This window comes from Schistocerca piceifrons, chromosome 4, assembly GCF_021461385.2.
Source record: "Schistocerca piceifrons isolate TAMUIC-IGC-003096 chromosome 4, iqSchPice1.1, whole genome shotgun sequence".
Lineage (NCBI taxonomy): Eukaryota > Metazoa > Arthropoda > Insecta > Orthoptera > Acrididae > Schistocerca > Schistocerca piceifrons.
In genome coordinates, this window is record NC_060141.1 from 618784203 (window position 1) to 618998770 (window position 214568).

General features: G+C 39.5%; 1 protein-coding gene across 1 annotated transcript; it reads left to right on the forward strand.

Moving 5' to 3' along the window:
- Positions 1-68339: 68339 nt before the first annotated feature.
- On the forward strand, positions 68340-214319 carry LOC124794918. Its single transcript, XM_047258622.1, has 13 exons — positions 68340-68399; positions 68625-68772; positions 80173-80235; positions 80328-80369; positions 84275-84613; positions 111387-111577; positions 119745-120069; positions 147126-147243; positions 161875-162006; positions 162082-162381; positions 195944-196135; positions 204617-205293; positions 212499-214319. Exons 2-13 carry the CDS (start codon positions 68632-68634, stop codon positions 212706-212708), a joined length of 2730 nt encoding a protein of 909 aa, XP_047114578.1. The 5' UTR covers positions 68340-68399; positions 68625-68631; the 3' UTR covers positions 212709-214319.
- Positions 214320-214568: the final 249 nt, after the last annotated feature.

The window sequence follows — 214568 nt, forward strand, 5'->3', positions numbered from 1 at the left end:
GTCACCTGTCAATTTACTGATAAATCAGAACAACGGATACAACAGATTTCACAAATAATTTTCCATTGAGTCCTGCATCATACAGCTAATTAGTCAGTAATATGATCCATAAGTAATTTTGCACGATAGATAGTAATGATGTGGAACGAGTCATTATAATTTGTACATACAGTTACATTCTGAACAATTCTAATTTTTTTAAAAGATTTACTGATGTGAGTTAGTAATTCCTACCCATAACCTTTTACATTTTACAATTATAGAAATTCTTCTACAGTCTAAAAAAGTTTCAAGGAGAAACTTTCTCATTTTGTCATCAAATTTTACTTTTGCGTCTGTCAGACATTTTATATCACTGGGTAAATGACGAAAAATTTTTGTTCCGGCATTGTGCATCCCTTTTTGAGCTAAAGACAACCGTAATGTGGAGTAATTAATGTCATTTTTCCTTCTGGTATTGTAATTACGTACCTCATTGTTACTCTTCAACTGTAGTGGATTATTTACAACAAACTTCATGAGGGAATAAATATACCATGAAGCAGTACTCAGAATGCCGAACTTCTTAAATAGAAGTCTATAAGATGATCATGGGCGAGCACCACACATTATTCTCACACCACGTTCTTAGTGTAATGAAGATTTCATTTCTTAAGGATGAATTATCCAAGAACATTATTGCATATGACATTATTGAATGGAAATAGGCAAAATACGTCAACTTATTAATTTGTCTCTCCCCAAGTTTTGCAATGACTCTAAAGGCAAAAGTGGCTGAAATGAGTTGTTTTATGAGTTCCAAAATGTGTTTTTTCCAATTTAAATTCTCATCAACATGGACTCCTAAAAATTTTGAAGTTTCCACCTTATTTATTATTTCCTCCCCGTGTGTTAAACTTGTCATTTGTGTAGCACCTCTAGATGTGCAGCACTGAATATGTTGGGTCTTTTTAAAATTGAGGGTGAAAGCAAGGTATTAATCCTAATACGAGATAAAATAAAGAAACAAAATATGTTAATGACAGAGGCAATCGGTGTTGACAAGAGATTAGGAGTAACTTTGACATTTATGCTGACAGGCAGATCTTTCGAATGCTGGAAGTATTGCTCTGTAATGTCAGAATACACAATCAGTAAAATTCTATAGAAACCTGTGCAGCAGTTATATCTGTTTGGCAAGGTTTTGTTCAGGCACTTAACGTAAATCCTTTATTTATTTTATTTTTTGTATGGAAATAGTTTGGTGAACTGACTTGCTTTTCTCGCACCTCTTACTAGTCACTGTAGATATACAACCTATGTTTCCAAGCCGAAGTAGTTTTTGCAGACTGCTATGTAATTCACCAACCTATATCATATTTTCAAATTAATAACGTAAGCAGTGTCATAGAGAATCCACAACTGACCATCCTCAAATTCTACATACCATGAGGACCCTCGCACTGGTATTTTAAAAAGCTGCTTGAAAAATTAAATTTGGTGTAGGATATGCATGAAAGTGAACTGGAAACATAAACAATGTACCAGGTTCTGGTTCATGAATCTCTGTCAACATGTGAAACGAGAATACTGTTGAAGCATAAATACTTCACCTCACACCTTCAGTATGTATTGATAATACTGACACTATTTTGAGGACTATCAATACTGCTTATCAATATTTCTAATACTGACAACACGTCAATACGCGCCCTCTGACAATAAATTCATTGACAGTTTGACAGTATTATTGAACGAGTGAGGGGCCCTTTTTTACGCAGCATTCAACATGATGGAAAGTGAAATTATTCGTATGGGAGTTGCACACATTATAGTTGAATAGCTTATAGTGAATTCAGTGAAGAAAAAACAGACCTCAGATGTCGGATATGAAAATGGGCAGCTTGAAGGAATTGTTTGGGAGCATCAAATACGCTAATAATGGGGTATCTAACGATGAAGAGATTTTTAGAATGAGTACAATCAATGTTGAAATATATGGGAGCCATATTTAGGGCTCTGTACAAACGTCTAATGCAAGTCTGTGAGATGCAGACCCCAACAAACATACACTACCCCCCCCCCCTCCAACAACAAGGAATCCCGAATTAAAAAACTCTGGGACCTAGAGTGGACTATAAATGAAGTGATGAAGAAACAGTCAGTCTTGGATGCAGTAATGTATTTATTATTTATTTAACAGTGACGAATTTCACCTGATTTGGGAATTTTCACAATGGCTGAATATAAGATGGTGTTAGGCACATAGGATACCAAGCATGCAGAACATCCTAGCAAATAACTGCCAAGCGTCCTTGTTAAGTTACACGATGCAGTCAAATGAATGCAGAACAGTGATTACCCCAGACATGAGCAACTACACGTTTGACAAGTTTGCGTGGTGACATCTATGTAGGCCTAATTCTGTGGTTCATTCGCTGGGTTATGTTGCATGCCTCAAGAATGATACTGTGCAATGTTGTTAGACTCTTGACGAAGATAATTATTTATGGAACTTTATGTATACAAGGTATCTCAATATTTAGCCAATGTGAAGGTGCCTTAGCCAAGTGAAGAGCGTTACTTTTAATAAATAATAAATATATCCCTGCAAACAAGACTGACTGTTTCTTCATCGTTGATGTACCATCCCTGCCATGTGTTGGGAAACGTTTTATAAACGAAACGATCGAGTTCTGCAATTACATTGTCAGTTACAATATACGTGTTTTTTTAGATTAACCATAACTTATGAAACATCGCTTCTTTTCATTATTCTTAAACGAAAATCGACTGTAGAGCAAGAGAGAATTTTAAAATAGAGTGATAGAATGCTGTTCCTTCCCAGCCCGAAATCGCCAGACAGATAATCCCGAATTTATACTCAACGTAGCTGTAATTCTGTATAGATACAAGACTTTTCGCGTGCTTCACTGAGAATAGAGGTCAACTGGCAATTATAATGATACTGTAAAACCACCTGCGATTCACTATCCATTTTTCGAACCTCATCAATTAATTGATAACCTCTGTGAACCACTTAGAAGGGTTGATAAGTGTCAACCCATGAAAGTCCACAGCAACTTTTCCAAGGGGTGAAAAATTCTAAAATCGCCACTTTGTACATAATTCATGCTGTAAGTTTGATAATATCTCATGCCTCAGTAACTAAATTTGATAGGAAGTACAGTAAATGCATTATATCTCAAATGTTTATCAGTTATTCAATAATTTTTAAAGTCAATTACTTTGATACTTAAAAAACCAATCATATTTCACTAGCATATGCAAAGAAAATCGTTTCTACATTAATTAGTTTGAATATGTATGCCAGTTTTTAGAAATATGATCTGAAATTACTTAAGAGTAAATGATACACTGGTGACAGATGTGTATAGTGTTGCAAAACTTTTTAACAAATATTTTATAATTGTTACTGAAAAGATGGGGTTGTCCAGTTCTGTAGATGCTGCTATGGAATACCTCAGACCAGACATTTCAAGTAACTTCCATAATATGAATTTGGCCCTCACTACCCCAGCAGAAACAATGTCCGTAGTAAAATCTTTAAAATCAAAAACCTCTAGTGGCTATGATGAAAAATCAACGAAGTTAATTAAAGAATGTGATTCTGAGTTAAGTAACATGTTAAGCTATCTGTGTAACCAGTCGTTTATCATTGTAATATTTCCTGGTGGTTCAAATATGCCAAATTTAAGCCACTGTTTAAGAAGGGAGATCAAGACGTAGCATTAAATCTCTGTCCAATTTCACTATTGCTAGCATTCTCAAAAATTTTAGAAAAAGTAATGTTTAATCGGCTTTATAACCATCTTATCTCAACTACCATACTGTCAAAGTCGCTGTTCGAATTTCTAAAGGGTTCCAATATTGAGAATGCTATCTACACTTACAGTGAAAATGCGCTTAATTCATTAGACAAAAAATTGCAGGCAACTGGTATATTTTGTGATCTGCCAAAGGAATTTGACTGTCTAAATCGCAATATCCTTTTAATTGAATTAGTATATTATGGCATAACAGGAAATACTGCAAAATTGTTCAAATCTTATATCTCTAGCAGGAAACAGAGGGTGTTATAAGGAAACACATTTGTTAAGCTATCAGGCATCATCCAACTAGAAACTAATTACATGTGGGGTCCCACAAGGTTCCATTTTAGGGCCCCTACTTTTTCTTGTGTATATTAATGACCTTTCATCAGTATCATTAGCAGATGCCAAGTTCGTTTTGTTTGCCGATGATACAAACATTGCAATAAATAGCAAATGAAGTGTAGTCTTAGTAAGATCGGCCAATAAAATAATTGTGGACATTAATCTCTGGTTCATAGCCAATTCTTTGTCACTAAACTTTGAAAAAACAGACTAGATGAAGTTCAGAACTTGTAAGGGGTGCCCCACGAGTATATGCCTAACATAATTTACAAGCAGATAGAAGAAGCAGACAGTGTTACATTCTTCGGAGTACAGCTTGATAATAAATTCAACTGGGAGGAGCACACCACAGATACGTTGAAGCATCTTAACAAATCTCTATTTGCAATGCGAATTCTATCAGACATAGGGGATATAAAAATGAAAAAGTTGGCATGCTATGCTTACTTTCATTCCATAATGTCATAAGGGGATTATCTTTTGGTGTAATTCATCAAGCTAAGCTTAAGTTTTCCATCCACAAAAACGTGCAGCAAGAGTTATATGTGGTGTGAACTCAAGAATATCCTGCAGAAGCCTGTTTTGGGGACTAGGGATACTAACTACTGCTCCCCAATATATTTATTCCTTAATGAAATTTGTCATTAAAAATATAACGCTTTTTCAAACCAACAGCTCAATTCATGGAATCAATACTACAAATAAGAATAATCATCAGATGGATTTAAAGTCACTTACTATTGTATAAAAAGGTGTGCATTATTCAGGAACACACATTTTCAATAACTTACCAGCGGCCATAAAAAGCTTAACAACCAACAACTCCTACTCCATTGATGAATTTCTCAGTAGAACCAACTGATTTCTATATACACTCCTGGAAATTGAAATAAGAACACCGTGAATTCATTGTCCCAGGAAGGGGAAACTTTATTGACACATTCCTGGGGTCAGATACATCACATGATCACACTGACAGAACCACAGGCACATAGACACAGGCAACAGAGCATGCACAATGTCGGCACTAGTACAGTGTATATCCACCTTTCGCAGCAATGCAGGCTGCTATTCTCCCATGGAGACGATCGTAGAGATGCTGGATGTAGTCCTGTGGAACGGCTTGCCATGCCATTTCCACCTGGCGCCTCAGTTGGACCAGCGTTCGTGCTGGACGTGCAGACCGCGTGAGACGACGCTTCATCCAGTCCCAAACATGCTCAATGGGGGACAGATCCGGAGATCTTGCTGGCCAGGGTAGTTGACTTACACCTTCTAGAGCACGTTGGGTGGCACGGGATACATGCGGACGTGCATTGTCCTGTTGGAACAGCAAGTTCCCTTGCCGGTCTAGGAATGGCAGAACGATGGGTTCGATGACGGTTTGGATGTACCGTGCACTATTCAGTGTCCCCTCGACGATCACCAGTGGTGTACGGCCAGTGTAGGAGATCGCTCCCCACACCATGATGCCGGGTGTTGGCCCTGTGTGCCTCGGTCGTATGCAGTCCTGATTGTGGCACTCACCTGCACGGCGCCAAACACGCATACGACCATCATTGGCACCAAGGCAGAAGCGACTCTCATCGCTGAAGACGACACGTCTCCATTCGTCCCTCCATTCACGCCTGTCGCGACACCACTGGAGGCGGGCTGCACGATGTTGGGGTGTGAGCGGAAGACGGCCTAACGGTGTGCGGGACCGTAGCCCATCTTCATGGAGACGGTTGCGAATGGTCCTCGCCGATACCCCAGGAGCAACAGTGTCCCTAATTTGCTGGGAAGTGGCGGTGCGGTCCCCTACGGCACTGCGTAGGATCCTACGGTCTTGGCGTGCATCCGTGCGTCGCTGCGGTCCGGTCCCAGGTCGACGGGCACGTGCACCTTCCGCCGACCACTGGCGACAACATCGATGTACTGTGGAGACCTCACGCCCCACGTGTTGAGCAATTCGGCGGTACGTCCACCCGGCCTCCCGCATGCCTACTATACGCCCTCGCTCAAAGTCCGTCAACTGCACATACGGTTCACGTCCACGCTGTCGCGGCATGCTACCAGTGTTAAAGACTGCGATGGAGCTCCGTATGCCACGGCAAACTGGCTGACACTGACGGCGGCGGTGCACAAATGCTGCGCAGCTAGCGCCATTCGACGGCCAACACCGCGGTTCCTGGTGTGTCCCCTGTGCCGTGCGTGTGATCATTGCTTGTACAGCCCTCTCGCAGTGTCCGGAGCAAGTATGGTGGGTCTGACACACCGGTGTCAATGTGTTCTTTTTTCCATTTCCAGGAGTGTATATATGAGTACAGTATTACTTCTGCACCATTTCAGTGCAGTAATACGCTCATTGTATTGTAAATAAGTGTGTGTGTGTGTGTGTGTGTGTGTGTGTGTGTGTGTGTGTGTGTGTGTGTGTGTGTACGTGTAAGTACAATCTAACTTCTGCACCATTTCAGCGCAGAAGTGTGTTCATTGTAAATACGTATTGTAGTAGTTCTATTACATATTTATTGCATTATAGATAAAAAAAGTTTTTTTACTTTAAATTCAGTGCATTAGTGTTTGTAAAATGATTCTTTCATATAGCAATCATTAAAAATAATGACGATCATTCCACTTGGGACCTGTGGAGGTACATTGTTTCTTTCTGTTGTAAATATTTGGCATGTATAATCGTTTTTCTGACATGTTCTACATCCTGGAGGACCTCTTCAATACGGTTTGATTGGAATGAAAGTAAATCTAATCTAATTTAATCTATGATTAAAGTCAATCTACCCAATGATATTGCAAACAGAAAATCTTGACAAAGGGTATTTCCATTTGTATTCCAATAGTGTTACGTTGATACTAAAAATTACAAATCTGAAATATCAGTTTTAGACAAGGCTCACGGAAGCAACCATAAATAATTTCTTACTATATACAGACAATTGGTTGCATATGTTGAATTGACAAACATTGACGAGGTTTCAGTACTACTAAGGATAACCTCTTCTGGAGGAGAGTCACATAAATTAGATGACGCTAAAATTGTAAACACACATGAAGAGTTTAAGGAGCTCATGTCACTGTTTTTCTACTGTTTGACTTGTGCTCCTTAACTTATCAAGTATGTTTACAATTTTAGCATCATCTGATTTATGTGACTTTCCTACTGAAGAAGATACCATAAGTGGTATTGAAACTTCATCAGGGTTTTTACATTAAACTTGTGCAAGCAGTTGGCTGTATACTTTATATATATGAAACTGATATGGGGAAAAAGCTGCTTTATTGAATAAAAACTGTTAGCTTTAAAATAATTAATAACAAAAAATTCCACTGCTTTATTCTCCTCAGACAAGAAGCTTTAAAAAATTTTGAAGTTATTTAGAATACTTATTTTCTAACAAAACTTAATATTTGATCACCTTAATGGTGTGATGTATTATGATTTTATTCATAGCTGTCATTTTCTCAGCAACTGTGGTAGGTACATATTTCAGAGTAAAATTAGAAATCAGTTGCACAATTAGGAAATTTATTTCTTTTAATTCCTGTCAACAGATTAATCTGTTGTCTTCATACCAATTTTAACATATTCATCTGTCATCTTAGTGACCAACAAAATTTTTGATATTGTAAATCATTAGAACTTGGCCATACATGTACGAAAAGTATAAGAAGTGTTTTACAGAAATGTATGTAATATTGGTTTACAAGATATCAATATCTTCTTCACAGAAGCATAAAGCCAGGTTTCCACTGGCATTAATTTCTTACATGTGCACATCCCAACCACCACTCACATAGGACAACTTACATGTGAAAGTACACCTACTTGCACACTGCCGTGCCAACTTATGCATAAGTTACGGAATTGGAAAGGTGTTCTACTTTCTTGAATGGTGTCGCTTCCCCCACCATTGTCTGTGAGCTTCAGCAACTGCTGATAGATGGATCTACTCTTATTCTGCTCTGCTTTGTGGCAACTGGATAGTTCTAGAAACGTTTGTTTATGTACATGCAAAAATAATGAGCTAAGTCTTCAACTAAGGAAATAAATAGTTCTAAAATGGCAAATTGTTCTTAAACACTGCAATAAGAATATCATTCTAGTGTTCAGCAACTTTTTATAATCTCTTTTTTGTAATACAATGACATACCATTGTCTGAAGTGACGGGATGAATGAAGAAGTGTTGAAACTGAGAGTGTGAACTTGTTGAGGTTCATATTACTGCAGGACAGTAATTACTTTAAATATATAATGATAATAATTTCTTTCTTTAATCTTTGAGCGTAAATATTACCTCGAAATGGAAATTTACTCGTGGCTTTAGGGACTGAAAACAACTCCTAATACCCATTAGAATCTTATGTGATTAAAAGGGATCATATTGCCACTATGATTTAGTAATGACTGTTCTTCTCAGTTGTACAAAATTTGGTTACAAAATTAAGTGCTGCATCGGCGAAATAGACGTATATTTGCAGGACCTGTGTTCTATCAGAACCTTGACTAACTCTAACTGAAAATAAAAACAAAGCTGAACTGTTGAAACAAAAATTCTGCTTTATGGTGTACCTTCAGTGTGTTGTAGGCAAAAAATTTAGAAATAGTGCTTTTCAGAATAAAATATGTATGTTATGGCGACTCCAGCTGCCTAATATTCGAATGTTACTTGTAATTTAATGCTAGTTGGCATGGCTCCTTGCATACTTGTATTAGTCTATTGTACAGAGTCAGAAATATTGCTCAAAAAGATTTCGAAATTGATTTTTCCTTCAGAAATGATTTTCGAATGTAACATCGTCCTCATCAGATAACTGTCTTATTAGCATATCTGATATTCCCAAACAATTCCTACTAGATGCCAATTTCAGCTGGTCTCCAATTGTACAGGCGTGTAATAGATTCAGCACATTTCATTTTTAGTTTGTTATTAACACACAAGAAGTACCCAGTTCCATTACTTTCTATTTTTTTGTACATTCAATGGCTGTATGTTGTTTGTTGTAATTGCTTTTATTCTGTAGTCATGATCACTTCATATAATCAAACAAGCTGGTTCAGTTGTACTGTACGTATTTATTTCACAATATATCACATAAGTCATATGGCATTATCAATGTAACCAGTGGTATATATTCCCTTCCACTGTAAATAATTGTAGAAAAGGTTGAATAGCAACTATACTGTTTCTATTCTACTCATTTTTGTTTATTTCAGACTAGTTTTTGGCTTATTGGGCATCTTCCTGAAGATAGTCCAATAAGCCAAAAATTAGTTTGAAATAAACAAAAATCAGTAGAACAAAAACAGTGTACTTGCTATTCAATCTTAAATGTGGAATTTTTCTACCAAGAAGTAATGGAAGTAGCCATAAATAAAATTGTAGCTAATGTGTGATTGTTCTGTGAGATTATAAATACTGTTCCTGACTAATTTTACAAAATTATTTTGCAACTGTATTTTATAATTATTCACTTACTATCATTACTGTCAAATGATGATGTAGTTTGGAGTAAGTACAGTCACCTCTTCTCTTGTTATTGTGCATAATTGTGTTGTTAACTTTCATTCGATTCTATTTTTCCATTGTTTGGATTAATTACATGATTCAGCTTTGTACTAAGGGTTTTGACATTGCTTGTAATGATAGCACAGTCAACTTTCGGACTCGGAGATGTTTACATGCTAACCTTCATCGCGGAGCAGCTGTGTCTGGTAAGTGAGCTCTACACAGCAAGCTGTGTCTGCTTGCCATTCTTCCACCAACGGTCAGGAGATAGATTTTGATCAGTGCTCTTCGATTTGGTCTTGAACGTTACATAAGGCAGATCATTTGTGTCATGACTTTCGCACAGTTCGGTGAGGATTTAGTATATTGCTACTATCAGTGTGAGCAACCTATTTTATTTATTTAGAAGCTGTAGCTTTAACGTAATTTCCTGTTTTGTTTAAGTGCAGACAATTTGAAAAAAAAAATCGAGGTAACACAGTAAATGTGTAATAATACATTGGTTGGATAAAAGGTAGTGGCAACACTGTTATAATTCACATCAGACTTTATTAACAGAAGTTCACCATATTAATTGTTCTTAGTATAATCACCCGCGTCTCGATCGTATTCCTCAACACAGCTGAAAGACTTCATATACTGTCAGCGCGTTCATCTCTGTAGATATCTCACGAGGACCACCCCATAGCACAGATTATGTCTGCTGTTGCGTTGTGCATGCCACAAAGAGGTTCATTTGTTTTGTTGAACATGTTGTAATAGCACATACCCATATCAGTTGAGTACGGTGGATGTTCCAGCGTCTCCCACCTCAACATAACCAGGAGCTCCTGTGTGGGGTTTGCTGTGTGGTATCATGGATGAATGGTGATGGGATGCAGTGGCAGAACGCACCATCGCTTTCTTCTCAGAATGGGACCAAGATGTTGCTGCATGAAATTGCTTTAGTAGGTTGTAGTAACAATCTCCACCTGCAGTACAATGTGATGTAGGATTTACATATAGATATTGCAAGCCATAATAACCATCACTTTTGTACCAGCTGGTTCACGGCGCACGTTCTGTGGGTGAGGAGAGGGCGTTTCCAATCATTGGACTGCTGCTTTAATCACCGTTTATACGACAATTCTGCAGTGACAATTCTTCCAAGCATGTCTTCATCCTCCTGTAGTTGGGATTAAGCAATTCCTCTGCAAGCACATTGTGCTTTTTGGACACTTGCTACTTCAGTTTTGATCCACACATGTTGTTCGTGTTTCCTAACCATACTGTCAGGATGTTTGAACTCGGCTTGCGCTATTTCAGACAGTACTCACTGCAGTTGACTCAAACGTAGCCGTTGCCTCTCACAGCACTACTTAAACTGATCTTCTACTATCAGCTACAGACAAAGAGCTTGTCATTTGATGTACATCCTTCATTTAACGGCACTATTGCCACTACTTTGTATTCAAACATTGTATAACTGAGATGGTTTTCATTAATAATTAGCAGAAATGGACTAATTTTCTACAGTCTACAATGCAAGATAATCATTCAAAGGTCTTTGAAATTTAGGTGGGAATATTTACATAGTTTGGACTATTTTTTAAAGAAGTTCATTTTGTAAATCTTGTCAGCTAAATTCAAAATTTCCATCTTGAGCAAAGATGTAGGAGGAAGTGCGTATTTCTCAATTTTTAGATGTTCTGTGAAAATTGACTTACGTGAATTTTCACTATCTTTGTTGAGCAGACATGGAGGACATTTAAGACCAACTTTTGTGAGTAGTTGTTAAACAAAGATAGTGAAAGAACACAGAACATCTCAAAATCGAGAAACAAATTCTTCCTCCTCCATCTTTGCTTAAGATGGAAAATTTGCACATAGTTGACAAGGCATATAAAATGCACCTCATAGAAGAGTTCGATATATTAAAAATTCTTACCTACATTCCAAAGATTTATTGAACAATAATCTTGCACTGAAAAATAGCTACAATTTCGATTGTATTCCATCTCTTCTAAAACAATGAAAATTAGCCTGTTTCTTTTATAAATTAATGTCAACAGTAACTTAGGTGGAATTATGTGTCATTCTTTTCATATGTATTATATATAAGCTCTTTCACATACCTTAGTTATACTTTCTGTACTCTCTTTTATGGGGTATCCCTCCCAAGTGACTTCAGGTGCACTTTCTCTAGTGTTTCGGCAGATACACACAATTTAAGTTTTTGCAATGTGTAGTTGGAGTCAGCCCAAACAACTATTGCTCATCTGTCTACCATGGGATGCCTATTGGCGGTTTGCTTCCTATTACAAACAACATACAGTATAGCTTGGTGTTGTCCATCAGTCTACCACAATAGTTCTGTCATGAATGTAGTATTTTACTTATTTATTTAGTCGTCTTCAGATCATTCAGTACAACAGTTTAGATTAGATTTACTTTCATTCCAATTGATCCGTAGTGAGGAGGTCCTACGTTCTGTATTTTAATTCAAAAAACCTACCTGTTACCAACTGTTTGTCTAAAATTGTGAGCCATATGCTTGTGACAATTACAGCAACATCTGCCACAAAGCGAAGAAAGTGGTCCAACTAAAACATTCATATTTCTTTACATACTACAAGAAAATGTAATAAAAATGGGAGTTCCTATTTAAGAAAACGCAGTTGATATCCGTTTGAACTATAGCAGCGCCATTTAGCGGGCCAACCATAGCGCCATCTGGTTTCCCCCTTCAAGCTAGACAAGTTTCATTCTTTGTAGTTTTTTCGTTTGACGCTTGTTTCGTGAGGAATTTGGCCTGGTCACAATCAATGGACCATCCTGTGTATATGAGTCTATATATATATATATATATATATATATATATATATATATATATCACTATTTATTTCCATTAAAACATTTCAAAACATGTACCAGGTGCAGCACAACATATGTGGGGCCCACATTGCCTTCCTGTTTCCTTCTAGTAAATAGAAATGTATTTTATTACTTTCCAGCTTTCTTGAAATAATCAGTCGAGTTACACTCCTGGAAATGGAAAAAAGAACACATTGACACCAGTGTGTCAGACCCACCATACTTGCTCCGGACACTGCGAGAGGGCTGTACAAGCAATGATCACACGCACGGCACAGCGGACACACCAGGAACCGCGGTGTTGGCCGTCGAATGGCGCTAGCTGCGCAGCATTTGTGCACCGCCGCCGTCAGTGTCAGCCAGTTTGCCGTGGCATACGGAGCTCCATCGCAGTCTTTAACACTGGTAGCATGCCGCGACAGCGTGGACGCGAACCGTATGTGCAGTTGACGGACTTTGAGCGAGGGCGTATAGTGGGCATGCGGGAGGCCGGGTGGACGTACCGCCGAATTGCTCAACACGCGGGGCATGAGGTCTCCACAGTACATCGATGTTGGCGCCAGTGGTCGGCGGAAGGTGCACGTGCCCGTCGACCTGGGACCAGACCGCAGCGACGCACGGATGCACGCCAAGACCGTAGGATCCTACGCAGTGCCGTAGGGGACCGCACCGCCACTTCCCAGCAAATTAGGGACACTGTTGCTCCTGGGGTATCGGCGAGGACCATTCGCAACCGTCTCCATGAAGCTGGGCTACGGTCCCACACACCGTTAGGCCGTCTTCCGCTCACGCCCCAACATCGTGCAGCCCGCCTCCAGTGGTGTCGTGACAGGCGTGAATGGAGGGACGAATGGAGACGTGTCGTCTTCAGCGATGAGAGTCGCTTCTGCCTTGGTGCCAATGATGGTCGTATGCGTGTTTGGCGCCGTGCAGGTGAGCGCCACAATCAGGACTGCATACGACCGAGGCACACAGGGCCAACACCCGGCATCATGGTGTGGGGAGCGATCTCCTACACTGGCCGTACACCACTGGTGATCGTCGAGGGGACACTGAATAGTGCACGGTACATCCAAACCGTCATCGAACCCATCTTTCTACCATTCCTAGACCGGCAAGGGAACTTGCTGTTCCAACAGGACAATGCACGTCTGCATGTATCCCGTGCCACCCAACGTGCTCTAGAAGGTGTAAGTCAACTACCCTGGCCAGCAAGATCTCCGGATCTGTCCCCCATTGAGCATGTTTGGGACTGGATGAAGCGTCGTCTCACGCGGTCTGCACGTCCAGCACGAACGCTGGTCCAACTGAGGCGCCAGGTGGAAATGGCATGGCAAGCCGTTCCACAGGACTACATCCAGCATCTCTACGATCGTCTCCATGGGAGAATAGCAGCCTGCATTGCTGCGAAAGGTGGATATACACTGTACTAGTGCCGACATTGTGCATGCTCTGTTGCCTGTGTCTATGTGCCTGTGGTTCTGTCAGTGTGATCATGTGATGTATCTGACCCCAGGAATGTGTCAATAAAGTTTCCCCTTCCTGGGACAATGAATTCACGGTGTTCTTATTTCAATTTCCAGGAGTGTATGTAGCTATCAGATGTTTTTCTTCAATTCACTATATATTAATCAGAAAATAAGCTTTTATGTATCTTAAAATGAAGATCAAGTGAAGGTCAGATGTTCTGATAGAGTGGTGAACAAAAAACAAGCAGTATATAGCTTGTTTGGGTGGCCCTCTGCAACGGGTAGAGAAATGTTCGATCTACATAACTGTTTAAAATGATGCCACAAACGCTATTGTAATGTTGAAGAGAGCCAAGACTTTACATATAAAAGAAATACATTAATTTTTTAAAGATAAATATGCGCAAACATACCGAAACCTTCCAGTGGAAAATAGGGTAGTACACGCAAACATATACATGCATATATCCTGTGATGCTGTGCACATATACTCACTATATATATATATATATGCACAAAACAAACACACACATACACACACACACACACACACACACACACACACACACACACACACACACATATATATATATATATATATATATATATATATATATATATATATATATATATGAAATAGTACACTTGGGTGCAGCTCAGAATGTAGACACATTTGCTTTTGACTTTTATTGCAGACTAGAACTCTGCTAATTGTGACGGTCTACAGATCCCCTGTGGGGAAATTTCAGCTGTTTACAAGAAATCCAGATGTATTGTGGAGGTATCTGTCAGACAAGAAGAAGCAGTTAGCAGTTTGTGCAAATTTCACTGTAGATTTACTACAGCATGTGGATAGGATAACGAACTGAAAGCATTAATTTGGTGTTTCAATCTGATTTACATAGTCAATATTCCACCTTGTGAGCAGCAAGGTAGTAGGATCCTGACTGATAACATTTTTATACGCAGTACTCAGGCTGAAAAATTAATGTGTACCCAGTTGTTATATGCTTATTATACACATTTAATGGAAATAAATGATACAGCATCTTGCAGCCCTGAGATGGGTTCATATGAAGCAGTGATGCTTATTCTTGGGAACAGGATACATTGTTTCAAGAGTAAGTTAAAAGAGGTGGAATGGGATGAAGAATATATAAAAAAAGATGCTAATGTCAAATTCAATTTATTCCATAGTAAATCTGTGGCAATATTTGAAAATTGCATCCCCAAAAAATTATCCAGAACACCCATAAAAAAGCAAGTAAGCCATTCCTAACTAAGTGAATTAAATCTCATGTAAGAGAGAGAAGGAAATTATTATAAAGTCGAGAATCAGTCAAGATCTGGCATTACTTGTACATTAGAAAGGTACTGTAGCGTGTTAAGGATGTCATTAAATGTACACCCTAAATTAAATTAGTAATGGAGATAATAAGATTAGAACTGTAGAAGTATTGTCGAATTAAAGACAGGGCATTCCGTCAGGAATATGACACTATAACAATTAAACTAAATGACTATAGCTTTGACAACAGTTAAATACAAGCAAGATAAAATACAAATATTATGCCCAAAAATATATTTCACACATGGATAAATCAGAGGCCTCAAACAAATTTAGAAAAGAAATAACATTCACAAACGATAGCTGTCTGTTATGGCAAACTAATCGACACCTGGAATGTAAACATCATCTGCAGACAAAGCCCACTTCCAAGAATGTTACTGTGTTCGATGATGTAGCCTTTTCAAATAACTAATTTTTAGTTCAAGAACTGCCAGATCACACTCTGGGATTATTTCCTACATATAATCCTCAATTTATAAAGTGCATGGTCTCACAAATCACGATGTTTATACAACTCCCTTTTTTTACTTATTTATGCATCAAACATCTTTCAAGATTATAGGATAGATCTACATCATGGGTTTGCAAATATTTTGCATGCATTTGCGTGCACACACACACACACACACACACACACACACACACACACACACACACACACCACACACACACAGAAGCAACACACTGCTACAGAAAAAGAAACATATATTGAAGTTGTTGTAGTTCCAGGACCTGTGAAAACACGCTGCAGTCGAATGGAGCACAGCAACAATTATTTCACAATAACTGTGACAGAATGTTCATTCTTCGAGATACAGCTACCAGGAAACATTGGTGAAAGGAAAATAGCATAACAAAGTACATCAAATTTGAACTTTTCGTGGTATGGCAAAAGTTGCATCTTTTAAGTTGCACCACTGAAAACTGAGAATTCACACATGCAACTGCACTGGAACTGCGCTATGACACTAACTGTGGCAACTCGTTTGTTATGTGTGTGAACTGGATTTAATGCATAGGGAATTTTTCTAGATAATTTAAAACAGGCAATTGTTACAAATCTATATAAGAAAGGTGACAACCAATACTTATTAATTGTCATCTAGTTTCGTTACTGACATCCCTTTCCAAAATATTCGAAAAAGTGAAGTTCTCAAGAACAGTCTTACATTTAAGCAGAAACAATTTACAGTACTTGATATACCATAGTTTCGATTTCAGAAAAGTTGTTCAGCTGAGAGCACTATTTAGACATCCACCCACCTGATGCTACGAACCTCAATTAATATGATATCACCAGTGTGTATTTTCAGGATATTCTGAAGGCATCTGATTATATTACAATGTTAGAAAAACACACATAACTGCTCTGAATTATGCTTAACAAACATAATGCAAAAATGTGCTGAATAATTCACACAAAGTTGGGAAGGTAGAAAACTTATATGACAGGGGAGAAACCACAAAGGGAGCCCACAGGGTTCAATTATTTGTCCACCTCTATGTTTTATATATTTGAAAAAAGAAATAGAATTGGTACTTTTTGCAGGTGATACCAATATTGTAATAAATCCTATTAGAGAGAAAGTACGGAAGAGAGTGTTAAAGATGTTTCAAAGAATTATTAAATGGTTCTCTGAAACTTGAATCTCCCTAATTTTTTTAGAAAACTCGTGATATTCAGTGCAAGAAGTAGAATAATACCAACAACTTATATAGCACTTGAAAAGGAGTCAGTAAATGGAGTAGAATCCTCAAAATTTTTGGACATACTTATTCAAGTAAACTTGAACTGGAAGAAGCAGATTACTGAGCATCTCAAACAATCAGCTTCAGTTACTTTTGTTCTTTTTATAATTCTAGTTTTGGAAACAAACAAATCAATCTATTAAGATATTTTTCATATCTCCATTCAATAAAGGATTTTGGAATAATTTTCCTACGTGATTAAGAATTTGGAAAGAAAATACTGATTGAACAAAATTGACCAATAAAATTAGTAAGTGGAGTTTACTTTCTGTCATCATACAGGGAGCACTTCAAGACATTAGGCATTTTACATTCACTGTCACATTACATTTATTGGTTAATAAAATTTGTCATAAATAATACATCACCATTTCAGAACAGTGATGTCTGTACCTACGACCACAGAGGAAAAAATTACCTTTATTAAAGCTGTTGTGGGTAGAAACAGAGTTCAATATGCAGCAACAAAAATGTTTGATCATTTGCCCAATAATTTAAGGCATCTGACAAGCAGCAAAGCGAGATTTAAACCTAAAACAAAATCATTTCTCCTGAACAATTCCCATTGTATGCACACATTACTATTTAAGAACTGGTAGCTTGTTTCAAAAGAACCTTGTTTTTAAGTTCAGTTGCATGACTAGGGCAAAAAATAATATATTCATTGATGTTAAGACTAAGTGTGTATGTATAAACCACATTTTCGTAAAAGAACTGTCAAAAGACACAAAACAAATGACATATGGAACACACACACACACACACACACACACACACATATATATATATATATATATATATATATATATATATATATATATATATATACAGGGTGGTCTATTTGAAGTTTCAGATGAGGTTATCTCGAAAACTATACATCAGGTAAAATAGTGGGTAAGACAAGTTAGTAAGCTCAAAGGGGGACATCAAATGATACTGCACCTGACCTCCTGCCCCCACCCCCTTAGGTGGCGTGGGGCAACTTTTAAATCTTAAATGGAGACCCCCATTTTTTATTGCAGATTCGGATTCTCCACAAAAAGTAATCAAGTTTCGCCTGAAACATTTCTTAAACAATTGACAGATGGGGCTGAAATCAAGAAAGAAGTAAAATTGGTGAAGAGCTGTGATTTATTTAGGATTATCCGAGAAAGACGCATCAAATCGATTTAAAATGTTCACCAATTCTTTCATTACGCCAAATTAAGCTATTTTTGCGCTAAATGTACTGTATCTTGCTTTTAGCGTTACCCAGAAACAATGACATGGACATAGTAGAATGATGTACCCATGGGGTACTTCATTAGTGAGTCCCCTTGCCTCTCACAATATGGGTGGTTAATTAATGAAATTAGCCACAAAGAAATTATCCCCATTTGCTTCAATGCATAAAGTCAATCGTCTGTGCAAGTTGTCCACAGTTTTGAGCAGCACATCCCGTGGTATGGCTGAACACATTCTTTGAATGCGTTGCTCCATATAGTTTTAGTTTGTGGCCTGTCTTTCATAAGCAATATTTTTTGAATACCCCACAAGAAAAAATCAGGAGATGTTAGGGCTGGTGAACATGGAGGCCACTGAATTGGTCCACCACATCTTATCCATCAACCAGCATGCCGTAAATTTAAAAGTTCCGCACATTTTTAGCATAATGGGGAGCTGCTCTGTCCTGTTGGAACCACATTCGTTGCCTAGTTTCTAAATCAACATCTTCAAAAATGGCTCTGAGCACTATGGGACTTAACTTCTGAGGTCATCAGTCCCCTAGAACTTAGAACTACTTAAACCGAACTAACCTAAGGACTCACACACATCCATGCCTGAGGCGGGATTCGAACCTGCGACTGTATCGGTCGCGCGGTTCCAGACTGTAGCGCCTAGAACCGCAAGGCCACCATGGCTAGCTCAACATCTTCCATTAGCTCCAACAAAACATCATGGAGTAGTTGTAAATAAGATTCCCCAGTAACATTTCAGTGAAAAATATATGGTCCTTTAAAGTAACTGTTTAAAATTCCATACTAGACCTTTAATGAGCATTTGTGTTGATTGTCAATGGGTCTATGCCAGTCTGGATTGACAGGGAACCAATAATGTCATTCATGACGATTTAATTCGTCATTGGTTTTGAATGCAGCTTCATTGGTGAACATAATGTATCTAAAAAATCATTGTCACCTCTTATCATTTCCAAGGTCCATTGGCAGAAATAAACGGGTATTTGCATATCTTTTGGTGTTAATGCCTGTGTCAGTGTGATATGATACGCAAATATTTATGTGCCTTCATAATCCTCATGACAGTTGATTTCGCTATTCCAGTTTGTCTCTGAATCACATGACTACTCGTTTCAGGATCCAGTTGAACACAGGCGAGGATGGTAAGGGTACAAGTGTCATTTTCACTGTATTCTCGATGATGAGGTGGATGTGGCATGTATCCATTTCAAGCTCTTTGAGTGCAAATTCGAATAATATTCCCGCTTGGGTGTCGTCTGTTTGGGAAACGATCCGCATACAATTGCAGACCTACAGCGCAATTGTTATATCATTCACTCAAAATTAACATCATACCAACAATCTCTGTAGGAGAATAGTGAGCCATGTTTCGCTAAAGAATAATTTACTATCGTCAGTTGATGTTTACGGTTCACAATCTGAAAGTGAAGTGACGTCTGATCGCATTGTACTGACCTTTATACTGAGCCATAGTTCCCGGTTTGGCCATGGTAGCGCCATAGTCAGGTGAGTAACGCAATTGTGAAGAGTTCCCTAAAGAGATTTTAATACCATTCCGGCTTCCTCCATCAAAAACTGTGGTGGATAGAATACATTTTGTTAAAAATTGCTTAATTTGGCGTATTGAAAGATTTGGTGCACGTTTTATATCGATTTCATGCGTCCTTCTCAGATCATTCTAAATAAATCGGAGTTCTTCCCCAATTTTAATTTTTCTTGATTTGAGTGCCATCTGTCAATGGTTTAAAAAATGTTTCAGACAATACTTGATTATTTTTTTGTTGTGGAGACTCCGAATCTGCAATAAAAATGGGGGTTTCCATTTAAGATTTAAAAGTTGCCCCCGCCCCAACCAAGTGGGTGGGGGCTGGAGGTCATGTGTAGTATCATTTGATGTCCTCCTTTGAGCTTACAAACTTGTCTTACCCATTATTTTTATCCAGTGTATAGTTTTCGAGATAATCTCATCCAAAACTTCAGATGGATATATATATATATATATATATATATATATATATATATATATATATATATATATATATATATATATATATGGCGATCTTCTTCACAGTGTCCAAACTCCAGGGACTGATCAATGACAGGACACGGCACAAAAAAGGCATAATGAACTTATGTTCGGAAATGCATCGTTTCCATGCTAGAGACGGTTTATTCAACAATATACTGTTACAGAGACAGCCACTTTTAAAGTGTATGTTGAAAATGATTTGTATGCATCTCAATGCATGCGTGTATGTGCCATAGCATGTTCTGCCTGACATGTTCACATTGGCCAGGTTGCATCTGAACAATTTCAAAGACAGCACAAATATGCTACTCCAGTGTCTCCACATCTGGAATGGGCTCTGCATACACAGTACTTTTGAGATGGCCCCATAACCAGAAATCGCAAATGTTGAGATCTAGTGAAGGAGCGAGACATGCAACTCGACCCCCTCGTCAGATCCATCAATCAGATATGACACGATTTAGTGCATCTGGAGGTTACTGCAGAAGTGGGCTGAAGCAGCCACATAACGCTTCGAATTATCAATGGCACTTCTTCCAGCTGGGGAGGCAAAGTCACTCTTAAGAAACGCTGATAATTCTGGCCTGTTAGACGACATGGAAAGAAGAGGTAACGGCCAGTGCATGGTCCAGCTGCATGGCTGGGAATTCCATTGTGATGCTGTGTCGATGAAGGGGACATGCTGGGAGTGCCAAAGATGGCGGACTTTGCGAAACCTTAATGGCAGACATTTCACAGTTCGTATACAAATTAATGGTAGCCAGATGAATCGCGATACCTCAAAAAGAAACATGTAATCAGATTTTCAATATCTTTATTAGTTTAAAGTTTAGTATCTGACAGTAAATTATACAAGTAACACCCAGCAACGAATTTCCAAAATATAAACGCTTCATCCGATTAGGTCGATCGTCTTGTCTTTAGAAAGCTATTAGTGTAAACCTAAATTGGTATGAGTAACAGGTGTGTAACTTGAATAGTACATGAGTTATGGGAGGTCAAAGTGGCTGATTACTATCGATCGCGTCAGACCATAAGTACTCCACAGTTACACGAAAAACGGTAGCAGCATGCTTATAAATATATATATTCATCTATGTCTTTGTTTATATCCGATATATACTGTTCATGAAGAAATTGGATAAATATTTACTGTGTTTTAGAAAGTACAGAGACATTAGGCTACTGGCCTACGTTTTGTTGCTATCCTTTGATATATGTTTATTTAATTTGTTTATATATTTAATAATGGGTGTTAGAGTGTGTTTAGGGTCCAGCTGTAGTAATATTTATTTAATTTCAAGTTATTTAAATGTAAATCCAGTATTTCTATGTGTTTCAATACGTTTGTGAGTCCACATTGGCTTAGAGACATGGAGGGAGCGCTTTAGCCAATCACAGCGCTCGTTACCAAGAGAGACGTGTGGAGGTTTGGGAGGAGCATTGTATCCCGAGAGGACATGGGGGAATTCTGGAAGGTACGGCACAGGACACGGGAGTACTGGACGCAACGACGTGAAGGCACACGGTCGCGAGAGAGAGTGGGAGTGTGGTGCGGTTTGCGCTTGGTCGTGAGAGATAGAAATACTTCGGAGTATGGACTTGTGAACTTGTGAGATTTCCGAGGTTTCTACAGTGAAGACGTAGTATGCGTATAGAAGTAAATATGTCGTGAGCTGTGTTGTCGTTTATAACTAACTACGTGCAGTAGTAATCTATTGTATCCTTGTTATTCAACTCATATTTTATTTAATTGCTGGACCATCAACACCAATAAGTGTTCTGTAGAATTACTGCTTTCTCAAAAGTACTTCTACTGTCGTACTCATCATTTAAAATCGTTAAAATGGTATCTGCAGATTTTATTTAATTAAAACCTTTCATTTATAAATTTATATGTTACATTCATAATTCGTAATTGCCGAGTGGTAGGTACCTTCGACCATTCGATTCATGTGTGTATTCATATTGTATACTGTAGACTCTGTAGTATTTGGCATGTAATGTGGCAACTACTTATCCCAGCCCCTAGACAACGAAACCAGCCAAAACTTTTAGTATTTCGACTCTGAGTCTGTGGGTGCGTAGTTGAAGGCCAACACACCATTTCATTTTATATAATTTGAATACCCGCAATTAGGGGCTCGTCCGGGATTTGTGCCCTGCAAAGTGGTAATTCCTTTGCTCTCTGTTCTTCAGCGTACTATGTGAAGTGCAAAAATCCTTTTCAAAACCAGTAGAGATTTCTGTAGAGTGAACCTCTCACAAAACACACTGTGAGATCGATTTTTTTCCGCAAATAGGTGTCTGGAAACAGTGGAAATTCGCAGTAATTTTCGCAACTAACATGTGCTATCCATAGAGTTCCTAATCGATCACATTAAAGACAATTTGTGTGGGGGCTCAGAGTCTAAATAAGTTGAGTGTAGGGAACAGTAGCGGTTAGCGCGCTTAACGGACAGTGATATCGGAGATGGTTGGAACACGAGGTAACCGGCAGCAGCTACAACTACATCAGGCGACTTCTCGAGTGGCGGATGCAGACCAACAGCGGTACCACAGCAGCTTCTTCGATTACTCCAGGGCAGTCTTCGATGTCGACTTCCACTACAACCGACGGAATCACCACGGCAGAGGGAATCATCTCAGATCAGATAAGTGCCTGCGCAAATAGAGAGATAGTGCCCTCTGCAGTTCAAGCTCCACTTATAGGTCTCACGAATATAAAACAGTTACATAGTATGTGTAATTCTCAAAACGGAAGTGAGCCAGTTAGTCCGAACTCAGAGCGCGAAAGTGTAACTAGTAGGAATTCAGGCAAGGGGAATGAATGTGGGGGGATATGATGTCTCAGTTTATGCGAGTGATCCAGGGAATGGTAAATAATATCAGTACAATTCGAACAGATATGGGTAGAATGCGAACTGAAATAGGTTCTGCTGTGAAAGAGGAAGTTGAAATAATTATGGGTAACCTTGAAAAGGTAATTGATGATAAATTAAAATGTGTCCGAATGGATATGGCAAAAATTACAGATGAAGTTGTAATAGTAAAATCTAAAATCGAAGCAATGGAGAAAGATCTTGGGGTAAAAATGGATGAGATACAGATGGAGCTTGGGGGCAAAGTAAGTGACTTGATAAAAGAGCAAGATGCTTATAAAAGCCATATAAATTTAGCAATTAGTGACTTTGCCAATCGTGTAGGTGAGGGGGAGAAAGAAGTGCGCAAAATTAGTGATAAAATAGAGTCCAGTATCACTAGGGAAAATTAATTTAAAAAACAAATGCAACAGATAAAAAGTTATTTAAATTCGTTAGCCTTCCAACAGGCCACCTCGGTTATAAATATCCCTTGGGCAAAATACCGGATCTGTGAAATGTTACATAGATGACAGAAGATATCACCCAGTAAATTGTGCCATAGGCATAAATACTGGACCAGGTCCACTCGAGGAGCAGTCTCAGGTCGCACCTGATGAAGGTTGCGAGCTACGTGACCGAAATATCGTGCAAGTACGACGCTGATATCCGGCAGAACACCCAACAACCCAAGATGTCACCCAGTAAATTTCTTGGCTGCGTGTAGGAACGCTTTTGTTCACGGCATGTCGGACGAAGAGAAAATAAGATACATTAAACGGCATTTGGAGGGAGACCCACAGTCTTGGGCAAATGTTAGATGTAGTTCGTGCGAATCGTATGAAGAGTACCACAGGGGTTCTGCACATTATCCCACAGATGACTGTTATGAAAGCTGAAGATACCATTTCATGTCTACGTCTACGTCTACATCTACGTGATTACTCTGCTATTTAAAATTAAGTGCCTGGCAGAGGGTTCAATGAACTACCTTCAAGCTGTCTCTCTACCTTTCCACTCTCGAACGACACGTGGGAAAAACGAGCACTTAAATTTTTCTGTGCAAGCCCCGATTTCTCCTATTTTATCGTGATGATCATTTCTCCCTATGTAGGTGGGTGCCAACAGAATGTTTTCGCAACCGGAGGCGAAAACTGGTGATTGAAATTTCATGAGAAGATCCCGTTACAACGCAAAACGACTTTGTTTTAATGATTGCCACTCCAATACAAAACGAGCTGCCCTTCTTTGTACTTTTTCGATGTCATCTGTCAGTCCCACCTGATGCGAATCCCACACCACACAGCAATACTCCAAAACAGGGCGGACAAGTGTGGCGTAAGCAGTCTCTTTAGTAGACCTGTTGCACCTTCTAAGTGTTTTGCCAATGAATCGCAGTCTATGGTTTGCTCTACCCACAATATTACCTTTATGATCGTTCCAATTTAGGTTATTTGTAATTGTAATCCCTAGGTATTTAGCTGAATTTACAGCCTTCAGATTTGTGTGACTTATCGCGTAATCGAAATTTAGCTGATTTGTTTTAGTACTCATGTGAATAACTTCACACTTTTCTTTATTCTGGGTCAATTGCCTCTTTTCACATCATACAGATATCTTATCTAAATCATTTTGCAGGTCGTTTTGATCATCTGATGACTTTACAAGACGGAAAATGACAGCATCATATGCAAAAAATCTAAGACGGCTACTCAGATTGTCTCCTATGTCGTTAATATACATCAGGAACAACAGAGGGTCTATAACACTTCCTTGTGGAACGCCGGATATTACTCCTGTTTTACTCGATGATTTCCGTCTATTACTACGAACTGTGACCTTTCTGTAAAGGTGGCCTCATCTATAAATAGGATGGGTGACACAAATCTCGGAATTGTGGCTGCCTGGTGAAGAAACCAGTGACAAAACTACATCCTACGTGGAAAGTCTGTCACTACTAAGTCCTGAAACCGCTGTGATGAGGGTAGTAACAATTGTCATGGAGTATGCTCCACACAGTCATCTACCATACCCTGTACTAGTGGGCCAACTGCCTGGTTCTGACAAGGCAGTCGCCTTCCACAGTGTTAATCACATTTCCCTCCAAATTTGGTGTTCGAACATTTCAGGTACTGGAATGAGATTTTCACTCTGCAGCACAGTGTGCGCTGATATGAAACTTCCTGGCAGATTGAAACTATGTGCCAGACCGAGACTCGAACTCGGGACCTTTGCCTTTCGTGGACAAGTGCTCTACCATCTGAGCTACCCAAGCACGACTCACGCCCCATCCTCACAGCTTTACTTCTGCCAGTATCTCGTCTCCTACCTTCCAAACAGTTGGTAGAGCACTTGCCCGCGAAAGGCTAATGTCCCGAGTTCAAGTCTCGGTCTGGCACACAGTTTTAATCTTCCAGGAAGTTTCATATCATCGCACACGCCGCTGCAGAGTGAAAATCTCATTCTGGAAACATCCCCCAGGCTGTGGCTAAGCCATGTCTCCGCAATATCGTTTCTTTCAGGAGTGCCAGTTCTGCAAGTTTCGCAGGAGAGCTTCTGTAAAGTTTGGAAGGTAGGAGACGAGACATTGGCAGTAGTAAGGCTGTGAGGACGGGGCGTGAGTCGTGCTTGGGTAGCTCAGATGGTAGAGCACTTGCCCGCGAAAGGTAAAGGTCCCGAGGTCGAGTCTCGGTCCGGCACACAGTTTTAATCTGCCAGGAAGTTTCATTTCAGGTCCTCCTTTATGATTTTCTGCTTCCTGAAACGACCCTGTCTCAGACAAACGGCGAAACATTGTTGCATACATTGAATGCTGTGTTGTCGGTAGGGATAGAAATCCTGATACAACCTTCTGCCTGCCGCACGTTGTCATTTGCCTTTCTGTAAGTAAACACCATGTTGGCAAGCTCTCGCTCTCGATTTGAATATGAAACGATTGTGTACAATGCTGTATCACATCTGTTACAAAATGAGTCAGCAAGAGAAATGAATTGGACACAGCAGTACCAATTACGATGGTAAGTCAGTTATTACTCGTACAGTAGTTATAAATTTTTATTGTAATCAAGTAGGAAACTTACAAGAACATCATTTTTTGACGTAGTCTCATTGCATTTCAACGCACTTGATCAATCGTTGTACAAGCGTCCTGATGTCCTTATAAAAGAAGGTTCTCGGTTGAGCTGCGACCAAGAAATGCACTGCTTCTTTCACTGATTCGTCCAAGGCAAATCGACGGCCCCTTAATGCCTGTTTGAGTGGACCACACAATTGATAGTCAGAAGGGGGAAGATCGGGACTATATGGAGGATGATTCAGTATTTCGAATTTGAGTTTCTGGAGCGTTTCAGCAGTGTGGACAGCAGTATGCAGACAAGCATTGTCATGCAACAACACAACACCTTTTCACAGCAATCCTTGGCGTTTGCTTCGAATTGCAAGCTTCAGCCTGGCAGTAAGCATCTTACTGTAACGTACAATGTTTAATGTTGTGCCCCTTTCCCTGTAATGTTCCAGTACTGGACCTTGTGCGTCTCAAAAAACTGTAAGCATCAGTTTTCCTGCGGGCGGTTGGGTCTTGAACTTTTTCTTGTATGGTGAATTTGGATGTTGCCATTCCATACTCTGTTGTTTACTCCCCAGCTCGTAATGATGGATACATGTTTCGTCGTCAGTAATGATCCTGTCTAAGAAGATGTCCTTCTTGTTACCATAGCGATCCAAATGTTTTTTGCAGTTGTCTTTGCAAGTTTGTTTATGCAACTGTGTGAGTTGTTTTGGGACCCATATTGAACAGACTTTTTTGAAACCCAAGTCTGTTGTAGATGATTTTGCGGGCAGTACCGTGACTAATTTGCAGACAATGTGCCACTTCATCAACTCTGTCTAAGAGAATCATTTCACGTGAACACTCAATGGTTTCTTCATTTGTGGCGGTAAACAGTCGTCCGGCGCCTTCAGCGTGCGTAACACTTGTGCGACCACATCGGAATTTTTCAATCCGTTCTTAGACACTCCATTGTGGTGAAACACTGTTACCGTACTGTAACGAAAGTCTTCGATGAATTTCGGCACCTGATACTCCTTCCGACCACAAAAAACGGATCACTGAACGTTGCTCTTCTTTGTTGCAAATAGACAGCGGAGCAGCCATGATTAACAGCATGGCACTGATAATGGCACTAACCTAGCAGCTTGAAAATTGCAAAGATATAATAACAAATAAACAAAGCATGTGTTGTTGTCAACTTAAAAAGACACTACTATCAGAATAAACAAAAATATAACTAAATAGCGGATAATAATTGACTTACCCTTGTACGATGGCAGGAAAGGGGGCTGGGGTATGATGTATGAGGAATGGTACCACCCTTTAGGAGGAAGCAATGCATACTGTAACTGGTGCTGCATGGTACAACATGTATTAGACCATAGTCCCTGTAACAAAGTACAATTGAATAAATGGTCTCTACCATAGAACCATGCATTTCAGGACGTAAGCTCATTAGACCTTTTTTGGTCTGTATCCTCCAATCAATCAAATCCTAGAGTTTGTACACAGTGGAAGAAACACATTGTATATATGGGATATTTCTAACAGGCGCAGGTGTATTTCCTCTGCCTTTTCGGTAGTTACTTGAAATTTGGTTTTGCGTTGTACACAATCCTCATACATATAATATTCAACACATCTTTCATTACAAATAAAATGAATTTTAAAGTGCAATTTTACTCCACGATTCTATATAGGGGTCCCAGATTAGTCTAATGCGGTATTTGTTTTATCGACATGTATTAACAAGGAGTGTAAAACTCGAAGAATAGCCAGTAGTCTGGCAGCAACTCAGTAGTTCTGCATACTTGACAGTAGCAGTCACCATGGATCAGGACAGTGCTGTCACTGCTGAATACTGGTTATTATTCGACTTTTACTGTCCCTGTAGATGCCTAAAAAAAAATCATACAAGACTAATCTGGGACCGCTTTCTTGAAAGGGCATGGAAAACTATGCTTTCAAAATTATTTTGTTTGTGATGGGGAAAGCAAACTGATGCTCTCTATCGACATTGAGCGTTTCATGAAAGACGTGATGATCATGTGGGCTAACTACAGCTAAACAATACAAAAACGAAATTGCAAATATCTGCCAGAACACCAGAGAAAATGCGCCTGACGACTCTTAGGAGAGATACTCTGTATATACATAGGGTGAAGCATAACAGCATCGACATAGTTTCAGAAGTGGTTGTATTTACCAAAACAATAAAAAAAGTTTTGTAAACATGGCCTTAAAAGTGTACACCTTAAGAGCTATGAGCACTTGTTCACTTTTGATAGTGCGAAAGAAATGTAAGCTACGTGTTTGTCATATTTTGAAGGTGGTAGTGTGGACCAAAACAAGATAAAAATCTTTTGAATATGGGCTAAAGGTGCAAACCTGAAGAAATATGAGCAGTAGAAGAGATGTGTTTTACATTAGCGAAGGTGAATTAGTGCTCATCAGTCTCAAATTATGCACTTTAGTGCGAACATTTACTGGAAGTTTGTTTCTTCAGTTGACCCATGCTACACCTTTCAAAATATGGAAAGCAAAATGTTCAATAGAAGAGGTATATCTCACTGTACCAAAGACAAACTCTTAAGGTATGCATATTTGAGCACTTGTTTACCAGAACTTCTTCCTTGTTTTGGCCCATACTTCCAATGCTGAAAATTTGCCAGTGGAGTTCATCATAGATATATACACTCTAATAAAAAACAACGCACCCTTAAGGAATTACCCGAATTGGACCGAAATCGGTATACATGATCTAAATGCACAGAAAAACAGATAATTGAAATTTCAGAAAAAACTGGATAATTGATTCAAGAAAAAGAGTTTCATTTATTGAACAATTCAATAACATGGTGGTCCACCTCTGGTCCTTATGCAAGCAGTTATTCAGCTTGGTTTTGATTGATAGAGTTTCTGGATGTCCTCCTCAGGAATATCATGCCAAATTCTGTCCAATTTTCTCGTTAGAGCGCCAGAATGCTGAGCTGATTGGAGGACCATCTCCATAAGGCTCCAAACTTTCTCAACTGGGGCAAGATCTGACGATCTTGCTGTCCAGGGTAGTATTTGGCAATCATGTAGACAAGCAGTAGAAACTCCCGCCATCTGTGGGCAGGCATTATCTTGCTGAAATGTAAGCACATGATGGGTAGCCCTGAAGAACCACAAACAGGATGTAGACTTTCGTCTATGTAACAGTGTGTGGTAAGGGTGCCATAGATCACAACCAAAGGGATCCTGCTATCAAATGAAATGGCTCCCCAGACCATCACTTCTTGCTGTCGGACTGTATGGTTTGCAAACGGTCAGGTTGGTATCTCACTACTGTTGGGGCCCTCTCCAGACACGTCTTCGGGCTACAATCTCATTGACTGGAGTAGAATTGTCTTCAGTGATGAGTCCCACTTCGAATTAAGCTGCGACAACCACATAAGACGTGTCTTTTGATGCAGTGGGATACCAACCTGACCGTCGCCTTCCACACGGCCCAAAAGGTGGACTGATAGTCTGGGCTGCCATTTCATTTCATAGCAGGACGCCTTTGGTTGTCATATTTTGTACCCTTACAGCACAGCAGTATGTAGACAATATGTTACACCCTCCTTTGTTGCCCTTCATGACAATCCATCCTGTGCTTACATTTCAGCAAGATAATGCCCATGCACAGATAGTTTGAATTTCTACTGATTGTCTTTGTGCTTGCCAAATACTATCTTGCCCAGCAAGATCGTCAGATCTCTTCCCTACTGAGAACGAATGGTGCACTATGGGCAGGTTCCAGCAACCAACTCGAGATTTTGATGATCTAATGAGCCAAATGGATAGAATGTGGCATCCAACAAGTCTGTCAGTCAATTACAAACCAAATAACTGCTTAAATGAGAACCAGAGATGGACCAATGAGCTGCTGACTTATTCAATTTGAGAAACTATTTTACTTCAATAAATCATCCAATTTTTTTCTGAAATTGAGATCATTTGCTTGTTTCTTCATGTATATCACATCTACCAATTTTCTATCCATTTGGGTAATTCCATCTTGTGTGACACGTTTTTTTATTAGAGTGTGTGTACAAGATGTCCCAGAAATGCTAAAACGAACTCTAGGGGAGATGAGGCTCACCATAAGGACTGGAAATTGCATAGCTACCCAAAAATTTCGTTATTGCACTGTAAAAATGGACTCAGCCCAAACCACTACCGCTCATTATGTCTTTCATGCAATGCACAGTACATACGGAAGTGTTGGTTTGTTTCCTGGTAAAAAAAAAAGTTTTGAAATCGAAATTTCATGCTCCCATTCAATAGAGCGATCCCAAATTATACTTGTACGGTACTCGTTTAACTGATGTTTATTATAAATAACATTACAACGAGAAGAATAAACAGTACTACAGAAGCTACTTACATGTTGCCCTGGTCCACACTGACTGCTACCACCATGGTCAGTGCTGCTCATTTCCTGGTAGAGTACAGGCCATTTTTCGTATTTTCATGTTTCTGTTAATAAACATCAGTAAAACGAATATCACACTAGACTAATCTCAGATCACTCTAAATAATGGGTATGTAAAATTCACTTTAAAAATAATTCAGTTTATAATTAGAAAGAAAACAAATGAAATGTAAAGCGTTTGTTTTGGCTGAATGAAGCTACACATTGCGAAAGCGAAATGGCAAATATCTGTCAAAACACTTGAGAAACTACACGAGACGGCTCTAAGACGTTGACTCTATGCTAAGAGTAGTCAGGCGCATTTTCCCTGGTGTTTTGGCATATATGTGCAATTTACTTTTTGTAATGTGGTATCTGGAGTCACACCAAACAAATACTACTCATTACATCTTCCACGCAGCGCCCTGGCCATTGGGACGCGTCCATTTGTTTGCCTTTAAGGAAAAAACGGTTTTGAAAGTATAATTTTATGTGCCCATTCGACAGGGTGCTCGCAAATTAATGTAGTACATAGTGGGATAGCGAACATGACTGGCACGCAGAGGGATGACACTTTATTAGCGCCCCTCTCTTGCACACATATAGTAAAATAGTATAAAAATTTAGTCTTAATAACAAGATAATACAAACAACATTAGACTGTAGTACAAACATCAAAAATTTATAAAATACTGTGAATATCCACTAAGTATCTACAATTTTACAAAATACTGTACTTGTTTTGATATAAATAAGTACGCATTCTCTGCTTTGGTTTTAAATTTGGGACAGAAATCTATTTAAAAAATGGATGATTGGATGCAGAAATGTGACTGTGTCCGTCGAAAACTCAGACTGAGTATCATCTAGAGTTAGTGAAAAAGATATTTATTTTAGAGATTTATATGAATTAAATTATAAAACATACAGTTTTTAAACTCTCTCTCTCTCTCTCTCTCTCTCTATATATATATATATACACTCCTGGAAATGGAAAAAAGAACACATTGACACCGGTGTGTCAGACCCATCATACTTGCTCCGGACACTGCGAGAGGGCTGTACAAGCAATGATCACACGCACGGCACAGCGGACACACCAGGAACCGCGGTGTTGGCCGTCGAATGGCGCTAGCTGCGCAGCATTTGTGCACCGCCGCCGTCAGTGTCAGCCAGTTTGCCGTGGCATACGGAGCTCCATCGCAGTCTTTAACACTGGTAGCATGCCGCGACAGCGTGGACGTGAACCGTATGTGCAGTTGACGGACTTTGAGCGAGGGCGTATAGTGGGCATGCGGGAGGCCGGGTGGACGTACCGCCGAATTGCTCAACACGTGGGGCGTGAGGTCTCCACAGTACATCGATGTTGTCGCCAGTGGTCGGCGGAAGGTGCACGTGCCCGTCGACCTGGGACCGGACCGCAGCGACGCACGGATGCACGCCAAGACCGTAGGATCCTACGCAGTGCCGTAGGGGACCGCACCGCCACTTCCCAGCAAATTAGGGACACTGTTGCTCCTGGGGTATCGGCGAGGACCATTCGCAACCGTCTCCATGAAGCTGGGCTACGGTCCCGCACACCGTTAGGCCGTCTTCCGCTCACGCCCCAACATGGTGCAGCCCGCCTCCAGTGGTGTCGCGACAGGCGTGAATGGAGGGACGAATGGAGACGTGTCGTCTTCAGCGATGAGAGTCGCTTCTGCCTTGGTGCCAATGATGGTCGTATGCGTGTTTGGCGCCGTGCAGGTGAGCGCCACAATCAGGACTGCATACGACCGAGGCACACAGGGCCAACACCCGGCATCATGGTGTGGGGAGCGATCTCCTACACTGGCCGTACACCACTGGTGATCGTCGAGGGGACACTGAATAGTGCACGGTACATCCAAACCGTCATCGAACCCATCGTTCTACCATTCCTAGACCGGCAAGGGAACTTGCTGTCCCAACAGGACAATGCACGTCCGCATGTATCCCGTGCCACCCAACGTGCTCTAGAAGGTGTAAGTCAACTACCCTGGCCAGCAAGATCTCCGGATCTGTCCCCCATTGAGCATGTTTGGGACTGGATGAAGCGTCGTCTCACGCGGTCTGCACGTCCAGCACGAACGCTGGTCCAACTGAGGCGCCAGGTGGAAATGGCATGGCAAGCCGTTCCACAGGACTACATCCAGCATCTCTACGATCGTCTCCATGGGAGAATAGCAGCCTGCATTGCTGCGAAAGGTGGATATACACTGTACTAGTGCCGACATTGTGCATGCTCTGTTGCCTGTGTCTATGTGCTTGTGGTTCTGTCAGTGTGATCATGTGATGTATCTGACCCCAGGAATGTGTCAATAAAGTTTCCCCTTCCTGGGACAATGAATTCACGGTGTTCTTATTTCAATTTCCACGAGTGTATATATATATATATATATATATATATATATATATATATATATATATATCTGTGTGTGTGTGTGTGTGTGTGTGTGTGTGTGCGTGTGTTAATACAACTAAGTATACGTTTTTCTTACTTTTGTTGATGCTAATTTATCAATTACTTCAAAAACGACGATCATTTCGAATTTTTCAGTAGTAAGTGAATATGTTGAGCACACTGGGCATGTTTTCAATGCACAACATTTTACAAATTAGTTGTATTATGTCAAATTTACAAAGAATTTGGTAAAAAGATTTTTTATGAGACAAAAAAAATTATAAGATAAAACTCTTCGATATTGATTATCTTGTGAAAAATCTTTATTGCAAATTTTCTTTATAAATGTAGTATAATATAATTAATTTAATTAATTCATAGAATTGTTATACATTAAATACATTCCATGTGTACTCAACATCTCAATTAACACTACAGATAAAAATCCATGCCAATTTTGAGCATACAGAATGAACAGAATGAAATAAAATTTTAACAGAAAATAATGAGAATCTTGAGTGCACCAAAATTAATTTAAGAAATTCATTTTAGTGTATCAAATTCAGTGGAGGATACGCATCCCCCATGAGATTATTAAATAAATCGAGTTTAATATTTTATGTTTTATTCTCTGTTGGATGGTCACCCAACACTAAACTATCACGAAAAAATCAAATCAGAAAATCCAGATCATGAAATACATTACAATTTTTTTTTAAGTTGCTTCACTAATTTATATCTCAGTTTAATATCCTCTCCTTCAAAAAGCTCAAAATCCTAAATGCTAATCAATTTCGTATATGTCTGGTAAAATAATTAAAAATCCATTATTCAGTTTCAAGTATGTTTTATCTCCTTGTCTAGTATTGAAATGTTCTAAACCGGTAATATTACATAAAAAATTTACTTGTGGATGACTAATCTTTCTTAACAAATAAGTACTATTAGTGGTACTGAGCTTCAACAGTAAGGCTTCCATTTATGTAGACTAAAAGTTTAATAAAACATAAAAACTGTATGGTCATCAAAAATAATTCTTTAGAACTATTCTTTTATCAGAATGATATGAGAGTTCTTTCTTAACTATTTTGTTTACTAAAGTTATAGTATTTGCATCTATTGTTATATTGTTGTTCTCTAATTATATCTTTTCTTTCCATTGATCCTCAGATTATCTTACCATAGATTCGCCATTCACCTTTTGAATATACTTATAGTTTAATGTGCATCCCTTTATTTTCGTCTATGTATTTTTGGAAATTTTCTCAAAATAATAACTTTCAGGTCTAGTTGAACCCAAATGTGTAATCCAGGTTTCGGCAGGCGCGGTTTTTCGTCGCCATTAACGTCGTTCGTCTCTTATCAATTGATCACTTACCTCAGTGTGGCTTCCTTACGACGTCCTTTCAATCTCCAGCAGTAGAAGCTAGGTTGTGTAAAGCAGCATTGATGAAACCACCACTTAATAGCTACTACACAGAGGCCACATAACTAAAATTGCGAATCAGTTCCTGTAAGTTCATTTTAACAAATTTCGGATGGTGGGACAATGCAGTTCACCTGCAGTAAGCCTACGGAAATTTTAGAAAGTTGGTTTTTATTCTTAAGGAAGCGCATAAATGTGCTTTCAATTCCGAATTTACTATTTTAACTGCTCTACTATTCCCATCTCACAGTCAGTGCAAAATGTTCTCACATAAAAAAAAACAGCCAGAATTTCTACCAGTCCGACCCACTACTATAGCGAGTTGAAACTTCGGTCGTATCAATGGTCTTTAAAGTTAGAAGTGCTCGCCCAAGTATTCCATGAAGTATGCGGAATACACTGAAATATCACATGCTGATAACACACCAATAAATTAATCAAGTTGTCCTCAAAATGTTGTAACTCAAACTGAGTCACGAAACTCCCTGACAGCGATGAACTCGAGAGTTCTGCATTATACAAGTTATTTTTTCGGTGACATTGAGCATGATGTTACACATACTAAGGTTGACAAGCGACTCTCTCGATGCCACCCCACTCTCTGCCTATCTAACTTTCTGTGCATGGGAACAGCTTAATTCTGATTGTCTGATGGGTCTGAACAGAGCAATCAGAATGATCCTTCTAGATCATTCTCACAGCAAAACTTGTTTCAGCCAACCACTAATCAGAAAGTCATTGACGTTATTCCAATATGAATTTCTAATATAATGTTTAATAAAATAGACTGAAATATAAAATAATCATTAAATTAATTTACAAACTTATTCCACTTCCGACTTCTATTCTGACTGCTCTCTTACAAAAGCAAGTACACATCGACATACATCATCAGCTTCTTGGTTACAACACGATTTTCCCTTGATTCAATTTTATCATGTTTTACATAAAATAATATTTCATTTTTACGTATGTCCCACAGACACTCTCTCATTCATTCCCATGAACACACTCAACAAAATAATAAACAGATAATAAATCTGAATGATTTTTTACAATACAAAATGCAGAGTAATTAAAGTTTTGAAAACAATTCCAATGAAGTGATTTTATACCTGAGAACGCTGTTATGACTTTGGATGTTAATAAAAGACGAACTGATATCGTTCCTAACTGAGTTTTGAAACATAAGTGTCGGTATTTGGACATTTAAAAAATTTTCTCAATCTCCAGAACGATAAGAGATAAAAGTCTGAAAGTTTTCACAGCATCCCTTACATAATAACAAAAAATTGTGTACCAAGTTTAAGCAAAATCAGATGATATTTACTATAGCTTATTTAGTTTCTTAGGTGGTATGAATTTATGTTCCTACGAGATGGTACTGGAGACCGTTCTCACTGCTGGTAGTGTCAGCTGTGCTGTGAGCCATAGCAGCGACACAATTCTGCTGCCACTGTGATACACAGCTTGCTATACTGCAATAAATCTTATCTCGTAATAACATACAACGTTATAAGGTCTTCAATAATTCATCAGTCCATTCATCTAGCATACAACCTGTATTTTCACCATTATCAATATATACTACATTGTATGTATCAAAACAGCTTTTTCTAGCTTACCTAACATATTATATAACCAGAGTCTTGCATTTGATGTAGTGAATGCTGCTATCAAAATATTTGTAGCTGTGTTATTTTCCACATAATAATCCTTGAAACTCATCTTCATCTGAACCATATAGTCATTAATAGAATATATATCCAAGTTATCTAATCGATCATCCAACGCTATCTCATAGAAGTGTTATCTTTAACATAATCAGTTTTACACATATTTTGTCATTCTCCAAATTTTTCCCATGATGGATTTAGGTATATCTTAGCAACAGTTGTTCTAGTGGATTTTCTTTCATCTTATCAGGATTACCTCAATACTTATTTTCTCTTTTAAATACTTTATATACATTGTATCAGTTTCAAACTTACAGGTTCTAGTTTCTAATTTTATATTCATAAACTCTTTCATATAAGTTCTAAATAGGCTGTTGCTTTTAGTTGTAAAATTTCACAAATGGTAGCTACCTAAAATTTTATATCCTTTTTCTATAGCTTTATATACTACATCTGTTGTCCATGTTCCAATAAAAATTCTTTCATCGTCACTGTGATTACATTTATTTATTCTCTCTCCTGCACATTTTACACACAAAGGAAACAACAGTTTTTTATTTTATCTATCTTCATTCATACAGGTAAAACAGTAAAACTGGATGATACAATCCACCAGAGGCCACTGCTATACATATTGTAAGCCCATAGCAGTTTTTAGAATAACATAATCCGATATATTTTTGTTGAATGATCTGTGGGATAATAATTATAATATTGTTCAATTGGTTAGAGACTACACACATCAATATTTTTGTGTTAATACTATTCTATTCTTGAATTTTAAAATCACATAAGTAAGAAGCAAAACAATTCAAAAAATGGGATACATACAAATTATTGCCACCAATTCATAAACAGGGAGAATATAAAATTAAAAATGAAGTGAAAATATGAACAAAATTAAGGATGAGCACATAAAAAATTTACATGAAATAATTGATAATGCTTCAAAAATAGTATAAGAAAAAACAGAGAAGTAGATCATATATTACCTTGTGTTGTTCCAGAAACACTCAATCAGAATTTAAGACTAGATTTTCGACTTTTAAAATTATTTGATCAAAACTTTTAATATAATTATTATGTCATTAGAGCACTACAAAAAAACAGACAAAGGTAATTGTGTAGAATCAAAGATATACATTAAGATTGTGAAGAAATGTTAAAACTTATTTATAATCCTATTTCAGTAAATCTGTACCAAAGAAATAAAGAAACTTCAAGAATTTTTGTTAGCATAATTATTCCAATGTTTTATATGATTATTCACATGAGCAATTGATTAATGGTTTAATTGGTTTTTATCAAAATTGCATCATAACACAAAAACTGAACAAGAAGAATGATCAGCTGACCATTTATCAATACAGCCTTTTGAAAAATTTGATTACATTTTATATTATTTCATAAATTTTATTATTTTTTGTATTAATGATTCAGACAAATTTTGACTGCTTAAAATTCTTTCACAATGAACTTTAGCTTTATATTCCATTATAAAACCTTGAGACAACACATGATCACTTTATGTACTATCTCAACATATTTTGTATTGAAATTGTCTCGTAAAATATTCCGATAAATTGTGAAACTGTGATTCATTCTCCTCATTTATCTAATTTGCAATTCTTACATAATGTTTTGGGATAGTCATTGTCTATCCGATATTTTACTCCAATTTATTTTTTTATGAAATTCTATGATAAAATGTTAACTTAATATTGATTACCCTGATACATTAATCCAATTGATTTAATCTTCTACTTCTCTCATAAACTCTTCACTTAATTTTTAATCATCTGATTCATATGACCAATTTAATTAATTCTAAAATTCTCTTATGAAGTTTTCAGATTTTTTTGTAGATATGTTATACTGTCAAAGTTTACTTTATCCGGGAATTCTGTTCTATAATCTTCAGAGAATCTCTGATACAGTGATATGGATATAACTAGTTTACTTTATCTAGATATTCTCTCACAAACTCTTCATATAATTTTTGATACCATGATATATTACTCCAAACCAATTTAAATTCTCTCACATAATCTTCAGATAATGTTTCTTTCTTTCATTCATATGTCCAATCAGATTCAGTAAATGGATTTTCGTTGTTAATGTGATTAACAACTGTATCCGCACGTGTTACATTTATTAATACAATTCTTATAATAGCTCAAAAATTAAAATTTGCACATATGAGTCATGTAACTAAGTTTAGCTTTTACTTGATCCAGATCGTTATTATTTTTATTGTTAATACTAGTATTCTTAATGTTAGAATAATAATAATATTCTTGTTCATATTATGACTGTTATTGATGTTTAAGTCATTAAGTTGTTGTTTTGTAAGCTTAGAATAATCTCTTATTCCTGTTTGTTTTGCTCTAGCTTTTAATTTTCTTTCTTTGAGGCACTCCTTTTATGTTATTTATTTTTCATAAGACAATATAAATCGGTATATTTCCAGAAAAGTTACATTTGAAAAAATGTGTTACTTACCAATGAAATTTTATATTTTATTCATTGTGGGTTAATCAACAATACTGGTCCAGTGTCCATTGGTTGTATTGCTAAGCACTGAAAAAGTTAGAAAAATAAAGCCAAATTTTATTCAGTCTTTAAATACGTAAAATTTGACTGCACTGAGACAAACAGACAAAAACAAATTAATGGTTAATCTTAGTAAAGGACTACTTGTGAATAGAGTGGAAAACAAATGTTGCCTCTGTTTAGTAAAGTTAATAAACAATATATATTTCTTCTCCATTTAGACTGTATAAGTAATTCAAATTCTTGTCCATCTAAGGTATATTTGAATGAGGATACATCATCATGAGGATAAAATTGTATAGAAAATGTGAAAGTTTTATTTTCTCATTCGTATTGTGTGATACATTTATATATAAAAAATTATATTATAGAAGTAATAAATCTTATACAAATTGTTGTTTATTAAATGGTGCCAACTTCAAGTTCATCTGCACAAGCTGTCACACTACTAATGAATATATTTCAGAATAACAACAGGTTGTTTACGACAGTAAAGAAGTTTTTTTGACAATTGATAAAGAGGAAAATCTATGGTTTAATGCTAAGGATGTAGCAGGTATATTGCAATTTACCAATCCTAAAAAAGCTATCACAGAGCGTGTAACAGAAAAAATCAAAGAATCTATGATAATATGGATGCGAACAAATCGTTACCACATTCAAATATACAGCCACACACTATGTTAATTAATTAACCAGGATTGTATTCATTAATTATGAAATCAAATATGAGATTAACTGAACAATTTTAAGATTGTGTTTATGTAGAAATTTTACCATTATTTAGAAACATGGTCAGAATAAACTGCAAGCAACAATTGAAAATTTACAAGAACAATTTGAAGATTTAAATATTGATAAAGAAATTTCTATGTGTGTGCTGGATAAAGCAAAAGAAGAAATTAAGAACTTAAAAAGACGAGAAGAATTCCTTGTAGAACAAAATTATGCGTAATTGAATATAGACATCCAAATAATGAACAAATTGTAAGAATACCAAATAATCCTAACTTGATTAACTTGTACAATAAAATGAAAGCACAATTGAATCAAAATATTAAATTTTACAGAAATTACTTTGCATTAGATAATGGATAAACTGATCAACAATTTTTACAAGATTTAGGATATGTTTACAAAATAATGTTGTCCTTATTAACCCAAATATTTTGTGAATGGCAACCATTAAACATATAGTTGATCGCCTTTGTTTCTTAAAACTTCCTAAAGTGGATATACATCTGGATATTTTGTCTTCTGTAGTTTGACGCTTTATTCCATGGATGTTACAAAAATAATGAGGAGGGAGAAAGAGACAGAGGAGAGAGAGGGGAGAGCAAAAGAGAGAGAGAGAGAGAGAGAGAGAGAGAGAGAGAGAGAGAGAGAGAGAGAGAGAGAGAGAGAGAGAGAGATAGAGAGACACTATACTGTCAATGAAGACTCTGACACTATTACACTGTTGCATGTCTAGCGTGGTAATCATGGGAATACGATAAAGGAGATCAGGACCTGTACAAAAAGAACAATTGGATATTTATAGACTGTCATTTGGTACCGATGAAATGTATGTGTTTTTATCCGGCATTTCTTCGTATAGTCTCTGCATTCTTGTCAATTTTCTCCTGTAGTTAGTGTGCTACTTTCTTCGTTGTGATAACTCTCTATCTAGTCTGTGCAAGCTACATGACCAAACAAGGTTCCAACTACCGAAGAGGGCTGTCAGAACATAAAGGGATTTCGAAGGAATTGGCAGGTGTCTGTGACTTGACTGGGGGTGTCAGTTCCTCCTGCTCTGAACAACACAAGTTATCATGCAAGAATGTATGTAACTTAAATAAAAGACGCAAAGGCTCTTTAACTGTAATTGCGCCCTTTATTCCTAGACAAATACATGGCGATGTGGCAGGAGGTGTTCACTGCTGGGAAACTGTGGAAGGCCATCTGAATCGACACTGAGGTGGTGTGAGTATGGACTTACCATAATTTTTCGGACGCTGTTCACCTATAAACAATAGTCACGCTACTCGCCTGGAATGTTATGGTGTTGGAACATTACATTACTGTGGTCAGTGTTCCGGCATATGCAAAGAAAACGACTGTCCATTTGTAAGGGTGGTACCGATTTGAAGTGGGAAACTGTGATTTCAAAGTGTCGATAGCTGTAAGGGGTACGAAAGATTTTGCATGGAAAATTATATCCAGTCATAACGAGGATATAGATTTTCGTGGGAAATTGATATTTCCAGAGCCACAGTCGTCAGGAGGAGGTATTTCCGAAATTTCGCTCATTGTCGAATGCCACCAGATTACTTCTGCAATCATAATATTGAACTGTAATGAAACTGTTAAGTACGTGGCTGCTTGGCTTGTGGGCCGCATAGTGGGGGAAGCTGGCTGTCAAACGAATGGACATTTCTGCCATAAGGCACCAGCCACTGCTGAGCCTCCTCAACCAATCAGGTGGGCAACGGGGATGCAGTTGACCTAAATGAGACAACCGCTGGGCAGGTGAATAGCGAACTAATACTCCGTATGTGTTTGGCAGCCTTCGTGATGGTGTATGTTGCAAGTGTTCTCCGATTTCTATGTGAAATTTGACAAGATTCAATGTGGCAAGTGTTTGCAGTGGACAATTATTCCCCATCCATGTAAACCGACCGCTTGACTGCTTGTACTGCTATTCTACACATTTCACATCTTTATTTGGTTGAGAGAATATACACTCCTGGAAATTGAAATAAGAACACCGTGAATTCATTGTCCCAGGAAGGGGAAACTTTATTGACACATTCCTGGGGTCAGATACATCACATGATCACACTGACAGAACCACAGGCACATAGACACAGGCAACAGAGCTTGCACAATGTCGGCACTAGTACAGTGTATATCCACCTTTCGCAGCAATGCAGGCTGCTATTCTCCCATGGAGACGATCGTAGAGATGCTAATTGTAGTCCTGTGGAACGGCTTGCCATGCCATTTCCACCTGGCGCCTCAGTTGGACCAGCGTTCGTGCTGGACGTGCAGACCGCGTGAGACGACGCTTCATCCAGTCCCAAACATGCTCAATGGGAGACAGATCCGGAGATCTTGCTGGCCAGGGTAGTTGACTTACACCTTCTAGAGCACGTTGGGTGGCACGGGATACATGCGGACGTGCATTGTCCTGTTGGAACAGCAAGTTCTCTTGCCGGTCTAGGAATGGTAGAACGATGGGTTCGATGACGGTTTGGATGTACCGTGCGCTATTCAGTGTCCCCTCGACGATCACCAGTGGTGTACGGTCAGTGTAGGAGATCGCTCCCCACACCATGATGCCGGGTGTTGGCCCTGTGTGCCTCGGTCGTATGCAGTCTTGATTGTGGCGCTCACCTGCACGGCGCCAAACACGCATACGACCATCATTGGCACCAAGGCAGAAGCGACTCTCATCGCTGAAGACGACACGTCTCCATTCGTCCCTCCATTCACGCCTGTCGCGACACCACTGGAGGCGGGCTGCACGATGTTGGGGCGTGAGCGGAAGACGGCCTAACGGTGTGCGGGACCGTGGCCCAGCTTCATGGAGACGGTTGCGAATGGTCCTCGCCGATACCCCAGGAGCAACAGTGTCCCTAATTTGCTGGGAAGTGGCGGTGCCGTCCCCTACGGCACTGCGTAGGATCCTACGGTCTTGGCGTGCATCCGTGCGTCGCTGCGGTCCGGTCCCAGGTCGACGGGCACGTGCACCTTCCGCCGACCACTGGCGACAATATCGATGTACTGTGGAGACCTCACGCCCCACGTGTTGAGCAATTCGGCGGTACGTCCACCCGGCCTCCCGCATGCCCACTATACGCCCTCGCTCAAAGTCCGTCAACTGCACATACGGTTCACGTCCACGCTGTTGCGGCATGCTACCAGTGTTAAAGACTGCGATGGAGCTCCGTATGCCACGGCAAACTGGCTGACACTGACGGCGGCGGTGCACAAATGCTGCGCAGCTAGCGCCATTCGACGGCCAACACCGCGGTTCCTGGTGTGTCCGCTGTGCTGTGCGTGTGATCATTGCTTGTACAGCCCTCTCGCAGTGTCCGGAGCAAGTATGGTGGGTCTGACACACCGGTGTCAATGTGTTCTTTTTTCCATTTCCAGGAGTGTAGATTGTTTTCATTGAAGTGGTGAAACACAGGGGAAAGAGACATTTGCTCAGTCTCTAGATGTGAGAAACTCATATGATTATGTGTATTAAATGCTTAGTTAACTATTGAAAGTACAAGGATGATCTGGAATCTGTTATATCATTGACATCGGTATTCATTAAAAAATATGGATGGAACCACCAGTTTTCTCTATTCTCGAGCTTTGACATAAAAATATTTCCAGACAATATAAGTTTCTTCTTACTCATTAGTTTGCAGCATATCCCACATAATGGCCTCACTAAAGTTTTGTCTTTCTAGAGATATAAATTGCTCTGTATATTCGCGGAATTATACGGTGCAAGCGATCGATGGCATACTGCTGTGTGGTTGATATCGAGCACATTCGCCTAAATGGTGTGATATTCAGACAAACCATGTGGAAATACATGAAATTTTTGAAAATTTTCATATGCTACTCGATGATTTCAGCACAAAAGTGTCACAATTACGTCGTTTTTTGGCGTGTAAAATCGGATATTGCAGCTGATATTGGTTTCGAGACAGCTAAGTTAATTTGCGGTTGATGAAGCATTTACCATCGACAGAGCTCAGAAAGTAAGTCTTCTTGTATGCCCAGAGCTTGGAGATGTCCACAGCTGTTGCAGAAACCTTGGCAGCTAGCAAGGCAACCAGAAACAGTATCGTTAGCGGACGCCTTTGTCCCAGGAGAACCAGCCTAACTTTTATACAGCAGTTTGGAGAGCGGCCGCTACCCGCGGAAGGTGCTCTGATCACACAGCAGGCCAGCGCGCATGGGGGCTGTTGCCTCGTGAGCACTAGCCATGGTAGATGACCAACCGACCTCGTAGGGAAATCTAGTGCTGTGACTACATATTGTGCATATGTTTGTGTTTTTGGAGGAGGAACAGATAAGTTTTTCACGACCCGTCGATAATGAGGTAGTTTGGCATGGAGCACCAGCTCAGATAGGAAATGATGGGGAAGGAAGTCAGCCATGCTCTTTCAAAGGACCGTCCCAGTATGTGATTTAGTGAAATCACGGGAAAACATGGAAGTTAGAACCACCACTGAAGAAGCTAGGTTGCAACTACGGAAGGCTACGACCTACCTTCCACCAGCTTGGAAAAGAGTTGTTTAAGCTTTACCTGCAGGTCATGGTGTGGAATGAACAACTTGAAAGTCCGTGAATAGACTGAGATCCGGAGTTGGAAGATAAAAAGTTAACTTGGCAATATGGGGATACACTGATCCAAATGATATTTAGTGTCACTGTGGAGAAGAACAGACAGTTTGGCACATGCTTCGGTGTTGATTGTGCCCAGTCTCCTGTACAGAAGATGATGTTCAACAAGCAACAGAAAATGCACTGGAAGTGGCCAAGTATTTGGTCAAAAGTAATTTAATCATAACTCTTTAAAATATATGTACATGTACCTGTATGTTTCTGACAAGAGAATAAAAAAATTGAAAACCTAAATCAGGATGGCCAGATGTGGGTTTGAAACGTGGTCCTCCTGAATGTGAGCTGTAATGGGTCACCCCCTATAACATATAACCTCCTGTCTAACTGAATGAACTTCATATGATTTTGTATATGATGTGTTAGGGTTTGGGCTAAAATATGAAAAAAGAAATCAGTTCGTTAGTACTCTGTATGTACAGTTAAAATTATTCTTCTTTTAAAAATATTTAAAATTACAAAATATCTCTCATCTTTAAAATTCGTATTATTAATTGGTCAATCTAAGAGTAATTATTAAATTTACTTCTGGACTCACTTATAAACCAATGATATAACTTGGAGATTCTTCTTTTGTCATGAAATTTTGTACACTCTTTTGCTTTGTAAAGTTTTGGAATATAGTTAGTACTGCAGAATGTTAGTAGTTGTGGGCATGCCTCTGATGAAAGTAGACGAATTCCTAATCTAGTCAATAACACTGTCAATTCATGTTCTGAAGTGTTATTGTAAAGTCATTGTGATAGAAAAGATTGGGATAAAGTAAAAAGAAATTCATAACAACAGGCAAATCTTCATGAGTGATTCAGTTCAACAAGAACCCGCAACATTATAAAAATTACAGAATCGAGAATGTACCCTAGATGCAGGACTTGGAGCCAACAGCAAATAAGATAATGAAGATAAGTAAAAATTTTTTCTTTTGTGTATCTTACCCCTCTCGAAGCTTTTGAAAATAATGAACAGACTAAGAGGATATTAGTGGTGACATGTGGGAGGGTAAGATTGCAGAGTCCAGTGTACTAACCACTGCACAACCTTACTTGGCTATGTTTTTGGAATATGTGTGTTTGTGGTGTACGTATGAGAGTGTGGCAGTCGATAGTAATATGCAGGATGCAGAAGTGATGATTTTGTACGGTGCAGGATACGAATTGTGCTTGCTACAACGACATGATACGGTGGTACAATTGTTTGTGGTGATACAGCCTGGTTGGAGATCGGTTTCACGCTGAAAATTCCAGCTTTCCTCGATAGTAGCAGAGCCATGTAATTGATGAAGCTTCTTTGGTGATAGTTTGCCTTTGGAATTCTCTCTGCCTTTGAAATTTTGCAAGTAAATTCAGAAAGAACCAATCAGAATGTTCCATTCACAAGAAATTCCATGAATTCAGAGAGCCACAAGACGTCCTTTGTGGTGGCATAGGAGTCTCTACAGACTGGTTCGAACAAGACTGGAGCAGAACAAGGTATCTACTGTGACACCAGACATTCATGTGATGTCTTCTTTGTTCGAGTGGCCAGAGACCGGGCCAGGCAGATCAGCCTCCTTTGGTTCATACAGGTGGAACTTGTTCTCCACCCGCCATCATGGCTTCAGAACCAGGTATTGTAGGCGATCGAAAATTCCACACATTTTTCTCGTCTGTTGGACAGTGCATCGAATTCTAGAAGAATCTTTTAGACATCTGATCTACTTTGTGTCTTTGTTTTTTCACTATTCTTGGTTTCGAACTCAATCTTTCTGATTTTCCTGTCTGTGCTTAGAAACTAGTGTGCTGGTGAAGAAAATAAAAAGTAATTGCCGTAACATCCCTGACTCTGGCAGCAAATGTAAGGTAAGCCTACTCAGCATTTCAGAGAAGTGATTAACACCACAGCAGCTGTAGGATTCAGAAATTTTTTTCTCTCTGATAGTGACTTTAAACAAGCAGCTAAAACTCAAAAATGGTGAGTGTTCATTTAGAGTTACAGAGATATTTATTTATTTATTTCGAGTTAGAGATGAATGGAGTGTTTGAGTCTGCCTGCTACTACACTGGTATCGAAAATGAAAGCAACCAACTGTTGCTTCCCCTCCCTGTGTCTAATTCACTATATAATCATACAGACTGTCAACAGATGTCCATACAATGATTTTCTGCATGGAAGATGGCATATCAGGCAGCAGAAAACCACACCAATGATGATGTCAGAATACTTATCAAACGGAGTAGTGTTTGTCAGGTAGGCCTACATCCACAATCACTGTGTACACAGTCATCGATTGTGCAACATGGCACAGAGAAGACGTCTACCAGATACTCTGTGGTGGAGGACCATAGGAAGAATGGAAGCAGGGCAATCCCAACCACATGTGAATCACTCTGTTGTTTCTCGGTTGTGATGAAAGTTTATAGAAACCGAAAATGTATGCTGAGGACAAGGGCCAGGCCAACCACCTGTAACATTGGCAATAGACGACAGTTATTTGGCTGTAAGGGCATGACAGTACCACCTTAGTACTGCACAGCAACCATCATCAGACCAGGCAGCATCCACTGTGGTATCAACACAATCGGTGTAGAGAAGGCTTTGACAGGGTGGCCTTTATTGTGAGAGACCTGTTGTATGTGTGCCTCTGATGTTTCTTCACAGAAGGGAACATCTAGAGTGGAGTCGTCAACATACCACCTGAACAGTTGAATAGTGTGTCAATGTTCTTCCCACGGATGAGTCCTGATTTGGCCTGGAGTGTGTTTCTCGACATATTCGCATCTGAAGGGAATGCGGAAAAAATTTTCTAGACCTGGACATTGTGCAAAGAGACCAATAACGAGGAGGGTCACTAATGCTGTAGTCATGGATTATGTTGACCACTTGAAGACCTCGTCAAGAAACTGCACAGATGAACTGGAAGGGTTTAACTGCTGAGATGAGGTCTTGGGACACGGTGCTGTGCTCCCAGACTTCATACTGGTGGACAATAGTGCTCGACCTTTACAGAGCATGTGGTTGTTTATGTTCTGCATTCTTCTCGTCATTCCTACTTTCTATCACCTGTTTATGCAGTTTTGTTTGCAAAATAAACGCAACCTCACAAAATTTCCGTTTCGAATGGTACAGTGAATTTCTTTCCATCAGGATAATACCAGTCAAGTGACATCGTCAGTTTCTAGCTGCTTGGTATCCATCCTTGCAAATTGTTGAAATGAATAATATTCTGCACTACCTTGGTTCCTGCATATTGTATAAATAAACAATATCTCTGAAAATTATTTACACAATATTTGAATGTCTTAAATTGTTCAATGAAATGTGATTGTCGATAATTAGCCTACTGTCATGAGACGCTCCCAGTCCAATAGTCCAACACTGACTGGGTGATTTTCCTACTATTTCCAGGGGTGGTGGTGATAGGTGATTGGGGGGGGGGGGGTGAGTGATGTCATAGGAGCGGGAGGTGAGGTACGTTTGTGGTGATAACCCAATTGCTCTATTTTGCCATTAAAATTTGAATTTTCTGAATTTTTTTCTGGGTATGGGGAAGCAAAGAGGAGGGGTGGGGCAGGAATTTCCCAGAGGATTGGTGGGGGAAAGGGGCACATGCCGGATGGGGAAAAGCCATGACATCATCAGGGGATGGGGTAATTAATTGATCATATAATTAATTTGCATAATTAAATTCATATCAAAAGTGCACTCGTTTCCCCTTTGCCCTACTACTCATTCATTTCCTGGTAAGTGCTTTGAGATGTTCCTGTTTCTATAATGTCGCTTCGAAGGTCTGAATGTTCACATCAAGATTTACTGTTAAATAACCAAACCGCCTGTTTGTTCTCAGCTCCATAAAATACGATTTGGAAGATAAGCTACCATAAAGATGCCGCATGAATTAATAATGTGCATGCTCCCATCAACGCCTGCTCTGTCGTCTCACAGAAAATGATGTCTTGGGTGTAATAACAATACTGAAGAATAGTCTTGGATATGAAAATGAGTGAAACAATGACTTGTCCTCTCTCTGCGTTTTATGCCCTGCTATTTGTTGGAGATTAGTGTTTAATGTCTCGCCAACAGTGATGTCATTAGAGACAGAACAATGAAATTGGGGAAGAATAGAGAAGGAAATCAGCCATGACCTTTTATAGGAACTGTCACGGCATTTGTTTTAAGTTATTTAGGGAAATTCTCGAAAATCTGAATCAGGATGACCAGACAAGGGTTTGAATCACATCCTCTCCCATGAGAGCCCATTGTGCTAGGCACTGCACCACCTCACTTGGTCTGCTATTTCTTCCTGCCATGTAGGACATGCCTGCCACTAGCGGAAAATGCATACACAACCAATATCTTGGCGTAATATGGTTATCTTCCAAGGCCTCTCTCTATAACATGGAAAAGGGCCTCTCTCCGGTTGCTAGAGTCATCTCCCAGCCTCATTTCGGTTACTGGGCAGAACTGGGTTGTAAAATACACAGTAGCCTTCTCCCCACGTCCCATGGCTGGCTTTGGCGTCGTGACTTCCATATAGACAACACATGAGGCTCCACCCTGAGCTGATGGCAACCGGCCACTTTTTTCGCTGTATTCTCTGCTTTGTCACAAATCGAGTGAGCTGTGCCTTTCCAATCATCCAGAAAACAAGGCAGTTCAGCACCACATTAAACATAAAGGAAAGACACTAGAGAGAGCTCAGTATGTACAGTAACTGTGATCCAGTATAATTTTACAAAAACATCAGTATTGAAATCCACACCTTTATTACCATCCAGTTACTGACTCATCTTCATACTAAATGAAGAAGGTTTGCAAAATTTCTTGCCACATTTGAAACGAAATCTAAATCATTATTGATGCAATTGCCATTTCTTGAATTAATGATAAACAATATTCTTCTTTCAGCACCCTTGCTATCAAATAATAGAAAATGTTTTTTGGTACACATGATGTTTCCTTCTCAAACCATTTCTCACACTGTACCTTATCACAAAAAGACTGAAATGGACAGTGATTTAATGTATAGACTTGTAAGAAGTGCATCTACCTTGCACTTCTTTCACTTATTTACGATTCACGGCATTATAGTCGTATTATTATCATTACTAATACGGCAGTATCACGCGTGCTAGTCAGCATATTTTTTTTTTCGCTATGACAGCATAAGGAAACTTGAGAGAGGATTGGAGCAAGGTACTTTTATTTTATTTTCATTATCACTAGTCTCCATCAGCTAGCCATATTGGCTTTCCTTTTCCCGGACTTACCTTTGAGCTTGGAAGCATGGACTGGTAGTCTGAATGACTTGGAGAAGCGAAGGTAGTCTTTCTTCTTCTTCTTCTTCTAAGTAGTAGAACCAACCTAAAACCTAGTTTCTCCTGCACGTTTGGCTCTGTATAGAGGCCTCCCTGACGACTCCCTGACTAAATTCTATCCAATCACGAGTCACTCAGCCAAGTCAGGAATGTCTGCTTCAACGGTAGCTAGTTCGCCGACAGATCCGTGCCCCCTGATTTGCCAGCGAAAAGTGCGCCGATTCCCATCCCCTCAAGGCCCAGCTCCGATGGAGCAACGGCCAGTAGGCGGTTAGCAGTCGTGCGGAGTCGGTGGCGAGATCCAGAAGAAGGCAGTTGCAAGCTGGTAAGCATGCATGCTCTTGCTAGGTTCAGAAGTTGATTTAGTTGCAACTACATATTAAAGCTTTAGGTGATCTTTAATTTCGGAAGGATTTGCCCCTCATTGCTTTTGCTTCTTCCTCATTTTGCAATATTGTTCTTGGATTTAGCGTCAGAGCTTGGTCGGTTGCAGTATGCAAAGTAGACATGGGACTCTCAGTCACCACGTTCGGTATAATTCAAACCCCCTCGTAACTACGTTGCCTTCAGCGAATGTCTTTCCTTCTCCAATACACCATGATATTAGTGAACATTTCATAACAGCCTTTGTGTGTTAGGTTTTCCCTTCTTTGTCGCCCACGTGCGAACACGTGGCGAGTAGGTCTGTACACGATATCTAAACTGAACCAGAAATAGCATGGCCGGCTTTTCTTATTATTCGCACTCGTAAATTAAGGTGTTACAGAATGAGTGTTATGAATTATATTAGTTTACAGACGGGATGCCGCTTTAATAACGCCCATACGCAAGTAGTTCATAGTTTGCCTTTTCAATATACATAGTAGCTATTGGATCCCATCTCTTACCTTTCACTAATTATTAGAGTAAAGTCTTTTCGGAATGGTCAGCTCCCACCTTTCCTTGTCCGTTCCAAACGCTAGTATTGTGGGTGACTGCAGGATTTAAGCCATATCCCCCCATGCCCTCCAGTCTTGTATTAACGTCCATAGGTAACAAAATATGTGTATTCAATAATTATACTTCGTTTGTACAAGTGTAATTTCGATTTAAAATAAATTGTTGTGCTTTTAATCCGACTTTCAATGAAAAGTGTTTACCCCATTTATAGAGATATCAAGGAAATGCTAGCATTGCAAGGCCCCCTACTGAAAATGCTCCTCTTAAGATGATAAAATTAATTGTAAATACTATGAGTAGTATTTGTTTGATCGTGGTGGATTTTTTTTTTTTATGCAGTCAGGCCATAACCCTTTCTGATGCCTCAATGACTATTGTATGTGGTGATCTGTATGAAATTCAACCCGAGTCCTCCCTTCTAGATAAGGGAAAGTCACACTGATAAAGCAGTTGTGAGCAAAAGCCACGTTATGTGGTGAAAGGGGAGGCCCTGCATTCCTGATCCCTTTTATTGGAGCAAAGCACCTCTTTTAGATTGTGTGTTGACAGCATCTGCTCGAAGAGTCTCTGAAAGATCAAGATTGAGAAGCATAGTGAGATCATTTTCCGTTATTGTCCATATACATAAATGATCTAATGGACAGGGTGAGCAGAAATCTGCAGCTGTTTGCTGATGATACTGTGGTGTATGTAGAGGTATCTTCGTTGAGTGACTATAGGATACAAGATGACAACATTTCTAGTTGGTGTGATGAATGGTAGCTAGCTATAAATGCGGAACACTATGTGTTGATGGTGACATGTAGGAAATACAATGCCATAATGTTTGAATACAGCTTAGTAATGGGCTTCCTGAGACAGTCAGGGCGATAAAATATCTAGGTGCACTGTGGCAAAGTGATATGAAATGGAACAAGCATGTAAGGACTATAGTGGGATAGGCAAATGGTCGTCTTTTGTTTACTGGGAGAGTTTAAGGAAATGTGACTCATCATTTGAGTACTGTTCGAATTTCTGGGATCCTCACTAGGTCGGATTACAGGAAGATATCTAAGCCTGGTGTGATTCTTGAGTTTCTCCCGGCGTATTTGATAATCGAAATATCCACAGGTGTGCTGCCGGTCTGTAGTGTCCAACGGGCACAATATTTCGGCGATCATACATGTCGCCATCATCAGGTGAACTGACGGACTGAGCTCCTGTGAACGTGCCGGCACGGAGATCCGTACGCTATGGCTGCTCAGAGGGAACTGGGTTCGGTCGCGGCGGCGGCCGATTTAAATACCCTCCGCCCGCGGCGCGCTCCTTCCGCCGTCCGCGCCCCGCGCCACGGTCGCGCGGTGGAACAGATTGCGACGGCGTCTGAGATGACGTCGGTGTGATGGCTCTGTCCGCCGTGGTCGTCACAACTATACGTTTGCTCGATTTACTTTTGGTTAACCCAATCGCTGGTTCCCAAGCCTTGCTAAGATTATAGCCACAGTCACGGTTTATGAGGTCGTCATTGGTGCGAATTTCGATGGCCTCTCTAACAACGCTGTCCCAGTATCTCGACGTCTGTACCACAATCCTCGTGCGGTCATACTCCATGGCGTGATTTTCCGACAAACAATGTTCAGCGACCGCCGACTTGCTCGGATACATCAGTCGAGTGTGCCTCTGGTGTTCACGGCATCGATCCTCTACGGTACGTATCGTCTGACCAATATACGACTTGCCACATTGACACAGAATCTGGTACACGCCGGCCTTCCTCAAACCGAGGTCATCTTTGGCGCTCCCCACCAGTGCACGAGTTTTATTTGGAGGACAAAACACAGTTCCGACCCGGTGTTTCTTCAGAATGCGGGCGATTTTCCCCGAGAGTGCGCCTGTGTATGGAATAAATGCAGTGCCTACCTCCTCCCTCGTGACTTCATCCATCTCAACAGGTTGTGCTGCAGTGGTTGGGCGGAGAGCACGTTGATTCTGCCACTCTGAGTACCCATTTTTTCGGAATTTGATTAAATCCCTTCTTATGCAGTTCACCATGTTGATGTGTATCACAAGACAACTTGATTAAGCATTTGATTTCGAATTTGGAATCGGACTGCAGTCCACATTTTATTCGAATTGTCGAAGTTTACATTCCAATTCCTTTGTGCTACAACTGGGCTGGGTCAAATGATGGTCAATTTGCAGCCGGCCACTGTGGCTGAGCAGTTCTAGGCCCTTCAGTCGGGAACCATGCTATTGCTACGGTCGCAGGTTCGAATCCTGCCTCGGGTATGGATGTGTGTGATGTCCTTAGTTAGATAGGTTTACGTAGTTTTAAGTCTGAGGGACTGATGACCTCAGATGTAAAGTCCCATAGTGCTTAGAGCCATTTGAACTATTTTTTGCTCAATTTGCTTGTTCAGTATTTTCTATACACAACAATATATTGTAGCACTAATCCATACCGTACCTAGTGCGAAAGTCATGCAGAACAGTTACTACTTTCTCGTAGAATTTATCGAACCGACAGGTCGTTAAAAAATCTCGCAGCAAAATCACCTCCAAAAAATCAGAAAAACAATAACACTAATCTAAAACGTCTATAACAAAAAAATCCATGTTAAGACAGACAAAAATTGGGCACTACAAGAAACCAACAGTCCTCTATGCAAGTGAAACTCTTAACAGAAAATGCAAATTTGAAGAAATCAGTAAAGGAGGGGGAAAGATCATTAGGAAAATATTAGGGGCAACACATACCCAAGATGGTTAAGGCTACAAACAATCAAACTAAAAGTTTTCAAACATCGATACTGACATTCCGAAAAGACAAATGAAATTCCATGGTATCTCAACAGAGTACCAGATAAGTGATTGACAAAAAGGATAACAGTCTCTGTAACATCACTTAAGAACTCAACAGCTTGGCTGAACTAAATTAGAAAGGTCCTCAAAAGCCCAAACTTAAGACCAACCGACATTTTAGACAAAGACATCTTTAGCCACGAAGTAGAGAAATGGGAAGTTGCATCAGAACAAGCAAAACAAAAAAAATAGAGACCAAAGTGGTCAGAAGAAAGTAAACAAGTATTGTCAGAAAGAATGAAAGCTTATTGCAACAGCAAGAAGAAATTAAAGAAATGCTGTTCTATAAGATTTTGGGAGAACTGCTGGATGCCTGTTACTTGCTGGTATGATATATCGCCTGTGAGTCTTCTGCCCATCTTTAAGTGAATACTGAGGAGCGATACACTAAGCTCCACTATCTAATATCCCATCAGCACATGCATGATGTCCTGGTTGGCACTGTGCATATATTACTTCAGCATAAATTGACATCTTCCTTTTCTTGAGAGAATTAGTTACTAATAATAAAAAAGAAAAAAAGCTTATAAATCTTCAGCATGTAGTCATACTTACAAATTAGTTTGGAATGTGAATGAAAAATGACTTATACCATATTATTATGATTTATTGTGCAATGAGCTATGGAATATGAAACTAACTAACCACCTATTTTACCATATGAAACTAAGTACCTAAGTTCAGTATAGACAACTGATTTAGCTTGTACTTTGATAGGACCTAATAACTTCGCTAGTGGTTTAAACATTGAAAACCATTCTCTGTGTGGACTCATGTATTTTGCTGTAGCACTATCGTAAAGCCGAAAATTAACACAATTAGTTGGTAAAATGAGTCTAATTTCTACAGTTAGATCACTTTTCATTTCAATAGATCCATACCAAAGAGATTCTCCAGGTTGTAGAACATGTCAGAAAAACAAGAATTCACTATCAATATATACAAAGACGAACAAATATATTACTGTACCTTTAATAGATTCCAATTGAAATGGTCCTCATGGATGTGGTATAAGTCAAAAAATCTTAAACAGATATTCATTTATCAGCTAATAGATAACTTGTTACAAAACACATAAATGTTCAATAGAGTAAGACTGGAAAGATACACACATTATGTTATAGTATTAGCAACCTATACATATCAGTTTGTTATACTTAGCAATTAGTCAATGGGGCAGAAGGAGTTGGCCACCAATAAATACTTTACACTTCTCTCAAACAGAACTTTATTAGTGGTTAAACTTTTTGTGGCTGTTGGTAAGATATTGAGAATGTGTGTTGCTAAATAAACACCATCTATCACTACCAGCTTTGTATAAAGAGGTCTGCCTTGATAGCATAAACTGTACAATTCACAGTTATTAATTTCGAATTTTGCCATCTTCAAATCTGTTACAAATAAAAATACAGTGGTTTAACCTATTAAGTTCAATTAGTGGAAGCAAAATCTAAACAGACCTGGTGATACATAAGAAAAATAAATAAATATTTGTATGATTAACACCTATGCATGCCAATCATACATACCACAAAAATATTCCGATTTAGGTATCAACATCAAAATCTATATTTCTAGGTACATATTAAGTGCTGGTGATGACCTGGATGTGTGAGTGTTCATACAAATAACTGGGGCCAGTAGGAGGCAATATGGCTCAGATACATAATTAATGAGTATTGTAAGTTCAATACTTAAAATGCAGTGTGCACAGTGATTAATTAAAATTACTTCATATGATAAAATGTGTGTCAAGACAGTAAAACATGAACATTCAATATATGAAATTAATACACAAGGGAATCATGATACTAGATACTAGTGAGCACTGATTTATATCATGAGGAAAATTGAAAATTTATGCCAGATTCGAACACATGTCACTTGCTCACTAGGCCGATGCTCTGACCAGTAAGCCATCCAGATACAGTGGTCATCACAGCTGCATGGACTACCCTAGCATGTCTCTCATCAGACCCAAATTTTCAACTTATCCACACACTACTGTCACAGTGCCCTGCCCATTATCCTAATTGCTTGTGGTATTTTTCCAATTCCTGTATGAGTTCCAGCATGATACACATCTGCACTGAAGGGATCGCTTACAGTTATATTTAATGTTGATAAGTTTCGATTTATAGACGTGGTGTTACTTATAAACTTCTTATTCTGGCTTTAACACAACTACGTGTTACTTTGCCAGGCTAGTAGCTTTCTACTGTTACTCTTTACATGTTTCATGTAAATTTTAAATAAGAATTTAATTGAATGCCACTTCTTGTTTTATTGTCAGATGCACATTCTGCCATATGAAGTAGTTTTAGTTAATAATTCTGCATGCTGCAGTTTAACCATTGAATTTATGATTCTGGTCTCTTACCTACCCTATCCACAGTGCCCTCTACTGGCCATAGTTATTTGTCTAAATACTGCATGCATCCAGGCCTTGATCAGCACTTACTGTGTACCTAGATATATAGATTTTGAAATTGATACCTACATCAGAATCTTTTTGTGATATGTATAGCTGGCATGTAAATATGTATTTATTTTTCTTGTATGTCACTAGCACTTTGCTTCAGCTAGTTGAATTTAGTTGGCTACACCACTGTATTTTTGTTTGTAAAAGATCTGAAAATGACAATACTCAAAACCAATGATTGTGATCTGTACATTTATGTGACTGAGATGGACCTATACAAATAAAGTGCCATATCATGATTGCAGACTCATTCACTTACTTTACGGTTACAGTTGATATATATGGACCAAACTAAGTGACATTAAATAATTGTGAAGATTTTTCTCATTTCTAGTATTGGTTGCATTAACTGAGCTGTTAGTTTAAAAATGAGATATATTGTTACTAACAAATTTTTTCTATTAGGAAAAGTATATTGGAATGCAGTAGTTAGTATTCCAATTTCCTAAACAGACTTCTGCAGGATGTTCTTCAGTATACATCACAAATAATCCATAGTAAAAGTTTTTGGACCCATATATCTTTAGCTTGGCTTGATGAGTTACCCCAGAAAAGAATCCCATATGACGTTATGGAATGAAAGCAAGCATTCTGTGCTAGCTTTTTTTCCATGATATGCTCCTCTCAGTTGAATTTATTACCGAGTTCTTCTATTTATTTGTTGTCATATTTTGTGTGTATACTGGTGGGAAATCTCTTACATGTTCTAAACTGTATGTAGCACATTTTTTCAAAGTCGAGTGACAAGTAACTGTTTAGGAATCATTTATTAGCACTATGCAGTCCGGCAACACCATAGTTACGTTGTGCGCGAAATAGCGGTCAACGGACGGCGACACGACAGTGGTGTGGTACGCGAAATAGCGGCCAACGGCTGGCGACACCATAGTGGTGTCGTGTGCATAATATCGCGCAGTGGCCAGCGACAGGACTTTAGTATCTTTTGCATTCTGTTCATGCTTTGTTTAGGTAACAATAAATTACACAGGTCAACAAGTTTTTTGTTTGTATAAGTACTTGTGCCCTTCCATCATGGCAGATGAAAATGACGATACGATTATTTACGATGAATGCGCGGACGTCTTGTCTGACGTTCCAGACGACTTGACCAATTGGGAAGAAGACATTGGATATCAAAAAAAAGAAAGTGAAGCAGAATCGCTGGAAGATAGTGAAATAAGTCCAAGAAGAATTCGGCGAACTCTACGGTTGCCAACTGATTCGGGTGAATCAGACGAAGATGACAGTGGACAGTGGTCAGACTTTGATTTACTGAGGACCAATAATAAATCTGAAGGATCTCCGGGTCCAAACAATTTTCCCAAAGATACATACAGCGTCGAGGATGTCGTAGAATTATACATTGGCAACGAAACCAACAAGTACACAGTCAAAATTGCAATAGAATGAAACTGAATTTAAAAAATGCCAAATTTGTCTACCTTACGGGACCCGAACTTAGAAAATGCTTTGGGCTCGCTATCCTTATGAGATTTGTAAAAAAAAAGCAAGGATCAATGATTACTGGTCAACGGATCTGTTGATAGACACCCTGATAATTCGCAAAACGATGTCCCGCAACAGATTCAGCAAACATTATTATTTTTACATTTTCCCCAACAACAACAATAAACCTGATAATGCCAACCAGCTTTTCGAAGTGCGATTCATAATTGATTATTTTTCCAAGAAGTTTAAAGAAACCTTTAATTCAAGTCAAAACATCTCCGTTGTTGAAGGAATGATACTGTGGCGTGGACAGTTAAATTTTAAAGTTTACAATCCGTCGAAATATGCAAAATATGGCATACTGATTCGGATGCTGTGAGACTCAAGTATTGGATACATTCCCTCACTCAAGATATATTCCAGCGCTGGAAATCCTTTAGCAAAAACAGTGATGGAACTATTGACGCCTTCTTATGGAAAGTGGCATCACCTATACATGGACAATTATGATAATAGTGTAGAACTTGCAGAGAAGTTACTTGAAAAGAAAAGTCGAGTTTGTGAAACGATAGACAAAATAGAGGATTTCCGGAAAAATTAAAGTGCACAAGTCACTGTGTTTGAAGCGTGTCATCAACGGGAAGGTATGTACTCGTACAGGTATGGAAAGCTTAGAAAACTAGAACGATATGAATGATGTCTACAATACATAATGCCACTCTCACACTCAAATAAATTGTAGAAAAACCAATTACACAATAAAAGAACCTGAAAGGGTATTAGACTACAACAAATACATGAAAGGAGTGGATCGGGCAGACCAATATTTGAATTATTACCCTACATATAGAAAAACTATAAATTGGTCAAAAAAGGTTTGCATGTACCTCTTTAATTGCGCATTTAATGTATTCTGTTCAAGTCAATATTTCAATACAGAACACAAGAGTCTCCGATTTCACGATTTTTTATTAAAAGTGTCTGATTCTTGGATAAAAGACCATGTACCTGCTTCTGAGCAAAACTTGCAGGTTGCCACTACATCCCGTACATCTCATCATGATCCAGTTGTCAGATTTTACGGCCACATAAAGCAATACCAACTAATACATATTTCCAAAACGAATAAAGGAAAACAAAGAAACTGCCGTGTATGTTCCAGAAACAAAGAAAGGAAGAACAACAAATTTAAAGTGCAAGACATTCGGAGTTGTGTTACATCTTGGAGACTGATTTGCTGCATATCATACGAAAGAAAAATGCTAAGTACCAAAGAGAGTGCAAATAAACAAATATATGAAACGAAACAAATTTTGTATTTACTTACGTATATAGAACTTCGAAATTTCAAGAAAGTAGGGGAACAGGGTTAGGAACTTATGAGAAATAACGATGTGATTAGTAAAAACTAACAATTTACAATCTCCTGATAAAAACCAAGAACGGCCAGCGACAAGAGAAGAACGCAAGAGAAGAGAAGGTGGTGAAACGATGTTGGCCAATGGTGAGCTGATTAGGACCGCACCATGACAGGGGCGGCTCCTACAAGAGGAGAATGTAAGTGCTGCTCCTGCCAGACTCGGCAGCTCAATATCGGCTCAGTATTCGGACAGTATTAGCTCAGTTGTAGACCGGCACTCGAAGAACAATTATTCGTTATGCATATCCATTGCTTACTTGGACACTGTATATGGTAGAGGACACGGATTTATGTTGCATGTCGGCCATCGCTTGCAACACCAATGCAAAATACAAGTTAAGTATTGTCAATCTTCTTATTTGTATTAAAAACGATTCATGTGATTTTGCTTGAATTGTTGTATAACATTCCGAGAACACAGCATCCTTTAGGCACACTATACGAGATGAGTGGGCAAGACCCCACATTGATGACGAATATCCTCCAAAACCAGTGCGCGACGGCCACGGATTTTTTTTAATGTGCTGGCACCTTAATTCTCTCTTGTTTTTACTTAGCAAGGGCGCTTATTGCTTTAACAGTTTCTTGTCGTTTTTGCTAATGGGCGTTTTCAGGTGAACGTTGCAGAAATTTCCTTTGCTTTTTTTGTCTGTTTGTTGTATTTGTGTCTTCCAACATGCCCACCTCACCTGTCCTGCACCCTGCTCAGGCGCTACAGCCGCAACCATTAGATGCCTCACAGCTAATGCAGATGTTTCAGTTCCAGACACAGCAGACTTCTGTACTACTCAAAGCGGTGCAGCAACTACTGGCCAAAGCTGTGCGCCCAGTGGAAGAACCACTACCTGCAGCAGCACCTACTGCTATACCACCTTTACTGCGGTTGAACTTGCTTAGGACTCACTGGTAGACCCACTATCAAACTATCATGAACAACAAGTGAATGTGGTAGCAGCTAGGTATCAATTTTTTAATTGCAAAAAACGGTCAGAACAATATAATCGCGAGTGGGTAACAGATTTGCAGGGTATGACAAGGAAATGCAAATTAAAACGCGCTTGCAGTGCTTTATATTCAAATGTCATGTTGCATGATGCGATCGTGTACAATGTACCTGATGTAAAACTCAGAGAACAAATTTTGAAACAGTCTAATCCATCATTTCAGTACATAGTGCAAATACTAGATCAATATGATTCCGGTGCCTTGTTGGATATACATCTGAGCAGCTGGCTATTTGCCAGGTTGAGTACCTTGCTTGCGATTGCTCCATTCTGCACTGGCTGTTTGCACTACCCAAGCTGAGTAAAAAACAACTCTCCCCAGCACGAAAGCAGACCGCTAAACAGGCGACTACATAGGTGAACAGAATTAAGTCTTGCCCTCGGTGTTATTCAGGCCACATACGCCAAGACTACCCTTCTCGACAAGCTCAGTGTTACATTTGTGGTAGGAAAGGACAGGTACAATCCATATTAATATATCAGCCGTCCGCGGATAGGAAAATCTCAGAGTGTGAGTTATAGCGTTTTATTTAAACTAAAGTCTTTCTCCAAAAGTTACAAAACAATATTCGTGAGGTAGGACTGATCCTCCAAGCCTACCAATAACTAAATCAGAGATTCTTCCAAACATAAACTGTCTGTAGTAACCATACAACTTCACCAAACCAAGCCCTGGGCGTCTCGTGAAGAGCAGCGCGGAGTCCACGTTGCTGTCACCTGAGTCCGAGGACGAGTAGAGGCCCTGCGGGGATGGCTCGGGTACGCTGGTGGCGGTGGACGATGACGCGGCGGCTACGACGACACCAGTGGGCTCGCTTGGCATTGCAATTTCCTTTATTGATTTTCAATTCCCCCCGAAGGGGGCGGGCTGGCAGCAGCTTAGTACGCTGCTCTACAGCCTACAGACTTTTATTTTAAAAAGGGAAGAAGAAAAGAAACAAGAAGAACAGGCGATAAAATGGTGACGTAAAGTGTAAAATGGCGGAAAAATGCGGAAAGTTAAAACAGAAAGCAAAAGGGGTTGGCAATGTTAATAAAAGACACAGGAATCAGACAAGTAACATAGTACACACACAATTAAAAAGCACGGCGACAGTCTGGTTTCTGTTCGCAAGAGATAAAAAGCACGCCCAGCGACACTATGATGGCTGTTCCCAACACTACCCAAAAAACACAACATGGAACACTCACTGTAAAACACTGCACGAAAAGGGTGGCACAAAGATGACACTCCCGAGCCAAAGGCTGATGGGGGGAGGGGGGCCTCTCCAGGCTCCTGCGCCAGCCTAAATACGGCTTGGCGCATGGATATGGCTGGCTCTATTTGCAGTCACGTGTCGAGCGGAAGGAAAGAGGTCCGCGGCTGTAGCGACCTCTTGCGGCGCCGTGGTCGCCTCCTGGTGGTCTCTGGGAAGCGTCTGGTTTTCCGGGATGACCGGCCAGGCTGATCCCTACTCGGTCCGGGGCCCGCTGTACTGGTCTGCTTCGCGGGAAGCGACAGTTGCAGGCGCTTAGTCTGGACACAGTACATATGTTTGCAACGGAACAAACATAAGAATTCGGTCCACCCACAAAAATCTAATCGCATGACCCATGTCATTAATGTAGAATATACAAAATCTGCAATTGGCATTAGCAAAACTAGCAAGCATGTGGTTTCTACAGTGATACGCCAGTCAAACAAACTTTTAGTTCATTTACATATTTGTGGGAAACGTGTGAAATTTCAGTTGGACACAGATGCCTCTGTCACATTCCTCAATCATCACACATATGAACTGTAGAGGGCAAGGGGCTATTTTTAGGAAATATGGTGCAAAATTGTGATTTAGTGTGTTTCAGTGCGTGATGCGCCAGCGTCACGGCAGATGGCGGACGAAGACTGGCCGGCGCGTTATCCAGGTGACACAGTTTTGCAACGACTGTCGGTATGTGTGTACGTGCGCGGCAGCCATCAACAGCCAGAACGCAGCATTAGCAGAATTACGCAGGCGCGGGCCGCCTGTGGCGCGGTTGCGTTAGCCAACTCATCGAGAACGTTCTAACAAACACGGCGCCGCGTAACTGGCGGATTCAGCAGCGGTCTGCACTGTTTATGGACACCAGAGGTGGGCGTCGGCATCGGTTCGACCGATTGGGCGTTCGGTCGCTGTTACGTCGCCGTCATCAGTGACGCTGTCCCCGAGGACCGGCCGGCGGAGGGCGTTGCCCGCTGCTGCACCGGCGAATCTTGGCGTTGTCACGAGCCACAGGAGGCGAGTTGGGCCAGGCCTCGTCCTGCTAACCTCCTACCGCCTACGTAGCCGCCGATCGAGCATGGCGTCGCGTTCCCCGGGCTGTGTGCATCAGCACGTCTCCAGCACGACATGAGCGGTGGGGTTGGAAGAACCAACAATAAAGAGGAAGATTGCTAAAAACAGCCACCTTCTTCTACCCAGCCACACCCTACAACCCCGACCACATCATCCGCTCGAGTCGTCCTATTACAGAATTGTTAGGTCCCCACACCTGCCTAAAACTAGCACGCAATTGACGGCTTATAATGGACAAGGCATTCTCGTTCTCGGAACATGTACTTTGCCTGTCATGCAATGCTCGCATACCCTAACAGCGACTTTTACAGTGCTACAATCACGCGATTGTGAGAGTATATTTGGTCTTGATTCTTTTGATTTGTTTCCCTTCAACATTCAGGACAATGTGTTGCCAGTGTCTGCATTCCATGCAAAAGACAGTGTAGTGCTAAACGAATTCCAGGAATTCTTTTCTGAAGTTTTAGGCAAAGCTAACAATTATGTTGCATATAGTACCCTGAAAGACAATGCTCAGCCGAAATTTTGCCAGGCCAGAACTGTTCACACAGCATTACGGGACAAAGCCGCTGCTGAACTTGTAAGATATCTGAGTTATTGCGCCCATATCATCTAGTCAATGGGCAAGCCCACTGGTTTTGCTCCCCAAACCTTCAGGTCGCATTTGCCTCTGTGTGGACTTGCCTAAGTCTACAATCAACCCACATAGTGTCATTGATACTTATCCATTGCCTTGCCTGGAGGACCTCATGGACAAATTAGGCGCGGGACGCTACTTTTCAAAAACTGATTTGCGCGATGCAGGCCACTTATACTTGTGGCAATATCTTTGCCCTCATCTGCCAAATCATTACATGCTGAAATGAAATCAAAAGGCTTTTTGTCCCAGATTCGTGGTGGAGGATGGAGCAATCGTAGTATCTCAGGAATTGGATGCTGTGAGCTTGATAATTTCTTCACTGTTTAATGTTCCCATGAGATTATACCTTTTTATACAGAGAGGCATTTCTTGCACTGTATTTGTTGGTGTGGATTTCATCCTTCCTAAGGAAGTGCATGTCTGGCGGTACTGCGATCTATCCAGATTGTCTAACAGTTTGCAAGTCGCATGTTTGTCATATATACAACCATAATCCAATCTAGATCCAATGAGTGAGCAATAGAGGAGCAGCAGTACTGAAGGATGCGCTCTTCCTTCATGTTGCAGTTAGTGATTGAATAATATTAAGCATTTGGTTACTGGTTTCAATTAAGGTATTAATAGGTGCTGTCCAAGTTAACTTGCTGTCCATTGTCATTCCTAAGAACCAAATAGGTTCTTTAACTTGATTATTTTATCTCCCACATGTATTAAAAATTTCTTGTTTCATAACCATTCCTAGTGAATATGACTGCCAAGTATTTCTGTGGTGCCATCATCAGGCCATTTCCACTAATACGCCGACTTAGGTTCTTTATCGATGACAAAGTAGTCCATCGCCTCCTGTAACACTATATAGGAAGTAAACACACATATATTTTGATCAGCAGACTGTATAGTCCGAACTGGTTGAGTTATTGTTCTTTCCATGTCATAAGTATGCACTGCATGAAGTAATGGGCTGAGAACTGGTTCTTGTGGTAGGCCATAGGCCACCATGGGTGGGCACTTGAATCCAGTATTCATTTTAAGATATACAATTCTGCTCCTGATTAATGATGTCATTCCTTCTAAAAACTGAGGTGGAGCTCTTAAAAGTAGTAATTTACCTAGTAATATTTTTGTCTCAATATTATCATATGCTTTTTCAGTATTCGAAAATAGTGCTGCTGTGTATTTGCTCTCACCAAAGCCAGCTAACATTGAGGAGACTAATACTGAAATGTTGTCAATGCTACTTCTACTCGTACTTATATGGAAATCGAAATATGATCCAGCTAGTAAGGATGAAGATTCTGCCCACCTATCCAATGGACTTTTTATTAGTTTTTCCAATGTTTTTGTAATACATTACGATAGTTCAATCAGTCTGTAAGAAACTGTTAATATGTAAGAAACTGTTTATGTGTGGGGACAATGAACTGTGTCTTCCAATCTGGGACTAATTATTGATGCATCCAAATTCCTTTATAATTTTGTAGAAGTAATTCTACAGCATTGTCAGACACATTTTGTGTCATGGAAAACATGATCCGATCCATTCGTCGGGCAATTTTAGGGCTTCCTTTGATGACTAATGTCATCAATTCTGAACTGTGTAGTTAACACATGTTGAGTTGCAGGAGTTTCTTTGTCTCCTGAATGACTTACAGTGAACAATTAGTGGGGCAATAAGATTACAGAATTCTATCCACTGATGCGATTGTATGTTAATGACTGAATTGGCGATATTCCTAAATCTGTTAACCTTCTGCCATATCACTGATGATTTAGTGTTCTTAGTCAGACTATTACAATATTTTACACAACCACTCTTCTGGATGGGTTTCAGTACTTTCTCGGTTCCAGCTCCTATTTGTGTGTAGAGTAAGAAGTTGTTCACATTAAATTGTTTGACATAGTCATATAATGCTGCCCTTCCATCTTGTATTGCTTTAGTGCACTCTTCATACCAGTGTGGATTACCCAGTGATCTTCCTTTTGTTGATAAATATCGTTTTGGGATAGATTCATTTGAGGTGTGATACATGCTGTTCCGTAGCTGTGCATGCACTCTGTGTGAGTCTTGTTTTTTTCTGGTTGATTTTATCTCTAATTCAAGGATTTGATGTATTTATATCAATCTGCATTGTTTGTGTTCCAAGCGAAATTGTTGCTAAAATGTTTGCAGTTATTTTCCTTGCATTGTATATTCGTAGTTATAGGGAGAGTATCTGCTCCTATGGCATCCTGTAGAACCACCTACTCTGTGATTTGGTTCATGCAGGGAGAAGATAATGTTACATCCACTGCAGTTGGTTTAGCGTTACATTATACACATATCAAAAAAAGTTTTGCATCACCTCAGTTCCGGAATCTGTATAGAAAATTGGAATAGAGATAAACATAAACATCATTTCCGCCCTTTTTATTGCTCATGAAAACCATACATTGCATGATGTATCGCCATACAAAGAAACCTTCAGAGGTGGTGGTCCAGATTGCTGTACACACTGGTACCTGTAATACCCAGTAGCACATCCTCTTGCATTGATGCATGCCTGTATTCGTTGTGGCATACTATCCACAAGTTCATCATGGCACTGTTGGTCCAGATTGTCTCACTCCTCAACAGCGATTCGATGTAGATCCCTCAGAGTGGTTGGTGGTCACGTCGTCCACAAACGTCCCTTTTCAATCGATTCTAGGCATGTTCGATAGGTTCACGTCTGGGGAACATGCTGGCCACTCTAGTCGAGCGATGTCGTTATCCTGAAGGAAGTCATTCAGAAGATGTGCACGATGAGGTCGAAAACTGTCGTCCATGAAGACGAATGTCTCGCCAATATGCTGCCTATATTGTTGCATTGTCGGTCGGAGAATGGCATTCACGTTTCGTACAGCCATTATGGCGCTTTTCCATGACCACCAGCAGCATATGTTGGCCCCACATAATGCCACCCCAAAACAGTAGGGAACCTCCACCTTGCTGCACTCGCTGGAGAGTGTGTCTAAGGCTTTCAGCGTGACTGGGTGCCACCAAACACGTCTCCGACGATTGTCTGCTTGAAGGCATATTCGAACTTATCGCTGAAGAGAACGTGATGCCAATCCTGAGCGACCCATTCGGCATGTTGTTGGGCCCATCTGTACCGCATTGCATGGTGTCGTGGTTGCAGAGACGGACCTCATCATGGATGTCGGCAGTGAAGTTGCGCATCATGCAGCCTTTGCACACCGTTTGAGTCATAACACGACGTCCTGTGGCTGCACGAAAAGCATTATTCAACATAGTGGCGTTCCTGTAAGGGTTCCTCGGAGCCATAATCCGTAGGTAGCGGTCATCCACTGCCGTAGTAGGCCTTGGGTGGCCTGAGCGAGGCATGTCATCGACAGTCCTGTCTCTCTGTATCTCCTCCATGTGCGAACAACATCGCTTTGGTTCACTCCAAGACACCTGAACACTTCCCTTGTTGAGAGCCCTTCCTGCCACAAAGTAACAACGCGGACGCGATCGAACTGCGGTATGGACTGTCTAGGCATGATTGAACTACAGACAACACGAGCTGTGTACCTCCTTCCTGGTGGAATGAGTGGAACTGAGCGGCTGTCAGACCCCTTCCGTCTAATAGGCGCTGCTCATGAATGGTTTGTTACATCTTTGGGCGGGTTTAGTGACATCTCTGAACAGTCAAAGGGACTGTGTCTGTGATACAATATCCGGTCAATGTCTATCTTCAGGAGTTCTGGGAACCGGGGTGTTGCAAACCTTTTTTTGATGTGTGTATATGATAATGTTATAATGATTAGTCCAAGATATTATGTACTGCCCTGCCTTATCGTTTATATGACACCCTTATGTTGTCTGGTGGGGACCAAAGTCCACCACAGATTAGGGAGATGTTTGCAACATTGTGTGCATGTGTTATGTAAAATTCCTACAAGAAGGGGAATGATATACAGATGCAATGGAGAATGGGCGTTTGTTAATATTTACTTTTACTGCTATTGTTTGAAATTCAAGGGAGTGGCATGGTAATTGGTTCACAGGTGAGTTTTTTACTAATCAGTACACCTACGGTACCTTGTCTATCCTCTTGATCTGATCTTATTACTCGGTACCCTAATCTATCAGACATGTTTGGTTTAATTCAGGTTTCAATTATAGCGCCAGTAAAGTAGTATAAAGTTTGTGTGTGAATGACTGTCTATTAGCATATAATGATCTGGCATTCCACTGGAGAACTTTAATATCTGTTATTCTGTTTATGTGAGTAGAGCACAAGTATGACCTTTTTCTGTCTTGATCCATAGTTATTTTTTAATGCTATTGAAGCAACCATGTTCTATATATTTGCTTGATCCAAACATCTTTGCTTAATGAGGTAAGCTGTGTTATTAGGTTTGTTATTACAGCCACCAACTCTTCTACTATTGCCATATTCTTATCCTCTGCCCCTGACATAATTGCCTGTTGTGGGTCAGGAGTATGTGGTCACGGTGCATATGGATTCTCTTTAACAGGAGATATTGGTAAATTTATATTTACAAAAAGAGGACTAGGAGTCGGTGTAGTCTTTATTTGTTTTAGTCCACTGTGGTGAACCATTGTTGTGAAGCTGTGCTGAATGGAGGAAACTCCTTCTCCCATTCTGATTTACTCCTACCAAGATTCCGTGCCACAGAAGCATAAGGTATTTGGTTTAGATATTCTTCAGCTTCCTTGATGGATATAGTGTACATAGCTGATGCTTTCCTATTCTCTTGTTTGAGATACATTGGTCGAAACTTATCCCTGAACGTATGGTGCCTTTTACAGTGGACACAGCACGTTACTTGACTTGTGCACTGAGCTGTCTCATGATTCCCGCCACATTGATTGCATTGAGTTTCTGGCTGACATTGGTTACTAAGATAACCACACTGAAGTCATCTAAAACACTGCCTCACTAAGGATACGTAACACTACACTTCGTGCCATATATTGTCACATATTCTGGTAGAAACTGCGCTGCAGGTGTGACCACACACATTCTCCAGGGTGTTTAACTCGTCGTTTCTGAATCACTTATTCTTTTGATCACTCTGTGTACAGGATGACTGTAAATGTAGACTGAACAGTGCCTTTCAGCTCTAACTTTTTTACTTCAAGACCTACATTTCTAATAACTCTCTGCCGATGTGTTCTGTGCTTCAGTATGTATGCTATCATCTGTTTATTACTTAGTGTGTTGTCCTCCATAAACTTGGTTGCAGTCTCCCTTGTTGTTTTCCCCATTATCTTGAGATATGTAATTTTCTGCTTTACTCAGAAACTGTGGTAAATAGTATCTCCCTCAAGGCCATGGGATGGTATTTATCTGCGTTACCATTAAGGTGCCCAATAAAAACATAAAACGGGCCCACTGCATCACTATGACCTGTATTAACTTTGTTTTGATTATATATTTGGTGTACATTCGTTTGCGGAGCATTTTCCCTTGGTATATTTATCGTTTTTTTTTTTTTTTTTGCATAAATTGTGTTTTAAATGAGTTAGCTCCCAGCGCCGTCCTCAAAGTCCCCCTGAGGGGAGGGGAACTGACTGCTTCATTTAAAGTAAAGGTGTCAGACACATCTGTCTTGAGTGTTGTCCAGTTCGTTACCTCCTTTGTTATTTGTTTCTGGTGTTTTTGAACGTGAATGCTCGCATCTCCCCTTTCATTCTCCCTTCCGCTCTAATGTGCGTTTAGCAGCAGGGCTCGTCTTGTACACGATATCCATATTCGTGTTCGACTCATAGCTCCAGAGACTTTTATCCTTCATCAGTGATGGCAAAGATTGTGTTTACATGAAAAGTGCTGTGGTTGTTTGACAGATGCGTAGTAACAAGGTATGTTGTCTTCGATTGTTTAACGGTGTAACTGTTGATTTTCATTGTTGTTACTAGTGTTATTTGTTGTCGCTAGGTGAGTTCCGTACACTAGTTTGTTTTTTCACATATCTATGTGTGTGTGTGTGTGTGTGTGTGTGTGTGTGTGGCTATAATATTCATTGCTGTTCAGTAATTTGGGAACTATTTCGACAATCTGTTAAATGTTCATTTTTTTTTTTACAGATCAGCAATGGATACACTAGGAATTATATTTGAGCTCCAGTGGAAGAAGAAACAAGGTGTCGCAGGCAGTGGAGAAGATATCGCAAGTATTGGAATATGGGATATGCCAGATGCATCACTCGACTGGATGAGTTTCAAATCTTATTTGGTAATTTTCCATAATCGCCTTTACGGACTATTTTCATTGGTTTTAATTAATAAAATACGTTGAAAGCCGTGTTTAATAATTTTGTAATTTATGTTTGTGTTATTACCCTTTTTCGAATGTTCTGCTGTCACATATGAGCGCTTTTACACGAAAACGGTCCGAACTTTCTAACGTATATAAAGGGTGCTGTAAAGTAGTGTAACCGAAGTGAAGTTAAAATACAGAAAGCATTATAAAAACGCGAACAGTTATTTATTGGATAGTAAATTATGGATGTCTTATTACTGAATTGAAGAATAAAAGTAGTCCACTCAAGAACGGTAATGAGAAGTGGATGACATTGGGAAGGAAAAGTCCAAAAAAGTGGTGTTCAATATGCATCTGTTAATTCATTTATTGATGTGCACATTATGTTTGTATTCACAGTTAGATTGTAGAGCATATGAAATACATGACTACAGATATGAAATATAAGTAAATGAACTTGTACCATACACAACATGCCATTATTCGCTCATTATATCTTATTGATCATTCTAAGAGGGACATGAAAAAGTAAAGTATTCTTTGATACAGAGGTATAGACTCAATCCATTGCATTTCATATAATTTTGATTTATGGTAGATTGCTTACGTTGTGTATCAAGGGCATTTACTATATGCTGTTTATGCTTTTGAAGGTTCGAGAGTTATACTGAGAATGAGTATGCTTTAATTTTGAAGTGTTTAGGCAAGTCAAATGGTAGTCTCTGTAGGAAATGCATCACCTTCTCCCTGTACCCCAAGCTCCCCACCCAAATTGTATCTGTGGCATGACGGAAGGCTATAAGCACCCCCCCCCCCCCAAAAAAAAGAAAAAATAACCCTCTTCAGTAAAAGTGGTCATGCATTCATAGTTTCATGATTTCAAATTTCTCAGCTATCTTTCAAGAATAAAGTAGCATGGAGAACAAGAGTGTCAAAAATGCTAAGGGCATCTAGAAATCACAAGCTGCTTGCGTGATGGCCTGCTGAGGTAGATGAGTTGGACCATTAACATTCCAGTCAGGAAGAGATGCCCATTCACAAGCCTACCGGACCTACTGTTAACAAATAAGACATAGTTAATGAGCCCAGGTATGGAGCTGGGAAACCACAAACTTGATTTAGTTAAAAGACAGAAATGGGATGACCCTCCGCAAAGGGGTGGAGAGGGAAGGGAAGACTTCATGAACTTAGTCAGAAATGCTGAAAGCAATTGTACACAGCTCCCTTTCAAGTCAGATAGCCATAAAGTGCAGATATGTTCACAGTCAGTGTTCAATGAAATACTAGTAATGGTAGTGCACACTTTAGTTAAAAAAAAACAAAAACAAAAAAAACTTGCCAAATAATTTATAGGATGTGGAAGTGCTTTTGCTACTAATGTTTGTGGGTAATGCAGGCTATCGGATACCATCTATCAGCTTCCACCAGTGCCATCTTGCCACGCCCCAAGAGGCAGCACACATGTCATTTTAAAATGGTGGTCAATACCCTAAACATTTCCATGACACCCAAATATAAGTATGAAGCATAGAATTGTGCAAATTGTTAATATGAAATATTAAGCTAACAGGAAATTGTGGGAAAATAGGGGATATTGAGTGGAGGGGAAACAAATATCTTAAATAACAATGGCAAAATCACATTAATAGCAAAAAAAAAAGTAAGCCTATAAGAGCAAAAACCAAGTAACTGATATTGGAAACATGAGTTGTACTGTATAGCAGAACTGGAAAGACCAATAGCAATAAAGAAATCCTGAAATAAATTGCACCCTGCACACAGAGAAAACTAACAAAATGTGTTATGGACAGCATCAGTAAACCTGTCCATGGTATCACAAAAGCAAAACTCATTCATATACCTACCTCACCACTGTGGATAAAACAAACTTCACAATACCTGTCACTCAATTCAAGATGATGGCCAACAATTAACAACACAGCCAAGAAAATTTATAAAATATTGTACTGACATCAATATTTAAATGCAATAAACACACAATCGTGCACGTAAACATACATACCATGCACACTACTGTGGTAAAATAAAACAAAACCATAAAAACGAACTTGCCAGCCAATGTCACCTTACAGAAATCTAGTGATAACAATAATGCCATCAGCACTATCTCCTGAGTAGAAAAACTTGAAACTTCTCAAACCAGAATCCTTCTGGACAGAACACCATATGTTATCCCACCAACAATGCCACATACACTGGTCGCTGGTTCAAGATGCAGCAACTTTGGTCAATCTTGTGCTTACTCATCAACCGTAATGTCTCACATTCTCGGCAATCGTAGCAAATAACTACAGGAATTTAAATGTGCTCAACATGTCATCCCTCATTGCGACATGCAGGGACCTACTCTTGCACTTTGGTGGCTCTTCCATTACCAAAACGTAAAATTAAATCTCCAACAATAAGCAAGACACCTCACTAATAATTCCAAATCTGAAAACCTGTCTGTTGCCTATAGCTGCCAGTATCAAAATAACACACTAACAACCACCACAGTGTCTTCCAATATTATTATCACAAACAGCACTCAAAGAGTCCAACATGAGTAGCAAGATTCACAAACAATTTATAGACAAACATGCCGCACTAGAGTGTGCCACCAAACACTCTCAACATGCCCGCTACAAACCTGATACATTTCAAATATTCTGTGCCATCGTGATGTTATGCAACACGACACACTTATGTCACAGGTGAATGCTCAAGTTTACCTATTGTGCTAATGAAACTTTATTTAGGAAATGTTTACATGATATTAAGCGCAGTTTCCTTGATTTCATAAAGTTCATTATTGATCTGTCATGGGAGCCACTTTAATTTTAGCCACATCTGAGACAGTCAGCCCCTGTTTAAGGGGAGTTAGAATGGAAACTTTTCTTTCTTTCTTTATTTTTCAGGTTTTTATCTCATTACCATATTTGCACTTTTCCGTGTGTGTGTGTGTGTGTGTGTGTGTGTGTGTGTGTGTGTGTGAGAGAGAGAGAGAGACTTATAAACTCACATTGGAAGTATTTTATTTTTTTCTGCACCAGTTGAAAATGTTAAAATTTTTACATGCATTACTTCAAGATGTAATAAAATCAGTAAATTTTTATATAGAAGGCTGTGGATTGCTGTGTAATAAAGGTCATATCCAGAAGAGGATGGGTGCCAGGTTGAGGAAGTTGAAACAATTGACAAGAAACGTTCTGATGGTAAAACCATAAGAGGCGGGCTGACAGATAAAATGATTGATGAACTACAGCAGTATTATATGATGGCCATTATAAATAATACTGAGGATTTGTTGAAAGTGGAGCAGGTAGTATGGGCTACCTTCTTCCACAGACTGTCAACTGATGAAAAACCAGTACACCACCTTTGCCCTCCTGGATCTGATTCATAGTGCAATTACCACTATGCCCAGTACTCAGTCATGGATATCATAAAACCTATTTACAGAGACCTGGCAAATCCTGAATTACCGAAGAAATGTCTGCATGGTCAGACTCAAAATCCCATTGATTTGGGTGCAGGGTGCTCCTGAGTGACTAAAAACAAAAAAATTAAGCATATATTGAGTTACAGTCTTTTTGAAACCTTAGAGGCCGTTCCTGAAAATTTGCATTTTCTGTTGCATTTTTCTCAAAATCTCAGAAACCACTTCGAGTGGAGTATTCAAATTTTTAGGGAGTAATAACATACATATCCTTATTCTACTGAACTAAAAGAAGAACATAATCTTATGTATAATTAAAATTATTTAATGTAATGTAAAAAAAAATACACAAAATTTTAACCGTGTAATTAAAAAATTGTATTTCCGAAAGCAGTGGCTGAAATGCAATTATTATAGTTCAGTAGACTCAGAACATAAAGTTTAAGTCCTGTAAAAGTTTCATTTCAGAGGCTACAGTGGTTCCTGAAATACACAGAAGCCAAGTCACTAAATTTAACATTGTTGGGATTGGGTGTTCCAGCTCCCGTTAAATAAAGGTTGGCAGTCTCATATCGTATTCTCGAAAGAAGCTTGGGCTTTTTCCGTTGCTTGTCATTTCTGCCCATTATTTATGTAATAACAGATGAGTGGCACTACTGAAAATGCTGGAGTGCTGATACTACACATCTGCTTTTACCCATGACATCATTAAAATAGTTGACATAAACCATTAAAGTGTAAAATTCAAGTGTGACCTAGACCATACATTTTGTTCTGTCTCTGTTTATTCGTGTATGACGCAACAGCATCATAATGTCAGTGGTCAAAGTTGATATCCGGTATCAATAGATTCAACCCACCTCTGCTGCTTTCAGATGGTCATTGACAAGACCTATTCCTTTTGCCAATTTAAGATTTGGTTCATTGCACAGCAGGTAGATCAGTTTGAATGTAATTTTGCCCACGTGGTGAGGAATCTGCAGCGTACACTGCGCAGATTCGTTTGAGCCTCTGATTTAGTACTCTCCATTCAACTCCATATCAGAGGTCCTGTTGATGAAGCTACAGATGGGAGGTCTGCCTTCATCTCACAAGCAAGACTGGCAGTCTTTACCAATTCAGATAACCCCTGGGAACCAGAGAGAATTTATTCCAGTTCAAAGCAACACACATCTTCAGTACCAGTGTGAGCCGCCACCTGCACTTTGGCGCTTTCTGTGCTCTTTATAGCATCCAGAAGGACCTGTGCCAAATCTGGGGTGATCCTCCCTGGTACACACACAGACTGCAAACTGAACTTCTTACCCTCATTGGTACCCAAATCCCTAAGGGCCTCTATTACATGCCTAAGATGAGAGCTCCCAACTACCAGTAATCCCTTCTTCTGTGAATGCTCATATCTTGCAGGCTGAGAGCCTTCTTCTAAAACAGGACTAGTGACTATGCAAGGCTCAGGATGTTTATTAGCTACAGATGGTGCCTGAAACCTGTTTGTCAGATGAATGAAGTAGTTAGTGTCCATGATAAGATGAAATGTGGGAGGTTACAGACTGTGTGTTGTCAGTGTTTACAGTCAGTCTGAGATTCATGCAGTGGAGTGTACATGGTGAGTGTACAAGCTTCTGAAGGGTAGAGCGTGTAGTTGTTTTGTAAGTAATAATGTCTAGTATTTCAGTGAACTGATAGACATACAAAAAACTGTTCTTGTGCTTTTCCTACATTTAACTCTATACTCTGCAAACAAACCTGAAGTGCATGGCAGAGGGTATGTTCCATTGTACCAGTTATTAGGGTTTCTCGTTCCATTCACATATGGATCATGGGGAAAATGATTGTATGAATACCTCCATGCAATGCTGTAATTATTCATAGAGTTATAATTTGAAGTTGGTTTTTGAAACTTTTTCTGTCTCCATTGTCAATTTATTGTCTTGAACACAAGTATTGAATGCTAGAACTGAGAAAACTGAATGTAGTCTACACACTTTCAGTTCAAATAACTGCACAGATTTTGTTTCAGAGAGATAACTGCGCTGTTAAACTGATAGCACATACACTTCTTTAGACAACACAGGTATCTCAAGAAAGGCAAGAAAAAGCAGACAGCTGTATTGAAATTATGGACATGTGCCTTACTTAAGAGTGACACTTAACAGTGTGTCCAAATAATCAGTAACAGGCTTGAATTATAAACCTCACATCTTCCAGTAGTTTGTTTAAATTCTTTCCAGGATTACATCATGTCATTGTTCCACTCGAGATAGTGCTACATCTCTGCTGTGTCCTCTGCAAACATACTGTATGAAAACCCAGCCTAAGAAAATTTAACATTCTCAGATTACCACCAACATTGTCTTGACAACTCAGCATACCTAAATGGATCTGAAATGAGGCTGTCTTAGCCTCACTGACCACTTTTCAAGTATTATTTTCACAGTATTCTACCAGGTACTGCTTGCTGGCTTTACAAGTTAGAGCAGGTATTGTTTCCCTGGCCCCAATTGACAGTTTAATTGCTAGGTAACAGGTTTTCAGTTAGTTTAAAATTCCACTTTTAACGTTAATTTCCTTTGTGTTTACTGGCTTTGATGGATGAGGTGGCTGGGATGATCTTAATGAATTGAGTGCTGGAAGCAGTGCTTTGCTTAAATTGAAATCTTAATGTTCAGGTCACGAAGGGTTGCCAGAAAAATTATGAACCTTCTAAGTACGAGTATTAGTGATGAGCCTTGTAAATTAGATTGAACCATATAGTGGCAGGAGATGATGCAATTTATTTCTGCCAGCTTGGTATGTCATCCTTTACATTAAGAAAGCATTGATATCATGTGATGCTCGCTGATTACAAATCGGATGCAAAATTTGACACAGTCACCCAACATCTCTAAGCATACAGGCCAGAATGCAGTATATAGAGATCATCATTCGACCAGCTGAGCAGAGTTAAGCTTGAACAGCCTGACGTACAGCAAGCAATCAGGGATGGCTGTTCAGGTGTGTAGTGTCAGTCCTATTCTTAAAGCCTGTGCTGTGTTGGTTAGCCTCATCTTTTGAGTAATTTCCTTGGTGTAATAGGCCTATAAATGTAGAGTTCTCCAGAATTAGTAGTACACCTGACCATCTCTTTCCCTGTTTAGGTGTAAAGATGTGCTTGTGAATTTGTACAAAGAACTCATTTTCCTAGTTATTTAATTTTCATGGGTTAGCATTTATTTATTGTTGTTCTAGATTAAAAAGTCCTGCTTCACTTGCTTTTTTCTCTTTTTTTCGTTTTTTAAGATCTTTCCAGATCACTCGAGAACATTGTAAAAATGAACATTCCAAAAATTCATAAGAATATTAGTATTTCACACTCAAAAATACTCTTCAGTGCTCAAAAATACTCTTAAGGACTCTTAAATCCACAGTATTCAACAGTACTCTAATTTGAAGGCATAGTCCATATCAATTCAAGTAGGCTAGGAAAAAGTCTGACCTTCATGGTCTCGGATGTTATTGAATTTAGCATATGTTAAAATGAAGGACTAAGTAAGGAATACGTATGTTTTTGTTTTCTCCAAAAAAAATCCTGCTCCAAGATACAGCCCTCCAAAGATGACACTGCGCATATCATTTTGAAGATGTGAATTTTGGAAAAAATTTTAAAATGCTGTATCTCTGGAACAGTTCTAGATATTTTGTTGGTTTTTTTATTTGAAAAATAATTGCTTTATGATTACAAAGAAATCCTCCATTTGGATTTATCTGTCAAAGTTCTTTCACTATAACATTCTGAACTCTCTTGTAATTTATGGAAAAAAATATTTTCAAAAATACCAATCCATAAAATTTTGATTTTTTCCTGTTGATTAGTACCATGCAGTTCTACAGTCCCTGAAAAGGAGAGCTTTCACTTTTAGGTTGAACAGGTTTTATAAACAACAGAAAGTTTTGCGATACAAAACTTCCTGTTTTATTACCACATAACAGGCTCATAAAAATCAAAACCTAGCCGTATTTAACATAATTTTAGTTGTGAAAGATGAGTAACAGACTCATTTTTCAAGCCATTTTAAATGGTTCCAAAATTATGTGGAAGGTCCAAAGACTTAAAGGTTTCAATTTATACATCTTCTGTGCACTCTGTTTTGTACTGAAATTAGCCAGTCAATGAACTAAAAATGTATTCCACTGCTTCAGTATCTTCCTTTATATAGAGTGATGCCTTCCTGTTCAAGCAATAGGAACTGGAGCACTTACAATCTTCAAAATATTGTGAACAGGAAGTGAGCACTGATGGTATTGTTGCATCCTTCAGCTGGAAACCTATATCCAGCACCTGGTCCATGTAGTAGCATAAAGTTCACTACAGTTTCGTTTAACTCTTAACTGGTGTCTATAATCTCTGCGATCCACCAGTCACAGTCATACACACATGCCACAAACATCCCCCTTCCCAGGTTGTAAATCTTAATATTATCCTGCTGTTTCTGAGGTGTTGGCCGAACAAACGAAATTTCTTCTTTCTTGCTCTTTAAAGTGTGTGCCGTATGAGTTCGCCCATCACTTTGAATGCAAAAATGTGTCTTCTGAATTCCTTTCACAGGAGTAGCTTGTTTGGACCATTCTTCTTTTTTCTGCTCACGGAATTCTTTAATTTCCTCTTTCGGCAAAAGAATGAGGGCTGTGGATGTGTAACGTTTCATGACTCGTAAAATCCTCAGCATTCTGAATCACAGTTGTATTTGGTCTGGAAAGATTATGTTTTGTAAATGGTGCTTCAGCAGGCCTCCAACACCATCACAAGCCCCCTTCCCTTGACCAGTCGCACTGTATACCCAGTCAGTTGGCTCAAGCGACTTACTCAATTCGAACAGCTGGTAACAATTTTTAAAATGACTAGGGGCACCATCAGAAATAATGGTGATCTTCTCTGCCCCTGTTTGCAGTTGAAGAATTTTGCGCATTGCTAGCAAAGCATGTGCTGAGTCACGTCGTGTGTCATCACTTATAAGTGCAACTCTTGTGGCCTTGTTTTGAAAATATATCACTCGTGTAAAGGTTGAAACCTGGTCATTATTCCAATGATACCCGTGTATTACAAACCAGTTCTCAGTAAAATCGCAGTGAAGCACTAAACATAGTTCTTTAGCCTGTACACACCCTTTCACTTCTGCCATGTGTTGTTGTTGTAATTTCTTCATATGCTGGTGTGTTACTGCTTTCACTGACCATTCACCAAGTTCATCAATGAAATTGTAAAAGGCAACAGTTTTCTTAATTACCTTATTTTCCTCCCATGTCGCATATGTAATTTCTGCTGTCGCATATGTAATTTCTGCACAGTTATCTGTTACGTCTTCCAGGCCAAGTGTCTGTAAAGACAGTCTTCCCTTTCCAAGGCAGTCACCACATTCTTCAAACAAACAATTCTCCCGCTTTACGTCACCGGCTGCTGATGACTTCACACGCCCAACCAAGGGCGTGCTCCAGTAAGTTCTTCAAAGCTACCGCACAGAGTTCAAAATTCACGCAGTACACACATAAACAGGCATCTCCGGATGGGTGTGTAGTGCGTAAAATTTTGATCGTCCAATATGTGAAGTTGTATAGTTGCTCTTATAAATTGTAAAAGTTTATTTAATACTGCAAGTCATGTACCTTTTCACTTTCACATTTTTTTGACCTTCCAATTGTTACAGTTATAGTGTCTTTTTGTTGTCACTCTGGCAAGAACAGTCCCATTTATCTTCCAGATAAAATGACTGCACTGTTTGACTTGATCTGCTTTTACAGGATGACCATAATAGGGATCTGGTCTTCCAAAGACTCCTTTTACAGACCTCACATTTCTTGATTTGTCTGTTGGAATATAGTTCTAAATTGTTTTCTTTGAAAATGTCTATGGAATTATAGTTAAAATTTGCACCTTTTCACTGTAGGATGCACAATATTTAACAGCTGAATTGATATTTGTGAAAAATTCCTTGCAAGAGTGCTTTGATTCATTTTCTTCTGAAGATGGAATTTTCACTTTGAAGATTGTAGTCAGTTTTTCTGTAGTGTTTTCATCCATAGCTTTAGTAATTCCTCTGTGCTTTCTTGATGCATAGAGCTTATGACTCGACTCCTCTGACCATGGTTTCTTAACAGGACTAACACCTACCTCTGTAATTTACTGATTCAGGGTATTTAATTCTTCCTCTATTGATGCAAAGTCTGCATCATCTGCACCATGGGAGGCTTCACCTGGTTCAGATACTATCATTGTTGTTATTCTGTCAAAACATTCAGAACACCCACTGGAAACATATTCACTTTGAAACAGTCTTCAAATGAGAACAAAGTCTGTTTTTTTGTTTCTCCTACATATCAATCTCTTATGGATATACAAATAGTCTGCGCACTTCACTCTCCTGTGACCCCAGCCAGAAGATACCGAGTGAGGTGGCGCAGTGGTTAAGACACTGAACTCGCATTCGGGAGGACGACGGTTCAATCCCGCGTCCGGCCATCCTGATTTAGGTTTTCCGTGATTTCCCTCAATCGCTCTAGGCAAATGCCGGGATGGTTCCTTTCAAAGGGCACGGCCGACTTCCTTCCCCGTCCTTCCCTAATCCGATGAGACCGATGACCTCGCTGTCTGGTCTCCTTCCCCCAAAACAAACCAACCAACCAACCAGCCAGAAGATATTTCAAACAGTCCTTTTCACAAAGCACACTGCAACTGTGTCAACTGGCAAATTCAGCACGAAAACAAAGAACTCAGTGGAAGGTCTCAGATTATTTAGAAGCCTCTTCAGTAAACAAATTAACACTGAACAATTACAATACAGAAACCTGCAGTGAACAATCACGACAAAGAAACTACAACAAAGTGTAAGAAATATCTGTAACAATGAAATTGAAAAGAAATAACTGCAACAAAGAAAGTAATAAGAAATAACTGCAACAAAGACAATAGAAATAAACATTGTAACAAAGAAATTAGTAATTAACAACTTCTATGAAGACATGAAGATTTTTTAAAATAAAACATGTCTAATTTAAAAGTGGAAGCTGCTTTATAGAGAATATAGTACTACATGGTACTAATTAACAGAAAAAATTTAACTTTTGTGGATTGGCGTTTTTGAAAAAAAAAAAGTTTTTTCTGTAAATTATAAAAAAAAAATCAAAAGGCGACAGCAAAAGATACACCCAAATGGAGGATACCATTATAATCATAAAGCAATTATCTTTCAAATTAAAAGCTATAACAAAAATCTAGAACTGTTACAGAGGTATAGCATTTTTAAAAAATTTCTGAAATTTGCATCTTCAAAATTGTATTCGCGGTGTCATCTTTGGAGGCCTGTAGCTCGGGCAGGAATATTTTTGGAGAGAACAAAAAAATATGTGTTTCTTACTTACTCCTGAATTTTAACATATTAAATTCAATAACATCTGAGACTGTGGAGGTAACCTCCGTGCCTGAAGTGATATGGATTATGCCTGAAATAAAGTAGTCTGGCACACGCTTATTCATTTCTTTGTAGTACACTGAGACACTCCAAATCATTTGAGAAGACTCTAAAACATTCATAAATTTTCACGGACATGAAAGAAAACTGAAACTTTCTAAAACATTCGTGAGAATTCTGGAGTGAACATTCTGGCCAGTCTTGGCCACTTCAGCACTTGAGTTCCAGGTGGTTCACTGACTTCCCATAAGAAGTATGTTAGTGTGATGCCGTCTTTTGACACCCAAGTCTTCAAACTCAGCCCCTGCAGTTTCAGACCGTCTTCATGGTTGAGGAATGGAGGGCTACCATACCGTATAGCCCCTATGCAGCTGTGGGAGTTGGATGAGGAGTTATAGCGGCGTACACGGACATACTGTGCTTACATTTATTATATATATGTATTACCGGACTTTCCCAAAAATTGTTGATCTATGTAATTTTTTGTTTCAGTCTCAAAACTTAGGAACAGCAGAGGACATCAATTTCTCTTACGTAGACAGTGAAGGAGATGAGGTAAGATAATCATTGCAGGAGTGATTTTTTAGATTTTGGCTTCGCATTATTCGCTATTAATTGGGTGCATAATTTTTATTTATTTTTTTCAGATTCCAATACAAAGTGAATGTGAATTCCAAGAGGCATTAAAGGTGAGATTAATATGAACAAGATCACACATTATTTCATGTATTATGTGAGTGCAGGGTGTATACGACCAGGGAGATCCAGGAAAAACCCGGAAATTTTTTCATCCGGGAGAGAACCAGGAAAAACCCGGGAATTGTTTGGAATTCCGGGAATTGAAGTATACTCTTTTGTCTTGTTTCTTTTATGACATAATGTTAAGATCTTTTAATGTTTTTTCACATACGAACATAAGGGCTTCCTGCGTCGTCGTAGCTGCGCAAGCGTGGTGACGCTTATTATCTGGCGATCGGTTGCAACTGCTGAATCGAACCTATGTCTAACAGGTCACGGGAAAATATTGCGAATGGTGTTTTGAAAAGCGCGACATTCAAAGCAGATTTACTTATACGCAAGATGAACTATATGCGAGAATGTACGATGAATTTCTTAAATCACAAAGCGTTTCACTGTCATTTAAAAATCAACTCTTTCAGGACGACCATTTAGAAGAATTTCGAGTCCAGAAGATCAGACATTTACGTCGTTATTAAAAATTTTACTGGCACATTTGTGTGATGTATCTTAAAGTGTAACACGCGCAAAAAAGATCAACATTATATGTGGAAACTTAGCTTCTCTTTCAGCTTATTAAACTTCGAGACCAATATTATATGTGAGTGCTATGTATGTTTATTTAAACCATTAACTTTCGTTATTTGTGTGTTCACGCTACTTAAGGGTGATGTTGCTATTGGCTGACTACATCACGTGTCCTATGCTGTCATCAGCTGGCGAGATCACGCTTACAAAAGCGTATTGCAATCTCAATTTCAGTGCTTTGGGAAGTGCCATGCGGTGTCTGGTGGAATTCAAATTTATACCTTCGTAATACGAAAATATGCAGCGTACATGTTGCTGCACATCAAAGGTGTTTTTCCCCCCTGAGATTCATTTTCTAAAGTGCTCGGAAATTCTACGTCGGTATATAAAACAATAAACATTCAAAGGATTGATGAGTTTTACAGTGCGGAGGAAGAGTATACTGTCACTTACCATAGAAAAAGTGTACTTTCGCCCGGAAGAAAGTGTATTTTTAACCGGGAAATCCGGGAATTTTTTTTCCTTGTCCACCTATACACCCTGGAGTGGCTGTTGCTCCGCTTTCGTGTAAGCACTTGTGCATTCTAAATAATTAGAATGGAACTCCTATCCTGCTTGTTCCAGTTCAAGCATCAAACGTTTTTGGTATTTGACAAGACCAGAAAATGGGTCATGGCTATAAATTGCTGTAGGTAACAGCTACAGTTTGTGTACTGGATTTGCAAGTTATAAGGAGAAGACCCTATTTTTACTTTCTTTTTTTAAATAGATTCATGATCTCTTGTGATACACTTTTCATTTACAGGATGCTAGTTATACAGATACATTTTTCTTTATGTTCTTTTGTGTAAATGGTCCCTATTTATTTATTTTGCGCAACACTGTATTCACCGCGGAAGTGAACCGTATGATCTTTTTTCCACGTTTGGGAAAGAAAGAGAGAGAGTGTACACTATTACGTCATTTGAAATATATAGCCAAGTAAGTTAGTGCTTCTTGTGTTCACAGTTGAATAATCTTTTATTATATTGACTTACTGATTTACTGACTTCACCACTGACTCAACTTAATGTTATCATCTACATGTGCTATCTTTTGGACAAGATTCTTACTCTTATGAGGAACTTCTGCCTGTGTTACAAAGAGTATCGGCACAGTAGGTTGTTTTTGTAATTTATGTTGTAGTTCTGTTTCCATCACAAGAGTGATCATGTGTGCTGTAGCACTGATAACCATCGACAGGATGGAAACATTAGTATTAGTGATGGCAGTAACTTAGACTCTGGATAGTGAGCTGTGGTTATGGTGAAAGATGTAGGTATGCTTGCCATGTGTTTAGAGCTAGTCATAGGAGTCCTAAGTAAACATAATCTGTCAGTTGCTGACATTCACCTTATTTAAATTAGTGAAGTTTGTACTGGGTGTGCCATAACTACCTCAGTAGTGCAGGGACTGTGATAATAGTTGAATAAAGGGTAGACTATTGTCCCGAAAGAGGAATACAGTAGATTACTTTCTCCCACGATAGTCAAATAATTCAGGCAGCGAGTAGAAGATGGGAAACTGATGATTTACCATAATACTTTTGTATACAATTTCCAGTCAGCAGTTGGTGAAAATGCCCCCAAGATCCCACATTTCAAAACAGAATGTGACACAAAGTGCAAAATTAGTATTGGATTACTGTTTTTGACACAATACTTTGATAAGGGTGATAACATTTTAAATCTCGTAAAGATGGGTGATGTGTATGAGTTTGCTACGAGAGGTTATGACATTCCTTAGAGTCCAGGCACATACCACAGAACACCAAAATTAAACTAATTCTAATGAGTTAACAGCTAATATGTGTAGTGCTTCAGGACAAACAAAGTTTATTGCTGATAGAAACTTTGGAGTGCAGTGCAGCTTTGTATGGAAATAGGTGTTTGCCGCATGCCAAAAATTATGCTATACAGTCTAAAATAAGTATGATGATCAGTTTGATGCGAATTTGTTCTCATACATAAACATGCTTATCCCTTTATGGGGAACGCAACACACAATCCATAATTGATTTTAGATGGTAAATAATTAGTCACCGTCTTCACAGCACTGATATGGCCGTATTGGATTTTTGTCTACTTGTGCACCCATTACCTTTTGTACCTTCTGAAATTCCAGAAAGATGACACTGTCAAACAAGTTTATTCCTCATGGTTAACGTGAACGGCAGCATCATTCTTTGATGTTGTTGTTCAAAATATATCACAGCTGCGGAACAGGTACCATACATTCATATACCAAAATAAATTATATTGAAATACAGTCAGATGCTCTTACTTCAATTCCGAATAAAGTATTTGTGCTCTTTTAAGTGGTCAGTTAAACACCCTTTCTGGGTACACCTTGTATGCATTATATGAAATATACAGGATACCATTGCTAGTCTGTCACTCTGCTTATAAATGTTATCATTAAATGAATAGTACCTGTGACTGAAGACTAGCTGGCAGAATTCTGTGAATCTGTGGAGTGGTAACCTTGGCGCATATGAGTCAATAGTAGATGTTCAGAACCTCATCACACACACACACACACACACACACACACACACACACACACACACACACAGGACTAGCAAATGTGATACATGAACTCAACACCGAGGATGCATTTGAAAACATTTGCTATAGTGTAAAATATCACTTTGTTAAAATGATGTTTTGCACAGGGTATGTAGGACAGACGAATGACAATAGTCGAGTACTTAAGCACATTTGTGTAATGTAGTTTGGAAAATGAGACATTCATATTGAGTGGGGGTTTTTCTGTACGCACTTGTTGATTGAATTTTAGGGGAGGTGGCATTGCTACTGGACGGGATGACACTAGTGGTGGCTCCTGTTTGGCTGCAGTTGCTGTTCTTAATGTTTTCTGTGTGCAGCAGATCCCTGCCTAACTAGCAAGTGTCTTGATGTTTTTTGATTCCCCCTTTGCCTAGCAAGTGTCTCAATATATTGTTGATTGGGCTGCAGAAGATATGGAGAGAAGGGATTTGCAGATCTCCTGCCAATTGTGAGTGCCCGCTTCTTCTGAAAATAGCTTAAAAGTCTACACCAAGTCATATGATGATAAAGTTCCGAAAGTGACAGCATGTGAGCACATGAAATGAAGAAATGCAAACAGGAACAGCAGTGTGTTGCCATTCAGTGAATGGCTAACAGTGGCTCTTTGCCAAGAGTGACACAAGTCAATTTTGTATATGGGCTTGAGCATATTCTTTTCCCCTCTTTAAATGAGTAGTAATATATAAGCAGTCTCTGATTTCATCTTTTTTATTTTCCAGTTTGCTCGTCAGAGGGCTCGCCGAGGGAGAGGAATTGTCTTGAAGCTAGACAGACCGAATGTAACAGATAATACCATTCAAAACACCCAGACAGAAACTTCAGTGCAAGGTGTCACAGCAAAATTTTCAAAACTTGGTGTTGTACGTCGACATGAAAAACCAAAATCTGCTAAGCCAGCCAGCACACGACCAGCTGCTAAAATACTTGCACCCGTAGAAAAAGCAAAGCGCATAGTTGCAGCTGTAGGGTCAACACAGCCACCAAAGAGCAACAAAATTAACTCAGAGGAGATCAGGGATGATATTCCACCCTTGTGGTTCAAAAGGTACATGCACAAGGTAAGTAGCTTACAAAGCAATATATTTTTATTATCTTATCTTTTCAGTTTATGGTATTCCAGTTCGATAGTTCACCAAAGAAAGTAATTTAGTATCTATGACAAGTCATAGTATTTAATACTGTGTGTGGCTTATGTTATGTTTTGTGACAACCTAGTGAGGCTGTGAATCCCTCGTGCATGAGGTCTGTGGTGCAAGTCAGTGGATTTGTTAGTATGGTGCAAGACATTCTTGATCCCAAGTGCCCACTTAGAAGACCAAAACGAATGTGATGTGTCCACCACAATCTCCCTGAGCCTGGGTTTCTTTGATTATATTCCATTTTATTCCATATGCCAATAGCATCTCTCAAGGTACTGTGTGCTCAATGACAGCACATGTCTTCAGAAAGTTTTTGCATACTATAATGAGCCTTTTTATTATTTTCATTGGGCTCCAAGAGCACCAAATTCATATGCTTATAAGAACTTGCGAAATTTCGCCAAATGGTACACGCAGTTATTCAATAGGTTTGCAGCTCCTCACTAACCGTTAGGGCCACATTTTTTCCTTGCAGGGTAGCTATTACTGAACTCCTTTGTAGTTCAGTGTTAGAAACTAATATTTCATCCATGTTCTTTTTTAAATTATATCTTTTGTGGTAACTTTTAAATTTGAATCAGTTAAACAATTGAAAGGGTCAGCAGAAGAAAGTACTAACTCACAGTTTACAAGGAGATCACAGATTCACTTCAAACTGTGTTCACCTTTAGTAGGCCATTAAAACAACATAATGTGCAAAGCAGTAAGGTGCAATACTCTGGTAATAACAAGAAAATCGCAAGAGAAGTTTTACACGTCTGTTATGAGAGTTTATTGTGGTCAAGTGAATAACATTCAAGCTGCGTAAGGCGAATGTGTGTGAGGCAACAGTTTGACTCTCACTCAGACTTAATTATTAATCTATTTTTTCATCACTGGTCATATGATTTATTTTCAAAATGTCAAAGAGGTGTGTTTTCTCTTAGAAACTCTGAACATTCCCTGGAAATGCGGGGACACTGCATTCATTTGATGTATTAGATACCATTTCAATTTATGTTTTTCACGTCTGTATGACAAATACCATCCTGCAATGTGTGATGTCGAGAGCACATTCGACGAGTAAATGTACATTACTCTTGTGGTGTGGAACACCATGACTTACTATATTACTGACTGTGAATTATGTCATTCGCATCATTATTTATCGAGGCTTGACTTGGGCTTTCCAAGCCTGTCCCTCGTCCTTGAAAATTTAATTAAAAATAGTAGATAGTCAAATAACTTGAAATTCTCTGCAGCTTCATGAAAATGCATGTGGTTTTTTTAAAATGATATTATCTCTCAAATGTCAAGTAAATTAAATAATGTGACAAGTGATGAAAAACATATAGATCAAAAAATAAGCGATGTTGGGAATCAAACCTTCACCTCATCCTCGATTCTCTTGCAATGCCCAAACACTAACCACTTGACAACAATGGCCCGTAACGGCTTGCACTTCCATACAGATACATCAGTTACTTAATAGATGCTTAAAACTTCTCTTGTGATTTCCTCGGAATTGCTAGAATAGTGCACGTTATTACTTGCACATTATATTGTTTTAATGGCCTACTAAAGATGTACAAAGTTTGAAGTAAATCTGTGATCCCAACATCGTGGCCTCCCCCTGTTAGTAAGAACTAGTCTCATAATGCTATTTCTTGTGTTTGTGAATGCACCATATGCTATTGTTCGCGTCATGTAAGAAGGTGGCCCAATATTCAGCCGTTCTGCCCATCCCCCTCTACTAGCCACTGCTGGCCAATAATATTCATTCTCTTTCCGAGTGGCTAGCGGAGTGTTACAGCTTGAGAGCGAGAATCTACATGCTATGCACTATTGCCACACTTCGTGAAACCGAATTATTCATTCAACTATCAATTTTTTTGTTTCCTTTTTTTTTCTTGCAGCCGTATAACTGTGAATGTATATCTTGTAAATGTTTAACGTGTGATTAAAAAAAAGGTCAGGTGATGGAAATAAACGTGACGTGCTCCACAAGCAGGCATGGCAGATTATTTACCACATTTATAACTTTTTCAAATGTGAATTTAAAAGCAGGTCTTGTGCTGTTGACAGTGGATAACACAAGAACGGACTCCAGAACCATGTGGTGTCAGCCAAGAGAACTCTAAAGAGAATTGTAAAGGAAAGTGTCAGAGCCGTAGAAACAGCTGGTTTCGTGTCGCCTGGAAAGCATCGAAATCGCAGGGAACCTGTAATGCAAGTCGGTAGTTTTAACAATGATGTTTTAAAGTGCTCCATGTGAATGATGAATGCCCGACATAAGAAAAACATGTTACAATTATGCAGGCTTCAATGGTAAGCGCTTTGCCAAGGTAAATAATTTTAAAAGACGTTGGTTCCAGATATGTTAAGAAGAGAGTTTATAGTTCAAAGAAGTGAACTAGGTGCAGCATGAACTGTATCCCACATAAAGATTCATGATACAAGAGAAGGAGGTAGTTCAACAGTGTATTACTTTGATGAAACATGGGTCACTAAGAATCATTCCAAGATGATGTGCTGGAAAATGAGTGATGGTACTGGCAGTTTTAAAGTTTTCATAGGGATAGGTTCTCGGACACTTATTCTGCATGCTGACTCTTCTTCTGGTTTTATTTCTGAGAATAAACTTGTATTTACGTGCAAGAAAAACAACAGTGAATAGCATTCGGCAATGAACACTGTCAGTTTCATGAAGTGATTCACAATTCTTGTCATACTTTGCTTCGAAGTCGCTCATTGCCAGTTATAATTCACATCTTATAGAGAAAAAAAAATCAAGTACAAACACTAGAAAATTAGATTTATTTCCCTGGCTTAAAAATAGAAATATTAAGCATCATATAAATCAGACTCATGCCGATCTTCTGCAGCTCGTTAATTTATACTGTACAATTTACGTGACAGAAAATACAAACTTTACTTCCTTGCAAGTGAACGGGATCACTAAGTTTTGCATTTACCCACATGTCACTGTCATTGTAGCCCCATGGAATTAATTTGGGCAAAGGGTTTTGAGGCTATGTGGGAGAAAAAAAAACAAAACATTCAAGATAACATGCAATGAATCTCTTGTGCATGAGGCAATAGACAATGAGGCAACAGACAACATCCCACCTGTAGCATGGGCACAGGCTGTGTGGAATGCTGAAAAGCTTCAGAAAGAATAATTTGGCAGGGAAGTGATGATGGATATAAGCCTTGAACCTATCACCGTACATTTAATATCAGATTGTTCGGAAACAGACTCAAATAAAAGTGAGACTTCAGAACAAAGTAATAATATTTCTTAGTTTTAAAGACTCGTGGTTTAAAAAATGTGTTTGTCGACATATCAGTTGCATACATAATAATGAGAACTTCCTAGCCTTCTGGTTAGAACATTGTATCCTTTTAATTATGCAATGTTCAGCATATTGCCCAAGGAGAAGTTAAGCTTCTCCCATTATGTTGTAAACCTCTGTCATTTTCAAGGCACGAACTGGATGAGGCCCTAAAATGACAGTAACTGTTACTTGTCAAGATATTGGTGGTTTTCGATATTATTGGTCAGATTCCCTGGAGTTAGTCGCAGATGATGGTTAATTGTTTGCTTTTTCAATGGATTATAAATGTGGTCTCTCACTGTAATAGCGAACGTGTTAGTTTACATGCATAATGCCCATTAACAATGAAAAATATAACAAGTTACTAGCCATTTTTACGATAGTCTTTTGCATTAGTCTTTTCTACCACTAATTCTTTTTTACACGCAGTGATTACACTTCACACACACACACACACACACACACACACACACACACACACACACACACACACGCACACACCTTATACATTTTTAAAAATTCTATTGAGCAGAAGCAGTTGTCAAGCAAATATAATGATTTTGGTTTGTGCTTGAAGTTGGGACTGCAACTGCTGTGTTCGGATGCAGGCTGAGTTGGCATCCCTTCGCTCCCAGCTTCAGGCAGTGTTGGCTTCGGTCACACAGCTTGAGGCTGTTGCCAATGGGCATCACTGTGGGGGTCCGGATGGGGGTTTGTCGGGGACGGCCAGCTCGTCCCACACATCCCCCGATCGGACTACGACTGTGGTTGCCCGGGATACTGCCCGCATTGAGGCTGACCCCTCACCTGTGGTAGAGTGGGAGGTCGTCTCAAGGTTTGGCAGGGGGCGAAAGACATTCCGGAGGGCTGAACAGAAGGCCTCTCCAGTTTGTCTGACGAACCGGTTTCAGGCTCTGTCTCAGGCTGATACTGACCTTCGGCCTGACATGGCTGCTTGTCCTGTTCCAGAGGTTGCCCCTCAGTCTGCAAGATCCGGGCGGTCGCAGAGGGTGGGCTTACTGGTAGTTGGGAGCTCCGTCAGGCGCGTAGTGGGGCCCCTTAGGGATATGGCAGCAAGAGAGGGGAAGAAAACCAATGTGCACTCCGTGTGCATACCAGGGGGAGTCATTCCGGATGTGGAAAGGGTCCTTCCGGGTGCCATGAAGGGTACAGGGTGCACCCATCTGCAGGTGGTCGCTCATGTCGGCACCAATGATGTGTGTCGCTATGGATTGGAGGAAATCCTCTCTGGCTTCCGGCGGCTATCTGATTTGGTGAAGACTGCCAGTCTCGCTAGCGGGATGAAAGCAGAGCTCACCATCTGCAGCATCGTCGACAGGACTGACTGCGGACCTTTGGTACAGAGCTGAGTGGAGGGTCTGAATCAGAGGCTGAGACGGTTCTGCGACCGTGTGGGCTGCAGATTTCTCGACTTGCGCCATAGGGTGGTGGAGTTTCGGGTTCCGCTGGATAGGTCAGGAGTCCACTACACGCAACAAGCGGCTACACGGGTAGCAGGGGATGTGTGGCGTGGGCTAAGCGGTTTTTTAGGTTAGATGGCCTTGGGCAAGTACAGAAAGGGCAACAGCCTCAACGGGTGCAGGGCAAAGTCAGGACTTGCGGGGACCAAGCAGCAATCGGTATTGTAATTGTAAACTGTCGAAGCTGCGTTGGTAAAGTACCGGAACTTCAAGCGCTGATAGAAAGCACCGAAGCTGAAATCGTTATAGGTACAGAAAGCTGGCTGAAGCCAGAGATAAATTCTACCGAAATTTTTACAAAGGTACAGACGGTGTTTAGAAAGCATAGATTGCATGCAACCGGTGGTGGAGTGTTCGTTGCTGTTAGTAGTAGTTTATCCTGTAGTGAAGTAGAAGTGGATAGTTCCTGTGAATTATTATGGGGGGAGGTTACACTCAACAACCGAGCTAGGTTAATAATTGGCTCCTTTTACCGACCTCCCGACTCAGCAGCATTAGTGGCAGAACAACTGAGAGAAAATTTGGAATACATTTCACATAAATTTTCTCAGCATGTTATAGTCTTAGGTGGGGATTTCAATTTACCAGATATAGACTGGGACACTCAGATGTTTAGGATGAGTGGTAGGGACAGAGCATCGAGTGACATTATACTGAGTGCACTATCCGAAAATTACCTCGAGCAATTAAACAGAGAACCGACTCGTGGAGATAACATCTTGGACCTACTGATAACAAACAGACCCGAACTTTTCGCTCTGTATGTGCAGAACAGGGAATCAGTGATCATAAGGCCGTTGCAGCATCCCTGAATATGGAAGTTAATAGGAATATAAAAAAAGGGAGGAAGGTTTATCTGTTTAGCAAGAGTAATAGAAGGCAGATTTCAGACTACCTAACAGATCAAAATGAAAATTTCTGTTCCGACACTGACAATGTTGAGTGTTTATGGAAAAAGTTCAAGGCAATCGTAAAATGTGTTTTAGACAGGTACGTGCCGAGTAAAACTGTGAGGGACGGGAAAAACCCACCGTGGTACAACAACAAAGTTAGGAAACTACTGCGAAAGCAAAGAGAGCTTCACTCCAAGTTTAAATGCAGCCAAAACCTCTCAGACAAACAGAAGCTCAACCATGTCAAAGTTAGCGTAAGGAGGGCTATGCGTGAAGCGTTCAGTGAATTCGAAAGTAAAATTCTATGTACCGACTTGACAGAAAATCCTCGAAAGGTCTGGTCTTACGTTAAATCAGTAAGTGGCTCGAAACAGCATATCCAGACACTCCAGGATGACACGCGTAAAGCTGAAATACTAAACACCTTTTTCCAAAGCTGTTTCACAGAGGAAGACCGCACTGCAGTTCCTTCTCTAAATCCTCGCACAAACTAAAAAATGGCTGACATCGAAATAAGTGTCCAAGGAATAGAAAAGCAACTGGAATCACTCAACAGAGGAAAGTCCACTGGACCTGACGGGATACCATTTCGATTCTACACAGAGTACGTGAAAGAACTTGCCCCCCTTCTAACAGCCGTGTACCGCAAGTCTCTAGAGGAACGGAAGGTTCCAAATGATTGGAAAAGAGCACAGGTAGCCCCAGTCTTCAAGAAGGGTCGTCGAGCAGATGCCCAAAACTATAGAACTATATCTCTGACGTCGATCTGTTGTAGAATTTTAGAACATGTTTTTTGCTCGAGTATCATATCGTTTTTGGAAACCCAGAATCTACTATGTAGGAATCAACATGGATTCCGGAAACAGCGATCGTGTGAGGCCCAACTCGCTTTATTTGTTCATGAGACCCAGAAAATATTAGATACAGGCTCCCAGGTAGATGCTATTTTTCTTGACTTCCGGAAGGCGTTCGATACAGTTCCGAACTGTCGCCTGATAAACAAAGTAAGAGCCTACAGAATATCAGACCAGCTATGTGGCTGGATTGAAGAGTTTTTAGCAAACAGAACACAGCATGTTGTTATCAATGGAGAGACGTCTACAGACGTTAAAGTAACCTCTGGCGTGCCACAGGGGAGTGTTATGGGACCATTGCTTTTCACAATATATATAAATGACCTAGTAGATAGTGTCGGAAGTTCCATGCGGCTTTTCGCGGATGATGCTGTAGTATACAGAGAAGTTGCAGCATTAGAAAATTGTAGCGAAATGCAGGAAGATCTGCAGCGGATAGGCACTTGGTGCAGGGAGTGGCAACTGACCCTTAACATAGACAAATGTAATGTATTGCGAATACATAGAAAGAAGGATCCTTTATTGTATGATTATATGATAGCGGAACAAACACTGGTAGCAGTTACTTCTGTAAAGTATCTGGGAGTATGCGTGCGGAACGATTTGAAGTGGAATGATCATATAATATTAATTGTTGGTAAGGCGGTTACCAGGTTGAGATTCATTGGGAGAGTCCTTAGAAAATGCAGTCCATCAACAAAGGAGGTGGCTTACAAAACACTCGTTCGACCTATACTTGAGTATTGCTCATCAGTGTGGGATCCGTACCAGATCGGGTTGACGGAGGAGATAGAGAAGATCCAAAGAACAGCGGCGCGTTTCGTCACAAGGTTATTTGGTAACCGTGATAGCGTTACGGAGATGTTTAACAAACTCAAGTGGCAGACTCTGCAAGAGAGGCACTCTGCATCGCGGTGTAGCTTGCTCGCCAGGTTTCGAGAGGGTGCGTTTCTGGATGAGGTATCGAATATATTGCTTCCCCCTACTTATACCTCCAGAGGAGATCATGAATGTAAAATTAGAGAGATTCGAGCGCGCACGGAGGCTTTCAGACAGTCGTTCTTCTCGCAAACCATATGCGACTGGAACAGGAAAGGGAGGTAGGACAGTGGCACGTAAAGTGCCCTCCGCCACACACCGTTGGGTGGCTTGCGGAGTGTAAATATAGATGTAGATGTAGAAGTTAATTTTATTGTGTATTAAATTTGTAATTATAATGCAGTTCAAATCATAATAAATGGTAATTATTGCAAGCAGTTTCAGTGTCATTTAGAGAAAAATTGTACTTCACGTCTTCACAAAGCTGTGTCAGCTGTTCTCGCCTCCCGGCGTCATGCAGAGTAAATCTGCGGAGCATTGGACATGAATTAATATTTCTCTCATGACGATTGATCGAAATTGGTTTTAATATTTGTTATCCCCTCATAGATTTGAACATATAATATAATCTATCACATGCAAATGAGCCTGACTGTTATCTGCAGCAATGCAGTTCAGTAACATGGACTTTGTTTGCCCACTCTCTGCTGGTGCGCATGCGCAGTTCTCTTCCCCCCATGCTTTCTTTCCGCTCTGCCTATATGCGCGGAAGCGTCGTCCTAGGTGACGCGGGCTTTGGTAACAGGTAGTTCCGTTTGTACTGCAAAAAATTCTGTCTAGTAAATAAATTATTTTGTGTTACGGTATTTATGTTCTTGTCTTTGAATTTAATCAAGGTGTCACATGCAGTAACACAAAGTGACATTTTCACGGGTCATTTCTCCAGTCTCTTCAATTATTCCAGTTCAATTTTATTTTTGTGATTTTTGCAATGGGTACAACATATGACTTGTGCAGATTAAATACTTAAGGCACGCTACTGTAGCTGTTTGTAATACATCAGAAGGGAAGTGGTTATTAACAATAAAAAATTTATTGTTCCGTGGCTCCTCTTGGTCTAACCATCTATAAACTAATTGTTTGAAATTCTCTTCCATACACAGTAGAACTTCTGGAAACCTATGTTTGGGTTGTATTGCTTTTGTGACGTAGGTGACCTGTTGCATGCAAGTAATAACCACACAGTCTTCATTAATGAAACTAAAATACATGATAAAAATCATGCATATTACACTAGTCATGGTATTAACTTTTGGTCCGCGAGTACTTTGCCTTGTATAGTGTCTGGCTACTTAAAACTACATCGTGAGTTTAATTCGAAATTAGGCTCTTATGCATCCAACTTCCTTGCACAAACTTCTACTGTAAATGCATAATTGCCTCTAGTCTCAGTACCAAGCCACAACATATATAAAAAAGGAAATCTTTAATTTTAATGTCACTCTTTATAACAATTTGCCTAACTGAAGGGCAATCATGTGTGGCTAACAGTAGGGCAATTGTGTACAGAGGTGACCATAGTCATGGGATAGCGATGCGCACGTGTACGGGTGGCGGTAGTATCACATACAAAAGGTATTAAAGGGCAGTGCATTGGTGGAGCTGCAATTTGTCAGATGTTTCATGTGAAAAGATTTCCGACATGATTGTGGCTGTATGATGTGAATTAACAGACTTTTAACTTGGAATGGTAGTTGGAGCTAGATGCATTTAACATTACACTTCGGAAATCATTAGGGAATTCGGTATTCTGAGAAGTGTGTGCCAAGAATACCAAATTTCAGGCATCAGTTTTTACCATGGCAATGCCAATGGCCTTCACTTACGACTGAGAACAGTGGCATTTGCATAGAGTTGTCACTGCTGAAAGAGAAGCAGCACTTCCTGAAATAACTGCAGGCATCAATGTGGGATGTACAACGAATGTATCTGCTAGAACAGTGCAGCAAAATTTGGCATTAATGGGATACGGCAGCAAACAATCGATGTGAGAGCCACTGCTAACATCACGACATTGCCTGCAGCAACTTTTGTGGACTCGTGACCATATTGGTTGGCCTCTGGATCACTGGAAATCTGTGGCCTGGTCAAATAAGTGCCAATTTCAGTTGGTAAGAATGGATGGTACGATTACAGCGTGGTTAAGATCCCAAGAAACAATGGACCTAGGTTGTCAGTGAGGCACTGCGGTGGCCCCATAATGGTGTGGGCTATGTTTATATGGAATGGACTGGATCCTCTAGTCCAACTGAACCAATTATTGACTGAAAGTAGTTATGTTTATCTACTTGGAAATCATTTGCAGCCATTCATGGACTTCATGTTCCCAAACAGTTATGGATTTTTTATGGATGTGAATGCACAATGGCACCTGGCCACAATTGTTCCCGATTGTCTTGAAGAACATTCTGAACAATTTGATCGAATGACCCAGATCGCCGGATATGAATCCCGTCAATCATTTATGAGACATAAGCGAAAGGTCAGTTCGTGCACAAAATCCTGCAACACTTTTGCAGTTATGGCTGGCTATAGAGGCAAAGTGTCTCAATTTCTGCAGGAGACTTCCAATGCATTGTTGAGTCCATACTACATCGAGTTGCTGCACTACACCACAATATTGGTAGGAATCCCATGACTTTTATCACATCAGTGTAAATATGAGCTGCTTGATACGGCTCTTGAGTCTGCCGCCAGACCAACATCAGTGTAAATATGAGCTGCTTGATACGGCTCTTGAGTCTGCCGCCAGACCAACATCAGTGTAAATATGAGCTGCTTGATATGGCTCTTGAGTCTGCCGCCAGACCATGTTTTATGCCTACCCCAATATTCCATTGAGGAAACTACTCAAAATCGCCAGGTGGTGGCTGTTTGGTACTACTGGCAATTAGAACTACCTGTGTTGCTATTGTGGCAGTCTGTATGGAGTCCGTATCTGAGCATGTGCATTTGGAGTCCCCTACCTGAAGCCAAGCTGTAGGCTTCTGTGCTGTAGTGTAACAGGTTGGATTTTTTGCTGTGGTGTGCTCCACTCCATGCACAATCTGTCCTCTGATTGATATGTTTGTTAGCTTCTGCCTTTCAAATATCTTGCAGTCACCATTCTTGAAGTTACTTGCTTTAGTGGCCCTGCTTGTGCAGTGCCTCTAGACATTGATGAGTGACATCTTCACCTTTTGCAGTGACAAGTGCTTGAAGAGAGTTCCAGTCTATTCAGGCTACTAAAATGATATGATCAGTCTTGCGATAACTCTTCTGCATTATAATTGCAACATTTCCACTGAGCAACTTCATTTACAATTGTGACTGAACAGATTGTTTTTAACTTGTAGCTCACAGTAGATCACAGTGAGTATTCCAGTACTGATATAATGTTGCAGAATGGCAGTTTTCATAAATTCTTAAGTTGTTCTGGTGTTGACATCATTGCCCGAGTCTATTCCACTGTGACTTCCAAGGCACCGCCAAGCAACGATGCCAAAGCATAAGCAACATTCCACAGTAGTCAGAGATGCTCACTTGCTGCCGTGCCTTGTCAATGTTCTGAGCTGTTGCCTCTTACACCCCATCTGTACTTATGGCAAACCGAAGTGCGCACAGTTTGATGTTCCACACTTAACAACTACCTGAACAATGTTCGTGGTTTGCCACAGACATGTTTCGCTGGCCTGAGTGGCGAGAGGCAACATGTTGTTATTCCGTAGAATTGACATGTTACATCATAGCGCATGCGCCAGTTTCAAAATGTTGCTGTAAGTGGGTGATAAATTAGAATTGTTGGTAGACAGAACTTTCTCTGTGTTGCTACATAACTGTCGTGGGATGTTCTTGTTTCCCTCTGTATCTGATGGTGGCAAGTGCAGGGTTCCAGGATGTACTTAATTGGGAACCTGAGTCATATTGTGGAGGGTGGTGACAACTTGTAGCCTCCAAATATAACGTCATGAGCATACTTGCAGTCCTCACTATGACCCAGCTTTCTGTTGGCTTTTGTTTGTACCAAAATGTCTTGGGCGGGTAATGTGCCTCCTTCTCCACCTCCATCATAAACTGAGTATTTTAATGATAGAGAAATGAGGCAACACCTCAAACATGTCATCCACATACTGCCAAAAGCAAGATTGTTGTAAAGTGGCTGACTGTTGTGCATTCTCTTCAAAATCTTCTGTAAAATATTTGGCCACATTGAGAGACAGGAGGTTTATATGGTGACTCTATCTGCTTGTTCAAAGTACTTGTTATTGATTAAACTTTCAAATGAGAACAACATACAGATTTTCGCTGTGTGAGCACTGGTAGTTCAGCAGAAACAAAAGCCACCACCTGAGGATGTTTAGCATTTGCTTCAGGGGAATATTGTGAGAAATTCAAAACATGACCGGACTGAGAGCCAAAAAGGCATACACGATCTAGTGTTCTTGCAGCAGTGATTCTGATAGGTACTCAATGTAGCAGAATAAATAACACAAATATAATTTGATGTCTTAGGTGTCTGTGAATACGAGGTCCGTTCAAAAGATTCTTGAACATCCGTAATTTCGTGCCAATAGTGTGTTGGAATGAAATGTGTTTGGCATCCCTGCACATGACTGTGTTTAACATGGAACTGCCAGAAGTTTCATTGTTGTATGTCTGGCAGTTGTTGTTCAGTGCTGTATTGAGTAGAAAGTTGTGTCGCACAGTTTGCGACTTTCAAAATGGCAGAGTTAGAGGAGCAATGAGCCTGCATTACATTTTGTGTGAAACTCACAAAAACCTTTACAAAGACACACCAAATGATGCAGGAAGCCTGCGGTGATGAGTGCTTAAACTTTGCTCGGTGTTATAAGTCGTTCACATGGCTTAAAACTAACCAGATGGAAGTTAAAAATGACCCTTGTACAGGACACACTTTGACGTCTACCGGCAATGCTCATGTCAGGAACGTCAATGAAATTTTGCATGTCAGTCTTTGCATGCCAATTGATGACTGACTGTCCAAGAGATTACATAATAATGTAATATTTCAGTTGGATCATGTCATGAAATCATGACCCAGCATCTTGGAATGCGCTGTGGTGCCACCAAGTTCGTCCCATAGCTCATGAGTCAAAACTGGAAAGACCTTTACCTCGTAGCTTTTGGATCATGCAAATGAGAACGAGATATTCCTTAGGAGAATCGTAGCTGCTGGTGAAACGTGGGTACAGTTATGAACCTGAGACCAAGGTTCAGTCTTCACAGTGGGTTGGGATTGTTTTTTCAACACCAAAAAAGCCCGTCAGGCCAGGTCAAATGTCAAAGCCGTGCTGATAGTTTTCTTTGACTTTGAAGGATTAGTTCATTGTGAATTCGTGCGTTAGGGACAACCTGTTAATCGATGGTACTATCAGGACGTGTCTTGTGTCTGTCTGCAACTTTTGACATTTCTTCTTTACGGTAAGTAACAATTTGTCTTTTCCTGTTTATATTCCTATCGGGAATTTCCATTGTTTGAAAACTGTAAGTTGATGCATATGAGGAGGAAAACAGTCCTATAATGTTCAAACACAACATCAGAAGTGTACAGCTTGACAAAATCATGTCGATTAAATATCAAGGCGTAATGTTGCAAAGTGATATGAAATGGAACGAGCACATAAGGATGGTAGTAGTGGAGGCTAGTTGTTGACTGTGGTTTATTGGGAGAAGTTCATTAAATTGTAGTTCATCTACAAAGGAAACCATGTATAGAACACTGTTTGAGTGTTTGGGGTCCCTACAGGTCAGATTAATGGAGTCTTCCATTAATCAAAGCAATTCAGATGCGTGCCGCTAAAGTTGTTAGTGGTACATTCAGTCAACATGTGAGTGTTACAGTGGTACTTTATAAACTGAAATAGGAAGCCATGGAAGAAAGATGATGTCCTTTGCACGAAGCGCTATTGAGAAAATTAAGAGAACAGGTATTTGCTGCTGACTCCAGAACAGTTGTACTACTGCCAACATACATGTGACGTAAGGACCATGAAGGCAAAGTAAGAGAAGTCAGGGCTTGTACAGAAGCATACAATTGTTTTTCCCTCACTCCTTTTGCAAGTGAAGTAGGAAATGAAGTAATTAATAGTGGTATGTGGTACCCTTTGCCACATACCATACAGAGGCTTGTGGAATATGTATGTAAATGTAGATGCTTGTGGCACATGTTAATTCAAAACTGAATACATATTATGCCCTAAGGATCCTGAAAAGCAGAATGAACAAGCAATTGACAGTGCACATTAAGCATATATGAGGTCTATTCAAAATATTCCGGAACTTATGTCCACAGAATTTTTCTGCACTTACCTTATACTAATTGTGCACGATCTTCTTTGATATACTCTCCTCCACAATTGATACACCACACCCAACGCAGTTTCCACTTCCAGAAGCACTCTTGGTACACCTCTTTCTGGATCGCGCGAAGCGCTGTCTTCTTTTATCTTGCCTATCATTGCAAGTCTCCTTCCTCTCAACAGGGTTTTCAACTTTGAAAATAAAAAAAAGTTCACAGGGGCCAGTTCTGGAGAGTACAGAGGATGAGGCAGCACAAGGATTTTATTTTTTGTGCTCTAGTCACGAGCTAACAGGGATGAATGTGCAGGTGCGTTATTGTGATGAAAGAGCCATGAATTGTGTCGTCACATTTCGGGGCATTTGCTTCTCACATTCTCACATTCTCAGGCATCGCAACATGTGCTGATAGTATCATCAGTTAACAGTTTGTCCCTGTAGCATGAATTTGTGTTGAACTAATCCTTCAAAATGTCTTTTAATTGTTCCTGTCTGCAACTTGATGTATCTTTTTTTATGGTAAGTAGCAATCTGTCTTTTCCTACATTGTTGAACTTAGATTTTTCTACATGTGGAGCAAGCTTCTATTCATGACACCACAGAAATTCTGTCTGAAGTAATTCTGTATATACTACAGAGTCAGCAGTCTCAGTTTGGTGCTTAGCTTATCCGACACATAATTTTAAGTATGTGGAGAACAAAAGTGGTCATGTCACACCTCTTTTGGGCCCTCCTGATGATACCCTTGTCTGTGAAGCACACTCTCCATTGAGGACAACATTTTGGCTTCTATTATTTAAGAAGTCTTCTAGCCACTCGCATATCTGGGAAGCAATTCTGTGTGCTCGGTCCTTCATTAGCAGTCTGCTGTGGGTACCATGTCAGACACTTTCTGAAAATCTAGGAACATGGAATCTGCCTGTTGCTATTCATTTGTGGTTTGCAGGCCAAGCTGAGTTTTGCATGAGCAATGCTTTCTAAGTCAGTGCTCATTTGTGCTTTTCTGTCTCGAGGATATTTATTATGTTCGAACATCTTTTCAGTCACATGGGTTGCACTGCGTGGGAGCTTTGTGATAAATGCAGGCTAAGTAAAGAGCCAATGCCATAGAGTATATCAGGTGCACAGCTAGCTGCACTGCATTGTTGATGCATCATGGGTGGGCTAAGTGACATAGTGATGAGCCATTGCGCAGTTGTTGCATAGCATAAAATAGAGTTGGGATACCATCCAGACCTGGTGATTTATTTGTTTGGAACTCTTTCTGTTGCTGTTCTATGTCTGGGATGCCCATTACTATGTCCTCCATATGGTGGTTGTTTGATCCTCCTGCGTGAATGATTTATTGAATGCGAAATTTAAATCTTCATCTTTCCTTTTGCTGTCTTCTATTGCCACCCCAGACTGCTCAATAAATGGACAGAAACCTTTGACCCACTTAGCGATTTTATATAGGACCAGAATTTTCTTGCGTTCTCGGCACTTTTGCTGAGGCATGATGGTGGAAGTTGGTTGGGTGATGTGGAGGAGGAACAGTTGTACTACTGCCAACATACATGTGACGTAAGGACCAAGAAGGCGAAGTAAGAGAAGTTAAGGCTTGTACAGAAGCATACAATTGTTTTTCCCTCATTCCTTTTGCAAGTCGAATAGGAAATGAAGTAATTAATAGTGGTATATGGTACCCAAACAGTGAGGTCATCAGACCAATCGGATGAGGGGAGGATGGGGACGGGAGTTAGCTGTGCTCTTTCAAAGGACTCATTCGGACATTTGCCTGAAGTGATTTAGGGAAATCACGGAAACCTAAATCAGGGTGCTGGACATGGATTTGAACCATCGTCCTCCCGAAAGTGAGTCCAATGTGCTAGCAACTGCACCACCTCGCTTTTGTAACAGTGGAAGTTATTGTGTGCTTCGTGCATTGATTTTTTTACAGGTGCATGAATTTCTAGTAACTTTTGCCTGTCATTTACGTGTCCTTTTCTGAATTGAAAGTTCAAGGGTATCTGTTTCCTCAGAATTTTCTGAATTTTGTTAGTGAACCACAATGGGCCTTTTGTGTCCTAAATCCATTTGACAAATTCTTCTCTAGAGCGTGATTTACAATTGATTGAAACTTTGCCCATAATTCCTCTGTATCCATAATATTGGAACTTTTCGTGTTCATTCACTGTCTAAGTAAGATGCTAACAACTGCTGCTCTTCTCTTTCCAATATAAATACTCTCCTAGTCTTCTCGATGGACTTGTCAACTTTAGTGGCCATCACTGCTGTGATATCATAAACACTAACTCTGCCTTTGTGCTGACACTGTCAGTAATGTCAGGTCTGTCTGCATGCCCCATTCCCAATTACTTTTGAAACAGGTCCATAATAAACATGTACATGAATGAATCCCTCTCACATATAAAATTATAGAAACCTCATACATCTTAAAAGAAACATTACAGAATAGTCAATCCCGTACTATAAAATTTTAATTGGGCTGTACCTAATACTTCATACCCACATTGATGACTGCACAAGCACCAGAAAATGTATGTTCTGTATATACTACATGATGTGATAGTAGGTTGAAGTAAGATCCTACATTTCCCCTAAACATGCCCTATGATGGCGCCATATTTCCACCTTGCCCTATCTTGCTTAGAACCTTTTCACACACTATCACTCCAATTCCTATATTGAATTTGCTTTGTTGGAGCCACATTCTTACTATTACTCATTCCTGCAAAGCTATCAATTCTGGAAAAAAAAGGAAGAAGATTGCATATCCTTGATGTACAGTATGTCTCCACTGTACAACTGTAGTGTGGTTCCTTTCCACTATAACCACTGTTGTCCGCTCACCAATTATAGATTGTTGTTAGAGTTTCCATGTTCTCACTTACATTACTTTTTAAAAAACTCTGTTTTAGTTTTTCAACTAGTTGTGGAGCTCCCACCAGATTGCATCTCTAATTGTTACTTAGTCATAACCCAACTTCCACTACCCATTATTTAGAAAAAGAAAATAGTTTAACTGAATTTCAAGTCATTGCATCCCTGCTCTCAAAATACTTATGACCGTGTGCCCACATGCATTCCACTTTGTTGATGAGACATTACATTTGATAACTTTAATAACTCTTTTCCATTAAAAAATGTGCAGGCACCTAAGCAGTGCTAATAAGCAACTGATTTAGATAGTTAGTATTAGAATACCATGTAGGAAGAAATGGGAGCTGTATCATAATATGATCAGTTAAAGCCTGAAAGCAGAATTTTACTACAGACAATACCGCAAAGTGCTGAGGGACGTCATCACATGGGTTAAAACAGTGGATCACGCCAAGAGGATAGAACGCACTCCGAAAAAAATTTAAATTATGTGTTCAAATGTGAAAGTGGTATAGGGCAAAGTATGTGTGTTCAACATATTACGCCTCTGTTGTGTGAGAATGTAACTATTTATGATCCACCCAAGTTCTGCAAAATATTTAATAATCACTACTTGTCAGTGGCTGGTAAGTTGAATAAAAATTTTATTGGCACAGGTGGATATGTAGAACTCTTGAATGCTGGTATTCTGAGACAACTACATCACATGCAGCTACAGGAAACAAGCGAAGATGAAATTGAATCAATTATTACACCATTAAAGAGTAAAGAATCTTGTGACTGTGTGCAATTTTAAGTAGCATTCCAATGAATCTTCCAGATTGTGACAAAGCAGGTTTGGCCCCCACCGTCCTACTTTGTCTTTTATACTGGTAACTACAGTAGCTAGGATCTGTACTAGTTCTTCTTATTTTCATGCTGTTTTCCTTCTCCATATGGGATGATTTCAGTCAGCCCAAACCTTCAGCTCTTATTGTGACCAGACTACTATAAATTTCTGGAATATGTTAACATACTATTGATTGACTAAATTGTCTGAACTCAACACACTGGTAACAAAGCTGTAATTGGCATAATGAGGAATTTCATAATTTTTAATATCCAAATTTTAATAAATCAACATGGATGCCATACCTAAAAGTCAAACAATGGAAACTCCAAGTAATAACATCAACAGTGTAGGAAAAGACTAAAGAAGACACATCACAAGGAAACTGAAGACACATCAGGTTGCAGACAGGCACAGTTAAAACACTCTCACATATAGCTTTCAGTCACAGCCTTCATCAGCAAAACACACACACACACACACACACACACACACACACAAAACAAAGATGATGTAACTTACCAAACGAAAGTGTTGGCATGTTGATAGACACACAAACAAACACAAACACACACACACAAAATTCAAGCTTTCGCAACCAACGGTTGCTTCATCAGGAAAGAGGGAAGGAGAGGGAAGGACAAAAGGATGTGGGTTTTAAGGGAGAGGGTAAGGAGTCATTCCAATCCCAGGAGCGGAAAGACTTACCTTAGGGGGAAAAAAGGACAGGTATACAGTCGCGCACACACACACACACACACACACACACACACACACACACACACACACATATCCATCCGCACATATACAGACACAAGCAGACATTTGTAAAGGCAAAGAGTTTGGGCAGAGATGTCAGTCGAGGTGGAAGTACAGAGGCAAAGATGTTGTTGAATGACAGGTAAGGTACGAGCGGCGGCAACTTGAAATTAGCGGAGGTTGAGGCCTGGTGGGTAACGGGAAGAGAGGATATACTGAAGGGCAAGTTCCCATCTCCGGAGTTCTGACAGGTTGGTGTTAGTGGGAAGTATCCAGATAACCCAGACGGTGTAACACTGTGCCAAGATGTGCTGGCCGTGCACCAAGGCATGTTTAGCCACAGGGTGATCCTCATTACCAACAAACACTGTCTGCCTGTGTCCATTCATGCAAATGGACAGTTTGTTGCTGGTCATTCCCACATAGAAAGCTTCACAGTGTAGGCTTTCTGTTTTTGCAAGTAGTTTCACTTTGTATTCACCTTCTCCTTTTTACTGTAATCTACCATACCATTTTATCCCGCCTGTATATTCTCAATAATACGTAACCCACTTCCAAACCATAACCAAAAAATTTTTTTCCGCTTTCAACACTACCGCTGCTATAAAATCCACCGTTTCCAGTTCACAAACAGTTCCTTTCACCTATTAAACAACCATTTCGGCTAGTTCTAACAACTTTCGCTTTATTTCCATTTCCGTTTTCCCCACATCACTGATCACTTTTAGCCGCTTCCCACAGGTTTTAACGTCATTATTTCTTCGGCAGACAATTGTTAACCTCATTTTCATAATCTGCCACCACAAAACCACTCCTTTTAATACATTTACACGCAGTTTTTTCGAGATTTTCCCGAATTTCTCCACCCTTAAACGTTTTGGCGGCAACACAGCCACCTAACTTTGTGCACATTGTTGTTTACCAACCCGAGTTCACCACAGGATCAACATAGCTCAGCTTCAACCAACACTTTTTCGACTTTTTTCACACCAGATCTCCAGTTGCTTTCTAGTTCACCTTTATCTCTCCCCATATATTTTTATTTTCATTTCAGCCTCATGTTACACTTTTCACCTTCTAATACCATGTCATCCTCACAACATCCGAACAACGACCCCATTAAGTTTTATTTACATTCCCTCCGCAAACATACCTTCGCCCTAGCCAGATTACGCTCCCATATTTTATTTACTCAGGCTTGTCTGACATTTGGCATTACCCCCAAAGGCCTCACAGTTAAAGTTCCCATCTCTGGCTGTAACCCTTCTTTCCATCAGTCCCTATAAGAGTTCCAAACTGAACAATCCATTGCCCTCACCCACCCAATCCTTCACCTACACATCAACTCAGCCAATGAACACACCCGTCAACTCCTATCCTTAATAAAAGTCCTCAATCTTTCCCACATCCACACCGGCTGTTCAGAGCATCCTCCCACAGGCCAACCGCAAATTAGAACAGCATGCCACCCTCCACCTCAAAAAACTATCCAATCTCCTGGTTTCCCACCTCCGGAAAGGCAACTCACTTACCGTCCACAACCTTTCCAGCAAACCTCAACCTCCTCTCATTGCACACAGGCCCAGTCTCTCCCATCTACTCAATCTCCCACTTCCAGCTCCACTCCCCCCAAAACCTCAAAATTCTAATCAACACAATCTGGAACCACAACACCCTAATTCAGTAGTTAACCTTTCCTCTAAACCTCTCTCCCAATCCGAAACCTCTGTCCTATCCAAAGGCCTCACCTTCAGCCCTACTCCAGATTCAACCAAACACCCCTCGTCAAAGATTTACTGTCCTACACTCGTACTCTCTGCTGGAAATATCACTTTGCCACGAAGAAAAATGATCCTAATCCTACTCATAATGATCCAACTCCCCAAGACACTATACAAATTGAACCCTGCCTGGAACAGTTCCGTCCTCCGTCACAGCGGGACCCACCTCCTCTTCCTCAAAATCACCCTCTCCAAACCTTCCAGGAATTTCTCACTTCCCAGCCTTGCCTCTCAGTCCTTCTTGAAAAACTTTAATCCTCCTCCCAACATCACCACTGCTGAAGCCCAGGCTATCCGTGATCTGAAGGCTGACCGATCCATCGTCATTCTTCCGGTGGACAAGGGTTCCACGACCGTGGTACTTGATAGTCGGGAGTATGTAGCTGAGGGACTGCATCAGCTTTCAGACAACACCACATACAAAGTTTGCCGAGGTAATCCCATTCCTGATGTCCAGGCGGAGCTTCAAGGAATCCTCAGAACCTTGGCCCCCCTACAAAACCTTTCACCAGACTCCATCAACCTCCTGACCCCACCGACACCCCGCACCCCTACATTCTTCCAAAAATTCACAAACCCAATCATCCCAGCCGCCCCATTGTAGCTGGTTACCAAGCCCCCACAGAACGTATCTCTGCCTACGTAGATCAACACCTTCAACCCATTACATGCAGCCTCCCATCCTTCATCAAAGACACTAACCACTTTCTTGAACGCCTGGAATCCTTACCCAATCTGCTACCCCCGGAAACCATCCTTGTAACCATTGATGCCACGTCCTTATACACAAATATTCCGCACGTCCAGGGCCTCGCTGCGATGGAGCACTTCCTTTCACGCTGATCACCTGCCGCCCTACCTAAAACCTCTTTCCTCATTACCTTAGCCAGCTTCATCCTGACTCACAACTTCTTCAGTTTCGAAGGCCAGACATACCAACAATTAAAGGGAACAGCCATGGGTACCAGGATGGCCCCCTCGTACACTTACCTATTTATGGGTCGCTTAGAGGAAGCCTTCTTGGTCACCCAGGCCTGCCAACCCAAAGTTTGGTACAGATTTATTGATGATATCTTCATTATCTGGACTCACAGTGAAGAACTACTCCAGAATTTCCTCTCCAACCTCAACTCCTTTGGTTCCATCATATTCACCTGGTCCTACTCCAAATCCCATGCCACTTTTCTTGACGTTGACCTCCATCTGTCCAATGGCCAGCTTCACCCATCCGTCCACATCAAACCCACCAACAAGCAACAGTGCTTCCATTATGACAGCTGCCACCCATTCCACATCAAACGACCCCTTCCCTACAGCCTAGGTCTTCGTGGCAAACGAATCTGCTTCAGTCTGGAATCCCTGAACCATTACCCCAACAACCTGAAACCAGCTTTCGCATCCCGCAACTACCCTCCCGACCTGGTACAGAAGCAAGTAACCAGAGCCACTTCCTCATGCCCTCAAACCCAGAACCTCCCACAGAAGAACCACAAAAGTGCCCCACTTGTGACAGGATACTTTCCAGGACTGGATCAGACTCTGAATGTGGCTCTCCAGCAGGGATACGACTTCCTCAAATCCTGCCCTGAAATGAGATCCATCCTTCATGAAATCCTCCCCACTCCACCAAGAGTGTTTTTCCGCCGTCCACCTAACCTTCGTAACCTCTTGGTTCATCTCTATGAAATCCCCAAACCACCTTCCCTACCCTCTGGCTCCTACCCTTGTAACCGCCCCCAGTGTAAAACCTGTCCCATGCACCCTCCCACCACCACCTACTCCAGTCTTGTAACCCGGAAGGTGTACACGATCAAAGGCAGAGCCACGTGTGAAAGCACCTACGTGATTTACCAACTGACCTGCCTACACTGTGAAGCTTTCTATGTGGGAATGACCAGCAACAAACTGTCCATTCGCATGAATGGACACAGGCAGACAGCGTTTGTTGCTAATGAGGATCACCCTGTGGCTAAACATGCCTTGGTGTACGGCCAGCACATCTTGGCACAGTGTTACATCGTCTGGGTTATCTGGATACTTCCCACTAACACCAACCTGTCAGAACTCCGGAGATGGGAACTTGCCCTTCAGTATATCCTCTCTTCCCATTACCCACCAGGCCTCAACCTCCACTAATTTCAAGTTGCCGCCGCTTGTACCTCACCTGTCATTCAACAACATCTTTGCCTCTGTACTTCCACCTCGACTGACATCTCTGCCCAAACTCTTTGCCTTTACAAATGTCTGCTTGTGTCTGTATATGTGCGGATGGATATGTGTGTGTGTGCGAGTGTATACCTGTCCTTTTTTCCCCCTAAGGTAAGTCTTTCCGCTCCTGGGATTGGAATGACTCCTTACCCTCTCCCTTAAAACCCACATCCTTCCCTCTTTCCTAGTGTGTGTGTTTGTGTTTGTTTGTGTGTCTATCACCATGCTAACTCTTTCGTTTGGTAAGTTACATTATCTTTGTTTTTAGATATATTTTTCCCACGTGGAATGTTTCCCTCTAGCACACCTAATGCACACACGATTGCCAGCTCCAGCATCTTGGGCCAGAATGCAACATCACGAGGGGATGCAAGCAGCGATCTGGAGGGAGGTGGGGAAAGGGGAAGGGATAGTAGTGTACGGGTGTGGAGAGAGTCAAACACAGTCTGTTGGAGTGTGCAGAGACTAGACTGTCTACAGGCACAGCATCAGGATTTTGTGGGGCAGGGAGGTGGTGAAAAATGGAGAGGAGCAGGGAAAGATGGGCATAAGTGTTGGCAAAGGGCTGCAAATAAACAGAGTGAGAGATGATAATGGGGAGGAGATGATAGGACAGAGTGGAGGGCATGGGGCCATATGTTACCATAGGTTGAGGTCACGATAATTATGGGAGCGGAGAAAGTGTTGTAAGAATAACCCCCATTTACACAGTTCAGAAATGGTGATGGTGGAGGGAGGGATCCAGATGGATTGGATATTGAAGCAGCCACTGAAATCAAGTGTGTTATTTTCAGCTACATGCTGTGCCACTTGGTGGTCTGCTTTGCTCTTGGCCACTGTTTGGTGGTGTCCTGTTCATCTTGGTGTACAGCTCATTGGTAGTCGTACCAGTATAGAAAGCTGTGCAATAATTGTAGTGGAGCTGATAAATGACATGGCTGCTTCCACAGGTGGCCCGTCCCCTGATGGGGTAGGATAAACTTGTGACAGGAGTGGAATAGGAAGTGCTGGGTGGGTGGATTGGGCAAGTTTTGCACCTGAGTCTTCCACAGTGATTTGATCCTTGTGGCAAGGGGTTGGGATTGGCATAGGGATGGAGTAGAATGTTGTGGAGGCTGGGTGGGTGACAGAACTTCACTTTAGAATGGGTGGGAAGTGTCTTGGGTAGGATGTCCCTCATTTCATGGTGCGATGATAGGTAATCAAAGCCCTGGCGAAGGATGTGGTTCAGTTGTTCCAACCCAGGATGGTACTGGGTGATGAAGGGGACACTCCTTTGTGGCTGGTTCTTGGGGGTGGTGGGAGAATTGGGGGTGTTAGGGGAAATGGCACGGGAGATCTGTTTGTGGGCTAGGTCTGGGGGATAATGTCTGCCTGTGATGGCCTTGATGAAACCCTCAGCATACTGAACATGGGAGTTTTTGTCACTGCAGATATATCGTCGGGTAGCCAGGCTATATGGCAGAGATTTTTTTGGTGTGAATGGGATGACAGCTGTCAAAATGCAGGTACGTTGGTGGTTGGTGGGTTTAACATGGACTGAAGTGCGGATTGAGCGATCAGAGAGGAGGAGGTCAATACTAGGAAGGTGGCGTGCTTCGTTGAGGAGGACCACATGAAGCGGATTGGAGAGAATGTGTTGAGATTGTGAAGAAGTAAAGACCCCCTACCCACACCTTTGTCCACATTAAAACCACCAACAGTACCTGCATTTTGACAGCCGTTATCCCTTTCACACCAAAGAAATCTCTGCCATATAGCCTGGCTACCCAGGGACGACGTATCTGCAGTGACAAAAAACTCCCTTGTTCAGAATGCTGAGGGTCTCAACAGGGCCTTGACAGACAGGCACTATCTGCCAGAACTGGTCCCCAAGCAGATCTCCCATGCCATTTCTCCTCACACCCCTAATCCCCCCATCACCCTCAAGAACCAGACACAAAAGAGTGTCCCCTTCGTCACCCAGTACCATCTCAGACTGGAACAACTGAACCACATCCTTCGCAAGGCTTTGATTACTTATCATCGTGCCCTGAAATCAGGGACATCCTCCTCGAGACACTTCAACCCCTCCTAAAGTGGTATTCCGTCACCCACCCAACCTCCACAACATCCTAGTCCATTCCTATGCCTCTGTCAATCCCAACCCCTTGCCGCAAGGATCATATCCCTGTGGAAGACTCAGGTGCAAAACTGCACAATCCACCCACCCAACACTTCCTATTCTCGTACTGTCACAAGTTTATCCTACCCCATCAGGATTCGGGCCACTGAAAACTGCCATGTCATTCACCAGGTCAGCTGTAGTCATGTCATTGCACAGCGTTTTATATTGGTATGACTACCACCAACCAACTGTCGTTCAGGATGAACGGTCACCGACAAACTGTTGCCAAGAGCAAAGCAGACCACCCTGTGACACATCACACAAGTGGACATAATGCACTTGATTTCAATGGCTGCTTCACTACCTGAGTCCTGTGGATTCTTCCCTTCACCACCAACTTTTCTAAACTGCACAGATGGGAGTTATCCTTACAACACTTTATCCGCTCCCATAATTATCCTGGCCTCAACTCGTGCTAACATATTGTCCCCACACCCTTCACCCAACAGTTTCCACTCTCTCTGTCCATCATCTTCTCCCCATTCTCATCTCCCACCCTGATTATTTGCAGCCCTCCGCCAATGCATCCTTCTGTCTCTCCCCACGTGTCTCCTTTTTTTCCATACCTCCTTGCTCTACAACCTTCTGACACTGCGCCTGTTGGCAGTCTAGTCCCTGCACAGTCCACCAGACAGTGTTCATCTCTCTCCCGACCCGTACACTACTATCCCTTCCCCTTCCCCATCCCCTCCAGATTGCTGTTTGCATCCCAAGTGACGTTGCAGTCCTGCCCAAGATGCTAGAGTTGGCTTTCGTGTGTGCATGAGGTGTTATATTTTAATAGCTACTGCTCATATTGGTAATTTGATAAAGTCTGACAGTCATTGTCACATCTATTTAAAAAGGAATAATTTGACCAATGGGAATATCAAATACACTAAAGTGCCAAAGAAACTGGTATAGGCATGTGTATTCAAATACAGAGATATGTAAACAAGCAGAATACGGTGCTGCTGTCGGCAACGCCTATATAAGACAATAAGAGTCTGATGCTGTTGTTACGAGGGTAATCCCAAAAGTAAGGTCTCCTATTTTGTTATAAGTACATAGACCTGTTTATTTCTACAATCGTTTACATCGTTTACAGCTTGAACATTTAGCTATTTTTTGACATAATCACCATTTCTGTCGATGCATTTTTGTAGACGCTGTGGCAGTTTTTATATGCCCATGTCATACCAGCTCACCGCCATGCTGTTCAGAAAGTTATGAATCTCTTCTTTCACCTCGTCATTGGAACTGAATCGCTTAGACCACAATTAACGCTGACAGGTACTGTGAGACTGTAAAAACTCAAACGGGCAATTCAGAACTGGAGAAGAGGAATGTTGAGCAAGGACGTACACACTCTCCATGACAGTGCTCGCCCACACATTGCTCGGCAAACTGTTGCTCTCCTGCAGCAGTTTCAGTGGAACATAATCATCCACCCACCCTATAGTCCTGACTTGGCGCCCAGTGACTATCACCTGTTCCCTAGGTTAAAAGAAGCGATATATATTTTCCATCATGGATTATGTTGTTAACAATAGTGCTGTTTTCAGAAGTAACTGCAACATTCATTCAGTGAATACTAGATAGAAAAATGATTTACACTTGGATAACACTTACTTAAGCATTTCACAGAATAAAAACCAAAGGCACTTGGAAAATACTTCCTGAAACATTTTATAGAAAAGTCTGTAGGTCTCCAGCAGAAGTAAAATAATTGAGTTCTAAACCCTACATATTCTACTACAGGTTGAAAGATTCCTTGTGGCACGTGCCATCTATTCTGTACAAAAGTTCATCATAATAGTTTAAACTTTTCTCTGTAATGTACTTATTCCTACTCTCTCTTTTTTCGTGTCTTGTTAATTATTTAATTATTTGTTTGTGGGATTTTATGAACAGCATTCTGTGAACTATGTACTGGTTCGTTCCATGACAAAATAGATGTGGCTTGCAAGGTTCTGCATGACATCATTAGTAAAAACTGCGCTTCTTGTAGATCTTATTACAAAAATTGGGATTGTTACACAGTTATTCACTTTCTTGCTAGCTGTTCTGTAAATCTACAGAAACTTGATGTGCTGTATGGCACATGAGTAAGCGAGCTTACAACTTTTAATAAAGTTTTGATAAGCACTAATCTGTTGTAGTTGTTTCTCATAATTTTTGGTGGTTTATCTGTGATTGATCACCTTAATTATTGCTCTGCTCTTGTTGTAAGATTTATGTGATGGACAACAACTTTACTTTTCTTTATGACATTACATTTTCCTTTGCAGTATTTCTTCTGGGCCGTAGATACAATAAGTATTCTGTTAATTTGGTGTTTATCATGAAGATTTTTTTTTTTCAGATGAAAGGTGAAATAGTAGCAGAAGTTACTTCACAGGTAACATATGAACTTCATCAAGCTATAGTTGACCTGAAGAAAACCTGGCACAGTTCAGAAAAAACATCAGCTTCTATAGATGCATCGTGCACAAAGAAGAAGAAAAAGAAGATATCTGATGAAGAATCATCAGATGCAAATGTTGTTGAGCAGAGGTATAAGTGTAAAATAATACTACTTGGCTATCTGTCTACATAATTGGAATTATTAAGCGATATACTGTTGTAACACATCTGATGCTGTGCCATATGACACTTACCGTGATTTTTTATTTCTGCTTTGGTCGTGGTAGTCTACAGTGTTAATTAAAAAGACCCACTTGTAATGTTTCTGTTATCCTTTTGTAGCCAGATTAATTTTCACTGTGAATCGTAACAGTTGTGGTGCTGCCAGAGTCAACAAAATTATGTCAGCCGACTCCGAGAGAGTATGGAAAAAAAACCTGCTCCATGCTGTACAGTTGTACAAAACACACTGTTACTGTAGGCGGCAGTTTCCAAGAGTGGGAGACATGATCTTGGTATTGAAGTATCTGCTGGTACTGCATCTTTGAAAGCTATAAGTGGACTCTAGCTTTTCCACTTGTGCTAATTCAGCTTTCATTTTGCCATCAACTTGAGAGACATTGTTACTTAACGTCCACTCAAATCACTTATCTATTTTGTGACTCTTATCGTCTATATATCTTCTAAATCTGCTTCTAATACGTGACTTTAGGATAGTGTCATTGCACTTTGCTGTGTATATGCGTTGGTCAGCTGCCACACTTTGCACACTCTATTTCCTACTGTCGTCTCTATTCACTTTGTCACATGCTTGTCACTTTATATGGTGGACATAATTGGAAAGGGAGCCTTTTCTTCAATTTGAAGTGTACTGTATGGGATGACAATGGCAGTCAAAACCTGCACATCCAAAAATGTTGGAATATTTTCATATACATAATTTGTATTATTTGTGCCGAGAACTTCACATATTGTGTTACCACAAACATCATTACTTAAGGTTTGATATGATTGTACTTCTAATCGCACCATTTTATGACTGCAACTTTGGTTATAATCTAGATAAAGCAATGAAACTTGGATTATTGAAAAACTGATAATTAGAGCCTTACATTGATATGTAACATGGCAGATTTTTAAGAATTTTCGCATTTATGGTCATTGACCTCAGCCTTTGACCTTGAATATCTCAAAATTGAATACATTCATGGTTGTTGACCTCAACCTTTAATCTTGAATATCTCAAAATTAAAGAAATATATTATATTGCTCCAAAGTGTTGCTAAAAGCATGTTAAATATCAAGGTGGCACGGTAACGACATCGCGGCCAAAAATTTATCTTGTGAGCAGCAGTACACTACCAAAATGCAGAAGAAAAGTGCAGTTCATAAGTAATGTTGTACAAAAATATGATTTATATTACTGTGGGGGTATTATGAACCATTTACAGTGTAAATTGAATGAAAAGGTAATAAAACATGGTAAAATCTCATCTCACAAGTCTCTAGTTAAATTCTTAAATGTTCACCGGATCTGATGCAGGGAGACTATATTTCCTCCAGTTTGTATCACAGGATCCAGCCTTGTGAGAACTTCATATCTTACACTTGCAAAGACACTTAAAAGACAATTGCATCCTCTGATAACACAAGTGTCAGGTATGGCAGAAAAAACAGATAATGGTGATGGTCCATGTGGATGTAAGAAGCTGGCCTGTACTTCATCTGTTTCTTCTTAAGTTTGCAACACATTTTTGTGTCTCAGTGGGTGAATAGTAACCTGTGAATTTTTCCATTGAAATCCCTGTACTTCATCCTGCATGGTAAAAGAGTAATTCTTTGCAGGATCCCCAGAAAAAGACATTCACTTTGAGTTCCTTTTTAGTGGCTTAAAAGGGCTGTTACTACTGCTGATTGTTGAAGGAGCTGTTGTAAACTTGATGTAAACACTTCAGTGAAATCATCTGTTGTTTTTGTTACAGTCTCTAGAACTATCCTGCCTTTTGTTAACAAACACTTGTACGGAATTTTGTCAGTACAGTTCGTACCAAACAATTCAAACAAATGATCGTTCAGTATTGTCACACTTGGACAGTAGGGACTTGAACCTAAGAATAATGCTGGAAGTGCAGGATTGCATGTAACAAATGCTACATAGTGCATGTACACGGTAATGTGTGTTCTTCACACTTCATTAGTGCTTTCAGTTTACATTCTTCAACCATTAACTTCAATTTCCGATGTGACACACACAGACATGCAGACAAACAGCAGGGTCCCACTGGCATTGGCAAGAACACAGTGCTTTGGTTGCAACTCTCAAAATTTTGAGAATCCAGTATTTATGTCCGATACATATCTTTGAAACAAGCATATAATTCCTTAAGATTGTGCAATACTGGCTGCTTCTGCTTATATTCTCATAATTCCATTTTCTTTCACTGACATGTAGTCTTTTTCTAATGTTTCTAACTTAAAGTGTGAGTGTTAATCTGGATTGTTTCGGTTTATTCCCCTAAACCACCTTCCACTTCTTTACGAAGTGACTTATTTGTAATTTGCAGGCACTCTTCTTTACTGTATAGTCAGCTGCTCAAAATCCTCTCGACTTCTTCTCCATCGTATAATGCTAGGTACAGGAATTTTTAGACTCTTTCTACTTATTAAATAAGTAGACATACAAACTTTGCTTTACGTCAGTTAATGATGTATTTGACTTTCATACACAAGAATACTCTCACTTTCAACATTTATAAACAACTTCCAGTTAGTCCGTTGTCCACTCGAACATCAGAAACAAATTAAATTACAGTTAAAAGAAAGTTGGCTTTGATACCATAACTTTTCTTAACATGAATCAGAAAATAAGTCTTGCATATAGCAAAGTTATATCAAGAGTTTTCAAGAGTTCTTTTTCAATTGCCTTTGTTTTAATAACAATAGTCAGTGACCCAATAAGCACAGAGCTGCATATTAACTCCATGGTTCTTCCTTACACACTCACTAAAACGACTATGGATTGCTCGGCAGGTACTTGGTGCCGTTCGTCTGCCGCGTCTACTTTCATCCCGCGACTGATTTTAAACCTGCACACACAAACATGTGACGTGCAGTAGGTAGGATTCTACCATCCCATCCCACACTCATATCCAGAATGTCGTGTGTTCAAGATGGTAGAAGGCTGAGTGGTTCTAGAATTTACACAGATATATTATGTACATGTTGTACTGTTTTCGCACACAGTGTCTTAACCTGGCTTAGAATTCAGTGTCACTAATATACCATGTTCTTCTACCAGCTGGTTTGTTATTCGAACCATGTAATCTGTAGTGGAAAATTCTTTCATTGTTTTCCTTATACTCCAGCCCTTTGAAAGTACTGTCAACTTTGGGTGCACATTTCCATGTGGATGGAAGTAATTAAGTTTACTTCACCAAATGAAAGCTCCATCTGCTGAAGTGACGGACGAAGCTTGCACACCCCTTTTTGACCATTTAGCGATTGACTTTTCATTTTTAATCAGTTGCACATCCAGTGTCTGATGATGCACAATCTGTTTTCTTTGTAACAGTTCATGCTGTTCACTCTGCAACCAGTGCCTGAGTTATATCTGTCACATAACTTACTTGACTTAATTCCTTTGGCCCCTATGGGGGCATAGGGCATCCAGGAGAACTCGCTACCCCTCTCTGTCTTTGGCAATTTGCCTCAATTGTGCTCAGGTCTTGCCAACTCTTTTTGCTTATCTCTGTCACATCCCCTTTAAAATTGTTACACTGTTCCAGACTTCACTGTTTCAAACTTACATTATTGCTTATGCTAGTAAAAAGTTATTATCAGTCTTACTTTCATATTCAGTTTGTCTTAGCTCCATCGCTTAGGTGAAGTCCGATAACCAGTCTCATTCTATTCCAATGTTTTCAAGATATTTGATATTGATTGTTTGTATCATTCGTCACAATTACTGCATACTGCATCAGTTTCATTATCTACCTTAGTAACAATATTTTTCTATTGTCTCTCCACCTGGAGTTTCAACTGCGACTTATATTTTGTAAACTGTTCATCAACATCACACTTTACTTCAGTTTTTAATCTCTTCATTTCTGAGGACATATGAGAAGTTACCACTTGCACATTGTCATGTATTTTCTTGATTTAAATTTGCGCTGCTTTGCTGAATTTGTCAGTCAGTTCTGTCTTGTGATTCCCTAACATTGCAGTTATTGAAATCAGCAAGACATTTTGCCTATCAGACTTTACTTTTGGGGCTATTTGCTTCGTCACATCATCTGTCATTACTTCAGTGTCATTCTTGCCTGCTTGCACTGAATTGCGCAAATTAATTTCCACTTGCGCTAACTCTACAATCTCGGGAGATTCTGGACTCAAAATTTCTGTACGACTTAATTCTCTCTTAATAGTATCCATAGTAATTGGCTCATAATCTGGTAACTGGGTATCTCCTAGATCTTGAATCTTGCATTTTGCATTCAGGCATTACCAATGTGCCCAAAAATCGATAAAGAATATGAGAGCTTAACATTTGTTGCCGTTGACGTCACGTTGTCTGCCACTGAACTGCAGCTGTTTGCTGTGATGCGTTGAACCTGTGCCACAACACTCCACCCATATTCCAAAAAAACTGTGCATCGCCAACACAACTGTTTTACTCAAGCAGTGCTTCCTCCTGTCTTCTTATGCTTGGAGAGTACCTGACAAAACCTGTATGCCCTATTATTAATTATTCTGTAAATTTTCCTACTGATTTTCTTCATCTGTATACAACAATTTGAAAGACTTTTACTGTTTATTTGGCCTTATTACAAACCATTCCCCAGGTACCCATCCACTATTTTGTAACATTTCCAATATCCTCTCATGGTCAGATTAATTTTCATTATGAATCTAATAGTTGTGTTGGTGCCAAACGCAACAAAATTACAGCGGCCAACCCTAAGAGGATATGGAATGACAATACCCTACTTGACAACTTACTGTTGGACACAAATCTTTGTTATGAGAGGCAGTAGTTTCCAGTGGTGTGTGGCACTTTCTTGGCACTGACCTACTTGCTTCAACCTGTGAAGCTAACCCGACCTTACATTTGGTGCAGTTACGAGGTCTCTGTGCTCGAGCGTGTGAATTCTATTTAATTAACTACAGTAACACTTGATGAAATTGCATACAACTACCCATAAAGGGAAAGTAATTCTGATAGGAGGGAACTAAATTATATAGATCCTACATCCACAAATTCAAAGGTTTTACATTTTATAGATATCACAAGACAGCTAGTTCTGTGTTGGGAAGATGCAGTTAATGCTCTTTGCCACACTGGTCTTTCACATTCCCTTAAGGATCGTTGGGAAGGCTGCAATTTAATAATCCAAGTTAATAAATCTCGCGCATGTTAAGTCATGACCAAAGGATCATCAGTGCAAATAATACCACAATTTGTGAGTAACTAACAGCTTGCCAGGGTGCTACACTCACCTACCTTCACACATTGGGGTGCTGTGTCGCACACATCATATGCTTTGTTTGTGAACTATTTCTGTCTAAGCCTCAGCAGTTTTTCACCATCGGAAATATACTTCAAACACATTATTAAAGGCCACCTCCTGTGCAAGTTTACTTGGACGGTGTTACATAGCACAGTATGTGCCCAATCAAAACTTATTGTGCCATCAAGACGTAGTGACCCTCACTGCATGTCCGTCTTGTTCAACCACTTAGCCACGTATCTCCTAACAGTGTCGTGTCCCCCCATTGCTTACGATTCTTGGTGGCAGTGATTTCAGACATTACTGTTTGCCAAATATTACCTCTGCTTGCAATTACATCATTCACTCCGGTTGACATACTTGGGGACGAACTCCAAATGATGGTTTTATAAATAGAGCGATTTCTCTGTGGTCCACCACAATAAAATGTATCATGGACTATTTCTCCTTCTGCGCTGGGTCCTCTGGTGGACTCTTCCACAGGGATTGAAGGATGTCTGCCCCTGAGGACTGCACCTTAACTATTACGTTTGGACCCTTCCCTGTATTCCTGCATGTGCTCCTACCCTTCCCAGGCCCCGCTGGTTGCACCCACCATATGACTGAATATATAGGGGTTGCTGGCTGTGCCTATCTCTGAACATGCCATCTGGCATACTTGCGCTCCAGCCACCTCTGGGTCGATTCTGATAGGTTCTCTTAATTGAAACATAATCATCTCCGCTCTACATATTCGGATTGCTTTATTAGTTTTACCCTTCTTATCGTAATAAAATCCTGTATCATTTCTTAGGTTTTCCAATTAGTTAAATTTCTGAATTATTGATCTTAATTGTTTAAATTGTTAATTGTCACCTTGGGTTGCAGAGTGTTATGACAGCACACTGCCACATCGCATGATGCTTCAGGCTGTTCCATACTGGCTTAGTGGGCAGTGCCCTGTAATGTTTGCCAGAGGAGCAGCAGCCTAGAGAGCGGGCACTGGGTCAGATGGAACATTCGCTGTGATTTGTGTGGTGGGCCATCAATGGGTTGTTATCTTTGAGAGTTGCTACGAGTGATTTTTCTGTTTTTTTTTTTCCTCCAGATGATTAATTGTGTAGATTACCCTTCAGCTGTCGGTGTTGGCAAGTTGTGTGATGTGTTATTTCTTTTGGTGTTAGTGATTGTTAAGGGAATATGAGCAGGGAATAAGAATTTATCACTCTTGATGACATGTTATTATGCTAGCATACTTTTTCTTGAGAGAAATTTGTTTGACATTTGTTAAGTTGTGGTTAGCTTTGCTCTAGTTGTTCTCTAAATGTTTATGTAGATCTAAGTGCTGTGCCGATCAGCCTGGCATCTACTAAATCTGGTGTGCTGATGATCTATCGTTGTCATTTAGTAATATTCATGAAGAGCGGGTTCCATCCCATACAGTCATATCCATTGGAGGGGCTTGTCTTTTGTTGCAAATATTTCCTTAAATTGAGTTTCAGTGAACAAATAATAGGGTAATGTTGCTTGCAGTTATATTACAGCCAGTAGAGTTTGAATGGGCGTAGTTTACCAAATTTTTGTAATACGTCACAAGGTGTTGGCTCTCATATTTATTGTTTTATCGCTAAGTTTGAGGAATTGTGTGTGCCTCTGTTGGTTTCCAGATTAGCTTTATGTGGGAGTCACTGGTTTTTGGAATTTTTAAATAGGGCAGTCACTGTGGTATCCAGCTGAAGGTGAATTCTGTTGTATTATTAGTATTGTTGTGGTTGTTTTTCTCTTTTTAACCTGTCCGTTGTTGTTGTTTGCAGTTAATGTTTGAAATTCTGAATTGTAGTGGACCTAATGCCCAATATATATGTTAAGTTGCCTAAAGCAGCTCACTTGCTGTTGATCTCCATATGAGGTTACACTTCAGCCTGTATGAAGCTGATCAGGATCACATTTCTGAATATGTTATGAAACATGTACAATCTTAAGCCTTGGACAGTGGTAATTGGTGTGTGTCTTAATTGCCCTAGTTGGTTGTTGGTTCTAGTCTTTGACTTGTATGTTGTAATTGGAGACTGTTTCAGTATCATGAAAGGGATAAATCCCAGCTCTCCACTTGGGTATTGCTCTTTGAATGAGCAGGGGTTTCAGTGCTCAGTTTCAGTAAACTTATGTGATAGTGCTTACTTATCAGTGGATCACTTGATTAGTCAACAGCAAAAGCTGAATTTGCATTATAAGCATCTTTTTAAAATGTCAGCTCTTCACAATTTCACATGTTTAGTACTCCATACTTCGTGCAAGTATTTCTTTTTGTACCACCCAATGTTCATTGACCAGTTAAGCATTTATAATACAATTTAAATCATCTAAATTTAAATTTTTAGTTGTTATTCTATTAATTTGTTCCATTTGTTTTATCACCTGCACATTGCCCTTTCATAAAGTCAGGTTTTTGGAAAATCAGATCTCCCATTTTTATCTTTGATGTCCTTGTTTCCTTTAGCCTCTAAAGAGAGTAAATCTGATTTTCGAGTGCAGTTTCATTTTTTTTAAGCAATGGAAAGTTCTGGATAGGCTAAAACCAATATGGAAGGGATAGGTTGCTATTCACCACTGCTCTTTCTTTAACATCCCCCCTTTTTTAAATGATATTTGTTACCAAACCCTTACTAATATTGTGTGTTTTGACAATTAATGCTTTTCATTTAGTTAAGTTGCTAGTAGTAAAATCTTTTCAGTAATTGTGACATAAGATCTTCATGTACCCTGCATAATGTGACAGAAAAGGAATACCTTTGCAGTGATCTAAAAGAAGAATAAAACATTGTTTTCAGAGAGTACAAGCTTCTGAGAAAAATTGAAAAACTCCAAAAAAGAGAGAAAAGGCTTGAGAAGAAATTGGATGCAAAATTAGAAAAGCTGGAAAATAGAACAAAACGAATGCTTGAAAAAAAGTCGCATTCAAAATCACGCAGCGAAACTTTACCTGAGAAGAAATCATTAAATAGGAAACGAGTGGATGTTCCAGTTGGTACATACTTAATGGATGCTGTTCTGTTAAATGTTGGATCAAAACCAGATTTACACATCAAGCTTGGAGAATCTTTTACAAAAGTTTGGGAGATCATGAACACCGGCACACTGCCATGGACAGATAAGGTAAATAATAGTGTGTTGTCGTGTTTCAGAACTGTTCGTGTGTGTGAATTTGTAATATGATGCATTACTGCAATGAAAGAAAATTTAGCCTTTTAGTTTGGAAAGGAGAATGATTTTTGTGGACATTAATTATGTGTGCTTGTATTTAATTTTTTCTTGTTTATTCGGAATTAAGGGAGAAGAGAGAGAGTTAAAGTGACAGAAATGTGGTGATGTTGAGGAACTGATCAAAAAATGCTCACTTATCTTACGATTTTTAATTTGGGTTTAGAGTTTTGCAAAACTGAAGAGAAAGAGGTGCCACAGAATGAGATAAATAATACATAGATCAGTTACACTGCGCGGACTGCAAATTAAAGTAGAAAAAAAAGTTTTATTTCTGTAATACTTTTTCTTTACATTCCTTTCATTCCTGTCTGTATTAGGTTTCTTTTGATCTTGATTGTGGATAATTGGCATCCTCTTTTCCACATATTGCGGCAGCTCGTGTCCATTTTTTACTGCTGAAGAACAGTGTCAAGTTCTGGTAGCAAAAAATAATGAACCTTATTTTATATCATTCTTATATTTTGATGTCCAGTCTTCTACTACTGAATTCGTGCAGTGTGACTTGGGTTTTACGTATGCTTTTATGTTGTAACTACTACGAATATTTATGTTGTATTATATGAAATGTACATTTATTTATGTAGTCAGTCATTCATTCATCCAGGAATCACCTTACAGTGATAAAGGATTTGTCAACCAAATTCACTGCAAATTAATAGCTCAGAACATATACATACACACTGCTTTAAGAGGATAGGACAGGTGATCGATCACCTGTGGGCTTGATGAGGGAACCATCTTGGCATTTGCCTGCAGTGACTTAGAGAAACCAAGGAAAACCTAAATCAAGATGGCCAAATGCAGTAGGCTCCATCCTACTGAAAATAAGGTCAGTATCTGTTACAACTGCACTGCTTCATTTGGTTGGTCCCTATTGTGCAGAGATTCTTGATTATACACACTCTTTATCACTGCAAACATCAAGGACCAAGGACCCCCACTGATGACTCCAGAACCATTAACTTGCTGCTATACTCCTTGCACTAACTCCAGTCCTTGGAACACTGATTTCAGTCCATTCGGAAAACTGTCTTCATGTCCCCCCCCTCCCCACCATCAGTCCACCTGAAAAATTAAATCAGCATCCCACTTCGCATGATGATTGAGTCGTTGAACTCAGGAGAATGACAAGATGTTGCTCTCATATGCTTTAGAGCTTGGCACATGATTTTCTTATAAAAGTGTTACAGTATCGCTGCTCTGAATCCTCTAAGTAATATTTGATTTTGAAGTATTCAACATTTCAGCTGCCTTTTAAACAGGTGTATTTCAGTGATTTTTTTTCATCTCCCTTGGGGATTTTATGCAAATTTATTCTAGGCTAGAAAATGCTGTATTGAGTCTTTTGTTTGTGTTCCCTTGGTAAATAATGAGTCCAAACTGGCTCTTGTTCCTTGATTACGTATAGAACTATTAGTAAAATAATTTGTACTGTCTTCCCTGATATACGAGGGCTATCCACAAAGTACATTACGTTTTGGAATAAAAAATAAATAAAGTATTGGAATTTTTTTTAATTATATACAGATGAAAGCCACACTTAAATACTACTTTTCTACATAGTTGCCATTTAAATTAAGGCACTTATCGTAGCGATGGACGAGCTTGGAAATTCCTTCGTCGTAAAATTCGGCCGCCTACGCCTTCAACCATGGGGCGACTGTCTTTTGGGACAGAAAAGGTGTGATTTTTGTGGATTTCCTGAAAAGAGGCACTACAATAAACTCTCAAAGGTATTGCCAAACTCTGCACAACATCAGAAGAGCAATACAAAACAAGCGCAGGGGAAAGTTGGGCTCAAAGATCTTGCTGATTCACGACAAGGCCCGGGCCCACACGGCAAATGCCACTCGTGAAGTTCTCGAATCTTTTAAGTGGGAGTTGTTTCCTCATCCGCCGTACAGTCCCGACCTGGCACTGAGCGACTTCCACTTATTCCCAGCAATGAAAAAGTGGTTGGCTATGCAGCGTTTTGATGACGACGCACAGCTTCAAGAAGAGGTAACCACGTGGTTGAAGGCACAGGCGGCCGAATTTTACAACGAAGGAATTTGCCAGCTCGTCCATCGCTACGATAAGTGCCTTAATTTAAATGGCAACTATGTAGAAAAGTAGTATTTAAGTGTGGCTTTCACCTGTATATAATAAAAAAAAATTCCAATACTTTATTTATTTTTAATTCCAAAACGTAATGTACTTTGTGGATAGCACTCGCACACAACTGATTGGTAGACATACTTACTTGCTGGAGTAAGACAACTCTGTTTTTTTTTAAACAATGTTATGAAAGGGTAGTTGCTGCTCACTATATAGCAGAGATGTTGAGTGTGTGTGGCCTCAGCAGTCAGAGACTGCAGTCATGTGTGTGAGCTGCATTTGTGTGCATGCGCGCTCGTGTATGCGGGCGCACGAGCGCATATCCTATCTCTGATGAAGGCCTTGTTGGCCAAAAGCTCATTTTCTGACAGTCTTTTTGTTGTGCCTGTCTGCAGCTCAGCATATCCCCTATGGTGAGTAGCGACTATCCTTTTCATAATATTGTTACATTTCATCCTGGATTTTCCATTGTTCAGTTTTTTAAAACAGTTCTTTACAGTGTGCCTGATAACTGCTTCTAGTTATTATTCTGATGCCCCTTTTCCACATTTTAAAAATTGTATCCATATTTTGCACATTCGATTCCCAGAAAAAATTTCATTGATAAGAATTGAGTGTAAGACTAGTATGTCACCACAAGACATTGGCTGTTACAATCACATGATAGAATCCTAAGAGCAAAACATGCAGGTACCATTCTTTCTGCCAGAATCTTTTTGTGTTTTTCCATATTAATTAACAATCAATATTCATCCATAAAACCTTGTGCTAGTTGCACAATCTACAAATTTATCAGCTATGCCTAATGCAACAGAATTGTGTTCCTCTTTATGCTGAAGTGCATACTGTTTTCTTTATGTTCTGCATTATAATTACTCATTGCTCAATCATAAACATCCTTCAGAATTTCATTTGATTTCTCTAATAGGTGTTCTGGTGTTTTCTCAGTGACTATGATGTTGTCATCACCAGCAAAGAGAACTGTTTCTCCATGTCTTATACTGTCTGGAAAGTCATTTGTATATGTGTCCAGTAAAGAAAGAAAAAGGGGAAAAAAATTAAATTAGTAGCTTGGCCGCCTGAGTAAAATTTTCTATTTATTGGGTGAAGTCCCTGATGTTCAGTGGACTAAAAAATATTTTTAAAAATGTTGTATTGTTTATCAATTAGAAGTGGTGACCATTTTTGTTTCAGGCTGCAAGCTGTGTTTTGCTTTTGCAAGCATCTGCATTTTTTAAATTATTAAGTAATAAATTGCCCTAGGCCTTTCACATAAAAAAGTGTTTAGTTCAGTGTGTTCTAGCCTACAAAATATAACTGTTTTCACCTAGCTGAATCTATTCCTTAATATATTTGTAATAACTAAAAGTTATTGTCCGCAAATTAAAAGATTTCAATTTTTGAACAGTGGTTTCTCGCAGGAGAAGTAATTTCTCAGCCTTAATAATTTTTTGTGCTAATACATCATGTAGTATGGTTACTTCTTATAGAGTATCAATGGTGAGAAGATTACTCATAAAAAATAACTAGTAAATAAAACATTTTTTTTTTAATTTTTAAATTTTTTATCCTGCAATGTCTTTGTTGGGGGATCAAATAAAAGTCTGAAAATTACAAACTTAACAGACATTTATGATATCAAACTTCAGTATAAATTTCAGCTTTAAGGTCCAATTGGAAGTTATGAAAAAAATTGCAAATATGAGCCGAAAATACATTTTTTAACATTTCCAGTATGTAGATAAAGCAATAAAATACATCAATTGCATAATTTAAATTTGTCAACTAATTATATTGTCTTGTTCACATCTTATTTCTTTTTACTACAACATTCATTGAACATCTGAGAAATTTCTACACTCGGTTTGGGCATTAGGTTAAAAGTTAGCCCGGTCACAGTTGTGAATTCCAGGGGGGAGAGCTTTTTTAGTACATTTTTAACTGGTATTGAAACTTCATCCTTACTTAGCTTTTTTGATTGAGGTCCTTGGTCCTGGTGGATGGTAAAATATAACATGCACATCCTAGTATTGACAATGAAAACTATGAACTTCAACAATCCACCATTATAAATCAGGGGATGTTGATGTAAACTTACACTTAAGCAAGTTGTGTGACTGGGGTATAAAACAATGAAAAGATCAAGTGCCTTTAATCTTCTGACAGCCACTGAATCTTTCCTCCAACACTTTGGTATAGAGTTCATGTATTTCCTCATATTCTACAAAAACATAGGTATTCCCTATTACCTGTTCTTTACATAATTTAAACATTCCTTGAGGTGTAAAGATATGGTTCTCATAGGTCCTCTGCAGTCTAGCTTTCATGACAACTTGCTTAGTTGTACCTCCAACGTCATCACACGCGTTCTCCTCATGGCATGATGGAAAAAAAAGTGCCATTCTGCATCAACTGTACAGTCTTCTTTGTCAAAGGAGATGTTAATAATTTGTTTTTTAAATATTTATATTGGCTTGCATCGTCATCAGGGAAGTAGATCAGTTTGTTTATGGAAGTGTATTGCTGTTGCGTGTGGTTTATTAATTGCAGTTGAAAAGCGAGCACATTGTGTTCACTTATGACACAAAAACTGTGACTCTTTATTTTGTCTTGAACTTTATAATAGAACACAAATGGATGAACTCTGTCGTGTTTGTTTACCTAGTGGTGCCATTGTACTTAATTTTGAACAACAAAGGAATAAAGTTCGTAAGAGTCAGCAAGAACTAAGGATTCCTCTACTACAGAGGTTTGCATCTACAAACACATGAAAAAAGTGATTGTCACTATTTACATTTTGTCTTGTGTCACCCTTTGTTTGTATTCTATATTGTCAGGCATCAAATCATCTTGTTCCAATTCTTCAAAAATGTCAAGTGCGGATTGTTTGCCTGGACAATCTTGACATTTTCCCATGATCATACAACTGTAACTGTCATTATTGCATGTCACACCTTGCCAAAAGGTCTTTATAGTCAGCTCTGAGATTGGTCCCATCTATCATCAACTTTTACGTTCTGCTGATACAAACAAATGCAAACATTATGCTGCCAGATGCCCCTGCAACAATATGTCATTTCAATCTCAACATGCAAAATTTCGATCTTCAAATTTCAGTGTCAGGTTTTTCTTTTTTGAATTCAGTGAATAGTTTATTTAAATGACTCAGTATTAACCTTTTTTGTCTTTGAATGTTAGTAGAGTCAACCCCCCCCCCCCCCTCCACTTCCTCCACAGTAACACAGTCTTTTTTGCCAGGATCTTGTTGTCATCTTTATAAAAGGTAATAACCTTTTTGGTAGTGTTCGCATCTATCAAAGTGGTTGAATATGTGATTTGTATTGCAAGTAAAATTCCCTGTTCTTCCAGTAAATGCCTTGTTAATTTAACCAAACATTGTGACACATTAAATTGATCACTAACTTTTACTCAAGCAAGAATTTGGCAGTAAACTGATAGTTTAATTTTATCCTCTTTGTTTGAAATATGCATTAAGTTTTTAGCTTTTCTATCAAATCATCATATTCGGTTGGTGAGGTTTTAGAACTTCCATCTGGTCTAGTACAAATTTTCTTTTGAAATGATACTTCCAAATTATTTTTACAGCAAGTTGAATCTATTTTTTAATAATTTCTGAATTACAAAAATCCTCAGAATTTTGTGACCCAGAATTTCTAAGCTGTCTCTCTCCCTTTATTTGTTAATTACAAATATCTTAGGATAACATGTTGGACGCAATGGTTTTCCTGGTGGTATTGATAAAAGGGCTTTTATTTTTTGTATAATGATCTACTATTATTTCTCTCAGACCTTTTGTTATTGTTTCTGAAAAGGGCCGAAGCAAGACTGACCATAAAGGTGATAGATTTTTTTTTAAGTATTTCATTTCATGGTATTTCCAAATTAATTTAGCCTATGGGCCAACTCTTAAGAAAAACAACATGTTTTCATCTTTGTTGTAATCTTCCATTAAAGTAATGGCTTTGGGAAATACTATATATGCACTTTTGTGATAACCTTCATTAACAAGAACACAGAACACTTAGACTCAATTTTTTAACTGCACACTTCAAGACTTCGTAGTTAACTGAGTGTGTGGATGTTGGTGGAAGGAAGCAGACAGCACATCGACTTGTAAAGACTTTTCTGGAGCCTGTACATAATTGCAGACGCTGGCTCCTAGCCTGCTGAACCTTTGAGCAGAGGATTGGCTCAACAAATAATGATTAGTTTCTTTAAACTGATGTATTTAAATTGTGTAATTGATTTACTGCATGTTCTTTGTAAAAACATCCAGTGTTTACTTTCTGTGAATCAGTGCAAAACCAGGTGTAGCTAAATACTGTCTACATTTGTGTACGTAGCTTAATAATGTACGTTTTGGGAAGAGATCTGATATGGATACGCAAGGCAGTGCACTCATCAGCACTGCGTGTAGCTGCATTTGGTCCACAACATAGTGTTCTTGAAACACCACCATCTGATAATGAGTCTGCGGCAACCCGAAAACATGTTCAGTTGAATAAATTATAAAAAAGCGACTGGTTGCATATTTATTATCAGATAAATTGCAGTCGCAGTTTGTCATCCGCACTGGATATACTGAAATTATTTAATTGAAGATTGTAGATAAGAATATAAAGTGTTGTCTTACTCATGAGTTGCCTCATAGGTTAACTCAACTTGCATGTACCAAAAAATTAAATACGTACAGAAGTTTCATCACCTTTTTATCCAGTCTTGCTTGGACATTTTTTAAAAAATTAAGAAGCCTATAAAGAAACGTCTGAGAGAAGTAACATTTGATCATTATTCTAAAAATAAAAGTCTTTTTATCGATACAATGCCAGGAAAGTCATTGTGTTCAACATGTTATTCTAAGATATTTGTCATAAACAAAGAAATGGATAGTGATATTTCAGATAAAGAATTTTGTGATTTTTCAGAAACTCTAAAAAAAGTGGATTTAGGTTGTGAATCCAAGGTGTATTGCCTGCTACTAAAATTAGAAAACAAAGTGAAGAAAAAGTACCTTTTGGATTGAGTGCAAAAATTGAGAAAGTGACAATACTGTCAAAAAGAATTTGGAAGTTTCGGTTCAAAAGAAAAGTTGCACTAAACCAGATGAAAGTTCTAAAAATTCTCCAACCAAATATGATGATTTGACAGAAAAGCTAAAAATAAATGTTCTATTTCAAACAGGGAGGATAAAGTCTAGATAATCAGTTTACTACCAATTCTTGGAGTTGAGTAAAGATTGGTGATGAATGTAATGTGCCAGAATGTTTGATTAAATGAACAAGGCATTTAGTAAAAGAGGAGGGAATTTTATGTGCATTACAAAAGAAAAATGCACCTAGTTTCATGAATGGAAACCTGTACAAAAAGGTTATTAGGTTTCATGAAGATGACAGTAACCACCAGAATATAAAGTTGATGATACAGGGGGTCAATCTTAGAGTTGACCGTAAAGACCTTTTGAGAGTTCTGATTTGCAATAGGTAGTTACAATTGTATGACCACGGGAAAACATTAAGACTGTCCCGGCAGACATGCTTTACTTGACATGTTTGAAGAATTAGAACAAGATGGTTTGATGCCTGACAATATAGAATACAAACAAAGGGTTACACAAGACAAAGTGGAAATGGTGACAATTAGAAAACCATGGGAAGAGATGTTTGAAGTGTTGACAACTAATCATGAAAACCTGAAAATGCATCAGTTTATTGCAAAAGCTCAGGGTAAATTTCTGAAAGACAATAAGCAAGCCTTGGCAATTGATGAATGCTTGGTTCGTGGTGACTTTTATGAATTCTATTCCTATGTTGTTCAAGATGAAGTACAAGGGTGCCACTGCGTAAACAAACAGGCCAGAGTTCATCCATTTGTGTTCCATTATAAAAATCAAAATAAACTAAAGAGTCACAGTTTTTGTGTCATAAGTGACTAACTTGAACACAATGCTACAACAGTGCATGCTTTTAAACTGCAATTAACAATACACACAAAAAAGCACCACCCTTACTTAAACAAACTGATCTACTTTCCTGATAAAAATTTGAAAAAAAATATTAACATTACCTTTCACAGAGAAGACCATGAACTTGATGCAGAATGTCACTTTCTTTGCATCAAACCATGGGAAGGATGCGTGTGATGGCATCGAAGGTACAACTAAGCAAGCTGCATAAAACCTAGTCTGCAGCGGACCTATGAGAACCAGATCTTTACACCTCAAGAAATGTTTGAATTGTGTAAAGAACAGTAATAGAGATTACCAATGTTTTTGTAAAATATGAGGAAATACAAGAACTCTATACCAAAGTCTTGGAGTAAAAATTCAGTGGTTGTCAGAAGATTAAGGGCCCTTGATCTTTTCATTGTTTTATACCCTAGTCACACTACTTGCTGAAGTGTAAGTTTACATCGACATCCCCTGTTAGTGAACTTCATCAGTGTGGAAAACTTGTACTGTCGACACTTCAGAATAAGGACATAGTGGCTTGTGTTTATGGCAAACAGTTGTGGACTGCTGACGTTGATAATATTGATTGCCAAAAACCAAGATTTGCATGTTACATTTTACCACCCACTGGGACTAATAACCTCGTTTAAAACAGTTCAAAAGGATCCAGGCAGGATGACTGTTAAAAATGTACTGTAGAACTCATCTCCTGGAATTTAAAACTGCAACTGGGTGAACTTTCAACCTAACGCCTGGACTGAGTGAAGAAATTTCTCTGTTGATCAATGAACAACACGATAAAAACGTGTAACGTGAGAACAAGGTAATGTAAGTAGTTGACTCATTAAAAAAAGATAGATTTGTTTAATTTATGCAGCTGATACACTTTATTTATTATTCCAGATATTGCTGAATTAAGAATCATATTTTTGACTCATATTGGTAATTTTTTTCGTAACTTTCCATTGAATCTCAAAGTTGAAATTTATACTGAAGTTTGATATCATAATGGCCTATTAAGTGCGTGATTTTCAGAGTTTTATCTGGTCCCCTAACTTAGATATTGCAGGCCAAAGAATAAAAAAATTCAAAAAAAATCTGTTTTTTAACATAATTTTTAAGTGTGAGCTTCTTACCATTGATACTCTACAAAGAGTAACTACATTGTGTAGTGTAATAGCATAAAACATATTAAGGCTGAGAAATTACTCCCTCTTTGGAAAAATACTCTTCAGAAATTAAGTTTTTTAAAAATTTATGAACAATAGTTTTGAACCATTAAAAATATATTAAGGAATATATTCTGCTTGGTGATCATGATTTTAATTTATAGTCCAGTGTGTGATGGACTAAATGCTTCTTATTTGAAAGGTCTAGGGCAACCTGTTACGAATAATTGTGAGGGAATTCACTAAGCAAATACCAATTTTTTTCTGAATGCTGGACCACTTGGCACGGATTGACCCAGATGTTCAAAAACATATTTTTTACTAATATTTCTACAGGGTGTATACGACCCGGGACAACCGCGAGATCCTGGAAAAACCCGGGAATTTTTTAGAGTTCTGGGAATTTTTCATTGTTTTAGTTTTCTATTAAATTTTTGTAATTTTGACTGGTAAGAACTGATACTCTAACAAAGGATGTTACTGTATCCCACTTCTGCAGAATAACACTTCAACAATAAAACATAAACGAGAGAAAAAAAGGAAAATAACTTAAATTGCAAAGGAAATGCGCCATATACGACGACGACACGCAGCGCTCATGCAAGCGTGTGCCAAAGCAAAATGTGTCAAAGGCTTTAGGAAGACTATGCCTTGCTTTAAAAAAAAAAAAAAAAAAAAAACCAACCTCCAATGAGCATGAAGACACAACTGTTAACATTAGATTCGTTTTAGCAGCTACGAGTGGGCTCATGCGCATGTGCAGTTGAGTCATGTTTGAGTAGTTGATTCTCCCGCTTCTGGCTACAGGAATGTGGCTGTTGGCTGTGCAAGCAGTCGCAGCAGGCAGCTAGATGCTACCGGGGAAAGGGGGTGCCAAATTGATTTACTTGAGGGGAAAAAAAATTGTTTCACAAAGCGCCTAGCATCCAGCCCACGTTTGTCTATCAATTATTCGTATGATATCAATTAATAGAGGGAAACATTCCACGCGGGAAAAATACATATATGATTGTGAAACACTTCCCTGTTGGTTTTTGAACACATTTTAAGTTGATTTATGAATGAATTGTAAGTTGAGTTTTGAATGCATGCATAGTGTATGTGATGTCTCTATCAGGAGAATCCTCGTCACATCTAGAAATAAACTTTCCGCAGACAAAAGGGAACGGGGCTATACGAGCTGAGCAGAGTAAAGCCGAACAGATGAATGCCAATCGCTGTCTGATTATGTGGTTGATTGGGTTTGCGAATGATCAGCGTTGTTATGATTACTAGCCAAATCCATAGATTCAGACTTCCAGAATGGAAATAAACGACTAACAGGAATAACAGGTGAGAAAGATTACCTATTATCCTCTTGATGAATCCAAGAAAATGAAATTTTGACAGAAAATTTTTGGCCAGATCACTACACTAATGAGGATCAGTTGTCAGCCGCTTAAGATATATTGTGAAAGTAACGCGGAAAACGTGTTGTACGAACATGTAACAAGGCCTAACCGGAGAATAATCACGGGATAACTAAACCTGTGATTCTGTCAGGGTTAGTGAAGTTAATTCGCGAACAAATTTTTACAATGGCAGGAATAGCTACAGAATTAGTGATGATGACAAGATTGTGTGTTAGAATGAGGAAGAAGAAACATGGACATCACACAAATTATGGAAGAATAAGACAATTCCAAATTTATATAAAAATTTTGTAATACTACTTTTCGATCTCATGCTTGAGGCACTGGTGTGTGTGAATGAAACGTGAAACTATTTCCTAACATAAAGCTTTTTTAAAATGAAGAACAAACCGCCTTCAGTCACAAGTTGCATTTATTTGCTGCACTATGCATTTCGAGCCCTGGAGGCTCATCTTCAGGTGCTTTTTAGTGATTTACATCAGGTTTTTTAGTTGTTTGCCTATTGATATTACATTTTTGTATTAAAACATGGTATATCAATATAATAGAAGGAAACATTCCACGTGGTCTATAAATATGTCTGCTTGTGTCTGTATGTGTGGATGGATATGTGCGTGTGTGCGAGTGTATACCTGTCCTTTTTTCCCCCTAAGGTAAATCTTTCCGCTCCCGGGATTGGAATGACTCCTTACCCTCTCCCTTAAAACCCACTTCCTTTCGTCTTCCCCTCTCCTTCCCTCTTTCCTGATGAGGCAACAGTTTGTTGCGAAAGCTTGAATTTTGTGTGTATGTTTGTGTTTGTTTGTGTGTCTATCGACCTGCCAGCGCTTTCGTTCGGTAAGTCACCTCATCTTTGTTTTTAAAACATGGTATATTGTAGATATAAGTTTAACAGCGTTAATAATATGAAAATAACTTACAGTTTAACATTGTATGATGTCTGCTTCTGTTGTGCAGTTGGTATACACAATATACATCTTCAATTTTGCAGTACATACCAACTGCACAACAGAATCAGACATCATACTATGTTAAACTGTAAGTTATTTTCGTATTATTAACGCTGTTAAACTTATATCTACAATATACCATGTTTTAACATAAAAATGTAATATCAACAGGCAAACAACTAAAAAACCTGATGTAAACCACTAAAAAGCACATGAAGATGAGCCTCCAGGGCTCGAAATGCATAATGCAGTAAATAAACACAACTTGTGACTGAAGGCAGTTTGTTCTTCATTTTATGAATGTAAAACAGTCCTGTATGAAACTCTGAAAAACAATGGATAAAATTAAGATAAAGCTTTTTGCTTGTAGTAGGCCTCATAGGCATTTGATATTGGTACTTCGTGAATTATATTCTGTCGTGTTATAGAAATGACCATTTGTTCCAAAACGGTCTCGTTTATTAGACGTGTCTTACAAAATTGCTCCAATATTAGAAAGGCCTATTTTGTTTTATCTAGCCAACAGTGACAAAATAGATGTAATCAGATTGAGAAACCACACCAGACCTGGGTATTATTTGTATTAAAAGCGTTTTCAGTATTAGATTACGACATTTCAATTTTTCATGTAGCAAAATGTTTGATGAACTTTGATGAAGTAATAGATTCTTTTGCAGAAAGGAAAGCACGCCATGTAAAGCCGTAGCAAGATTAGAGAGAGAGAGAGAGAGAGAGAGAGAGAGAGAGAGAGAGAGAGAGAGAGAGATGGGGGGGGGGGGGGATGCTAGGACCTAATTGAAGAAATGTGTACTTCCTTGCTTGGCTCTTGTCTTTATTGGTTTTATGTATCCTATATTTAATTTTATGTCACACAAAACAGCAAGTTGTTAGCTAATAGGCAATAAAGAGTGCAAATTTTCTGAAGAGTTCTTGTTCTCCCGATTACAAATAATCCCATTCGCTATTAATTGCAAGATTTTTTTAAAAAGGGGCAGGCTGTCAAACCGGCTGACTGGGAGCAGGAGAGGCACCGCAGGACATTTCAATTTCCACTGTCTTGAATGTAGTTTGATGGCATCCATTACAAAATATACACATTTCAATACCACAGAGCGAAATACAGTGACGTGCGATAGAAGAATGCTGTCTGAAGAGACGTGGCACTGCACTTTGGTGCACTTACAACCAAACAACATATCTTACATTTCCTCGAACACATATGTTTTATGTTTCAGACTTTTCAGAAAGATGTGCACGACAAGATGAACATATTTTTGAAAATTCAATTTTTTTAGTATTGACCTGGTTAGCAAATATCGTAGATCCAGGATTGATGCGCAGAGCAGTCTTGAGTTATAGTGGGTAGTCTCCACGTGACCCATGTTTACCTTTAGTGATTTTTCTGTTTCTCTTTCGTTTACTCTCACATCAAATGAAAACAAAACAGATATTTGTGGCTGGGAGCTATCAAGTGAATTAAAATACATTCACATATTAAGGAAGGCTAAAATATGTTATTAGTATCAGATTTTATTTTATTCCCACCTTTCCGACAGTGAAGTTATTTTTGTCTGTTTGCTAAAGAAATTTGACTTTTATTAACCTTTTCTGCAGAGGCAGTCAATGTATTTGAAACGAAATGTTTAATTCCACAGTACTGGCTAGTTTCAAGTGTTCGCTGCATTTCAAGTGCAGGTTTTCATCTTCTAGCACATATAGTATTATACCATAAAAAGAACCAACTGGTGCTCCAAGAAAATTTAAATCCTGAAAACCACACTGAAAAACTTAATATCAGGTCGAGGTCTACTTCATTGGGAATCTGGACATACGAATGTGCACTTTAAATGTGCACATTTCAGCACGGTTCACTGAAATTCTGATGCTCTTGGAGTATCCTCTGATGTCTTGTTTCTTTTATGACATAATGTGTTATCTTTCAATGTTTTACACGTATGTACATACGGGCTTCCTACGTCATGATAGCTATGCAATCATGGTGTTGCCTGTTATCTGCGCTCTCTGGCAACTGCTCAAACAGACCTATTTTTAACAGTTCGCGGGAAAATATTGTGAATGGTGGTTTGAAAGGCATTACTTTCAAAGTAAATATCCTTTTACGTAAGTTGAACTATGTGCGAGAATGTACCATGAATTTTTTAAATCACAGAGCATTTGACCCTTTGATGACGAGCCATTTAGAAGAATTTCAAACCCTGAAGATCAGACACTTATGTCACTATTAAAAATTTTACTGGCACATTTGTGTGATATATCTTAAAGAGTAACGCACTCAAAAAACATCAACATTATATGTAAAAGCTTAGCTTCTCTTGCAGCTTATTAACCTTAGCGACCTATATTATATGTGAACGCTTTGCTTTTCTTGTAGCAACACTATGTATACTAATTTAAACTATTAACTTTCCCTGTTTGTGTGTTCGTGCTACTTAACAGTGATGTTGCTGTTGGCTGACTACATCAAGTGTCTTATGCTCTGAATACCCTCCGTCATCGGCTGGCGAGATCATGTGACATGAGCTATAACTGGCTTACAGAAGCGCATCGCAATCTCAATTTCAATGATTCGGAAAGTAACATGCGACGTTCGGTGTAATTACAATGTATGTTTTCGTAATATGAAAATACGCAGCATATATGTTGCTGCACATCAAAGATATTTCCAAAACATGTCTTTTTCCCTGAATTTCATTTTCTAAAGTGCCGGGAAATTCAACGCCTGTGTATAAAATCATAACAATTCAAAGGATTGATAAGTTTCGCAGGGGAAATATAATGTCACTTAACATGGAAAAAGTGTGTTTTCACCCGGGAGAAAGTGTATTTTTAACTGGGAATACCGGGAAAAATCCGGAAATTTTTTTTCCTTGTCCACGTATACACACTGTTCTAATTTTTTCCCCATAACTTCCAATTGAGTCTCAGATTTGACATTTATACTGAAGTTTGATCATAAAGGTCTAGTAAGAGCATAATTTTCAGATTTTTATCTGGTCCCCCACCAAAGATATTACAAAGAAAAAATTGAAAAAAAAATTTTAAAATCTGTTTTTTAAAATAGTTTATTTTTTATGTGTAAGCTTCTCTCCGTTGATACTATATAAAAAGTATCTGTACTATATAGTGGACTACATAGTGTAATAGCGCAAAAGATATTTATGGCAAGAAATTACTCCTGTGGAAAACTACTGTTCAGAAATAGTTTTTTTTTCATTATTATTATTATTATTTTTTTCATTAGAGGTTGAAAGACAATAAAGGGCAATATTGTGTAATTTAAATGAGCTATTTACAAATTCAAAAAGGAAAATTCTGACATTAACGTTGGAATCAAAATTTTGTGAGTTGAGACCGAAATGATTTATTGTTGCAGGGTCACCTGGCACCATAACATTTGCTTTTGTTGGTATCAGCAGAATGTAAAAGTTGATGATAGATATGGCCAATCTTAGAGTTGACTGTAAAGACCGTTTGTAAGGTCTGGCACACAGTATTGACAGTTACAGGTGTATGGTTGTGGGAAAAGTCAAGATTATCTAGGCAACCAAGCTTTACTTGACATGTTTGAAGAAACAGAACAAGACGGTTTTATGCCTGAGAGTATGGAATGCAAACAGAGGATGACACAGGACAGGACAGGAATGGTGACAATCATAAAACTACGAGAAGAGTTCTTTAAAGTGTTTGTAACTAACCTTGAAAATAACTTTCACTGTTAAAAATATATCAATGAATACATTCAGCTAGGTGATAAAAAGCAAGTGCAAAAAATTGCTTGCGGCCTCAAACAAAAATGGCTGTCATTTTCAAATGATAAAACAATAAATTTTTTTAAAAAATGTTTTTGAGTCCACGGAACGTTAGGGTATTCACCCAGAAAAATGAGGTTTTTTTTTTTTTTTTTTTTGTTTTTTTTTTTTTTGTTTTTTGAGATGGTCAAGCGACCTGTATGTTTACATGTTTTTTGTCTGACAGTTGTTTTACTAAAATTTTATCATTAGCAGGTGAGTGAACAATCTCTACTTTCTGCTCTCTGTTTTTCACATAAGACTAAACTACTCATATGCTATTCCTCTCACACCTAGTGTTTCTGGCTTGTTTAGTAATATTTTATAGTCAGCTGTGTCAAAAGCGTTGAACGAGTCTAAGAATATAAAAGTTTTGGACAGGTCTAAGAATATGCCTGTGTCACAATCGTCCTTAACAAGTGCTTCAAGTAACACTTCTATGAACTTCATAATGGCCGATGTTGTACTTGTCCCACTTTGGAAATCAAAGTGTGCTTTGTTATATTTTATTTATTCATCTAACTCATTAGTCTATCCTGTAAGAGTAATTCGATAATCTTTGAGAACACAGACAGTAGTGGAACTGGCCTGTAGTTTTCAGTACTTTGCACGTTAGCGTTCTTATTAGTAAGGGCACAATTTGTGCATGCTTTAGGTACTCTGGAAAAATATGTGAATGAAAGGACTGTATTATGTTTGTTAATGGGTCTTGTATGCTCTCTACCTACATCTTCAGAAATGGGAAATGGTAACTCATCCCTACCTGTTGGCTTCTTTTTTTTTTTTTTTTAATTTCTGTGTAGTCTTTATGATTTCAAGCTCTTTTGTAGGGAGCATTATTATTGTGCTTGCTGTGTAGCTCATTGTGAGAGCTAAGTGCTACATTTGCTTTAGCAAGATTTTGTTGCAACTTCTTCACAATACCAGAGAAAAAGTCACTTACAAAATTTGTGTTCCTGAGGATTTTCTATTACCGTATTTAATCGAATCTTAGTCGCACTCGAATCTAAGCCGCACCTCAAAAACGAGACTCGAAATCAAGGAAAAAAAAAAAAAAAAAAAATCCCGAAACTAAGCCGAACCTGATATTTGAGACTCGAAATTCAAGGGGAGAGAAAAGTTTTAGGTCGCACCTCCAAATCAAAACAAAGTTGGTTCATTGTTATATGCGACACAATTAGGTCGAATGAATGACGATACAGCTACAGTAGTTAGGTTCGAATCGTAAGCTTAGCAGTTTAGCTTTACGAGGTAGCCATTGCTATGCGTCAGGCGCTCCGTCCGTATTTATACGAGTACCCTTCCTTTTTCACGTGCTTCGTCTGGTTTGAATTGATTGCTTATTTTGCTTTGATCTGATAAGTTATAGGTGTTTACGTCACTCTAAGCTGAAAATGCAGTACTGTACTGTGTCGTGCATTGTTTGTCGCATTCTGATAAGGAGTGTTTACGGACTGTCGCCGCTCGCGGCATGACTTGCTTTTGTGCACGCTACTGCCGCTTACAATTTTTTTTTTTTTTTTTTTTTTTTAAAAAGAGAGAGGAATCATCTCATTAGCGAAACAATGGCAAGAGACTGCTATTTGTTGTTACCTACACTGCTGCTTTCTTTGATAATGATCAACAAGAACCAAATAATAGACTGCATATGATAGATGTTCTGAACGAGAGTTTAGCGAAAATTTTTCTCTGTTTGAAAATCTTTGCAGACGCCTCTTTAGTACATTACATTCTGCACACAAATTAGAGTCATCTCAGTTTTAAAAATCTAGTCAATTGCCGTGCTTCCTTTCTGACTGTATCACTATTAGGCATAAGAAGTATCACTATTAGGCATAAGAATAATACGAATATAAACATGACATGATATGTATATTCTTCCACGTTTGCTGTTGTCTCACTCTAGTTTCGTAGTTTATTAGGCAGACAGGATTTAAATGAGATAGCAGCAAACATGAAAGAATATTATTCTTATGGTGAAGAGAATACTGTATGTGATACACAATTCATAAAAGCTCCTATTAGCAACCATCTCTTGTCACAGGTAGGAAAGAATTCAGAACGTAGAGTTGGCCACATTGACAAACATCCCAAACAGTCTTGCCAGTCGGATTTTTGTAGTACATTCAAATGCTGCTACATTCGAAGATGAACAATGCGGAATTTGTATATACTTCGTTGCATAATGTATGAAAATGCAGTGGTCGAAAGTAGGGGCGGAGAAAAAAAAGCTCGTCTTCCACCTTTTTTCTAAATTTATTTACTGACGCAGAGGTTTTCGCGCCAGTATTTATCTTTGTGCCTGCAAAGCATGCCTGTGTAGCAGCCTTCTCTCAGGTGAAATTGCACTTTCTTTAAGGCTCTGGTCCAATATTGAAGAAGAACAGAATTGAAACTCCATCTTATCAAATAAATTTAGGTTTTTCCACAAATCAATTTTATGTATTTATCCAGTGTCAGTTTATTTACATTCCTTGTGGCTGAACTAGCACTCAGCTGCTAATTAGAAGTTAAATTCTACCCCTATATGTATCATTTAAATTAGTTCATGCTTATACACTAGTTCACCACTTTCAAATTGGGATGCATCCTTTCTGTAATCCAGTTATCTAGTCCTGGTATGGACAATGGCGCAGTGTTGTGCATTGTGAGAACCATTATGATCACTACTAACTGTACTAAAATTATTGCTCACCACTAAGAAGTCGGACGTAAGAAAGAACTAGTAAGACATCGAAGCTTACCTAAGACAGAAATGTATGACAGATAGAAGGGAAACATGGAACAGAGCAGAAGAAATAACTCAGGAGAAAATTTAACAAAGGAAGTTGCAGCTTACAAATGTGAAGAAGTAAGTAAATCTAAACTTGGATGACAACAGCAGAACGAATGGCAGTGAAAAGGATAAAGACTTCAGATGCAGAGATTAATACAAACTCAGGCAAAGTGTGTGGTAGAAACAAAAATTTCCTGTAAAATGGTTGCCCATTTGAGCCTCTGAGTTGCTGTTATTGGGATGAAGATTTCAAGTAGTCTATGTGATGATACCAATGTTGTGTCCTTCGTATGATAGTGTGTGCTTTGTAGCAGACCTTTGTCATTAGTATAGACACGCTTTGGTCATATTCCCAGTAAAGAGTTGAGTGTTGTACCTGTGTGTTGTACATTACTTTAGAAGCTATAGTCATGTTGGAGAAATAATTTGAAACACAACAGATCAAAGTAATGCTGTGTAATGGAGATAGATAACTTTGTTTTTTTCTGATGAGTGTCAGTGGTTCTGGGGCTGGCTAAGATGGCCCAGGAAATCTATTTGTGAACCAAATTGATGGAGCAAATAGAAAAGTGGAGGTCAATCTGAACTGTGTAACAAATCATAATCCACATCTATTGCTACTTCGAGATTGAAACAGTCTTGATGTGTCAATATAAAAATGTTGTGATTTGACTTTAGTCTTAAAATATGGGGCATTACCAGTGTTGGCTCTTCTGACTCGCACACGACACACTCCGACTGTTCTCTCAACTGGTAATGCATGGATGCACTTCATATGAGGAAATTCTTTTCACTTCTGACCCCATCTCAAAAGGTTTTTATGCTCTGAAAACTGTAGTCATTTTCTTGTAATAATTGTTTTGTTTTCTGATCACTGTAAAGATGACACATTGACTTGCAGACAGATGCAACAAAAAGATATTACACATTTACCTTTTGGCCAAAGCTTTCTTCAGAAAAAGGGGAAAAAAGATAAAACCTACATTACACAAGCAAACATGGTTCAGTTGTCGGGGTTGTATTGGATGACAAATTGGGGGCACTTCTTTGTAGCTGATTCTCGAGGTTGATGGGAGGATTTGGGGGGTATGAGGAAACGGCACAGGAGATCTGTTTGGGGACTAGTGGGGGCGGGGGGCAGCATTGCCTGTCTGTTAAGGCCTTAGTGGTGAGACCTGCAGCTTATTCGGCGTGGGAGCTCTTGTCATTGCAGATATGCCATCCCCAGATGGCCAGGCTGTATAGGAGCGATTTTTTGGCATGGAAAGGATTACAGCTGTCGAAAAGCAGGCACTGTTGGTGGTTGTTAAGTTGAATGTGACCAGAACTGTGGATGGAGCAATAAAGAGGAGGAGGTCAATCTCCAGGAAGGTTGGACGCTTTATTGAGGAGGACCAGGTGAAGCGAACGAGAGAGAAGGTTTTGAGGTTATGAAAGAATGAGAATAGTATGTGTTGGCCTTGAGAAAAGTATCCCTTTCCCTGGTTAAAGTCCTGTCCCACATCCAGCTCCTTAAAATCTGCCTAAACTGTGGAATCCCCCCCCCCCCCCTACCTCTACCACCATCATAACAGTGTAACCATAAAAATTCCTTTCTCTGGATCCTGTACATCATTTTGCAGTGACTTTTACCTTTTCAGATACCACCAGTCTGTGGCCTTCACAAACCTGGTACTGTAAAAACACGTGGCTCAGGCACCTCAGAACCACCACTACTCCCTCCACAAGGTACTGCTAATGTGCAATCCGTACTGTATACATTACATATCTGAAATTGAATCCCTTGCTCTCCAGCACGTGGAAGAGGATTCCAGATGCCATTTCCATATATTATCCAACCTGCTGACATCTTACTGCCACCGTAGGGCACCACTATCCAATCCCTGTCTTACATACGGTGTTCCTCTTTGTCAGTCCCTAATAGTACCCAGACCCTGCCTAACTGGCCTTTTCATTTTGCTGCAACTCCCAGACCTCCCTACCAACATTTCACTAAATCCAGAGCTGAAACATTCCAAGAACGCTTTTGTTAACCTTCCCACCAAAATCCTCAGCCACACAGAAGTTTGTTCTATCCAAAGGCCTTACCTTTTGTTGTACTCCCAAATTTAAGCATGTTGGATGTACCTAAAACGCTCCTTCTCCTAACCCCAGCAATGAAAACACTTCCTTGCCATCAGTTATTCCTTTCAAAGCCAACCTAATCCCACATTGGACTCTGCCTCTCCCATTTCATACCATCATCCAGTTGTGACCCCCCCCCCCCCCCCCCCCCACCTAACCACGTCCCGACCATCTTCCAGGAATTCCATACCACCAACCACCAACATGGCCTCACCATCCTTCAGCAGATCCCTTCCGAGAACACCAACCTTTCAGCAGAAAAAAGGACAGTCATACACAACCTCAAAACAGATCCTAATCTTACCATCCTACTTGCAGACAAAGGTTCCATCACTGTTGTTATGAATAGCAGTGTCTATTTGGTGGAAAGGCCTCTGCTAATTATCTGACTTCGTCACCTTAAATCCTGCCAGAGTGCTTCCATCCCAGAAGTTCAACATAATCTCCAATCCCTGCCTTAAGGCTTAGGCCCTTCCCTTGAACCCATTTGCCTCCTCAACTCTATAACACCCCACACACACACACCTTCTACATGCTAACCAAAATATACAAACCCTACAATCCTGATTATTCCATTGCAGCTGATTATTGTGCTCCAACTGAAAGGATTTCAGCACTCATTGAAGATCATCTCTAGCCAATTTCCCAAAATCTAGCTTTGCACATGAAAGGTACCAACCACTTTCTTCACCGACTTTCCACCATCTCCACCTCTACCTGCAGGATCCCTACTGATCACTGTTGATACTACTTGCCTATACACCAACATCCTTCACACCCTTGGTCCTGCCGCTATTGAACACTACCTTTCTCGACATCCTTCAGATTACAAACCCATTAAATTGATCCTCATGCACCTTAGTAAGTTTATCCTAACACACAACTACTCCTTTGAAGGAAGGTACACAAACAGATCCGTGGCACAGCCATGGGCACTTGCGTGGCACACTCCTGTGCTATGTTTATGGGCTTTGTAGAGGAAACTTTCCCAGTCTTCCAAAAAACTAAACTCCTAGTCTGGTTTAGGTTCATTGATGATTTTTCATGATCTGGACTCAGGGCCAATACACCTTATCCTATACAAAGAAGTGACCCCTTCCGCACCCAATACTACCCCGGACCGGAATAACTGAACCGTGTCCTTCGTCAAGGCTTTATTACCTACTGTCATGCCCTGGAATGAGGGACATCCTACCCAAGATCCCGCCCATCCCTCCTGTTACCCACCCAACCTCCACAACATCCTAGTCAGTCCCTATGCCACTCTCATTCCCATCCCCTTGCCACATGGATCATATCCCTATGGAAGACCCAGGTGCAAGACCTGACCAATTTACTCGTGCAGCACTTGGTATTGCATTCCTGTCACAAGCTTATCCTACCCCATTAAAGGCCAGGCCCCGTGGGCAGTGGCCAAACTGTGGCCAAGAGTGTGGTTGACCATCCTGTGGCGCAACATGCACCTGAACATAACATGCTTGATTTCAGTGGCTGCTTCACAACCTGGGCCATCTGGATCCTCCACTCCACCAGCACCGCCAGCTTTTCTGAACTGGAATGGGAGTTATCCTTACAAGACATTTTGTGCTTTCAAAATTACCCCAGCCTCAAACCAATGGTAACCAACTGTCTCTGCACTTTCCACCCAACATTTCCTGCCCCTCAGTCCTATCACCTCCTCAATATTCACATCCTCTCATCTTTATTGCATGCTGTCCTCTGCCCATACATTTCCCCATTTTTCCCCTTCGTCTTCCTCTCTTTTGCTGCCCCACCTTCCCACCCACTCCACATGCGCCCCTCAACCTGCCTGTGACCCGTGTTTATGTCTAGTGCTTTTGCTGTTTCCTCTTCATTTATTGCTCTTACGTCAAAGGAAAACAAAATGGATTTCTGTGGTCAGGACCTATAAAGTGAATAAAAAAACATTCACGTAATTACAGAAGGCTAAAATATGTTATTAGTTTCAGATTTTATGTCCACCTTTCTGACAGTGAAGCATTAATCACCCAATGAAGTTATTTTTATCGGTTTGCTAAAGAAATTTGGCTTATGTTAATCTTTCTGCTGAGGCTGTCAATTTATTTGAAACGAAGTGTTTAATTCCACACTATTGACTAGTTTCAACTGTTCACTGCATTTCAAGTGCACCTGTTCATCTTCTAGCACCAATGGCATTATGCCATAGTAAAAAGACAAACATTAGATATTGCAGTACTGGTACTCCAAGAAAATTTACATCTGAATCTGGACATACAAATGTGCACTTTAAGCCGAATTATGCATTTTAGTATGGTTCACGAAATTCCGATGGCCCTGGAGTATCCTCTAATGTCTTGTTTCTTTTAAGACATATGGTAAGATATTTTAATGTTTTACACGTACAACCATGCAGGCTTCCTGTGTCACTGTAGCTGTGCAACCGCGGTGATGCCTGTTATATGGTGCTCTCTGCCAACTGCTGAAATGAACCTATTTGTAACGGGTTGTGGGAAAATATTGCGAATATTTGATTGAAAAGCGTTACTTTCAAAGTAAATTTTCTTTTACGCAAGATGAACTATGTAAGAGAACGAACAATGAATTTGTTAAAACACAGACCGTTTGACTCTCATTTAAAAATCAACTCTTTCAGGACTACCATTTAGAAGAATTTCGAGCCCAGAAGATCAGACATTTATGCCATTGTTAAAAATTTTACTGGCACATTTGTGTGATGTATCTTCAGCAGTAACAAATGCAAAAAAGATCAACTTTATATGTGTAAGCTTAGCTTCTCGTGCAGCTTATTAATCTTTGAGACCAATATTGTATTTTTCTCGTAGCAACACTATGTATATTAATTCAAACCATTAACTTTTCCTATTTGTGTGTTTGCGCTACTTAAGTGATGTTGCTATTGGCTGACTACATCACGTGTCCTACGCTCGGATTATCTGCGGTCATCAGCTGGTGAGATCATGTGACACGAGCTATGACCGACTTACAAAAGTGCTTCGCAATCTTGATTTTCAATGCTTCGGAAAGTAACATGCGGTGTTTGGTGGAATTAAAATTTATGCTTTTGTAATACGAAAAAATGCTGTGTACATGTTGCTGCACATCAGACATCTTTCCAAAATGTGTTTTTTCTCCCCCTGAGTTTCATTTTCTAAAGTTCCAGGAAATTCTACGCTGATGTATAAAACCATAACCATTTAAAGGATTGATAAGTTTTACAGTTCCGAGGAAAAGTGTACTGTCACTTAACTTGGAAAAAGTGCATTTTCACCTGGAGAAAGTGTATTTTTAACCAGGAAAAGCAGGGAAAAATTGGGGAATTTTTTTTTTCCTTGTCCATGTATACACCTTGTGTCAATTCTGCGCCTGGCAGCCCTGTCCTGTTGCCACCACATCTCTGCATTCTCTCACATGCAGCACACATCTTGCCTCACTCCGACCCTGCTATCCCTGCCCCTCCTCACCTCATGCTTCCTTCTTACCCCACCCCAGATTGCTGCTCACATTAGACTCAGTCTGTAGTCAGGCTACAGAGGCCAGAGACAGTGGTCGTGTGTGTGTGTGTGCGTGTGTGTGTGTGTGTGTGTGTGTGTGTGTGTGTTTCATTCATTTTTGAAGGCCTTTTTGTTTGAAAGCTTAAATGTGGAGCAGTCTTTTCATCATGCATGTGTATGACTCAATCACCACATCTGTGTAATGAGCAGCATTCTGCCCTTTTTCATAATACAGTCAAACCTTGATATAACAAATTTAATGGGACCATGAAAATTAAATTGTTGAAACAGGGCTATTGTTATAATGAGGTTTTGTTATTGTAACTAGGAGGTAGGAGCCATGTTTTCGTGGCTGAAAAGTACATTACTGTAGTACTTTTCTGATGAAAAATTAACATTAAAAAACAAATAATGAAACACATTTTGTTCACTCATTATTAATATTTTATTAGTATTTTATTAATACTGTACATGTAGAATATCTTACTTTTGAATACAGAAAAATTCACTTATTTTCCTTTGTTTCTTTTTTCTTAAAGATTCTCTTGTGAATATTGTCTTTATCTCCTCAAACGCAATCAATTGCTGTGCTGAAACACTGGAAATTGAAGATGCTACTTGCTGAATGGTTTCCAACTGACCTATTAGCTTCATCAGAGGAGGGGAATTCGCACTTGTCACATCACTGTCATTGTCTGAATCTTCAACAGGCAAATTATCCTTTAATCCTTAATGATAGATTCATCGGTATACACTTCAAACACCAATGCATCATCCACTGACAAGTATTCATTACTGAAGCATCTATGGTTTTACCAGTAACTGCTGAATAAATCCCCAGATCACTTTGAATATCATTCTGTGTTATTTCATCCACCACAACATTCTCACAAACTTCTTCACTTTCAGAAATTCTTGCATTTCCCAGCAGTTCAGAATCACATTTGGCTGTACGCTGTTCCAGGAACTAGCAGTCATGTCACAAGCCTGTAACATTGAAACTATAGGGATTGCTCACCTCTCTTTCAGTATTTGCGATCATGTGATGAACTAAACAATGTTTGTGATTATGTTTTGAACTAAATGTAAATGGTATTTTGTCTTAATTATCCCCATATCTAGTGGCTAAAGAATCAAAGTACAGTTCGGAGTGGGGGGAGTTGATAGTTTCAGCATTCTTCATTGCTGCCACGTTGTTAGGCACACTACAATTATCCATCATTAATGCAATTTTCTTATACTTCATTGACATCTGCTTATCAAGTGAAAGCAGCCACTCACTAAAAAGAGTAGAAGTCATCCATGCTTTTTGATTTGCCTTGTAGTACAGTTCGGGGTGGGGGGAGTTGATAGTTCAACGTTCTTTATTGCTGCCAAGTTATTAGGCACACTACAATTATCCATCAGTAATGCAATTTTCTTATTCTTCATTTACATCTGCTTATCAAGCGAAAGCAGCCACTCACTAAAAAGAGTAGAAGTCATTCATGCTTTTTGATTTGCCTTGTAATTGACTGCTATAAAAGAAATCACATTTACAATACAACTGTAGCAAAACATTACAGCTGAAGCTATACTGTACTGAATTGACTGACAAACTAAAGGAAGGTAAAATAAAATATATGTATCCTCTTACCTGGTAAGTTTCTTACATTTTTGAAGCACCATGGTTTTGCAGATCGTCTGATCACCAGTCGTGTCAATTTGTGTGTCCCTGATGCGTTGCTGCAGAGATGAACTGTTAGGCATACTTCAGACTGCTTTCATCCTTTACATTTTTCTCCTGTAAAGGTCATCGTCTTCTCTGGCATCAGTTGATAAAACAATCTTGTCTCATTTGCATTGTACAAGTTTTCAGGACTGTATTTTTCTAACAGTTTACACATAGTGTTTTTTCTCCAAAATTCTGCATCACCTAAAGGTGCTGATTTTTCTTCTCCTGAAATCACTTTAAAGTTGATCCCATGCCTGACCTTAAATCTTTGCAACCATCTGTTACTTATCTTAAAATTAGAATTGTCAGGCAACTTAGCGAAATCTAAAGCTTTTTGACATATCAATGGACCATTAATTGGTACGTTTTGCACACACATCTTGTTAAACAGCCGCAGTGTAGCACTGTCTACATTGTCAGCAGCAGCTGTCTTTATTATTATTATTATTTTTTTTGAAGGGTTAAGTTTTCGACTTAAAAAACTTTCTTCGATTTCTGTTTGTTTTTTAAGGACTGTAGCTAACATTGATTGTGCAAGTCCATCCTTCCTTGCCACATTTACTTGTTTCAATCCATTATCAGTGTCTTTGAAAACCTCCATTTTTTTCTCCAACCTTATTTGCTTCCGAGTTCCAGGTATTGTCCAAATCTTAGTGAAGTCCAAAATGTTTATATTGACTAAAAACATTCACAGATTGCAAACATCACGGAGATAAGCCTGCGAATGAGCCCAACAAAACACTTCTGGCTGCTACTGAAGCTCAACAATGGACAAACTAAACACTTGTTCAAACAAAGGAGCTGTTTTGTCTCATTTGCCACTTAGCGCAGCTCACCCACAGCTGTATGCTACTCTCGTTACTTAGAATAAATACAGTACTGTAGTATGTAGTGAAGCTTCTGGAAATAAAGTGCCAAAAGTCTAGTAGCTAAATAAACAATACATACCACTATAGTGAACTTCTTAGAAGTAGGAAATAATAAATTCCTCAAAATTTTGTCTTCGTTATAATAGGGTGTTGCTAAATTTACTTCATTGTTCTAATGAGGGGGTACTTAACATAGTACATGCAGGAAATCAGCTGGGGCCATATAAAATTATCGCTGTACCCGGGTTTATTGTTGTGTTGATAATCATTATTCAGAGGTTTGACTATACTGCATATATTTTTTTATGTATTTAATCAGCCTTAAGATGATCCTCCTAATTGACTTCCCTTTTTGTATATTGATGAAGTCCTTCAACACATTATATGCACCACCCTGTAGCAATTCCAGCAACTAACATAATTTTGTTTAGTTTTCACTGAACACCCTTTGATCATTCATTTATGAATTTCTGTTTTAAAATATGTGGTATTGACATAATTATGTGTCTTGTTGTTCTTTATTATTTTACTTTTACTGACTTGTAATTGTATCTGTCTTATGGTAGACGGAGTTGAGATTGGCTTGGGGAACAACTGGCTTGGAACCACAAGTAACTACTGTTAAATGTCCTGCTCTTGAGCCTGGGGAACGTGGACAAATATGTGTTACATTTAAAGCACCAGGTATATTTATAACTCATGTTATGTTCATTGGTGTACTGTCACAGTACCCCTTGAACTTAAGTCTAAAAATTTTAATGATATGGTTTTCTAACCTCCTTAAGCTGATGTATAAGAATACATTTTTGAGATGATTTCCTAATGCACTTAAAGTTTATATTCATAACACGCCCTTGTGCAGCTAAGCTCAGTTTTGTATATTTCATTTTGGCATGTTCATATTTTCCTGGATTGTTTGAACTTGTAAAATCATACAGCAGGTTCTAATATTTCCTCATTGTGCTCAACATTAACTTCAGCTTACTTTCAGTGCTGCTACTCAGTATGTTTACCATAGTTTTAGATGAACTAAACTACAGAGACTGTAGAAGAATTACTTTCTCAAAAGTTCCCAGTACTTTCACATTTAAATTCTTTGGAATTTTGTTTCATTGTGACTGGCTCTAGGGAGTTACCTGTTATACACTTTCCTCCAGAGGTATTTGTTTCACAGCACTGTAGAAAAACTCTGCAGAGTTCGGAAGGAAAGGTAAGGAGCCTGTGACAAGCTGAAGCTTCAACTCAGCCTGTAAGGGGTGCTTTGATGGTATTATTGGTAGGGCACTGCCTGTGAAAGGCAGTCCGGTCCAGAGTACTGTTTCAATTTGTCACATATAATTAAAGTTAAGATTTATTCTCAATTAATTAGATTTATCTTCAGTGTATTTATTACATTAAATGATAAAATGAGAGATACCAATATTGCAGATTCACATTCCAAGTAAGTGTTTGTTTCCATGATTGTGTCACACTAGTACATGAAGTGGATCACATGTACATGTCATTGGACGACTTAGCAGATTCCCTGAAATTTTATCATTACACACCAATTGCTTTATTGTTTTCTGAAACTCCATTGAGGACACTGAAACGATATACTGTACATTTATGCAGTATTAGTTGATGTCACCATAATAAATGTCATGTGGTTTAAAAGTATAAGTCTAAAAAATGTTATTGTACTTCTTAAATACATGCCTGTGTCAGTTTATTTTGCCTTACACACAGTTGCATTGACTGCAGATAAATATGTTGTACGAGCCACACTATGTGATCAAAAGTATATGGAAACCCCGAAAACATACGTTTTTCGTATTAAGTGCATTGTGCTGCTACCTACTGCCAGGTACTCCATATAAGTGACCTCAGTAGTCATTAGCCATTGTATGGGAGCAGGATGGGGCACTCTGCAAAACTCACGGGCTTCAAATGTGGTCAGGTGATTGGGTGTCACTTGTGTCATCTGTATGCAAGATTTCCACACTCCTAAACATCCCAAGGTCCACTGTTTTCAATGTGATAGTGAAGTGGAAATGTGAAGGGACATATACAGCACAAAAGTGTACAGGCCAACCTCGTCTGTTGACTGACAGAGATCGCCAACAGTTGACGAGAGTCATAATGTGTAATAGGCAGACATCTATCCCGACCATCACACAGGAATTCCAAACTGCATCAGGATCCACTGCAAGTACTATGACAGTTTGACAGTTAGGAGGGAGGTGAGAAAACTTGGATTTCATGGTTGAGTGGCTGCTCATAAGCTGCACATCATGCCGGTTAGTGCCAAACGATGCCTCGCTTGGTGTAAGTAGCATTAACATTGGACGATCGAACAGTGGAAAAATGTTCTGTAGATTGACGAATCACGGTTCACAATATGGCGATCCGATGACTGGGTGTGTGTATCCGTATGCCGAATGCCCAGAAAGCGTCATCTGCCAGTGTGTGTAGTACCAACAGTGAAATTCGGAGGCAACGGTGTTAGGGTGTGGCCGTGTTTTTCATGGAGAGGGCTTGCACCCCTTGTTGTTTTGCGTCACACTATCACAGCACAGGCCTACATTGATGTTTTAAGCACCACCTTTCTTCCCACCGTTGAAGAGCAATTCAGGGATTGCGATTGCTTCTTTCAACACAATCGAGCACTTGGACCTGAATCCTATAGAACACTTTAGGGATGTTTTGGAATGCCGATTTCATGCCAGGCCTTGCCGACTGACATTGATACCTCTCCTCAGTGCAGCACTCCATGAAGAATGGGCTGCCATTCCCCAAGAAACCTTCCAGCACCTGATTGAACATATGCCTGCGAGAGTGGAAGCTGTCATCAAGGCTAAGGGTGGGCCAACACCATACTGAATTCCAGCATTACCTATGGAGGGTGCCACGAACTTGTAAGTCAGATTCAGCCAGGTGTCCTGATACTTTTGATCACATAGTGTACATACTTATGGTACTTACATTCATTGTTGCCAGTATTTTATTTCCTGGTGAAATCTCTCATTTGCAAAGATAATTTTTGTTGCTCAAAAGAAAGAAATTTTAATTATATCTGGGGTCCAGCCAAACCATATGTGCAGGCTTGTTATCCAAAATTGTCTGATACTCACACTCGTGCCAGGGGACTAAGTTTTTGTTGGTTGTGTACGGGTTATACTCACATTAATGCCAGGGGACTAAGTTTTTGTTGGATGTGTACAGGTTTGGTGAATCCAGTGTTTCTGAGGTAGGGACTATAGATTACTGCCAGTTGTCTTTAACTAAAAACTCGTAGATGCGCTTCAGAGAGCACTATACAGCTTGCTGGTGGTGATTAAAGGAGAGAAATAAAAGACGAGCGTGCATTCTTAATAGAACAAAATGCAGATGATAATGATAGACCGCTCTCATTACTCTGGGCGTACGTATTCGCTGACTTGCAGTGCAGTTCATTGACTCTGAGGTTAAATTATATCTTTAAACCTCAATATTCCAATAGAAAAAGAAAATAATATGTTATTATGTAGCGAGCGGGGCACAATATTATACACTTTATCAAAGGTGCCCATATACCGGGTGATCAAAAAGTCAATATAAATTTGAAAACTGAATAAATCACAGAATAATGTAGATAGAGAGGTACAAATTGACACACATTTTTGGAATGACATGGGGTTTTATTAGAACCGAAAAAATACAAAAATTCAAAAAATGTCCAACAGATGGCGCTTCATCTGATCAGAATAGCAATAATTAGCAAAACAAAGTAAGACAAAGCAAAGATGATGTTCTTTACAGGAAATGCTCAAGGTGTCAACCATCATTCCTCAACAGTAGTTGTAGTCGAAGAATAATGTTGTGATACACTTGCGACTTCAGATAACCCTAAAGCCAATAATCGTATGAACTGAGGTCTGGGGACCTGGGAGGCCAAGCATGACAAAAGTGACGGCTGAGCACACGATCATCACCAAATGATGCGCACAAGAGATCTTTCACACATCTAGCAATATGGGATGGAGCACCATCCTGCATAAACATCGTACATTCCAGCAGGTGTTTATCAGCCAGACTGGGGATGACGCGATTCTGTAACATATCGGCGTACCTCTCACCCGTCACAGTAGCAGTTACAAAACCAGAATCACGCATTTACTCGAAGAAAAAAGACCTGATAACAGTAGATGTGGTAAATCCAACCCATACTGTGACTTTCTCGTCATGCAATGGAGTTCCCATGACAGTTCAAGGATTTTCGGTAGCCCAAATTCTGCAGTTGTGGGCATTGACAGACCCTTGGAGTGTGAAATGAGCTTCATCGGTTCACAACACGTTACTCAACCAATCGTCATCTTCCGCCATATTTTGAAACGCCCACACCGCAAATGCCCTCCACTTCCCTAAATCGCCAGGTAACAGTTCATGATGCCGATGGATTTTGTACAGATAGCATCGGAGGGTACGCCTCAGTGCCAACCAAACAGTAGTGTATGGAATGGCGGTGTGACGTGTGACTGCATGAGCGCTGACTTCCCCGTGCATAGACGAACCCGCTACAGTCTCCATTCTCACCACAGCTGCATTTGTCAATGGACCTTTATCGTTCGAATCCCCTTCCTATGGTGATGGGATCATAACTCTGAACTAGCACATTCCCATTCTGATAATACAGCTTCACTAAAAGTGCCTTTTCAGGTAACGTCAACATGCTGCGACTGCTGGTGCATCTGATTCTCTCTCTCATTACAGGTCCTTTTATACATGATTGTCATGTGCAGGCACTGACGTTTTGCTCTTCAGCGCCATCTGTCGGACATTTTGTGAACTTTTTTTTTTTTGTTCTAATAAAACCCCATGTCATTCCAAGCACGTGTGTCAATTTTTACCTCTCTATCTACATTATTTCGTGGTTTATTAAGTTTTCAAATTTATACTGACTTTTTGATCATCCGGTACATAGCCTCTGACTTTATCCATCTTAAATTTAGGACCTACTTACCTAACCCTATGTGCTGCTTTAAATGCCAATAATTTGTTTATGCCACTACGGTTTGGAAAGGTCAGCTTAAGTGTGGAAGTTGTTCAGCTGACCACCAACCAAGTATACGCATATTATATGCTGCTACAACTGATGGAAGAAATATGTTAGTTACATTGTCAAATATGCTCTCTTCTTTACTCTTCTTAAATGTAAATGTAAAATAATTGAAGAAGTCAATAATGAATGTACTCCACATGATGGTAGGTTAACACTCATCATTTTTATTATATGAAAAGTATTACAAAAACATGAGCTAGTCTCTGCGTTCGTTCAGTTTAGCATCCACCAGGAGAATGCAAATTACGTATGCTTCTTACCTTTCTACCATTTACTTGAAGACTACTCAAAATGAGCTGGAGACAAGTAAGTGCCTAATCAGTAATAAAGGACACGTGATGAAAGAAAAAGCTGAAACTGTTATATAAACCACAAAACTAAACAGAAAAAGTTATGCTGCTGGCAGGGCAGGTGTGATAGAATATAGCACTCAGCGAACTGCTCTACCAATGTGTGTCAGTCCCAAAACCTTTCAGTTTGGATCCCACAATGCCAAGTATTTGCAAAAGAGAAAAAAATCCAGAGGATAAAAGTTACTTCAAAGTATCTGTTTACTGTGAGACAAAGAAGGCATTTAAGGTTACACACCCTCCTGCTTCAGTGAAGTCATTTGTCTTGGGATTGTTGCAACCTGTACCGAAGACCAGTGTTGGCACTTAAGAAGACATCACCAACTTTTTCGAGAAGTAAAAAGTACACTTGCAAGATACCAAGCCCAGCAGTAGATTCCGTGTGAAAATATGGGCCATAATTCTCATGGTATGAAGTCATGATCTGAAAGTGCAGATTTTGAACTTTCACGTGCACTGGCTGGTTTTTTCTCGCTGCACTCCACTACAGCACCTAATGCTGAAGCATAGAGCACTGTACAGTTGCATGACAACCGGAGTCATCTTTTTTTTGCAGGACGTTGAAAGTGAGGTATGAGAGGTTGGAGGTGGACAAATCAGCTCAATGTGTTTTGAAATTGGTTCAAGACCACATTATTCCATGAGTACATAGTAGTTCAACCTCACACACACATTTGTTCAATGTTACTAACACGTTTTTAGTAGGTTGCTTCCGTGTCTATCTGTCTGGTACAAATTTTTCAATTGATTGTAAACTAACAACCCAGTGACCTAGAGACTTGAAACTTTCAATGTAGCTCAGAACCGGATGACAATGCAACATTAACTCACTTCCTTTTATGTTGTGTGGCAGAGGGTACTTTTTTTTACCTCTATTCTTTCCCTATTATGGCCCAAATTGTCATGTGGGATCGATGCCTGAGGCTGGTACTATGCAAGTGTGCTTTTCTCTACTTAAAATATGTGGTAAAATTGGTGCTGTTTCCTTGTTAGTGGAGGAGGAGGAGGAGGAGAATACGAGTACACGCTTGAGATCAAAATATTAGGAATATGTTTCTGTTAAAATGGCCATGACACTGTCACCAAAATCCAAACTAGAGAATAAATCAAGAGGGCAGCATACGGCCATGGTTTTACCTGATGGATCAGTGGCCATACTTATGATGTTGTGGATGTCTTATGTCCGCTTGAGAGAAGCAGCAAGTCCCTCAAGTAAACTCCCCACCCTCAACTTGTGCTGAAAATTGTTGAACAAGGAAGCAGGACAGAGGGAAAAACGCAGAAAACCTCACTGCTAAGATAGCTCTCACAGTGCAGTGGAACGTCAGTTGATTTAGGATGCATATGGAGGATCTGAGGAACTTAATCTTCCAGTTCATGAAAGGCCAATGTCTACAGCTCTCTAGAAAACTAATTTTTAACTATCAGATACCCATGTGAGACGTGGCTACAGGCTCCACAAATAGCGTGACTCTAATGGAGAGTGAGCTAAGTGTTGAATGGCTATTGGTCAGATGTTTGACTAGAGCAGAAACAAGACTCCCTATAAATCAAACAATGGTTTTGTGTCTGAATTTTCATAGCCGAACAAAGAGTGAGAAATTGACATATGGGTTATCAAATGGACAAATGTGGGTCTAGTTCTACAAAAAATGTTTAATTGATAAAAAGTAATCAGGAGAACCATGGGAATTGAATCGTCTGGAAGAAACCCAGGAATTTTTTAGAATTCCAGGAATTCTTCTTTATTTTAGTTTTCAGACAAATTGTAAAAAATTTAAGGACAAGATAGATTGCTACTTATCATAAAGATGACACTTAAGTAGCAGACAGGCATAACTAAAAGACACTTACTCCTAACCTTTTGGCCACTGTCTTTGTCAGAAAAAGTTACAAGTACACACATTCATTTACAAAAGAAAGCACACCACGCGCACACTTGTCCATCCTCTCTGGCAGCTCGGACCAGAATGCAACTGTCACGTGGAATGGAAAAAGCAATCTGAGGAGCTGCGGAAGGGGAAGGGCTAGCACTGTACGGGAGGAGGAGAGATTAGCACTGTGTGGCAGTGTGTATGCAGGGACTAGAATGCGAACATGTGCAACCTCGGAAGGCTGTGGGGCAGGGAGGGCCCTAGGGCAGGAGAGTAGCAGGGAAAGATGGGCGGCTAGGTTGACAGAGGTCGACACTAGTGATGTAAAATGCCTGAGAATTTATAAATTGGGGCAAATGCCTGGGAAAATGCCCAAAATTTGTAAATACCCAGGCATTTATGCATTTTAAAGATTAATTCACAAGCGGCGCTTGAAATAATTTTAAACTTATGTTTTGTATTGGAAAACGTGCTTTGCATGACTGCTTGGGTAACAAAGTTGAAAAAGCTGCTTGAGAGCCAGGGAAGAATTATTAAGGGAAATAAATTCTGCTGTAAACATAACTGTACATTTTAATGAGGTCAGTTCTTAGGGTAGCAAATAATAAAAAAAGGAAACAAAACTCAAGTTTAAAAATAATCCTCAAAAATAATAAAAAAAGAAAACAAAACTCAAGTTTAAAAGTACTCCTTGAAATGAAGTGTAGTTTATAATAAGTAGCTAGCATGTAGGTAGTATTTTTACTTGTACTATACCACTGCAAAAAAGGAACTTAAAAAAACTGTAAAAATGGACATCATGACCAGACACCAAAGGTTACAAGAATATCGAAACATGTAAAATTCAGTAAAAAAGAGCAGGGATGAGAAATCACATACTGCACGGAATTACTTATAAAATATTTAAATATGACTAATGCAGTGTCCACTGTTCAAGGCAAATGAATCACTTCACTTCTCACCTTTAGCTTAGCTATCCGTGATCAGTGTTAGAGAGGTTCATTAATGAACTGTTATTTGAAAAGATTGTTATTACTAATTACAGAGAATCTGAAGATCCACTAATCATGTGAATGCGTCATTATTAATAAAAGACCTACAGCAGAGACTGTTTTCTGTTTTTGGAACATTGAAACATTGTTGCTGTATCAGGCCAAAGTGGATGGAGCAATGTGACTAAATCTGATTTTTGTGTGTGTGTGTGTGTGTGTGTGTGTGTGTGTGTATGACAGTATAATTCTTGTTATCCGCCCCTGGTAGCTGAGTGGTCAGCACGACTGAATGTCATACCTAACGGTACGAGTTCGATTCTTGGCTGGGTCGGAGATTTTTTCCGCTCAGGGACTGGGTGTTGTGTTGTCCTTATCATCATCATTTCATCCCCATCGACACGTAAGTCGCCGAAGTGGCGTCAACTCCAAAGACTTGCGCCAGGCGAACGGTCTACCTGCTGGGAGGCCCTAGCCACATGGCATTTCCATTTTATTATAATTCTTGTTGAAATTTTACTCTTCTGTAAGTTTTATCTGCACTCAGCTGATGAAGATTTCAGTACTAGAGCTAAAGATCTTGCTCTCGCACACCCAAACCAACCTATCATCATCATCATCATCTTCTTCTTCTTCTTCTTCTTCTTCTTCTTCTTCTTCACCACCACTGATACTCATAATGATTTCACTGTCTCTAGTCCATTATGTGCCTCACCGATAATAGCCACTTATTTGCAATACATAAATTCACTGTCATGATCCCAGTATAAAGCCAAAACAGATCCTACATAACTGTAGAAGGAGTTGTGTGTATAGAAGTACATTGCTAAACCGCAAAAGGTTTCAGTGTTTTCCTAGTGGCCAAAACCTTGCTGGTAAAACTCTGCAATTTAAGAGCCAACTAAAGGAATATCTTCTTGCAAGATCGTTTTTCTCAGTTGATGAATTTGTTGACATGAATAATGAGATGTAGATTGCCAATTTTATACAGGAATGTCGTGTTAGCACAGTGCCACTAGTTTTGGTATTTATTTCTAAGGTATAATTTAATTTTAAAAAGCTTCCAAAATAAAAGTTTTATTGCCCAGATCACAGTTGGTACATGTCCTGATTACTAGTTTCAGCAAACTGACATTGCCATCTTCAGATAATTGGGTATGTGAATTTAAATTCCCTATGTGTGGCACATTGCCATATGGCCATTGACAAAATTGGAGGTAAACTCACAGAAAAGACACTACAGTGCAACACTAACTACACTAAAATAAAAGTCATAACTGTGATCCAAGTAATACAAATATGACTTTATTCATAACCATCTGAACAATAATGGAAAGCAGTATCTTGTGACTCTACACAGAACAACTGATGTGAGAGCGGTAAAAACTAGAACAACACAACGAGAATCAATTAGCGCTGCTCCACGTGTATATAGGTGGCAGGTCAAAGGCAGATGGCATGACAGAACAGCATGCTGTATGCACGCTTCCTGCCGGTGGGTTCTAGTGGCTGGCCTGCTCTGATGCAGTTGGTGATTGGGATGAATACACACACACGGCAACACTATACTCGGTGCACTCACACTCACAAGCACTAGTAACAGGATACAGCATACCTTGGTGTGCCCAGGTTATTGAGGAGATGCTGGCAGCCCAACAAGAGCCACATCCACTGGATCCGGAGTGGCAGCAGCTGATGCTGATGGTGGAGGCGGGACAATGTACCAGGCGGGCACTAGAGCATAGGACTGGAATGCACGGGGGCACAGACTGACCCAAGAGCGGTGGGCCCATGTGGCACACGATGACAGTGCTGGGTAAGAGGGTGCCTTTGCCCCTCTGCGTTGTCATTGGCAGGCAGGTCTCAGTGCGGAGAAGACTGGGGTGGACCCACCAATGATAATGTCTCAGGTGATGGTGACGAGGGATCCAGTGGAGGTGGCCCGATTGGAACAGCAGGGTGCAGCAGTGGACTCGAGGCCGGAGACAGACCGGCGCCTGGTGCCGGAAAGCTGGAACCCCAGGCAGCATACATGTAGGAGGCAGCCAATGGGATGGCGGTGGTCCACAGCAGGTGATGACAGGCTCGAGGCAGTGGGTGGCGGGGCGGGGCAGGCTGTGGCGACAGGAGCTGCACCGATGAAACGGTAGCTTCTGGCAGCAAGTGGGGACACAACTGATCAAAATGGCACACAGTCAGCCTGTCGGCCTTATGGACATCACAGAGATGGTGCCCTTGGTAGTGGACAACAGTGGTCAGTATCCACTAGAGTTGGTGACCAAACCCTTGTGGCCACACCAGTGATTCCAGCTCGAATTGGTGGGACGAACCTGACTCCTGCAGGTGTGGTGCTGGTCACAGAAAGTGAAGGAGTGTATGTGGCTGTCGGCCATGAAGCAACTCAGTTGGAATCCGCTTCCCCATAGGTGTGAAGCGATAGGTGCTCATAAAACGGAGAAGGGCATTGTCCTGCAAAGAATCCACAACAAAATTTTTCATTTGGAGCTTTAACGTACACATTAGTTGCTACATCTTGCCGTTTGATTGAGGGTCGGATGTTTCAGCCATAACATGATGAATGCTATGATGTGAACAAAACAGTTGAAAGGTACGAGAGATAAACTGGGGCTCATTGTCAGAAACTAAGATACAAAGCAGCCCTTCAGTAGGAGAAACCCTCAAAAGTGTATGAGTTGTGACCTCAGCCGATGTTGAAGTTCACCTGAGAATGTAAGGAAACTGAGAAAATGCATCCACAACCAAGAGCCAACAGGAATTCAGGAAGGGACCTGCTAAGTCTATGTGATTTCAACCCCATGGCTGGTGTGGAGGAGGCTAGGGAGACAGAAATATCCAGGGAGCTCCCTGTTCTGAAGCACATTGCCCATAAGCCATGACAAAACAGACAATTTCCCTATAAATCCATGGCCAAAAAACATGTCTCCTAGTTAACAGTTTAGTATACAAAACTCCCCAATGGCTGTGGTGGAGAAGGTGTAGAACCTCGCATTGTAATGTGTCTGGAATGACCACTCTTGGAGGGAGATCTTCCGTGGACAACAGCAAAACACCATCTAAAATATAGGCAATACTGTAAGGAAAAATAGTTGTGCAGTGGGTCCGAAGCCTGACCTGGCAATTTATCAGGCAGCCCTGTAAACAAAATGAATCACCTGGCGAAGAACTGGGTCAGCAGCAATGGCAGCTGTTATGCGCCAGAGCGATTCTTCATGATCAAAGTCAGGAACAGAACAGACAAGGAGGTGGGATGAGGTGTCTGCGTTGGCATGTTTAGACATAGGTTGAACGTGGATTTCGTAATTGTAATGAGACAAGAACAGCGCCTTTTGTTGTAGACAGTGTGCTGCCTGACAACACAAGGAAGTGTGAGGGTTAAACAAGGAAACCATGGGTTTATGGTCAGTAATAAGGTTAAACTTGGATCATACAAAAAGACAAGAAATCTCTTTTTCCACTTGACAGTGATGCTGTAGAGTGAGAGATTTAATGGTGGGTTGGCAAAACTATGTGCTGTTCTGGAGAGAACGTAGTTAAACAGTGGGCCAAGAGTAGTCTCTATTTCAACAGTTGCAAAGATTTCAACATCTGAAAACCACGTTTGCAATCCAGGCTCCAGCAGAATGGTACAGTCTTGCATAACAAGGCATTGCAGTTGCCCCCAGCAGTAATTTATGGTAGTTGGCTATCTTCCCTAGGAAGGCCTGAAGCTCCTTTGTAGACGAGGTGCGATGCATAGACATAACAGTGGAGATGTGGTCTGGCAGAGGGTGAACCCCATGCTGTGAGACCTTGTACCCCAGATTAACAATATAAGGTTGAAAAAACAGATTTAGTGAGGCTACACTGTAAGTCTGCAGACTGTTAGACAGAAAACAAAGTGCGCAAATTTCTCAAGTGATGGGCAGCGCTGCAGCCCGTGACATCGGTATCATCAAGATAATTGATGCAGCCTGAGGCAGGCATAGTCCATTACTCTAAAAATCATAGGAAAATAGCAGTAGCACTAGTCACACTAAAATGAAGGCGCAAATATTGAAGAGACCAAAAGGAGTATTCAAAACCAGAACTCTCAGAGACCCTTCGTCCACAGGAACCTGCAGGTATGCTTCAGACAAATTAATTTTAGAAAATTATTGGCCACCCAGTATTTTTGCCAAAAGTTCCTCCTGGCATGGGAGAGGGTACGCATCCACAGTTGACTGCATGTTGATAGTATTGCTGAAGTCACCACAAAAGTGAATTTTCCCCAACAGCTTCCAAACTACAACCAGCAGAGATGACCATTCCATAGCCATAACAGGTTGCATCACCTCTTAGAGACAGAAGCCTGTCTAATTCTGCTTTCACTTGATCTTTCAGGGTTACAGGAATAGGATGTCCACGACAAAAGTGAGGTTGAAACCGTGGATTTCAAAAAAATATGAGAAGAAAAATTCGTAGCACACCCTATACCTTCCGAAAACAAGTCCAAAAACTCCTCACACAATGTGTCCAGTTGATAATGTGGTACCTGATCGGACACAAGCTGAACTGTGTCGGTGATAGAAAATCCAAATGCCCAAAATTTGTCCATCCTGAAAAAGTTCTCAGCACTAGAATCAGCACCCAACAAAAATGTATCGGAAGAAACCACTGACCTACAAGAGGCGGTTGATGTATTTGTCCCAGTAGCACAGCGTTCTTGTTGTTATAACTGACCAGCTTTTGCATGACCAGCGTTAATGGCGGCGAGTGTAAACTCACACAGGTTTGAGAATTCAATAACATCATCGCAGCACCTGCGTCAACCTGTAGCCAGAGACGTGGCAAAAAGCACTTAACTCGGTAAATAACTTGGAAGAAATCACAAGCGTTGGAATCATGTGGTTTACGTCCATGTCCATATGCTGAGTAATCTTCAATGAACGACACACAGAGACGATGTGGCCTTTCTTCTGCTAAGCATTACAAGTAGCCCAGCACTTAAGGCATGCTGAACGTTTGTGCTGGACAAAACAGAAAGGACAAGACAGAAACAGGGAACGCTGATGCCGGCACTGTGGCTGTTACAGATGTTTGGGCCGACCTTGGTCAACTCGGAACGGGCCTGGATGTTTACTGCTGCTTCCTCGTGCAAGCATCTCTTCAAAATATTATGTTGTTTGCAAAACTTCTGCCCTGCCAACTTCATAGAGTAAAGAGTTCTGGCAAGCTTCCTTGTCCGGAGCTAAACAGATAGTTGCGTTACACACCGTAGAGTCTGCATAACGGGCATCAGCAACGAATTGACACATACGGCTAAGGCCATGAAGTTTGTCTGCCAAAACCCTGTATGACTGATGGCTGGTTAGGTTTTTTATAGCATCGGTACAGTTCAGTTCATTCTGTTGTGAAGTGTTTGTTTGTGATGGTAGTTGGACAATAAACTGCACATTTGATCAAAAGTAAGAGGTGCCAGTTCTTGTAAAGGGGCAAGCTGACACAGTAATTGATACATCTCAGGTGGAATCCAAGGGAGGAAGAAAGCTTTGCACAAATTCGAATCTGTCACACTGAAAGCCAGAAAATGCTGTGTAGGTCTTTTTTTGTAAGCTTCCCAGTCCTTGGCTGAATCCTCATATAGAGGAAAAGTGAAACGGACTGGTGCAACGGTACCCAGTCTGTTAATCGAAACCAACAAAGTGTTCTCAGCTGAAGTAAGCTGTTCAGTCAGGGCTGGTATCACAGCAACCATAATGAATCAACCTCATGAAACCTCACTGTAAGATTGCACACAAAGAAACCTTTTCAAACTCATCGCCAGTCATGTAGTAACCAAGCAATACATGAAACCGATCCAAGTAACACAAATGTGGCTTTATTCATAACCCTCTGAACAATAACAGAAAGAAGTCTCTTGTGACTCCACACAGAACAACTGATGTGAGGTGAACAAACTAGAAGAACATAAGGAGAGTCAGTCATTGCTGCTCCACTCTTGTATACACACGGTCCGCCAGTAGACGGTGTGGTGGAGACTGTGCGGTATGCACGCTCCTACCTGTGGCCTTTAGTGGCCGGCCCTCTCTTATACAGTTGGTGGTTGATTTAGGTACACACACATGCGGTGACACTGCACTTGCCGCCCTCAGACTCACACACACTGATAGCAGGATACAGAAGTTTCAAATGCATCAGACAGAGCACATTCACTGCAGTCAGTGGATGACCTCAAACCTGTTTCTGACACCTCTGTGCCTAGCTGGTACAGTTATGGCTTTTATTCAATGTACTTATTGTTGCATGGGAGTGTCTTTTCTGTGAGTTTACCAACATGTTTTCATTGGACAGATGGCAATGTGCCACACATAGGGGCTTTGTTATTCATGTATCCAATCATCTGAAGATGGCAATCTAACTTCGCTGAAACTAGTAATCAGGATATGTACCAACTGCGATCTGGGCAATAAATCTTGTGTTTGGAATCTTTGTTACATTGATATAGAGACCACTCTTCTTCTGACAATGACAGGAAATTGCAATAGTGTAATAATTTAAGTTGTGGCCTACAATAGAGGAAACACAGTATTCCTTTTTAAATATATTAGTAATACATGACTATTCAGAAGTTTTTGTTGTATGTCTTTCTGAACTCATCAGTGTAATTTCATCTTTTAATAACCCATCATTCCACATCTGTGCATTTCAGTTTCATATGAAATACAAAATAAAAATAAAGAAATTAAAGTGATCAAATTAAAGTGATCGTGGCTTGTATTTAACTGTGCTGATTTTACAAAATCTGGTTGATGTGAACTTGATCTCTTGTACTGTGATAATAGCTGACCTATACTGTTGCCTTATTTTAGCTTTTGTAAAGTTGTGAATGCAACTAAGAGGAAAGAAATTGCTAAATGTATTATACTCAAGGAAAGTAGCAATAAAAATGGATAAGGCTCTCCACTACTCACAAGTTATCACTGTAACTTGAATCAAATTCAGGACACTGTATTAAAATTGAACGTAACCAATTTTGCTTGCAGAATTTGCTGGAACTTTCGAATCTTACTGGCACTTCTACCATATGGGTGTTCGATTTGGGCACTGGATAAGCTGTGCTATTATTGTTGACCCAAATGATGAACCTCAGAATATTTACAGTGGATGTGATAGCGGTAAGCTGACTGTTCTGATGATCTGTAATACTGTATATTGCTTTTGTTAATAACTCATAATATTTTTTGTTATAGGCCCTGCAACAGACAATTTTCTTGAAAACTTTGATAATAAATCCAGGAATGATCATGCAGTTGACCTTACAGTTCGATCAAAATGTGATGAAATATTTGAGTCTGCTTCATTGCCAAAGTGTGAATCTGTATCTTCTAATATCATGAACAGTAATGAGAATCAGAAAAATCCTGAATATGAGAGTGATTCTGAATCCGATAATATGAGTATTGTTTCACACACCATATCAGTTACTTCAGAATCAGGAGATGAAGATAAATTTGTTGTTGTTTCCATGCCAGCTTCATCAACAACTGAAGGCAAGTTCACAACTTATAATTTTTACTTCTGTTATTATGAGAGTCAGGTAGTCTCAAACGTGCATGGCTAAGCATTAAAATAAATTAAATAGTTTGTTTTATAAATAGTACTGTGGTCATATTTTTTATTTATGTTTGTGACACCATATTTTTTCAAGAAGTAGTGGCATATTTTTGTATGTTCTTTCAGGATGGGTAGAATATCAAACTGGTACTGATACATATTTTTGTTTCCATTGTCTAATAATACTGCTTTGAAACTTATTTTGGATGAGTTGAACAATCACCATGCTTCAGTAGTGTGTTCCAACTTGAGGTTGACATGAGAAAATGTTGAACACTCTTGCAGTAGTAAATAGTGCCACTCATTGAATAGAATTTCACAAGTTCTTTGTGTTTGTGGCGAAAATGTGGAGTTATTGTACCTGATGCAAGCAAATTAAATTATTTGCAACATGAACCGAGCAGTTCAACTTAACCTTTTGTTAATGCCAAGGCCAAAGATCACCATTATTCATTAAATGAATACCTTCTCCAGATTGGTAGTCATGTTATGATATGTTGCTGGAAGATGAGAGAGAACTTTCTTCTTTTGTTTCTTCATCAACTTTATATCCTATAGATGCTTTTGATATTAGACAACTGATGGGGTCATGTGAAATTGGTTTAGAAACTGAGATGCACTAGTTTTGTAGGAACTCCAAGTGCCGGATGTTTGTTGTTCTTCACATTTGCTTTGAGATATGAAATAGTGAAGGCAGCAGAGGATCAAGTAGGTAAAAAGGTAAGGGCTAGTAGAAATCATTGGGTAACAGAAGAGATATTGAATTGAACTGATGAAAGGAGAAAATATAAAAATGCAGTGAATGAAGCAGGCAAAAAGGAATACAAACTTCTCAAAAATGATATTGACAGGAAGCATGTAGAGGCATATATCACTGGGGTTAGGTAGACATATAGACTACAGGAAAATTTTAGAGACCTTTGGAGAAAAGAGAACTACCTGTATGAGTATCAAGAGCTCAGATGAAAAACCAGTTCTAAGCAAAGAAGGGAAGGCACGATGGTGGAAGGAGTATTTAGAGGGTCTATACAAGGGCAGTGTACTTGAGGGCAATAATATTGAAATGGAAGAGGACATAGATGAAGATGAGATGGGGAGATGTGACACTGAGTGAAAAATTTGAACACTGAAAGACCTAAGTCGAAACAAGGCCCCGGGAGTAGACAAAATTTCATTAGAACTACTGATAGCCTTGGGATAGTCATCCCTGACAAAACTCTACCATCTGGTGAGCAAGATGTATGAGACAGGCAAAATACCCTCAGACTTCAAAAAGAATATATTAATTCCAATCCCAAAGAATTCAAGTGTTGACAGGTGTGAAAGTTACAGAACTATCAGTTTAGTAAGTCATGGATGCAAAATACTAACACGAATTCTTTACAGATGAATGGAATAACTGGTAGAAGCCAACCTAGGGGAACATCAGTTTGGATTCTGTAGAAATGTTGGAAGACGTGAGGCAATACTGACCTTACGACTTATCTTAGAAGATAGATTAAGGAAAGTCAAACCTACATTTCTAGCATTTGTAGACTTAGAGAAAGCTTTTGACAAATTCTGAAGTCGGCAGGGGTCAAATACAGGGAGCGAAAGGCTATTTACAATTTGTACAGAAACCATATGGCAGTTACAAGAGTAGAGGAGCATGAAAGGAAAGCAGTGGTTGGGAAGGGAGTGAGACAGGGTTGTAGCCTCTCCCCGATGTTATTCAATCTTTATATTGAGCAAGCAGTAAAGTAAACAAAAGAAAAATGTGAAGTATGAATTAAAATCCATGGAAACTTTGAGGTTTGCCAATGACGTTGTAATTCTGTCGGAGACAGCAAAGGATCTGGAAGAGCAGTTGAACGGAATGGACAGTGTCTTGAAAGGATGATATAAGATGAACACAAACAAAAGCAAAATGAGGATAATGGAATTTAGTTGAATTCAGTCAGGTGATGCAGAGGGAATTAGATTAGGAAATGAGACTCTTAATGTAGTAAAGGAGTTTTGCTATTTGGGGAGGCAAAATAACTGATGATGGTCGAAGTAGAGAGGGTATGAAATGTAGACTGGCAATGACAAGGAAAGCTTTTCTGAAGACAAGAAATTTGTTAACATCGAGTATAGATTTAAGTATCAGGAAGTCTTTTCTGAAAGTATTTGTACAGAGTGTAGCCATGTATGGAAGTGAAACATGGTAGTTTAGAGAAGAAGAGAATAGAAGCTTTGGATATGTGGTGCTACAGAAGAATGCTGCAGATTAGATGGGTAGATCACATAACTAATGAGGAGGTACTGAATGGAATTTGTGGCACAACTTGACTAGAAGAAGTAATTGGTTGGTAGAACACATTCTGAAGCATCAAGATATCATCAATTTAGTATTGGAAATTTAGTGTTGGGGGAAGTGCGGAGGGTAAAAACCATAGAAGGAGACCAAGGCATGAATACACTAAACAGATTCAGAAGGATTTAGGTTGCAGTATTTACTCAGAGATGAAGAAGCTTGCATAGGGTAGAGTAGCATGGAGAGCTTCATCAAACCAGTCTCTTGACTGAAGACCGCAACACCACCACCACCACCACCAACAACAACACATTTTGTATACAGTCACCCAAATTGCATGCACTTGTCAGACAGGTGAACTGTGGTGCCCACAATTTACCACTCTCCGCCTTTGAACTGAAATCTTGTTCTCATGCATTCTTCAGAAATTGTGTAAAATTTTTCCAGTGGGTTTTTTCTGTTAGACACACACACACACACACACACACACACACACACACACACACACACACACACACCAAAACAGATCTTGTGAATATGAGCAACCTCTGAACGCCAAAATACAATGGAAAATCCAGTGTGGAATGCAACAGTATTATGAAAAGGAAAATTGCTACTCACCGTATAGCGGAGATGCTGACTTGCAGATAGGCACAACAAAAAGACTGTCATAAACAAGCTTTCGGCCAACAAGGCCTTTGTCAATAATAGACAAAACACACACAACAGGCAACTGAAGCCATACAGCAGTGTGGCATCAATTGCCAGAGACTGCAGTCATGCTTGTATTCACCAGTCACACAGCATGTGGGACCAATAATTATAACTCATGGTTAGTTCAAAGCACATAAGGAATGACATTCTTGCTCAAAGTAACACACAAGGCCTGACTATTTATGCAAGCTTCTTCCACCTTTAATATTTCAGTGTGTCCAGTGCCAACTGGATGCAAATTTCTCGACACTTAGTTCAACAGTGAGTCATCAGCTGGATGAAGGCAACTTATTGTTAATGGGATACCAGACCTTATCCAGAAAACCTTCTCCATGCAATGTGTACCGTTTATCCACCAATTGCAAAGACATAGCTTAGGATAACTGCGAGTTTAGTCTCCAGATACTACATAATTTGAGAAGATGGGATTTGAGGGGGAGGGTGGCACATCATATTCATTCATGAAACTGTATCATTCCAGTAAGTAACCATATTGTGTGTGGTACATTACTTACAGTTTGAGGTTTTTCTTTGTGCTACCCCAATAGTTGGGTTCCGTTGCACAAGAAAATGATTTGTGTGCAATTTGAGCTCAGTAACAAACGGCCTGTACATAAGAAAAATAAGCAGTGAAAAAATTTTGTAAAGATCGTATTAATTTTATATCTCAGAAAACATTGTTCAGATTTGCCAGTAACTTAATTGTTTTCAGTTGAAATATTATTATTGCTGTATAAAGGTACTAAGTCCATTGTTTGTGAGACCAATATGACAAAAAAATCATATTTTCTGTAAAAAATTCTTATTTTTTGAGAAAGTCTCTTTTTATTTGCTGGAAACGTAGATTCTCAGACACAGCTTGAAACATGTTTTGCCCCCTCCCCCCCTCCCCTCCCCTTCCTCTGTTCAGCTTGACATCTCTCACAGCTAGATCATTTATAACTTTCAGTTTCATTACTATGTGTAGAACGTTGATGAAATCTTCATTTCATACCAGTGTGAAGGACCTGCCATAAGGGCCTTCTGATGCAAAACAAATTTGGTAGAAAATACTCTTCCTTTTATTAGAAACAATCTACACAGTCACATCATTGATAATTTATGGAATATGATAGACTCCTATTTGAATTTTTCAACTGATGATTCTGCTCATTATTTAATACATTAACTATTTCTGGTTTTGATTAAGTCGATTAATTAGGATCAAAGATGGTTAAAGTGACAGAACGGGAGACAGCTATCATAAATGATTTTCAGTTTTCTTAAAGACACGTGTGAGATATCAAAAGTGACAGCTTTATATTTGTAAAGGTTTGAAAGGATACTGAAGTCCAAATATGATGCTTTGGCGTCAGAAGGGGCACAAGGGCTTCAGAAGTGATTTGACGTACACAGTGAAAAAGCAAGACAAATGTAACAAATCACATTCTCTTTGTGGTCATAATGCATATATATCACAAATATAAACATTTTCAATAGTAAACAGTTTTTACCATCTACATTTCATGATGGGTATCCGCAGAGTACAAAAGAGATAGTGCAGGAGAATGTCCTTGATCGAGAGAGATCACATTTAATTTGAGAATTTCCCTTTCACCACCCACTCCCCCCCCCTCCCCCCCCTTTTCCTGAAGACTGTACAGCCAAACCATAGTAAGTTACATGACAAACATATGTTTAAAATTACCAGTGTTGAATGCTAGTAGATTTTTCTTTCATTATATTTTCAAATGCATTTACATACCACAAATACATGATTTATCAACCTCTTGAATTTAATTTTGTGCTCACTCAGATACTAGTGATTGATTCCAAGCATAAACAATAGAAATCAACTACTTAGTGTCTTCTTTAGTAGCAATGATTTTCAAGGTTTTAGCATGTGATATGTCCTAAAGATTGTGGAGGGGGATGGGGCGTGCAAAAATCTCTCTTACTTTTTAAGTTCAGACTATCTTTCAGCCTATTTTTGTGGTCATCTCTGTTGTTGATACAAAGCTTCTAATTTTGGTATTCAGTTTCTCAGCTCCTGTATCAGAATCTGTTTTTCCCTGTAAAAAAGAAAATAATTAACATTTGTCAGGTGGCAATTTACTTACAGTTATTTAATGTGAATAATATTCAAGCAAATGTATTATCTGACATAAATAAACTGAACACTTTGTACTTGCTATGACTGCTATCTTCCCAGAAAAGTGAAAGACTACTAGGGTGGTTTGTGTTGGGTTGGGCTAAAAACTAGATTTTTGTTATATCCTAGCCAGTAATGCCACCCGAGCCCGCTGCCAAAAGGTTGGCAGCATCAAAGTCCGGACGCCGTCCGCATAAGCAGCGCCAGTGAGACAGGAAATCGCCGCAAGTCTGCGCGCGCCACCGCTGGCTTCTGGTTTCTTAAGCGCTGGAGTCGCGAGCGCTAGGACAGTTCTGTATTCGCCGCTCAGTTGTATACTCGCCACCGAATTGTGTACTTGCTAGTCAGTTGTGTGTTCATCGCAGCAGAGTTGCTGTTTGTCGTCAGCCGACGCTGACCTAGCCGCTCCGACTCGAACTAGACAGATTTCTGTAGACACGGAGTTCACTACTGTGTTGCTGTATCTTCGTTAATAAAGATAAGTACCGACTTTTATTTAATCAGAGTGTTTGGGTTTTGATCTTTCTGTTCACTGTTCCAGCGGACCGGTCGGCCCGCTATTAAAAGTGTGGCGGTGACTTTGTAAGCCGTTTCTACAGCGAATTGCTTGTCGCTACGAACGTCGCCACAAAAATTTTTATTTTATTTTTTATTTTTATTTATTTATTTTTTATGGGGGGGCATTAATTCTGCACCCTTGCTGCTTGTCTCTGGATCATTGTAGTATAATTTTCAATGCAATAGGGGCCACAGCTGTGATGAATTTTTGGAAGATTTCTTGAAGTCTTCAACTGCCTTCCTCTTTATTTCATGGACAGTGGTACAATTTTGGCCTCAGGCCATGTCCAAGTGGTCTTTGCAACAACTGCTCGAAAGTAATGTGCTCCTAAAATAGCGTGAACTTCTCAGATTAATTTTATGAGCGTAACGTGCTGTCATATGAGCAGTGACGTACACGACATAATCTACTACTAAAAAATCATCCATAAAATACTCGGAAATACACTCCTGGAAATTGAAATAAGAACACCGTGAATTCATTGTCCCAGGAAGGGGAAACTTTATTGACACATTCCTGGGGTCAGATACATCACATGATCACACTGACAGAACCATAGGCACATAGACACAGGCAACAGAGCATGCACAATGTCGGCACTAGTACAGTGTATATCCATCTTTCGCAGCAATGCAGGCTGCTATTCTCCCATGGAGACGATCGTAGAGATGCTGGATGTAGTCCTGTGGAACGGCTTGCCATGCCATTTCCACCTGGCGCCTCAGTTGGACCAGCGTTCGTGCTGGATGTGCAGACCGCGTGGGACGACGCTTCATCCAGTCCCAAACATGCTCAATGGGGGACAGATCCGGAGATCTTGCTGGCCAGGGTAATTGACTTACACCTTCTAGAGCACGTTGGGTGGCACGGGATACATGCGGACGTGCATTGTCCTGTTGGAACAGCAAGTTCCCTTGCCGGTCTAGGAATGGTAGAACGATGGGTTCGATGACGGTTTGGATGTACCGTGCGCTATTCAGTGTCTCCTCGACGATCACCAGTGGTGTACGGCCAGTGTAGGAGATCGCTCCCCACACCATGATGCCGGGTGTTGGCCCTGTGTGCCTCGGTCGTATGCAGTCCTGATTGTGGCGCTCACCTGCACGGCGCCAAACACGCATACGACCATCATTGGCACCAAGGCAGAAGCGACTCTCATCGCTGAAGACGACACGTCTCCATTCGTCCCTCCATTCACGCCTGTCGCGACACCACTGGAGGCGGGCTGCTCGATGTTGGGGCGTGAGCAGAAGACGGCCTAACGGTGTGCAGGACCGTAGCCCAGGTTCATGGAGACGGTTGCGAATGGTCCTCGCCGATACCCCAGGAGCAACAGTGTCCCTAATTTGCTGGGAAGTGGCGGTGCGGTCCCCTACGGCACTGCGTAGGATCCTACGGTCTTGGCGTGCATCCGTGCGTCGCTGCGGTCCGGTCCCAGGTCGACGGGCACGTGCACCTTCCGCCGACCACTGGCGACAACATCGATGTACTGTGGAGACCTCACGCCCCACGTGTTGAGCAATTCGGCGGTACGTCCACCCGGCCTCCCGCATGCCCACTATACGCCCTCGCTCAAAGTCCGTCAACTGCACATACGGTTCACGTCCACGCTGTTGCGGCATGCTACCAGTGTTAAAGACTGCGATGGAGCTCCGTATGCCACGGCAAACTGGCTGACACTGACGGCGGCGGTGCACAAATGCTGCGCAGCTAGCGCCATTTGACGGCCAACACCGCGGTTCCTGGTGTGTCCGCTGTGCCGTGCGTGTGATCATTGCTTGTACAGCCCTCTCGCAGTGTCCGGAGCAAGTATGGTGGGTCTGACACACCGGTGTCAATGTGTTCTTTTTTCCATTTCCAGGAGTGTACAATCATACATGAAAGAAAGAGAATGGTCGCTGAAGATTTGCGAAATAAGAACACGTTCAGCTACAGAAATTTAAGTAAATATATACATTAGGTAATGAATTAATTTATCACACGTATCTAATATTTGGCCAAGTTGATGATTATTTTATTTTTTCTGGATTTTCTGATTTTGGAGGCCCAGGGGAGTCTTTCACCCTTTCCCTTTGTCCTGGTAAGCCCAAATTTCACACAGATTAGATATAATGGAAGTAGATTCGTTGGATTGGTGTGTGTGTGTGTGTGGGGGGGGGGGGGGGGGTTGACAAAAGAATTATTATTATTATTATTATTATTCTTTTTTTAATGCCATCCAAGTGCTATTCTAGTGGTGCAGCCACCAATCTAGTTCAAAGTAGCAAGCATAAAATTACTAGGGGCTCGTTTACAATTTTGTCACCTTAAAGTTCAGTCATGTGAAATGATATGTGACAGAACATTTATTAATGCTCATGCTACAATGTGGGCTTGCCAGACAATGGACAGAAATGGTACAGCATTCTTTCACTAATAGAAGACTAAATTATTGTCTTCCATGTTGGTAGTTTGAGTTTATCATATAAACTCAGCTGTTAACTGCTCCATCTAGAAAAGAAAATTAGGTCAGGGTAAATTTTATGTCATGCACTCTGTTCAGAATCCATTTACAAAACTACAACCTTCTTGCAGGGTCACACAATTTAAGTTTGCACTGCTGTTATTTTGTAGATCTGTGACTTGGGTAACTTTGTAGATGTTTGAACAGAACCGTAGGAAGTTCCCAATTGCTGAGAGATGTCGAACTGATTTTTTAAGAGTCCTTTTCAGAGTGTGCCCAGTGTTATCCAGAGTTTCTTCTGCCAGTATTGTTCATAGTTGTCTGTGTTTCCTGTCAAGAATACTCTCAGTTTTAAGGAAGTTATTTATCAGTCATTGAATTGTACTCCAATTAGGAACTTGACTGTCAGGAAATTCATGTTGAAATAATCTCTTTAAGGCACACGCTGATACCGTATGCGCATACAAATCATACACGAATACTCCTTGGCGAATAGAATATTTGTATTTCGCTATTTCACTTTAAACACTTCCACTCACTACACTGTATTGTATCGCATAGCAAACATGTCCTATCTGCATGACAATTCTGCACATGCAAAGGTCTCACAGCGGAGGGGAAATATACTCCTCGCCAGTGCCACTGCCGGCTGGCTGGTAGTGGGGTAAAATAATCCCTGCCAGCTGGTTGCGTTAAAGATTGATCGTCCTATATTATATCATGAACACCTTGACTGAACACTACCAAACAAGTATTTCAGTATTTTCATTCCTGTGGGATGTGTTGTTTAAAATTTCATCTTCGTATGAGCTTAGTAGAGAAAGACGTAATTCTTATAGATGAAGGATTGTGTGAGTAATTGATGGCTATTGAATGTGTATAATGTTACAGAACTTCTCAGATGGAACAGTAACCAAGTAATCCAAGATGATGTCCATAAACAGTTTCTCGCCATCTTCCAGACTTTGAGAAAGGTTTAATCATTGGCATGAGGGCCATGGGAGCATCACACAAGCAGACCACTAGGACAGAAGGCTGTAGTGCAGTGACTGCAGAGTTAGTGGTAATGGTATGAACACAGGACAGCAGTGTGGCAAGTAGAGTAGCATGACTCTCTGCAGAAGGACTACTCCAGGGGAAGATAGTAGGCAATGTTCTGTTGGGTCCTACAAATTACAACAGCTGAAATCTGGGCAGACGTTAACAGGCAGTGTGTCACCAAGAAATGCTGGGAGCAGTGTAATGGAAGCCGGACTTAGATATCAAGTTGCCACGTCTCCTTAACTGCTGTACAACACAGTAGACAACAGAGAATTGCATGCTGTCATTCCAGAGTTAACTGGGATGTCGAATACGTCGGTGACAAGACTTACTTCAGTTTAAGACTTACTTCTGTTTGTGGCAGCCAGCTTGGCACCAATGTGTCAGTAGATAACCTAGAGAAAGGTTACTGAAAGCAATAGTTCTGTGGATGTGCACTTCTCCAACTCCCGGAAATGACGTGATGAGCTGTTGGGTATGACAACAGGACTGATTTGGTAATTGTTGAAAGGAGGCTGACTTTTTGCCAGTATGTGGTAAGAATGATAAATGCTGTTGTTAAATCTCTTATGACCAGAGTACTGATTGGCATAATCCAGCGGGATAATGCAAGATACACACACTTCAGTACCCACCACAAACACTTTTAAAAATGTACAGAGTCTAGACTGGCCCACTTGGCCCCCTGATTTGTCACTCACAAAGCATGTAGGGGTGTGAAGACATATACTTTCCCACCACTTGCAGTTTGATAGAATGACACTGTGTGTTTCAGCCACAGTAAAAATTCCACAAGGTGACATTTGGAGGCTGTTTGCTTCCATGCCACAATGAATACAAGAGGTTTTTTTGAATGAGAAAAATTTTCATCATTATGAAGTTCCAACTTAATGTAGGAATGAGGACTAGCAAAATGCATAACTAAATTTTATTTATGGAGCTTCCGTCACAGTTGCTTTCAAAAATGGAATGCATGGTCCATTCTTAGACTGTAGCCTTAGTTGCAAATGTTCACATATGTGTATTGGTGGAAATGTATTTAAACATTTACAACAGAGGCTATGGTTTGAGAATGGACAGTATAGTCCAACACTAGTCACCACAAATAAAAAATTTTAAATGCAACTGTGACAGAAACTGGAAAAAGTAAAATTTTCATCACTGGCTGCATACAGTTATTTTATACCCCACAGCTGCAGTTTCAACTTCATTGTTAATTATCAAAAGGTTTCAATGATTAAACTATCAAGGCTAGCAAAACAAAACAAAATGTATATGAGCATTATGGGGTTTGTTAGTGATTAAGAATGGTATGGAAAGGATAGGTTGCTGAGTCACAGACAGGTGCAATGAAAAACACTGCTAAGATATTAAGTTTTCAGACAAGGCCCTTCTTTGGAAATAAAACACACACACACACACACACACACACACACACACATCTTACACTCTGTCTCCAGGCACTAGAGCCCAACTCGTTAATGTTTGTTATTCACACTGTCAGTATATAACAGATGGAAAGCATTCTCTAGGATCTCGCTTAGTGGTGTCTGCACATGTTGTCATTGTACACTGTACTATGATATGTTGTATATTACCTGTTTTGTAATATGACAATGTGATACATATATGTATATCAGCAAACAAGGAGAAATGAGTGTTAGGAATTACTAACAAAGAAAAAGGAAAACAAACAAATTGATCTGGTAGAAGATTGGAAGACATAATTGTGACTATAATGAAAATGAAATGTAGGTGGGTAGGACATGTAACTAGGCAAATGGATGGTAGATGAGGCAAGTAAGGTCATTGATAGATAACAAGAAGCAAGAAAAGAATGATTTGTCAACCTAATAGAAGATACGTAGATGACATTAGAAAATGTGAAAGAGCAGGATGGGTGTGCATACAGCTTCACCTATGAGACTGGTGATAATTTGCTAAAATATATTTTATCTTACAAAGAGTAGGCTGAAATGCCTATGACTCCGTCTGTGTAAATGTCCTTCCCTTTAAAATCATTTCCATTGAAAGAACACTTTTTGTTAAAACTTTCCTTTCTTATTTGTTCAGATAGCTGTATCAACCATATCTGACATTCATTTTAGAATGTTATATTTTTCATTTTTAAGACTGATTCATATCTTGAACTATACAAACATTGGAACCAGTTTGGAATGTTTGTACAATCTTCTCTTTTTTATAAGCTGTACAATTACTGTATTGTTTAATAAAATGGAAGTAGTTTCATCTTTCATTCCGTTTCTAGATTACTGCCATTTTCATCAGGAAGAAAGTGTTATGGTTGAATATGCTCTTTTCAGCAAATTCTATCAACACATGACTTGTCTTTTCTGGAATAATGCACTTCGCGGTTGTTCGTGAATACTGATACTCAGCGTGGTCAGAAACAGTCTGAAAAGCTTGTAAGGGCCTTGCATGGTAGGTTATGCTGAGAAGTAATTGTAAAGAAAAAAAATTCAGCATGTTACATTGTTTCTGAATTCATTAGCATTGAAGTTAGCTAATCAGGCCATTGCGTGAGCAGATTCAAGCAGCCTGCCAGATGCAATTATTGTCAGTGGTTGTCATATTGTATATGATAATGTATGAGACCGCTCAGCCTTTAGTTTGGGTATGATTCTTACTACTGTCCCATTTCCAATTTTTGTATTGCTGTCTTGTTCGATTTTAGGAAACCAAATGAAGAACATGTTTGGTGACACCATCTCTGGCAGGCCGCTTGAATTTGTGCGCACAACAGCCTGATGGGCTAACTTCAAAGCTAATTAACTAAGACATGGCACAATGTATCAAATTCTATTTTCTTAACCCACCAACCTACTCTGCAACACCCTTAGAAGCTGTTTGTGATCACACTAGAAGTAAATACACAGAGTTACTCACTGACAACTGTTCCTTATTTTTTGACCTACTTTTGCAATAAAGCCTCCGGCTGGATGAATTTGGAACTTATACCCAGAATTAACACACAGGCTACATTTAAAAGTGTTTAGTACAATATGTTCATTGATTTTAAGAATGACATGAAATATGGAACAATAATTACTCTTAGGAAAAGCTATTTACTCTTTGAGTTTTAAACTGTATCATATTTGTGAAAACACTTTTATTGTTTAATATGTCTTACATAATACGATTCAGTGAAATGAAACTCGAAGTGTTTAATCCATACATCCATACAAGCCTGTTGCATTTTAGTCGCTGAGGGTGAGGCGAATGTTATAGCCTCTGAGATGCTGGAAGACACACAGTGACGGTGTCATTAAAACACTGTATGACATAGGTGTAATGCCTGTACATGTAGAATGTTACTGGATTTTGATCATGATATGTGAGCGTATCTGCGGGTAACACACATGCACATGAGTGCAGACGACATTCTTTGTACAAATATTATAAAATTTGCCCCATAGTGAACCAGAAATTGATTATTTTCTTTCTTAGTTGAGTTAGTATGTTTGCTGCACTTAACTCTCAAGTGGCTCTTCACGCTGAGGTGGCTGGATTGATTTGGATGAAAATGGCATATATCGTGAATTAATACATAGCTTGCCTTTTATTCCCAAAAAATCACCGTATTATTCTGGAAAATGGAAATGAGCGGTTGGCGTCGTTGACCGGGAGGCACCTTGCAGGGCTGGTCTGGCCGCCTTGGTGCAGGTCTTATTACATTCGATGCCACATTGGGTGACCTGCGCACTGGATGGGGATGAAATGATGATGAAGACAACACAACACCCAGTCCCTGAGCGGAGAAAATCTCCGACCCAGCCGGGAATCGAACTGGGCCCGTAGGACGGCAATCTGTCACCCTGACCACTCAGCTATCGGGACGGACATTATTCTTGAAGAATCAAGTTTATCAAGATCACTAGCAATTCTTTTTATTTTTATGACCGGTTTCGACAGATTTATGCTGTCATCATCAGATCTGAAAGTTACAAAAACAAACATCCCAAGTGAAGGTGGCTTTAACATATTTGATTTCATATAACCACTGTGTACACTACTTCAGTCTTAGAAAGTACCTTTAATGTTCTTAGATGTACAAACTCATTACAACACTGAAAGTCACATAGTGATGTTGTGTCAAATTGTAATAAAAACTGGCAGGGAACATCAACATGTCACAAATGAAATATCATACAAAAAAAAAAAACATACAACATGATGTGCTGATGTCCCAGCACACACTAATTGCTTGGTACCTCAGTGGCGGCTTGACTAGTATAATATTTTTGCAGACAAGTATGTCCACTGTTGTTTACAAAGTGGTGTCCCATAATCGATAAATTTTGACACGTGTGACACATTACCATTATGTATTCTCTCCAATCTCATTAAAATTATTTTTAAGACAATTTATGTATCGTATTTTACGAACTATAAGATGCTACAGACTGTAAGACTCAGGTTAAATTTTAAGCAATTTAAAAATAAAAAATAAATAAATAAATAAATTTATTATTAGAATGCAAAGCCAGACAAAAAATTCTTAGTTTATAAAAACTAACTGACCTTTAAAATCCCTGAAAACCATCATCTGAACTTCCTCCTCTTCCCCCCCCCCTCCCCCCCTCCCCCTCTTCCTCTTTGTAATCATCATTGTCCTCTTCATATACTGGGTGATTATACTTAAACTTTCCCTATTCAACAAGTTATAACACGGAAACTATCTACCGTACAAGTACTAAACTTGGTATCATCAGTGTCCAGAGTATGGGGTGCATGATTTCCATGCGTCCCTGCACCATTATCCAGTTTCAACTATGGCTGCCAGATGCCGTGATCAGTCATCATGATTCATAGTCTCATACACATGACCTGTCGCAGTGCACTTGTTGACGTGTCAACATGAATATGGACAAAAGGAGCAGGGCAGTATTGGTGAATCTCTATTATGAAAACAACAGTAATGCTGTTGACGTGTCAACATGAATATGGACAAAAGGAGCAGGGCAGTATTGGTGAATCTCTATTATGAAAACAACAGTAATGCTGCAGCTGCACTTCGAGAATATCGCTGGTTGAAAGGGTTACAGAAGGGTTCTCATTCTCCACCTGCTGTGCGGAACATAATGAAGAAGTCCGAATCAACTGGAGTATTGGGCGTCGCTTCGGGAAGAGGCCGACGACCAGTTGCACCAAAGGTGCTTGATGAAATCGCTGCTGCTATGGCAGACAAGGCTGCACACAATTACTGATGTGCGTGTTCTGTGTCATGACAGTTGAACTCCTGTGGTCCACTGTACAGAAGGTGCTTCAAACCATTCTCAAACGGTATCCATACAAGATCCATATCATACAGCAGTCTGAACTACAGGATGCATTATCAACATGTTGACTTCTCTCTCCACCTTCTTGCAAGGATTGAAGAGGGCTGCCCCTGGACCATCCTATGGACAGATGAAGCTCATTTTTCTCTGATGAGTAAGGTGAACACACATAATTGCCGAGTGTGGGAATCTTCACGTCCAGTCACTGTGCATAAAGTTCCTTTGTATGGTGAGTTTGTTACTGTGTGATGTAGCTTGATGGCTACATTCATCACTGGTCCATTCTTTTTTAAACAGGCTGGTGCACGAGGTCCAAAGACGTGCAGTGTGACTGGCCAGCATTACTGCAATATGCTTCACCAGCATGTCATACTCACCCTACAGGAGAGAGGTGCATTGAACTGAACAGTTTTCATGCAAGATGGAGCTCCACCACATATCTCTTGTGAAGTTCACTTCCTTCTCTGAAACATGTTTATAAATGATTGAATTATCAGCCGATTGATCAGATGATTGTGCCTGGTTCCAAATGCTTGGCCGGCACAATCATCTGATCACACTCCCTGTGATTTCTGGTTGTGGGGCTACCTGAAAGACAGTGGTTACCAGCGGAACATTCACACTTGTGCTGACCTGACGCACAGCATATCAAGATAGGTACCCAGCATACCTATGGACATGCTTTGTTCCATTGTGCAGAATGCAATCCCGCACTTTCAGTCTCTTCTGGACACTGGCGGACGCTATATTGAACACTTTTGTAGCAGTTATGGTACTAGTATGTAATGGTATGATACACCATAGCAGCACATTAAAAGTGTTTCAATTGAATTGATTTTGCATTATTTCTCTTCCCTGTGTCCTTGACATTAATGCTACCAAGATTGCTAATCGTATGGTAATTAGTTTATTAAATAGGCACAAGGTACATCTGGAAAACAGATGTGAATAAGGTACCAAATGTAAACATCATTCACGTAATAACTGATTAGTATATGAATGAAATTTTTTATGCAGAAGTGATGCAGGGCTCAATGTTTATTACATTATTCTAGATTTTGTTCAAATAGATACAGCAATAAATACATCATGGCAGGCAGAAGTGTGACTGTGAAGAATTAAAGTTCACGTAAAAATGATGTAGTACCAACGACAATATTTCATGCACAATACGAGGGCCGTTTTTATTTTAAAAAAAAGATACATACACTTTTGTAAAAAAACTTTTATTTTCTGATTCTACACACTTTTACCTATTTTTCTACATAGTTGCCTTGTTTATTTAAGCACTTGTCATACCGTACAACTAAGTTTTTAATTCCCTCTTCAAAGAATTCGGCCGCCTGCTCCGACAGCCAAGAGTTCACGGCCGCTTTCACTTCATCGCCATCATTGAAGCGCTGCCCGCCAAGATGGTGTTTCAGGTACCGGAAAAGGTGAAAATCGCTAGGAGCAAGGTCAGGGCTGTATGGTGCATGGTCCAAAACTCCCCAGCCAAAAGAATCAATCAAATCCCGAGTCTTTTGAGAGGTGTGAGGCCTAGCGTTATCGTGCAGGAGCAAAACTCCTTTTTTCAGCATGCCGCGCCTTTTTTTTTGAATGGCTCTGCGGAGCTTCTTTAGAGTTGCACAGTAGGCATCTGAGTTGCATCTGAGTTGATTGTCGTTCCTCGTGGCATAAAGTCCACCAGCAAAATCACCCCGCCGGTCCCAGAACACAGTTGCCATAATCTTGCGCTTTGACAGTGTCTGTTTGGCTTTGACCTTGACGGGTGAGGTTGTGTGTCGCCATTCCATCGATTGTCGCTTGCTTTCGGGAGTGATATGGGATACCCATGTTTCATCTCCAGTGACAATTTGACTCAACATGTCATCCCCTTCTTCCTCGTAACGAATCGAAAAGTCCAATGATGTGGCAAATCTCTTCCCTTTGTGGTCCTCTGTGAGGAGTCTGGATGATACCCACTGAGAACACAGTTTCTTAAAGTTTAGGTTTTCAGACGCACTTTGTACGAAACCGATCTTGAAACTTGTGGAAATTCCATAGAAAGAGTGGAAATTGTGTATCTTCTGTCCTCACGAATCTTTGTTTCGACTGCAGCCACCAAATCATCAGTGATCACAGAGGGCCGGCCTGAGCATTCTTCGTCATGGATGTTTTGACGTCCATTTTTAAACTCTCTAACCCATTGACGCACTTTACCTTCACTCATTGCATTCAAGCCATAAACTTCTGTTAACTGACGATGAATTTGTGCAGCTGATAGGCTTCTCGCGGTCAAAAAACGTATCACTGACCGTATCTCACACGCGGCGGGCGATTCAATAATCGTAAACATTATAAGGTAGCACAGTGATGCGTACACGTCAGCTACAGAGCTGCAACTTGCATCAGTGTGAACGGGAAGGATGCCAGCAAGTGGCGCGGTGGCTTGTTGCGGCGTCCGCGCGAACTACGGGACTATATGCGCAAACGGCCCTTACTTGAAAAACAACCCTCGTAACATCAAAATCTGTGAATGAAAAATCTAAATGTAACTGATAAAGTGCTTGATGTTTATGTTTATACTGGCTTGTCCACTTGTACTAAATGCCAAGTTCTGTAATAACAGGGTGTCTACAACCCAGGACAACTGGGAGATCCGGGAAAAACCCGGGAATTTTTTCATCCGGGAGAAAACCGGGAAAAACCCGGGAATTTTTTCATCCGGGAGAAAACCGGGAAAAACCCGGGAATTTTTTGAATTCCGGGAGTCTATTATTGTTTTATTTTTCAGTTAAATTTTTGTGATTTTGACTGGTAAAAATCAATACTCCAACAAAGGATATTAATCTATCTCGCTTCTGCGGAATAATACTGCAGCAACAAAACATGAACGAGAAGGGAAAAAAAACGAAAATAATACTTAGGTCGTCAAGGAAATGCGCCATATACAACAACAAAAAATAGTGCTCATACAAGCATCTGCACACAGCAAAGTATGTCAAAGGCTCTAGGAAGATTACACAATGCTTCCTAACAACAAATTACCTCTGATGAGCGTGACGTGGCAGAAAATTTACTCAAGAAAATTTACATCCGAATCTGGACATACGAATGTGCACTTCAAGCTGAATTATACATTTTAGTATGGTTCACGAAATTCCGATACTCTTGAAGTATCCTCTGATGTCTTGTTTCTTTTGTTACATAGTGCAAGATCTTTTAATGTTTTACACGTACGAACATACCAGCTTCCTGCGTCTTCGTAGCTGCGCATGAGCAGTTGCGCCTGTTACCTGGCACTCTCTGGCAACTGCAGAAACGAATCAGTTTCTAACAGGTCGCGGGAAAATATTGCGAATGGTTGTTTGAAAAGCATTACTTTCAAAGTAAATTTACTTTTACACAAGATGAACAATGTGTGAGAATGTACGATGAATTTCTGAAATCACACAGCGTTTGACCCTCAATTAAAAATCAACTCTTTGAGGATGACCATCTAGAAGAATTTCGAGCCCAAAAGATCAGAAATTTACGCCATTATTAAAATTTTTGCAGGCACATTTGTGTGATATATCTGAAAGTGTAACACGCGCAAAAAAGATCAACATTATATGTGGAAGCTTAGCGTCTCTTGCAGCTTATTAATCTTCAAGACGACGATTATATGTGAAAGCTATGTTTTTCTTGTAGCAACACTATGTATATTAATTTAAACCATTAACTTTTCCTATATGTGTTTTCGCGCTGCTTAAGAGTGATCTTGCTATTGGCTGACTACATCACGTGTCCTATGCTGTCTTCGGCTGGTGAGATCACGTGACATAATCTATGACTGGCTTACAAAAGTGCGTCGCAATCTTGATTTCAATGCTTTGGAAAGTGACATGAGGTGTATGGTGGAATTCGAATTTATACCTTCATAACACGAAAATATGAAGCATACATGTTGCTGCACATCGAAGATCTTTCCAAAACGTGTTTTGTTCCCCCTTAGTTTCGTTTTCTAAAGTGCCGGAAAATTCTACGTCGCCATGTAAAACCATAAACATTCAAAGGACTGAGAAGTTTTACAGTGCCGAGGAAAACTATACTATCACTTAACACGGGAAAAGTGTATGTTCACCCAGGAGAAAGTGTATTTTCAACCGGGAAATCTGGGATTTTTTTTCCCTTGTCCCTGTATACACCCTGAATGAGCATAAAAATCGAGCACCGAATCATTTATATTAAGATTTTTCATTCACGGATTAAGATGTCATCGTGTGTGAAATATTGGCATTGGTACTATATCATTTTTATCTGATCCTTAATTCGACACAGTTAAACTTCTGCATACTGTGTATTCATTGTTGTATCTACTTAACAAAATCTGTAATAAACATAAGCATCGGGCACCGCATCAGTTACATAGAAAAATTCTTGTATTAAGAGGTTATTATGTAAAAGATGTTGACATCTGGTACCATTTTCACATCTGAACTCCAGATCTACTTTGTGCCTACTTAAACTAAAAACTAGAAGGTATAAACGACGAGCACATCATCATATTTTATAAGGTGCGAAGAGTACTATTATGTGACTCTGATATTATTTCATGGGATATTTTGTATGGTTCATGGCTATGGCCTATATTTATCTTGTATATAGTTACCTTGATGATCTTTTCAGTCAGGGCTTGTGATAGGGCTCTGTGTGGATGACTAATCTGAACTATGTTTACTGTAAACTTATTTTTTAAAAGTGACATCTTATTATAAGTTTACTTGTAAAGGATGACAATGTGTATTTCATTGTGTATTTGCCTTCTTCTTCTCTCTCCTTTTTTTTTTTTTTAAGGCACTGTATATTTTCAAAACATCAGTTATTTTAAATTCGCAATTTAACTAAAAGTAATTTTAATGAGATTGGGAGAAGACATAAAGGCTGTATGGCACATGTATCAAATTATAGGACCCCACTGTGGAAACAACTGTGTACTTCCCTGCGAAAATATTATACTAGCTAAGTTGCCATTGTGGCATCAAGCAATTAGTGTATCCCGTGACATCAGCGCAACATGTTGTACACTCGTGTTGAGAAAAAGCAGAGCACATTGAACGACTAGAGATAGGCTGTTCTTATTCACAGGATGTGTATATTAGTATGTTGTACAGAAATGATTAGCATTTCGGCCACCTCAGTTCAGCATGTGTCCTGTTGCCTAGTAGGCATAGGGTCTGCCATGGGCCCTGATAACTTGTTCCATGCGTGATGGAATTGATGTGTGTAAGGCACGGAGGGTGTCCTATGGTGTAGCCATCCGTGCTGCATTCACCTGGTACCAATGTTCATCTGTGGTGGTTGGCATTGGGTCACAGCGCTGCATCCATTGTTTCACCTCATTCCACACGATTTCAATTGGCAATAAGTCTGGTGGCCTGATGGGACTTGACGAAAGGCCGACATTCTGTGACACCAAGGAGACACGTGTGTGTGTGCGCAACAATATGTGGTTGTGCATTGTCTTGCTGAAAATTGGCTTCTGGGGTGTTGTGAAGAAAAGTTATGTTCTGGGGTGTTGTGCAGAAAAGGTATGGCTGTGGGTTCGCAGGTCACACTGCTCACAGTGCCCTGGACATGCACCAGCCGTGACCCAAAGCACAACCACAAGGCCTTGAGTTGGCGCTGTATGTCTTGTGATGCTGCTCCCCGTCTGTGGTGAACCAAGATATGAACATCATTTTGAAACAAAGAGAATCTGGATTCATCCAAAAACGCTCTCTGATGCCATTCCTGTCCCCAGTGACATTGGTCCATACACCGTTGCCGACTAACATGTTTCTGCAGATTCATCAAAGATCGACGGAGAAGTGTACGAAGTGCCTGTAACTTCTTCTCAGGGGGTGGTCTGGGTAGTGCGATCTGACCCTCCTTGTCATGTTCTACAGAATTATGTGAATCATTTTGCACACACCCTTTGCACAGCTGAAACACTTCGTCCCACACGAGCAGCAATTTCCTGGATGGATTCATCACATTCTCCTATGCTGATAATGCGTCCTGTTTCAAACTCACTGATTTGACAGTGAGGTTTGCGTGTAAGTCAGCAAGGCATTCTGCACATCTGCTCAGGTCACAGTGATTCATTAGCTTGCCGGTAGGTAGTGTGCCGTGATATCGACATTGACCTTGAATCCGTGTGTTGACATGGTTGAGATCTTAGTCATTTCTGCAGAACATATTAATGCACATGTCTTGTGAATAAGAACATCTATCTCTAGTCGTTCAAGGTGTTCTGTTTTTTCTGAACATAAGTGTACGTTTTATTTTGTGTGTTATTTTATTTGTGACATGCTGATGTTCCCTGCCACTTTTTACAAGTATTACAATTTGATGCAAAGTCGCTATGTGGTTTTCAGTGTTGTAAGAAGCATGTTCATCTAATAATGTTAAATGTACATTCTAAGGTTGAAGTAGTGTGGACAGTGGTTGCATGAAGTCGTATACTTTAAGGCCATCTTCACTTGGCACATTTGTTTTTGTAGCTTTCAGGTCTGATGATGACAGCATAGGTCTGTCGAAACTGGTAAAAAAAGGGGGGGGGGGGCTGGCAAAGTTGCTTGACAAACTTGATTCTTTTAAAGAATATATATAACTTGTAGATCATGCCAACAGCTGACACATCATCTAAAATATGTAAAAATCCGTTTTGTCATAGGATGGTCAGCATAACTACTGTTTCCATGGGATGGGTAACTTGACTAGGAAGTCATCTATGAAAGTTAACAATCTAAAAAATGCAATAAGTGTAGTGTAGAGATTAGTATCTAACTGCTTTGACAAATAAAATAAGTCCGTGCATAAGACTAGGACTGCAGAAATATTCTTGTAGGATAAAATCATCATTAAACACTGTAACAATGTAATGTATGCAGAGTGTTTTAGAAGTGTGTTGGAGTGTGAATTATCAGGATCAGTATTATTACGAGTCAAGGACGAACATTAAAAGTGGCAGGTATTCATCTGGGCACACCAAGTTTTTTGCATGTACAGCTGTGCATCAGCTGGTCGCATATATCGAGAGCCAAAAATCTCTGTATACCCAGAGAACTAGAAGTCTAGAATGTTGTTTACAGAGATGGAGTACAGTAGACTTTTGGCTCTTCTTACACACCAAGACAATTATGATCTCTTCCGTGCTAGGCCTGTCACAAAAAGCTGTGGAATTACTTACTCTCTTGCCAGGCACATTTTGTAACTCACTGCTCATTCCCGTAAAAATTGTTTCATAAGTAAATGAGTGAATTGTGAGTGACATGTATTCTGTCAGCTTCTCCCATCATCTTAAAAAATTGTGTGTGTGTGTGTGTGTGTGTGTGTGTGTGTGAGAGAGAGAGAGAGAGAGAGAGAGAGAGAGAGAGAGAGAGAGAGAGAGAGAGAGAGGGGGGGGGGGGGGGGGGGGGGGGGAGTATGTGAATGAGTGAGTGTTTCGGCCCTGATGTCACACGGTTTGCTGGCCTGCTAATGGCTTGTGCCTCAACACCTCCAATAGAAAACTTTTGTGATGGCACACACACATAGATAGTGAGTTTTGCCATTAATATTTCTTCATAAATGATTGTTTAACCATGGATAACACCATACGATGCAGTTGATTCGTTTATATTTTTAAAAAATGCTGCCATTCCACATGATGCTTTTAGTGTTTTTAGTATCTGTTTTAATATTAATGTTGACAGTGTAATGTACATCCGGTATGATGGTACTCGGTGCCTTTGGTTACACAACATGATCACCCCTGGTCCAGAGTGCCAGTAATTTGGAAAGCAGGCATTACATTTCTTTTATGTAATGACTAACTGCTGTGCCCTATCACCAAGATCTCTGTAATGCTATTTTTCACAAGACCACATATCGTCCTGACCTATCTCGATACGGACGTTATTATACTTGTCCTCACAGCACATTCTTCAGATTTTTCACCTACAGAGAAAAACTTCTGGTCATGGGTCGCTGAGAGACTGCCTTGCCACCTTTTGCCAGCCGCCATAGATGATGATGTCTGGTGTAGGGTTGAAGGAGTATGGAATGATGTAAATAATGCACCCACATCTGTCACCATAGCTCAGTTAGAATTGATGTTGGGTCATTCCACGTCAAATCGTGCAGGTCACGTCACCCATAATCTCAGATTCTCATGAAACTTTGCCAAATTGCGTGTACTTATGACATAAGAACTTGTGCAGAATCTCTTTGCTCTCAGACTAAAACTTTGTTTTTATATCGAATTTTAAATGTAACGATATTCTGATAACTGGTCTCTGCAAGAATGTCAGTGCAAAATGGTGCTTATGAAGCTTTTGATTTGGAATTTTTTTCATAACTTGAAAGAAGCACATACTTAACAGACATGTAATTATTTAAGCAGTAAAGTTACAAAGAACAATACAAAACAATTTAATATGTGTCACTTTCCAATTTCCGCAAAAGGTACAGACACATTGAAAAATGCGTATATCACATTTCCCCAACCTGGTGGGAACTTTTAATTGGTCTTAAGTAATTCCCAAGACTGTACATATCATAATAAAATAAAATTATTAATGCTTTTTCTATGAATGGAGACACAAATAAATCTGAAATCACAATACTTTGTGTTGCGATGAAAAAAAAAATCTAGTTCAAATCAGCCATAACTGACACCCACTGATTCAGATTTTCACGAAACTTTTTCTACTTGTTACTTTCTGCGTAGAATTAGTTAATGCAGAATTTCTCCACCTATTTCATGTAGTTTGAGGAGAAAAAGTGGAAATTTTTTACAAATGTGAATGTCGCAACAGAATGTTTCTCATTTGGTTTGCATTACTTCAGACAAAGATGATGATGATGATGATAATAATAATAATAATAATAATAATAATAATAATAGAAAGTATCTCATTTTCAACACATCACTGTCATATTCCCCCAGACGTTACAGAAGGGATGTATCTTTATTGGGGGGGAGAGGGGGGAGGGGGGGGGGGATTAGTAACTATTCTTGACTTATGGGAATATAGAAAATCAACTCAAGCTGTTATGGCCCAAACACTGATTTTTAATACTTGCTTTGTAAATAAAACCTTTTCTTGCTGCAAGTTAATTTATTTTTACCAGATGCATTTCACCTTTTTCTTGCTCTAAGGCATTTTCTGATCGATCTGGAACATACAGTTTTGTTATTTTTAGATTATCAAACAGTTCACGTCCCATTTCTTTATGTAAATAAGTAATTACATACAGTTTTCTGTGATCTGCATTTCCTCTCATCTGGTCTGGAGCTCACACTACCACTTTATTTCTGGTCTGGAGCTCGCACTACCACTTTATTTCCAAATAAATACCAGACAAGAGGAAACGCAGATCACAGCAAACTGTAAGTAATTACTTATGTACATAAAGAAACACAACATGAACTGTTTGATATTCTAAAAATAACAAAACTGTAGCGTTATAGATCCCACTGGAGATGCCTTAGAGCAAGAAAAAACACGAAGTGCACCTGGGAAAAATCAATTAAGTTGCAGCAAGAAAAAGTGGTTTTGTTTACAAAACAAATATTTCTGTGCTCGCTGCGGAGGATGGCCTCGCAAGCAAACTTGTTAATGAAACTTCCTGGCAGATTAAAACTGTGTGCCCGACCGAGACTCGAACTCGAGACCTTTGCCTTTCGCGGGCAAGTGCTCTACCATCTGAGCTACCGAAGCACGACTCACGCCCGGTACTCACAGCTTTACTTCTGCCAGTACCTCGTCTCCTACCTTCCAAACTTTACAGAAGCTCTCCTGCGAACGTTGCAGAACTAGTATTCCTGAAAGAAAGGATGTTGCGGAGACATGGCTTAGCCCCAGCATGGGGGATGTTTCCAGAATGGAACCATCTTAATTTTTTTCTAGTTCTGCAAGGTTCGCAGGAGAGCTTCTGTAAAGTTTGGAAGGTAGGAGACGAGGTACTGGCAGAAGTAAAGCTGTGAGTACCGGGCATGAGTCGTGCTTCGGTAGCTCAGATGGTAGAGCACTTGCCCGCGAAAGGCAAAGGTCCCGAGTTCGAGTCTCGGTCGGGCACACAGTTTTAATCTGCCAGGAAGTTTCATATCAGCGCACACTCCGCTGCAGAGTGAAAATCTCATTCTGGAAACTTGTTAATGATTTTTAAATATATAAAACACTTTCTGACAGCTGATACAAGACTGATTTTTATCAAAACCCTGATATTATTTTTAAAAAAAGGAAAAAGAAGTGCCCTGAGTTTTGATAGATATTGGATGTTCATTTAACATGTATCACATCATTGTTCAGATCATTCAAATCAGATTATGTAAACTTAGTACATGTAGAAAGGCTGCCTCATGAAACTAGAGTCAAAAGTTATAAATTTAATTGAAACATTTTCTTTACACAGGTTAACTTTATTTAGTGTGTCAAATTAGCATCTTTAAACAACAATTATTCTAGCCACGCTAAAGTTAATTTAAAATGTACATTTTCAGCAGCGAAGATCCCTGAAGCTATCAGTGAGACTTCTTAAGAGCATCTCTGTTTTTAACCCAGTGTGACAAATTATATTCTGTTAACTTCATATCGTTTTCATTAAACTAATACATTCTGTGTAGTGATATTGATTTAGGTACACCAACAGTGCATAAAATGTTTTCCAAAGACACAAAACAAGAGTCTTCCTTCTCAGGCCAAAAGAATGACACTGCCGGCCCAGGTGGGTGGAAGAAAAGTAGTTGAGTGTCTCCTTCTTCATCATAGACATTTTTGACAAAGGCAAGGTACCAACTGTCGTCATATACAGCTGCTACAAAAGAATTTTGTTGAGTATGAGTGCATGCCCAATGTGGGGCATTTTCATTAAATGAAAAAATCAAGGAAGGCTTTTCAGAAGAACTCTAAAGAATCACAAGAAAGTAGTTCGTAATGGTGAAAATTCCTGGTACCACCGTATTGTGTGGATTGTTGGAAATCTTATCTCGAGGTTCTTGCATAGGAAATATACATTGACTTTCTCTTATAAGTGGGTGGGGGGGACACATTTGTCAGTATTAGCTTTGCAGAAATCATAAACACCAGATGCAGTTGTTATCTTTGTTATTTGTGCATCATCCACTAGTTCAAGACTAGCTCTTCTCAAAATATGTTTTGTCGTTCGTCCCAAACTATCGCACACAGATTTATTGTGGCTAGTAGCAAAAAAGGAATGCTCAGCATTAATAGAAATTTTTCTATTCTTATATGGAGCAGCACACCCATCAGTGAAATAATGCACTTTCTTCACTTATGGATAATGCTCTGTCAGCCACTTAACCATTCCTTTTTCTGGACAGCATTTAGAAATACTACATCCTGTTCCATATCATCACTTATAAAGCAGTGGTTCACTGTTACCAATTTACTTTCTTCATTTACCACGTAAACACTCACGGGATGGATTGTATAGCTGCTTCTTGTCCAGTGGTAACTCTGAATTTCATTCTGAATTACAAAACTGTAGTTGTAAGCAAAGTTTTAATAATTCTGATAGTTTGTCATCACTGGGACAATTATCACAGTGATTAAACATGCCGTCGTCATTTTCATAGTCACATACAAGAAATTTTGTAAGTTCTTTGTATGTTTTTTCAGTGTGTTCCGCTTCCAAAAGCAGTTTTACATTTTGGTGGGTAACCGCCCCCCCTCCCCCCAGCCACCCACCCACACACACACACACACACACACACACACACACAATGAATGAGTGCCGGCAGCACCAGCTAAAATACACCACTTCGGTCTTAAGTGGACAGAATTTAGAAAGACCAGTGTTAATATTTGGATTCTCCCATTTAAAACAAGTGTACAGTTCTCTTCGGTTGTAAAGTATGAGTCTCTTTTGCGTATAAACATTCTTCTGAATGCTAACTTTGTCTTTTGCTCCTGGTAACATTCGCATGTATTCATTATTTTGGTAGAAATCAGTGACAGTCTTTACCACTTCATCAGCAATAACTTCCCCTTTTTGGTTTAGGAATTGATAAAATACCTATTTCTGTTTTCAGTTCCCTTGCTAGTCAAGCCACATACCCACTAACATTGAATTCTGACATGTTTTCCTTTGACCAAGGGATTGGAGCTAAAGTTAAAATTTGAATTCTTTCAGGTACTCTTACACAAGCCACTCTTTTATTAACAATATCGTGGCATCTAAATCTTGGCTTTCTTAACAATTTCATCACCAAATTTTTCTTCTCTACAGTCAGGATATACAATATTGCAGTCTAATGCCTGGCACACTTTTCTTTCCAAAATGTGCTCCACTTTTTCTACCTTCTTTTTGCCCTATGAGGCTTTGCTGTGATTTGGAATGGAGTGAAGTGTTAAGGGAGAGCACCCCAAATCATGTAAAGTGTTGTTTGCATCCTCAATTTTTTAGTACTGATTCATGAAATGTCACCTATGAGTCATCTGGATCAGTTTCGTTTCTATCACTGATGTTAGTTTTCTGTTCACAAATGTTATGACATGTTGCTCACAGTTTTTCGTCTGGTTTTACATAGATTCTTTTAGCACTTAATGTTTTAGACAAAGACCAGCAAACTGACCTCAAAGTTTTTTTTAGCGGTTTCTGTTTTTTGAAAGGATCACAAGAAGTTCTGTGATGACTTTTAAAGCCTTTTAAGTAATTGTACGAGGGGCATTTGAAAAGTCCATGCAAATTCCACCGGTCCGTATGGAGGTTATATTTAGTTAGTGGCATCTTTGCAAAGAACGCACACCAAGTTTCAGCCATATTAGTCTATTACTTTGTGTTTGGCATTTGTGTGAATCAAGGAAGTCGAGTGATTGTCAACAAATGGATGAAAAAGAATTTTTCGTGGTGATTAAACATTACTTTATGAAAGGCAAAACACCTCAGAAGACTAAAGAGACGCTTGATAAACATTACGGTGACTCTGCACCTTAGATTAGAACAGTTTATAAGTGGTTTCAAAATTTTTTGAGTGGCCATTAGGCACAAGTGAAGCTGAACATTCTGGACGCCCTGTGGAGGTTATGACTTCAGAAATCATTGATAAAATCCATGATATGGTGATGGATGACAGAAGAGTTAAGGTTCGTGAGATTGCCAGTGCTGTGGGATTTTCGAATGAACGGGTACATTATATTTTGCATAAACATTTGGACGTGAGAAAGCTATCCACAAGATGGGTTCCGCGATTGCTCACGCTTGACCAAAAACGGAATTGTGTGAAGTGTTGCAAGGATGGTTTCTAGCTGTTCAGGAAGAATCCACAGGACTTTAAGCGTCTTTTCTTCACTGTGGATGAAACATGGATACATTACTATTCTCCTGAGACCAAACAACAATCTAAACAATGGGTTACCAAGGGAAAATCTACACAAAAAAAGGCGAAGACCATTCCTTCGGCCGGAAAGTTGTGGCGACTGTCTTTTGGGATTCACAAGGGATAATCTATGTCGACTATCAGGAAAAGGGTAAAACTATTACAGGTGCATATTATTCATCGTTATTGGACTGTTTGAAAAATGAGCTGCAAGAAAAATGCCGGCGATTGAACCACAAAAAAGTCCTTTTCCATCACGACAATGCACCAGCACACACCTCAGGAGTTGTGGTCGCACAATTAATGGAAATAGGGTTCCAACTCATTTCACATTCCCCATATTCTTCAGATTTTATTCAAACGAGGAGGTGATTGCAGCAACTAATGGCTATTTTGCAGACTTGGACAATTCCTATTATTCGGAAGGGATCAACAAATTAGAACAGCATTGGACAAAGTGTATAAGTTTAAACGGAGACTATGTTGAAAAATAAGAAAGGTTTACCCCAAACACGTAAGTAGTTTCTATTTTTGTATGGACTTTTCAAATGCCCCTCGTATCTGTGATGTTCACATGTAGTAGCACTTTCCTGATCTTGTGGGAAGCTTATACTGGATTGCAGCAATATCAAATCTTGTTGGTCTTCGTTCAGCTCTTCTATTTTTTGTAGAATTTTACTCAGGTCTTGTCAAATGACATGGTGTTTTTAGTAATTTTCCAACAGTACATGAATTCACATTTTCTATTGCAATTAACTGAGCACTAATTCACTTAAAATGTACTTTATACAAGTGAAATGTTAGGGCCGCACGACAAACAGGTATGACCTGTCTCACAGAAAGACAAAGAGCACTGAGGCTAAAAAGCCAAATTATATATATTATAGGCCTTAAAAGATTACTGAATTAGTCAAATGAAAGGAAATAAATTTTCAGCTTAAAGTTAACTCACCTGCCTAGAATGAGTTATACTTAAATAAGCTAATTTGATATGCTTGCATGTGAGACAGTGAGTGGACGGATTTACTTAAAATGACCCTTTTCCATCACAGCAAAAAGTATTTTGATTTCATATATATGTGTCAATTAGCTGAAGACCCATTAAAGTTTTTATTTTATCAGAAAGCTTACAATCTAGAGGATTATTTAAGAACAAAATCAGATTACCAGCTGGTTGGAGAAATATGATATAAGCAGTTTTCCACACCTTGCAATTTTTCTGAAATCAAAAATTGGCATACATTAATATTTTTCAGTAATTGGATATCTGTTAACTGTGTGCCTTACTTAACTTCTGAAAAAAATTCAAAGTCCGGAAGCTTCATAAACACCCGAGTTACGAGCATTTATGTAGATAAGTACCATTTTGCACTGACATTCTCGCAGAGCTCAGTTATCAGGATATCACTACATTTAAAATTCAATGTAAAATAAAGTTGTAGTCTGAGACTAAAAAGATTTTGCAGGAGTTTGTATGTTATACGTATAAGCAAATATGCAAAGATTTGTGAAAATCTGAGATAAAGGGTTATAAATCGTTGAATTATTGCTTGTTTTGACATGGAATTATCCTGCCCAGCCAATTTAAAGGTGTTGTTGTTGCTGCTATAGGTGACAACTTTGTGTAATAATTTTCACACCATGTGTACCCCATGTATCGCATACTCACAAGAAGTAAAATTTCTGCATGTGCAAGTAAAATTTCTGCATGTGCAAGTAAAATTACTGCATGTGCAAGTAAAATTTCTGCATGTGCTACTGTTCCTGGTCTTGAACTTTCAATGACCAGCAGTGTGGATTTGTTAATGTGGTCGTCCTATATTATAGACTTCTGTGGAGCCAAGGCAGTTATACAGACTCCATATTTTAATCTGCTGAAGGTTTCAAGACTGTAAGACTCATGACTTATCAACTTCAGTAAAAAATGAATTATACTAACAATTTGTTGTTAGATTTTCTTCTTAGGGACTTATCAAAGGTTCCAAAGTAAACTAACAAGGAAAAATCCCCAGGGTTGGGATTGACTTTTTGAAACCATCGCTGCAGTCATGTAGGTTATTATCCCAGTTATCACATCCTCAAGCCGTTCATCAAAGTGGACCCTTGTTTGTAAGTAATAAACGAAAAAAAGTTTCAGAAGTTTATCTGATGCTCTAGAGACTAAAAATTGATAGAATTACTCAGAGCAGTGGCATAGCGTAGTGGTTAAGATGCGTTCATGACAGGCAGAAGGTTGTTGGTTCTGATCCCGTCAGGAAATATAAAATTTTTTATTTTTAAATCCATATCAAAATGACTTGATCATTATATATATTCAAATGAGTGGTTTAAAATGTAATTATTTTATTTTGAATCTTTGGTCAAGTTTGTAAATGTATTAATTTTTTCATTTGCTCTGTTTTTACAACTGATTTTAATTATTTTTATGTATTGTATTGATTTAATTTCTTGTTTTGTCATCTTACACTGTCATCCATATTGTTGCATTCATTATTTCTGTTCTTCATTTTCATTGAATTTCATTTAATTTATAATCTCTTCTTTCGTTTAAATCTTCATCTGCCTTATTTTGTCCATTGTGCTACAAGGATTTATGTTTAAGTGTTTGTGTTATGTTTACCATTGAAAAAAATTACATCTTTTAATGATAAATACATTTTTGGCACCAACATTTTTGGCACCATTGCACAACCGTATGAACATATTATTTTGTCTTTTTTTTTAACCAATAGATCAGCATTTTTAAATGTTTAAATGTAATTACAGATAAAGAAAAAAAATCTGCAAAGTAGGCCAGTGATGCTCAGAGCTTTTATTTTTGCTTCACAGGAGGCATGCGCTTCCTCACATGAAGTTACTGTGATCACCATCCCATCTTGAAGACTTGAGGTCTATATGATTCCTCATGTGCAAATAAAATAAACAGATCCATGCAGTATTTTGTGCTCTCTTCTATGATAATTTATTTTATGGTTTTCCTTCTTGAGTATCATTCATCAGTAAGAATACATACCACTCCTCTGGAGCAGCAGGGGAGTGATCACAAGGGTGTGGGAAGAAAACTTATAGAAAAAGAGTGCAAAAACAAACAACTGGGGAATCTCATTCATGAGCCATTGTGCAAAGAATGTTGAGAAAGTTTTGGAAACATGAATTTGGACAAAAATTGGAGGGGGGACAAGAAAACAACAACATGGTTTCAAAGTAGGGAGGTCCCCAGTAGATCTGGTCCCAGGGGAACAGAGCAGTAGAAAAGCAGACTATATCTTCCAGAGAAATGTTCTGCGGGAGTGTTAGTTACGAAAGTGGAAGGTGAGAGATCTGATTGATTTGAACTGAAGAATGGCTTGAGGCAGGGAAGTACACTTTCACCTTTGCTCTTCATTGTGGCAATGGATGAGAAAGTGATTAGTGGGGCACAAGTAATTGGTGAAGGAAAGATGAAAGCACTGATGTTTGCAGATGGTCTGGGGAAACCAGCAGGAGGAAGTGCAAGAGTAGTTGGCCATTTGACAACAAATAGTACAATGATGTGGGATGAAATTAGGTGTAAGTAAGTGTGAAATGATTATCACAACCAGAAAGGAGGAGAGAGTCATAAGTGGAATAACAGTTCGTCAGGAATGACTTGGGAAAGTGGAGAGTTTCAGATGTCTAGGAAGTTTACTAAATGAAATTGAAGAAAAGACAGGAAATAAATGAGCAGAAAAGACAGCCAGAAACATTCCCGAAGAGTTTTAGAATCCTGGTGTGGAGCAAGGCTATCTCTCAGGACAAAAAGGCTATATACCAAGTCTGTTCAAAAAATTCTGAACTTCGCCCACAAAATTTTTCTAGACATACCTTGTACTTATTGTGTGCATGGCCTCCTTTGAAATACTCTCCTCCACAATTGATACTCTGCATCCGTCATTGTTCCCACTTCCGAAGCAGTCTTGGTACGCCTCATGCTGGATCGTGCAATGCGCCATCCACAAATTTACTTTCGTCTCATGTATTGTTGCAAATCTGTGTCCTTTCAGTAGGGTTTTAGGGTTTTCAACTTTGGTTGAGTGCTTATCTAAGTACTGCCACACCTGCCATGGGAACACTGAAGGACATATTGAACATCAGTATTCTAAGAATTATGATGGTTACAGTGCCCGTTTACTACATTAGATATACGAAGTACCTAGGCAATTTGGATTCTAAAGCTTTCAATAAGATTAATAAGTTCAATGTTTATGGTGATACCTTGGTAACAAAACTGGAGTGTTGTGGACATGTGCAGAAGAAGCTACGTAGAGAAATGAAAGGAAAGTTGCTAGCTGATGGAAAATCTCTGTCTGGCCGAGGCAGATTGACAGAAACTGAAATAGACCTTCTTCAGAGTTGTCATGGACTGGCCATTAGACAAACTGCACCTCTGAATGATGTTACAGCAATGAGAAAAGCTCTGTGGGCCACCTACTTTCATAAGTTATCCACAGATGACCACCCTGTTCACGGACTTTGCCCTAAAGGAGCAAATTCTTGGTGTGGTTCCGAATACGCGAAAGAAAGTGGTCAAATATACCATCATAAGCATTCTCTTCCTGAGCCTTTTATGAATGAAATAGAGCCAATTTTTAGAGACCTGAGTGACCCTGTTTTGCTTGGTAAATGTCTTCATGGGGGCACTCAGAATACAAATAAAAGTTTCAACTGTTGCATACGGGAAAGATTGCCCAAGAATGCTTTCGTAGGACTATATACATTAAAAGTTGGTGTACTAGATGCAGTGATATGTTTCAGTGATGGAGTGATAGGAAGGTTGGAAGTCCTGAGAAATTCAGGCATAAAATGGCTCTAATATGGAAGGTCAATTGCTTGCGTGTGACAGACAACAGGTGCATGAACCTGAAGATTAACTCTTCAAGTTACGAAAGAAGTTAGAAGTGCTAAAAGGAATGCCAAGAGGAAGCTTGAAGATGAAGAAATACTGCAAGATGAAGACTATGCTTCAGGAATGTTTTGAGGCACTGTTTAATTGGACTCATATCTTCATTTGCAATTTCCTGCAAGTTGTATTTTTCAGAATTGAGGAACAAATATTTCCTAAAGTTATAAAGCATTGTTCTGATTTTTTTCTGTAGCTTGCAGTAGTCCATACTTATGTAGTAAATCTAAGCTTTATAGCAGAATCGACTGAATTATAGAAAAAGTAACATTTTTACTAAGAAAAACATTATAAAAATTAAAATGTAAGATGTGATATTTTTTAATCCTTGTAATATACATAGTAGGTATAATTAAATAGGTCTAGTACCTCAGCCATCATGTCATGCATATCTGGTAAACTTTTGGTCTCCTTCAAATGTGTAACATAGGATTAAATGGTACCTCAATTTGAGGAAGCATTTTGGAAAAAAATTGCATCAATTTCTTTATAATTTTTTTAATAACCCTAAGCAGGTTCAAAAATACTCAAAATACTTCTAATTTGTTTAGAAAGTGTGCTGCATTACCTGATATCAACAAAAAATTTGTAAAACATATACATTATAAACAGTGCCTGAAAGTAATAGGTGTTGATTTTTAGATGATATTGAACCAGAAAAGTACCCTGTATCCTTAAAATGTCTTAGCTCTCACTCAAAAGGAAAATATTTGAGTGGCACAGTGATTGTTTTTCAGTCATTAAACACCATGCATACTTTGCTCATCTTTGCATCTCATTACAGACAATTGCTGTGCTGCTAGTGACTCAAGTGAGATGGTATTAATAAACCCTGAAAGTTCTACCACGACAACAACAGTGACAACAACAACAGCAACAACAACAATTGTCACAACAGCTGCAACAAGTATAATGTCAACTACTAGCACTACCCCTATTGTATCAACAGCCAGTGCTGCTAGTTGTCTTCACCCAAGTAAGTATCTATCATCATCCCCAGAAATGAGGGAAATGCTAACCAAGATCCTCCCCACTGCCCTAAATTGGTATTCCATCACCCACCTAACCTACACATGAACCTGGCCCATCCCTATGCCACTCCCATCTCCTTGCCACAGTGATCATATCCCGTGCAAGACCTGCGAAGTCCATCCACCCAGCACTTCCTGCCCCAGTCCTGTCACAGGCCTCAGCAGAATGATGGGCTGCCACCAAACTGTGGCCAAGAACGAAGTTGACCATCCAGTGGCACAACATCCAGATGAGCACAACATCCTTGATTTCAATGGTTGTTTCACAACCCGAGCCACATGATTCCTTCCCTCCACCTCCAGCTTTTCTGAACTAACACAGATGGGAGCTATCCTTGCAACACATTCCCCTGTCTGCACACTCTCCAGCCAACAGTTCCCCTTCCTCTGTCGTGTACCATCCTCCCAATCCCCGTCACCTTCATCATGCGGTGCGTTCCACAGGCTTTGGCATCCATGCATCACATGCCTAGCCCATCCGCATGCCACCCTGCCTGTCACATCCTTAGTCAGCAAATCTGCTACCTCCCTCTGAGCCAACCAGATACCCACTAGCAACCTCTCTTCCTGCCTCCCGTATCTCTCTCTCTCTCTCTCTCTCTCTCTCTCTCTCTCTCTCCCTCACATTACTCATCTGTTATTAATTGTTGAAATGAAATATTTTGGACAACTTTAAAGCATTGTTTCATGGAGAACCTTTGAAGAATAATCACCAGATATTGAATATAGGAGAATTGACAGATATTGAATATAGGAGCATTGACAGATATTGACCCGTGAGAGTGGGACATATGTCACTGTTGGTCAGCTTAGTTGGGAAGAAACCATAAAACCGTGGTTCTTGATTCAAGTCCCAGTATAGCACACAAGTTTAATCTGTTGATGTTGAATTTGCTGTGGAAATTGTTGTGTTATTGTTAGAAAAGAATCGTATTCTGAACTTGGTGTAGGATAATGTGTATAAATTCACCAAAACTTTAAATACTAGCTAGCTGCAAAGTAGCGTGTGTGTGTGTGTGTGTGTGTGTGTGTGTGTGTGTGTGTGTGTGTGTGTGGGGGGGGGGGGGGGGGGGGGGTCAAGGGAGTTTTAGCAAGTAGTATTTAGGTATTCTTTGAAGCTGACAGGTATCATGTGTTGTCTTAGTTTCATTAAGAAACTCTGTGCAGTTTTTTTATGCAAAACCTAAGAATCTTACCCAGGTTATGCATCCTGACTTCATTTCATTTTTTTGTGTAGGCATCAGTTCTGGAGTATTTAAGAAAAACTATAGTAATTAAATTCTTGGTGACAGCTGAATAGCCCAACCTTTCAATGGTGATTCTCTCTCTCTCTCTCTCTCTCTCTCTCTCTCTCTTTCTCTCTCTCCCTCCCTCCCTCCCCTCCCCTCCCCTCCCCTCCCCTCCCCTCTCCTCTTCCATTATCACTACCTATCTCTAGTTCCACTACCATTACTAACTGGTTATACACCAAAATGTGGCATCATTATTCTTGCAGATGTTACTGGAATAAGCTTCTGAACTTATATAAGGAAATAGGTGTAGCAGCAGCACACACTCATGTGGGGTTTTTGGAAGTTTTGCAGTGACATGTCCACCCCTGGCTTAACACTGTCAGCCATGTAAACAAAAAACTTGAGGGGTTGCTTTTGACTGCAACAGAGTCTCATATTTCTGCTGTAGTTGGTGCTGCAATTGGGAGATAGAGATAACAAGTCGTAGTAAGGCAGGCTAAGATAGGTGAGCTTCTTGTGTGTCCAGAAAATATGGAAAATTCTGAAGTAAGTACTAGGTGTTCTGTGCCTCTTTGAACACCAACATCATGTAACTACAGAAATGGAGAATTTAAATATCAAGGATTATAGACTGGTATCATTTTCATGTGAAGCTAGCATGGAAAAAAGAGAACATATGTAAGAGTTTGACACAAAGTCAGAAAAATAGAAACAATCAGTTTTGTGCAGATCAGAACCTAGAGGCATTTGCTTGTGTGTTTTTACTGCAGAATACTTCTCTGGTAGTTCTGATGGTCTACAGTTCCCCTCTACAAAACTTTCAGCTATTTATGAGAAATCTAGATGCATATCTGACAGGCAAGGAGAAACAGTTAGCATGAGGGGCGTCCAGTAAGTAATGCAACACAATTTTTTATTCTGAAAGCAAGTTGGTTTTAGTTAGCATTCCAATATAACACATTATTCCCCACTATTTTGGCTATAGAACCCTATTTGCAACATATTTATGTTCAGTGTGATGGTTTATACTACCTTACTGGGAGGGCCTGTATGAAGCTTTGTGAGCTCCTCTCAGGTGAGGCCTTGCATTGTCATTGAGAAGTAGTTCATTTGCATTTTCGTGATGACAAACTTGCTGAAGTTGAGTTTGAAGTGATTAACACATCTTTCATCACCTCTGATGATGATGTTGTTGTTGTTGTTGTTGTTGTTGTCGTCATGGTCTTCAGTCCTGAGACTGGTTTGATGCGGGTCTCCATGCTACTCTATCCTGTGCAAGCTTCTTCATCTCCCAGTACTTACTGCAACCTACATCCTTCTGAATCTGCTTAGTGTATTCATCTCTTGGTCTCCCTCTACGATTTTTACCTTCCACGCTACCCTCCAATACTAAATTGGTGATCCCTCAATGCCTCAGAACATGTCCTACCAACTGATCCCTTCTAGTCAAGTTGTGCCACAAACTTCTCTTCTCCTCAATCCTATTCAATACCTCCTCATTAGTTATGTGATCTACCCATCTAATCTTCAGCATTCTTCTGTAGCACCACATTTCAAAAGCTTCTATTCTCTTCTTGTCCAAACTATTTATCGTCCATGTTTCACTTCCATACATGGCTACACTCCATACAAATACTTTCAGAAACGACTTCCTGACACTTAAATCTACACTTGATGTTAACAAATTTCTCTTCTTCAGAAACGCTTTCCTTGCCATTGCCAGTCTACATTTTATATCCTCTCTACTTCGACCATCATCAGTTATTTTGCTCCCCAAATAGCAAAACTCCTTTACTACTTTAAGTGTCTCATTTCCTAATCTAATTCCCTCAGCATCACCCGACTTAATTCGACGACATTCCATTATCCTTGTTTTGCTTTTGTTGATGTTCATCTTATATCCTCCTTTCAAGGCTCTAACCATTCCAGTCAACTGCTCTTCCAAGTCCTTTGCCGTCTCTGACAGAATTACAATGTCTTTGGCGAACCTCAAAGTTTTTATTTCTTCTCCATGGATTTTAATACCTACACCAAATTTTTCTTTTGTTTCCTTCACTGCTTGCTCAATATACAGATTGAATAACATCGGGGATAGGCTACAACCCTGTCTCACTCCCTTCCCAACCACTGCTTCCCTTTCGTGTCCTTCAAAAATTGTCACCACCTGCCTCGTAACATGCAAGCAATTCTGCACATAAGGTCCTTCGTTGCTCTTCATCTCTCTATCTTCTTATGTTAGGCAGCGAGGAACCCAGTGGGCACACACCTTTGAGTACCCCAATTGGTGTGTGTGTGTGTGTGTGTGTGTGTGTGTGTGTGTGTGTGTGTGTGTGTGTGTGTCAGCACTGCCAACAGAGACGTCCAGTTGTGCAGCGAAGCATTTGTTCTTGATCTGTCGATCACCTTGAATGAGAGTGTCTGCGTGTGCCAATATTGCAAGAGTCACAGCTGCGTTCGGCTGGCTGACACACGGTATATTGCACAGGTTTGCATGACCTTGTTCTGATGACTACAGAGCCTCATCCAACAACTCAACATGCTTTTGTTCATTGCCAGGTTTCTGTAGAAATTGTGTAAGTGTCTATGAATACCTGTGATGCTATGGGTTTTCACCAAAAGACACTCAGTGACAGCTCTCTTCTTATAATGCACCTCCTTTACAGAAACCAATTTTAAGGCTATGTATAGCACCACCACCTGTCGGAACTTCACAAAACCACAGGGGCTAAAGTAGGAATATTCCACAATGTCCCATAAGAAATTCTGCTTCTGCATTTTTTTAGCTGAAACTGGCTGAGAAAAAAAGTGGATTGCATTACTTATTAACTGCCCCCCCCCCCCCCTCAATAGTTTGTGAACATTTTTAATGCAGATTTTTTTAAACAAAGATGCAGACAGGTAAAAGGAACTGGAATTACTGTTGAGTGTTTCAATCTAATTTTGGTAGTTAATTTTCCAACTCCTGTCCAGCAAGATAGTAGGACCTTGATTGATAACATATTTATAGACAGTGCTCAGGCTGAATCATTGTCCACCCAGCTGTTAATGGACTGTCTTAGTATAATGGACAGTTAATGAAAGTAAACAACATAGCACATTACAGACATGAGGAATGTTCATAAAAAGTAGTGAGGGTCAATAATGAGAGCAGGATGCAGTGTATTAAGACTAGTTAAAAGAAGTGGTACAGGATGAGTGAGATATGTATAGAAAGAGACGCTAATGTCAAATTCAGTTTGTTCCCTAGTAAATTTGTGTCAATATTTTGAAGTTGCTTTCCTTATCTCATGTAAGAGGAAGAGGGAAATTTACATAAAGGCCAAAGTAAGTTAAGCTCTAACATTACTTGCACACTACAAAAAATACTGTATTATTTTAAGGAATGTCATGAAAATGTCCCAAAGTCCTGGCTGAAACAAATAATCCAGATAGTATGATTAAAATTGTATGAAAAGTTTCTGGTATTTCATTTATGGGCATAAGGCCATGCTCCAAGGCATAATTCAATTTTTGACTTCTCTTGCTGGAGATTTCATCGGAGGTGTTAATGACTCAGTAAGCTGTTCCAAACTCAAAATAATCTGAGCAAGCCAAACTGTTTATATGTATCCACACAACAATCAGTTCGTGATGTCATCAGATGGCTGCCTAAGATGCAGAATCATGCTGACATATACATCCCAATGTAGTAATTGTTAGATCTTGCTAAAACCACAGTGTCAGAGAAATGAATTTGTTGATTTCCTGGCCCTAGTGTGTGATCTGCTACTGCTGATGTAGCCATATTGCCCAGGTGACAGCTGTTCTTGTGTTCCTTGAGAGGGATGTTAATGTTTCTTTATGTGGTTCAAGTATACAGTTGGTGACAAAAAGTGCATGGGATTTTATGTACTTCTGCTGTGGCAAACAGTGGGCTTACGTCCTTTTCGGTGTTCAGATATATGCTCACCTTTCTTCTTGGTTGAAACACGATATCAGTGCTGTGTTTTCCGAGTGTTTGCTGGTGCAATCTGTGATAATATTTACAAATGTAAAGGCAACTTTCCCTTTAGCTGGTTCCTTTTTATTAGAAACTTCAGATGTTTTAGAATGCAGCACCATATTTATCTCTTCGTGAGTGTAACTGTTTCTTCTAGAAGCCAATCTTAAATGATCGCGCTTGTCCTTCAAGTACTGTGGTTCACAGATTATTGTAGCCTGGTCTACTACTGTTTTGATCATTCTTCTTTTCTGCTTGGGATGGTAATGGACATTTTTGTGAAGGTATCTATCCATGTGAGACCTTACGCCCTAAACACTGCAAAACGCCTACACCTGCCACTTGCCGCAGCAGAAGTATATAAAATCTCATGCACATGTAGGCAAGTGTGCATAGGAAATCAAAAAAGAAGCATTTCCTCTCACCTCAAGAAACACGAGCAATTGCTGTCTGGGTAGTACAGATAAATCGGCAGTAGTAGATCACGCAGTATGACTGGAGAACTAGCAAATTCATGTCTGACACTGTGGTTTTAGCAAGATTTAATAGTTACTATGCTAGGATGTATAGAGAGGCCATAGAAAATTCAAAAGCACAAAAACAGTATAAAGAAAGAGGAGGACTGAAATTAGAAAAGGTGTGTTCCGTATCGCTAAACACAACAAACAGCACCAAATTCTTCCCTTCTACAAGCTCCATAGGGTACATCGGCATGACCCCATGATCTTAGGCAGTGGTCTGATGATGTCCTGAACTGACTATTGTGTAGATATGTATAAACAGTTTGGCTTGCTGAGATTATTTTGAGTCTGTAACAGCTTTCGGAGACGTTAACGCCTCTGATGAAGTTTACAGCAGTGAAAGACAAAATGATAGGCAGATAATTATGCCTTTGATCACAGCGAAAAGCCCATAAATCAAGTATCAGCAATATCACAAATACCGGCCATGAAAGCCTACAGTGTATGATTATATGTGATATTGTCAAACAGGAGATAGGACAGTCAGTCAGTGTATAAGATACCAAAATTAAACTAAATGACAATGTTCTGGTGGATAGTTCATAACTTGTGAGTACTTTTAGCAACTACTATCTGAATGTAGCAGCAATAGTGGGATTAAATGGTTGAAGAAGCAAGAAATATATTAAAAATGGCAGTCCACAAAACGTTAAGCAACTAAAGATTGGATTGATGTCTTTTACTGAAATTAATAGAATTATAAAAATTCTGAAAGACAAAAGCTCATATGGTGTTGAAGGAATGTCAAACAGATTTCTGAAAAGTTGCTCAAACTTAAGTAATGTCCTGAGATATGTGTGCAATGCATCACTGGCACAGGGAATTTTTCCAGACCTTAAAATAAGCAATTGTTAAAATTCATTATAAGAAAAGTGATAAGAAAGACTTAAGTATTTATCATCCATTTTTCTTACTGACATCTTTTTCCAAAATATTTGAAAAAGTACTGTACTTACGAGTAGTAAGTAGAAAGTAGAAACAGTTTGTGGTTCTTAACATGTCACAGTTCCGATTCTAGAAGGATTGTTCAACTGAGAAAGCTATTTATTCATTGACCCAGTAAAAATTACAGGTCTTAAAGAATAAAATATCACCAGTTGGCATTTTTCGTGAACACGTTTGATTATTTAGAACATGTTACACTCTTAGAAAAACTAAAGTTTCATGGAATTGATGGCTTTACCCACAAATGATTTGAATCTTATGTAATAAACAGAACGGTGCCAAGTAATTGAGAAACTGTTGGAAAGGTATAAAATTTTTGTGACTGGGGAGAAATCACAAATGGAGTCCATAGGGTTCAATTTTGGGTCTACTCCTATTACATATGTATGTGAATGACATTCCACTCAACATTCAAAAAGTAGAATTGGTACTTTTGCAGACAATACTAGTGTCATAACAAATCTGATTAGAGAGAAAGCAACAAAGATAACTGTTAATTGTGTTTTACCAAAGAAATGGAGTGGTTCTGTGAAAATATACTCTCTCTTAATTTTGACAAGACACACTATGCTCAGTTGAATGTAACAAATAGAATCATACCAACAATGATAGAGCACATGAACATGATTCAGTAAATAGGGTAGAATGCTCAAAATTTTTGGGTGTATAGTTTTATGTGTGTGTCCTCCTGCCACTTGTGTGTTTGTGACCTTTAATAAAGGTGTGATTGGCTCAGAAACGATTTCAATATGCAGTAACAAACATTTTTGAGCATTGGCCCAGTAACATAAAATGTATAAGCAAGTTTTTAAATCTAACCTAAAATCATTTTTTCTGGAGTAAGGCTAAAAAATAATGTGCTCACTAATGTTAACCTAATCACGTGTACGTATCCTATGTACTGACTCATTCCATATCTTTTCGATAAAAGAATCATTTGATTAATCTTTGGAACATGTAATTAACTAACTAATAAGCTTGTAAAATGGTATCTAGATCCCAACTTCAGTTTACTGTGGTTTTCCAAATAATGAATGCTTGACAACCATGTTCATATATTCCCTCTTACATCCTTGAACTAGACTAAAGCAACATTTACAATGAACTTACTGTTAGTAGGACATAAAACCTCAATAAAAGAAAGTGCTGGGAGTGGAAAACAACAGTTTACCAATATACACACATGAACATCCTGAGAGAGATAATTGATACTGGGTAAATCTGGAACAGTACTTAAAATCTAATAAGATGTCAGTGGATTTCTAGACAGCAGAGCAGAAGACAGTCATAACAGGATGCTGGAGCAGAAAACAGTCACTGTCATGTTGTTTGAGCAAACAGCTGTCGCTGTGATGGTATTTATTCTCTGTGTGGTCTTTCCTGGTTCCCTACTCTTTGATATGTCTGGCATTTCTTTTGGTCTATTTACAGGTTTTTCAGTAAATCTATAGTGGTTGTGCTATTGTCAAATCACTTTCTCGAATAAAACAGAAATAAATATTGTGCTATTTGTTATTACTAATAAGCTTTAGTTTCGAGCCTTTTATTTCCTTATATTAGTTGTAGGTATCAGCAAATATCTCTAATATTCTGTACTTGCTGCAGTAGCATTCTTGTCAGAGAAACCCTGACTAATAGTGCCTGCCTTCTGTGACAGTAAGCTGTAATGCTTCCTCTCAGAAACATGTAATTTCATGTCAAAATGAATAATTTATTGCTTGAGTAACAAGATGCTTGGTCTGATTGCAGAAAAGAGTGGAACTGAAGCTATTCAGGCAAGACAGCAGAAAAAAATGCCTATGGAAGACCAGTCAGCAGATTCCTCCACAAGTGAGAAACAACTCAGTGATATGGCACAAAGCTCTAACGCTACTGTGAATGCAGAATGTGGTGCCTCACAGTTCAACCTTAAAAAGGAATTAATGGAGCCATCACAGAAGTCAAAGGTTTATTCTACCTTTGATTTGCCTCATACTTTGAAAAATAATGGAAACTTGAAGAACATAATTTTTGCTGTTGATACAAGAGGAAAAACTGTACCTATTAAAGTAACAAATAGACCCAAGAAACTTAACGTAAATAATCATTCATCACTATCTTCAAATGATAGTAAAGCCAGTTCAGATGAACAAGTAGCATCAATGGAGAACTGTGAAGAAGCAAATGCTGAAATGAACACGACTACCACAAATCATGTGCATGAATTCAGATATGAAGCACCACTGCATCATGCATCTCAAAACGACAGTGAGCATTCTCAGCCCACAAGTCCTAAACGTGAAGCACAGAGTTCGTTAACTGAAAACAGTGCAAATATTATTCACATTCTGCCTGAGACATTAATGACTGGTGCCGTGAATGTTGCAACATCAGCATTCAGTACTGCTAAAGCTGTAATAAGCAATCTTCGCACAATTCCTGCAAGGGTGAGTTATTTTAATAAGTTTCATCATTGTTATTCAGTCTTTCTCCATTTTTCCAGTCATATTTCATGCAGTTGCTTTGTACCCAACAACAGGTCTAGCTGAATCAATGCATGTAAGTTTTGGGTTAAATAGCATTTTTTGTATGGGTGTAGGTTATACTCAAATATTTTCACTGTGGCTTTTATTGTTATTGAACAGGTGTATAAGACAAATAAATTGTTGCAGCAAACAAAATACAGATGAATTTGATCCTAGATACTTTCACTTCGACAGCTGTCACCAGTTCCACAGGCAAAAGTCTCTGTTAAAACAGCCTTGCAGTCATGATTCTTGCATTCAGTGACTAGCTGTCCCTCTCACTGAAGGGCATAGCAGCATTGGAGTAACAAAATCTGAATCTCTTGCAGAGCTTCGTCTACCTCCAATATGTTGTAATTATTAATACCCTCTGAACTAATGGTACTAGGTAGTAATCAAATTATAGTTTGCAGTTTGCTACCATACTTGTTCTTTTCAAGACCTTCAAACAAAAGATGCCATACATGAATAACAAATTAACACAGAATAAAAATCCCTATAGCTTGTTTGTTTATATCAAACCACTATCTCTTATGTTAATGACAAAAAACACTTAATGAATGTAAATAGCCTACATTAGACAATTTTATCTCTCTGAGACAGTTTTCTGTTGTGTGGTTCATGACACTTGTAACAAGTTCTTCTTTTAACACTAAATGACCGTACTTTAGTTACCTGCAGTGGAAAATATAAAATGCTTTGAAAGAGGCATATGTATACAATACGCATAACTAAATGAACTTTAGGAGAACAAACCTAATATTTGCATTTTACAAGACCTTTGGAACACATTGTATTGTTGTACATGGAAACAGTATAACTGTTGGGCCAATAAAATTCCACCTTGTAACAATGAGTATAGAAAGTCAGATCCCTTCCTCTTCCATACTAATGCCCAGTCATTTGATGAATTTTATTTGCTGTTATTTTAAGGAATTGAAAGGGTAGGAGTGAAGACTATTGTAATGGTCTGTTTATGTTTATGATTAATTTTCTCATTAGCTGTAATCGCTGGCTGTTATTTATCTCACCCTCTTTTTTTTATTTGCTTTTGACCTCAGTTGGATAGCTGTACAGACTACTACTCTGAATACTGCAGTGTAGATTATTGCTGGAAGTTGTTACTGAGAACAGTATGAAATTCTTCGAGAAAAATATGAAGAGCTTCTTAAGAGACATTTTCCTTATATTATTTGAGAACAATACAGTCAAAATACATCTTTCCTTCTCTATTCTACTCTGTTTAGGTAGGATACAGTTCAGGATCATCACACTGGCCGTTAATGCAGAGACTAGTGGAACAAACAGGCATTCGTGGAGTGAGCTGCTAACAAAAAACAAGCCCAGAGCATGGTAAAGTCATCCTAAGTGTATACAAACAGTTCAGGTAGCAATCTGAATCAAAACGTAAAACAGGCAAGGCCAAAACTCCTCTGATCAGTGGCGCATACTTCTGACGTCAATGAACTAGCAAGAGACTGCCTCACAAGTATCGAGGTGTAGTATTTACCAGCACACTTGCATCAGTGGATGGGCTCACATGATATGTCTGTGGATGTGGCGCTCCCCTTGTAGGAGCAAGCTGCAGCTGGAGTATGACCCGTCCTCCATGTTGGTACTCAAGGTGGGTGAGGATTTGGAATCGCTATCAGATATTAAACTGTCCCCCCTTTTAATGGCCGTGCCTATACCAACTTCATTGAGGAATGGGGTGGAAGAGGGGGGGGGGGGGGGGTGCCAGAATCCCCACCGAAGACTAGAAGACTACCGTGGTTGTTCCTCGATGTGATCAGCTGGGCCAGGTGCTGACACTGTCTGTGGGCATCACAGCTTGATCGATGAGTTCTGGGCTACAGCTAGCTCCTGACTGCAGGGAAGCAGATGCCAGCTGTGGAGGAGATGGCTTGGCTTGTATGGGCAGCGCAGTTGGAAAACACTTCTCGTCCATCATTTGTGTGGTGAGTGGGTTGCTGGTGTTCGTGGGAGCCAAAATTGGCTAGGGGGAAGAAGTAGTTCCACATCCATTGCTTCCCATCATTGGTCATTGTTGACGCCCTGTTGACGCCAAAAATGAGGATGGAGGTTGTAGTGGTAGTAGACAGGCTGTTGGCTGGGCATGTCTTGGGTGTGGTAGCTTGGATCCACCCAGGTATCTAGCTGAAAGTACGAGCAATGAGGGAATCCATGCGGTTATAAGGCAATGTGGTATGTGTGTGGACCTGCTGCATCATGCATAACAGGTCGAAGAGAATGCAGGTTCTGTACCTGTGTAAAATTTTGGCTCAGCTACATCCATTTATGAGTGTGAACTGGTAGGCGGTGAGGAAGCTGATGAGTGCTTCCCTGGAGTTGGCTCTCATAGGTATTTTGCACACCTGTGTTTTGAAGGTCCTGACCATCTGCTCGATTTCTGAATTGGACGTTGGATAGAAAGGGGTGACAGTTAGGTGCTCAGTGTCATTACATTGATAAAAATCCTGAAACACAATGCCGTGAACTGAGTACCTTCTAATTGCAAATATGATGGATGTGGCACAGATGGTAGCTGCTGTTGTGGTAGCAGCCATCCGTGCAACAAGGGTAAGTTAGAGGGAACATTGACAACTAGCAACCACATTGCTTCTCAGAAGGATCTGGTGAAATAAAAATGCACTCTTGACAGGGACGGTCAGGGTGTGGCCATGGGTTGAAATACTGGGATGGGGCCGATTGAGTTTGGGTGCAGGCGTGGCAGTTCCAGGCGGTGTATTTATCACAGTGTCAGTACTAGACTAGTACATGTGACGCTGTGCTATTGCCCTCCTTTTGCATGTTCACCATGCCTCTTTCTCAGGTTTTGAATAATTTCTCAGTGCTGCATTTAATATTTTAAATACAAATGCAAGGGATATGGTGCCATCAATATACAAGGGCAAGTCAAAAATTATCTACACTTTTCATTCAACCATTTATAAGCATGAAGCTCGGGGTATACAGTGCACATCATTTTTCTACGTATTCTCCCTCCTTCTCCCAGCAGTCAACAAGCTTACATATTCCTTCCAAATAAAAGGTTTTTGATTGTTCGTGAAGCCACTTTAGTACCGCATTTTGCACGTCCATACCTGAGGCAAATCAGCGACCATTCAAAGCATCCTTGAGTGGCCCAAACAAGTGAAAGTCACTTGGAGCAAGGTAGTCCTGTAGGGAGGGTATTCCAATACCTCTAATTTCAGCTTGTTCATGGTTTCAGTAGTGTGACGGGCTGTGTGCGGCTGTGCATTGTCATGTGCAACAACACCTTCATCAACAGAAAACCTCGGCATTTGGTGCGAATTGCTGGCTTCAGCTTTTCCAACAATTCACTATACCCTACACTGTTGATAGTCGTTCCCTCTTCCAAGAACTCTGCTAGCACAGGCCCATGTGAGTCCCAAAACATGGTTAACATAAACTTTCCTGTGGATGGCCCCGTCTTGAAATTTTTCCTCGTCGGTGATCCAGGGTGTTTTCACTGCAGACACTGGCCCTTTGACTCAGGGTCGTAGTGATGCAACCATGTTTCATCGCCGGTGACAATTCTGCTCAAAAGTGCACCACCTTCATTGTTGAAGCGAGTGAGTAAGCATTGACAAACCCTAACACGGGTGAGCTTATGGCCGTCGGTAAGCTTTCTTGGTACCCACCGTGCACAGACCTTATGGAAACCGAGCTCGTTGTGGTTGATGTTATGGGTGGAGCCATGGCTGATGTTCAAAGCAGATGCTACCTCATTGATAGTGATTCGCCAGAACCATCTCTCGAGCTGGCTGAATGTTGTCATCTGTAGTGTAGGTTGATGGCCGCCCCTCCTCCTCTTCGTGTGTTACAATTGTTCGTCCACTTTTAAACTTCTCGATCCACAAAAACACAGTACTGCCACAGTATGATCAGACAATTGTTCATTCACAGGAGAAGTCACCCATATAACAGGGTATGGGCCCTCATACAAGGGTGAGAATTTCTTAGTTTTTCCTTTCTTGGCCACAGGATTTCGAAGTAGAACTGGGTCTCCTGGTGTGTAGTAGGGAAGCATAGTCCATTTTTTGCTACACGCTGTAGTTGCTTCTGAGTAGCTCTGGAATTATTTTGTTTAACCTGTTTCTAAATAGGTTTAAGGCAGTGGGCCAGCCCCTTCACTTCAGACATATCAACACCGGGTGGTAGCTTATAAAGTTTGAATGGAGAGTTCATAAGGTTTCCATAAACTACCTTGTAGGGTATGTACCCAGTTGATTTGTGCATATGAGTATTGTATGCTGAAGCAACGTGCTGGTATCAGTCTGAGTGTGGTTTGTTCTAGTAGTAGGACAGCATTTGAACAGTTTTCTTTCAGACACGTTCTAGGTGAGCACTGTCAGCTTTCGATTGAAAAGGTATGGTCCACTATTTTTTGATCTGCAACAATTAGCATACATGTATGAACAAGGCAGCCATAAAATTAGTTCCTTGATCAGTCGAGATAGTGTCAGGACTTTGTATGGCAGAGGTAAATGATTGGCAAATGTATGTGCATCAGTTTATGCAGTCATGTCTGCAAATGGTACTAGAATTGTGTATCTGGAAAAGTGATTATTGATGGATAAGATGTATTTGTTATTCTGTGTGCTTTGTAGGCCAGCAATATCCAGAGCAACATTTTGAAATGGTCTAGTAGCTTCCGGGAGATCCTTGGTGGGGGTGCTCTTTGAGCACAAGCCAAGCAGTTGTTTATATATTTCCAAAAATGGTCTGTCTACCATTCCACCAGAAGTAGGAAGCTACCCTAGCATTTTTGGCACATTGTGGAATGTCTGCAAACTGTCATGATGTTGTGCCCCAATGCTCTGTTGTTCGTTAGGTATCACTACCGTATTATGCTATGGGGTCTCGTGGTGTAAGATACCATATTCTGTAACAAAAGAGAAACATACTGGGGACTTTCTACATCTCTTTCCTGTGTTTCTTTTAGTTCTTCTATTAAAAGATCATTTGCCAGAACAACCCTAACTTTACAACTTGATGCATCAGTGTTCTGGTGTAAACAGCCTGGCTTGTAGCATACATCATAGTCATATTCTGATAATTTCAGTGCCCACCAAGTTAAGCCACTACTGGGGTTCTTTAAGGTTCTTTAAGTTCAACATTCACACAAGAGCAATGTGGTCAGTGACCACAGTAAATTTTCACTCACAAAAATAGCATTTGAAATACTTTACTGCAAAATCAAGGGATAATGACTCATTTTCAGTAGCACTATAATGTATCTGTGCTGAGTTCATCTGCCTGGAAGCATAACCACTAGGTCTATCTTCACCATTATTCTTGACAAACAACAATTCCAATAGCACCATCTGAAGTGTCCATGGAAAGAAGAAAGGTTTCTCAAAATCTGGATAGACCAACAAAGGTAAACCTGTCAAAACACTTAATTTTTCTCATCTCTGCATCACACTTCTATGTCTACACAAACACTGCACCTTTCTTCAACTGTTTCATTAATGGTTTAGCAACCATGGCATAATCCTTCCCAAAATGACAGTAATAATTAGCAATACCAAGAAAAGAATGTAGCCCCCTGACCATGCAGGAATCACATGGCACCCGAGCTGAAAACTTCCATGTAAGCCAAGGAATATGTGCCTATCTTGACTGAGGCATGGGTCTCCAAGCAACAGATTACTGGCCAGCTAGCCATTGCTGAGGCTGGGTGGTGCCCATGGGAAGAACCCCCCAATATTTAGTTTGCAGAAAGAAATAAAATGAAAATAAAAAAAATAAAAAAATTCCTCTTAATCTTTCCACTTAATCTGACTGCTTACAGCACACAGTAGGTTTTCTCTAAATATATTTATTGTGTTAGTGTTATTAGTAACTCATATGTGGATTCCATGTAGTGTTAAGGCATTTTGTGGAAAATAAACACTGCCACAGACATGTCTGCACACTGCATCGCCAGTGATTTATAAGGCAAGCTGTGAAGGATTGGCATAAATTTGGGAGACATCCTGTGGTTGCTTCTTGTGATGTACTGGGATAGACAGTGTGGGGAATCGCTTACTGGATATTTAATTTATGGAGCTATGAAGGAGGGAAGTGCACAAACACAATCCAGAGAGGGGGGGGGGGGTGTAGCTCTCACACCCATGGATATGCAACAGGGTGGAGGGGGGGGGGGGGTCGGGGGAGATGACTTACTCTGGAATGTAAATTTGAGTAAAATCATGAGGTGGACTTGTTTAAGAACTGAAGGGAACTCACTCATTGAATTCTTATAATGGCATCAAACACAGTGTGGCTGTAATCGCGAAATGTTTACATAGAATCTCCCTATGCTGTTTTTAGGTTATCCGTTCTCCTCTCGAAGTGGGTTTTTGCAATGATGATGGTCAGCTGGTATCAGATTTTACAATGTATTACCAGGGATCATATTGTTGTAGTGATAGTAGCCTTCTGTCCAAAACTGATTTGCTGCAGCTTTGCCCTTGCGTGCGCCCACACGCACGCACACACACACACGCACACACACACACACACACACACACACACACACACACACACGCTTAAAAGCTTCCATTCTTTTATCTTCAGTACTGTTTACTATGCATTTTTCACTTACACATGAGACTTCAGTCCAAAAATTACTCTCAGAGGAGATTACCTTAACTTAAATTTGTATAATAATAAGACCTTCCTGAAGGATAAGCAGTGTCATGGCCCCCTTTACTTGTCACAGAAAGAAAATAAAGTCAGGAAATTTTTGTTGGCATTACATTTTGAGGGAGTGCAAAAAAATTAAATATCTACGTATACATGCATACTTAACAAGTGACCTTGCAGTATGTCACTTCCCCCTTTTCCCATTCCTGTTGCATATGTTTTCTGTGTGGAAAACTTCAGAGTTCAGATCATGTACAGCGTAGTCATCCATATCCTAGTGCCCATAAAACAGTATAAATTGCTGAATTCATAGACAACAGGAAATCAAGACCATAAACTGTTAATTTGAGAACCTTCTGTTGGCAGGTGACAGTGACTGGATATGTTCACAGTATTAAATAATTAATATTTTTGTGTATAATGTATTAAGGGAAATTTAATTATTACTTATGCTTTGAATTTTCATATAGACTGCGAACAATGCATCCTGGGAAGCAGGGGCACCACCTCATTCTTCAGATACTGGCCTCACCACTTCACAGTGCATGGCAACACTTACTGAAATGGGCTTCACCAACAAGGAACTAAATCTTTCACTATTGAATCGCTGTGATAATGATATTGCCCGAGTAATAAGCGTGCTTCTCTCATATGGTGAGGAGAACAACAGTATAGATTAAAACTTGAGTTTTTTTTTTTTTTAAAGAGTTATTGAATTGTTTGTAAGTATAGCTTTGACTTCGTTTATGTATGGGAGTAAATAGTTGTGGCTAAGTATAGTAAGACGTGTGTAAACATGTATGTTTCAAACTTTGAAACTTTCTCGAAGTGAAAATTATTGTATATGCCATGTTCCCTTTAAAACACAATATTTACTTCTAATGTAAATCATATGTAGTGGTGGTTTCTTTGCCCTCTCTGATGATCTTTGATGTGTATTTAAACTTGTATATTGATTGGTAGTGTAGCAACACACAAAATAATATCAGAAATATTTCCTTCTTCTGATATCCCTGTGTTACTGCAGTTCATTTGTTTTTGCCTCTATGTGTAGTCAATATTTACAGGAAAGAAATGTATTAAACAATGTGTATCAAGTAGTTTGTATGTGAGGATATATCATTTCTCTTCAAGTGGAAGAGCCAAGCAGTGGATAGATTTGTAAAAGGCCCATAAAATGCTCAGCTTTTGGACAAAGCCCTTCTTCAGAGAGAGCAGCTTTATTTTCTTCCAGTGTTACAGCCAGACTGATATCTTCTAAGTGTTAATTTCCATTTGAACTTGTGCCTGTGTGCTTCTCACCCATTGCTGGTTTTATTTTCTGCTCTTTGTAAAGAATCAAGTTAGTTACAATCATTACTGCCAGAGTGGACATAATTTCATAGGAAAAATTTATCTTCCGTACTGTTGATTATAACAGTTTATATGACTGGAATGAAAGCTGCAACAAATGTTACAGTTAATTTTTAATATTTTGTGCTTGCCTACAGGTCAATAAAATGTCTTTTATCATCTCTCTGTAAGACCAGGAGGGAAAGGAAGGTGTAATATATGGAAGATATTTTCAAAGAAAAACGTTATGATATTATTCATGTATTTGTAGATGGTGCGCAGTACTTCTGATTGTATGTTATGCAAATGTCATCAGCATTTGAAAATGTTATGATTAAGGTTGGTTGTGTAGCTATTAATAATTTTTTGTGGATTTTTTGGTTATCTATTGAAATTTGTGATGATCTGACTTTTAATAGTTGAGATTCTGTGATAATTCTTGATCACTTTTCTTGTCATAGTGGTAGTTTGTAGTTTATAACAGCTGGACCGTAGGTACATTATCATAATGCTTTCTGTAAATTAAATGGTCGTAACTGAAGTAAATATGAAAAATTCAGACATCAAATTCTCTGTCTATTGTTTTATTATGAAGTATTCTAAATAGTCCAATTAGAGCTATTAACGCTATGGTAGGTCAATTCCAGTTGTAGTAGACATATTTCCAACAGTTAGTAGTTATTGCAACTAATAATCATATCCATTACTTAGAATGAAACCATTTCATTTGCATATTATAATTTAACAGTATTGCAATTCAAATTGACATACAATTTGCCATCCTTCTGCAATATACATGTGGATTAGTGGCAGCATACATAGTTTTAGCAAATAGTTTAACACTCTGCAGGTATCAGTACCAATTCCGAGAAACACAACGTGTAGAGTAACTTTTACTTACAAATTATCAATGTATGTGAATTGTAGTATGAATTAAATTGTATCATTAGATAGTATAATGTAGATATTTTCTTTTACAGCTATAAGTTTCAAAAATAAAAATTCTTTTGTGTTTGAGTAACAGCTGCCATTAAAGATTTGATAAATTATAATCCAGAATTAGGGATTAACTACGTAGGTACTGGATTGGCTTTATGAAGTATTGAAGTATTTTATTCTGAATATAATACTCTTCAGAGTATTATTTTGGAAATAAATCTTCTTGATGATCTATTTTAAATTGATCAATGAACCACTGAAACACAATA

Bases quoted from the DNA above. Each gene is read 5' to 3' on its own strand.
- LOC124794918 (XM_047258622.1), top strand. From the start codon at position 68,632: ATGGATACACTAGGAATTATATTTGAGCTCCAGTGGAAGAAGAAACAA. The intron at 68,773-80,172 runs GTAATTTTCCAT...TTTTTGTTTCAG, and splicing joins TGAGTTTCAAATCTTATTTG to TCTCAAAACTTAGGAACAGC. The intron at 84,614-111,386 runs GTAAGTAGCTTA...TTTTTTTTTCAG, and splicing joins TCAAAAGGTACATGCACAAG to ATGAAAGGTGAAATAGTAGC.